A 288,358-nucleotide genomic window follows, 5' to 3' on the forward strand; every position below is an offset into this window, starting at 1 on the left:
GATACGCCATCCCATCTGGTTTGCGCTTAGTGGGACTATAATTTGTTTTTCAACAGGACAATATCCCAACACACCTCCAGGCTGTGTAAGGGCTATTTTACCAAGAAGGAGAGTGATGGAGTGCTGCATCAGATGACCTGGCCTCCACAATCACCCGACCTCAACCCAATTGAGATGGTTTGGGATGAGTTGGACCGCAGAGTGAAGGAAAAGCAGCCAACAAGTGCTAAGCATATGTGGGAACTCCTTCAAGACTGTTGGAAAAGCATTCCAGGTGAAGCTGGTTGAGAGAATGCCAACAGTGTGCAAAGCTGTCACCAAGGCAAGGGTGGCTATTTGAAGAATCTCAAACATAAAATATATTTTGATTTGTTTAACACTTTTTTGATTACTACAAAATTGCATATGTGTTATTTCATAGTTTTGATGTCTTCACTATTATTCTACAATGTAGAAAATAGTAAAAATTACGAAAAACTGTTGAATGAGTAGGTGTTCTAAAACTTTTGACCGGTAGTGTGTGTGTGTATATATAAACTCAGCAAAAAAAGAAACGTCCTCTCACTGTCAACTGCGTTCATTTTCAGCAAACTTAACATGTGTAAATATTTCTATGAACATAACAAGATTCAACAACTGAGACATAAACTGAACAAGTTCCACAGACATGTGACTAATACAAATTGAATAATGTGCCCCTGAACAAAGGGTGGGTCAAAATCAAAAGTAACAGTCAGTATCTGGTGTGGCCACCAGCTGCATTAAGTACTGCAGTGCATCTCCTCCTCATGGACTGCACTAGATTCGCCAGTTCTTGCTGTGAGATGTTACCCCACTCTTCCACCAAGACACATGCAAGTTCCCAGACATTTCTGTGGGGAAATCCACAGGTCCCAGATGTGCTCAATGGGATTGAGATCCGGGCTCTTCGCTGGCCATGGCAGAACACTGACATTCCTGTCTTGCAGGAAATCACGCACAGAACAAGCAGTATGGCTGGTGGCATTGTCATGCTGAAGTGTCATGTCAGGATGAGCCTGCAGGAAGGGTACCACATGAGGGAGGATGATGTCTTCCCTGTAACACACAGTGTTGAGATTGCCTGCAATGACAACAAGCTTAGTCCAATGATGCTGTGACACACCGCCCCAGACCATGACGGACACTCCACCTCCAAATTGATCCCGCTCCAGAGTACAGGCCTCGGTGTAACGCTCATTCCTTCGACGATAAACGCGAATCCGACCATCACCCCTGGTGAGACAAAACCACGACTCGTCAGTGAAGAGCACTTTTTGCCAGTCCTGACCTGTCCAGCGACGGTGGGTTTGTGCCCATAGGCGACGTTGTTGCCGGTGATGTATGGTGAGGACCTGCCTTACAACAGGCCTACAAGCCCTCAGTCCAGCCTCTCTCAGCCTATTGCAGACAGACACTGATGGAGGGATTGTGCGTTCCTGGTGTAACTCGGGCAGTTGTTGTTGCCATCCTGTACCTGTCCCGCAGGTGTGATGTTCGGACGTACCAATCCTGTGCAGGTGTTGTTACACATGGTCTGCCACTGCGAGGACAATCAGCTGTCCGTCCTGTCTCCATGTAGCGCTGTCTTAGGCGTCTCACAGTATGGACATTGCAATTTAATGCCCTGGCCACATCTGCAGTCCTCATGCCTCCTTGCAGCATGCCTAAGGCACGTTCACACAGATGAGCAGGGACCCTGGGCATCTTTCTTTTGGTGTTTTTCAGTCAGTGGAAAGGCCTCTTTAGTGTCCTAAGTTTTCATAACTGTGACCTTAATTGCCTACCGTCTGTAAGCTGTTAGTGTCTTAACGACCGTTCCACAGGTGCATGTTCATTAATTGTTTATGGTTAATTGAATATGAATGGGAAACAGTGTTTAAACCCTTTACAATGAAGATCTGTGAAGTTATTTGGAATTTTACAAATTATCTTTGAAAGACAGGGCCCTGAAAAAGGGACATTTCTTTTTTTGCTGAGTTACATATATATATATATATATATCTTATTGCATTTGGTATATCAGCAGCATTTAACTAAAAGTACATTCTAAGACGATATCAAATATTTAAGGTGAAAACAATGTTGAACATGGTAACAAATACATTACTCGGTCTTACAGAGTGCCTACGGATAAACATTAAACTTTACAAAACTACATGACCTTAACAAAAAGGTAAAACAACAAAGACATTTGACATGAAATATATACAAATGACATCTACAAACACCAACATTACATTAAAAACCACACTCATTTGTCCCTGTCATTTACAATGAGCCACTCAGCAGCCAAAATATTATGGCTCTATCAAAACACAGTCAGGGGCCTCATCTGTCCGGGTCCTTTTTGGCTGGTTAAATTACAGATTTTTATTTTATAAAGTTCTACAAACAAGAACTAAATATATTTTGTGTTTGGTGTTTCCATTCAAGTGTGTCTGACTAACTTTGATACTACACTTGATTTAAGAGCATGGATTGTCATGAAAAGAGATCAAGGTGTCTATCTCGGTGTTTAAATGGAGCCGTTTCTATCTCCCATGAATGTGTATGCTCTGCGATTTGCTCCTCCATTCAGGTGTCGGTGCTGGGCAGGAACATCACCATTGCGAAGGATGCTGGAGTCTTGCTTTGGGTGGATTGTGCTTGGGCTGGAAAGAACATTTTACACAGCATTATGTCTTCATCCCCATCGAGAGCAAAGTCTTGAATTCTTTACGTTATAGTTATTTAGCTAGCAGTTCCTCTAAACCAGAGCAACAAACAGTCAGTGCATACAGAGGACAACCATCTTCACATGTATGACACGGTTCCTTCAATTGATTTAAGCTCTGCTGTGTTAGTTTTCTTTTGCCATATTTTGGTATTGCAATTGTGTTGAGTGCTGCACTGTAATGTGTACCTGTAATGAATATCTATATCATGTGTACAGTCGTGGTCAAAAGTTTTGCGAATGACACAAATATTAATTTTCACAAAGTCTGCTGCCTCAGTTTTTATGATGTCAATTTGCATATACTCCAGAATGTTATGAAGAGTGATCAAATGAATTGCAATTAATTGCAAAGTCCCTCTTTGCCATGAAAATGAATTTAATCCCAACAAAACATTTCCACTACATTTCAGCCCTGCCACAAAAGGACCAGCTGACATCATGTCAGTGATTCTCTCATTAACACAGGTGAGAGTGTTGACGGGGACAAGGGTGGAGATCATTCTGTCATGCTGATTGAGTTAGAATAACAGACTGGAAGCTTTAAAAGGAGGGTGGTGCTTGAAATCATTGTTCTTCCTCTGTTAAACATGGTTACCTGCAAGGAAACACGTGCCGTCATCATTGTTTTGCACAAAAAGGCCTTCACAGGCAAGGATATTGCTGCTAGTAAGATTGCACCTAACTCAACCATTTATCGGATCATCAAGAACTTCAAGGAGAGAGGATCAATTGTTGTGAAGAAGGCTTCAGGGCGCCCAAGAAAGTCCAGCAAGCGCCAGGACCGTCTCCTAAAGTTGATTCAGCTGCGGGATCGGGGCACCACCAGTGTAGAGCTTGCTCAGGAATGGCAGCAGGCAGGTGTGAGTGCATCTGCACGCACAGTGAGGCGAAGACTTTTGGAGGATGGCCTGGTGTCAAGAAGGGCAGCGAGGAAGCCACTTCTCTCCAGGAAAAACATCAGGGACAGACTGATATTCTGCAAAAGGTACAGGGATTGGACTGCTGAGGACTGGGGTAAAGTCATTTTCTCTGATGAATCCCCTTTCCGATTGTTTGGGGCATCCGGAAAAAAGCTTGTCCGGAGAAGACAAGGTGAGCGCTACCATCAGTCCTGTGTCATGCCAACAGCAAAGCATCCTGAGACCATACATGTGTGGGGTTGCTTCTCAGCCAAGGGAGTGGGCTCACTCACAATTTTGCCTAATAACACAGCCATGAATAAAGAATGGTACCAACACATCCTCCGAGAGCAACTTCTCCCAACCATCCAAGAACAGTTTGGTGACGAACAATGCCTTTTCCAGCATGATGGAGCACCTTGCCATAAGGCAAAAGTGATAACTAAGTGGCTCGGGGAACAAAACATCGACATTTTGGGTCCATGGCCAGGAACCTCCCCAGACCTTAATCCCATTGAGAACTTGTGCTCAATTCTCAAGAGGCAGGTGGACAAACAAAAACCCACAAATTCTGACAAACTCCAAGCATTGATTATGCAAGAATGGGCTGCCATCAGTCAGGATGTGGCCCAGAAGTTAATTGACCGCATGCCAGGGCGGATTGCAGAGGTCTTGAAAAAGAAGGGTTTTTGCATAAACTTAATTTAATTGTCAATAAAAGCCTTTGACACTTATGGAATGCTTGTAATTTTACTTCAGTATACCATAGTAACATCTGACAAAAATATATAAAAACACTGAAGCAGCAAACTTTGTGAAGACTAATATTGTGTCATTCTCAAAACTTTTGACCACGACTGTAGGCTACCTTTTTTCTGGGATAAGGCGGTGTGTGCGATACAGGTCTGCCGTGGATGGCGTCTTCACTGGAGAGGCTCTGGATGTGGAGAAAGCCGTGTGGGATAGTGATTTATTTAACTTTGCTGGAGTCGACAAAGGCCTAACCTCTGACTCAGCCCCTGTCAAAAGATATTAAATGAGTCATGGTGTGTCAACAACCATACACAAAACAGTTTTCACCAATTCTACCAATGTGCCCTACAGTAGGCTTTCTCTTTTGGGAATTTAGGTGCAGGTCGCTTTATGAAGTGTTCAGAGACAAATGCTTTCTATTTGATTTGACTGATGTGAAGGAAAAGCCATGTCCTCCAGCTTAGTGCTGATGGTTTTCAGGAGGAGCTCATTACTTACATACTGATAAGGCACTTTGAGACTTTGACATCTGTGGTTTCGTTTGGTCTCCAAATGGAGTCAAATTTAAAAACTGATGTTTGAGCCATGTGGCGCGGTCCTCCTCAAATGCTTTTCTCTGCAGGACAAAGGATTGCATATTAGCCTGAATAATTCACACTGAAATAAAATAATTCATGAAATTGCAGTCATCAACTTTCCAAGTTATCTGCCCTCTTGTACACTCTCTGAACAGACTCTCTGTACCTCGTGGCTCAGTCTTATGGCTGCCTCGGTGAAGTTCCTCCTTTCAGTCTCAAAGTTCTTCCTTTTCTCCTCGAAGGACTTCCACTCCTCCTTGAGGCGCTCCTTCTCTTCCAGCATGTAGCAGTTGTTGAGCAGCGAGGCTGTCTCATCGTCACACGGGGAGTTCAGCTGCTGCTGTGAGAACAGAACACACAGAGCAGAGGAGACTTAGGAGGGAGAATTACTGACAACTGATTGTTACTGACAACTGAGGTAGCAGTTTGTGACCTTGGGACTATAGCGTTCTATCGGCGCAAAGTATAGTTCTGAGATATTAAGCATCAATGTTTTCACATCCCAGATCTGTTTTGTAGTGGATTCTTCTTTCATAACTCATAAAGGTCCTCACCTTAAAAGGTACCTAAAGTGCATAGTATCAACATCTTGACACTTTTGTAAATAAACATTTTTAGGGGGGTGCAATCGCAGATAGAACCTTATGGCGCTGAAATGTCAATTTGGGTTCAGCTATAAGGTTCTATGTGACACTTCTGAATTACACATGTTCAGTTAAGAAAACTGTAGCTATTTGAATACATAAAACGATAGTCACAACACATCATCAAATACATTAAAAATGTATTATGATCAGACTAATTAATGTCATCACTGAACAACATGATTTACTTTAAGATTTCTGACAGTGTTTTTTTTTGCTTGCGTACCATTATTGCTGACTAGACAAGACCATATTTAGAGGGAGATGGCAAAGACGTGTTCTGATTGGTACGTTTGTATTTGTTCAGGATTGGATTGCAAATGTCAGATAGAACCTTATAATCCCAATATCTCGAGTTGTTAATAAGTCTTTTCCATTTACTTTAATGTCTATGCTGATAGATCAATTTATTGAGGCAATAGGTAGACAGATTTACAGGACTGCTAGAAAGAGTTAGATAAGACACTGTAGGTGTATTAATAGCCAGATTAATTCAAAACAAACAAGGCTGAATAAGTACTTCACTCAAGCAGCCTCACAGAGAACAGAGTTAGGTGTATACCTGCAGGAGCTGCTGCTGCGTGTGGATGAAGTCTTTGTACTGCTGGATCTCCAGTTTCAGCCTGTCCATCTCCTCTTCATGGGCCTCTTTGGGGACGGCGTCCATGTTGTCTCTCTCCCCCACCAAGGACGCTGGACAGGAACCATGTCACAACATTACCAGTGATTCTGAGATGGTTTATTGTTTATGGTTATAAATAATAGGCTTAACTAATGGATTTTAAGAATTAAGGTCTGGGGATGAAAAATATAGAAATAAAAAACTGCTTTTCCTCAAAGAACCAGTAGAGGTGTCTGTTGGTTCATGTTTCACAGACAGTGGCTACCACTTTTATTTGACTCTTTTCATTTGGCTGATAACAGAGTGACCACCCATCAACTGGCATTCCTTATAACAAGCGATTTGTTTCACTGTTCAGTTGAGCTTTAAGTGGACATTTAATCAACTCAAATAGCCCGGTAGTCTTTCATGTTATTTATAACAAAACTATAATACCCCAGACAATAAAACTGAGTATCCTGAGTGACCTCTTTCTTCAGTGGTAAGCAAACGAGGCTAACAAAGCCTCACAAGTGGCTGCCCTTTAGAGATGATGCGAGTAGTATGTGACAAAGAATACCTTGGCTGTCCAGTCTCTCCACGTGGCTCTTTAGTCTCCTCCACTGCTGGCGAATGCTATTGGTGAGCTGTTCCCGTGCGTGCTCACAGGACAGCTCCAGGCTCTCTCTACTTGAGTCACACACTTCGTCCTCCTCTGAGCTGGCCTGCTGCAGAGAAATGTGGCGACAACAGGCATAGACCATTAATTGGTTAATTAATTTAATTAAGCAGTCACCTTTATATTGTGTGTTATTTTTGTGTGCAGATGGTTTTAAAACTATGCTGGAGTAATTTCAGTTGTGAACTAAGCAATGTTTTTTATTCCGAGCATTACAATTAGAGGCAACATAGTGGTTATTCATTTGACCTCAGCCTTTAGTCTGACTGTATATAAAGGAAGGAAGACTAGTTCTGATGGATCAATAGGTTGACAACAGTGCATTCAGAAAGTATTCAGACCCCTTGACTTCTTCCACATTTTGTTATGTTACAGCCTTATTCTAAAATTGATTAAATTAAATGTTTTCCTCATCAGTAATAATAATAAAATAAATGAAATACCTTATTTACATAAGTATTCAGACCCTTTGCTATGAGACTCGAAATTGAGCTCAGGTGCATCCTGTTTCCATTGGTCATCCTTGAGATGTTTCTACAACTTGATTGGAGTCCACCTGTGATAAATTAAATTGATTGGACATGATTTGGAAAGGCACACACCTGTCTAAATAAGCTCCCACAGTTGACAGTGCATGTCAGAGCAAAATTTTGGTACCCTTCCACAGATCTGTGGAAGGGTACCAAAACATGTCTGCAGCATTAAAGGTCCCCAAGAACACAGTAGCCTCCAACATTCTTAAATGGAAGAAGTTTGGAACCACCAAGACTCTTCCTAGCGCTGGTCGCCCGTCCAAACTGAGCAATCGGGGGAGAAGGGCTTTGGTCAGGGAGGTGACCAAGAACCTGATGGTCACTCTGACAGAGCGCCAGAGTTCCTCTGTGGAGATGGGAGAACCTTCCAGAAGGACAACCATCTCTACAGCACTTCACCAAATCAGGCCTTTATGGTAGAGTGGCCAGACAGATGCCACTCCTCAGTAAAAGGCACGACAGCCCGCTTGGAGTTTGCCGAAAGGCACCAAAAGGACACTGACCATGAGAAACAAGATTCTCTGGTCTGATGAAACCAAGATTGAACACTTTGGCCTCAATGCCAAGCGTCAAGTCTGGAGGAAACCAGGCACCGCTCATCACCTGGCCAATACCATCCCTACGGTGAAGCATGGTGATGGCAGCATCATGCTGTGTTGATGTTTTTCAGCGGCAGAGACTGGGAGACTAGTCAGGATTGAGGGAAAGATGAACGGAGCAAAGTACAGAGAGATCCTTGATGAAAACCTGCTTGAGAGTGCTCAGGACCTCAGACTGGGTTGAAGGTTCACCTTCCAACAGGACAACGATCCTAAGCACATATCCAAGACAACAAAGGAGTGGCTTCGGGACAAGTCTCTGAATGTCCTTGAGTGGCCCAGCCAGAGTCCGGACTTGATCCCAATCGAACATCTCTGGAGAGACCTGAAAATAGCTGTGCAGCGACGCTCCCATCCAACCTGACAAAGCCTGAGAGGATCTGCAGAGAAGAATGGGAGAAACTCCCAAAATACAGGTGTGCCAAGCTTGTAGCGTTATACCCAAAAAGACTTGAGGCTGTAATCGCTGCCAAAGGTGCTTCTACAAAGTACTGAGTAAAGGGTCTGAATACTTATGTAAATGTGATATTTCAGTTTTGTATTTTTAATAAATTTGCAAAAATGTTTTGGCTTTGTCATTTTGGGATATTGTGTGTAGATTGATGAGGGAAAAAACAATGTAATCCATTTTAGAATAAGGCTCTAACGTAACAAAATTGGAAAAAGTCAAGAGGTCTGAATACTTTCCGAATGCACTCAACACAAATGCCTTGCTTTGGCAGAGCTTAACAAGCAACACATATCAAACACAATCAAACACGTTAAACCAATAAAATGCCTTGCTTGGGCAGAGCTGAACACACAGCACTCCTACAAATATTTTGGCCTTGAAATGACATGGAAACAACCTTGTTTCAACCCGTTTTTTGTCAAGTGGGTATTGGGCAAAATATAACCCAAAACACAACAAAAACAAACTGCAAATGCATCCAACGAGTTTGTAGAGTCATAAGCTTGATGTAGTCATTGCATGCAAGGAAAATGGGACCAAATACTAAACTTTGACTACTTTAATACTATAAGTGAATTTGCCCAAATACTTATGACTTCACATAGGGGGACTAGATACATGAAGTGCTTTCATTTCGAAACGGTAAAACAGATGTGTGAAAATACCCACAAAAAAAAAGGTGTTGCCTCATATGAAACATTTTATCTCAAATCCAGAATGCAGGAGTATAGAGCCAAATAAAAAATGTTAGCTTCGAGCCAAATACAAAATGTCAGCCTCACTGTCCAAATACATATGGAGGGGAGTGTAGATACCAAATACACCATCCGGTACAGCACAATGGATACCCATGACAGAGACAATACTACTAGACAAACCTGTTCTAGACTGTCATCGTGTTTCTCGCCACATAGGCTAGGTTTCCTGGGGCTCAAAATGGTGACCATATCCCTTTTCATCTGCTGTAATACTTTCTTTAACTCTGCATTCTCCATCAATAGCTGCTTGTGGCGACTGTCGTAGTCGTTCAGTAGAGTCTTATACATCTCTCCCTCATGTCTGAAAAATAAAGACATTCACCTGTGTTTAGTGTTTTCTCAGTGCATGTGATGATAAATTATTTGGCTGAGTTTCTTGAAGAATCTTAAAGGTTTCTACACACTATCCCAGATCCTACGCTTAAAATGCTACACAAGATAAGCTAACATAATCACAAACCAAGTGAGCTTCAAAAGTATTGGGACAGCGACAACATTGTTGTTTTGGCACTGTACTCCAGCACTTTGGATTTGAAATGACACAATGACTGAGGTTAAGGTGCAGACTGTCAGCTTTAACTGTTTAGAAATTACAGCACTTTTTGTACATTGCGTGCTAGGAATATGAAACCAAATACTTAATTTTTTTACTAATTTAATACACATAAGTGAATTTGTCCCAATACTTTTGGTCCCATAAAATGGAAGGACTATGTACAAAAAGTGCAGTAATTTCTAAACGGTTCACCCGATTTGGATGAAAATAACCTCACATTTAAGCTGACAGTCTGCACTTTAACCTCATAGTCGAATCCAAAATGCTGGAGTACAGAGCCAAAACAACGTACAAATTGTCACTGTCCCAATACTTTGAGCTCACTGTACACAGAAGTATTTGTTAATGTCATGAGTGCAACTATGAGGCAAAAAAATATATACTGAACAAAAATATAAACGCAACATGTAAAGTGTTTGTCCCATGTTTCATGAGCTGAAATAAAAGATCACAGAAATGTTCCATACGCACAAAAAGCTTATTTCTCTCATTTTTGGCACAAATGTGTTTACATCCCTGTTAGTGAGCATTTCTCTTTTGCCAAGATAATCCATCCACCTGACAGGTGTGGCATACAAGAAGCCGATTAAACAGCATGATCATTACACAGGTGCACCTTATGCTGGGGTCAATAAAAGGCCACGCTAAAATGTGCCGTTTTGTCACACAACACAATGCCACAAATGTCTCAAGTTTTAAATGAACTGTAAACTCTGTAAAATCATTGAAATTATTACATAGTTACCTGGCCTCAGTCTTCCCAGTTTTCCAAAGGCTTCTCTTCCCATCAGATCTTCCCACGTAGTTCAATACTTCAAACGCTAGAATAGAGAAATTACACATAGGTCAACTTCCATCACAGTCTCAACTGTATGATACATAGCATTTGGTGAAAAGGAAAATATTAACAGATTAAATAAAAATGTTGATCAGAGGATGTAGAGAATTAAGTACAACTTTAATGATTACTTTGTTTCTTATCCTTTTTGTCGATCAGAAGCTGATTCAGGCGCTCCTTTAGTTTGCCGAACTCCCTTTCTTTCCTCTTCATGTCATGATTGTACTGAGTGGCACGGCTTGCTATGATGCTCTGAAGTTTCTGTACCTGGCAAGAAAACAATACAAGTAGGCTATTACATGATAATCCTGTTTAGGAATAAATAGACTGGAATGGTACTAGATATTCTAATCTCATCTCAAGTTTCCATATAAATCAACCAAGCGTACCTCTTCTTTTTCATTTTTCAGGCAGTTATGTAAGCTCTTCACTTTCAGCTGTAGCTGACGTTCTCTCTCAAGAAGTCCAGTGTTTTCCCTCTTGGAGAGTTCAAGTTGATCCTATAAGGATTCATATATAAAAAAAGTGGTTTTAATTACAAAGCTTGAATTCATAATACAAACTACATGACCACGCTTTATAATGTGCTATATGTTTGTGTAAGGCTAAATCACGTTTGAACAGCAATTGATGTGCATAGACAGTGACTAAGGGAATAAATAAAGGATAATAAACTAAGAGGGTTAGCGAGTGAGCAAGTCAAGGCCAAACCTTCAGTCTAGTGTTGCTGAGCTGCAGATAGTCCATGTTGCTGTTGGACTTGACCTGCTCCACTTCAATGTCCTCCACCGTCTGCAGGCACCGGCGGTGCAGCTGGAGCAGGTTGTACACGTTGTTCAGCACTGCCACCACGTTCAGTTCAGGACTGTCGTTAGACACTGTGCAAAGCGATGGAAAGCCCAGTGAGGATACCTCCTGCAGAGGCAAATCAGGGATGGGATCGGATATGTAGCTTAGCGGCTAGCTACTGGCATCCAACACATGAAAACAAACATGAACCCAGCAGGCAACACTGGTTGCAATGACATCATTGTGACGTCTTTTATAAATTAAAACATTTGAGGTCTCTTACCTGATTGATGTATGAGATACATTCTGACACATTGTCCTCTGTACAGAAGGCACTTATTGCAGGCATGTTGTAGGGGTTTCTGGTCATTGGCAGAGAGAGCACTGATGATTGGCTGTACTGCCTCAGAGAAGACATTCTGTATCTTGAAGAGCTGCAGGAAGTGTCCTTGATTTCTGTGCAGGAATAATAGGACAAAAGGATTGCCATTACTAGGTCGAAATCCATTAAATCACAAATAGCCTTTCAAAGTGGACAAAAAGAAAACAATCCTCATGTATGTGATTCAAACAAGCGCAGCCGTCTTGCTTTAGTGTTGAAATGAAATGTCCAATGAAAATGACTGCAGAATGTCAAGACATCAAACCACAAAAATGTTAGATACAGTATGTTGGAGTTAATGGAGAATTTCACTATTTAGGACCCTAATCTGTATAGAAGGGTCCAGACATTTCTTGGGGAATTTCACTTGGTTTTGAAAAACTTACCCCACCAGCAATTAACATCTTCAGCCTCATTCTGGAGTTCCAGGGCGTACAAAAACATGAACAAAGGCTCTATCTCTCCAGTATCGTGATGCAGGTCTTTAGATGTTGTACACATGAAATTGTACACATGAAACAACTATACCAACCATTGAAGGACGTCGCCGCGCCTGTCTAGGACCAGCAGAAATTGAAATCGAGGTAAGAGATATGCTATAAAAGAAGCTACCTACCTACTTAATAAAGTAACATCACTGATGAAAGGGGAAACACTGAGTCTGCTGTCATTTACAGTGCATTCGGAAAGTATTCAGACCCCTTGACATTTTCCACATTTTGTTATGTTACAGCCTTATTCTAAATTTGATTAAATATTTTTTCCCCCTCATCAATCTACACATAATGACAAAGCAAAAACAGGTTTTATACATTTTTGAAAATACAGTGGGGAGAACAAGTATTTGATACACTGCCGATTTTGCCGGTTTTCCTACTTACAAAGCATGTAGAGGTCTGTAATTTTTATCATAGGTACACTTCAACTGTGAGGTACGGAATCTAAAACAAAAATCCAGAAAATCACATTGTATGATTTTTAAGTAATTAATTTGCATATTATTGCATGACATAAGTATTTGATACATCAGAAAAGCAGAACTTAATATTTGGTACAGAAACCTTTGTTTGCAATTACAGAGATCATACGTTTCCTGTAGGTCTTGACCAGGTTTGCACACACTGCAGCAGGGATTTTGGCCCACTCCTCCATACAGACCTTCTCCAGATCCTTCAGGTTTCGGGACTGTCGCTGGGCAATACGGACTTTCAGCTCCCTCCAAAGATTTTCTATTGGGTTCAGGTCTGGAGACTGGCTAGGCCACTCCAGGACCTTGAGATGCTTCTTACGGAGCCACTCCTTAGTTGCCCTGGCTGTGTGTTTCGGGTCGTTGTCATGTTGGAAGACCCAGCCACGACCCATCTTCAATGCTTTTACTGAGGGAAGGAGGTTGTTGGCCAAGATCTCGTGATACATGGCCCCATCCATCCTCCCCTCAATACGGTGCAGTCGTCCTGTCCCCTTTGCAGAAAAGCATCCCCAAAGAATGATGTTTCCACCTCCATGCTTCACGGTTGGGATGGTGTTCTTGGGGTTGTACTCATCCTTCTTCTTCCTCCAAACACGGCGAATGGAGTTTAGACCAAAAAGCTATATTTTTGTCTCATTAGACCACATGACCTTCTCCCATTCCTCCTCTGGATCATCCAGATGGTCATTGGCAAACTTCAGACGGGCCTGGACATGCGCTGGCTTGAGCAGGGGGACCTTGCGTGCGCTGCAGGATTTTAATCCATGACGGCGTAGTGTGTTACTAATGGTTTTCTTTGAGACTGTGGTCCCAGCTCTCTTCAGGTCATTGACCAGGTCCTGCCGTGTAGTTCTGGGCTGATCCCTCACCTTCCTCATGATCATTGATGCCCCACAAGGTGAGATCTTGCATGGAGCCCCAGACCAAGGCTGCTTGCCTATTGTCCTGTAGCCCATCCCAGCCTTGTGCAGGTCTACAATTTTATCCCTGATGTCCTTACACAGCTCTCTGGTCTTGGCCATTGTGGAGAGGTTGGAGTCTGTTTGATTGAGTGTGTGGACAGGCGTCTTTTATACAGGTAACAAGTTCAAACAGGTGCAGTTAATACAGGTAATGAGTGGAGAACAGGAGGGCTTCTTAAAGAAAAACGAACAGGTCTGTGAGAGCCGGAATTCTTACTGGTTGGTAGGTGAAGAAATACTTATGTCATGCAATAAAATGCAAATGAATTACTTAAAAATCATACAATGTGATTTTCTGGATTTTTGTTTTAGATTCCGTCTCTCACAGTTGAAGTGTACCTATGATAAAAATTACAGACCTCTACATGCTTTGTAAGTACAGTGGGGGGGGAAAGTATTTAGTCAGCCACCAATTGTGCAAGGTCTCCCACTTAAAAAGGCCTGTAATTTTCATCATAGGTACACGTCAACTATGACAGACAAATTGAGAAAATGTTTTCCAGAAAATCACATTGTAGGATTTTTAATGAATTTATTTGCAAATTATGGTGGAAAATAAGTATTTGGTCACCTACAAACAAGCAAGATTTCTGGCTCTCACAGACCTGTAACTTCTTCTTTAAGAGGCTCCTCTGTCCTCCACTCGTTACCTGTATTAATGGCACCTGTTTGAACTTGTTATCAGTATAAAAGACACCTGTCCACAACCTCAAACAGTCCCACTCCAAACTCCACTATGGCCAAGACCAAAGAGCTGTCAAAGGACACCAGAAACAAAATTGTAGACCTGCACCAGGCTGGGAAGACTGAATCTGCAATAGGTAAGCAGCTTGGTTTGAAGAAATCAACTGTGGGAGCAATTATTAGGAAATGGAAGACATACAAGACCACTGATATTCTCCCTCGATCTGGGGCTCCACGCAAGATCTCACCCCGTGGGGTCAAAATGATCACAAGAACGGTGAGCAAAAATCCCAGAACCACACAGGGGGACCTAGTGAATGACCTGCAGAGAGCTGGGACCAAAGTAACAAAGCCTACCATCAGTAACACACTACGCCACCAGGGACTCAAATCCTGCAGTGCCAGACATGTCCCCCTGCTTAAGCCAGTACATGTCCAGGCCCGTCTGAAGTTTGCTAGAGTGCATTTGGATGATCCAGAAGAGGATTGGGAGAATGTCATATCGTCAGATGAAACCAAAATATAACTTTTTGGTAAAAACTCAACTCGTCGTGTTTGGAGGACAAAGAATGCTGAGTTGCATCCAAAGAACACCATACCTACTGTGAAGCATGGGGGTGGAAACATCATGCTTTGGGGCTGTTTTTCTGCAAAGGGACCAGGACGACTGATCCGTGTAAAGGAAAGAATGAATGGGGCCATGTATCGTGAGATTTTGAGTGAAAACCTCCTTCCATCAGCAAGGGCATTGAAGATGAAACGTGGCTGGGTCTTTCAGCATGACAATGATCCCAAACACACCGCCCGGGCAACGAAGGAGTGGCTTCGTAAGAAGCATTTCAAGGTCCTGGAGTGGCCTAGCCAGTCTCCAGATCTCAACCCCATAGAAAATCTTTGGAGGAAGTTGAAAGTCTGTGTTGCCCAGCGACAGCCCCAAAACATCACTGCTCTAGAGGAGATCTGCATGGAGGAATGGGCCAAAATACCAGCAACAGTGTGTGAAAACCTTGTGAAGACTTACAGAAAACGTTTGACCTGTGTCATTGCCAACAAAGGGTATATAACAAAGTATTGAGAAACTTTTGTTATTGACCAAATACTTATTTTCCACCATAATTTGCAAATAAATTCATTAAAAATCCTACTATGTGATTTTCTGGAGAAAAAAAAATCTCATTTTGTCTGTCATAGTTGACGTGTACCTATGATGAAAATTACAGGCCTCTCTCATCTTATTAAGTGGGAGAACTTGCACAATTGGTGGCTGACTAAATACTTTTTTCCCCCACTGTATATACACATATCCTTTTTTAAAATATATTTTCCTTTATTACTTTTCAACCCCACCACCACTCCCCTAATTGGAGTAAACTAGTGAACTACAAAGCTTAGGCCTCTACTCCCAGCTTATACATACTATATACATTTTATGGACAGTCAATTTTACAATAGTTTTTACTCCTGAACTTCCTCTACCCTCAACCTCTCTGATCATTTTCATGATGTCCATCCGGTTCGCTTCTATATGCCATATCTTTCAAACTGTGCTCTTTCACAAAAATTCTTAACCTATAACCTATATACTTATTATGGACACAGTATGTGTCCATAATGTTTATGTTGTTGTTATTAGTCCCAACCTTCAGCTCCATTCAACACCTCCCATCTATCTCTTAACACCATCCATATTGGATTTATATTTGCCATATATTTTTCAACTGTACTGTGATGTTTCACAAAAGTTCTGAACCCTTCTATTCTCATTGTTTCAACAGATTGTAAATTGAAAATATTTTTTTTTTGCTAAAAGTATTATTATATTATTGATCGATTTGTTTATGACTTTTCAAAAATCACCCAGTAGTGCCATATGCAGGGTTAGCTCCAGGTAAATATTGCAATCCTTCAGCCATTCCTGGACTTGTGACCAAAAACAAGCTACAAATGGACAGTACCAAAACAAATGATCTAATGATTCTGTCTCTTCGCAGCAAAATCTGCAGGGCTGGGAAGATTGTATCCCCCATATGAATAACATTATATTGGTAGCAAGAATTCTGTATAATAATTTAAATTGAAAAATCGTAAGTTTTGAATCTGGCGTCGTTTTGCATATCAGTTCATAAACCATGTACCATGGAATCGGTACGTCAAAAATCTCTTCCCAACTATTTTGCAATCTATATGGGACGGCTGTCAATCCGTTGATTCTTAAATGAAACAGGTATACTTTTTTAGCACAATTTTCTTTAACCAATTATGGTAATGCAGGGCCAACAGACAAGTTCCTTACTTTTTCCCCCTTCCACTTTCCTCTTCCATTTTTGCGGTAATGCTGCAATTATTTGGTTGTAATTTTGGGTAGAGCAGACATTTCCATATGTTTTTGTTAGCTGCATGTGTGACATAACTCCACCATTCCTACCTATGATATCATTTACGAAGATTATACATTTTTTTTTATCAATTAGTATATTTGAGTTTAACCACAATATTTGTTGCATTATTTGTTCTGTCGTTTCTGGAGGATTAAATTGAAATTGCAACCAATTGTCTATGGCTTGTTTTAGAAATAGTGATATTTGGGAGATGATTTCCTTTTCAAATAACTGAAAGTGAGAGGTTGTAATCTGAATAAAGGGAAAAAGGCCATTCTTGAACATTGGGTGAGACAATCTTACTAATTTGCTAGAGAACCAGTTCGGATTTAAGTATAACTTTTGTACAGTGAGGGAAAAAAGTATTTGATCCCCTGCTGATTTTGTACGTTTGCCCACTGACAAAGACATGATCAGTCTATAATTTTAATGGTAGGTTTATTTGAACAGTGAGAGACAGAATAACAACAACAAAATCCAGAAAAACGCATGTCAAAAATGTTATAAATTGATTTGCATTTTAATGAGGGAAATAAGTATTTGACCCCCTCTCAATCAGAAAGATTTCTGGCTCCCAGGTGTCTTTTATACAGGTAACGAGCTGAGATTAGGAGCACACTCTTAAAGGGAGTGCTCCTAATCTCAGCTTGTTACCTGTATAAAAGACACCTGTCCACAGAAGCAATCAATCAATCAGATTCCAAACTCTCCACCATAGCCAAGACCAAAGAGCTCTCCAAGGATGTCAGGGACAAGATTGTAGACCTACACAAGGCTGGAATGGGCTACAAGACCATCGCCAAGCAGCTTGGTGAGATGGTAACAACAGTTGCGTCTGAAGTTTACCAATGAACATCTGAATGATTCAGAGGAGAACTGGGTGAAAGTGTTGTGGTCAGATGAGACCAAAATCGAGCTCTTTGGCATGAACTCAACTCGCTGTGTTTGGAGGAGGAGGAATGCTGCATATGACCCCAAGAACACCATCCCCACCGTCAAACATGGAGGTCGAAACATTATGCTAAGGGGGTGTTTTTCTGCTAAGGGGACAGGACAACTTCACCGCATCAAAGGGACGATGGATGGGGCCATGTACCGTCAAATCTTGGGTGAGAACCTCCTTCCCTCAGCCAGGGCATTGAAAATGGGTCGTGGATGGGTATTCCAGCATGACAATGACCCAAAACACAGGAGTGGCTCAAGAAGAAGCAAATTAAGGTCCTGGAGTGGCCTAGCCAGTCTCCAGACCTTAATCCCATAGAAAATCTGTGGAGGGAGCTGAAGGTTCGAGTTGCCAAACGTCAGCCTCGAAACCTTAATGACTTGGAGAAGATCTGCAAAGAGGAGTGGGACAAAATCCCTCCTAAGATGTGTGCAAACCTGGTGGCCAACTACAAGAAACGTCTGACCTCTGTGATTGCCAACAAGGGTTTTGCCACCAAGTACTAAATCATGTTTTGCAGAGGGGTCAAATACTTATTTCCCTCATTAAAATGCAAATCAATTTATAACATTTTTGACATGCGTTTTTCTGGATTTTGTTGTTGTTATTCTGTCTCTCACTGTTCAAATACACCTACCATTAAAATTATAGACTGATCATGAATTTGTCAGTGGGCAAACGTACAAAATCAGCAGGGGATCAAATACTTTTTTCCCTCACTGTATGACTGAAGCTTTTAGTGATAGGTCTAATGCTTTAATATTTAATAATTGCTGTCCTCCAAATTCATATTCATTATATAAAATAGGCCTGTTAATTTTGTCTGGCTTGCCGTTCCAAATAAAATGGAATATTTTTTTCTCATATAATTTTTAAAAACTGTTCGCTAGGCGTAGGCAAGACCATAAGCAAATAGGTAAACTGGGATAATACTAAAGAGTTAATCAGGGTGATCTTTCCACAAATTGGTTCCTTGGTTTACCTTTCCATGGTAGCAAGATCTTATCTATTTTTGCTAACTTTCTATTAAAATGTATTGGAGTGAGATCATTTATTTATTTTGGGATATGTATACCGAGTATATCCACATCACCATCAAACCATTTTATAGTACTACACGGTAATGTAAAAGTTATATTTTTTATTGGAACACCACATAATATAGTACATTTATCATAATTTGGTTGTAACCCAGAGATGTTAGTAAATGTATCTAGATCCTCTATGAGGCTGTGGAGGGATTCAAGTTGTGGATTGAAAATAAATCATGAATCATCAGCGTACAATGACACCTTTGTTTTTAAGTCCTGGATTTCTAATCCCTTGATATTCTTGATTTTAATAGCTAACATTTCGATGTACATAATAAATAGATATGCCGATAGTGGACAACCTTGTTTTGCTCCTCTTGACAGTCTTGGTGGTTCCAAACTTCTTCCATTTAAGAATGATTGAGGCCACTGTGTTCTTGGGGACCTTCAATGCTGCAGAAATGTTTTGGTACCCTTCCCCAGATCTGTGCCTCGACACAATCCTGTCCCGGAGCTCTACGGCCAATTCCTTCGACCTCATGGCTTGGTTCTTGTTCTGACATGCACTGTCAACTGTGGGACCTTACATAGACAGGTGTGTGCCTTTCCAAATCATGTACAATCAATTGAATTTACCACAGATGGAATCCAGTAAAGTTGTAGAAACATCTCAAGGATGATCAATGGATACAGGATGCACCTGAGCTCAATTTCGAGTCTCATAGCAAAGGGTCTATTTAACTATTTAATCCATTTTAGAATAAGGCTGTAACGTAACAAAATGTGGGAAAAGTCAAGGGGTCTGAATACTTTCCGAATGCACTGTATAGAAAGGGAAAGGATGTGAGCCATCGGTGGAAGTTTGTGCAAAGGATTCTGAAGGCTTCATCTGACTCCTTGAATCCAACGTAGACACCGGTGGGCGAGGGGTACTTGTTGCGGATGATTCTGACGACGCAACTGAGTAACACTCGTCTCTGACCACGGCCAAGTCGTTTGCCTTTCAATCCCCATTCCAAGACCACAAGTCTATATTGCCTAGAAAATAAATAAATATAAATATCTGTGCGAAAGCAAAATAACACTAGGTCGGGGTACTGACGAGCATTTGGGTGACTGATGACATTTGACACAGCCTATGAATACTGTAATGCTGGGAAGCCTATTCATCACATAAAAACGACCTGTACTTACTTTATTGACAGCTGGCCATTAGGTCCCTCTGGCAGAGGTCTCTTCTTCCAGTTTCTCTCCTCACCGGACACATATAGATTTTCCAAGGCTGGCATAAGCAGGTCCCACTCTGGGCAGCAAAGACACTCGTCTTCAGCGGGCATCAATTGGCATTGCCCTCAGGTACACCATCAGTCCCCAGATGTCCTGAGTCTGGCCTCGGCTGCTAGATGAATATCAGCCTAAACCTCTGCCTGCTCTGTCTCTCTCCTTTAGCTTCCATGCCCCACTACCTTACACGCACGCAGTAGCGAGAGGAATTGAGAACAAGGGAGTACACACATGCACGCCAATATGCGCAACGGAAATTATCGCTTAAGTTCTTCAAAATGGGTTATAACGTTGCGGATAAAGTTCGGTATGACAATTTCATGTGTACAACATCTAAAAACATGCATCACGATACTGAGAGCTTTGCCGTTTGTAAAATGATTTGCTGTTTGTAAAATTACATATTTGGGTGTTTTTTTTGGGACGCCCTGGAACTCCAGAATGAAGCTGAGGAAGTCAATTGCTGATGGGGTACGTTTCTGCACCCTTCTTTAACATGCTATTTAAATTCATTTTTTAAAGATGAAAGCCCTAAATAGTGAAATTCTCCTTCAACATAGTTGACACACCCAATAGGCTACAGTGTAAACACTGAGTGAAAATCCAACGCTATTAGCAACGCTTGAATTCCAACCTTATTGTCAGTATAATTTTGAATCATTAGCAAATGGTTCCAATAGTTTTTTCCATCTGGGATTTTAAAACTACTTCATATAAGGTTTCGTGTAGGCTTACCCTGGCGTGACATTTTCATAACCGCACAAATCTCTCTCAGACAAGGTAACTTTTATTAATAATTAGTATAGCACATTTCTTTGAGTAAATTGAGGCGAATATATTGATAAAACTCACCTTGTCCGAGAGAGAATTACACGGCTATCAAAACGTCACACCAAGGTAAGCCTACACCAAACACACAATGAATTAATTAAAAAATAAAACAAGAATTACAATGTGAAATATGTATGCCAAAAAAGAAAACATTGGAACCATTTCCGTGTTTTTATGGGTATTATGTGGTGGACTATTGGGAAGCTAAATAGTATAATATCTTTGTGATAACAGAAAGGCAATATGAGGCATTCCTTTTACGAGTGAGTTTTGGAATCGAGGTTACTCTAGGCACACAACCTTAAAATAGCATTAATCTGCTATTTCTGTCAATTTAATCTTCTCCTTTACACATGAGGCTTCACTTTATGTAGAGCAAAAGAAAAATGAGACAGTAGCAGCCTAGCTACTCATCACTGCATCTTTAACTAAGTAGGCTAGCTCTATACTACTAGGACACTTCAGTGGAGTGACGAATGGAGAATCGTAATCACACTAAACAATGCAGAAAAACTGCATCACAATTGCAATGAAAACCACAAGCAGTACATAAGGTCAATGCAGTACTCACCAAGTGAAGATTCTGGCATCGCTGCAGTCCTCCAGACTCCCTCAGGGCGACGCTTCAGAACACACCGAATGTGTCTGGATCATCCGCTACCTCCCAGGTTACATGCAGCTCACGGAATAGCCTACGCAGACGGCTCCTGAAATAGAGGGGCAGATAACAGTGGACACGAGACACAGGATTACTAGGGACGACGGACGTCTACAAGGAGGGATGGAAACATGCAATAGCCTAAAGAACAGGGGAGTGTGGGGAGCTTATTAGGGAGGGACAAAGCCAAATCATTTATCTCAGCAGGCACCAGTTCTACAGCAACACAGGCCGGGATTCATATTGTCTTTGTAGGAATCCACAGGTTGAATTGCAGTTTAAGGCACTGATGGTTGTTACACATCAAATAGAGGAAAGAGGGAACCACCAAGTTAGAGCAAAGAAACTGGCCAATACACAATTTTACCAATGAAGTTAAGCTATTAACAAATGGAATAGCTACATACCATCTCCTCATGCTCTTATCACCAGCCTAATCCAAGAGACATAATATGGTCTTTTATCTACAGAAACAGACAGTCCCTTGTGCAAATAGAACAACCCATGGCTTGTAGGCTATCTTTTCAAAAACAGATGACCAGACAAGCACTGAGGAAATGAATAATTGTAGGGTTAGCCTAGGGCTATAAAATGTAGGCTATGTCAAGTCTGAAAAGGGTAAATTGGGGTCAACATAAACAAAATCACAATAACAAAAAAATATTTTTCTTTAGAAATGGGATAACAATTTATGCATGTTGGGTTTGTTTCAATAATTTATATTGCTTTACCACCCAGACCATTCAGGACCTTCTGGTGACACTTAATCTAATTGAATCTATTGGACAGATGGTGAACCTAACAATCTTATTTAGGCTAGTCAGACACTTAATAAACTGACTGTTAATTAACTTGATAAATCCTGGCCACTGGGCACAGACATCAGTTCATTGTCTAGTTTTGATTTACATTTGGTTGAGTTGTCAACTAGCGCGTATTCAACATGAAATCAACAAATAATGTCATGTCATTGGTTTTAGGCCTAGGTTCAAAGATGGGTGAAACAAATCCAACTTGTTTTTCACGTTGATCCAACGTCATCACAGATTTTTGGGGGTTGAAATGACGTGGAAACATAGTTGATTCAATCCGTTTTTGCACAGCCTGATTCCTTCCATCTGATTGAGTTATCCCACTGGGCACAAACTGCTTGAATTAACGTTGTTTCAAAGTAATTTGTCAATGTATTGTGATATGGAATCTACGTGGAAAATACATTGGATTTGCAAAGTCATCAACATAAACTGTTGTTTTGAGGGTGAAATTTCAACCACAGGATTATTTCATCATGGTAACCAACTTTCCACATAGATACACCTTGTATAAAATTAGTTGAATTCCTACCTTTGAAACAACGTCAGATCTTGAACTTTACATCCACTTTCAGAAAAAAAAATAGGCTGGGCAGCATCTCCTACTGGAGACATGATCTATCTACAGCTATCCAACCAGTTGGTGCGATTATTCGCAAATGGAAGAAACACAAAAGAACTATCAATCTCTCTCGACCTGGTGCTCCATGCAAGATCTCACCTCGTGGAGTTGCAATGATCATGAGAACGGTGAGGAATCAGCCCAGAACTACACAGGAGGATCTTGTCAATGATCTCAAGGCAGCTGGGACCATAGTCACCAAGAAAACAATTGGTAACACACTACGCCGTGAAGGACTGAAATCCTGCAGCGCCCACAAGGTCCCCCTGCTCAAGAAAGCACATATACAGGCCCATCTGAAGTTTGCCAATGAACATCTGAATGATTCAGAGGAGAACTGGGTGAAAGTGTTGTGGTCAGATGAGATCAAAATCGAGCTCTTTGGCATCAACTCAACTCGCTGTGTTTGGAGGAGGAGGAATGCTGCCTATGACCCCAAGAACACCATCCCCACCGTCAAACATGGAGGTGGAAACATTATGCTAAGGGGGTGTTTTTCTGCTAAGGGGACAGGACAACTTCACCGCATCAAAGGGACGATGGATGGGGCCATGTACCGTCAAATCTTGGGTGAGAACCTCCTTCCCTCAGCCAGGGCATTGAAAATGGGTCGTGGATGGGTATTCCAGCATGACAATAACCCAAAACACAAGGCCAAGGCAACAAAGGAGTGGCTTAAGAAGAAGTACATTAAGGTCCTGGAGTGGCCTAGCCAGTCTCCAGACCTTAATCCCATAGAAAATCTGTGCAGGGAGCTGAAGGTTCGAGTTGCCAAAGGTCAGCCTCGAAACCTTAATGACTTGGAGAAGATCTGCAAAGAGGAGTGGGACAAAATCCCTCCTGAGATGTGTGCAAACCTGGTGGCCAACTACAAGAAACGTCCGTCTTCTGTGATTGCCAACAAGGGTTTTGCCATCAAGTACTAAGTCATGTTTTGCAGAGGGGTCAAATACTTATTTCCCTCATTAAAATGCAATCAATTTATAACATTTTTGACATGCGTTTTTCTGGATTTTTTTGTTGTTATTCTGTCTCTCTCTGTTCAAATAAACCTACCATTAAAATTATAGACTGATCATGTCTTTGTCAGTGGGCAAACATACAAAATCAGCAGGGGATCAAATACTTTTTTCCCTCACTGTATCATCAATGATACTATATAGGTCTATATAGCATTTGCGAAGTCATCAACAGCTATTGTTTCAATTCAACCCAGGGTTCAACAAAAAATAGACAAAACATAGGCTTTGGTTGATTTCAAAATGTAATCTTCAAGTTAATAATTCATATGTTGGATTCACATATCCATCTCAACCAAAAATCTAAATGAAAGATTAGGACTAAATCAAATCAAACTTTATTTAAAGTGAATTTAAAGTTTGTTTGATCTGATTTAGTCGTATTCTTTAACTTTGATTTTTGGTTGAGATGGAGACGTGTCAACGCAACCAAATATCAACATTTGAAGATGTATTTTCTGCTTACATAGTTCCATCTTTGCACTGACTTAATCTGGCTTTAATTCCAGTGTCTACAAATGTATAATTAATATGTTGGATTCACATCTTCATCTCAACTGAAAATCTAAATGAAAGAATATGACTATATCAAAGTTAAAGAATACGACTAAATCAGATCAAACAAACTTTAAATTCACTTTAAATAAAGATGGATTTGATTTAGTCCTTTAACTTTGATTTTTGGTTGAATTGGAGACGCGAGTCCAACATATCAATTATTAATTTGTAGACAAACTGGAATTAAAGCCAGACTAAATCAGTGGCACCAAAGATACATCTCCTTCAAAATGTTATTTGGTTGCGTTGACAACCAACCACAATTATTATCACTACTGCAATACAGCAAATACCCTATTACTTGTCGATAAGTTAACAAAAGTATATGTTGGATTGACGTCTCCAACTAAATCAAACATTTTATTTTAACAACTGGATTAAGCAAGTGGCTCAGATGAAACTATCCAAGCATTAGATAAATCTCCTTTAAATGTTGATATTTGGTTGCGTTGTTAACCAAACACAATTCAATATTACTTTTGTAATACAGAAAATAGGCTACATTTAGCCTATCTTACAAATGAATTTAACAGTATTTATTCAACCTTAAAATGAGTGACATCCAGGGTTCGAAATGAAGGGTGTCCCGTCGTCCTGGGGACGATAAAAAATATGTTGGATGGTTCAAAACAGACATTTGGACAGTTGCGGGACAATAGGCCAGAAAAATATAAAATGCATACAACAGTAGTTCCATACTAAAATGTTTAAACACAGAGACGAGGCTGATGAAACAGATCACAACATTTAGTTTAAAATTTGATAAACTATAACTAATTCATCAATAAGTGCATCGATGACGTCGTCCCTACAGTGACCGTACGTACATACCCCAACCAGAAGCCATGGATTACAGGCAACATCCGCACTGAGCTAAAGGGTAGAGCTGCCGCTTTCAAGGAGCGGGACTCTAACCCGGACGCTTATAAGAAATCCCGCTATGCCCTCCGACGAACCATCAAACAGGCAAAGAGTCAATACAGGACTAAGATTGAATTGTACTACACCGGCTCTGACGCTCGTCGGATGTGGCAGGACTTGAAAACTATTACAGACTACAAAGGGAAGCACAGCTGCCCAGTGACACAAGCATACCAGACGAGCTAAACAACTTCTATGCTCGCTTCGAGGCAAGCAACACTGAAGCATGCATGAGAGCACCAGCTGTTCCGGATGACTATGTGATCACGCTCTCCGTAGCCGATGTGAGTAAGACTTTTAAGTAGGTCAACATTCACAAGGCCGCAGGGCCAGACGGATTACCAGGACGTGTACTCCGAGCATGTGCTGACCAACTGGCAAGTGTCTTCACCGACATGTCCCTGACTGAGTCTGTAATACCAACATGTTTCAAGCAGACCACCATAGTCCCCGTGCCCAAGGACACTAAGATAACCTGCCTAAATGACTACCGACCCGTAGCACTGACGTCTGTAGCCATGAAGTGCTTTGAAAGGCTGGTCATGGCTCACATCAACACCATTATCACAGAAACCCTAGACCCACTCCAATTTGCATATCGCCCCAACAGATCCACAGATGATACAATCTCTATTGCACTCCACACTGCACTTTCCCACCTGGACAAGAGGAACATCTACGTGAGAATGCTATTCATTGACTACAGCTCAGCATTCAACACCATAGTGCCCTCAAAGCTCATCACTAAGCTAAGGATCCTGGGACTAAACACCTCCCTCTGCAACTGGATCCTGGACTTCCTGACGGGCCGGCCCCAGGTGGTAAGGGTAGGTAACAACACATCTGCCACGCTGATCCTCAACACGGGGGCCCCTCAGGGGTGCGTGCTCAGTCCCCTCCTGTACTCAGTGTTCACCATGACTGCATGGCCAGGCATGACTCCAACACCATCATTAAGTTTTCCAACGACACAACAGTGGTAGGCCTGATCACCGACAACGATGAGACAGCCTATAGGGAGGAGGTCAGAGACCTGGCCATGTGGTGCCAGGATAACAACCTCTCCCTCAACGTGACCAAGACAAAAGAGATGATTGTGGACTACAGGAAAAAAAAAGAGGACTGAGCACGCCCCCATTCTCATCGACGGGGCTGTAGTGGAACAGGTTGAGAGCTTCAAGTTCCTTGGTGTCCACATCACCAACAAACTATCATGGTCCAAACACACCAAGACAGTCGTGAAGAGGGCACGACAAAGCCTATTCCCCCTCAGGAGACTGAAAAGATTTGGCATGGGTCCTCAGATCCTCAAAAAGTTATACAGCTGCACCATCGAGAGCATCCTGACTGGTTGCATCACCGCCTGGTATGGCAACTGCTTGGCATCCGACCGCAAGGTACTACAGAGTGTAGTGTGTACGGCCCAGTACATCACTGGGGCCAAGCTTCCTGCCATCCAGGACCTCTATTCCAGGCGGTGTCAGAGGAAGGCCCTCAAAATTGTCAAAGACTCCAGCCACCCTAGTCATAGACTGTTCTCTGTGCTACCGCACGGCAAGCGGTACCGGAGCGCCAAGTCTAGGTCCAAAAGGCTTCTCAACAGCTTCTACCCCCAAGCCATAAGACTCCTGAACAGCTAATCATGGCTACCCGGACTATTTGCACCCCCACCCCATCTTTTTACACTGCTGCTACTCTGTTAATTATTTATGCATAGTCACTTTAACTCTACCCACATGTACATATTACCTCAACTAGCCGGTGCCCCCGCACATTGACTCTGCACCGGTACCCCCCTGTATATATAGCCTCCCTACTGTTATTTTATTTTACTTCTGCTCTTTTTTTCTCAACACTTTTTTGTTGTTGTTGTTTTATTTTACTTTTTTATTAAGAAATAAATGCATTGTTGGTTAAGGACTGGAGTATTTCTTCATACATTATTATTATTATTATTATTATTATTATTATTATTATTATTATTATATATATATATATATATATATATATATATATATATATATATATATATAATCTTTTTCAGACAACCATGACCCACTCAAAACCTCCCGCGATCCACAATTTGGTCACGACCCACCAGTTGAGAATTACTGTTCTAGAGAATATGGTTGTATTTCCCTGACCTGAACTGAATGCACACTGTAAAATGTGCAAAGTGTTTCTGCCTCGCGCACGCACGTGAAGAGCTGAATGACAGATAAAGTTTGTTTCATTGACTTAAAACAGAAGTCTACTGAAATTAGACTTTTTCCTTGTGTTCCTTGGCTATTTACATTGTTTTGTTCACAAACTAGGTTGTTTGAGTTTCAACTGCTAGGAAAGAGAAGAACCGCGGATACTAGTCAAACTCAATCTCACAGGCACAAACATGACTCGAGTCGCATTACCACAGTAATCCCCCGCCCTTTTGGGGCAGGTAAACATTTGTCTCATCTGTGATATTTTGGTTAAAAGACTCAGGTCACAAAAAATGCAATTAAATTAAACAATGTGCCACATTACTGCTTACTAGTAATACATTTATTGTTTTTAGGAACATTACAAAGCATGCTCATCCGTTTTTTTTGTTTTTGTTGGTGCAATTTTAGCGGAAGACAATATTTAGCCTGGTAAAAAATCTGAGTGGCTGGTAGATTTTTTTATCTACCTGCCACAGTGGCTGGTGTACCAAAAAGTACATTTTAGGCCCTGGCCGTTATCAAGTGGTGGCGCTCAAAAAGGTCACGGCGACCATTCTTCAGTGACTGAAGAGGGAGGGTGAAGCAGAGAAAGTGAAGGCTGGGGAACACACAATCTTTATTGTACATTGTTGTGTTATGTTGTTTAATGGGGCAGCTGGTGGTGGAATGTAATGTCTCCAACTAAATTTTTTTCAGTAACCAGTTCACAACAACATTATTCTCTCTTAGATATATTGTAAACGTGTAAAAGTACTGCAAATGACCTAGGCCCATGTTGGCATATCAAAACATAACATTTTGGGACGGTTCAAGTTCAGTTTGGGACAGTTGAAATTGCACTTCAGGACAGTACCAGGACGGTGAGGAAGAAAGTTAGTCGCGAGCCATGGTGACATCCATGGCCACATTGAGGTTACTGTAAAATGTTTTCTTATGTAATCATAGAAAGCGTGCATGTTCACGATAGTGTGCAAAGGTCGCAGGTCTGTGGAGATCTTCACAATTGATATAATAATCTGCACGGAATCGCTAACAGCATTGATCACTTGCACTATGTACTTTTAATGTAATCTCAACTGCAATTCAGGTCATTGTATTGTGCTATTAGGCCTAGATTAAGCACAGTGATAAAACATTAAATTGTTGTAAATACAAAATATCTGACATTGTAGTCCCATTTGAACTTTGTTGTACTTTTAAAATGGTTGAAAGTGCAGTGATAACACATTTATATGACAACTAAATCAACAATCTGACATTGTTTTTCCATTGGAATTTGGTTGTGCTTTTAGATTGTTTAAAGTATAGTGATAACACACTGGAAATTCAACAAACTTCATGCAGTATTTTTGAGTGGGTGAATAATATTACTCAAATGTCCACGTTGAAATGACATGGTGTGCCCAGTTGAATGTGTGATTTAGAAATCCACTTACAATACCAGATAAGTTAATGATACAGTCTCACTACATTGTCGAGTTTGAGACTGACTGGATAATGTTCGAGCCCGACTAAAGTGGTCCCAGCTGGTGAATGGTGGAAGGCTCGAGCTCCCCGAGGATTTGTTATTGATAAATTGGCTAGGGACAGCTTAGCCAATTATTGGACTAAAGCTACTCCTTAGTCCAAGGACCTTACATGTTTTGTTTAAAGGGCGAATTGGCCCAAGAAGCCAAAACAGCCAAATACTCCATCTAACGTGAATCGAGTCTCAATTGCTGCACGGTCCTAGAAACAAATCCCTTTACTATTCTATCACATCAAAATAATTGTACAAACGCAAAATACACACGTACTGTACACTGTTTTAACACAGTTGCAGCCGACAGAATTTCAGTGACAACACGTTTGTGGTGTTCATTAGCACAAGTAGTCCGCCTTCTTCCGTATGTTTTCCGTAAACAAGCGCTGTAACATGGAAATATGGTAATGTCTGAACCTTAACTCTATAAAGTTGTGTATTAATTTAACCTTTTGTTTTTTGAAAATAATTTCTCGACAGTATGATAGGTTCTTAGTCTTCCAAAACCGTAACGCAAGCATGTTCAGACCGAGCGTCGCGGCTCTCAACAAAACTACCCCGTGCTAAACATATGGCTTAGAACGCGTCTTAACCAATCACAAACGCTTGTTTTGACCAGCCCGTTGTAGAATAAAGGGCAAGGGATAGCTAGCAAGACAACAAGCTGGATAACTCATATATAACTAGTCTAACAGCGCAGTTAATATCGTTTGCAGGCCAGTTTTTTAAGCTACAGTAGCTAGCTCGCTAACGATTACTTGTTTGGACCAATACGAGAACGGTCAAATGCACGAGGAAGCTGCGCAGACAAGCTGCTGTCAAACCAGGTACAGTAGAATTAGCATGCTACTAAAATAACGCCAATATCTAGGCCAAGGGATATGCAAGTGTCTCCTACATAGAACATTCTACAGATGACATGTAATAAAACTTAACCTACGTTTTTATGTCATCATGAAGGTGCCCCGAAAAAACTCATAAGCCGCCTCACGAGCTTGCAGACTCCGGGAGCTGACAAACCAAACACTACAGCGATTGGCTACTGCGTTGTCAGGCAACCAACACCTCCTTACTCGATTGGCTGTAAATCTATAATATCTTTTGACAAATTCCCAAACTACACTTTCAGCAAGCAGGTGCATGTTTGAAACATGATTTCAAAAAGTTACAATGTTGCAATGATGTAATGATGTGACCTGCCTTTGATCTTTCACCCAATCCTTGTGTACAATCAATGAACCATATCACAACCCTGTTCCTGGAGAGCTACCTTCCTGTAGGTTTTTGGAGTGAAAACCTATAGGACAGTTGCTCTCCAGGAACAGGGCTGGTGTAGAAACATATTTTCAATCAACTTCCTAATACAAAAAATATCTGTCAACACTGCATGCGAATGGCAGGCTGCTGAAGCTAGATAAGTGCAATGCTTTTCACTGAGAGTGAGGGTGCATAATGGTGCATCAGCACTATTGTATCTGCAATGTGGCAACAGTTCATCACACAGGCAGTGTCAGTTTGTTTGTTCTGGGTCAACCAGACATGTAACTGCCATCAGGAGATAAACCTTAAATGTAATGTGTCAAGTTTCAATTATAGTAACATTGTAAATAACACATACTTTTGCCATATCTTTTGAATGGTTTATTGCCAAATGATGTATTATTTGTGTTGCACCAGAGGAGAGCCATGTTATAAAGAAGTGAAGAAATTCAGAATGATCACAGTTTAATTCTTATTTTGGTAGCTATGAGGTGTGTGGGAAATGCAACAGAAAACACTAAACCTCACTACCAACAAAATCCACTACATAGCAATACATAACAATAACCTGCTTATTTTACACATGGAATCAAATCAGGTAATGCTAATATCATAATATATTATATGATACAACACTGTGCATTTCAATTCACCATATTGGAATATGTGGACATTTAGACTATCTCTCTGTAATGGATTATTTTCCAGATAACCTATGGCATTTGGGGTGTGATTCTGGTGGTCATTAGACTTGTTGGGGGCAATGTTAATGTTGGTGTACCAAGGAGAGATGCAAGAAAAAATCATGTGACTTGTGGTTTGAATTCCACACTGGATAATCTATTTTTGTATTTATTGCCTCTCCCCCACCCATCTCCATTACAATAGGAAATATGAGTGCACATATCAAGTATATATCCACCATATGGATATGAATGAATACAATAACTGCCCATTTTGGTGGTCTTTAAGTTAGAGCATTTTTTTTCTATGAATGTTTGTTTTCATATTATGAAAAAATGCTCTAACTTAAAGTACAACCAACATTGGTATTGCCTGAACATAAAATCCCTGTACAAACTCACAATACAGCTCCAAGACTTTCGGGCGGTATATAAATATATTTGATATCAATTGCACAATACAGCTGTTAAACACAAACTTTGGTCCATGTATGCAGACAGAGACTATGAAGGCTAGAAGTTGACTAGTTGCTAACTGGCACAGGGACTCCTCTGAACTCGGTGGATCCGAGGAGTGGGTCCGAGGATTCTTCTCTCTTTGCTTCCAGCCACCAAGTCGTCATTTCACCTTTCCCCTTTACAAACAAAGAGCAGTATCGTTGATGCAAAAAAATGGAGGCTAAACTTGTAGGTCATAGACCATCCAAAAGCAGTATACTGTATGTCTGACAGCCTATCAAGACCAATGGAGATTGTTTTGCTTTTTCTCTCTTCCGAGAAAGGGGCCGTATTTGGGGAGCATGTGTGTCCTTGTAAATACTAAATGAGGGCCATTAAGGTTGGTAAGGGACAAGCACAAAGCAGCTGAGGCCGCTCCCTAATGGAGACATGCAGTCTTTCAATGAGTATGAACGTTGGGCCCTATCCCATGGGATACACTTGGCTCCTCCCCCCCCCCCTCCCTCTCTCTCTCCACCCTCTACTAACTCCCTCCCTCCCTTCAAATCAAAGGTCTTGGTGACTGCATGAATACAAGCCCATGAGACAGAGGGGGTGAATATAATAAATGTTTGTTGCTGGCAAGATTTCTACAGAAACCGCCATAGCCAAGTCCAAAAATGTCTTAGCACACCACTTTTTTAATTGTTTCCCACGAGAATATCGACCATAGCAGTTCACAGAACAGACAGATACTCCTATATTGTACATTTGCTAACTAGGAGCATTCTTAAATTAGGTCAAACTAGTAGTGTGAGAAGGTGATATGATAACACTATTGTTGGATACAGTTTGCATTTCACAAGCAGTCTTGCCTATGGCCATTGTCTTTGGCAAACGACAACCATAGGAGTTGTCAAAACCATATTTTTTGGAGAAAAAAATAACCAGGAGTTGGCAAGACAGCACAAACAGATCTGGGAACAGGCTAGATTTTCTCCTCATGAACCCTTTGCTACTGTGTCATTATCCATACTAATGAGTGGGAAATGGCTGATTATCTTACCTTGACGTTTAGTGATCCTCGGCAGATCAGAGTGTAACCTCCCAGTGTGTTTAGCAGGTCAGCAGTGGCTCCACTGACCTGGATCTTCAGCGCTATGGACATAATCACAATTTTTTATACTAGCTGGATTATAAATGACAATCTACAAAAGGCAAATACAGTGTTAGAAAAGTAACGTTGTACAACAAGTAATTCAGTACTACAAAAGTAATGTTGGGCATCCTGCCCTATCACATGAGAAATAATATATTTTCATGTAGTAGCCTAAAAGCCACTATGTTTCACGTTTTCCAATCACTGCCACACTAGGGTCACTGTTTTCTACCCTCATTGTCTTTTTTGCTTGGTTGCGAGGATTATAAGAGCTCAGTGAGGAGAATGGCTCTCTCTAGTTATGTAACCCCTCTGCAGGGTGCTGAAGAGCACAGACAGAGAAAATCCAGCTTGGCATAAAGGCAGAGAGGCTAAATCGGTGCCCCACCAATGGCAACCTCAGCTGCCACCCAGCCCATGAACAATATGCTCAACCTTAGCCAGGCTGAGTGGTCTGTGGAGTCAGTTGGCCTGTTAATACGGCACACACATTTTATAGACCCTGAATCAGATAAAGAATCTGAATATTTCACTATTACTTAGGCCTACAAACTGCACTCTCACAGAGTTTAAATGTATATACTCAAGGGTTGCATTTGATCTTTGAGTACCTTCGCTTGTTGATTCCATCCGCGATGCTGTGTTCACTGTATCACCGAATAAGCAATACCGTGGCATTTTGGTTCCCACGACACCAGCAACTACGGGTCCTGTGGGGATGTATTTGTATTTATTATGGATCCCCATTAGCTGCTGCCAAGGCAGCAGCTACTCTTCCTTGGATCCAGCAAAATTAAGGCAGTTATATACAGTATTTTAAAAACATTACAATACATTCATAACAGATTTCATAACATATTAACTGTATGCCCTCAGGCCCCTACTCTACTGTCACATATCTATAACACAAAATACATGTGTACGTGTGTGTACAGGGCGTATGTTATCGTGTGTTTGTATTCATGTGTCTATGTTTGTGTTGCTTCACAGTCCCTGCTGTTCCATAAGGTGTATATATATATATATATATATATATATATTTAAATCTAATTTGACTGCTTGCATGAGTTACTTGATGTGGAATAGAGTTCCATGTAGTCATGGCTCTATGTAGTACTGTGCGCCTCCCATAGTCTGTTCTGGACTTTGGGACTGTGAAGAGACCTCTGGTGGCATGTCTTGTGGGGTATGCATGAGTGTCCGAGCTGTGTGCCAGTAGTTCAAACAGACAGCTCGGTGCATTCAACATGTCAATACCTCTCACAAATACAAGTAGGATGTAAACGTGGGAAAACACACATTTTGTAATGGCTGTTTTTACATTTCATATTGAATGCATAGCACAAGATAAATGTACATTCCGTTAGCAAAACTGCCTAACATTTCAACAAGGGCAGACCAGATGCAATTGAGTTAGATGTTTTGATCATTACTACCATTATTCCACTCAAACAGTGAGATGTCACAAGGGTTGTGTTCAGTAGGCACAACGGTGTGCCCTACTGAACATAACCCAGTTGGACTACTCTACCTGAGTGGATGCCAGCTCGTATCCTCAACTGTGTGGTGGGTTTGTGGGGGATTTTAAAGGCATGGCAAACATTGACCAGACCCAGAGCCATGCTGGCGATCTCCCCCGCATGGTTTATGCCATTCTCATTGGGGACACCGGAGACCACCATGTCTGGAGGGGCAGACACATTTAGATCAGTCTTGATAACAATGCACAAACACACACACATGCGGATGGGTGGACAGACGAACTAACAGACAGAAGGATGGACAGATTGATGGAGACAGACAGGCAGTCACAGACAGACGGATGGACGGAGAGACAGATTCTTTGCCATCATACTTACAAGCGTCTCCTATAGTCTCCACTTTGTAGACATCATAATTATCAATGATGTCATCAAACGTGGTGTAGAGCTGATTTAGAAAGTCCACCACCTGGTGAGGAGTGCTTGAGCCAGAGAGCTCCGTGAAACCCACAATGTCACTGCCAACAAGGAGAAAGAAATGTTACTCATCTCTAAATCTTTACCTTGAAAAGGTAGACGGTGGCACCTGGGAGGGAATCTGGATAGGGAGAAAGGAGTCACTGAAGGGTTGTTACCATTTAGAACTCTTTCTTAATGCACGTAAATAAATACCCAATTCAACACCTCCATTGGACACAATACATGAACTAATGTGGATGTGCCACAATACTGCACTGTCTTATGACTAGGGCCAAGAGTTTTTCCAGATCACGTGACCTGATTAGGAAAAACTCTTGGCCCTACTAATGACACATACCTGAAGTAGACTGTGGCGTTGGAGTAGCTCTGAGCCTCTGCCGTGCGACCCTGACGAAGGTCATCTGCCACCGGCTTTGGTAACATACCTGGTGACAATAAAATAATAAATCAAATAAATTTATAAAACTTTTTTTAGGGGGTAGATCAGCTTTAATATTGCAGATAGATTGTAACTTCCATCAATGTAATTGTCTGCATCACTTCCAATCCCCCATATGGTTTTTTTCTCGCAAATATATATATATATATATATATATATATATATATATATATATACATACATATACATACATATAAATACATATACATACATATATATACATATCCTTTAAAAAAAAAAAAATCCCTTTATTACTTTCCAACCCCACCACCCCTTCCCTAATTGGAGTAAATTAGTGAACAACAATGCTTAGGCCTCTACTTCCAGCTTATACATACTATATACATTTTATGGACACATTTTACAATAATTATATTTTGTTTGTTTTTACTCCTGAACTGCCTCTACCGTCAACCTCTCCGATCATTTTCATGATACATTTTTGCTAAAAGTATTATTATATTGTTGATTGAGTGACTATGACTTTTCAGATCACACAGTAGTGCTATCTGCAGGGTTTGCTCAAGGTAAATATTGCAATCCTTTAGCCATTCCTGGACCTGTGTCCAAAAACAAGCTACAAATGGACAGTACCAAAACAAATGATCTAATGATTCTGTCTCTTCGCAGCAAAATCTGCAGAGCTGGGAAGATTGTATCCCCCATATAAATAACATTATATTGGTAGCAAGAATTCTGTATAATAATTTAAATTGAAAAATTCTAAGTTTTGAATACGGCGTAATTTTGCGTATCAGTTCATAAACACTATGCCATGGAATCGGTACGTCAAATATTTCTTCCCAACTATTTTGCAATCTATATGGGATGGAAGTCAATCCTTTGGTCCTTAACTGAGACTGGTATACTTTTTTATTTATTACAATTTTCTTTAACCAATTATGTTCTTTAATGCAAGGCCGACAGACAAGTTCTTTACTTTTTCCCCCTTTCACTTTCCTCTTCCATTTTTGCGGTAATGCTGCAATTATTTGGTTGTAATTTTGGGTAGAGCAGACATTTCCATATGTTTTTGTTAGCTGCATGTAACTCCACCAGTCCTACTTATGATATCATTTACGAAGATTATACCTTTTTAAAATAATGTTTTTTTGATCAATTAGTATATTTGAGTTTAACCACAATATTTGTTGCATTATTTGTTCTGTCGTTTCTGGAGGATTCAATTGAAATTGCAACCAACTTTCTATGGCTTGTTTTAGAAATAGTGATATTTGGGAGATGCTTTTCAAATAACTGAAAGTGAGAGGTTGTAATCTGAATAAAGGGGAAAAGGCCATTCTTAAACATTGGGTGAGACAATCTTACTAATTTGCTAGAGAACCAGTTCGGATTTAAGTATAACTTTTGTATGACTGAAGCTTTTAGTGATTGGTGTAATGCTTTAATATTTTATCATTTCTGTCCTCCGAATTCATATCCATTATATAAATAGGCCCGTTTAATTTTGTCTGGCTTGCTGTTCCAAATAAAATGGAATATTGTTTTCTCATATAATTTAAAAAACAGTTCGCTAGGCGTAGGCAAGACCATAAGCAAATAGGTAAACTGAGATAATACTAAAGAGTTAATCAGGGTGATCTTTCCACAAATTGACAGGTATGTACCTTTCCATGGTAGCAAGATCTTATCTATTTTTGCTAACTTTCTATTAACATTTATTGGAGCGAGATCATTTATTTCATTTGGGATATGTATTCCGAGTATATCCACATCACCATCAGACCATTGTATTGGTAAAGTACATGGTAATGTAAAAATATAATTTTTTTGTGATCCAATATATATATATAGTACATTTATCATAATTTGGTTGTAATCCAGAGAGGTTAGAAAATGTATCTAGATCTTCTATGAGGCTGCGGAGGGATTCAAGTTGTGGATTTAAAAGAAAACATGAATCATCAGCGTGCAATGACACCTTTGTTTTTAAGCCCTGGATTTCTAATCCCTTGATATTATTGTTGGATCTGATTTTAATAGCTAACATTTCGATGGCCATAATAAATAGATATGCCGATAGTGGACAACCTTGTTTCACTCCTCTTGACAGTTTAAAACTTTTGGAGAAATAGGCATTATTTACTATTTTACACCTAGGGTTACTATACATGATTTTAACCCATTTTATAAGAGATTCTCCAAAATTGAAATGCTCCAGGCATTTATATATAAACCCCAGTCGTACTTTATCAAATGCCTTTTCGAAGTCTGCTATGAATAACAGACCTGTTTTCCCAGATTTTTCATAGTGTTTCATAGTTGCCTTATATTATCTCCAATGTATCGTCCATGTAAAAAACCTGTCTGATTAGAATTAATAATGTCCGATAATACCTTTTTAATTCTATGCGCTATACATTTTGCTATAATTTTTTCATCACAACACTGAAGTGTAAGGGGCCTCCAATTTTCTAAATGGACTGGATCTTTATATTTTCCACTTGTATCCTGTTTCAGTAATAATGAAATCAGACCTTCTTCTTGAGTGTCTGATAATCTACCATTTACATAGGAGTGGTTAAACATGCTAATAATGGTCCTCTGAGTATATCAAAAAAGGTTTGGTATACCTCGAATGGTATGCCGTCCAACCCTGGAGTTTTAAATAACAATAAATAACTTTAGATTCAAAACATTTTCCTGCCTTTCAAACTGTTCCATTCAGGAATTTTGTTAAATGTAGATATAATGGTCACTGGTGTCACCAATGGCTTTGCATTCAAACAACTCTTTCTCTTCCAAACAGAAAAACAGTATATAGCAACATCCAAATGTATTTTGGGAGCATTTATGTTGTCATTGTGGTACATCTGAATTTACTTCTTTACCACTAGATGACAGTGGAGACAACACCACACGTAATACACTACATGAACAACAGTATGTGGACACCTGCCTGTCGAACATCTCATTCCAAATTCATGGACATTAATATGGAGTTGGTTCGCTTTTGCTGCTATAACAGCCTCCACTCTTCTGGGAAGGCTTTCCACTAGATGTTGGAACATTGCTGCGGGGACTTGCTTCCATTCAGCCACGAGCATTAGTGAGGTCGGGCACTGATGTTGGGCGATTAGGCCTGGCTCGCAGTCGGTGTTCCAATTCATCCCAAAGGTGTTCGATGGGGTTGAGGTCAGGGCTCTGTGCAGGCCAATCAAGTTCTTACACACCGATCTCGACAAACCATTTCTGTTTGGACTTCGCTTTGTTCACGGGGGCATTGTCATGCTAGCCTGAACCATGAAAAACAGCCCCAGACCATTATTCGTCCTCCACCAAACTTTACAGTTGGTACTATGCATTGGGGCAGGTAGGGTTCTCAGGGCATCCGCCAAACACAGATTCGTCCGTCAGACTGCCAGAGGGTGAAGCGTGATTCATCACCTCAGAGAATGGGTTTCCACTGCTCCAGAGTCCAATGGCGGCAAGTTTTACACCACTCCAGCCGACGCTTGGCATTGCGCATGATGATCTTAGGCTTGTGTGTGGTGCTGTAGTTGCATCCAGAGGCAGTTTGGTACTTGGTAGTGAGTGTTGCAACCTAGGACAGACGATTTTTACGCGCTACGCGCTTCAGCACTCGGAGGTCCCGCTCTGTGCTCTCAAGTGGCCTACCACTTCGAGTCTGAGCCGTTGTTTGTCCTAGAAGTTTCTACTTCACAATATCAGCACTTACAGCTGACCTGGGCAGCTCTAGCAGGGCAGAACTTTGACCAACTGACTTGTTAGAAGGTGGCATCCTATGACGATGCCACGTTGAAAATCACTGAGCTCTTCAGTAAGGCCATTCTACTGCCAATGTTTGTCTATGGAGATTGCATGGCTGTGTGCTCGATTTTATACACCTGTCAGCAACAGGTGTGGCTGAAATAGCTGAATCCACTAACTTGAAGGGGTGTCCACATACTTTTGTATATATAGTGTAAGTAGCCTCAACTCCGACCTACTGTATCGTGGACCATTGGTAGTTTCATGTACTTACTGTATAGCAAACAGTCTGTCTTTTGTTTCTCTTGGAGAAGATCCTGTGTTCTCTCCGCTACAATGGCCTCTAAATGCTTACTGTACTTTTCCATCTAGAATTGTAACAGACATCATGTTATGCAGTGTACCTATAAGCAAATATACTGTATGTTGACAATTATGAAAGCAGGTCCAGTGATCCATACACAGCAGATATCTCCATTTTGATCCAAAGTCCAAATCATTTTACAATACAGATTTGTGAGATTCATGACATGTACAGTGGGGAAAAAAGTATTTAGTCAGCCACCAATTGTGCAAGTTCTCCCACTTAAAAAGATGAGAGAGGCCTGTAATTTTCATCATAGGTACAAGTCAACTATGACAGACAAAATGAGAAAAAAAAATCCAGAAAATCACACAGTAGGAATTTTAATGAATTTATTTGCAAATTATGGTGGAAAATAAGTATTTGGTCAATAAAAAAAGTTTCTCAATACTTTGTTATATCCCTTTGTTGGCAATGACACAGGTCAAACGTTTTCTGTAAGTCTTCACAAGGTTTTCACACACTGTTCCTCTAGAGCAGTGATGTTTTGGGGCTGTCGCTGGGCAACACGGACTTTCAACTCCCTCCAAAGATTTTCTATGGGGTTGAGATCTTGAGACTGGGTAGGCCACTCCAGGACCTTGAAATGCTTCTTACGAAGCCACTCCTTCGTTGCCCGGGCGGTGTGTTTGGGATCATTGTCATGCTGAAAGAACCAGCCACGTTTCATCTTCAATGCCCTTGCTGATGGAAGGAGGTTTTCACTCCTTGGCCCCATTCATTCTTTCCTTTACACGGATCAGTCGTCCTGGTCCCTTTGCAGAAAAACAGCCCCAAAGCATGATGTTTCCACCCCCATGCTTCACAGTAGGTATGGTGTTCTTTGGATGCAACTCAGCATTCTTTGTCCTCCAAACACGACGAGTTGAGTTTTTACCAAAAAGTTATATTTTGGTTTCATCTGACCATATGACATTCTCCCAATCCTCTTTTGGATCATCCAAATGCACTCTAGCAAACTTCAGACGGGCCTGGACATGTACTGGCTTAAGCAGGGGGACACGTCTGGCACTGCAGGATTTGAGTCCCTGGCGGCGTAGTGTGTTACTGATGGTAGGCTTTGTTACTTTGGTCCCAGCTCTCTGCAGGTCATTCACTAGGTCCCCCCGTGTGGTTCTGGGATTTTTGCTCACCGTTCTTGTGATCATTTTGACCCCACGGGGTGAGATCTTGCGTGGAGCCCCAGATCGAGGGAGATTATCAGTGATCTTGTATGTCTTCCATTTCCTAATAATTGCTCCCACAGTTGATTTCTTAAAACCAAGCTGCTTACCTATTGCAGATTCAGTCTTCCCAGCCTGGTGCAGGTCTACAATTTTGTTTCTGGTGTCCTTTGACAGCTCTTTGGTCTTGGCCATAGTGGAGTTTGGAGTGTGACTGTTTGAGGTTGTGGACAGGTGTCTTTTATACTGATAACAAGTTCAAACAGGTGCCATTAATACAGGTAACGAGTGGAGGACAGAGGAGCCTCTTAAAGAAGAAGTTACAGGTCTGTGAGAGCCAGAAATCTTGCTTGTTTGTAGGTGACCAAATACTTATTTTCCACCATAATTAGCAAATAAATTCATTACAAATCCTACAATGTGATTTTCTGGAAGAAATGTTCTCAATTTGTCTGTCATAGTTGATGTGTACCTATGATGAAAATGACAGGCCTCTCTCATCTTTTTAAGTGGGAGAACCTGCACAATTGGTGGCTGACTAAATACTTTTTTTCCCCACTTTATTGTGATTATCATAATAATCAGTCTGCTGATTTTTTTCTCTCCAAATATATAAGATTTTGATTTAAAGGTTGAGGAAGGGCTCTATTCAATCTGTATCGTGGAAGTTCATCATTACAGCGTGATTGAAATTTAAAGGCAATGTTTCCACGTTAGCGGAGACTGCGTTCACTGAAAACGCTGCATAAATCGGCTCAATCAGAAATTACCTTTACATTTCTATCGTACAATCTGTAACGCTTCAGCAAAACAGATTGGCTAGAGCCCTAAAATAGAATTTTGTCTACAAATGTACCCAAGTTTCTATTATATGTAAATAGTTTATGATTAGTGAATGCCTAATGTAGTTATTTTGTTAGATAGGCCTACTTCTCGATATTAGCTGAAATCATATTTTTTCAAAGCCATTTTAGCTGTTGCGCTAAACCAGGGGAGAAACAGGGGAGAATTACTTCCTCCTCATTCAATCCATGAAGTTCAAAGCCAACCGCGGTACTACAAACACTGTTTGCAGAAAACAGGATCCACCATTATAGTGAAGGGGAAAATGGCAATCTTCGTGGTCAATCTTTGTGTAAATAAATACACATTTCGAAGACAACCCTGGCACTAATAATTGCTTCTATTACACCATATGTATGTCCTTGAACCGATTGTTTTTTTAATCACTCACAGAAGCGAGGAATGGAGAAAAATAAAGGAAGTTAGGAAAGGAAGCTAGGAAAGGAGGAAAGGAAAGGGAGCAAAGAAAGAAGGAAAGGAATCTAGGAAAGAAAAGTTCACATGTACAGTATGTTGTAGGGATTAACCACGCCAGTAGATGGCAATAGTATTGGTTTTAATGAAAGGCTAATTTTAGTGACAGGCTAGTTTTAGTCACAAGCTGGTTCGGGGCTGCACCTGGATGCGTCTCCAGGCAGGCCCCGGCTAAAGCCAATGTGAGAAACTTGCTAGCAAGTGTTTGTGCTATGAAACTAAATAAATACTGCACTCTGACCCACAACTTTTTTGCTAGATAATGATTGTGTTGTTAGACAAAGTAAGGAAAGTGAACTTCAAAACAATATGTTGTTTTATTGAGATTTGCAGCTGTTGGTAAGTAATGAATCTGCTAGCTTCTGAAATAACTTACTCATCCTTTAAGTGGCCAAATGTTATATCAGAGCATTACCAGATTCATCATCATGTCCACAGGGCTGACTTTGTGTGGGTTCATCTTATCCAGCATCTTCTTCACCTGCTCAAAAGTCGGCCTCAATGTGACATTATGAGACCAGCACTTCTTGATCAGCTGTTGAAGTATTACAGAGTAGAGATAAAAAAAAAGAAAAAAAGAAATTAGCCTCTTTGGCACACTTACCGTACATCTAAAGATTTTACCCCAAAACTTGAATGGTGACATGCACAATGTCTGAGGGACTGTGTCAAACATGAACAAAATACAAATATAAGATTAAACATATTTTGGAGTAAAACGCTCCTGAAAGTGCTTAAATGAATACATCTGAATCATCGGACCGAGTATATTAAATAATAAGCAACAGCAAATGTCAGTGGATTTTGTCACACACCTCACAGTAATCTCCCCGGTTAGGACAATCAGTATCCGCTTTCCCAGCTTTCAGTTCAGGCAGGGAAGGGCGCCACATGATATCCAACTTCACGCCCTCCGTTTGGTCCTGTCGGAGAGGTGGTCATAGAGAAAAAAATGGTAAACAAAAACCTGAGCGTGCGTGGTCAAAGGTCATTATCATTAGTATTATCTTTGTATCATACTTACTAAAAGGAGGTCAGAGCGGGTGGCAATCTCAACTAAGATGATAGAGTAGCTGGGGAGGGGAAGACACAGAAACCATTGAACACATCTAATAACACCAGATCATACAGATGGTATAACCATATCCCAGATGTTTCATGCATGCACTTTTGTGTCTGAGACTCAATTTAGCATAAAACTAGCACCTTGGATGAAAAACTTGCAGGTACTGTCGTGCTGACTTAAACATAAACAACATGTCCATGGTCTAGTATTTATGTAATTACCATACCACCATAATAATATCACATACAGTAAGTACAATAGTTACAACCAGGGTTGGGCTTAATTCCATTTCAATTGTAAATTCAGGAAGTCAAATTTTTATTTCCCTCATTGCTTTTCAACTGACTGAATTGAAATGGAATTGGCCCCAACCATGGTTATCACCATGGTGTCATCATATATATATAATAGCTGTCGCAGTGGGGCTACAGTACCTGTAAACGTCAGCAGCCGGAGTGATATTAGAGCTGCTTCCCAGGAGGACCTCAGGGGCATAGTATATACGGTAGGTATCCTCACAGTGGAACCCATTACTGACTACCTCAAAGTTCTCCTTTCTGTAGGCTGTCAGGCCATAGTCTGGAACAACACAGGATAAATAAAATGTAAATATATTTTGCTTTTTTACTGGTCCTGTGTACTCACTAATGTAAACCAAACACAATACAATACAATAACATTTTAATTGTCCTTTGTGAAAAATAAATGTTGCCTTTTCTTTCTTATGTTGTTCCAAATCTCCCGGAACAACATATATACTCACACGAGAGGCTCTAAACAACACATGGTCAGCCGCTGAGCAGCGCCTCTGGAGCAGGTTAGGGGTTAAGTGCCTTACTCAAGGACACAACAGTAGTAGATAAAGGCATGTTGAGATATGCTGCCTGGCTACACACTCCTACACAGGGAGGTCTTAATTTTATCACCTGAGATTTTGCAGACCCAGCGGTCGTCAATGACGCAATTCCTTGAGTGAAGTCTGCCATGAAACATCTTGTGTTGGTGGAGGTAAGCCATTCCTCGGGCTATGTCAGTAGCAAATGACAACCTGTGTGCCAGCATAAATGAAGAACACAATAAAACAGAATTAGGTTCTATTACATTAAGGTCCTGGACACATATTGAGCCTAGTCCTAGACTAAGAAGCATGTTCAATGGAAATGCTTTTTAGTGCAGGACAAGGTTAATGTCAAGGAAACCGGCCTCCTGTAGCTCAGTTGGAAGAGCATGGCGCTTGCAACGCCAGGGTTGTGGGTTCGATTCCCACGGGGGGCCAGTATGAAAAATGTATGCACTCACTAACTGTAAGTCGCTCTGGATACGAGCGTCTGCTAAATTACTAAAAATGTAAATGTAAAATATAGTGCAGTATTCTTTCTTCAGACAGATGGTAGAAAAAGCTGATGTCTTGACATTCACCTGAACCCCCAGTTGATTGGCACATCCTCATTCAGGAGGACATCAGCCAGGCTTCCTTTGGGGCAGTACTCAGTGATGATACTGACGTAGGGGACCTCAATGGAACCACCCATGAACTTGGAGAGATTTGGGTGATCCAGTTCCCTAAGAAAAAGCAATGCAATATCTAGAAATGAACTGGTGGTGCAAATGTGTCATATCCAATCACACCGGACATCAACATCAAATCAACATCCAATTTTAGTTGACGTTGAGTTGTCAACAAAGGTGAATTCAATTTGAAATTAACCAAACCTTGAAATCACCCTGCCATTGATATGTGGTTGAAATCTGGGTTGAAATTAGACAACAACTGTAACTTGAGGACTTTTTATAAATGTAACAAAAAAATCCATTGATGTTCAACATTGAATTGTGATTCAAAAAAATGTTTTTGCCTGATGGGATACTACTATGTGATTTTTATCAGATCTTCAGTAAGTGAAGAAAATGCTGCATGAGATCAATCAAAATATATACTCTAGGTAATTGTGTCTGTGTATGAGGTTTTAGGAGTACACAGGTTCTACTCACCTCACTTCTTTCACCTCCCTCCTGATAGTTTTGGAGAGGGTGAAGTGTTTCTTCTGGATGTGTTTCACTGCTACAGTCCTTCCATCACTAACCAATAGAAAATAATGACTTTTTTAGTTATCAGGAAAGACAGCAAACCTACTACACGTAGACAGATGCAAAGCAAAAGCAGTTTATACAAATAAAACTAGGTTCCTCATATAATAATTGTCTGAGAATATAGTTGATGACTGATAAGTGCACATTGGATAAATACATGTACTCTGTTTAAGTGCATTGCAGTGCACTAGTTCTGAATCAAATACATTATTATCAATAGCCGTGAATATCTGCATGCTCCACTTTACAGCAGTCCCAGGCCACAGTACTTTCCCCCTTCACCTGTGTAATAAATACCATGCCTTAGACATGCGTTATGCAGTTCAGTGTTTAAGTAAGACGTCTTACTAAATGGCAGGTTGGATAAAGCTCTGTTTGAAGGTGGTGTTGACCATAGTGCAGACAGTCACGTCTGTAGTTCGGCTCACACTGGAGTTACTCTTCACCGGCTGGAGACTGGTGGTACTGCAGAAGCCCATGTAACACACTTTACCTGCAAACGCCAAAAAAGGAAACTATTAGGTATAGAAATGTATGTAAAAGACTCCCAGAATGGCAATTTGTGTGCAGCATTGAAGAAAACATGTTTGGATGCATGACATGCTCTTTTACAGTCATTTCTTTGCTATATTGTGCGAGACATGCTAAAGAAAGGAGAAAATAATGCTGCAGATTACAATTGTGCATGCTGCAAATTACCGTCCCTGGACAATAAATATGTATTGAACTGAACTGCATAAGCAAGCAAGCAAAGGAGTTCACCTGATTCATATCAGATGACATCTCATCTTACCAAACATTATATTTTTATAGTTGATAATCCAGCTTTCGTCCCAAAACATCTTCTGTTTCTGGTACTGGAACCACTATAGAGAAAGAGATAGAAGCATGGGCTTTATCAAAACATCTGCATTGGATGAGAATGATTTGCCTGGTCATGACCAAACTCAGAAGTGAGTTTGTTTTGTGCCTGGTCTGGATGCAAGAGAAAAACCCCACAAAATAATTTGTATTGTTTGGTGTATATTTTTTGTTTGGTGCCTCACCACCATGGTTAAGATGAAGCCACCGAAGAAGAGCGTGACGGGCAGTCCGATGGCGACCTTGATGGTGATGGACATGGGGCAGGCACCACAGTCCGCCGGGCACGTGAGACAGTTCTCCTCCATCTCGCAGACGTCATCCCCACACACTAAGACACGCACAGACGCACACACACACACAAACTCCCACGTAACTGTTATGACACAGGTGTACCTTTTATCTTTGCCTTGAAATTACTACTATGATTTAGACCTGGGAAACCAGCTTGCTCATGAATAACATTAGTGTGTCAATCTAAGCACCAAGGAGAAAAGATTACCACTACGACTCAGGCTAGAGTTGAACACTTCTGTGCAGCAACAACATCCTAATGTCTGGATTTTTCCACAACAAATAAACAACTAGGCCTAAAAAACAATGTACAAAAGTTATTACAATCCAAAATGTGGTGCTCACCACAGGGGTGAGCCTTGAGTAGCAATAGGAGTTGTGCATAATAACAAATGGATACACTGCTAGTGTTAGCAGCACACTGACCTTGAGCACTGACGACCAGGACCTTGGACTCCAGCGCTGCATGCATATGTCCAATTTTGATATGGGCAATGACTGAGGTCACTCCTACATGAACCAGAACCACCTGGATGGGACCGTGATTAAAAACTCAATTGTCAGATAGCTACCAAAGCACATAAAGACAACATGAGCACTACTGTTTACTAGTACCCTTAACACAGACAGTATCGTGCCGATACTGGCTTGGATATTTCTTTTCACATTGTCCTTTCTGCCCAGTTCCGAAAAACAATGGTGGATGCTTAACCAGGCCAGAGCAGTACAGCTTTGTTTGGTTCCGCTCGGTTCGGCTCAGTAGTGTGAAAAGCCCTTACATTTACTTTACAGTGGTTGGTACCTTTGATGTCCAGAACTTCTTGCTCATCTTTCCCGCCTTGGACACGGTGTGAGTCACAATCTTCCCGTCATCAGGGATCCACGGACCACAAATACCGCCTTGCCTCTGTGGGGGCGACATGATTGGGTTAGCATCATAATCAAAACCAATCGAAATCTTCAACAGCGTTATACCATAGTACTCAACAAACAGTGATTGGTGGGTGGGGGAGAGAGAATGAGTGCTAACAAGCAGAGATTGACAGTATTTCTGTTACACCTATTTGAAATAAGTATTTCAATTACTTCTGAGTATTTGAAATGTGTATTATACTGTCTGAACTACACTCCAATGGATTTTGTAACAAGTTACTTTTGAGAGCTGTAATTTGTATTTTCAAATTTTTACAGCGGTTCACAATTTTGTGGCTCCCTTTCACACTGCATTGGTTTCAGAAGTCTGATGGCACTATGGTGTGATAAGAGTGTCTGCTAAATTAACTAAATGTAAATGTGTATGTAAAAATGAACAATTGCAAAGCATGCTGAGTATTACTCTAATGAGCTCCGCCCCAAAACAAGGCCAATAGTAATACCCAGTGTGATTTGCAATTTTTATATGTTTATTTTCGCACATACTGTACATTTACATTTTGGTAATTTAGCAGACACTCTTATCCAGAGTGACTTACAGTCAGTGCATTCAACTAAGGTAGATAAACAACAACATGTCACAGTCATAGCAAGTAAAACGTTTCTGTAACTGTTACTGAGAATGTTGTTGCTGTTCGGACCGGCTACTTGCAAATGTATTTCTTTATTTTAAAATAAAAATTATGTATTTTAATTAAATACATTTCAAAATACAAATATTTTGTAGTTTATTTTGATACATTGATCTTTGTGGTATTTTGTAATTGTATTTTGTACTTTTTTACCATCCCTGCTATCAAGGCATTCAGGCCTCTGATGAGACATACTCAATGCCTTTAGGTCCTTCGCACACAAATCAAATGTTTTAATGTCAGCAGCAAGATAATGGGCGGGCCTTAGGTCTCAGTGTACCTGTAATGGCTCTCAGCTGCCGATGTAAAGTAAGGGCAGCTTTTCCTCACACACAAAGGCAATTCGGAGGGACACCAAATGCTACTGTTGCTACCACTCTCTTTTTTGTATGCCTCTTGCCCAAAACGTGACCTAAAGTCGACCCCTATACCCCCTACCCTGGCCGCTTGAATAGACCTGAAAGTATTGAATAGCATTATTGTCCTTTTGGTTAGACCAGATTGTATCTTCTGTCTATTTCCCAATAACCCCATACATACACACGTTGAGAGCTGTGCCCCTGGATAGGTGTTATAATATGATACATACCATTCAATCAGAAGAAAAAGTGGAGCTACAATATTACCGTTGCTTACTCTTATCTAATCCTCTCACATCTATCAAGTAGCCTAGGCCGGGGTGGGGGCTAGGGGTCAACTAAGAATTTGGCATCTGTCTTCCCCTTCAGTGTACTTTCAGCAGACTGGCAGCGACCCAATACACACAGGGAAGCCCAGGGTCATGTTCATTAGGCCATGAAACAGAAAACATTTTAGAAAACGTTCTGAAATTGAAAACAAAAATGAACATTTCTTAAGTCCAGGTAGTCTCTCCCTGTTTCAGTCAGTTTTCTTACGTTTAGTGCCCAATGAACACAACCCAGCTTTTTAGGGTGACAGTACTGACCATGAGAGCCAGAGGGCAGGAGTGAATGTTGGCATGGTAAATGCAACAGTTGATCTCGTTGGCACTGTTCCAATTTGCGGGACAGTCGTGCTTGTCACAGAACCTTTTGGCTTCGGAGGCGTTGCTGGAGAGTGATGGGTAGATAGACAAATAGATCTTTACAGTCTGTTTAAACAGCAATTATGTACAGTATCTAAAGGCATCCAGATATGAGGCTACAGTAAAACACAGGAGATCCATGGGTAATATATAAGGCACTATAGGATGTTACCTCAACACAAATAACTTTTTACTCAAATGTCGACTGAGTAATGTAATGTAAATTATATCTTTACATTAGATTGGGAAGATATGCCTCAAACATTTACATTATAGATTGCGCTTTTCAGTGTACACAGTAGATGGCAATCTACTAGATTGGGTGCACAGTAGATCTACTGTGTACACTGTAAGGTTCAATCTATAAAGTAAATGTTTGAGTATCTGTCTCGGCATTCCCATTCCCAGTACATTTTTTATCTTCCTCATGTTGTGGTCATCAGGTGTACGGACGGATAGGCTGATTGGTATGGCAGGGAGTGAATTACAGACATTGGCTCACCTGAACTGGAATATCTTGTTTTTGACTGCATACTCATAGAAGTAGTCTGATGCTGTGACGGTGTAGGTGACATTGAACTCCTCCCCATCCGTCACTTTCTCCGGTGGCCGCAGCACCCAGGACATCTCCAGCCCTGGACACACACGTGAGCATACACACACAAGCACACACACACGCACACATGCACACATGCACACACGCACACACTGTTGAGGAAGGACTTTTTTGTGTGTATTCTCCAAGATAAGGAATCCAGTGACACCAGAAATCATCAAAGCAATATTTCTGCACTTTCTGACCATCAAATTATACAATAGCACTACAACAACAGACCGCCTTCTCTCCTTTAAGTCAGTTCCACACAATTAATCAGGTTGGACTTACCTCCACAGTTGATCATGTTGTAATCATTAGGGCTATCTAATGGCCAACAGTCATACTCGGTGTTATCCAGATCATGCCAGCAATCGACAACCTGGGTGCAACAGATTAATCCATCAAAAAGCTTAAACAAAGTATAGTATATAAAGTAAATAAGTAAAGCAATAAAATAAAAAGTAACATTTTTGGCCCACCATCGGATTTAATGTGACCTCACATGTGCGCTCAGACTCAACACTAGCCTGTTTGGTAATCTGTTGGCAAAATCAAAATTCAAAGAAAAGCAGTGAATTCATAATAAAATGCTATTTAGGTAAGTGAGGCAGCACCCACTGAGAAAATCGCCCTCTGATATAATAACCCCATATAAAAAACAGTCACCACAGATAGAGAACATCAGAGCAGGTGACAAATGTACTGACTAATGATATTAAAGAAACTTAACCTTACAAATCTTAGCCAGACTCAGACATATGCTGAGCAGCCCTGTTTGCAGACAGACACTTCTAGCCAGAGCGCAAGCTACAGCCGCCCGGCGAAATGACGCAGGTCATGTCTGCAGCCACAAGTGTTTCTGACACGACAACAAAAGCAAGGGTGTTCCCTCAACAATAATGAGCATGTTATTTTTGTGAACGAAATCAAAATGACAATCGCCATGGTGTGGACGTCTGTATGCACTAAGATGCTCAGACTATGGAACATCTACATTGAGATAAGTTCAATCACACCAAACATACCTCCAACACTCCTCTGGTCGTAGATATGGTGGCAGGTTAACCTAAAGCACTGCCACCCAGTCACAGGCACCATCACAACAGCTTGGTTACCTGCACATACGATGTACACTCTACAGATGACATCCAAAGTTTGCGTTGGGCACTTACCAAGAAGAGGGATAGGTATAGGGCTATCCATAGAGCCATGAGGTCTGCTTCTGTGAATGGCAAGCTCCAGAATGACTGACTAACTGATCAACGACTATGTGTGTGAGTGAGTGAGTGTGTTTGAGTGTGTGTGTGTGTGTGTGTGTGTGCCCAGATTGCCCTCTACTCTCAACAGAGGTACTGAAGCCCCCCTAATTGTTCTATCAGTAAAAAGAGCCTCTCCAATCAGAGCTTGGGGCTTGGCTCTCTGGAGCTGTGGCTCACCTTCACCTAACCTTAGGTCAACACCAACAGGAAACAACCAACAGAACCAAGTATTTGGGCATGAAGAAGCCCCTCTCTTTTTTAAGCCTCCATTGAGTTTGACTAACAAATCAATTGTTATTTTTGTGTATGTAGTCTGTGAAAATAGTATGTAGTAGAGTTGGGAGGTATACCGTATATGTAATCAGTGTTACATTTAACAGTCTCTGAGTTAAATGTACACTAGTGAATTTGCTGTGTACCTTTCACACACATCTGTTTCCTGGAATATCATATCAAGTGTAAGTATCTACTGTACTTGGACAATGGACCATTTCCGAGAAGTAATAGCAAAAAGGTTGAAACTGGCCCATTGCGTGCACTTACAGTATACATTTTATTTAACTAGGCAAGTCAGTTAAGAACAAATTCTTATTTACAATGACGGCCTACACCGGCCAAACCTGGGCCAATTGTGCGCCGCCCTATGGGACTCCCAATCATGGCCGGTTGTGATACAGCCTGGAATCGAACCAAGGGGTCTGTAGTGATGCCTCAAGCACTGAGATGCAGTGCCTTAGACCGCTGCGCAACTCGGGAGCCCAGTATATATCACTCACAATTGCAATGAGATTAACAACCCAGGAATCTACCACCTCTCAGACTTGCATTCAATGAGAATGAAAGGGCTATAAATCACATTTCTGTGGTCCTGTGTGGCTCAGTTGGTAGAGCATGGCGTTAGCAACGCCAGTGTTGTGGGTTAGATTCCCACAGGGGACCAGTACAGAAAAAAGTATGAAAATGTATGCACTCACTACTGTAAGTCGCTTTGGATAAGAGTGTCTGGTAAAAGTATATGTTAATTTGGTGGGGTTGGCCAAAAAGTTACATATTGCAGCTTTCATTTGCATTACAAGAACACGGTAATTACAGCACAGCGGTAGAAATGAGACCACTGCACCACAGTTTATAGTCCATGTCTGAGAGAATATAAAAGCAAAACAGTGAGCAACAGTCACATTAGGGGTGGGCTAGCCTTACGATTAATTCAGGGTACTTTTTGAGTAAGTCAAAGTTGTACGCTCTTTTGAAAGATACAGTCTGAGATTTCCCACTTGAAGCCCAAATATATCATACTTTGACTAAAACAAAGACTTTATTTGCTTAAATCGTTGTACAACATCATGGGTAAGCTCTGGACATGGTCTTTCAGCAATTTGCTGTTCTGGGCCTTTAAATTATTTTTGCTTTGCACCAAATCTGTACTTTTAATTAAATCTCTGACCAAACTCTGTCCCAGCAAGGCTTTACCCTATCATTACCATAGTCATTAAAATTGCATTTTCAGTGAGCCAGATGTCCAACCTTGAAGTGATGTTTCACTTTCTCTTTTCAGTTTTAAAGAGGCTATATGGAACCTGTGTCTCTGAGGATGCTATTGAGCTAAAAGGGGTCCAAACTATTTGTTTTATATATTTTATATATTTTATTTTATTTTGAAAGGAACTCGACAGTGTGTAGGTTTGCATTCTCTAATAGAGAGTTTATTAACAATTGACAAGGAAATCTTCATGACTGCTTCAGAGATCTCTCCATCTGCACCCACTCAAATGGAAGCAGAGGTGTAACACAGGTTTCAACCAATCATAAGCATGCATTCAATCATCCACTGAACAAGCGCATACCTTTTTAAACGAATGCACAGTGTACATATAACAATCTATTGTATATTCGCATACACAACACTTGTGTGAGCTGTGCCAAGATTTTTCATTTGAAGGCCAATAAACGTGATTCTTTGTCTTAAAACCCTCACTGGACAGAATGGGGAATTAATGTGGTTTAATGAGATAAGAATTATGGATATATAGATGGATATCATGGATATGAGCTATTACAGCCAATATTCAAGGAGAAATTTGGCATAAAAACAACAACTAAACTTTCATAGTGTATCTTTCTGAGAACAAAGCATTTCTCTGTAAGAGGTCGTATACGCTTACTGACATACAGTGGGGGAAAAAAGTATTTAGTCAGCCACCAATTGTGCATGTTCTCCCACTTAAAAAGATGAGAGAGGCCTGTAATTTTCATCATAGGTACACGTCAACTATGACAGACAAAATGAGAAAAGAAAATCCAGAAAATCACATTGTAGGATTTTTTATGAATTTATTTGCAATTTATGGTGGAAAATAAGTATTTGGTCAATAACAAAAGTTTCTCAATAATTTGTTATATACCCTTTGTTGGCAATGACACAGGTCAAACGTTTTCTGTAAGTCTTCACAAGGTTTTCACACACTGTTGCTGGTATTTTGGCCCATTCCTCCATGCAGATCTCCTCTAGAGCAGTGATGTTTTGGGGCTGTCGCTGGGCAACACAGACTTTCAACTTCCTCCAAAGATTTTCTATGGGGTTGAGATCTGGAGACTGGCTAGGCCACTCCAGGACCTTGAAATGCTTCTTACGAAGCCACTCCTTCGTTGCCCGGGCGGTGTGTTTGGGATCATTGTCATGCTGAAAGAACCAGCCACGTTTCATCTTCAATGCCCTTGCTGATGGAAGGAGGTTTTCACTCAAAATCTCATGATACATGGCCCCATTCATTCTTTCCTTTACACGGATCAGTCGTCCTGGTCCCTTTGCAGAAAAACAGCCCCAAAGCATGATGTTTCCACCCCCATGCTTCACAGTAGGTATGGTGTTCTTTGGATGCAACTCAGCATTCTTTGTCCTCCAAACACGACGAGTTGAGTTTTTACCAAAAAAGTTATATTTTGGTTTCATCTGACCATATGACATTCTCCCAATCCTCTTCTGGATCATCCAAATACACTCTAGCAAACTTCAGACGGGCCTGGACATGTACTGGCTTAAGCAGGGGGACACGTCTGGCACTGCAGGATTTGAGTCCCTGGCGGCGTAGTGTGTTACTGATGGTAGGCTTTGTTACTTTGGTCCCAGCTCTCTGCAGGTCATTCACTAGGTCCCCCCGTGTGGTTCTGGGATTTTTGCTCACCTTTCTTGTGATCATTTTGACCCCACGGGGTGAGATCTTGCGTGGAGCCCCAGATCGAGGGAGATTATCAGTGGTCTTGTATGTCTTCCATTTCCTAATAATTGCTCCCACAGTTGATTTCTTCAAACCAAGCTGCTTACCTATTGCAGATTCAGTCTTCCCAGCCTGGTGCAGGTCTACAAATTTTTTTCTGGTGTCCTTTGACAGCTCTTTGGTCTTGGCCATAGTGGAGTTTGGAGTGTGACTTTGAGGTTGTGGACAGGTGTCTTTTATACTGATAACAAGTTCAAACAGGTCCCATTAATACAGGTAATGAGTGGAGGACAGAGGAGCCTCTTAAAGAAGAAGTTACAGGTCTGTGAGAGCCAGAAATCTTGCTTGTTTGTAGGTGACCAAATACTTATTTTCCACCATAATTTGCAAATAAATTCATAAAAAATCCTACAATGTGATTTTCTGGATTTTTTTCTCTCAATTTGTCTGTCATAGTTGACGTGTACCTATGATGAAAATTACAGGCCTCTCTCATCTTTTTAAGTGGGAGAACTTGCACAATTGGTGGCTGACTAAATATTTTTTTCCCCCACTGTATACTGTATCTGTAAAACCACAGACTGCTATCTGCAGCACCTCAGTGACTTCAAAAGCTACAGCAGAGGGTGATTAGGAACGTCTTAAAACAGCAATTTTGGTTTTGTTGCTTGATAGTGAACAATGCACAGTGAACAATAGACTCATAAAAGGAAATGGTTGAATTACATGTGTTAACTAAATTGAAATAATTTTAAATGAGTTTTAATTGACCGCATGATGATGAGAAATATACTGTAGCCCTACATAAAGGTTTTTAAAAAGGGTTGATGGAAATGTTTGACATAATTAGCTCACATGAAAAAGGTGGCACAAAAAGGGTACTTTTAATTGATTAAATCTGAAAGTTCAAATTTGTTGAAACTACAATGTCTATAGGAAGCAAACGGGTTAATATTATAAAGCATGAAAGTTACAAGGACTGCAAAAATCTTGAGAGGGTGATAATGTACCTTACACAACATGAAATGTCACCAACAGATTGTGAAATAACTGTTTGATGATGTAATCTTGCCATCAGTAAGCTTACGTTGAGTTTCACCCAATAAAGCGTGATAGGAGTGAACAAGTTCTCAGTCAGTCAAGCAAATCAGAGTTAAGGAACAAAAATTTGTCTGAAATAGTAAACTGTTGAGAGCAGTTTATGTTCTAAAGGTCAAATGTACCTCCTTCCTAACTGTCCAACGGTTTTCTGTGGCACTTTAACAAATGACTTGATTGACTCCATAGCAGCCAAGGGCCATCCATTTGTCCAGCAAAACAGAGTAAATCACTCTGAAGCACTACTTGAGCACATGCAATCTAGGGCAGTGTTTCTCCACCCATGCTACTCTCTGGGTTGTATTCAGTAGAGAGAAAACGTTTTGAAATGGAGTGAAACAGGAAGGTGCTACCTGAAATTGTCAAATAATAGCCCAGATTTCCATGCTCTTATTGGATAAATTCAGTTAGATAGCACTTCCCCGTTTCAATCCATTTCAAAATGTTTTCTCCTTAATGAACACAACCCAGGTCCGCTGTGAGTAAGCTGACATCACTGTTTGTTCTCAGATTGCATGCTGGTCACTGATACATCAAAAGGTTGAGAAACACTGATTAAATTGTTCACCTAAAAGGGACTTTTTGACCTAGCCATGTCGGTTTGGAGAAAAACCTGGATAATGTTTACTAGGCAACAAACGGAAGAAATAGCTCCAGGCACAGTGAAACAGGGAGGCAATATCTGTACTTGTCCAATAAGAAACGCTTGTTTTAATTTACCATTGCGAAACATTTTGCTATGGTGTGTCCTAATGAACACTACCCTGTTGAGGCCACAGCACGCATACCAATCCCCCCGACTCTGTAACCAAGAGGTCTCCTGTTTTTTTTGCATTTATCTCATTGGACTACAGAGTTATCACAATGCTTTCATCAAACACACTGAACATCATCATCCTGTTTACATGTACATACAGTATGTCACATATACGACATTCCAACACGTCCCACTGAATCAAACAAAGTCAGAGGAAACATTTGTTTTCATGAAGTTTTTCCCTTTACACAGTGTACAGCAGGTAAAGAGTTTCAATGACCCAGTAAATGATTAATCATTGGTTTCCTGTGGAAAGGAAGGGGTGCTCCATTCATATCCTTATCAGTTCCCTGCAGGCATACCTACAGCAGGAATCCAGTGTGTCGCAATGTTTACAAGCCTGGGCCCTGCTCTCAGGTGAGTGAGCAGCTGTTTCGTCAGCATGAGATGGCGATGGCCATTAATTGCATTACGAGTTGCATGAAAGGATGTGTAAAAATTCCACCGCGAAAGGAAAAAATTGTTTTGACATTGACAGTGCTGCAGGCTTTTCTTTTTCTTTTATTTTCAGCTTGGACATTGACTGTGTGTTCATATACAGTGCCTTCATAAAGTATTCACACCCCTTGACTTTTTCCACCTTTTGTTGTGTTACAGGCTGAATTTGAAATTGATTAAATTTAGATTTTTTATACTGGCCTACACACAATACCCCATAATGTCAAAGTCGAAATTTTGACAAATGTATTAAAATGAAAAGCTAAAATGTTTTGATTCAATAAGTATTCAACCCCTTTGTTATGGCAAGTCACATAATAAGTTGCATGGACTCACTCTGTGTGCAATAAATAGTGTTTAACATGATTTTTGAATTACTACCTCATCTCTGTACCACACACATACAATTATCTGTAAGGTCCCTCAGTCGAGCAGTGAATTTCAAACACAGATTCAACCACAAAGACCAGGGAGGTTTTCCAATGCCTCGCAAAGAAGGGCACCTATTAGTAGATGGGTAAAAATGAAAAAGCAGACATTGAATATCCCTTTGAGCATGGTGAAGTTATTAATTACACTTTGGATGGTGTATCAATACACCCAGTTACTACAACGATGCAGACGTCCTTCTTCGCTCAGTTGCCGGAGAGGAAGGAAACCGCTCAGGGATTTCACCATGAGGCCAATTGTGACTTTGAACCGTTTAATAGCTGTGATAGGAGAAGACTGAGGATGGATCAACAACATTGTAGTTACTCCACAACTCCTAATTGACAGAGTGAAAAGAAGGAAGCCTGTACAGAATATAAATATTCCAAAACATGCATCCTGTTTGCAACAAGGCACTAAAGCCCTCAAACTCATCTCTGGACCTGAATGCCAGTTGCACTGCATTTTTCATTATTGCCCTCTAATCAGGGATGGATTTAGTCCTGGGACACCAGCTGGGTGCAATTAATTATCAGGTAGAACAGAAAACCAGCAGGCTCCGGACCTTGTAGGGTAAGAGTTGAATACCCCTGCACTAAAGTAATACTGCAAAACATGTGGTGAAGCAATACACATATTTTCTGAATACAAAGTGTTATGTTTGGGGCTAATCCAATAGAACACATTACTGAGTACCACTCTCCATATGTTCAAGCATAGTGGTGGCTGCATCATGTTATGGGTATGCTTGTATTCTTTAAGGACTGGGAGTTTTTCAGGATAAAAAAAACGGAATGAAGCTAAGCACAGGCAAAATTGTAGAGGTAAAAACCTGGTTCAGTCTGCTTTCCACCAGACACTAGGAGATGAATTCTTCTTTCAGCAGGACAATAACCTAAAACACAAGGCCAAAGGGAGTTGCTTACCAAGAAGACAGAGAATGTTCCTGAGTGGCTGAGTTAGTTTTGACTTAAATCTGCTTGAAAATCTATGGCAAGACCTGAAAATGGTTGTCTAGCAATGCTCAACAACCAATTTGACAGAGCTTGAATAATTTTTTTAAGAATAATGGGCAAATGTTTCACAATTCAGATGTGAGACTTACCCAGAATGACTCACAGCTGTAATCGCAGCCAAAGGTGATTCTAACACGTATTGACTCAGGGGGTTTATCTAATCAAGATATAGTGTTTTATTTTTCATAAACCTTTTACAAATGTTAGAATTTTTCTTCCACTTTGACATTAGAGCATTTTGTGTATATTGACAAAAAAATGACAATTAAATAAATTATAATCCCAGTTTGTAACACAACAAAATGTGGAAAAATCAAGGGTTGTGAATACTTTCTGAGTAGTGTTAAAGGGAGTGACTACTGAACTGATGATGCAGCTGGCAAAATAAATGACTTCCCTTTGGGGTACTGCATGGACCACTGACTGTCAAAGCAAAGTGGACTTAACGGTCTTCCTTTAAAATGACAATTGTGCCAATAGCCATCTACTGTGTGTCTAGGGCAGTTTGACATTAGCAATGCAGATGAGACTGTCCCACAGCCGTTTCCAAAAAATTGTCCCTCATTAACCCTCTTTCGCCCTAACCCTTCGATGTTAGCAGATTGTAAGGCAACACAATATGGTGGAAGCTCCACCACTACACTGACACTTCAGATCTGCAAACATTTTAAGATAAGGGACAAGAGCAAGGGAATTTGTCAATTCATTAAAACAACATGCAGGGTATGTTAGCAGCCAAATACAGTAGCTTATGATTCCCTGTGTGTATCAGAAACAGGAACAATGAGACTTTAAAAAACCGTATGAGACTTAAAAACTATCTTTAACCCCTAATAAGCCTAGTACTATAGTACCACAATAATGTATTAGGAATACAATGAAATGTCGTCAAGTACCTTGTTTTCAAAAGGAAATAAGGGCAAGATTAAAACCATGATGAGACTTACAAAGGTTATACGGTGGAAAAAAGCATCAGTTACTCTTTTCAAGATTGTAAAAAAGAACTATTGAGGTAAAAACAGGAAATGTACCACTATACCACTGTCTACTTCATATCACAACATCTTTCTTCAGCCATTTGGATCTACTAAGTTTGCAGGCTAATATCCCATATTGGGGTTCTTCTAACGTAGCAGGGTAGGGATGGCCCTTAACTCCTCTAGGAATCCTCCACAGAGGCCCAGACCCAGTTCGAGCGGCCCTTTAAGCCAGTCAGCTACACTAAAGACAACATTGGACCATAGAAGACCCATCTGTGTCTTTATATGTCTCTTTACATCCACTTGTAGAGGCGCCCCCACAACGGCCTTGCTTGCCTCAGGTCTTGGTTCAGGTCTTGAGCATTCCCTGGGCGTCTGAGCCCTTGGTGGTCTCCTTCTCCTCAGAGGTCTGCGGCGTGGTGCCCGTCTCCTGGGCTGAGCTGAGGGGCCGGGCATTGGCCTTGGACGAGCGCTGGCGTCGGGTGCCATTGCCCACGCAGCGAAGCAGGTTCTTGAAGGTGGTCCACATCTCGTCATCCTTGTAGGAGTAGATGACAGGGTTCATGACCGAGTTGAGTACTGCCAGCAGGAGGAGCCAGCGCTTAAAGAGCATCACATCGCACTGCTGGCACTGGAGGCCATCTAGCAGCAGCACCACCAGGCCCGGCGTCCAGCAGATCACAAACGCCCCTGTAACGAAATACATAATATTAGAGATTATAAAATATATGATATTATTTCAAAATATTAGAGATATATCCAAAAGCATTAGATCAGTAGATTAGAGATGATTAGAAATATAAAATATACTATTTGCCAGAGTCACACTGGATTTATGTCACAACTCTCCTTCCCTGGCAATAGATAACAGTAAAACTCCAGCCAACATGTTTATTAAGGTCAAAGGTTGGATATATCTTTATCATCATTAGAGATGAGATTATTTGAAATATTAGAGACATTTCCAATGTTATTACAGATTAGGGGCTATATTTTAACAAACCTAACGAAATGGTAAATCTAAGCACTGGCGGTTGCGCTATAGGTCCCAGGTTGTGTCAGAAATATTCGTGCTATTTTCACAGCAGTTATTATGAGCGCATTAGCTGGTGGTGGCGCAAAAGGGATGGCTTTTGATGAATAAACAAGTTGTAGGTGTGACCAGGGCTTGGCCACTCACTGGCCAATCAAGGCTTAATACTACATGTGTTTGTCTCAAGTTATTGACAGTCTTTTTGTTGTCATCAACTCCAATTCAGCTGGGGGCACGGAATATTCTCATCCTAGTCCATTGTGGATTTATAATACCGTTTAGGAAATAAGGGTAAGATTAAAGTTTTAAGGATTAAATAGCATAGTCTACAGTAACAAGTGATAGCAACAGTAAAAAAAAAAAAAAACATCCAGGGTTTGCTCAATATCTTTTGAGTGTTGACAGTCAGCATTGTTGTAATTGGCTTCAACGAGTATAGTGCGATGCGGATATTTACGCATCGCACTAAATTGTATTGTATGTTCTCTATAAGCAAGATGTAGCCTAGACCTACCGTTGATATGGTGTTATAGGACTGGAAATGTGAATAGCCTATGTTTGGAGGAGCGCGTCTTTGGTAACCAGACAAGAGGCACTGGGGATAGATACAAGCAGAATAGAGTATGCCCTGCAGGTAGGTATACAGTGAGGGAAAAAAGTATTTGATCCCCTGCTGATTTTGTACGTTTGCCCACTGACAAAGAAATGATCAGTCTATAATTTTAATGGTAGGTTTATTTGAACAGTGAGAGACAGAATAACAACAAAAAAATCTAGAAAAACGCATGTCAAAAATGTTATAAATTGATTTGCATTTTATTGAGGGAAATAAGTATTTGACCACTCTGCAAAACATGACTTAGTACTTGGTGGCAAAACCCTTGTTGGCAATCACAGGTTTGCACACATCTCAGGAGGGATTTTGTCCCACTCCTCTTTGCAGATCTTCTCCAAGTCATTAAGGTTTCGAGGCTGACGTTTGGCAACTCGAACCTTCAGCTCCCTCCACAGATTTTTTATGGGATTAAGGTCTGGAGACTGGCTCCAGGACCTTAATGTGCCTCTTCTTGAGCCACTCCTTTGTTGCCTTGGCCATGTGTTTTGGGTCATTGTCATGCTGGAATACTCATACACGACCCATTTTCAATGCCCTGGCTGAGGGAAGGAGGTTCTCACCCAAGATTTGACGGTACATGGCCCCGTCCATCGTCCCTTTGATGCGGTGAAGTTGTCCTGTCCCCTTAGCAGAAAAACACCCCCAAAGTATAATGTTTCCACCTCCATGTTTGACGGTGGGGATGGTGTTCTGGGGGTCATAGGCAGCATTCCTCCTCCTCCAAACACGGCGAGTTGAGTTGATGCCAAAGAGCTCCATTTTGGTCTCATCTGACCACAACACTTTCACCCAGTTCTCCTCTGAATCATTCAGATGTTCATTGGCAAACTTCAGACGGGCATGTATATGTGCTTTCTTGAGCAGGGGGACCTTGCGGGCGCTGCAGGATTTCAGTCCTTCACGGCGTAGTTTGTTACCAATTGTTTTCTTGGTGACTATGGTCCCAGCTGCCTTGAGATCATTTACAAGATCCTCCCGTGTAGTTCTGGGCTGATTCCTCACCGTTCTCATGATCATTGCAACTCCACGAGGTGAGATCTTGCATGGAGCCCCAGGCCGAGGGAGATTGACAGTTATTTTGTGTTTCTTCCATTTGCGAATAATCGCACCAACTGTTGTCACCTTCTCACCAAGCTGCTTGGCGATGGTCTTGTAGCCCATTCCAGCCTTGTGTAGGTCTACAATCTTGTCCCTGACATCCTTGGAGAGCTCTTTGTTCTTGGCCATGGTGGAGAGTTTGGAATTTGATTGATTGATTGCTTCTGTGGACAGGTGTCTTTTATACAGGTAACAAGCTGAGATTAGGAGCACTCCCTTTAAGAGTGTGCTCCTAATCTCAGCTCGTTGTCAGAACGCTGAGTGTGGATGTGGTGCAGGGAATCAAGCGCAGGAACAAGGGTGTTCGTCAACAGACTTTAGTAATCCAAAAATAGTAACTCCACACAGGTGAATAGCCAACCTGACCGGGAGGCATGAACAAATTACGCACACAACCAACAGTGCGCAAAAACAAGAAAAGAAGCACGCAGTGCGGACTCTCGAATACAAACAACACGAGAGAGAAAACCCAACAATGGCAACAGCTGACAATAATAATCACACATAACACCTGACCCAACACACGATAACTAAATAGCAAACAAAATCAAACACTAACAAGGGACAGGTGTACAAACAGACAAAACCAAACAAACATGAAACATCGAACGGTGGTAGCTAGTACTCCGGGGACGACGACCGCCGAAGCCTGCCCGAACAAGGAGGAGGCGCAGCCTCGGCCGAAACCGTGACAGTACCCCCCCCTTGACGCGCGGCTCCAGCCGTGCGCCGATCCCGGCCTCGGGGACGACCAGGACGACGCGGAGCAGGGCGCGTAGGATGACCCCGATGGAACTCGGTCAGCAGGGACAGGTCTAATATGTCCCTCCTCGGCACCCAGCACCGCTCCTCCGGGCCGTACCCCTCCCACTCCACGAGATATTGGAGACCCCCCATCCGGCGTCTCGAATCAAGGATGGACCTCACAGTGTACGCCGGAGCCCCCTCGTTGTCCAACGGGGGCGGAGGAATCTCCTCTATCTCATAATCCTGGAGTGGACCAGCTACCACCGGCCTGAGGAGAGACACATGGAACGAGGGGTTAATATTCCTGTAATCAATAGGCAATTCTAACCTGTAACACACCTCGTTCAACCTCCTCAGGACTTTGAATGGCCCCACAAACCGCCGACCCAGCTTCCGGCAGGGCAGGCGGAGGGGCAGGTCTCTGGTCGAGAGCCAGACTCGATCTCCAGGTGCGTATACAGGCCCCTCACTGCGGTGGAGATCGGCGCTCGTCTTATGCCGACGGATGGCCCGCTGCAGATGGACGTGGGCAGCGTTCCATGTCTCCTCCGAGCGCCGCACCCACTCATCCACCGCAGGGGCCTCGATCTGGCTCTCGTGCCAAGGTGCCAGAACCGGCTGGTACCCTAACACACACTGGAAAGGGGTTAGTTGGGTGGAGGAGTGGCGGAGAGAGTTCTGCGCCATCTCGGCCCACGGAACGTATCTCGCCCACTCCTCCGGCCGGCCCTGGCAATAAGACCTCAGAAACCTACCCACATCCTGGTTGACACGTTCAACCTGCCCATTACTCTCCGGGTGGTAACCCGAGGTAAGGCTCACCGAAACCCCCAACCGTTCCATAAAGGCTCTCCACACTCTGGAGGTGAACTGGGGGCCTCGATCAGACACTATATCCTCGGGTACCCCGTAATGCCGGAAGACATGGGTAAACAGAGCCTCAGCGGTCTGTAGGGCAGTAGGGAGACCCGGTATGGGAAGGAGACGACAGGCCTTCGAGAACCGATCCACAACGACCAGGATGGTAGTATTCCCCTGTGAGGGGGGAAGGTCTGTAACAAAGTCCACCGAGAGGTGGGACCAGGGTCGTTGTGGAACGGGCAGGGGTTGTAGCTTACCCCTGGGCAAATGTCTGGGCGCCTTACACTGTGCACACACCAAACAGGAGGAGACATAAACCCTCACATCCCTGGCTAACGTTGGCCACCAGTACTTAGTGCTAAGGCAGTGAACTGTCCGGCCGATACCTGGATGTCCAGAGGAGGGGGACGTATGAGCCCAATAAATGAGGCGATCGCGTACCTCGAGCGGAACGTACGTCCGACCCACTGGACACTGTGGAGGACTTGGGTCGGTGCGTAACGCCCGCTCGATCTCTGCATCGACCTCCCATACCACCGGTGCCACCAGACAAGACTTTGGTAGTATGGGAGTGGGCTCAACGGACCTCTCCTCCGTGTCATACCGCCGAGACAGGGCATCTGCCTTCCCGTTCTGGGACCCAGGGATGTAAGTGATTTTAAACACAAACCGGGCTAGAAACATAGTCCAGCGGGCCTGGCGAGGATTCAGTCTCCTAGCTGCCCGGATGTACTCCAGGTTACGGTGGTCCGTCAAAATGAGGAAAGGGTGTTGAGCCCCCTCAAGCCAATGCCTCCACACCTTTAGGGCCTGTACCACGGCTAACAGCTCCCTGTCCCCTACGTCATAATTCCGCTCCGCCGGACTGAGCTTCTTAGAATAAAAGGCACAGGGGCGGAGCTTAGGTGGTGTGCCAGACCGTTGTGAGAGGACGGCCCCAATACCGGCCTCGGACGCGTCTACCTCTACCTGGAATGGTAAAGCGGGATCCGGATGCGCCAACACCGGCGCCGAGGTAAACAGGTCCTTCAGTCTCCCAAAAGCCCTGTCCGCCTCAGCTGACCACCGCAAGCGCACCGGACCCCCCTTCAACAGAGACGTTATGGGAGCTGCCACCTGTCCAAAACCCCGGATAAACCTCCGGTAATAATTCGCAAAACCCAAGAACTGTTGCACCTCTTTCACAGTGGTTGGGGTTTGCCAATTACGCACAGCTGACACCCGGTCAACCTCCATCTTCACCCCTGACGCAGACAACTGATAACCCAAAAAGGAGACCGACTTCTGAAAGAACAGGCATTTCTCTGCCTTGACATATAGGTCATGCTCCAACAGTCTCCTCAACACTCGGCGCACCAGGGCTACATGCTCAGCTCGGGTAGAACTGTACACCAGAATATCGTCTATGTACACGACTACTCCCTGCCCCTGCATGTCCCGGAAAATCTCATCTACAAAGGATTGGAAGACTGAGGGAGCATTCATTAACCCATATGGCATGACGAGATACTCGTAATGACCGGAGGTCGTGCTAAATGCTGTCTTCCATTCATCGCCCTCTCTAGTGCGCACCAAGTTATATGCGCTCCTGAGATCCAATTTTGTGAAGAACTGAGCACCGTGTAATGACTCCGTCATAGTCGCAATCAGAGGAAGTGGATAACTGTACTTCACCGTAATCTGATTGAGACCGCGGTAATCAATACACGGGCGCAAACCTCCATCTTTTTTCTTCACAAAAAAGAAGCTCGAGGAAGCGGGTGAAGTGGAGGCCCGTATGTATCCCTGTCTCAGAGACTCGGCGATGTAAGTTTCCATCGCTTTCCTCTCCTCTTGAGACAAGGGATACACATGGCTCCGCGGGAGTGCTGCTCCTAACTGGAGATCTATCGCACAATCCCCCTGTCTATGAGGCGGCAGCTGCGCCGCCCTTGTCTTACTAAACACCAGTGTCAAATCCTCATACTCGGGGGGAATATGCAGTGCGGGCATTTGATTTGGACTCTCCACCGAGGTCGCCCCTATGGAAACACCCAGACATAGCCCCTCACACTGAACAGACCACCCTTTAAGAGCTTTCTCTCGCCACGAAATAGTAGGATCATGGGTAACTAACCAGGGAAGTCCCAGCACCACCGGATACGCAGGAGAGTCAATTTGATAGAGCTGAATCGTCTCCTCATGACCTCCCTGCGTCTTCATCCTAAGGGGCGCTGTGACCTCCCTAATCAACCCAGATCCTAACGGACGGCTATCTAGGGCATGTACAGGGAAAGGCTTATCAACGGGAAGGAGAGGAATCCCTAACTCTACACAGAACTGGCGATCTACAAAATTCCCAGCTGCGCCTGAATCTACGAGCGCCTTATGCTGGGAACGAGGTGCAACCTGTGGGAAACAAACAGGCAAGGTTATGTGAACGACAGAAAGCTCTGGGTAAGTAGGGCGCCTACTCACCTGGGAGGACTCCCCAATGCGTGGCCTGCCTTCACCTCCACCGGGGGACCTTCCCCAACACCTAGCCGCGGTGTGCCCTCCACGGCCACAGTTGGTGCAGGGAACGGCCCCCCTCGGGTTCCTACTCCTCCGTTCTCTAGCGCCAGCACCTCCGAGCTCCATAGGGCTCGGCTCGGAGGTGCCGGAAGGTGGAATGGGCAACCCCCACCCGGGACGTCCACGGGTGGCGAGCAGGGTGTCCAGCCGAATGGCCATGTCGACCAGTTGGTCAAACGACAACGTGGTATCCCTGCACGCCAACTCTCTCTGGACGTCCTCCCGGAGGCTGCAGCGGAAGTGGTCTATGAGGGCCCGCTCATTCCACCCTGCATCTGCCGCTAGAGTCCGGAACTCCAAAGCAAAATCCTGTGCGCTCCTCATCCCCTGTCGGAGGTAGAACAGACGCTCCCCCGCCGCCTTCCCTTCTGGTGGATGGTCAAACACGGCACGGAAGCGGCGGGAGAACTCCGCATAGGTAATAGTAGCGGCGTCTATTCTCCTCCATTCGGCGTTGGCCCACTCCAACGCCTTGCCGGTGAGACAGGAGATGAGGGCGGAGACGCTCTCGTGTCCCGAGGGCGCCGGGTGTACGGTGGCGAGGTAGAGCTCCACTTGCAGCAGGAACCCTTGACACCCGGCAGCGGAGCCGTCGTACGCCCTCGGGAGCGAGAGCCGAATCCCGCTGGGTTCCGGAAGGGAGACAGGAGGACTGACCGATGGGGATGGTCCGGTAGGTGGGGGCGTGGGTACCCCGCTGCTCTCCCATCGGTGGAGAGTGTTCATCACCCGATCCAGGGCGTGACCGATCTGGTTGATCCTGTCCTCCTGCCCACGAAGACGGTCCTCCATAATGTCAGTTGGCGCAGTTGCTCCTGCTGATTCCATAGTGGGATGTGTGATTCTGTCAGAACGCTGAGTGTGGATGTGGTGCAGGGAATCAAGCGCAGGAACAAGGGTGTTCGTCAACAGACTTTAGTAATCCAAAAATAGTAACTCCACACAGGTGAATAGCCAACCCGACCGGGAGGCATGAACAAATTACGCACACAACCAACAGTGCGCAAAAACAAGAAAAGGCGCACGCAGTGCGGACTCTCGAATACAAACAACACGAGAGAGAAAACCCAACAATGGCAACAGCTGACAATAATAATCACACATAACACCTGACCCAACACACGATAACTAAATAGGAAACAAAATCAAACACTAACAAGGGACAGGTGTACAAACAGACAAAACCAAACAAACATGAAACATCGAACGGTGGTAGCTAGTACTCCGGGGACGACGACCGCCGAAGCCTGCCCGAACAAGGAGGAGGCGCAGCCTCGGCCGAAACCGTGACACTCGTTACCTGTATAAAAGACACCTGGGAGCCAGAAATCTTTCTGATTGAGAGGGGGTCAAATACTTATTTCCCTCATTAAAATGCAAATCAATTTATAACATTTTAAACATGCGTTTTTCTGGATTTTTTTGTTGTTATTCTGTCTCTCACTGTTCAAATAAACCTACAATTAAAATTATAGACTGATCATTTCTTTGTCAGTGGGCAAACGTACAAAATCAGCAGTGGATCAAATACTTTTTTCCCTCACTGTATGTGAATTGTGAATAATGCAAAAGCATGTCGGCCTCATGAGTAGACCATTTAGAGACCTTTTATGGATAGGCTACTTGGCTAATGCATGGCCAGGATAAGAAAGACTCAAGACGCATTGCTGTTGAACCAGCTTTCATTTGAGTAGGGTATGGGTAACCTACTAAGGGCTTGTTTTTTAATCAAACTAAACAGAAAACAAGCAATTGTTACAGGAAAATAGTGTCACCTCATTATCTAATCTCTTGTTCAATGATGGGCATATAGCCTACATGGAGGGCTTTTTATGCATATCCAAAATAATTACAGGATTTTTGCTCACTGTTTTGCTGCTGCCAAACTTGATCTTTTAATAAAGCTTTGGCAATTAACTCCAGCCGGAAATAGAGCCCTAGATGTATTAGAGATATCTCTTTTGGAGATGTATTTACTTTATTTCAACAGGTCAGGTGACTGAAATATCATTCTCATTTAGTGTCAGCTACAACTGAAACATAATCGTTCTATGAGAAATGGTCACTGTAAACAGGAGCATTACCAATTTTTTTATTTTGATTGGTTGGACTTGATCAACAGCTTATCGTACTGAAGATAGCTGTTGAGTTCGAGTGCATAGATTGATTATCTCCTTCAATGCTTGATTCAAGTTAGAGAAAAACCAACGGACCAAAGACTGTCTTAGAAGGAAGAAAATGATATTTTCAACGGTTGCGGTGTATACATCTTTGTGTCTCAGACACTACACTCATTGTTTGTCTCAATTTGCATTCGATGTGAAATCCCAACAAATATCTATGCTAGTCACCGACTGCAGAGCGTGTTGCAGCAAGATGAAGGGATCTCAGGGAGCTTTTCTGGGACAGAGGGGACGGTACATGTAGCAGCTTGTCCGTTCTGCCAATACCTCTCCAGAACCCTGCTTCAGCTCAGCAGAACAAAAACAACAATTGTGTTCCCCACAAGGGAGAAGAGAGGGAGGGAAGATGAACCACACCTTCTCTCTCATACAATACAAGGTCACCAACTAAAATACAAGGAGCTGGCAGAAAGAAATGGTGGGGTCCCATGGGCGTTTTATATGGAATATTCCCAATTTAAGTGTGTATTCATCCCTTCTAATCTTAAAAAAAACAAAAAAAACATCTGGGTTGGGAAGCGGGCATGTTTCTAGCACATGCACTTTTAGTTGAGCAGCATTCATTAGCCTCTGAAATATATGGCAGGTTAGCATCAAGGGAAGCAGTTTGCTTCAGTCTACACTACCGGTCCAAAGTTTTAGAACACCTACTCATTGAAGGGTTTTTCTTTATTTTTACTATTTTCTATGACATAACACATATGGAATCATGTAGTAACCAAAAAAGTGTTAAACAAATCAAAATATATTTTTTATTTGAGATTCTTCAAATAGCCACCCTTTGCCTTGATGACAGCTTTGCACACTCTTGGCATTCTCTCAACCATCTTCACCTGGAATGCTTTTCCAAAAGTCTTGAAGGAGTTCCCACATATACGGAGCACTTGTTGGCTGCTTTTCCTTCATGCTGCGGTCCGACTCATCCCAAACCATCTCAATTTGGTTGAGGTCGGGGGATTGTGGAGGCCAGGTCGTCTGATGCAGCATGGCATTCAGGCTAAAGAGTTTCTTGGTCAAATAGCCCTTACACAGCCTGGAGGTGTGTTGGGTCATTGTCCTGTTGGCGCAGTGGCGCAGTGGTCTAAGGCACTGCATCGCAGTGCTAGCTGTGCCACTAGAGATCCTGGTTCGAATCCAGGCTCTGTCGTAGCCGGCCGCGACCGGGAGACCCATGGGGCGGCGCACAATTGGCCCAGCGTTGTCCAGGGTAGGGGAGGGAATGGCCGGCAGGGATGTAGCTCAGTTGGTAGAGCATGGCGTTTGCAACGCCAGGGTTGTGGGTTCGATTCCCACGGGGGGCCAGTATAATAAATAAATACGTATGCACTCACTAACTGTAAGTCACTCTGGATAAGAGCGTCAGCTAAATGACTAAAATGTAAATGTAAAAAAACAAATGATAGTCCCACTAAGCCCAAACCAGATGGGATGGCGTATCGCTGCAGAATGCTGTGGTAGCCATGCTGGTTAAGTGTGCCTTGAATTCTAAATAAATCACAGACAGTGTCACCACCAAAGCAACCCCACACCATAACACCTCCTCCTCCATGCATTACGGTGAGAAATACACATGCGGAGATCATTCGTTCACCCACACCGCGTCTCACAAAGACTCCAGACCAAAGGACACATTTCCACCGGTCTAATGTCAATTTCTCGTGTTTCTTGGCACAAGCAAGTCTCTTCTTCTTATTGGTGTCCTTTAGTAGTGGTTTCTTTTTAGCAATTAGACCATGAAGGCCTGATTCACACAGGCTCCTCTGAACAGTTGATGTTGAGATCTGTCTGTTACTTGAACTCTGTGAAGCATTTATTTGGGCTGCAATTTCTGAGGCTGGTAACTCTAATGAACTTATCCTCTGCAGCAGAGGTAACTCTGGGTCCTCCTTCGCTGTGGCGGTCCTCATGAGAGCCAGTTTCATCATAGTGCTTGATGGTTTTTGTGACTGCACTTGAAGAAACTTTAAAAGTTCTTGAAATGTTCCAGATTGACTGACCATGTCTTAAAGTAATGATGGTAATTTCTCTTTGCTTATTTGAGCTGCTCTTGCCATAATATGGACTTGGTCATTTACCAAATAGGGCTATATTCTGTATACCACCCCTACCTTGTCAAAACACAACTGATGGGCTCAAACGCATTAAGAAATTCCACAAATTAACTTTTAACAAGGCACACCTGTTAATTGAAATGCATTCCAGGTGACTACCTCATGAAGCTGGTTGAGGGAATGCAAAGGCTGGCTACTTTGAAGAATCTAAAATATGAAATATATTTTGATTTGTTTAACACTTTTTTGGTTAATACAATGATTCCATATGTGTTAGTTCATAGTTTTGATGTCTTCACTATTATTCTACAATGTAGAAAATAGTAAAAAATAGAAAAAACCTTGAATGAGTAGGTGTGTCCAAACTTTTGACTGGTACTGTATATATATATACATATATATATATATATATATATACAGTACATTCAGAAAGTATTCAGACCACTTCACTTTTTCCATATTTTGTTACATTACAGCCTTATTCTAGAATGGATTAAATAGTTTTTTCCCTCATCCATCTACACATAATACCCCATAATGACAACATGATTTTTGAATGACTATCTCATATTGTACCCCACACATCCATGTGTAAGGTCCGTCAATCGAGCAGTGAAATTCAAACACAGATTCAATCACAAAGGCCAGGGAGGTTTTCCAATGACAACATGATTTTTGAATGACTATCTCATATTGTACCCCACACATACATGTGTAAGGTCCGTCAATCGAGCAGTGAAATTCAAACACAGATTTAATCACAAAGACCAGGGAGGTTTTCCAATGCCTCGCAAAGAAGGGCACCTATTGATAAACATAATAGGCCTACATAATACATATTTTTTTTATAACCATTGCAGAATAAATTCCTCACCACCTTTCTGGCAATGATGGGTTCATATTCCTGAAGAAGCTTTAGCCTACAACAAATTACCATGCGCAGCTCTCATTTAATTGGGCCTATTAGATAGATAGGCAATTATTTCAAGTATTTTGCTCTATCTATCCGAATGGGAGCACAGTTTATAATATACAGTATACATTTTACAGATGAACAGACAGATATTTTGCTTTGAAGTGTGTAGGCTACCACTGCAACTAGGCCTAAAGTTCTTTTTTTTTTGGGGGGGGGGGGGGGGTTTATCCAGTAGACATACTAACAAGACAATGTTTCAGAATCCGCAGGCAGTGCAGCATATTTAGGTTCAGGGAAAAAGTAAATGCAAAACATTGTTGAATTCAAATGATCTGTTTACAGGTCCAAAACTATTTGCAATTGTTTTATTCTTTCAGCAACTGTCAGATACAGCAAATGTCACTGTAAAAGTTTTAAACCTTCTACCAACACCTCCAGACATTTTATCAAGTTCACCATTGCTATTTCCTTTAGAAACTGCCTTGGCCTAATTCCAATACTTCCAAGGTATACAGCAAATAAGGGCGTTATTGTCACCATAAAAGGTGAATGATGAAAGTTTTTCAGGTAGAGTTTTCACCACGGTCTGATTCATAACAGGAAACATGCGTAATTATGGTGTGAAATGTATGCAATGGTTATAAATGAGGCCCCAGAAGAAGTCTGGACTGGTTTATCCAGTCATTAATTCAGCGTTAGTCAACACAAAAGAACAGATTTCTATTCACCTGAAACATGAGCTAACAAGAGCTGTTTTCTTCCTCGTACAGGCCCCAGTAATATGCTGGAGTCCTTGTTTCTTAACCTCCCAAATGAGGGATATAGGGATTCCTTTCCTCGCTTTCTCTCATTCTTCTCACCTCTTCTTATCATGTCACATGGGATAATGCTTTCACATGAACATTTTAGGCATATTTAGAAGCCCAAGAAGCTTGTTACGTTTTTTCTACTGGCTTGCTGTCTACTGTATTCCCAACTGATATACTGACAATAGAGTTTTTATTTTTCTATCTTGAGTTTACTTTCTGCATCACAAGGTTATCGAACAACAACTCACAGATGGAATGTGGAGAATTGCATCAATTCTTCCAAATTGCTCTAGTATAGAGACAATTGTATCATGACAAAAGTGATTGGGGAACACACAACGTCAAATGACCCATGGCTATAATGTGGGAAAATTACAGCAGGGTTCAAAATAATACAATGAAACACCCTCCCTAGCGTCTCAAGTCTTTCACCCCAGAATAATGTTACGGTAGGCTCGACTTGAAACTTGAGGACATAAGAGCACAACAGCTAGTTTATTTGGGACAATTGCATCTGAAAGCAATTGCACGCTGCCTGAAAACCCCCTGAAAGTATAGGTTCTTTTTGGGGGTTCTTCTGAGAAAGCCACAGACCGTGCAGTCTCGGGTGGTTTCGGCTGAGATGCCTGGCAGCCTAACCAGTGTGTGATTGTGTGTGTCCTTGTGCGAGAGATAATTACATAGAGCAGTCTTGAAGACACTCTGTATAGAGAGCGAGGCAGCCTCCTCCATGCCTATCTGGGGGGCGACCAGAGCGCAGAGATAGTCTGCTTTCGTTTTTGTCAATCTGGCAGGGAGACATCATATAAGAAAACATTATAGCATATTTACAGCTCTATGTTGTGCTATCTGGCACATTCAAAAAGTTAAAGGTTTAGGAAATTCAGCAGCACCTACTGGCTGAGTTGATAACAATCAAACTCGTCTGACCTGTCCTGAGGAGCCATGCTAAGGAGAGAGTGGGTGTGCTCTTGATTATTGTCTTAAGTTCAACATACCCTGTTCCGACACACCTACCAGCAGAGGCCCGCATTATCTTATCTGGGATGTGCATGTTCATGTGCAAATGAGCATGTTTAGGACTGCACATTTGTTGTATGTTTGCTATTCACACACATGTTGAAAACGAGCCATTGTAGACTGATCTGCAAATAGTTATATATTTTTTATTTAACCTTAATTTATCCAGGAATTTGAGGTCATTCAGGTCAGAATACCTTTTTCTTTTACAAGGGAGACCTGGGCCTGGATTCCCAAAAGCATCTTAAGGCTAAGTTCCTTCTTGGAACCTTCGTAGGAGCTTTTGTTAACAGCTAAGTGCATCGTTAGATGCTTTTCTGCCCTCCCGCATCACTTTATACAGAGAAGATCGCCGCTATATATGTATATTGTTGTATATCATTGTATTTTACATTTGTGTGACTGGTCTTGTCTATCAGTGTATCAGTGTTTTGTTGCTTGTCGTGTTTTATGTTTTTGTGTGGACCCCTGGAAGAATATATGCTGCTTTGGCAAAAGCTAATGGGGGTCCGAATAAACTAAACTAAACTTAGAATCAAGATGTTTATCTATCTGTCTGTGACCACCGATAACTTCAGAACAATGTTGACTACAAATACAAAGTTGTGAATGTCTTTGCAATTGTTACAAACAAGTGAAGGATAAAAGATGCTTGAAATGAAAACTGAGATGACTGCATAAAAATATAAATACAGTATAGGCTACATAGACCTATATATTTCAATCATATTGAAATAAATGTAATGTTCAATCAATTGAGATATATTTCGCTAATAGGCTACTGTAATATTTCATGATGTGGGTAAGCATTAGAATAAGCCGACTCAATATTTGCAGCCACATAGGTGGTAATATCACTCTAGGAGCTGATGCGTCGTCAGTATTGTTGAATAATTCTAATGTTTAGGTAAGATTTGAATAGTGAAAGCTCATCCGAGAGCAGTGCTGCCTTTCTTTCGATTGTATCAGTATCGACACATGCTCTAATGATGTTAGTTGAAATGACTTTTCTTTGTTAGTGATTTAGACACATGCATAGATGAGTGATACTAATAAGTGGAGAACCATGTTATTAAACAGAGACAGATCAGAGCAAATTATTTGCTTCTGTGCTGAATAAAGTGCTGAGTAACTGCAGCCCAAGTTGAAGACACACAACTGCGCAGCAAAGTCCTTTATCTTTATGAGGTTCATGGTACAACGTCCACTTTTTAAACCAATACCCTTGTCAAACAAAGATGACTCAAAAATGATGTGAATATCAGTCAAATTATCTCACTATGTGGGATATATTGACATTATGTTTTTTTAAAGGCCTTGACCATTACATTTTGCTCAAACCTCAGTTGAGTCTGGATTTTTCCCACTATCTTGGAAATGTAGATTACAATCCACTGTGGTCAGCAACAATGCTTTCCCTCTCTTTCTCCACACTCAACCAGTTAAATGAGCTTTGGGACAAGCTTGTGAGTGTGTCTAATTGCTTATGAAGAAAGTCCTTTAAGAACCAATGAAATGATCAAGAGCACCAGTGCTACCCAGTCTTTAGGAAGGACTACAGTATTTTACGGTTGGGAAATGACTAGGACTACATAGATTTTCTTTTTTTATATGTAGTCCTTCATAAAGTACCACTCAGAAACACATTTGAAGTTACCACATTGACACAATGTGAGAGAGGAATCCGATGGCCCCAAGCCTACCTAACACAGTCATGACTGTCTTGATGAGCTTGATGGGTGTCCTCTTGCGGTTGATGGAGCCGCTGGTGTGCGGGCTGAGCACCGCCGTTTTCCTCTTGACGTAGGTGTAAATCCGCAGGTAGATGGACACCATAACCAGGAACACCACCAGGTTGGACACGGACCAGAAAATCAGGTAGCTCCGGCTGAAGATGGGCGCCAGCTGGGAGCAATCCTGAAGGTTGCAGATGCAGTTCCAACCCAGGCTGGGCACGGTGCCCATGAAGATAGAGATGGCCCACACCAGCACGATGAGCAGGGTCACCCGCCGCTTGGTCAGGTTGCTGTGGACCTTCCAGTTCATCACAGAGATGTAGCGCTCCAAGGCGATCACTAGCAAGTTCGCCAGAGAGGCTGAGAGACTGGTGTCCAGAAGCCCTTGACGAATGAAATAGCCCCTCACGGTTAGCTTCCTGGACACCGTCCCAGTGTTGAACATGAGGTACACGTAGGCTATTCCAGCGAGGAAGTCCGAAGCGGCCAGGTTGGCAAGGAGATAGTAGAAAGGGTAGTGGAACCTCTTGTTCGTGATGATGGCAGCAATGACCATGGCATTGGACACCAGGATAAAGCAGCAGAAGAGGGAGCCTACAACTTGGAACAGAATGAGCTGAGTGGAGTTCCAGTCGGCTTTGGTCTGGTTGCTGTTGTTGTAGAAGAAGCTCATGGGCTCATCGTGGTAGCATTTGTTCTGGCTGGCCATCTTAAGTGAAAGGCTGCTGACAAGAGTTGACGAGAGATAGAAAGAGAGAGAAAAAATAAGCATTATTTATTGGTTTCTCTTTAACACTCATCAACCTTTTGGAATTCATGGTAGGTCTACACAGTATATAACTACATGGGCTAATTTAGTACAAGGATGGTAATGAGAACTCCAGACCAAAAGTTCTAATAAACCCATTCTTTGTGCCGTGCCAGTTTTCCAAAGGCCAAATAACTCCTGAAATGAGAAAGATTAAATGACCCAACTCCAAAGGGCAATCAACATGTCAAACATCCTTTTTACTGGAAGCAGCTACATAAATCACTGGTTAATCACACATTCTCCCATTACAGAGGTATAGTGAGACCTCTGAGATAAGGATAAAGACATTCTGAGTTTCAACTCTGAAGGTATTTACCAATGGAATTAGGTATGACTTTTACAGATATCATGGATACAATCTCTTTCATATAACAAGTTACAAATAAAAGGAACAGACTTTATTCCCATGATTTACTAATGACTATGTATCATGCAATTTGTGAAACAACCAATTTTAGTGTGACAGAAGGCTTCAGAATAAATACCAAAGTACAATCAATGGAGAGAAATGTTTTGCCATGTAATTCAACGTTCCTTCCGCCTATAGAATGTCTAGTTATTTATAATTTTATATATATATATATATTTTTTAAGTGTAGCCATAAATGCTTTGTCTTTCAACACTTAAAATGTAGACGATAAGGAATTTCCAAACGCAAAAAATCGTATTATTTGCGGTTGAAAGAGAGAGTAAGTCTTATCGGCAATGGAAACACTCAAATATATTCGATCATGACGAAAATTATATGAAAATATATGCTAAATAAACTAAACTTACGAAAACGTACTTACCAGGTGAAGTTTACCTGTGCAAATATTTTCTATCGAATCCTTTGTGTAAACGGAATTTCTCATTCGTTCTACTACTCCTTTCAAGAATGTCCTCCTTCATTCTACCGGGGCAACTTTACAGGAGAAGGTGACAGCCGTGAGTGAAGGGAATGAGGGAGAAAAGTTTGAGGCAAGAGTAGTCTGACGTAGAGGGTGTGTGCCACAGCTTCTCATATCTCGACTCCACTGGCTGCAGTAGAAAGAATTCCTTTGTATGTGCGTGGTTCAACACATTGGGCCATGAGCTAAAACAATTATCCTACTTGCCACCACTTCACTGGTATGTTAGAAAAGGATATTCAATGTTGAATGTCTGGGTTAAAACTCTATGTTAAAAAAGACTGGGATAAAATATCCATAGCTAGACTACCTGTTGGTGGTTGGTTTAGTTAGTGTATTCACACAACCTCAAACCCATTGAGAGGATATCTACATTCCAGCAGGAAAAACACTGAATACATTACACATCAGTAAGAGTGTTACATATAATCACCACTGCTAAATACTAACCAGCCACTCATGAGGCAATACAACCACTAAAACAACATTCATAAGAATAAGGAAATATGATAGAAGGTTGGTTTTTCACTTCAACATAGTGTATTATGTCTATTTCACTACAGACCACCTAAGGAAAATGATTAATTTGATGCTTGGATAACTCTGTAAAGTTGGATTCTCTTTTTACTGACTCTTGACATATACTCCCTGATGAGCTTTCCTGAAGTGCCAAAGATGGTTGTGTTCCAGCTTGTTCCTACTACATCCTGTCAAAGCAGATTGTGTGATAACATTACATGGCATTCGTCATAGTAGTCGGACTCATCTTATTCAGTTATACATATCACACTGACCAATAACTTTGAGATACTCTGGCAACATAAGATCCCATTTTGAGTGAATGTATAGCAGAGATAAAATAACTAATAACAAAATGGTAATGATTCACTTTGACTACAAATCCATAACGCATTCATTACACATTCATAAGCATTTCATGAACGTGTTATAACAGGGCCCAAACGCATTATTAAAAGTTAATGAGATATATCCATAGCATGTCTATAGCGCATTCATGTCATGCATTGCAAGAGCTCATATCTTAATAAATGCATTATTTCAATGACAGTGTGGTGTCATCATTGTGGCTGTTCTCAAAAGTGTGCTTCTGCCATACCAGTGTTAGTGAATATGCCAAAAGGCCAAACCACATTTAGATAATTATGCTGATACTGTATATAGCCAGCCTGTACCAGTCCCATTTCCCCCACTGGCCAGTATAGGCCCGTGCCTTACCTCCTTCTCACTAAGGAATGTAATGTAGGCAACGTCAATACGTTTTCCAACTTGGTCAATAAGCATTACAAAATTTACTTAAAACGTATAAAACATTTAGTTAACAATGGTAGCTATCTCACTATTTTAAGACTTAGCAACATTGTATTTTTGCACATGACCAAACTTTAACAACAGGACAAATTAAGAGACAGAAACATCACAATGTTCTTTCCATTTTGGCTGCACAGGAGGACAGTGAGGTGAGAGGTTAATGAAATGTCACTTCCTGGTGACCACTCGCTTCGACAAAAATCACCCAAGAAACCTAATTAAACATTTAGTTATCATTTAGTTTTGTTCACTATTTCATTACACATTTAAAATAACAAAAATAGCTAATAAGAAGTCAGAAGAACACTGGGCTGTCATCCGGGAGTGATGTCACGTTGACCTCTCATCTCTCCTCCGCAGTCAAAACGAAAGCAACTGATTTCTGATTAATGTCACGGCCATTGAGGTACAAAAGAACTAGAGACTGCTTCCAAGATGGACGACCACTGTTTTCAACGTAATCTACTAATGTTCGCATACACCGTTTCGTGGTCGCTGCCATCTGCTAAAGCAGAGCCGATAACGCCTGCGCATTAGCCTTCAGTGCGCACTTGAGCAAAATCAATGTAGTCCTGCTTTGTGGCATTTCGCGAAGGGTCTATGTGATACTGATCGCACTATACGTTTTTGTGCGTGTAGATATAGTTGTCTTTGTTCGATAGAGCCGTTGGACGCCTTTCAGCAATGTTCCTATCAGTGGAAGCATTGCTAAATACACAAACGGACACATTTTAACTTGGTGCTTCGCTGTTCGTGCTCTGGCCCTGTCCCTCACCCAGGTGTTGTTTTTTTTTAAAGGCAGGCGGACACTAACAACACAATCCTTTGGGAAAAAACTGACCAGACTGCAATGGCTTCAAGTGATTCCTCTCATCATGAATTCAACGATGGAGCATTTTTTGAGCAACATGGTGACATTCAACCATACATGTTTCAACAAGAATATAGCGAGGAGGATTCGAAGTAAAGAGTTAGATTTAGCTAGAAGTTCAGCTACAGCCGATGCCAGGACTAAGAGGCCAGATGACAAATATGATGGCTAAGTAAGTAATTTTTCCCTGCAACAAGCCACCTAGCTAGCTAACTTTAGTTTATCTGCTGAAACCCATATTGTGTATTGCTGGCTAACTTACTGTGTTACAGTGGGGGGAAATCAAATATATTTTTGTTTGCTAACTTAGGTAGCCAGTCTAGCTAGCTAAGTTAAGTTAACTAACAGTTAAACAACTACAGGTAGCCATATCTATGACAAAAAAATTGGTTTTACAATCGGAGACTTATTGTATTTGTACAATCGGAGACTATTTTTTGTCGTAGATATGGCTACTAAACAACAAGCTACAACGTTACAACCAGCCACCTGAAGCTATGTTTACCAGCAAACGTTAGGCTAGTTAGCCTGGCACCTGCTAAGTTGTTACTATGCACCACGCTTCACATTTGTAACTTGTGTAACATCAGCAACTGTAAATATTTTTACTAGCTAGCTATGTAACATAATTGACGAGGGTTGACATTGCTTATGATTATGACAGTTGATTCATTTCACATTCACAAAAATATAACCAGCCAAACAGATGTAAATAACACTTATTGCCTATCCTGCAAGCTAGCTAGCGAAATTACTAGCTAACAGTGAGGAGATACAATAATACAACAATTTACTGTTGTAAATCTCTAAAGCTGGTTTTACTATAAATATTTGCCTAAGCATGCCTGTTAGACATGGATGTAGCTACAGTAGATACTGTCTGCCTACCTACGTAGGTACATTTGCACAGTGACCACACCGTACAAAGGTTGAGGGTTATGCCATATTTCTTTCTATTAGGCTAGATATTGTTCTAAATGTAATCTGTGCCTGTGCACGTGTATGCATGTTCAACTAGTCTACCCTAATGCTGTTCAACAGTTGTTCTAATTGTGCAATGGAGTATAATTTTTTATATTTTCTTGTCTTACAGACAATACCATGTGGTGCCTCAGCTTTTTCCAGGAGTGCATTCTTGGAGAGAAACAATTCCTTTGCCTGTGTGTGTCATTGTAGCAGAACTGTATCCCGTGAACTGTATCCCCCTCTCGATGGATTTGACATTATGCTGGATTTCAAGCAGAAGATGATTCAAGAGGAGCTGAATGGCTGTTTGATCATGACAACACTCCTCCCATAGCTGTACAAGTATTCCATTCATTTTATTACACTGATTATACTGTATGTTTCTTTGGAATGGCAATCTCATCATGACCACCTCTCCCATCATCTGCTGATCACCAGTTCTCTTAGCTACAGATTGTTACGCCAGATAATGTGATTTAAGCAAAGATTGTTGGTATCCATTACTGGGGGTTGAAGGATAGGTACTGTTTGGTGTATCACAGAGAATGTTCTACCAACCTTATCGATGCGGTCTTCGTCCTCGATTTGTGGAAACAGGAGTCTCATAAAATGTCCGTGTCCAGTTGCAGTTTGAATTTAGAAAATGTTCAGTTATTAAAATAAATAATTGTTTTGCTCCATGAAGTAATCCAACAATGTGTACACTGCCATCTTGTCCATCTAAGTTTTTTCTCATTGATTGAGACAGGTGTCGGCACTTTGGGGTGGACACTCACCTGTCTCAATCAATGAGAGAAGACTTGAATTAGATAAGATGGTGGCGTAGACTTTGTTGGATTACTTAATGGAGTACAGTTGCTAATGGTAGGGGACATATATACAGTGGGGGAAAAAAGTATTTAGTCAGCCACCAATTGTGCAAGTTCTCCCACTTAAAAAGATGAGAGAGGCCTGTAATTTTCATCATAGGTACACGTCAACTATGACAGACAAATTGAGAAAAAAAAATCCAGAAAATCACATTGTAGGATTTTTAATGAATTTATTTGCAAATTATGGTGGAAAATAAGTATTTGGTCACCTACAAACAAGCAAGATATCTGGCTCTCACAGACCTGTAACTTCTTCTTTAAGAGGCTCCTCTGTCCTCCACTCGTTACCTGTATTAATGGCACCTGTTTGAACTTGTTATCAGTATAAAAGACACCTGTCCACAACCTCAAACAGTCACACTCCAAACTCCACTATGGCCAAGACCAAAGAGCTGTCAAAGGACACCAGAAACAAAATTGTAGACCTGCACCTGGCTGGGAAGACTGAATCTGCAATAGGTAAGCAGCTTGGTTTGAAGAAATCAACTGTGGGAGCAATTATTAGGAAATGGAAGACATACAAGACCACTGATAATCTCCCTCGATCTGGGGCTCCACGCAAGATCTCACCCCGTGGGGTCAAAATGATCACAAGAACGGTGAGCAAAAATCCCAGAACCACACGGGGGGACCTAGTAAATGACCTGCAGAGAGCTGGGACCAAAGTAACAAAGCCTACCATCAGTAACACACTACGCCGCCAGGGACTCAAATCCTGCAGTGCCAGACGTGTCCCCCTGCTTAAGCCAGTACATGTCCAGGCCCGTCTGAAGTTTGCTAGAGTGCATTTGGATGATCCAAAAGAGGATTGGGAGAATGTCATATGGTCAGATGAAACCAAAATAGAACTTTTTGGTAAAAACTCAACTCGTCGTGTTTGGAGGACAAAGAATGCTGAGTTGCATCCAAAGAACACCATACCTACTGTGAAGCATGGGGGTGGAAACATCATGCTTTGGGGCTGTTTTTCTGCAAAGGGACCAGGACGACTGATCCGTGTAAAGGAAAGATTGAATGGGGCCATGTATCGTGAGATTTTGAGTGAAAACCTCCTTCCATCAGCAAGGGCATTGAAGATGAAACGTGGCTGGGTCTTTCAGCATGACAATGATCCCAAACACACCGCCCGGGCAAAGAAGGAGTGGCTTCGTAAGAAGCATTTCAAGGTCCTGGAGTGGCCTAGCCAGTCTCCAGATCTCAACCCCATAGAAAATCTTTGGAGGGAGTTGAAAGTCCGTGTTGCCCAGCGACAGCCCCAAAACATCACTGCTCTAGAGGAGATCTGCATGGAGGAATGGGCCAAAATACCAGCAACAGTGTGTGAAAACCTTGTGAAGACTTACAGAAAACGTTTGACCTGTGTCATTGCCACCATCATTTGCAAATAAATTCATTAAAAATCCTACAATGTGATTTTCTGTTATTTTTTTCCTCATTTTGTCTGTCATAGTTGACGTGTACCTATGATGAAAATTACAGGCCTCTCTCATCTTTTTAAGTGGGAGAACTTGCACAATTGGTGGCTGACTAAATACTTTTTTCCCCACTGTAACTTGTTTGTCATAAAATATGGTGTCTCTAGCTCTATTGTGATCTATGAGTAATTAGGGAAAAAACTAAAAGTATTACTTTCATGCGTTTTTGATTGGACACCCTATCATATTTCCTTTAACATTCTGTGTTGTGTCCATATTCTTTATGATATGTGAGGCATGTTTATAAATGCTTCATGAGTGGGAAAATAGAAATGACAGTACTGCATAGAATTCATGCATACTGTAGAACCTTCATGTGTGCATAATGAGACCAATTTAATTGTGATGTGGAGGGCTGTTAATGAGTTACGGAAGAGTTATGATCTTCAACTAAACGATTTGATCCGTGAAATGTACCCTGGGCCCAGTTTTTCAGAAGTTATCTATTTCAGCTATCAGATAGGATTAAATGAATGATTTGTCCATTCTATTCATTCTATTTCTATGCATTTAATCCTGTCCGATAGGCTAAGCGAAATCCAGATAGATAACTTTAGAAAAATTGGGCTCTGAGGATTTAACCCTGTAGGGATCTTCATGCACCATTGACCTCAGTGAGAAAGAGAAGAAGAAAAATAAGAGTGTAAATGTCATGATTTAACTGGATTTGAACCCAAATGCAGACAACTACACCAAGCCAGAGAAGGTTTAACAGGTTTATTTACAATGTTCAATTAGTCCAGGTTTCCAATAATAGGGGAAGAGCAAGTCCAGGTTACAGGGAGGGTAACAGATCCAGGTCAGGGCAGGTGTGGTACCGTAATGTCCTAGTGTCCGTGGTGAGTCCAAAAGGGAGGTCCGGTAGTGGAAAGCAGGATGGTGGTGGCAGGAGTGAAGCGGAGGCAGGAGTCAGGTTCCAATAATCTGTGGCACAGGAGAAACGTAAATAGAACAGGCCAAAAACACAAAGAGCGAAAACAAACAGGTTGAGTCGACAGCGAGACTAACATGGTCGTCTTGACTATGATCTGACGATGAGTGGCAAGTTTGACCGGGTCTTAAAGGCTGAGGTGATTATGGTGAATGAGCTGCAGCTGGAACCCTGACTCCCGCACACCAGACTTCACTCCTGCAATCAAGGACAGACAGAGGGGAGGGGGAGAGCAGAGAGAGAGCTACCTAGCAGCAGTAGGCCTAACAGTAAAGTCAAGGGCCTATACCGGCCGGTGGGAGAAATGGGGCTAGTACAGGCTATATATCAGCATAAGTCAAAACGTGGTTTGGCCTTTTGGCATATTCACTAACAGTGGCGATTTCAACATAAAAATATTGGTGCGGCAAACTCAATCAACAAAGCTGATGATATGCAACAAAACCAGTACACTGGCTACACATTGAATGCACTAATAACCAATCCCAGAAATGAGTTTTGAGCCACACACACAAACGTTATAACATTTGGGTTATCAGTTTATGGCTACTTCCCATATCTTTAGCTCTTATTGCATGGAAGACCACGGTAGTCGAGCATACTTTTAGAGTAAACTAGCTAGCTAGTAATCGGTCTGCAATATTGCGACACTGCGTGCGTGGGTCTGCCTGTCTGTTAAAAAGGGGCCCGGTTAACAATATGCAACTTTTATAACGTTATTCCCTCACTTACATCAAAGACAATCATAACTAACCCTTCTTCTACATGTGGTTCCATGGGTATTACAGTCAGCCATCAAACATCAACAATAAGACAGGTAGCCTATCCACCTCATTTTCGAACGCTTTTGAAACACTGAAACCAAACGCGCGGAAACATATAGGCTATAGGCTACATCTCAATCTCAAGTCTTTGTTCTGTTGCACAATTATGCACCTGGCCTCTCTTCTGCCACAGTTATTCCTTTTAAATCTTGTGTAGTCTCAGGAAAAGCCAGACTACAAAAGCTTATTGGACACTTATACTGAACAAAAATAATAAACGCAACATGTTAAGTGTTGGTCCCATGTTTCATGAGCTGAAATTAAAGATCCCAGAAATTTTCCATATGCACAAAAGGTTTATTTCGCTCAAATGTTGTGCACAAATTTGTTTACATCCCTGTTAGTGAGCATTTCTCCTTTGCCAAGATAATCCATCCACCTGACAGGTGTGGCATATCAAGAAGTTGATTAAATAGCATGGTCATTACACAGGTGCACCTTGTGCTGGGGACAATAAAAGGCCACGAAAATGTGCAGTTTTGTCACACAACACAATGCCACAGATGTCTCAAGTTGAGGGAGCATGCAATTGGCATGCTGTCTGCAGGAATCTAATTTCTCTACCAAATCAAATCAAATGTTATTTGTCACATACACGTGTTTAGCAGATGTTATAGCGGGTGCAGCGAAATGCTTGTGCTTCTAGCTCCGACAGTGCAGTAATATCTAACAATTTCACAACATATACCCAATACACACAAAACTAGTAAGGAATGGGATTTAAGAATATATACATATATGGACAAGCAATGATAGAGCGGCATGGACTAAGATACAGTAGAATATTATAGAATAGAATGCAGTATATACATATGAGATGAGTAGTGCAAGATATGTAAACATTATTAAAGTGACTAATGTTCAATTTCTTAAAGTGGCCAGTGATTTCAATGGGCAGCAGCAGCCTCTAATGTTCTAGTGATGGCTATTTAACAGTCTGATGGCCTTGAGATAGAAGCTGTTTTTCATTCTCTCGGTCCCAGCTTTGATGCACCTGTACTGACCTCGCCTTCTGGATGATAGCGGGGTGAACAGGCAGTAGTTCGGGTGGTTGATGTCCTTTATGATCTTTTTGGCCTTCCTGTGACATCGGGTGTTGTATGTGTCTTGTAGGGCGTGTAGTTTGCCCCCGGTAATGCGTTCGGCAGACCGCACCATCCTCTGGAGAGCCCTGCGGTTGTCGGCGGTGTAGTTGCCATACCAGGCGGTGATACAGCCCGACAGGATGCTCTCAATTGTGCATCTGTAAAAGGTTGTGAGGGTTTTAGGTGCTAAGCCGAATTTCTTCAGCCTCCTGAGGTTAAAGAGGCTCTGTTGCGCCTTCTTCACCACACTGTCTGCGTGGGTAGACCATTTCAGTTTGTCGGTGATGTGTACGCCAAGGAACTTGAAGCTTTCCACCTTCTCCACTGCGGTCCCGTCGATGTGGATAGGGGGGTGCACCCTCTGCTGTTTCCTGAAGTCCATGTTCATCTCCTTTGTTTTGTTTATTTGTTTATTATTTTATTTTATTTCACCTTTATTTAACCCGGTAAGCCAGTTGAGAACAAGTTCTCATTTACAACTGCGACCTGGCCAAGATAAAGCAAAGCAGTGCGATAAAAACAACAACAACACAGAGTTACACATGGGATAAAACAAAACATACAGTCAATAACACAATAGAAAATCTATATACAATGTGTGCAAATGTAGTCAGTTATGGAGGTAAGGCAATAAATAGGCCATAGTGCAAAATAATTACAATTTAGTAAACACTGGAGTGATAGATGTGCAGAAGAAGATGTGCAAATAGAGATACTTGGGTGCAAATGAGCAAAATAAATAACAATATGGGGATGAGGTAGTTGGGTGGGCTAATTACAGATGGGCTGTGTACAGGTGCAGTGATCTGTAAGCTGCTCTGACAACTGATGCTTAAAGTTAATGAGGGAGATAAGAGTCTCCAGCTTAAGATATTTTTGCAGTTCGTTCCAGTCATTAGCAGCAGAGAACTGGAGCGCATACTACGGGTGGGTGTTGCTATGGTGACCAATGAGCTAAGATAAGGCAGGGATTTGCCTAGCATTGATTTATAGATGACCTGGAGGCAGTGGATTTGGCGACGAATATGTAGTGAGGGCCAGCCAACGAGAGCGTACAGGTCACAATGGTGGGTAGTATATGGGGCTTTGGTGACAAAACGGATGGCACTGTGATATACTACATCCAATTTGCTGAGTAGAGTGTTGGAGACTATTTCGTAAATGACATCGCCGAAGTCAAGGATTGGTAGGATAGTCAGTTTTACGAGGGCATGTTTGGCAGCATGAGTGAAGGAGGCTTTGTTGCGAAATAGGAAGCCGATTCTAGATTTAACTTTGGATTAGAGATGCTTAATGTGAGTCTGGAAGGAGAGTTTACGGTCTAACCAGACATCTAGGTATTTGTAGTTGTCCACATATTCTAAGTCAGACCCGCCGAGAGTAGTGATTGTAGTCAGGCAGGCGGGTGCAAGCAGCGTTCAATTGAAGAGCATGCATTTAGTTTTACTAGCGTTTAAGAGCAGTTGGAGGCTATGGCATTGAAGCTCGTTCGGAGGTTTGTTAACACAGTGTCCAATGAAGGGCCAGATGTATACAAAATGGTGTCATCTGCGTAGAGGTGGATCTGAGAGTCACCAGCAGCAAGAGCGACATCATTGGTATACACAGAGAATAGAGTCGGCCTGAGAATTGAACCCTGTGGCACCCCCATAGAGACTGCCAGAGGTCCAGACAACAGGCCCTCCGATTTGACACATTAAACTCTATCTGAGAAGTAGTTGGTGAACCAAGCGAGGAAGTCATTTGAGAAACCAAGGCTATTTAGTCTGCCAATAAGAATGCGGTGATTGACAGAGTCAAAAAACTTGGCCAGGTCGATGAAGACGGCTGCACAGTACTATCTTTTATTGATCGCGGTTATAATATTGTTTAGGACCTTTAGCATGGCTGAGGTGCACCCATGACTAGCTCGGAAACCAGATTGCATAGCGGAGAAGGTACGGTTGGATTCGAAATGGACGGTGATCTGTTTGTTAACTTGGCTTTCAAATACTTTCGAAAGGCAGGGCAGGATGGATATAGGTCTGTAACAGTTTGGATCTAGAGTGTCACCCCCTTTGAAGAGGGGGATGACCGCGGCAGCTTTCCAATCTCTGGGGATCTCAGATGATACGAAAGAGAGGTTGAACAGGCTAGTAAAAGGGGTTGCTACAATTTTGGCGGCTAGAAAGAAAGGGTCCAGATTGTCTAGCCCAGCTGATTTGTAGGGGTCCAGATTTTGCAGCTATTTCAGAACATCAACTATCTGAATTTGGGTGAAGGAGGGGGGGGCAGAGCTGGTGGCCGGGTTAGGGGTAGCCAGGTGGAAAGTACGGCCAGCCGTAGCAAAATGCTCATTGAAATTCTTGATTGTCGTAGATTTATCGGTGGTGACAGTGTTTCCTAGCCTCAGTGCAGTGGGCAGCTGGGAGGAGGTGCTCTTATTCTCCATGGACTTTACAGTGTCCCAAAACATTTTGGAGTTAAATCAAATCAAATCAAATTTTATTGGCCACATGCGCCGAATACAACAGGTGCAGACATTACAGTGAAATGCTTACTTACAGCCCTTAACCAACAGTGCATTTATTTTAAACAAAAAAGTAAAAATAAAACAACAACAAAAAAAGTGTTGAGAAAAAAAGAGCAGAAGTAAAATAAAATAACAGTAGGGAGGCTATATATACAGGGGGGTACCAGTGCAGAGTCAATGTGCGGGGGCACCGGCTAGTTGAGGTAGTTGAAGTAATATGTACATGTGGGCAGAGTTAAAGTGACTATGCATAAATAATTAACAGAGTAGCAGCAGCGTAAAAGGATGGGGTGGGGGGGCAGTGCAAATAGTCCGGGTAGCCATGATTAGCTGTTCAGGAGTCTTATGGCTTGGGGGTAGAAGCTGTTGAGAAGTCTTTTGGACCTAGACTTGGCACTCCGGTAACGCTGCCCGTGCGGTAGCAGAGAGAACAGTCTATGACTAGGGTGGCTGGAGTCTTTGACAATTTTGAGGGCTTTCCTCTGACACCGCCTGGTATAGAGGTCCTGGATGGCAGGAAGCTTGGCCCCTGTGATGTACTGGGCCGTACGCACTACACTCTGTAGTGCCTTGCGGTCAGAGGCCAAGCAGTTGCCATACCAGGCGGTGATGCAACCAGTCAGGATGCTCTCGATGGTGCAGCTGTATAATTTTTTGAGGATCTGAGGACCCATGCCAAATCTTTTCAGTCTCCTGAGGGGGAATAGGCTTTGTTGTGCCCTCTTCACGACTGTCTTGGTGTGTTTGGACCATGATAGTTCGTTGGTGATGTGGACACCAAGGAACTTGAAGCTCTCAACCTGTTCCACTACAGCCCCGTCGATGAGAATGGGGGCGTGCTCAGTCCTCTTTTTTTTCCTGTAGTCCACAATCATCTCCTTTGTCTTGGTCACGATGAGGGAGAGGTTGTTGTCCTGGCACCACACGGCCATGTCTCTGACCTCCTCCCTATAGGCTGTCTCATCGTTGTCGGTGATCAGGCCTACCACTGTTGTGTCGTCGGCAAACTTAATGATGGTGTTGGAGTCGTGCCTGGCCATGGAGTCATGGGTGAACAGGGACTACAGGAGGGGACTGAGCACGCATCCCTGAGGGGCCCCCGTGTTGAGGATCAGTGTGGCAGATGTGTTGTTTCCTACCCTTACCACTTGGGGGCGGCCTGTCAGGAAGTCCAGGATCCAGTTGCAGAGGGAGGTGTTTAGTCCCAGGATCCTTAGCTTAGTGATGAGCTTTGAGGGCACTATGGTGTTGAATGCTGAGCTGTAGTCAATGAATAGCATTCTCACGTAGGTGTTCCTCTTGTCCAGGTGGGAAAGGGCAGTGTGGAGTGCAATAGAGATTGCATCATCTGTGGATCTGTTGGGGCGGTATGCAAATTGGAGTGGGTCTAGGGTTTCTGAGATAATGCTGTTGATGTGAGCCATGACCAGCCTTTCAAAGCACTTCATGGCTACAGACATCAGTGCTACGGGTCGGTAGTCATTTAGGCAGGTTATCTTAGAGTCATTGGGCACGGGGACTATGGTGGTCTGCTTGAAACATGTTGGTATTACAGACTCAGTCAGGGACATGTTGAAAATGTCAGTGAAGACACTTGCCAGTTGGTCAGCACATGCTCGGAGTACACGTCCTGGTAATCCGTCTGGCCCTGCGGCCTTGTGAATGTTGACCTGCTTAAAAGTCTTACTCACATCGGCTACGGAGAGCGTGATCACATAGTCATCTGGAACAGCTGGTGCTCTTATGCATGCTTCAGTGTTGCTTGCCTCGTAGCGAACATAGAAGTGGTTTAGCTCGTCTGGAAGTCTTGTGTCACTGGGCAGCTCGCGGCTGTGCTTCCCTTTGTAGTCTGTAATAGTTTCCAAGCCCTGCCACATCCGACAAGCGTCAGAGCCAGTGTAGTACGATTCAATCTTAGTCCTGTATTGACTATTTGCCTGTTTGATGGTTCGTCGGAGGGCATAGCGGGATTTCTTATAAGCGTCCGGGTTAGAGTCCCGCTCCTTGAAAGCGGCAGCTCTACCCTTTAGCTTAGTGCGGATGTTTCCTGTAATCCATGGCTTCTGGTTGGGGTATGTGCGTACGGTCACTGTGGGGACGACATCATCGATGCACTTATTGATGAAGCCAGTGACTGATGTGGTGTACTCCTCAATGCTATCTGAAGAATCCCGGAACATGTTCCAGTCTGTGCTAGCAAAACAGTCCTGTAGCTTAGCATCTGTGTCATCTGACCACTTTTTTATTAACCGAGTCACTGGTGCTTCCTGCTTTAGTTTTTGCTTATAAGCAGGAATCAGGAGGATAGAGTTATGGTCAGATTTGCCAAATGGAGGGCGAGGGAGAGCTTTGTACGCGTCTCTGTGTGTGGAGTAAAGGTGGTCTAGAGTTTTTTTTCCTCTGGTTGCACATTTAACATGCTGGTAGAAATTAGGTAGAACGGATTTAAGTTTCCCTGCATTAAAGTCCCCGGCCACTAGGAGCGCTGCATCTGGATGAGCGCTTTCCTGTTAATTAATGGCCTTATACAGCTCAGTCAGTGCAATCTTAATGCCAGCATTGGTTTGTGGTGGTAAATAGACAGCTATGAAAAATATAGATGAAAACTCTCTTGGTAAATAGTGTGGTCTACAGCTTATCATAAGATACTCTACCTCAGGCAAGCAAAACCTCGAGACTTCCTTAGTATTTGATTTTGTGCACCAGCTGTTGTTTACAAATATACACAGACCGCCACCCCTTGTCTTACCGGAGTCAGCCGTTCTATCCTGCCGATATAGCGTATAGCCCGCTAGCTGTATGTTATCCATGTCGTCGTTCAGCCACGACTCGGTGAAACATAAGATATTACAGTTTTTAATGTCCCGTTGGTAGGATAACCATAATCTTAGGTCATCCAATTTGTTCTCCAATGATTGAAGATTGGCTAATAGGATTGATGGAAGAGGCAGTTTACTCGCTCGCCGTCGGATCCTTACAAGGCACCCCGACCTACATCCACGATATCTCTGTCTCTTCCTCATGCGAATGACGGGGATTTGGGCCTTGTCGGGTGTCTGTAGGATATCCTTCGCGGCCGCCTCGTTGAAGAAAAAATCTTCGTCCAATATGAGGTGAGTAATCGCTGTCCTGATATCCAGAAGCTCTTTTTGGTTATAAGAGACGATGGCAGAAACATTATGTACAAAATAAATTACAAATAACGCAGAAAAACACACATAATAGTACAATTGGTTAGAGGGCTGTAAAACGGCAGCCATCTTCTCCGGCGCTGTTAGTGCTACAGGATGCACATTTCTGTTTGAAAAAGCTAGCCTTTGCTTTCCTAACTGATTGTGTATGTTGGTTCCTGACTTCCCTGCAAAGTTGCATATCATGGGGGCTGTTCGATGCTAATGCAGTACGCCACAGGATGTGGAGTGAACCAGGGGCTATATCTGTTCTTAGTTTGGAATTTTTTGAATGGGGCATGCTTATTTAAGATGGAGAGGAAAGCACTTTTAAAGAACAACCAGGCATCCTCTACTGACGGAATGAGGTCAATATCCATCCAGGATACCCAGGCCAGGTCAATTAGAAAGGCCTGCTCGCTGAAGTGTTTTAGGGAGCGTTTGACAGTGATGAGGGGTGGATGTTTGACCGCGGACCCATTACAGACGCAGGCAATGAGGCAGTGATCGCTGAGATCCTGGTTGAAGACAGCGGAGGTGTATTTAGAGGGTAAATTAGTCAGGATGATATCTATGAGGGTGCCCATGTTTACGGATTTAGGGTTGTACCTGGTAGGTTCCCTGATAATTTGTGTGAGATTGAGGGCATCTAGTTTAGATTGTAGGATGGCCGGGGTGTTAAGCATATCCCAGTTTAGGTCACCAAGCAGTACGAACTCTGAGGATAGATGGGGGCAATCAATTCACATATGGTGTCCAGGGCACAGCTGGGGGCTGAGGGGGGGCTGTAGCAAGCGGCAACAGTGATAGACTTATTTCTGGAGAGGTGGATTTTTAGAAGTAGAAGCTAAAACTGTTTGGGCACAGACCTGGATAGTATGATAGATCACTGCAGGCTATCTCTACAGTAGATTGCAACTCTGCCCCCTTTGGCAGTTCTATCTAGACGGAAAATGTTGTAGTTGGGGATGGTGGCCTTCCTAAGCCAGGATACAGACACTGCTACAACATCAGGGTTGGCGGAGTGTGCTAACGCAGTGAGTAACTCAAAATTAGGAAGGAGGCTTCTGATGTTAACATGCAAAAAACCAAGGCTTTTACGGTTACAAAAGTCAACAAATGATAGCGCCTGGGGAGTAGGAGTGATACTGGGGGCTAAAGGGCCTGGGTTAACCTCTACATCACCAGAGGAACAGAGGAGGAGTAGAATAAGGATACGGCTAAAGGCTTTAAGAACTAGTCTTCTAGTGCGTTGGGTACAGAGAATAAAAGGGGCAGATTTACATTTTAGTCATTTAGCAGACGCTCTTATCCAGAGTGACTTACAGTTAGTGAATGCATACGTTTTTTTATTTAATTTTTTATACTGGCCCCCCGTGGGAAACGAACCCACATCCCTGCCGGCCAAACCCTCCCCTACCTTGGACGACGCGGGACCAATTATGCGCCGCCCATGGGTCTCCCGGTCGCGGCCGACTGCGACAGAGCCTGGACTCGAACCAGGATCTCTTGTGGCACAGCTAGCACTGCGATGCAGTGCCTTTGACCACTGCGTCACTCCGGGCGTTGTAGAATAGATTCAGGGCATTACAGACAAGGATATGGAAGGATATGAGTACAGTGGAGGTAAACCTAAGCGTTGGGTAATGATGAAAGACATAGCATCACTGGAGGCACCGATTGAGCCGGTCTCCGCGTGTTTGGGGGGTGGGATAAAGGAGCTCTCTGAGGCTGGTTGAGCGGGACTGGGGGCTCTACAGTGAAATTGTATAATAAGAACTAACCGGAACAGCAATAGGCAAGGCATATTGACATGGGAGAGAGGCATAAAGCAATCACAGGTGTTAATCGAGAGAGCTAAGACAACAACTGGTAATGGCGACGAAAGTTTGGGCTGAGGCTAAACAGATAAACAGGACAGATAGACAGGATGGGGGTACCGTGTAAAGGAACAGTCCAGTAGGCATCAGCTGTGCAGCTGAGTGATCATAAGGTCCAGTGAACAGCAATAGGTGAGACCGGGAGCAGTTCGAACAGCTGCACGGCTGTTGATTGCGTGTGCTAGCGGGCCGGGGCTAGCAGATGGATCTTCGTGGTCATCGCAACGGGAAGCCTGTTGAAACCACATCAGACGATTAAGTCGGCAGACAGTCGTGATGGATCGGCGGGGCTCCGTGTCGACACTAGGAGGTCCCGTCCGGTTGACAGAGAGGTAGATAGCCGGGAGATGGGCCTGGCTCGAGGCTAGTTCAAGGCTAACTGGTGCTTGCTTCGGGGGTGGTGGTGATTAGCCAACAACATCCATTTGGTTGCAGCTAGCTAGTTGCGATGATCCGGTGTTAAGGTCCAGTGATTCAGTGATTCCGGCATAAAATCCGATATGTTCTTGGTCGATAGCGCGCTGTGCAGACAGTGCAGACTGGCCGATAACAGTCCAGGCTAGAGCTGGCTGGTAGGTAGTGCAGGCCACGGACAATGGTGAAAACCGCTAACGGTGGCTAATAGCAAGTAGCTAGTTAGCTAGTTAGCTGGCTAGCTGGCTAGTTTCAACTGGAGGTTCTGGATAAAAAGGTAAAATAAATAATAGAATCCGTTCCACATTGGGTGAGGCGGGTTGCAGGAAAGTATATTTAGTTGAACGATGAAAAGTGTGATTGAGAAATATATACGAAAGAGACAAAAAAACAAAAAACAGGCTATTTACATGGACACACTACAGAGTACACGACCGCACTGCTACGCCATCTTGGAAAACATGTACTATGGTGTTGAATGCTGAGCTATAGTCAATGAACAGCATTCTTACATAGGTATTCCTCTTGATGTTGAGTGAGAGGTTATTTTCCTGGCACCACACTCCCAGAGCCCTCACCTCCTCCCTGTAGGCGGTCTCGTCATCGTTGGTAATCAAGCCTACTACTGTTGTGTCGTCTGAAAACTTGATGATTGAGTTGGAGGCGTGCTTGGCCACGCAGTCATGGGTGAACAGGGAGTACAGGAGGGGGCTGAGCACGCACCCTTGTGGGGCCCCAGTGTTGAGGATCAGCGAAGTGGAGATGTTGTTTCCTACCTTCACCCCCTGGGGGCGGCCCGTCAGGAAGTCCAGGACCCAGTTGCACAGGGCGGGGTTCAGACCCAGGGCCTCAAGCTTAATGATGAGCTTGGAGGGTACTATGGTGTTGAATGCTGAGCTATAGTCAATGAACAGCATTCTTACATAGGTATTCCTCTTGTCCAGATGGGATAGGGCAGTGTGCAGTGTGATGGCGATTGCATCGTCTGTGGATCTATTGGGGCAGTAATCAAATTGAAGTGGGTCTATGGTGACAGGTAAGGTAGAGGTGATATGATCCTTGACTAGTCTCTCAAAGCACTTCATGATGACAGAGGTGAGTGCTACAGGGCGATAGTCATTTAGTTCAGTTACCTTTGCTTTCTTGGGTACAGGAACAATGGTGGCCATCTTGAAGCATGTGGGAACAGCAGACTGGGAAAGGAAGAGATTGAATATGTCCATAAACACACCAGCCAGCTGGTCTGCGCATGCTCTGAGGACGCGGCTAGGGATGCCGTCTGGGCCGGCAGCATTGCGAGGGTTAACATGCTTAAATGTCTTAATCACGTCGGCCATGGAGAAGGAGAGGCCACAGTCCTTGGTAGTGGGCCTCGTCAGTGGCAATGTGTTATCCTCAAAGCGGGTGAAGAAGGTGTTTAGCTTGTCTGGAAGAGAAACGTCGGTGTCGGCGACGTGGCTGGTTTTCTTTTTGTAGTCCGTGATTGTCTGTAGACCCTGCCACATACGTCTCATGTCTGAGCCGTTGAATTGCGACTCCACTTTGTCTCTATACTGATGTTTTGCCAGTTTAATTGCCTTGCGGAGTGAGTAGCTACACTGTTTGTATTCTGCCATATTCCCAGTCACCTTGGCATGGTTGAATGCGGTGGTTCGCGCTTTTAGATTTGCGCGAATGCTGCCGTCTATCCACGGTTTCTGGTTAGGGTAGGTTTTAATAGTCACAGTGGGCACAACATCACCTATACACTTCCTGATAAACTCAGTCACTGCTTCAGTGTATTCGTCTAAATTATTTTCGGAAGCTACCCGGAACATATCCCAGTCTGCGTGATCAAAACAGTCTTGAAGCGTGGATTCCGATTGGTCAGACCAACGTTGAATAGTCCTTAGCACGGGTACTTCCTGTTTGAGTTTCTGCCTATAGGATGGGAGAAGCAAAATGGAGTCGTGGTCAGATTTTCCGAAAGGAGGGCGGGGGAGGGCCTTATAACCATCCCGGAAGTTTGAATAGCAATGGTCGAGGATTTTAGCAGCGCGAGTACAACGTTCGATATGTTGATAAAACTTTGGCAGCTAAGTCCTCAAATTTGCTTTATTAAAATCCCCGGGTACAATAAATGCAGCCTCAGGATATGTGGTTTCCAGTTTGCATAAAGTCCAGTGAAGTTCTTTGAGGGCTGTCATGGTATCGGCTTGAGGGGGGATATACACGGCCGTGACTATAACCGAAGAAAATTATCTTGGGAGATAATACGGTCGGCATTTGATTGTGAGATATTCTAGGTCGGGTGAACAGAAGGACTCGAGTTCCTGTATGTTACTACAATTACACCATGAGTCGTTAATCATGAAACACACACCTCCGCCCTTCTGCTTCCGGAGAGATATTAATTCCTGTCTGCGCGATGAACTGAGAACCCATCTGGCTGGACGGATTTCGACAGAATATCCCAAGAGAGCCATGTTTCCGTGAAACAGAGTATGTTACAGGCCTTGATGTCTCTCTGGAAAGAAATCCTTTCCCGTAGTTCGTCAACTTTGTTAACCAAAGATTGAACATTAGCGAGTAGGATACTTCGAAGCGGTGGGTGGTGTGCGTGTCTCCTAAGTCGAACCAGCAGGCTGCTCCGAGTGCCTCTCCTCCGCCGGCGATGTTTTGGGTCAGCCGCTGGAATCAGTTCAGTTGCCCTGGGGAGAGCAAACAAAGGATCTGCTTTGGGAAAGTCGTATTCCTGGTCGTACCAAAGTCGTTTTAGAGAATTTGGAAATATGTCCAACCAGCCTCACAACCGCAGACTACATGTGACCATGCTAGCCCAGGACTAGGGCTGTGGCGGTCATGAAATTTAGTCAGCAAGTGATTGTCAAACAAATAACTGCCGGTCTCACAATAATTGACCGTTAATTAACATAAACACATTTAGCATCTCCTGGCTTCCACGCATCGCATAGCCTACAAGCCACTTATGCAGACCTTTGGAACATCTACATTTTGTAAAGTCTAATAAATCCATGTAATATAGCTTACACCATCACAATAAATCCATTATTTATTTTAGACAGGTCTAAAGAAACATGATATGAAGAAAATGTTGTCTATTTCAGAAGAACAGAATAGCATACTCAAAATTGTCCTTATGTTAGACCCTGATCTGGCTATGCCATATAGCTGTGGGCTACACAAGTTCATTTAGCAGACAAGATTTGCTTAGAATTCTGTGGCATTTTTTGTATTATTTTATAGTATGAAGAATACAATTGAACAGCTGAATAAAATAGAAAGGGTATTTTCTCCAAACGATATGAGGGAGTGCGCACATGCGGCTATTCTGTGTTGAGCGGTTCACAAAAGAAACAGGTCGTCCTACAGTGGGGAAAAAAAGTATTTAGTCAGCCACCAATTGTGCAAGTTCTCCCACTTAAAAAGATGAGAGGCCTGTGATTTTCATTATAGGTACACGTCAACTATGACAGACAAATTGAGATTTTTTTTCTCCAGAAAATCACATTGTAGGATTTTTAATGAATTTATTTGCAAATTATGGTGGAAAATAAGTATTTGGTCACCTACAAACAAGCAAGATTTCTGGCTCTCACAGACCTGTAACTTCTTCTTTAAGAGGCTCCTCTGTCCTCCACTCGTTACCTGTGTTAATGGCACCTGTTTGAACGGTGAGCAAAAATCCCAGAACCACACGGGGGGACCTAGTGAATGACCTGCAGAGAGCTGGGACCAAAGTAACAAAACCTACCATCAGTAACACACTACGCCGCCAGGGACTCAAATCCTGCAGTGCCAGACGTGTCCCCCTGCTTAAGCCAGTACATGTCCAGGCCCGTCTGAAGTTTGCTAGAGTACATTTGGATGATCCAGAAGAGGATTGGGAGAATGTCATATGGTCAGATGAAACCAAAATATAACTTTTTGGTAAAAACTCAACTCGTCGTGTTTGGAGGACAAAGAATGCTGAGTTGCATCCAAAGAACACCATACCTACTGTGAAGCATGGGGGTGGAAACATCATGCTTTGGGGCTGTTTTTCTGCAAAGGGACCAGGACGACTGATCCGTGTAAAGGAAAGAATGAATGGGGCCATGTATCATGAGATTTTGAGTGAAAACCTCCTTCCATCAGCAAGGGCATTGAAGATGAAACGTGGCTGGGTCCTTCAGCATGACAATGATCCCAAACACACCGCCCAGGCAACGAAGGAGTGGCTTCGTAAGAAGCATTTCAAGGTCCTGGAGTGGCCTAGCCAGTCTCCAGATCTCAACCCCATAGAACATCTTTGGAGGGAGTTGAAAGTCTGTGTTGCCCAGCGACAGCCCCAAAATATCACTGCTCTAGAGGAGATCTGCATGGAGGAATGGGCCAAAATACCAGCAACAGTGTGTGAAAACCTTGTGAAGACTTACAGAAAACGTTTGACCTGTGTCATTGCCAACAAAGGGTATATAACAAAGTATTGAGAAACTTTTGTTATTGACCAAATACTTATTTTCCACCATAATTTGCAAATAAATTGATTAAAAATCCTACAATGTGATGTTCTGGATTTTTGATGAAAATTACAGGCCTCTCTCATCTTTTTAAGTGGGAGAACTTGCACAATTGGTGGCTGACTAAATACTTTTTTCCCCCACTGTATGTGTGAAATTTGTTTTGATTTAGAATGGACCATTATCATGCACCTGTCTCGAAACAGGGGCAGTGGAAAAAAATATGTCATCGATCCACTTAAATAGCGAATGGAGGAAACATTTGCCGTGATTCATTTTCACGCCAGCCAGGTAGGCTATACTCCTGTTGTTAAGAGAAGCAATGTACTTAATATTAGGAAAGTTGAGAAATAAATATAGTAGGCCTAGCCTATAGAAAGCTGATGGGATCCTCCTCTTTTTAATAGAGGCCATCACTCAATTTTCTCACACAATTCGATCACATTTGCATTGATGTCAGAGTGATTAGAGGGACAATAGAGTGCTGAGTACCAGGCAGCTAGCAAGTTTGGCAGGCTACTAATGACCATCAGCAGCATCAGAGCTTGAAGAAGCCTAATTACCATGACTAAACGGTCGCGTGGAATTTGACTGCCGTCATAGATCATGACTGCCGGTGTGGCGGTAATACAGTCACCTTAACAGCCCTACCCAAGACCTCCACATCTGGCTTTTTTACCTGTGGGATCGTCTGAGAACAGCCACCTGGACAGCTGATTAAACTGCACAATCAAAGAATTTCTGCACAAACTCCCAGAAGCCGTGTCAGGGAAGCTCATCTGCGTGCTTGTTGTCCTTACCAGGGTTTTGACCTGACTGCAGTTTGGCTTGTAACCGACTTCAGTGGGAAAATGCTCACCTTCGATGGCCACTGGCACGCTGGAGAAGTGTGCACTTTATGGATGAATTCCGGTTTGAACTGTACCGGGTAGATGGCAGACAGAGTGTATGGCGTTGTGTGGGCGAGTGGTTTGCTGATGTCAACCTTGTGAACAGAGTGCCACATGGTGGCGGTGGGGTTATGGGATGGGCAGATATAAGCTACGGACAACGAACACAATTGCATTTTTATAAATGTCAATTTGAATACACAGAGATACCGTGACGAGATCCTGAGGCCCATTGTCGTGCCATTCATCCACCGCCATCACCTCATGTTTCAGCATGGATTTGTACACAATTCCTTGAAGCTGAAAATGTCCCAGTTCTTCCATGGCCTGCATACTCACCAGACATGTCACCTATTGAGCATGTATGGGATGCTCTGGATTGATGTGTACGACAGTGTGTTCCAGTTCCCTCCAATATCCAGCAACTTCTAACAGCCATTGAAGAGGAGTGGGACAACAGTCCACATGCCACAATCAGCAGCCTGATCAACTCTGTGTGAAGGTGATGTGTCGCACTGCATGAGGCAAATGGCGGCCACACCAGATACTTACTGGTTTTCTGATCCACGCCCCTACCTTTTAAGGTATCTGTGACCAACAGATGCATATCATCTGTATTCCCAGTCATGTCAAAAATCCAAAGATTAGGGCCTAATTAAGTTATTTCAATTGACTGATTTCCTTATATGAACTGTAACTCAGTAAAATCTTTGAAATTGTTGCATGTTGCATTTAGATTTTTGTTCAGTATACATTTTAGATTTACATTTGAGTCATTTAGCAGACGCTCTTATCCAGAGCGACTTACAGTTAATGAGTGCATACCTTTTTTTTCATACTGGTCCCCCGTGAAATATAACAAAACCGTTTGACATAGAAAGACCAGATTTTCAGCGGGTTTAAAAAAGGAATGTTTATTAATTATGAAATTATGAAACATATTAACATTCCACCCATGAGGCCACTAGAGGTCGATTTGGTCATTTGACGTCAGGAAAGGGTTTTTAATAAGCAGCGTGCAGTAGGATGCGTTGATCAGTCGATTGACTGGTGCAGGACTGCAGAACGATAAACTTTCCTCTAGTGTGGAAGTTTCCCAAAATTGCGTTGTTTAGAAGGAGTGCAAGGGGCGAATTGAATTATTGCACACGTGCACTTCAGAGTAGGCGTTCCCTAACGGAAATATGCAAATAAATGCTAGAACGCGCCAATAGCATATCACTAGCTCATGCTTGGCTCTGCCCACCTCCTTGCTTGTTCTGCCCACTAATTAATTTGCTCCCATTGGAAACGACAGGCTATGGTCTATCTTTGCTTCTACTGTAAATCAATGGCGCACTGAAGATGGGCTTTTGCTGGCTAGCTCTCCCAGCAGCTGCTGCGGTGACGTAGTCTCCCCATGAGTGACAGCACCCTGAGCCAATCACGCAAAACCAGAGAAGATCAATACACTAATTTCTCTGTCTGCCTCTCCACCACAGACAGCACAGAGCGAGGCTGAAACAGCTGCATTTTGGAGCTGCCTTACCCAACGGAAATTTACCAAAACAATGGTTTAGATCAAGGTTGCGTAACCCCGTATGCTTTTTTAGACCAAGCATTTAAAAAAATATATACAATTTAAATTGTTTGCTAACTGATATGGTATATTGTTGTGACATGAAATAACAGAATTGCAGGCAAATCTCCTGGATATTGGTGGGGGGCCGCCCCACGTGACACATCGCCACTGTTCATTAACACTGGTATGGCAGAAGCACACTTTTGATCCATCATTAAGGTATCTTAATGATGCATCTATTAAGATACCTAAATACTGTATGAGCTCTTGCATAACATGACATGAATGTGCTATAGATTTGCCATTTCATTATCCTTTAATAATTGGGACCCGTTATAACACATTCATGAAATACTTAGTGTATTAAATGCGTTATGGATATGTAGTCAAAGTAAATCGTTACCAAATAATGCATGTACCAGAATCAAACATGCCACTTTATCATTGTCTCGTATTCTGTCAAGCACTCAAGGTTCAGTTTCTGCAAAATGTCTTTACCCTGCTGTCTCAGATCCTGGGAGAGGCGGATACTCACACGTTTTCTTGTCTTTATGATACAGGGAAGAAGACATGCATGCCTGTGCATCCAGGCTCTGTCGTAGCTGGCCGTGACCGGGAGACCCATGGGGCGGCGCACAATTGGCCCAGCATCGTCCAGGGTAGGGGAGGGAATGGCCGGCAGGGATGTAGCTCAGTTGGTAGAGCATGGCGTTTGCAACGCCAGAGTTGTGGGTTCGTTTCCCACGGGGGGTCAGTATGATTTTTTAAAAATATATATATATGCACTCACTAACTGTAAGTCGCTCTGGATAAGAGCGTCTATTAAATAACTAAAATGTAAAATGTAAATATGTGTGTAGAGGCAGTTAATCTTTCAATAATATTGACAGTACATCTTACAGAAGATGTCATATGATTTTTTTTTCTTTATTCCAAAGTTGAATTACTAAGTCTAAAATCATCAAAGGATATATAGGCTACTGTATGTACATGGCGTGAATGGATTATGCAACTTACAGTCTTCCTTTTGCACGCTAGAATGTTTGCAAGTGACTGCATTACTTTTTGTATTTACTGAGAATGAATGGTGGCCTTAGACACAATGGTATTGTGAAATATGGACAAAACAATTGACAAATGATAGAGAAGACAAATTATTTTTAGTAGTGTATTTAGAGATTTATTTTGAACATACAAATCTATGAAAAAATAAAATTACACATTTGTTTCACATTGATATTGCATACATACGAAGTGCATCAGAATCACATAGCAATCGTGCTATGGCCTCCTGTAGCTCAGTTGGTAGAGCATGGCGCTTACCCCATCAGAACCCAAAATATAAGCAATATTGTAAACAAACACTGTATAGCCTCAAAACATGGTTAAAACTTTAATTTTGATATCATGGATGGTTAGTCCTTGCATCCATAGCTCAATCTATGAATTTGAGAGTGGTTACATTTCTCCAGGCCCATCCCTCAGAGATGGGGTGGCCACTTTGTTATTGTTTCAATTAAGGATTCTAACTTTTAAATATGTTCCTTCTCTTTGCTAATACAGAGCCACTGGCTCTGAGCCAGCAGATATTGTACATGGCTTTTGGTTGAATGTTTAAAAGGCAATATAAAAAAACAAACATTATTTGGCACTTATATTGCACATTTGCTCCCCTGTGGAAAATATACAAACTCTGCCTTTAAAAAGCTGCATGGTCCCAAATATTATTGTACAGGATTTCCATCAGGGTTCTTTCCTGTATTTCAGAGGTCCGGGTTCCCAATTTCCAGAATCCTCCTCTTCTCCCAACATTCCCAGGTGTGGCTGCGGTCAGCTGATGAGTACGATGTCATCATCGCTTGGAGCCCTGAAACAGAACAATCCCGTCATATCAATAATCCCAAACAAAAAAAGTTTACGGTCATTCCAGCAAATCTCATTTACTAGCTTCAATCACCCTTAGGGAAAAACCACATGAATTTTACATGTGAACACGTAAAGTAGGCTACCCTTACATGTACAATGTTTTATAATCATCGACTTCGTCTCATATGCATTATTTGATTTGAGCATCGAGGACAAGCAGTGTTTTCCTTAACAAAAATGCTTGACATGAGGAGGACTTGAACCCATGGTTAATGAGCCCTGTCATTTGAGGCAACTGCTTTAGCAAAGTGTGCCACTAGGAAGAAATTATGTTGATGGTACATCATGACAGTTATTTGACAAGTCCATATGGCTCTTCATCTTTTTTTAATGATGTACAATAAACTTAAATGTTGTATTGACCTCTATCTTTTTTCTGTAAAAGCACATGGATGTGTATGAAACAGATGAGCAAAAGTGTGGGATTTTGACATATGCGAAAACGTGCCTTTTGAATTGTGTCTAACGTCAGTAGCTAGTAGCATAGTCAAGGATTAATCATCATGCAATATTGGCACTCTACATTTGAGACAGACCAAGAGGAACAAAAGTAAACCTTGAATTTTGAGATTTTAAATATCCCTCTGGTGGCCAAGGACCTATTTTAAGAAATGCCATTGGTTGGTGGATATAAAGTTTAAGATCTTTGATTTGTATTTGTATTTATTATGGATCCCCATTAGCTGCTGCCAAGGCAGCAGTTACTCTTCCTGGGGTCCATTAAAATTAAGGCAGTTATACATTTTAAAAACATTACAATACATTCATAACAGATTTCACAACATTAAGTGTGTGCCCTCAGGCCTCTACTCTACTACCACATATCTTTAACACAAAATCCATGTGTACGTGTGTATAGTGTGTATGTTATCGTGTGTTTCTATGCATGTGTCTATCTTTGTGTTACTTTACAGTCCCCGCTGTTCCATAAGGTGTATTTTAATCTGTTTTTTAAATCTAATTTTACTGCTGGCATGAGTTACTTGATGTTGAATAGAGTTCCATATAGTCATGGCTCTATGTAGTACTGTGCTCCTCCCATAGTCTGTTCTTGACTTGGGGACTGTGAAGAGACCTCTGGTGGCATGTCTTGTGGGGTATGCATGGGTGTCCGAGCTGTGTGCCAGTAGTTCAAACAGACCACTCGGTTCATTCAACATGTCAATACCTCTCACAAATACAAGTAGTGATGAAGTCAATCTCCCCTCCACTTTGAGCCAGGAGAGAGTGACATGCATATTATTAATGTTAGCTCTCTGTGTACATCCAAGGGCCAGCCGTGCTGCCCTGTTCTGAGCCAGTTGCAATTTTCCTAAGTCCCTCTTTGTGGCACCTGACCACACGACTGAACAGTAGTCCAGGTGCGACAAAACTAGGGCCTGTAGGACCTGCCTTGTTGGTAGTGCTGTTAAGAATGCAGAGAAGCACTTTATAATAGACAGACTTCTCCCCATCCTAGCTACTGTTGTATCAATATGTTTTGACCATGACAGTTTACAATCCAGGGTTACTCCAAGCAATTTAGTCTTGCTCAATTTGCTCAATTTCCACATTATTCATTACAAGATTGAGTTGAGGTTTACGGTTTAGTAAATGTTTTGTCCCAAATACAATGCTTTTAGTTTTTGAAATATTTAGGACTAACTTATTCCTTGCCACCAATTCTGAAACTAACTGCAGCTCTTTGTTAAGCGTTGCTGTCATTTCAGTCGCTGTGGTAGCTGACGTGTATAGTGTTGGACACACTGGCTTTACTCAAAGCCAGTGGCATGTCGTTAGTAAAGATTTTAAAAAGTAAGGGTCCTAGACAGCTGTCCTGGGGAATTCCTGATTCTACCTGGATTTTGTTGAAGAGGCTTCCTTTAAAGAACACCCTCTGTGTTCTGTTAGAAAGGTAACTCTTTATCCACAATATAGCAGGGGGTGTAAAGCCATAACAAGTTTCTCCAGCAACAGACTATGATCGATAATGTCAAAAGCCGCACTGAAGTCTAACAAAACAGCCCCCACAATCTTTTTATCATCAATTTCTCTCAGCCAATCATCAGTCATTTGTGTAAGTGCTGTGCTTGTTGAATGTCCTTCCCTATAAGCGTGCTGAAAGTCTGTTGATTTGTTTACTGTGAAATAGCATTTTCTGGTCAAACAAAAGTTTACTAAGGGTTGGTAACAGGCTGATTGGTCGGCTATTCGAGCCAGTTAAGGGGGCTTTACTATTCTTAGGTAGGGGAATAACTTTTGCTTCCCTCCAGGCCTGAGGGCACACACTTCTAGTAGGCTTAAATTGAAGATATGGCAAATAGGAGTGGCAATATCGTCCGCTATTATCCTCAGTGATTTTCCATCCAAGTTGTCAGACCCTGGTGGCTTGTCATTGTTGATCGACAATAATACTTGTTTCACCTCTTCCACACTTACTTTACGGAATTCAAAATTACAATGCTTGTCTTTCATAATTTGGTCAGATACACTTGGATGTGTAGTGTCAGCATTTGTTGCTGGCATGTCATATCTAAATGTGCTAATCTTGCCAATGAAAAAATCATTAAATAGTTGGCAATATCAGTGGGTTTTGTGATGAATGAGACATCTGATTCAATGAATGAATGAATGATGGAGCGGAGTTTGCCTTTTTTCCCAAAATTTCATTTAAAAGTGCTCCAAAGCTTTTTACTATAATTCTTTGTCATTTATCTTTGTTTCATAGTGTAGTTTCTTCATCTTTTTATTCAGTTTAGTCACATGATTTCTCAATTTGCAGTACGTTTGCCAATCGGTTGTACAGCCAGACCTATTTGCCCATCTCTTTTGCCTCATCCCTCTCAACCATACAATTCCTCATCAATCCACGGGGATTCAATTGTTTTAAAGTCATTTTCTCAATGGGTGCATGCTTATTAGTAACTGGGATAAGCAATTTCATAAATGTGTCAAGTGCAGCGTCTGGTTGCTCCTCATTACACACCACAGACCAACAAATATTATTCACATCAACATAGGTATCACTATAGAACTACTTGTATGACGTCTTATACACAATATTAGGCCCAACCTTTGGAATGTTGGTTTTCCTAGATATGGCTACTATATGGTGATCACTACATCCGACGGATTTGGATACTGCTTTCAAACAAATTTCTGCAGCATCAAACAAATTTCTGCAGCATTAGTAAAGATATGATCAATATATGTTGATGATTTCATTCCTGTACTGTTTGTAACTACCCTGGTAGGTTGATTGATAACCTGAACCAGGTTGCAGGCACTAGTTACAGTTTGAAGCTTTCTCGAGTGGGCAGCCTGATGAAAGCAAGTCAATATTTAAATCACCCAGAAAGTACAGCTACAATGTAGGTCCAGGTTAAACTTAAAGTTTTTCTAATGTTCACAAGTATGGACCCTAGTTGTCTGGTAAAACTTAAACAAAGCTTTGTGGCAGCATCCCATCCACATCGATGGGGCGGCAGTGGAGCAGTTAGACAACTTAAAAGTTCCTCGGTGTCCAAATCACTAAAGACTTAAAAATGGTCCAAACACAGTCGTGAAGAAGGCGCAACAGTGCCTCTTGCCCCTCAGGGAGGTTGGAAAAGTTTGGCATGGGCCCTCCAATCCTCAAAAGATGATACAGCTGTACCATTGAGAGCATATTGACTGGCTGCATCACTGCTTGGTATGGCAATAGCACTGCCCTCCAGGACCTCTATCAGGCAATGTGAAAAGAGCTCTATCAGGCCCGGAAAATTGTTAGATACTCAAACCACCCAAGCCATAGACTATTTTCTCTGCTGTTGCATGGCAAGAGGTACCAGTGCATCAAGTTTGACACCAACAGGCTCTTGAACAGCTTCTATCCCCAAGCAATACAACTGATAAATAGCTACACAGACTGAGTTAACCGTATCTTTGACCTTTTATTTTATTTTTGCACTCTATTCACTCACAGGGCCCTACACACACACAATAATTTTCTCACTCACACATAATATCCTGAGTGGCGCAGTGGTCTAAGGCACTGCATCGCAGTGCTAACTGTGCCACTAGAGATCCTGGTTCGAATCCAGGCTCTGTCGCAGCCGGCCGCGACCGGGAGACTCATGGGCGGCGCACAATTGGCCCAGCGTCGTCCAGGGTAGGGGAGGGAATGGCCGGCAGGGATGTAGCTCAGTTGATAGAGCATGGCGTTTGCAACGCCAGGGTTGTGGGTTCGATTCCCATGGGGGGCCAGTATAAAAAAAATATATATATATGTGTTCACTAACTGTAAGTCGCTCTGGATAAGAGCGTCTGCTAAATGACTAAAATGTAAATGTAAATAATATGCACATACATTTATACTGACGCGACAAACAGAGTAGCAGCAGCTTGCGGGTGTATCTTATATCCTGTTGCCTAGTCCCCTTACCCCTATACATACAGTATCTACCTCCAGTATCCCTGCACATTGTAAATATGGAATTGGAGCTGACTAAAATAATTCCTTTCTAATACATTGTTATTGATTATTGCATTGTTTGGTTTTGATTTTGCAAGAAAGGCATTTTACTGTACTTGTGCATATGACATTAAAACTGATGACACACCAAATGTGTTTGATGGATCCTTTATCTTCGAATGCCTCAAGGAGAAAGTAATCCAAGATAAATAATCAGATTACGTTACTGAGATTGGGTAATCCAAAAGTTACATTACTGATTACAATTTGACAGGTACAGTGCCTTCAGAAAGTATTCATACCTTGACTTATTCCATATGTTGTTACAGCCTGAATTCAAAATGTATTAAAGATATTTTTTTCCCCCTCACCCATCTAGACACAATACCCCATAAGTGAAAACATGTTCTTAGAAATATTTACAAATGTATTGAAAATGAAATACAGAAATCTCATTTACATTAGTATTCACACCAGAGACAATACTTTATAGTACCTTTGGCAGCGATTAAAGCTGTAAGTCTTTCTGGGTAAGTCTAAGAGCTTTGCACACCTGGATTGTGCAACATTTACCCATATTATTTTCAAAATTCTTCAAGCTCTGTCAAATTGGTTGTTGATCATTGCTAGATAAGTGGAGACCCGTCATTCAGGGCAGGTGGGGCAGAGCCACTTGTTTTGAGCCCCACCAGTTTATAATGGTTTTTTTTTTAAATAAATGTTTTTGTTGCCTGTTTTGCATGTTATTTTTGCATTAATACGTGTCACATCAGTTTGCATATATAAAGCCACATACAAACATGGTCTCTTTTTTGCTTTCTTGAGTAAGGCAGCTCCAAAATGCAGGTGTTTCAGCCTAGCTCAGTGCTTTCTGTGGTGGTGGGGCAGCCAGCGGAAAATACGGAGCGTAGGGGTTGGTAATGTTCTCTAGTTGCACCATGATTAGCTCAGTGTTCTGTCACTCATTGGGACACTAAGTCACCGCAAAATCTACGGAGAGAGCTCGAAAATTCAAACCAATTGGCTGCTGCCATAGATTTACATTAGAAGTGCCCATCCAAGAAGGCTCAAGGTCATTGGCCACAGATAAAATGACATCAAACCACGTTATATCTACCATAGCTTTGATTGGACTGATCATGTCAACATCATACTTTCAGATTCTTAGCTAGCAAGCAGTCATCATCATGAATCAAGTCAACAATCTACTGGCAAATCCTTGTCATATGAAGAGAAATTATAGATAAAATGTATCGGTGCTCATCGGCCATAAACATTACACAAGTTGGAAATCGCAAATTCAACAATGAGTGGTTTGGAAGGAATCAGTTATCCGCTCGTTGTTCCCTTATGCCATAGTTTGTACATCTCAATTGTCAGTAGAAACCACGTTTGTTTAAGCAAGTCAGCCATATGGAAAAAATAAATAAAAGAAAATACAAAAAAAAAGAACACAAATGAAAAAATAAAAATGAAAAAATGTATGCACTCTGGATAAGAGCATCTGCTAAATGACTAAAATGTAAAATATCAGCTATGTTTTTTTAAAAAGGCAGTAAATGAGGCTGAATGAAAAGGCTCCGCTGATAGCCAGGTGTAGCAGTGGTAAGGATTCACTCCATGGTGCTGAAAAGAAAGCTCTGCTGTTGGGACAGCTTTATGTAGGCCCTAACAGTTTGTGGGTACCGTTTGTCACCGTTATAGTGCAATCAATGTATTGTGTTGTGTAGTGGCTTTGCATCTAAAAAAAATGTCTTCGAGTTTGCCCCACCAAGATTACATGCTAAAATCGCCACTGCTAGACAACCGGAGAGTGGTACTCAGTAATGTATTTTCCCCAAACATAAAACTTTGTATTCAGGACAAGTTACATTTTTGCAGTATTACTTTAGTGCCGTGTTACAATCTTCCTTCCTTTTACTGTGTCAATTAGATAGGAAGGCTCTGAGGTACCAAAAATAAATAGACACTGCATGCAATATTATCACTTTTGCATAGTGGCATAGAGCAGTAGAGTAGAGGTGCTTGAAGAAGTAGCCTAGGGTCCAGGAAAATGTGGAGTTTTAGAAACGTAATGTACTATGAGGAAATTTGTCCAAAAATACCTTTCCAGTTTCACCAACATATCCAATGATGCACAGCTCACTTACCACTGATGGCCAAAAGCCTATCTCTTGTTTTACTTTGTAAAACAATATTGTTTGCGCAATAGGCCTATTTGGAAGTTTACATTATTTTGGTAGCCAATTGTTTTCCAACTTGAGTTCCCGCGATTGTATTTGAAATATTGCGAAAGGCTTGTTTTGGCTACATGCTGTTCACTGACAGATTTGCAAAGCGTTCCAGATTATAGGCTATGCCTTGTGATTGGGTTACACACAATCCACAGCATGGCAAAAAAAATGTTTTAGAAGCTATTGATCCTCTGTGGCTAAATTATAGGCCTAGTGTAGTATTCTGAATTATACTTAACAAAAATATAAACACAACATGCAACAATTAACGATTTTACTGAGTTAGTTCATATAAGGAAATCCGTCAATTTAAATTAATTAATTAGGCCCTAATCTATGGATATCACATGACTGGGCAGGGACGCAGCCATGGGTGCCAATCAGAATGAGTTTTTCCTCACAAAAGAGCTTTATTACAGACAAATATACTCAGTTTCATCAGCTGTCCGGGTAGCTGGTCTCACACAATCCCGCAGGTGAAGAAGCCGGATGTGGAGGTCCTGGGCTGGCATGGTTACAACTGGTCTGCGGTTGTGAGGCCGGTTGGACATACTGCCAAATTCTCTAAAACGACGTTGGAGATTGCTTAAAGGTAGAGAATTGAAAATGCAATTCTCTGGCAGCAACTCTGATGGACATTACTGCAGTCAGCATGCCAATTGCATGCTCCCTCAAAACTTCAGACATCTGTGGCAGTGTTGTGTTACAAAACTGCATATTTTAGAGTGGCCTTTTGTCTCCAGCACAAGGTGCACCTGTGTAATGATCATGCCGTTTAATAAGCTTCTTGATATGCCACACCTGTCAGGTGGATCTTTACAATGGAGAAATGCTCACTAACAGGAATGTAAACAAATGTATGCACAAAATGAGAGAAATAAGCTTTTTGTGCGTATGGAACATTTCTGGGATCTTTTATTTCAGCTCATGAAACATGGGACCAACACTTTATATCTTGTGTTTATATTTTTGTTCAGTATATATCATTTCAGTGAATCTCTCTAGTTACAGTGCAATGAAAAAGTATTCAGACCCTTTGACTTTTCACATTTTGTTCAGTTACAGCCTTATCCTAAAATTGATTAAATAGTTATTTTTTTACCCTCATCTACACACAATCCCCCATAATGACAAAGCAAAAACAGTTTAGAAATTTTAGCAAATGTATTAAAAATAAAAAACGTAAATATCACGTTTACATAAGTATTCAGACCCTTTACTAAGTACTTTGTTGAAGCACCTTTGGCAGTGATTACAGCCTTGAGTCTTCTTGGGTATGACGCCACAAGCTTGGCACACCTGTATTTGGGGAGTTTCTCCCATTCTTCTCTGCAGATCCTCTCAAGCTCTGTCAGGTTGGATCACTGCAGATAGCATACTCCCTATGTTGCGTCACTGCAGAGATGTTCGATCGTGTTCAAGTCCGGGCTCTGGCAGGGCCACTCAAGGACATTCAGAGACTTGTCCCGAAGCCACTCCTGCGTTGTCTTGGCTGTGTGCTTAGGGTCGTTGTCCTGTTGGAAGGTGAACCGTCGCCCCAGTCGGAGGTCCTGAGCAGGTTTTCATCAAGGATCTCTGTACTTTGCTCCGTTCATCTTTCCCTCGATCCTGACTAGTCTCCCAGTCCATGGAGCTGAAAAACATCACCACAGCATGATGCTGCCAGCATGCTTCACCATAGGGATGGTGCCATGTTTCTTCCAGACGTGACGCTTGGCATTCAGGCTAAAGAGTTTCTTGGTAAAATAGCCCTTACACAGCCTGGAGGTATGTTGGTTTATTGTCCTGTTGAAAAACAAATGATAGTGGGACTAAGTGCAAAACAGATGGGATGGCGTATCGCTGCAGAATGCTGTGGTAGCCATGCTGGTTAAGTGTGCCTTGAATTCTAAATAAATCACAGACAGTGTCACCAGCAAAGCACTCTCACACCATAACACCTCCATGCTTTACGGTGGGAAATACACATGCGGAGATCATCCGTTCACCCACACCGCGTCTCACAAAGAAACAGCGGTTGGAATCAAAAATCTCCAATTTGGACTCCAGACCAAAGGACAAATTTCCACCGGTCTAGTTGCTCGTGTTTCTTGGCCCAAGCAAGTCACTTCTTCTTATTGGTGTCCTTTAGTAGTGGTTTCTTTGCAGCAATTCGACCACGAAGGCCTGATTCACACAGGCTCCTCTGAACAGTTGATGTTGAGTCTGTGTCTTGAACTCTGTGAAACATTTATTTCTGAGGCTGGTAACTCTAATGAACTTATCCTCTGCAGCAGAGGTAACTCTGCGTCTTCCATTCCTGTGGTGGTCCTCATGAGCCAGTTTCATCATAGGGCTATCTTCTGATTGGCTCAAACGCATTAAGAAGGAAAGAATTTCTACAAATTAACTTAAAGCACACACCTGTTAATTGAAATGCATCCCAGGTGACTACCTCATGAAGCTGGTTGAAAGAATGCCAGGAGTGTGCAAAGCTGTCATCAAGGCAAAGGGTGGCTTTTTGAAGAATCTCAAATATAACATATCTTGATTTGTTGAACACTTATTTGGTTACTACATGATTCCATATGTGATAATTTCTAGTTTATGTCTTCTATTATTCAACAATGTTGAAAATTGTAAAAATAAAGAAAAACCCTTGAATGGAGTAGGTGTTCTAAAACCTTTGACCGGTAGTGTAGGTAATGTTAGCTAGCTAATGAGAAGCTGATCTCTGCTGGAGGTTCATGTTTAGCTAATCTGGGTTTGTTGCTGTTAGCTAGCACAAGGACAAGCAGAAGCCTACTGCAGTAGTGAGACAAGACACAAAGTACCATAGTTGGATCCTTCATTTATTTTTGTACTATACAATAAATGTTTGAAAACAGTCGGCTCTCGAATGCTAGATACCTAACTTTAGCTTGTTTCAACTCTGATTTGCAAGCTAGTTAGCTAACGTGCGCTATCAGGGATTGAAAGCTAGCCAACTACATCCTATCAAGCCTGTAGTCTGGTGTGTTTGGTTAGCCTGCTATCTAGTAGTCAATGTCAGGGCAAGCCAGGTTAGGAATCTAGCTAGCTTGTTATGCTAGCGATGACGCTAACCGTTTAGCTAGCTAGTAAACTAAACATTTGGCTAGCAGACATAGGGAGTATGGGGTAACGTTAGTTACAGCATGGTGAAGGTGAATTAAATTCTCTCAACATCTTGCTAGCTAGCTAGTAACAGTATCTAGCTAGTTGTAGCCAAATGACTTTCTACAATTTCTAGCTAGCTAGCAACATTAGAAAAGCTAGCAGCTCAGTCACTTTGGCTAGCTAGCAACATTTCATCATTAATACGCTATTCGAGCTAACCCAGCCCAACCCGGGTTGACTTCAAAATGTGAGGCTTTAGATTTGGCTCTCGAATTCGAACAAAGAGTTATGCTACAACAGTATTTCCTCTGCACCATTTCTATTGATAAAAGACCATATGCCTTAGACCGGATTTTACCAAAACGGATGTCCCAACCTGGAAACGATAGAAAGGTCTATTGTTTGTAATTTGAGCATTGGTTTGATTAGCTAACAGAGGTCGATTTGATGAAACAAAATGAAAGTTTGTAGCCAATCTGAGCTCATGCCTGTTAGATAGTTAATCTGCTTTGAATATAAATTGTGACCGACCGGCTCGATCTTTTGTAGCAAAATTTGAAAATGTTTTTTACATTGGATAAAAGTAGTAGACTCTGCGATAGAAAATGGTATATCATACACTAAAGTTGAGGAACAATGGAAAAGTAATTTTGCATTGAAAGTTGATAAACCCCACTTTTGAGAAAATGGCCCTTGAATGTTTGGTACACCAACTGGAGAGCTCTTAGTCTACACCCATTCCGCATCGTTCACACCCTTTTAAACTTTAGCCCCACCCATCTCTTTAAGGATTCACATATGAGGCCATGTGCTAAACAGTGAGTACGGTAGTGTACTAAACAACCAAAGATTAAGACTATAAAGGCTGGTTTATACTACGCCTATCGACATGTCTGTAGATAGTTGCCGCAGTGACATCATGAACATTCTATTGTCGTCCGACATCAAACTTGTCGTTGTCGTTATAAAAAAGTATAAACATAAAAACGACAGGCTGCATGACATCATGGTGGTCCAAAATAGCATAACTGGTGTATTTTAACACCAATAACCCCATCCGTTTAAAAATGACCATATCATATACACAACGTCTTAACTTTAGCCAATTTGTATTCGTTATTACAGGAAACTCACAAGATAATTATTTACAAGTTAATGGCGAGCTAATAAAAAATAAAAAATAAATAGCTTACAAAATAAAAGCAGGGCAATCTGACTGAGAATTTTAGAACTTGGACACTCTCGTTGGCCTAACATTATACCCTAATTCGAATTCGGTGCAGGTCATGTTCTTCATAAACACACTCAAAGTTTATTCGTCACATGAACAGGATACAGAAGGTGTAAATGGTCTAGTGAAATGATTACTTGCATAGTGGAGTCTTTTCTTTAGACATGTAGCTAGGTAGCTAGCTAGCTAGACAATGGTAGCTAAAGCTAACCAACTAGCTAGGTTCAATGTTAGCTAGCTAACATTAGGCTATAACTAGCAATGCAAATGGCTTCGAGAAACGAATAATATTACTACACAGATCATACACGTAACTTTAGCTAGTGAGCCAGACAGCTAACGTTAGCTAGCTTATAGTACGCTTTAGCTTGCAATGAAAACGACTTACTAAATTAGAAACCCTCTGTCATGGATGCCACGGTTGCCTTTAGTTTGAAGATGTAATCTGGAGATGGGTGTTTTATACAACAGCCTTCTGAGTCTTCTCTTTGACTCCCTCCACATTTGCAATCAAATGCCAATCTCCATAGCCATCATACGCTGCTTACACGGATTTCAAAACTCGGTCCTCCAGAAAGTGGAGAGCATTAGCAACACTCATGCAGTTTAGTGAGATCTTTCAAAATAGCCGCGTTAGAAAGGATTACCTACACATTCTGAGCAGCTCATGTTATAGACAGAAGCGTGCTACATGGCAGACCAATCCGAACTCATCTCTCAGCATGTCCAGCCCATTCATTATCTTAGCCAATCATGGCTAGCGGGAAAGTTCCTGTCTTTTTCCGTGGCTAAACCTATGCTCATAATTTTACAGTTGGCATACAAGTTTTTTCTTAAGGCATATGAAAGTTCACATGTTCTAGAAGGCATCTGTCAAAAAACACATTTTGATGAATAAATGTTCACGTTCAAATGCCTCTCCTGTAAAGTAGTGACCCGCGACATATGCCTAGTTTCCTGAAACGACTCACATATGGCTCAGATAATTTAACAAAAGTAGTATGGTGAGGGTCAATGTTTAAGGTACGAGTTAGCTACCCAGCTACCCAACTAACTGGGCTACTCGGACGAGACGTGAACCCGAGAGCCTGGCTACCAACTAATGTTACAACATCAACTAACAAAACAGATCGCCTACATTATTGAAATTGTGTCTGGCTTGAATTCCATTTGTAATATGGCTTAGATATGGCTGAGAACAAAAATATATAATAATAATAATAATAATAATAATAAGCCATTTAGCAGACGCTTTTATCCAAAGCGACTTACAGTCGTGCGTGCATACATTTTTGTGTATGGGTGGTCCCGGGGATCGAACCCACTACCTTGGCGTTACAAGCGCCGTGCTCTACCAGCTGAGCTACAGAGGACCATATTGAGCTTCAATGTTGTCGGGAAACACGGGCAATGGACATTAGACCGGTGGGAATGTGTCCTTTGGTCCTATGAGTCCAAATTGGAGATTTTTGGTTCAAACTGCCGTGTCTTTGTGAGACGCGGTGTGGGTGAACTGATGATCTCCGCATGTGTAGTTCCCACCGTGAAGCATGGAGGAGGTGTTATGGTGTTGGGGTGCTTTGCTGGTGACACGGTCTGTGATCTATTTAGAATTCAAGGCACACTTAACCAGCATGGCTACCACAGCATTGTGCAGCGATACGCCATCCCATCTGGTTTGGGCTTAGTGGGACTATCATTTGTTTTTCAATAGGACAATGACCCAACACACCTCCAAGCTGTGTAATGGCTATTTTACCAAGAAGGAGAGTGAGGGAGTGCTGCATCAGATGACCTGGCCTCCACAATCCCCCGACCTCAACCCAATTGAGATGGTTTGGGATGAGTCGGACGGCAGAGTGAAGGAAAAGCAGCCAACAAGTGCTCAGCATATGTGGGAACTCCTTCAAGACTGTTGGAAAAGCATTCCAGGTGAAGCTGATTGAGAGAAAGCCAAGAGTGTGCAAAGCTGTCATCAAGGCAAAGGGTGGCTATTTGAAGAATCTCAAATATAAAATATATTTTGATTTGTTTAACACTTTATTGGTTACTACATGATTCCATATGTGTTAATTCATAGTTTTGATGTCTTCACTATTATTCTACAATGTAAAAATAAAGAAAAACCCTTGAATGAGTAGGTGTCCAAACTTTTGACTGGTACTGTATATAAATAAAAAGAAGCATTTCTTATTGGACAAATTCAGGTAGGCCCTCCCTTTTTCAGTCTGTTTTCTTCCATTTGGTGCCTAATGAACACAACCCTGATGGGAACTGAAAGTTGTCCATTAGCTGCATACAGACTACAACAATTACTGGGTCAATAATAAGATCAGGCCAATTAGTGGGCTCAAAGGTCTTAGATCAGGGACCCTGCACTCTCATAGCCTTATTACAAGTATACTTTTATAACAGTTGTCATGACACGAGGATACTGCGTAAGCTCCCACAGTCCATATCTCACTGATAATGCTTGTTGTTCATGTGACACACAGCTCAGTGGAGTTACACCAGGGGCCATATGTATCAAGCGTTTCAGAGTAAGAATGCTGATCAAGGATCTACAAGGCTAAACTTATCCTAAATCAGCACTCCTACTCTGAGATGTTTGATAAGGTCCCTGAAATATAGCTGTAAACTGTGCAAAGGCAGAAATCTGGGGTCCTAGCAGTACAGGCAAGAGCACCACGTGCTGTAACGATACTGAAGTCCTGCAATGGACTAGTGCCATAGCATTGAATAGAACTGCAATGGTCCATTGCCTACAATTTGCGTACACTTACAAGCAAGCTAATGGGTATCCAGGCTCTGTCGCAGCCGGCCGCGACCGGGAGACTCAGCGCAGCGTCGTCCAGGGTAGGGGAGGGAATGGCCGGCAGGGATGTAGCTCCGTTGATAGAGCATGGCGTTTGCAACGCCAGGGTTGTGGGTTCGATTCCCACGGGGGGCCAGTATAAAAAAAAAAAGATGTATTCACTAACTGTAAGTCGCTCTGGATAAGAGCGTCTGCTAAATGACTAAAATGTAAATGTAAATGTATTAGAATAATATAATTAAACTGCTTAAGCTACTACCAGGAATTCACACATTTACAAGTACAAAGCATCCGACAGCAGAAAATCCTCCCAATACAAATAGCTTCATTGCAATGGAAATATACTGGGGTCACCCTAATTGCACAGATCAAATATCATCCAATTAGCTATTTACATGTAGAGTTAACATACTTATTACATTTGTGTGGATGCACTATGAAATGTAGACGGGGCAAAAGGCCTGCCAATGATTGAATTTACAAAATGTGTGAAACTTCACAAGAGCGACTACAGCAAATGTCTAATAGAGGAAGCCAGGTTATCCATCCTCGCCCAAATACACTTAGCCAGTCATTTCAACCTTGTCACCAGACAACTTTATCTGGTTTATACACAGCATTGCATTATTGTGGTGTTATTTACATTGTAGTCATTTAGCAGACGCTCTTATCTAGAGCAATTAGGGTTAAGTGCGTTGCTCAAGGGCACATTGACATATTTTTCACCTAGTCAGCTCAGGGATTGCAACCAGCAACCTTTCGTTACTGACCCTATGCTCTTAACCACTAGGCCAGCGTTTCCCAAACTCGGTCCTCGGGACCCCAAGTCAAATCAGACATCGAGTACAACATACAATGTGTGTAGTTCACAATAGCAAGCCGAACTAAACGAATGGACACTGACAGCATTGCAAATGCTGCAGAATTTAGATGAGTTGGATGGAGGATCAGATAGAGCTGGAAATCAACGTTGCTGATGAAGTCTTCATCTGATACTGATGTTGACTTCAAGCCTCCGATGCCTGAGCCTCGCCACAGAAAATGCAGAACAGAGCCAACAGAGGGTGATCCCAACTGCCACGATGAGACAGGAGTCTGGGAGGGATGGCATGGTTTGGGTAGAAAAGAGTGACTAGTTTGTGACATGGATGTGTAAAAAGCATGGATGTGGAGTCATTTTGCTCTGATAGGTATGGGGTGGACTTTTTCCGAGAGACCATGCCACGTAACCGCTTCAGAGAGATTATGTGACACCTGCGGCAAGTGCACACAAAACAAGGCCCATGAAAACTGTGCCGTGCAACCGATTTGTTTGTGCTGTGTGCTGACTGTGGACCCAAAGCATAAAGAGAAGACGAGATTGATTAATGCATAAAGGCACGTGTATAAGGACACAATACAGTGCTTGATACAAGCAACTTTTTATATCTTGTCATGAATATATTTCCACGAATATTTATACAATTCATCCTTTACAATTGTTCATGCACTGGTGCTTTTGTTTAGGAATACATCAAATAATTTCACCTGTGCACCTGGCTGGTTATATTCTTCTTATTTTTTATTTTTTTGTTGTTGTTTCTACTTTGTCAAAAGAAGCTGTAACTGGACTTTAATTACTATAACTATTAGAATCTACAAATAAAGTTGATCAAATGGATTACACTGTTTTTATTGTAAGGGAAATGAAAATCGGCCAAAGGCCTACGTTTTTTCTACGACTTTGTAGAATTTTACAAAACAGAATTAAGGATATAGCTAAACAAAAAACTTTTTTTTTAATGGATACATTTCCACATTATTTCTTAATTAATCCTTTATAATAGTTTATGCACTATTTATCAAGCGTTGGCGCTTATGTTTGCTGCACCTTGCGCACGGGTTGATATGCATCTGATACATATGCTAAAGTGGACACCCGGCAATGTTGTCTAGCGGGACTTATGGGCTGAAAGGCCAGGCTGTTCTAGTGTTAATGCTTAAAAAGACTTCAGCACAATAAAATGTTCACATGTATAAGGAAATGTTTAAAATTCACAATTCAGAATGTCTACCACAGTGGCAAGTGCCAGAAAGATAAATCCTGCTACAAATCTTCTGGGATACTGTCCTTGGGTGAATGTTGCTATTTGCTTTATCAAATAATGAGCCCTTTTCTCACAGAGCTCTGCCATGCTGTTTAAATGAGAGGAGTCAACTCAGATTGGACTTCTACATGACGTAAAAGTTCTAGTTGGGTTTTGCCCCTCACACTTTACAGTGCTTCATACCAAAACGTGCTTTTACACTGCTTATACCATGTTCACAGGATTATTTTTCAATTCACTTGAACCCAGAGAGAATTCTAAGTAACCACATTTGTCTGGCGAAATATTAAGAATATTTGAACTTATCACCTTTGTCGAAAATGGAGGGAAGAAAAGGGAGCAAACAATTGAATCAAATTTTTAAAGCATCTGTAAAAAAAAAAAATACCACTTGGTAAATCTCATTCAGGTACAAGTGGGAGAATAAACTGTCAATGCATACGAAGAGAACCAACATAACTCTCCCCTCATCAAAGTGCTTGTAATCCTTCTAAATATTCAAACACATGCGATGCGTGCGCAACTGTGGAGCAAGCAGGCTTAGAATCGAAGGATTGTTGACAACATGTCAACTATATTTCCTCTACAAATTTTTAGTGAACATTTTTTTTAAATGCACAATGAGCACTTCTCTCAAATACATCGTTATAGTTGTTGGTTAGCTAGCTAGCGAATGTGTCATATTAGCATAGACATGACAAGAGTCAAAACAAGACATGGTATTAAGGCCAGGACGATACCAGTATCGAGATATTTTTTCCATGGCAAAAATGACAACACGAAGCAGACCAAACTTTTTGATCCTTAAAAACCTGCTGCATGTAAAATATTGTGTGCTATAGCTTGGAAAATAAATGTGACTCTAGATGACAACATAATTATGTTTGTTTCCAACATTAAGGCTGTTTTCCTAAATAATTTAATTCCACTTCGTGGTTTGTTTCCTTGCCACAATACTAACGAGTATTGCGAGGCCCTACATGATATCAATAACAAGATATGAGCTGAAACGAGCCACCTATGATTCCCCACATGGCAGCTTCTTGTCATAGTTGCTAGCTATCTGACTATCCAGAATCATAACGCACAGACTTCTGCCCTATCGACTCGCGCACATCGTTCATGACATTGTCACATCGTTCGTGACGTCGTCAGCTAACCTGTCTATATGCAAATCAACACAGACAGACCATGAATTGGCCATCTGTTGACCAGCACTAACTGTTGGTTTCCAAGCATCAACAGTGAATCACGTGCTGTACGCCTAATTATCCCATTATCCAAAATAATACATTGAGAAGATTGAAATACTGCTTTGTGGACATGTGAAATTAATGTAGGAGAATATAACACATTAGATCTGGTAAAAGATAATTGGCGCCCCCCCTTGGTTTGTGCTGTGGTGGAGACCTCTGTGGGCTATACTCGGCCTTGTCTCAGGATTGTAAGTTGGTGGTTGAGGATATCCCTCTAGTGGTGCGGGGGCTGTGCTTTGGCAGAGTGGGTGGGGTTATATCCTTCCTGTTTGGCCCTGTCCGGGGGTTTCTTCGGATGGGGCCACAGTGTCTCCGGACCGCTCCTGTCTCAGCCTCCAGTATTTATGCTGCAGTAGCTTATGTGTCGGGGGGCTGGGGTTAGTTGGTTATACCTGGAGTACTTCTCCTGTCTTATCCAGTGTCCTGTGTGAATTTAAGTATGCTCTCTCTAATTCTCTCGTTCTCTCTTTCTCTCTGAGAACCTGAGCCCTAGGACCATACGTCAGGACTACCGGGCATGATGACACCTTGCTGTCCCCAGTCCGCCTGGCCTTGCTGCTATTCCAGTTTCAACTGTTCTGCCTGCGGTTACGAAACCCCTACCTGTCCCAGACCTGCTGTTTTCAACTCTTAATGATCGGCTATGAAAAGCCAACTGAGAGACCTGAGCCCTAGGACCATACGTCGGGACTACCGGCCGTGGTGACTCCTTGCTGTCCCCAGTCCGCCTGGCCTTGCTGCTATTCCAGTTTCAACTGTTCTGCCTGCGGTTATGGAACCCCTACCTGTCCCAGACCTGCTGTTTTCAACTCTTAATGATCGGCTATGAAAAGCCAACTGAGATTTATTCCTGATTATTATTTGACCATGCTTGTCACTTATGAACATTTTTGAACATCTTGGCATGGTTCTGTTATAATCTCCACCCGGCACAGCCAGAAGAGGACTGGCCACCCCTCATAGCCTGGTTCCTCTCTAGGTTTCTTCCTAGGTTTTCGCCTTTCTAGGGAGTTTTTCCTAGCCACCGTGCTTCTACACCTGCATTACTAGCTGTTTGGGGTTTTAGGCTGGGTTTCTGTACAGCACTTCGAGATATTAGCTGATGTAAGAAGGGCTATATAAAATAAAATTGATTGATTGATTGATAATACAAAAAAAAAAAAAAAACACATGTTTTGTTTGTATTATCTTTTACCAGATCTAATGTGTTATAAAAATGTATCAATTGACCAATTCGGCACATTTGGTCAGACTTGATACAAAATAGTCCAGTATTGCAATGCTTCACTGGATCAATCTGAAACTTTGCAACACACTCCCAGGAATGCAAGAGAAAGGCCACAATATAATATTGCAGTTTAGGTGCAATTTAGATTCTGGCCACTAGATGGCAGCAGTCTGTGTGCAAAGTTTCAGATTGATCCAGTGAAGCATTGCAATACTGGACTATTTTGTATCAAGTCTGCCCAAATGTGCCGAATTGGTCAATTTATACATTTTCAAGTACATAACTATAGAGAACATACAAAAATGATGTGGTAATACAAAATGTAAGTTTACACACTCCCAGGAATGTCATACATGATGGATCATTAGCTTATACACTAACTTTCACACATCTAGATGGCCGGGCGGGGTGGGTGTGGAGCCAGAGACAGCAGGGGTTCAAACTGTCGAACCCAGATCCTACATGAATATAAAAATTGATTTTATTAACTATGCTACATTTTATCTCTGGGACCCTTAGGATGACAAATCAGAGCAAGATTACTGAATGTAAGTAGATTATTTACCTTCAGAGGTGAATGTATCAAACCAGTTGCCATGATACGTTTTTTGTTGTTGTGCACTCTCCTCAAACAATAGCATGGTCTTTTTTCACTGTAATAGCTACTGTAAATTGGACAGTGCAGTTAGACTAACAAGAATTTAAGCTTTCTGCCCATATAAGACATGTCTATGTACTGGAAAGCTTGCTGTTACTTACAACAGTCATGCTAATCACATTAGCGCACGTTAGCTCAACCGTCCCGTATACGGAACACCGATCCCATAGAGGTTAAAGCAACGCATTGGATTCGACAACACTTCCGGTAGTTATTCACCCCAACGCTAGGCATGACATTTTCATGGAATCCAATGTGCCAGACACACCTATTTGAACATGGCAGGTGACCCAATTACTGAGCTGAAACAATTAACCACTTCCGTCAGCTGGACCAATAGAAAACAAGAAACACTTAATAATGAACACATGACTGCAATTGGTTGAATATTATGGAAAATACTGTATCTAGAAACTGGAATGTTTGGTAAATGACTAAATAAAATAAGGAAATACGAACACAACTTGCTCTATAAATAATTAGAATAAATACACTTTAAAATGAATGTCTTTAGTGAAGGCCACTCCTTCACACGCACATACCGTAAAAGCCTCCCACAGATTCAAACACATGCTATACTGCAAATCAACACAACAGAAGACACAGAGACCTTGAAATGGTCATAATTTGTTGACCAGCACGAGCTGTTGCTTTCCAGACATCATTAGTGAATCATATAGTGGTACGCATATCTAGCCTGGTCCCCGATCTGTTTGTGCTGTTTAGAAAATTCCTATGGTCATTGTCACGCCAGTGTTTGTCAAGACAGCACAAACAGATCTGGGACCAGGCTAACACATAGCCAGTAGGATACTGGTTAATTTGGCCTATTCCCTACATAGTGCACTAGTTTTGACCAGAGCCCTATGGGCCTGTCAAAAGTAGTGCACTATATAGGGAAAATGGTGGCATTTGGGACTCAAACTCAATGCTGTTGTTTATCTCAGGGCCCAGAGCAGCCAAAGGGTGAAGCCTCTTCCCAGCATATAACCCTTGGTTCCTCTGTAATCAGCAAATCGCTGGGTGTGTCCGCATTTCTCCCACCACTAATTTCATTTCTCAGGCCACAGAGAGCTAGGCTAAACCTCAGCGCGGAGGAAACTCCACTCGGCTGCGCTCTGTCCTAGATTACAGAGATTGATAGAAACTGAATGGTTTCGAAGGGAAATTACACATGATTTTCATGTAAGAGCAGTTATGACAGAGACAATGGTGATTCACATTGTTGCACATGGGGGATGGAACACTAACACTGAAAAATATGTAGAATTAAACAGACTTGCCAATCCCAACCAGGTCATTATTGAAATAAAAATGCTTACTAACAGGCAAAATAAAGGGTAAAGGCCCACCTCAGAGGAAGTTGCCACACCTATTTCGAGTAATTCCTGTCCTAGAGCATATAGGTTCCACCTCGAAAATTGACGCAGGCTGCTAATACATATTTAGCAATTGGGGCTGGGAACATTGTGGTGATTTCCACATGTCGCAGGGAAATAACAACAAATAGGGTACTGACTGACAGTGTCAGTGTAACTAGCTAGCATGCTAACCTTAGCTAGCTAATGAAAGTTATGTGAGTACCATTTCAGTTAAGACAGGCAGAAAAAGACTACCCGCCTACCTATCAAGAAATTAGTCTCAGCTAAACCGTGCCTATACAAACTATTGACATGTTGAGGGCTGACGTTTGTCTGACTCTTGCCGTTTGATAATTCCAGTGAAACTGTGTCGGATTCCAGACATCATTAATATTTGGACATGCACACGGACATGATCAAATAGCTATATTCTTTATTCTCTCTGTTATCATTTCAGCAAGCTGGCTAGCTATACGCTGAGTGTACAAAACATTAGGAACACCTGCTCTTTCCATGACATAGACTGACCAGGTGAATCAAGGTGAAAGCTATGATCCCTTATTGATGTCACTTGTTAAATCCACTTCAATTAGTGTAGATGAAGCGGAGGAGACAGGTTAAAGAAGGACTTTTAAGCCTTGAGACAATTGAGACATGGATTGCATATGTGTGCCAATTAGAGGGTGAATGGGCAAGACAAAAAATGTAAGTGCCTTTGAACAGAGTATGGTAGTAGGTGCCAGGCGCACCGGTTTGAGTGTGTCAAGAACTGCAACGCTGCTGGGTTTTTCATGCTCAACAGTTTCCCGCGCACAAGGGTGTCGAAAGCATTCAACAGGGATGCTTGAGGCTCTTCTGAGCACAAAAGGGGGTGCAAATCAATATTAGGAAGGTGTTCCTAATGTTTTGTACACTCAGCATATAAGCTCCATTAATATCAATAGCATAACTATTGAAGCAATGGGCGAGTTAATTTTGCATGGCCCGGTGCCCCGGGTCGGTGGAGATTTGTCTTTAGGATCAATGGAATGGTCGAAAATGAGCAAACCCTGCACACCCGGGGCACCGGGCCATGCAAAACGAATTTTCCTAAAATGGGGGGTGCGGGGTTCTAAAATGCAATCATGTCACGCAATTTTACAATTCATAAAATTGTCATATACTTTTTCTTTTTTTCGTGTTCGTGAGAGTCTCATCTTTCCATAGAGGGGTCATAATAGTTTGTAGGCTAAACGATACAGAAGTTTTCGGGATGTCTCATGGTCTGACAAACACTGCTCTAGCTCTGTCACCTTTCACCGGAGATGCATAATAATAATATGCCATTTAGCAGACGCTTTAACCAAAGCGACTTACAGTCATGTGCGCATACATTTTTACGTATGGGTTGTCCCGGGGATCGAACCCACTACCCTAGCGTTACAAGCGCCATGCTCTACCAATTGAGCTACAGAGGACCACATCTCTAGCTTATACTGATGGTTTTTGATGGGGATGTTTTTATTGTGCTAATTAGATTTTTGAGGGGGCGCGGACATCGACTCTAGGGGTTAAATACAAATAGTACATAGCCATACAATATGACATGCCATAATGTCGTACCACGTACCGTAACAAACTATACTACCATCATCATACAATAGAACTTTGCTTAGAATTAGATTGTCTGTTATACTCATTTTAATTATATGGGGTAATGTTACTGTACCGTCTGCAGCAGCACAGCACTGGGTATCCCATTCCAGTCTCTGTGTCCATCTCGCTGCCCTCCTCACTAGGGAGAAAATCCTTCTGCTCTCTCAGGAACCTCTGCAGGTCTGTCATGGGGAAACCATTCTTCTGGTAGTTCTGTCGGTAGGGTAGAATAAAAGTACTATGAGACAACTGAATTCACATTGGGGGGAATTCCGACCCGAGTTAAGCATGCGTAAATGGAACGTACAGTGCCTTCAAAAGGTATTCACACCCCTTGACTTTTTCCACATTTCGTTGTGTTACAGCCTGAATTTAAAATGGATTAAATATAGATTTTTTTTGTCACTGGCTTACACACAATACCCCATAATGTAAAAGTGGAATTATATTTTTAGAAATGTTTACAAGTTAATTACAAATGAAAAGCTGAAATGTCTTGAGTCATTAAGTATTCAATCGCGTTGAAATGGCAAGCTTAAATAAGTTCAAGAGTAGAAATGTGCTTAACAAGTCACATAATAAGTTGCATGGACTCACTCTGTGTGCAATAATAGTGTTTAACATGATTTTTTAATGACTACCACATCTCTGTACCCCACACATACAATCATTTCTTCATGTATTTTTTTCCTTCGGGTATGTTGGTTAGGGGCAGTGAATTTCAAACACAGATTCAACCACAAAGACCAGAGAGGTTTTCCAATGCCTCACAAATAAGGGTACCCATTGGTAGATGGGTAAAAAAAAAGCTGACTTTAAATAGCCCGTTGGGCATGGTGAAGTTATTAATTACACTTTGGATGGTGCATCAATACATCCAGTCACTACAAAGATAGAGGCGTCCTTCCTAACTCAGTTGCCGGAGAATAAGGAAACCACTCAGGGATTTCACCATGAGGCCAATGGTGACTTTAAAACAGTTACAGGGTTTAATGGCTGTGATAGGAGAAAACTGACCTAATTGACAGTGAAAAGAAGCAAGCCTGTACAGAATAAAATTATTCCAAAACATGCGTCCTGTTTGCAATAAGGCACTAAAGTAAAACTGCAAAGAAATTGGCAAAGAAATGTACTTTATATCCTGAATACAAAGTCTTATGTTTGGGGCAAATCCAAAACAACACATTACTGAGTACTACTTTCCATATGTTCAAACATAGTGTTGGCTGCATCATGTTATGGGTATGCTTGTCATCGTTAAGGACTGGGGAGTTTTTCAGGATAAAAAATGTATGGAATGGAGCTAAGCACATGCAAAATCCTAGAGGCAAACTTTGTTCAGTCTGCTTTCCACCAGACACTGGGAGATTAATTCACCTTTCAGCAGGACAATAACCTAAAACACAAGTGTTCCTGAGTGGCCCAGTTACAGTTTTGACTTAAAATCGGCTTGAAAATCTATAGCAAGACATGAAAATGGCTGTCTAGCAATGATCAAAACCAACTTGACAGAGCTTGAAGAATTTTAAAAAGAATAATGTGCAAATATTGTACAATCCAGGTGTGCAAAGCTATTAGAGACTTACCCAGAAAGACTCACAGCTGTAATTACTGCCAAAGGTGATTCTAACATGTATTGAGTCATGCGTTTGAATACTTATCTAATCAAGATACAGTATATTAGTGTTCTATTTTTTTTTATTACAAATGTTAGAATTATTCTTCCACTTTGACATTAGACTATTTTTTGTAGATTGTTGACAAGAAAAAGACAATTAAACCCATTTTAATTCCACTTTGTAACACAAAATGTGGAAAAAGTCAAGATGTGTGAATACTTCCTGAAGGCACTGTAATTGCCTTTTTAATTCACTTTTCTGTCTACGCATATTCTGACCTTGAACTTAAGCAAGCATGCTATTCACCCGCTATTCATTTGAGGTGAAGATCAAATACATTAAGGTGTTGCGTAGGTGTGTCTACAGATACGTCGTATTCTGACCTTGACTTAATTCCCTCATAATTCCACCACCTTTACACACGATGAAACAATAAGGTCGAGCAACCTGTGGACTACATCTACTTTATTTTTCCCGATAGAAGTAACACTCCATGCACTGTAATTTACAACTTGATAAGAGCGATTGATAAGAGCTACGTAAATGAGTAAGTCGTTTGCATAAGGGGATTGTAAATATAAATGACAATTGTTTAGATCTATTTTACCTTATGATCGCTGGAGACAAATGTGAAACCAGTGATATGGCAGCAAACTGAAGCCTATCAACATATTACCTCTTCCACAGTGAAGTTTATGAAATGCTGGCCTTACACCAAATGAAATTTGGAGACCCAAGCTATAGGCTTCTGTAGCCATATGCAAATGACAGTATAGCGCCAAATCTACCGAGTTGATTTATGATTTCTAGAATGTTTTAATTATATGCCCAGACTTTTCAGTAAAAAAAAAAAAAAATTGGTATCGATATTAAGGTGTGCTTAATATTTCGTACACAGTGTACGTAGCAGTTTAAACCTGGAGGCTGGCGCACGGTTCACGACGACTGGACCGTTGTCATCACAGTTCCATGATTAGTGAGGATTATTAGGGAAGATTTATAGGACTACTGTTCAACCCCTATTGTACACTTTTCTCACCTTCCAATATTTCAATGATATGGCAACTTTCAGGATGAATCAAACAACTTTATTTTTGATTCACCAATTTATTTTGAACGTGAATGCTCTCCAAACCCATTTAAAAATGTTTTATTCATAAATACTTTCCTAACCCTAATAATATAAAAGATCAGAGTTTCTTTTAATCTACCAATTAGTGCTGAAAAGGAGATGAATATGCATGTATTTACATAGCTTTCTTTCATTGATCCCTAATATTCTGAATCGTTTTCTTCATGTATTATAGTGAGTCTCTCGACAAATTTCAAATTAAAAGGTACACCAAATTTAAAGGGTTAGCTTTAGATGAATGTACTGAAACCCCTATTGAATGAAAACTCCATGAGAAAATCTGTTGGCAAGCAAGTGGGAGGGTTTTCAGCGGTTTAATAAAATTAGTCCAGCGCGGCAAGGTAAACATGCCTGCAAAGCCCGTTTTGCACCTGTATAAGGTAAATCTGAATACCAACTACTGAGAAGTGCATAGGAAAAGCGTGCGTAGGAAAGGCGTACATTTACTAAGTCTGAATCGGGCCCATAGAAAAAACATAAAAGTCTGAATATCAAATAATGCCATAATGGACAAAATCTCTAATTCCAATTCCGATTCCAATTCCATTAACACATGAAAGGGTCCTCAGTTGATTAATCTTTCAATGTATGTTGTTGCTTATTATCATCACACATAATGTACAATATGTGTTCATGTACCATTTTGTTTTGAAGGGGCACTGATGGCTACATTCAATACCTTTGAATGAATAATGTGTAATAATGTGCCGTGCCCCTCATTTTCACTAGCCATTAAAACATCTCTGATATGGACCGTTGACACATGTAACCATCCTCAAATCTCAATTAGCTGTTTTTGGACAGTAGTTATAGATTTGGGGTGATATTGTCTGGGATATACACCTGATACCTAGGTCTGTGGGTCATGATCATCAAGGCACACCTTAGAAAAATGTTTCCAAATGTTTTGCAACGGATTACAAAATTAACGTTCCTTATTGGGCAAGTTCAGATAGTACCTCCCCATTTCACTCCGTTTCAGATCATTGTCTTCCATTTTGTGCCAACTGAACACGACCCAGCACATGTATGACTGAGTACCTTGATGGTGTCGTAGGCGTCTGTGATGAGGGCGATGAAGAGCGAGAGCACCATATAGATGAAGAGGGAAATGAAGGAGTAGATGTAGACGCGGCTGAACAGCCACACCAGGCTGTTTTTGTCCTTCAGCTGTGCGAAGGTGGTGTACATGTCGTCACCGTTGACCAGCGAGAACAGGCACTCGGCCACCCGACTCAGGCCCTCAAACTGAGATGAAGTGGGAAAAAGAGAAGGGCGTAGGGGGAGGAGAAAGAAAGCAAGAGATGAGAGAGAGAAAGAGAGAGAGAGAGAGAGGGGAGGGGAGCAAGTACAGAGTGAGAGAGGGCTCACTACAAACAAAGAGCGATAGCATCTAAGCACTCAGACAGACAGTATAGATCTAGGTAGGGTAGGGGACGTGTGGGAGGGCAGCTCTAACATCCCTTGTTTATTGCAGATGGTAAACAATGTCTAAATGAGTTGATGTTATGGGGACTTCCCTGGCTGCAGTGTATGGTTGTGTCCCAAAAGGCACCCTATTTCCTACATAATGCACTACTTTTGACCAGGGCCCATCGTTGTCCAGGGTAGGGGAGGGAATGGCCGGCAGGGATGTAGCTCAGTTGATAGAGCATGGCGTTTGCAACGCCTGGGTTTTGGGTTCGATTCCCACAGGGGGTATGAAAGAAAATTATGTATGTACTAACTGTAAGTCGCTCTGGATAAGAGCGTCTGCTAAATGACTTAAATTTTATGAATACATAAAAAAATATATTCATAAAAAAATGAATTTGATTCCATGTTGCGTTTATATTTTTGTTCAGTATATTAACTACTGTGTCAGCAAACTAACTATCCACTACCCTAACCTTAACCCTTACCCCAACCCTAAACCTAATCCCCTGAACCTAACCCTAATCCCAGCAAAGTGTTGCATGCAAATTGCTATTGATAGTTTGAACTACTAACTATGTGTAGACCATCTATAGGAGACAATCCAAATAAAGTGGGGCTGTGTAGTCTGATACAGGTTAAAGTTAGCTTGAGGATTCTGCAGTCCACCATGTGAGCTCTTGTTTACAACTGCAATGTTTCTCGTCTTCCGTAAATAATTTTTCTTGGAACGGAACGATCACTAAATACACTTGTGCCCTTCCTTGCTAGTATTTAGGTTTAAGTAAACTAGAGAACCAACAACAAACAGCAACATGTATACATACTGCCATCTTGTGGTTGTAAATGGATAACAACACATCAAATTGTATGGCTACAGCGTAAACATGAAGCCTATTTACATTACTAGCGCTTGACTTTGGCCGGTACACACTGATACAGAGGACCATCACTTTTAGTTGTGTACAGTTCAGGAAATGGCTCTAAGATATGAAGCCCGGTACTGTAGAATTAAAATGAGTATCGGCATTGCCATTCCCAGTCAGTACCTTTTCATGGTAAGGGCCAAGTACGATCCAGCCACAAAAGGTGTACCCCAGGTAGATCATGCCAGCACAGCAACAGAAGCGGATCACATTGGGGAAGGCAGTCTTCATGGTCAGGATGAGCACCTGGAACACACACACACACACACACACACACATATGTGTTCAGGCATGTGCACACGGTGCACACACACACTCTGCGTAAAATCTGTGTTTAATCAGTGTTTAAGATAGTGTTCCATTAGTGTTCCATTAGTTGATGAATCATCCTTGTTTTTAACCACTTTCGTTAGGTATAGATGTATTTTCCAATGTATTTTTTATGTAAGTCTGAGTTTGCATATGGCCGAACAGGACTAGTCTATTCATACTGGATAATTATCTTTGAATGCACTAAATAAATAAAATGTATTTGATCAAACTTACGTTGTACTTCTGGAAGTAGCCCAGGTACCTGATCACTCCCACCCACACCATCAGCGTAGAAGTCCCCAGAAAGATGCTGCACACATCATAGCTGGTAAGACTCTAGACGGGAGAGAGGAGTTCATTTTCCTTATACCAACTGGGGGTAAATGGTTAACATGCAGGTCATAAAAATCTGACTCGAAAGTCAAACTCAGGTTAGAGTAAATAGTCCCTGGGAGTTTTACAATGTCTAGATTCAACCATCTTGCTCCAAAGTCCACAGCCCATTGATTCTGTGCCCAGGCAATGGGGAGTTTTTAGTTCTCAACCTCTCTTCTAGAGTTATTTTTATTTCTCAATTTCTTCTGTATTATCAAAGGGTAATTGACTAGGTTTAAATGGCAACCCATTTCTTCCACATGTTCAAAACTAATATGATAGATAGGAAGATTTTATGATTAGACATCAATACTTTATTGCCATTATTAAATATGTAAAATCTTGCAGTAAGCAGGAGAATTCAAATACATTTCCAAAAACAAATTCAACATATTTTGTAAAACATACAAATAAATGTGTATCAGCTAAAACTCCTTCAAAGAGTTTGAACATTTGACTTGAGAATTACCTTTGCTTGTATTTCCATCTTCAATATGGATCCTACTATGGCCATAGCATCACTGACAATCACCAAAACATACCAGCCATTTAAAAACTCCTTTTGGTCAGTCTCGCATACCCTGTGATTATAATTCTCGCGGAAGAACCTGGAAAATCTCTGGAAAAAAAGGGAATAAATTCATGAGGCCAGGAATTGAAAGATCAGTGTATACTGTAATAAGCCACACAAATGGTTATAATAGCTCATCTTATGAAGTTTTCATAAAACTGGCAACATGTCACAAGCAAGTCCATGTAACTTTTGACCGCATTTATAATGAATACTATAGGATGCACATTGTCATGGTGAAATTGTGAGTGACACTTCTGGAGACTCACATACACAGAAAGAGACCGAGGGCTCTATTTTCGGGTGGCGCTAATAAGGCGGAAGTGTCCAACGCAAAACTGGCTCACTGGCATTTTACGCCCCTTACGCCAGTTTCGGCAATTTACCTACAGTGAGGGAAAAAAGTATTTGATCCCCTGCTGATTTTGTACGTTTGCCCACTGACAAAGACATGATCAGTCTATAATTTTAATGGTAGGTTTATTTGAACAGTGAGAGACAGAATAACAACAAAGAAATCCAGAAAAACGCATGTCAAAAATGTTATAAATTGATTTGCATTTTAATGAGGGAAATAAGTATTTGACCCCTCTGCAAAACATGACTTAGTACTTGGTTGCAAAACCCTTGTTGGCAATCACAGGGGTCAGACGTTTCTTGTAGTTGGCCACCAGGTTTGCACACATCTCAGGAGGGATTTTGTCCCACTACTCTTTGCAGATCTTCTCCAAGTCATTAAGGTTTCGAGGCTGACGTTTGGCAACTCGAACCTTCAGCTCCCTCCACAGATTTTCTATGGTATTAATGTCTGGAGACCTTAATGTGCTTCTTCTTGAGCCACTCCTTTGTTGCCTTGGCTGTGTGTTTTGGGTCATTGTCATGCTGGAATACCCATCCACGGCCCATTTTCAATGCCCTGGCTGAGGGAAGGAGGTTCTCACCCAAGATTTGACGGTACATGGCGCCGTCCATCGTCCCTTTGATGCGGTGAAGTTGTCCTGTCCCCTTAGCAGAAAAACACCCCCAAAGCATAATGTTTCCACCTCCATGTTTGACGGAGGGGATGGTGTTCTTGGGGTCATAGGCAGCATTCCTCCTCCTCCAAACACGGCGAGTTGAGTTGATGCCAAAGAGCTCGATTTTGGTCTCATCTGACCACAACTCTTTCACCCAGTTCTCCTCTGAATCATTCAGATGTTCATTGGCAAACTTCAGACGGGCCTGTATATGTGCTTTCTTGAGCAGGGGGACCTTGCGGGCGCTGCAGGATTTCAGTCCTTCACGGCGTAGTGTGTTACCAATTGTTTTCTTGGTGACTATGGTCCCAGCTGCCTTGAGATCATTGACAAGATCCTCCTGTGTAGTTCTGGTCTGATTCCTCACCGTTCTCATGATCATTGCAACTCCACGAGGTGAGATCTTGCATGGAGCCCCAGGCCGAGGCAGATTGACAGTTCTTTTGTGTTTCTTCCATTTGCGAATAATCGCACCAACTGTTGTCACCTTCTCACCAAGCTGCTTGGCAATGGTCTTGTAGCCCATTCCAGCCTTGTGTAGGTCTACAATCTTGTCCCTGACGTCCTTGGAGAGCTCTTTGGTCTTGGCCATGGTGGAGAGTTTGCAATCTGATTGATTGCTTCTGTGGACAGGTGTCTTTTATACAGGTAACAAGCTGAGATTAGGAGCACTCCCTTTAAGAGTGTGCTCCTAATCTCAGCTCGTTACCTGTATAAAAGACACCTGGGAGCCAGAAATCTTTCTGATTGAGAGGGGGTCAAATACTTATTTCCCTAATTAAAATGCAAATCAATTTATAACATTTTTGACATGCGTTTTTCTGGATTTTGTTGTTGTTATTCTGTCTCTCACTGTTCAAATAAACCTACCATTAAAATTATAGACTGATAATTTTTTTGTCAGTGGGCAAACATACAAAATCAGTAGGGGATCAAATACTTCTTTCCCTCACTGTAGCTAACATCAGCTCACTTGTGCTGAGGTGGGAGGGGTGGCAATATTTGAGGTGTCCTTAAAAGGGAATTTCATCCTGGGGGAATCTGGGCTTGTTTTCATCATGTCCAAGGCATTTCTAGGTCAGTGAGATGTGTTTCACACATCAATGCCCAGGAGGAAGGCACGTCTGGGCTTCGTGCACTAAATTATACACCCTATGACGGCTTCCGGTGTATTGATGGGGGGGAGATCTGAAAATAAATGTAGTCCTGCTTTGTGGCATTTCACGAAGACTCTATGTGATCGCACTATACGTTTTTGTGCGTGTGTATGGCTGTCCTTGTTCGATAAAGCCATTAAACATCTTTCAATGATGTTCCTATCAGCGGAGTAATTTCTAAATATACAAGCTGACACATTTTAACTCCTGTGGGGCGGTGCCTCATGCTCTGGCCCTCTCCCTCCCCCAAGGCAGTCTTTTTAAAAGGGAGGCGGACTCTAACAACACAATCCTTTGGGCAAAACTGAAAGAACTGACCAGAACGCAATGGCTTCAAGTGATTCAACTCATCAACATGAATTTGACGATGGAGCATTTCTTTAGCTACATGGTGACATTCAACCATACATGTTTCAACTGGAATATAGCGAAGAGGATTCAAAACAAAGAGTTGGATTTAGCTAGAAGCTCGGCTACAGCTGACACCAGGACCGATAACAAATACGGAGGCTAAGTAGACACGAGGCTGTAATTGCTGCCAAAGGTGCTTCAACAAAGTACACTGCTGCTACTCACTGTTTATTATCTATGCATAGTCACTTTACCCTTACCTACATTTACGTCATGTAGCGGATGCTCTTATCCAGAGCGACTTACAGTTAGTGAATACATTTTTTTTTATACTGGCCCCCCGTGGGAAACGAACCCACAACCCTGGCGTTGCAAACGCCATGCTCTATCAACTGAGCTACATCCCTGCCGGCCATTCCCTCCCCCCTCCCTGGACGACGCTGGGCCAATTGTGCGCCGCCCCATGGGTCTCCCGGTCGAACCAGGATCTCTAGTGGCACAGCTAGCGCTGCGATGCAGTGCCTTAGACCACTGCGCCACTCGGGAGGACACATGTACAAATTACCTCGACTAACCTTTACCCCCACACATTGACTCGGTACCAGTATATTAGCTTCGTTATTGTTATTTTATTGTGTTAACTTGTATTTTATTTTTTACTTTAGTATATTTAGTAAATATTTTCTTAACTATTTCTTGAACTGCATGGTTGGTTAAGGGCTTGTAAGTAAGCATTTCACGGTAAGGTCTACACCTGTTGTATTCGGCGCATGTGACAAATAACATTTCATTTAATTTTAATTTTATTTGAGTAAAGGGTCTGAATACTTATGTAAATGTAATATTTCAGTTTTTAATTTATAATACATTTGCAAAAATGTCTAAAAAACAGTTTTTGCTTTGTCATTATGGGGTACTGTGTGTAGATTGATGAGGGGGGAAAACTATTTAATCAATTTTAGAATACGGCTGTAACGTAACAAAATGTGGAAAAAGTCAAGGGGTATGAATACTTTCCGAATGCACTGTACATAAGTATTCAGACCCTTTAGTCAGTACTTTATTGAAGCACCTTGGGCAGCGATTACAGCCTCAGTTCTTCTTGGGTATGATGCTACAAGCTTGGCACACCTGTATTTGGGGAGTTTATCCTATTCTTCTCTGCAGATCCTCTCAAGCTCTGTCAGGTTGGATGGGGAGCGTCGCTGCACAGCTATTTTCAGGTCTCACCAGAGATGTTCAATCGGGTTCAAGTCCGGGCTCTGGCTGGGCCACTCAAGGACATTCAGAGGCTTGTCACGAAGCCACTTCTGCATTGTCTTGGCTGTGTGCTTAGGGTCGTTGTCCTGTTGGAAGGTGAACCTTCGCCCCATTCTGAGGTCCTGAGCGCTCTGGAGCAGGTTTTCATCAAGGATCTCTCTGTCCTTTGCTCCATTAATCTTTCCCTCGATCCTGACTAGTCTCCCAGTCCCTGCCGTGAAAAACATCCCCACAGCATGATGCTGCCACCACCATCTTTCACCGTAGGGATGGTGCCAGGTTTCCTCCAGTCATTTGGCAATCAGGCCAAAGAGTTCAATCTTGGTTTCATCAGACCAGAGAATCTTGTTTCTCATGGTCTGAACGTCCTTTAGGTGCCTTTTGGCAAACTCAAAGCGGGCTGTCGTGCCTTTTACTGAGGAGTTGCTTCCGTCTGGCCACTCTACCATAAAGACCTGATTGGTGGAGTGCTGCAGAGATGGTTGTCCTTCTGGAAGGTTCTCCCATCTCCACAGAGGAACTCTGGAGCTCTGTCAGAGTGACCATTGGGTACCCTTGCCCAGATCTGTGCCTTGACACAATCCTGTCTCGGAGACCCTACGGACAATTCCTTCGACTTCATGGCTTGGTTTTTGCTCTGACATGCACTTTATATAGACAGGTGTGTGCCTTTCCAAATCATATCCAATCAATTGAATTTACCACAGGTGGACTCCAATCAAGTTGTAGAAAAAAAACTATTTAATCTATTTTAGAATAAGGCTGTAACGTAACAAAATGTGGAAAAAGGGATTGGAGTGGAGTGACCAAAAAAAGGTTTTACAATCGGAGATTTACATTTACGTCATTTAGCAGACGCTCTTATCCAGAGCGACTTACAAATTGGTGCATTCACCTTATAGCCAGTGGGATAACCACTTTACAATATGTTTTTTCTTTTTTTTTGGGGGGTGGGGTAAGGGGGGTAGAAGGATTACTTTATCCTATCCCCGGTATTCCTTAAAGAGGTGGGGTTTCAAGTGACTCCGGAAGGTGGTGAGTGACTCCGCTGTCCTGGCGTCGTCAGGGAGCTTGTTCCACTATTGGGGTGCCAGAGCAGCGAACAGTTTTGACTGGGCTGAGCGGGAACTGTGCTTCCGCAGAGCTAGGGGGGCCAGCAGGCCAGAGGTGGATGAACGCAATGCCCTTGTTTGGGTGTAGGGACTGATCAGAGCCTGAAGGTACGGAGGTGCCGTTCCCCTCACAGCTCCGTAGGCAAGCACCATGGTCTTGTAGCAGATGCGAGCTTCAACTGGAAGCCAGTGGAGTGTGCGGAGGAGCGGGGTGACGTGAGATAACTTGGGAAGGTTGAACACCAGACGGGCTGCGGCATTCTGGATGAGTTGTAGGGGTTTAATGGCACAGGCAGGGAGCCCAGCCAACAGCGAGTTGCAGTAATCCAGACGGGTTTACTGGATTAGGACCTGTGCCGCTTCCTGTGTAAGGCAGGGTCGTACTCTCAGAATTTTGTAGAGCATGAACCTACAGGATCGGGTCACCGCCTTGATGTTAGCGGAGAAAGACAGGGTGTTGTCCAGGGTCACGCCAAGGCTCTTTGTACTCTGGGAGGAGGACACAACGGAGTTGTCAACCGTGATGGCGAGATCATGGAACGGGCAGCCCTTCCCCGGGAGGAAGAGCAGCTCCGTCTTGCCAAGGTTCAGCTTGAGGTGGTGATCTGTCATCCACACTGATATGTCTGCCAGACATGCAGAGATGCGATTCGCCACCTGGTTATCAGAAGGGGGAAAGGAGAAGATTAGTTGTGTGTCGTCTGTGTAGCAATGATAGGAGAGGCCATGTGAGGATATGACAGAGCCAAGTGACTTGGTGTATAGCGAGAATAGGAGAGGGCCTAGAACTGAGCCCTGGGGGACACCAGTGGTGAGAGCACGTGGTGCGGAGACAGATTCTCGCCACGCCACTTGGTAGGAGCGACCTGTCAGGTAGGACGCAATCTAGGAGTGAGCCGCGCCGGAGATGCCCAAATCGGAGAGGGTGGAGAGGAGGATCTGATGGTTCACAGTATCAAAGGCAGCAGACAGAGGAGAAGGACAAGAGCAGAGGAGAGAGAGTTAGCTTTAGCAGTGCGGAGAGCCTCTGTGACACAGAGAAGAGCAGTCTCAGTTGAATGACCAGTCTTGAAACCTGACTGGTTTAAATCAAGAAGGTCATTCTGAGAGAGATAGCAAGAGAGTTGGCTAAAGACGGCACGCTCAAGAGTTTGAGAGAAAAGAAAGAAAGGATACTGGTCTGTAGTTGTTGACATCTATTGTATCTCGATTGTAAAACCTCTTCTTCTTATTCATAGATATGGCTACTAAACAGCAAGCTACATTACACCCAGCCACCTAAAGCTAGATTTACCAGCAAACATTAGCACAACTGTAGTTGGCTAGCTAGTTAGCCTGGCACCTGCTATTTGTTACTATGTGGCAAACGTTGCGTTTGTAACTTTTTAGCAAACATGTGTAACATCAACAACTGCTAATAATTTTAATAGCTAGCTATGTAATATAATTGATGAGTGTTGACATCGGTTATGATTATGAACGTGGATGCATTTCAAAATCACAAAATTATAGGCATGACGTAAGATAGGATTCCAAACAGAATGCATTCGGAAAGTATTCAGACCCCTTGACTATTTCCACATTTTGTTACATTACAGCCTTGTTCTAAAATGGATTATATAAATAAAAATCCTCAGCAATCTACACAAAATACCCCATAATGACAAAGCGAAAACAGGTTTTTAGACATTTTAGCTAATTTATACAAAATAGAAAACAGAAATACCTTATTTACATAATTATTCAGACACTTTCCTATTTTCTTTTTGTATTTTGTATTTATTAGGGATCTCCATTAGCTGCTGCCAAGGCAGCAGCTACTCTTCCTGGGGTCCAAACATATTAAAGCACTTACATTACATATAAGACAAAATATAAACCAGTACATCATATGACATTATTACACCACTACCTATCTACAATTCAAAATGTGTAATACCACCATACAACAATATCACAATGTGTGACTATGCATGTGTCTATACCCTTGTGTGTGTCTCTTCACAGTCCCCATTGTTCCATAAGATTTATTTTTTGCCTGTTTTTAATCTGATTCTACTGCTTGCATCAGTTACCTGATGTGGAATAGAGTTCCATGTAGTCATGGGTCTATGTAGTACTGTGCGCCTCCCATAGTCTGTTCTGGACTTGGGGACTGTGAAGAGACCTCTGGTGGCATGTCTTGTGGGGTATGCATGTGTGTCCGAGCTGTGTGCCAGTATTCCAAACAGACAGCTCGGTACATTCAGCTTGTCAACACCTCTTACAAAAACAAGCAGTGATGAAGTCAATCTCTCTTCCACTCAGAGCCAGGAGAGACTGACATGCATGTCATTAATGTTAGCTCTCCGTGTACATTTAAGGGCCAGCCGTGCTGCCCTGTTCTGAGCCAAGTCCCTCTTTGTGGCACCTGACCACACTACTGAACAGTAGTCTAGATGCGACAAAACTAGGGCCTGTAGGATAGTGTTGTTAAGAAGGCAGAGCAGCGCTTACTTATGGACATACTTCTCCCCATCTTAGCTACTGTTGTATCAATATGCTTTGACCACAACAGTCTACAATCCAGGGTTACTCCAAGCTGTTTAGTCACCTCAACTTGTTTGCTATGAGACTCGAAATTGAGCTCAGGTGCATCCTTTTTCCATTGATCACCCTTGAGATGTTTCTACAACTTGATTGGAGTTCACCTGTGGTAAATTCAATTGATTTGACATTATTTGGAAAGGCACACACCTGTCTATATAAGGTCCCACAGTTGACAGTGCATGTCAGAGCAAAAGCCAAGCCATGAGGTCGAAGGAATTGTCCGTAGAGCTCTGAGACAGGTTTGTGTCGAGGCACAGATCTGGGGAAGAGTACCAAAACATTTCTGCAGCATTGAAGGTCACCAAGAACACAGTGGTCTCCATCATTCTTAAATGGAAGAAGTTTGGATCCACCAAGACTCTTCCTAGAGCTGGCCGCCTGGCCCAACTGAGCAATCGGGGGAGAAGGGCCTTGGTCAGGGAGGTGACCAAGAACCCGATGGTCACTCTGACAGAGCTCTAGAGTTCCTCTGTGGAGATGGGAGAACCTTCCAGACGGACAACAATCTCAGCAGTACTCCACCAATCAGGCCTTTATGGTAGAGTGGCCAGACAGAAGCCACTGCTCAGTAAAAGGCACATGACAGCCCACTTGGAGTTTGCCAAAAGGCACCTAAAGACTCTCAGACCATGAGAAACAAGATTCTCTAGTCTGATGAAACCAAGATTGAACTCTTTAGCCTGAGCGCTCAGGACCTCAGACTGGGGCGTAGGTTCACCTTCCAACAGGACAATGACCCTTAGCACACAGCCCAAGACAATGCAGGAGTGGCTTCAGGACAAGTCTCTGATTGTCCTTGAGTGGCCCAGCCAGAGCCCGGACTTGAAACCGATCGAACATCTCATGAGAGACCTGAAAATTGCTGTGCAGCGACGCTCCCCATCCAACCTTTAGAGGAGCAGAGAACAATGGGAGAAACTCCCCAAATACAGGTGTGCCAAGCTTGTAGCATCATACCCAAGAAGACTCAATGCTGTAATCGCTGCCAAATGTGCTTCAACAAAGTACTGAATAAAGGGTCTGAATACTTATGTAAATGTGATATTTCTGTTTTTTATTTTTAATAAATTAGCAAAAATGTCTAACAATTTTTTTTTGCTTTGTCTCATTATGGGGTATTGTGTGTAGATTGATGAGGGAAAAAACAATTTAATCAATTTTAGAATAAGGCTGTAACGTAACAAAATGTGGAAAAAGTAAAGGGGTCTGAATGCTTTCCGAATGCACTGTATATTCCGTGTCAGAGCCAGGGTGAAATTCTCCTTTACTAAAAATAGAATTGTCGATATAGCTAACTCACTCTTGGTGTGTTGGTAGAATGATGAATGTGTATGAATTGTCTATGGTTGGTTAGTTGGTTTTCAGCTGGCTAGCAATCTTGCTGCCAATTTAGTGACGCTAACTAGCTAACACCAAGCTGACAGTATTGAAATGTCCATGTTAGGTGTGCTAATAGAGGTCAATACAATTAGTGGGGTGGGTAAATATTGTATTGTTGTGTGTTTTGTTGTAGTTGGTACATTCCACCAGCACGTGCTTCCAACCCCTAATTATGCACCATGTTAAGGTAAATTGGCAAAAATATTTACAAGCTGATGGCTAAAATACCTACATTTACAGTAAGCCTGGCATAAACATGAATTGGGTAGTGTTTGTATGGATTTGTGTTATGGGGTTAAGGTGGTTAGATGTAGCCTGAGGACCACAGAGTACCTTCCAGGCCATGTAATCAATGTACCCCTTTTCTCTTTTTACCTTTTCTCTTTGTAAAACATATTATCTGGAGTCCTTCCACAGGCCATGCTGAAAAATGACCCAAAACGGTGGCATTTTGGGTACACAAGCATGAGGTAGGGGAAACACGTTGCGGTTATGGAGCATAACAAGATTGTAGGACAAAAACTAGCAAGGGTATAATAATAATAATAATAATAATAATAATAATAATAATAATAATATGCCATTTAGCAGACGCTTTTATCCAAAGCGACTTACAGTCATGTGTGCATACATTTTTACGTATGGGTGGTCCCGGGGATCGAACCCACTACCCTGGCGTTACAAGCGCCATGCTCTACCAATTGAGCTACAGAGGACCAAAACTACAACAGTAATGACACAACCGCCTCATTCTTCTCTCTGCAGATTCTCAAAAAACAATTCAAAGGCACATCTACAAAGATCCCCTGCCATGGGCTACTATTGACAAGAATTGACAAATCTTCTGCAAGAGGTTCCAAACAGTTGGTGGTTAAGGTCTACGAGCCCTACAGTCGTGGTCAAAAGTTTTGAGAATGACACAAGTATTGGTCTTCACAAAGTTCGCTGCTTCAGTGTTATGAGATATTTTTGTCAGATGTTACTATGGTATACTGAAGTATAATTACAAGCATTCCATAAGTGTCAAAGGCTTTTATTGACAATTACATTAAGTTTATGCAAAGAGTCAATTTTTGCAGTCTTCTTTTTCAAGACCACTGCAATCCGCCCTGGCATGCTGTCAATTAACTTCTGGGCCACATCCTGACTGATGGCAGCCCATTCTTGCATAATCAATGCTTGGAGTTTGTCAGAATTTGTGGGGTTTTGTTTGTCCACCCACCTCTTGAGGATCGACCACAAGTTCTCAATGGGATTAAGGTCTGGGGAGTTTCCTAGCCATGGACCCAAAATGTCGATGTTTTGTTCCCCCGAGCCACTTAGTTATCACTTTTGCCTTATGGCAAGGTGCTCCATCATGCTGGAAAAGGCATTGTTCGTCACCAAACTGTTCTTGGATGGTTGGGAGAAGTTGCTCTCGGAGGATGTGTTGGTACCATTCTTTATTCATGGCTGTGTTCTTAGGCAAAATTGTGAGTGAGCCCACTCCCTTGGCTGAGACGCAACCCCACACATTAATGGTCTCAGGATGCTTTACTGTTGGCATGACACAGGACTGATGGTAACGCTCAACTTGTCTTCTCCGGACAAGGTGTTTTCCGGATGCCCCAAACAATTGGAAAGGGGATTCATCAGAGAAAATGATTTTACCCCAGTCCTTAGCAGTCCAATTCCTGTACCTTTTGCAGAATATCAGTCTGTCCCTGATGTTTATCCTGGAAAGAAGTGGTTTCTTTGCTGCCCTTCTTGACACCAGGCCATCCTCCGAAAGTCTTTGCCTCACTGTGCGTGCAGATGCACTCACACCTGCCTGCTGCCATTCCTGAGCAAGCTCTGCACTGGTGGTGCCCCGATCCCGCAGCTGAATCAACTTTAGGAGATGGTCCTGGCGCTTGCTGGACTTTCTTGGGCGCCCTGACACCTTCTTCACAACAATTGAACCTCTCTCCTTGAAGGTCTTGATGAGCCGATAAATGGTTGATTTAGGTGCAATCTTACTAGCAGCAATATCCTTGCCTGTGAAGGCCTTTATGTGCAAAGCAATGATGACGGCACGTGTTTCCTTGCAGGTAACCATGGTTAACAGAGGAAGAACAATGATTTCAAGCACCACCCTCCTTTTAAAGCTTCCAGTCTGTTATTCTAACTCAATCAGCATGACAGGGTGATCTCCAGCCTTGTCCTCGTCAACACTCTCACCTGTGTTAACGAGAGAATCACTGACATGATGTCAGCTGTTCCTTTTGTGGCAGGGCTGAAATGCAGTGGAAATGCTTTGTTGGGATTAAGTTCATTTTCATGGCATAGAGGGACTTTGCAATTAATTCATCTGATCACTCTTCATGACATTCTGGAGTGTATGCAAATTGCCACCATCAAAACTGAGGCAGCAGACTTTGCGTAAATTAGAATTTGTGTCATTCTCAAACTTTTGACCACGACTGTACACCACTTCCACCAGAGTCTTATCCAGCTGGCCGTACACCACAGACAGGATAAGACCATTCGCCACAAGCAATCAGCTTCCACAGCCCACCATGCCAAACACCATTTTCAGTGTACCGAAGCTGGATAAAGGACCATAAAATAAATATGGATATTTTTTTATCAATCTCCAAAATGTGTCTGCCTTCATGGATTCACAGAATATATTTATATAAGCTGTACAGGGCTCTGTGGCATCAAACAAATGTTAGACATTCAGATATATTCAAATAATGTTTGTGTACAACATTTAATGATAACTCAAAAAGAGAACTGGGTATTCAACAAGAATGCTATATGGTAAAAGTAACATACAAAACAATACAGTATGAACAGTGTAGTACAGTTCAGTGTCTCAGGTGGAACAGGCAGTCCCTCCCGGGGAAGGACTGCCTGTTCCATGATCTCGCATTCACAGTTGACAACTCCGTTGTGTCCTCCTCCCAGAGTGCGAAGAGCCTTGGCGTGACCTTGGACAACACCCTGTCGTTCTCCGCTAACATCAAGGCGGTGACCCGATCCTGTAGGTTCATGCTCTACAATATTCGGAGAGTACGACCCTGCCTTACACAGGAAGCGGCACAGGTCCTAATCCAGGCACTTGTCATCTCCCGTCTGTATTACGCAACTCGCTATTGGCTGGGCTCCCTGCCTGTGCCATTAAACCCCTACAACTCATCCAGAATGCCGCAGCCCGTCTGGTGTTCAACCTTCCCAAGTTCTCTCACGTCACCCCGCTCCTCCGCACACTCCACTGGCTTCCAGTTGAAGCTCGCATCTGCTACAAGACCATGGTGCTTGCCTACGGAGCTGTGAGGGGAACGGCACCTCCGTACCTTCAGGCTCTGATCAGTCCCTACACCCAAACGAGGGCATTGCGTTCATCCACCTCTGGCCTGCTGGCTCCCCTACCTCTGCGGAAGCATAGTTCCCGCTCAGCCCAGTCAAAACCGTTCGCTGCTCTGGCACCCCAATGGTGGAACAAGCTCCCTCACGACGCCAGGACAGCGGAGTCACTCACCACCTTCCGGAGACATTTGAAACCCCACCTCTTTAAGGAATACCTGGGATAGGATAAAGTAATCCTTCTACCCCCCCCCCCTTACCCCAACCCACCCCCCCCCCCCCCCCCCCAAAAAAAAATATAATAAAATAAAATATTGTAAAGTGGTTATCCCACTGGCTATAAGGTGAATGCACCTATTTGTAAGTCGCTCTGGATAAGAGCGTCTGCTAAATGACGTAAATGTAAATGTAGTAAAGTGCAGGGAATTGTAGCTACAGATTGTTGCAATAGATAATGTGATTTACCAAAGATTTTTGGTATCCATTTCTAGGAGTTACAGGATAGGTACTGTTTGCTGTAGCACAGAGAATAGCGGTGTCATATTTAAATTATTCTCTCGTTGATCGAATGTCATAATGACAGACACCTGTCATTAACATCGCCGGAGAAGATGGCTGCCGTTTTACAGCCCTCTAACCAATTGTACTATTATGTGTGTTTTTCCGCGTTATTTGTAATTTATTTTGTACATAATGTTTCTGCCATCGTCTCTTATAACCAAAAAGAGCTTCTGGATATCAGGACAGCGATTACTCACCTCGTATTGGACAAAGATTTTTTCTTCAACGAGGCGGCCGCGAAGGATATCCTACAGACACCCGACAAGGCCCAAATCCCCGTCATTCGCGTGAGGAAGAGACAGAGATATCGTGGATGTAGGTCGGGGTGCCTTGTAAGGATCCGACGGCGAGCGAGTAAACTGCCTCTTCCATCAATCCTATTAGCCAATCTTCAATCATTGGAGAACAAATTGGATGACCTAAGATTACGGTTATCCTACCAACGGGACATTAGAAACTGTAATATCTTATGTTTCACCGAGTCGTGGCTGAACGACGACATGGATAACATACAGCTAGCGGGCTATACGCTACATCGGCAGGATAGAACAGCTGACTCCGGTAAGACAAGGGGTGGCGGTCTGTGTATATTTGTAAACAACAGCTGGTGCACAAAATCAAATAGTAAGGACGTCTCGAGGTTTTGCTCGCCTGAGGTAGAGTATCTTATGATAAGCTGTAGACCACACTATTTACCAAGAGAGTTTTCATCTATATTTTTCATAGCTGTCTATTTACCACCACAAACCAATGCTGGCATTAAGATTGCATTGAATGAGCTGTATAAGGCCATAAATCAACAGGAAAACGTTCATCCAGATGCAGCGCTCCTAGTGGCCGGGGACTTTAATGCAGGGAAACTTAAATCCGTTCTACCTAATTTCTACCAGCATGTTAAATGTGCAACCAGAGGAAAAAAAAAACTCTAGACCACCTTTACTCCACACACAGAGATGCATACAAAGCTCTCCCTCGCCCTCCATTTGGCAAATCTGACCATAACTCTATCCTCCTGATTCCTGCTTATAAGCAAAAACTAAAGCAGGAAGCACCAGTGACTCGGTTAATAAAAAAGTGGTCAGATGACACAGATGCTAAGCTACAGGACTGTTTTGCTAGCACAGACTGGAACATGTTCCGGGATTCTTCAGATAGCATTGAGGAGTACACCACATCAGTCACTGGCTTCATCAATAAGTGCATCGATGATGTCGTCCCCACAGTGACCGTACGCACATACCCCAACCAGAAGCCATGGATTACAGGAAACATCCGCACTGAGCTAAAGGGTAGAGCTGCCGCTTTCAAGGAGCGGGACTCTAACCTGGACGCTTATAAGAAATCCCGCTATGCCCTCCGACGAACCATCAAACAGGCAAAGAGTCAATACAGGACTAAGATTGAATCGTTCTACACTGGCTCTGACGCTTGTCGGATGTGACAGGGCTTGAAAACTATTACAGACTAAAAAGGGAAGCACAGCCGCGAGCTGCCCAGTGACACAAAACTCCAAGACGAGCTAAACCACTACTATGCTCGCTTCGAGGCAAGCAACACTGAAGCATGCATGAGAGCACCAGCTGTTCCGGATGACTATGTGATCACGCTCTCCTTAGCCGATGTGAGTAAGACTTTTAAGCAGGTCAACATTCACAAGGCCGCAGGGCCAGACGGATTACCAGGACGTGTACTCTGAGCATGTGCTGACCAACTGGCAAGTGTCTTCACTGACATTTTCAACATGTCCCTGACTGAGTCTGTAATACCAACATGTTTCAAGCAGACCACCATAGTCCCCGTGCCCAAGGACTCTAAGATAACCTGCCTAAATTACTACCGACCCGTAGCACTGACGTCTGTAGCCATGAAGTGCTTCGAAAGGCTGGTCATGGCTCACATCAACAGCATTATCCCAGAAACCCTAGACCCACTCCAATTTGCATACCGCCCCAACAGATCCACAGATGATGCAATCTCTATTGCACTCCACACTGCCCTTTCCCACCTGGACAAGAGGAACACCTACGTGAGAATGCTATTCATTGACTACAACTCAGCATTCAACACCATAGTGCCCTCAAAGCTCATCACTAAGCTAAGGATCCTGGGACTAAACACCTCCCTCTGCAACTGGATCCTGGACTTCCTGACAGGCCGCCCCCAAGTGGTAAGGGTAGGTAACAACACATCTGCCACACTGATCCTCAACACGGGGGCCCCTCAGGGGTGCGTGCTCAGTCCCCTCCTGTACTCCCTGTTCACCCATGACTGCATGGCCAGGCACGACTCCAACACCATCATTAAGTTTGCCGACGACACAACAGTGGTAGGCCTGATCACCGACAACGATGAGACAGCCTATAGGGAGGAGGTCAGAGACCTGGCCGTGTGGTGCCAGGACAACAACCTCTCCCTCAACGTGACCAAGACAAAGGAGATGATTGTGGACTACAGGAAAAAAAAGAGGACTGAGCACGCCCCCATTCTCATCGACGGGGCTGTAGTGGAACAGGTTGAGAGCTTCAAGTTCCTTGGTGTCCACATCACCAACAAACTATCATGGTTCAAACACACCAAGACAGTCGTGAAGAGGGCACGACAAAGCCTATTCCCCCTCAGGAGACTGAAAAGATTTGGCATGGGTCCTCAGATCTTCAAAAAATTATACAACTGCACCATCGAGAGCATCCTGACTGGTTGCATCACCACCTGGTATGGCAACTGCTTGGCCTCCGACCACAAGGCACTACAGAGGGTAGTGCGTACGGCCCAGTACATCACTGGGGCCAAGCTTCCTGCCATCCAGGACCTCTATACCAGGCGGTGTCAGAGGAAAGCCCTCAAAATTGTCAAAGACTCCAGCCACCCTAGTCATAGACTGTTCTCTCTGCTACCGCACGGCAAGCGGTACTGGAGTGCCAAGTCTAGGTCCAAAAGACTTCTCAACAGCTTCTACCCCCAAGCCATAAGACTCCTGAATAGCTAATCATGGCTACCCGGACTATTTGCACTGCCCCCCACCCCCCACCCCATCCTTTTACGCTGCTGCTACTCTTAATTATTTATTTATCACTTTAACTCTGCCCACATGTACATATTACTTCAACTACCTCAACTAGCCGGTGCCCCCGCACATTGACTCTGCACTGGTACCCCCCTGTATATATAGCCTCCCTACTGTTATTTTATTTTACTTCTGCTCTTTTTTTCTCAACACTTTTTTTGTTGTTGTTATATTTTTACTTTTTTGTTAAAAATAAATGCACTGTTGGTTAAGGGCTGTAAGTAAGCATTTCACTGTAATGTCTGCACCTGTTGTATTTGGCGCATGTGGCAAATAAAATTTGATTTGATTTGATCAATGAGAGAAGACTTGAAAAATACAAGATGGTGGCATACACATTAATGCATTACTTCATGGAGCAAAAATGTGTTTATTTTAATAATCAAGCATTTTCTAAATGTAAACTGACCCCATGCAACTGGACACGGACATTTTATGAGACTACTGTTTCCACAAATCGAGGACGAAGACCATATCGCTAAGGTTGGTTGAAAGTTCTCTGTGCTACACCAAACAGTACCTATTCTGTAACTCCCAGTAATGGAAACCAACAATCTTTGCTTAAATGTGACCGACCAGCATGATTCTGTATTATGTAGCAACATTAGAAATTGTGTTTTTTACATTGGATAAAAGTAAAGACTGAGAGCTAGAAAATGGTATATCATACACTACAGTTAGGAACAATGGGAAAATAATTCTGCTTTGAAAGTTAATAAAATTGTAACCCCGCTTTTGAGAAAATGGCCCTTGAATGTTTTGGTACACCTACTGGAGAGCTCTTTGTCTACACACATTCAGCATCGTTCACACCCTCTTAAGCCTTAGCCCCACCCATCTCTTTAAGGATTCACATGTGAGGCCATGTGCTAAACAGTGAGCATGGTAGTGTACAACCAAAGATTTCAAGGCTAAAGGCTGGTTTATCCTACATCTATCGACATGTCTGTATACAGTTGCCACAGTGACATCATGAATATTCTATTGTCTTCTGACATCAAACTTGTCGTTGTTGTTATAAAAAAGTATAAACACAAAAAACGACAGGCTGCATGACATCAGCAGCCTGGTGGTCCAAAATAGCATAACTGGTGTATTGTAACACCAATAAACCCATCCGTTTAAAAATGAATTTAGTATTTGTCAATCTAGCAAACCAGGCAACTAAAAGCAACTTTCTAAACAATGTTTTGGTTTGTTTCTAGCTTGTTAGCTAGCTAACGTTAAGTTAGCTGGCTAGCCAGTTCAAATAATGACCAAATCATATACAGTAGCTGACAACGTCTTAGCTTTAGCTAATTTCTATTCATTATTATAGGAAAATAAACTCACAACAAGATCATTATTTACAAGTTAATGGCGAGCTAAGTACAGAAAATAGCTTACGGTTGTGAGTGTGACTAAATAAAAGCAGGGCATTCTACCGGAGAATTTTAGAACTTGGACACTGTTACGAACCCCGTGGCTTTAAAAGTCTAGGGTGGATGGAAAAGAGACCTGCAACATAACTTGTTGGCCTAACGTTATATCCTAATTTGACTTTGGTGCATGTCATGTTGTTCTTCACATTACCGTCTCTGGTAAATACACACTATATCCAATAAAATCAATGTTTATGTGTCATGTCCAGCCCATCCATTATCTCAGCCAACCATGGCTAAACCAACTTTTTCCATGGCTAAACCAACTAGGCTTGTAATTTAAATGTTTTATTCGTATTTACAGATGGCATACAAGTTTGTTCCAGAAGGCATTTCTGCCAAAAAACACATTTTTATAAAAACAAATGTTTACGTTTAAATGCCTCTCCTGTGAAGTAATGAAGCGCGACATACACCTAGTTTCCTGAAATGAGTCACAAATCACATCTGGTGACCAGCAGATGATGGGAGAGGTGGTCACGATGAAATTGCCATTCCAAAGAAACATACAGTAAGAAAATACAGTATGATCAGTGTAATAAAATTCAGGGAATAGTTGTACAGCTGTGGGAGGAGTGTTGTCATGATCAAACTGCCATTCGGCTCCTCTTGAGTCATTTAAAGCTTGAAATCCAGCATAATGTCCAATCATACAGTTCTTCTACAATGACACACACAGGCAAAGGTATTCTGTTTCTCTCCAAGAATGCACTCAAGGAAAAAGCCTAGGCATCACACGGTATTGTCTGTAAGACAAAAACTAAATAATAAATTGTACTCCATTGCACAGTTTGAACAACAGTTGAACTGTACCAGCATAACAACATTAGCGTTGACTAGTTAAACATGCATACAGTGGGGAAAAAAAGTATTTAGTCAGCCACCAATTGTGCAAGTTCTCCCACTTAAAAAGATGAGAGAGGCCTGTAATTGTCATCATAGGTACACGTCAACTATGACAGACAAAATGAGAAAAAATAATCCAGAAAATCACATTGTAGGATTTTTAATGAATTTATTTGCAAATTATGGTGGAAAATAAGTATTTGGTCAATAACAAAAGTTTCTCAATACTTTGTTATATACCCTTTGTTGGCAATGCCACAGGTCAAACGTTTTCTGTAAGTCTTCACAAGGTTTTCACACACTGTTGCTGGTATTTTGGCCCATTCCTCCATGCAGATCTCCTCTAGAGCAGTGATGTTTTGGGGCTGTCGCTGGGCAACACAGACTTTCAACTCCCTCCAAAGATTTTCTATGGGGTTGAGATCTGGAGACTGGCTAGGCCACTCCAGGACCTTGAAATGCTTCTTACGAAGCCACTCCTTCGTTGCCCGGGCGGTGTGTTTGGGATCATTGTCATGCTGAAAGACCCAGCCACGTTTCATCTTCAATGCCCTTGCTGATGGAAGGAGGTTTTCACTCAAAATCTCACGATACATGGCCCCATTCATTCTTTCCTTTACACAGATCAGTCGTCCTGGTCCCTTTGCAGAAAAACAGCCCCAAAGCATGATGTTTCCACCCCCATGCTTCACAGTAGGTATGGTGTTCTTTGGATGCAACTCAGCATTCTTTGTCCTCCAAACACGACGAGTTGAGTTTTTACCATCTGACCATATGACATTCTCCCAATCCTCTTCTGGATCATCCAAATGCACTCTAGCAAACTTCAGACGGGCCTGGACATGTACTGGCTTAAGCAGGGGGACACGTCTGGCATTGCAGGATTTGAGTCCCTGGCGGCGTAGTGTGTTACTGATGGTAGGCTTTGTTACTTTGGTCCCAGCTCTCTGCAGGTCCTTCACTAGGTCCCCCCGTGTGGTTCTGGGATTTTTGCTCACCGTTCTTGTGATCATTTTGACCCCACGGGGTGAGATCTTGCGTGGAGCCCCAGATCGAGGGAGATTATCAGTGGTCTTGTATGTCTTCCATTTCCTAATAATTGCTCCCACAGTTGATTTCTTCAAACCAAGCTGCTTACCTATTGCATATTCAGTCTTCCCAGCCTGGTGCAGGTCTACAATTTTGTTTCTGGTGTCCTTTGACAGCTCTTTGGTCTTGGCCATAGTGGAGTTTGGAGTGTGACTGTTTGAGGTTGTGGACAGGTGTCTTTTATACTGATAACAAGTTCAAACAGGTGCCATTAATACAGTTAACGAGTGGAGGACAAAAGAGCCTCTTAAGAAAAAGTTACAGGTCTGTGAGAGCCAGAAATCTTGCTTGTTTGTAGGTGACCAAATACTTATTTTCCACCATAATTTGCAAATAAATTCATAAAAAATCCTACAATGTGATTTTCTGGATTTTTTTTCCTCCATTTGTCTGTCATAGTTGACGTGTACCTATGATGAAAATTACAGGCCTCTCTCATCTTTTTAAGTGGGAGAACTTGCACAATTGGTGGCTGACTAAATACATTTTTTCCCCACTGTACATGTGCACAGGCACATAGATTACATTTAGAACAATATCTAACCTAATATAAATAAATATGGCATAACCCTCAACATTTGCACAGTGACCAGATGTACAAATATGCCTAGGTAGGTAGGCAGACAGTAACTAGCTACAGCCATGTTTAACAGGCATGCTTAAGCAAATATTTGTTTTAATAGTGATAGAGATTTACAACAGTAGATTTTTGTATTTTTGTTTCTCCTATCAGTTAGCTAGTAAACTTAGCTAGCTAGATTGCTGGATAGCCAATAATTGTTATTTACATCTGTTTGGAATCCTATATTGCGTCATGCCTATAATTTTGTGATTTTGAAATGCATCCACGGTCATAATCATAACCAATGTCAACCCTTGTCAATTATGTAACATAGCTAACTAGTAAAATTATTTGCAGTTGCTGATGTTACACGTTTGCTTAAAATACAAATGCGACGCATGGCGCATAGTAACAAGTTAGCAGGTGCCAGGCTAACTAGCCAACTCCAGTCATGTGCTAAGGTTTGCATGTAAACCTAGCTTTAGGTGGCTGGTTGTAACGCTTTGGCTTGCTGTTAAGTAGCCATATCTACGACTAAAAATAAGAGGTTTTACAATCGAGATACAATAGAACCTCTTCTATTTTTAGTCATAGACATGGCTACCTGTAGTTGTTTAACTGTTAGTTAATTTAGCTAGCTAGATTAGCTAGCTCCCTAAGTTAGCAAACAGACAAATAATTTGATTTCCCCCCCACTGTAACACAGTAGTATGTTAGCCAGCAATACATACTATGGGTTTCAGTAGATAAACTAAAGTTAGCTAGCTAGCTAGGTGGCTTGCAGGAAAGAATAACTTACTTAGCCACTGCATTTGTCATCTGCCCTCTTGGTGCTGGCATCGGCTGTAGCCGAGCTTCTCGCTAAATCCAACTCTTTGTTTAGAATCCTCTTCGCTATATTCCGGTTGAAACATGTATGGTTGAATGTCACCATGTAGCTAAAAAAAATGCTCCATCGTCGAATTCATGTTGATGAGAGGAATCACTTGAAGCCATTGCTGTCTGTTCAGTTCTTTCAGTTTTGCCCAAAGGATTGTGTTGTTAGTGTCCGCTTTGCATATGTGAGTACTGTCTTCATGCTTTTTTATCATTCACAATTAACATTGCATACTACACTTAACTTGTTCAAGTAGGCTATCCATCCCCATTTTCAAAGAGTGCCCTTTGTCTGATTACCAAACACGCACTCCTCCAAACTATCCAGTCCTGCTATAATGCTATATCAATGACAGATTTTGTTGAGAATGTGCCTCGCAATTGACAGGAGCTTAATATTTTGTATAGACGTGCAAATGTTATGCTTAAAGACATTTAGGCCTACGTTTGCACACAGTGCCATTGAACGAGAGATGCGATTTATGATATCATGCTTCTGAAAAAAAAAGATTGCTTGTTTTTAATTTCATTTTATTAAAAACCAAGCACAGCCTCCCTTCCCTTCAATGAAGGCTGTTTGTTTTGTCCCGCCCAATGCATTTGCCAAATAGCAGCCTATCAATAAAGGGTTTGGCTCATGAGACTGCTTTTAAATAAGTATTAATTTGGGATTTTGGTATTTTATTAGGATCCCCATTTGCTGTTGCGAAAGCAGCAGCTACTCTTCTTTGGGTCCACATAAAACATGAAACATGACATAATAGACAAGAACAGCTCAAGGACAGAACTACATCAATTTTAAAACGGCACACATAACCTACATATTAATCACCAAAGCTTTATTAAAATATCAAGTTTGGGAGCAGCAAAACAGTGAGCGGACATCCCCTTTTTATCATTATTTTAGCCAGCTCGCGTTATTATTTTGGATGTGCATAAAAGCCTCCATAGTTTAATACTTTAATATGATATGCCCTATTATATGCCCATGGGGAGCAATTATGGTGCCTGTAACTGTATTTAGACATAGCCTATTTAAAACAAGTTGTTGTTTCATTTTGATTAGAATTATTCACTCTCTTTTTAAGCCTTATCAATAGTGAATTTAATCTTGCTTATTGACAACGTTTGGCCATGGCTCAGCCATAATGCAATTTACAGTAGGCCCTATATCAGTGTGAATGCTAGGTTTAACAATATATTTCCATATTGAAGCCATGCAATTAGGCTTCTTACAATGTGGACTGCAATCATGTTCAACATATTAAGCAAAGATGGGATAGGCCTACATATATTTTGTTATTTTGTTTTTGTAGGCTATTTAACAAACTAGGCCATAACGGACTATTGTAATTGGAGTTGATGACAACACAATACATAAAAGACTGTAAATACACAACTTGAAGCGACCACATATTTAGCCATGGAGCACGTTCTGATTGGCCAGTGAGGGGTCAAGCCCCAGAACACCTACAACTTGTTTATTCATCAAAACTCCCTTTCGTGCCACCACCAGCCACTGCGGCCATAATTGCGGTTGTGAAAATAGCAAAATGTTTCTGACACCCCCCCGAACCTATAGCACTACTGACAGAGAGGCTACACAGAAGCACATAACCTTTGCCGCTGGGAGTGCTTTTGAGCCAAAAGGGATCCCTCTAAATGGAGATAGATATTGTCCAGAAATGACATCACACTCATGAGCAAAGCATATATTGTTTAGCTAAAACATGAGTGGGGTTTTATGAGATAAGACATTCATATCATACATATCATGTGAATGAACCATACAGCCAACATTGACCTTTCAAGCCTAAATGTGATTTATATAATTAGCAACTAAACCTCCATAGTGTATCATTAACAGACCTGCAGTAATTTGACTGCCAGAACGATGGAGCGTGTGCATAGCACGGCCGAGGTCAGGCAAACCAATATGACAAAGCCATCAAACACCAGAAGGTAGTGTGTGTTCTTCTGAGCTGAAACAGATAAAGACACCTGGGTTACATAACTCTCTTCCCATGTACTTTGAGGCTTTTGACATAGTGTCGCAGTATCAACATTGGCAGTCTTCAGTATGGGTTGTTTAGAGAAGAAACATTATGGTTGGATTTGGACTTAGGTCAAATACAGTACATATGTCAAATGATACTTAAAAGTACATTTGACAGTCATTTAGCAAACACTCTTATCCAGAGCGACTTACCACATACAGTATCACAGTCATTGCAAGGAAAACTTTCCTCTACTAGCAAAAGCAAGTAAGACAGCCTAAACTAGAAAGGACATTTCCTGAAGAAAATGTTGTGTACATGCTAGCTTGTAAAGGATTGATTGATTGATAGGATAGCCTAAAAATGTGGAAGTTGGTTTGGTGTTATAGTTGATAAAACATTTACAAAATGTGAAGTTAGGATAGCCTGAACATGTGAAAGTTGGTTTGGTGTCTCAATCTTGAACAGTTCAAGAGTTATTGTTGGTGAGTAATTGTATGCTAAGTAACGTCTAAAAGTCTAAACTGTTGGGTGGGGGGATTAATAAGCTAACATATGGAATTGTTTTAAGATGGTCATACCATGGATCATTTAGCTATTTTATTTTGAATTTTAGGACCCCTTTAGATATACATTTGAGTTAATTTATATAATTATAGTTGATAAAACCTTGAAAGGAAGAAGAGTTGCTTTTAGTGGGTTATTTTATGCTAATGTTTTCACATTTGAATAGTTGTAGTTGTTAAATGTTTTTTAAGAATATGAAGTTAGGATCGTATGAACATGAGAAAGTTGGTTCGGTGTCTATCTTGAACTGTTCAAGAGTTCCTGTTGGTGAGTAATTTTATGCTAATCTATGCAAATTTGTAAAGTTATAGTTGATAAAAGTGTATAAGAATTTAGGATAGGTTAGTTAGGTTAAGTTAGGATAGGCTGAACATGTGAAAGTTGGTTTGGTGGCTCTAGCTTGAAAGGAAGAAGAGTTTCTTTTAGCGGGTTATTTTATGCTAGTATTTTCACATTTTTATAGTTGTAGTTGTTGAAAGTTTTGAAGAATTTGACGTTAAGTTAGGCTGAACATGAGAAAGTTGGTTCGGTGTCTCTAGCTTGAACGGTTCAAGAGTTCCTGTTGGTGAGTCATGTTATGCTAAGTTATTTATGTTTGTATAGTTATAGTTATTTTTCAAAATTAAAAATGTGAAGTTAGGATAGCCTGAACATGTGATCTAGCTTGAATGGTTCAACAGTTACTGTTGGTGAAAATTGTATGCTGATTTATGCAAATTGCATAATTATAGTTGATAAAGTGTATAAGAATTTGAATTTAGGATAGCCTGAACATGAGGATATTGGTTTAGGATCTCTAGCTTGAACGGATCAAGAGTTAATGTTGGTGGGAAAAATGTATGCTAATTTATGCAATTTCATATAGTTATAGTTGATCAAAGTTATTAAGAATTTGAAGTTAGGATAGGCTGAATATGTGAAAGGTGATTTGGTGTCTCCAGCTTGAATGGAAGAAGAGTTACATTTATTGGGTTATTTTATGCAAATGCATTAACATTTGTATAGTTGTAGTTGTTAAAAGTTTTGAAGAACTTGAAGTTACCATAGCCTGAACATGTGACAATTGTTTGGTGTCTTTAGCTTGAACGGATCAAGAGTTACTGTTGGTGCGTTATTTTATGAAAGTGTATATAGTTAGAGTTGTTAAACGTTTTTTAAGAATTTGAAGTTAGGATAGCCTGAACATGTGAAAATTGGTTTGGTGTCTCTATCTTGAACGGTTCAAGAGTTCCTGTTGGTAATGAATGAAAGAAGAGTTACTTTTATTGGGTTATTTTATGCAAATGAATTAACATTTGTATAGTCGTAGTTGTTAAAAGTTTGGAAGACTTTGAAGTTATCATAGCCTGAACATGAGAAAGTTGGTTCGGTGTCTCTAGCTTGAACGATTCAAGAATTCCTGTTGGTGAGTCATGTTATGCTAATTTATTTACATTTGTATAGTTATAGTTGTTAAACATTTGTAGGAAGTTGAAGTTAGGATAGCCTGAACATGTGATCAAGCTTGAATGGTTCAACTGTTACTGTTGGTGAAAAATGGTATGCTGATTTATACAAATTGCATAGTTATAGTTGATAAAAGTGTATAGAAATTTGAATTTAGGATAGCCTGAACATGAGGAAATTGGTTTAGGATCTCTAACTTGAACGGATTGAGTTATTGTTGGTGGGAAATGTTATGCTAATTTATGCAATTTCATGTAGTTATAGTTGATAAAAGTCATTAAGAATTTGAAGTTAGGATAGACTGAGTATGTGAAAGTTTGTTTGGTGTCTCTAGCTTGAATGGAAGAAGAGTTACTTTAGTTGGGTTATTTTATTCATATGCATTAACATTTGTATAGTTGTAGTTGTTGAAAGTTTGAAAGAATTTGACGTTAGGATAATATGAACATGAGAAAGTTGGTTCGGTGTCTCTAGCTTGAACGGTTCAAGAATTCCTGTTGGTGAGCCATGTTATGCTAATTTATTTACATTTGTATAATTATAGCTCTTAAACATTTGTAAGAATTTGATGTTAGGATAACCTGAACATGAGATCTAACTTGAATGGTTCAACAGTTACTGTTGGTGAAAAATGGAATGCTGATTTATGCAAACTGCATAGTTATAGTTGATAAAAGTGTATACGAATTTGAAGTTAGGATAGGCTGAATATGTGAAAAGTGATTTGGACTCTCTAGCTTGAATGAAAGAAGAGTTACTTTTATTGGGTTATTTTATGCAAATGATTTAACATTTGTATAGTTGTAGTTGTTAAAAATTTGGAAGAATTTGAAGTTACCATAGCCTGAACATGTGAAAATTGGTTTGGTGTCTCTTGATTTAATGGATCAAGACTTACTGTTGGTGCGTTATTTTATGCAAATATATATACTTAAAGTTGTAAAAGTTTTTTTTGAATTTGAAGTTAGTATTTTGAAGTTAGAATAGCCTGAACATGTGAAAGTTGGTTTTGTGTCTCTATCTTTAACTGCTCAAGAGTTCCTGTTGGTGAGTCATTTTATGCTAATCTATGCAAATTTGTAAAGTTATAGTTGATAGAAGTGTATAAGAATTTGACGTTAGGATAGTATGAACATGAGAAAGTTGGTTCGGTGTCTCTAGCTTGAAGGGTTCAAGAGTTCCTGTTGGTGAGTCATGTTATGCTAATTTATTTATATTTGTATAGTTATAGTTATTTTAAAAAATGAAGAATTTGAAGTAAGGATAGCATGGACATGTTATCTAGCTTGAATGGTTCAACAGTTACTTTTGGTGAAAAATGGTATGCTGATTTATGCAAATTGCATAGTTATAGTTGATAAAAGTGTATACGAATTTAAATTTAGGATAGCCTGAACATGAGGAAATTGGTTTAGGATCTCTAGCTTGAACGGATCAAGAGTTACTGTTGGTGGGAAATGTTATGCTAATTTATGCAATTTTATATAGGTATAGTTGATAAATGTCATTAAGAATTTGAATTTAGGATAGGCTGAACATGTGAAAGGTGGTTTGGTGGCTCTAGCTTGAAAGGAAGAAGAGTTTATTTTAGTGGGTTATGTTATGCTAATGTTTTCACATTTGTATAGTTGCAGTTGAAAGTTTTGAAGAATTTGACGTTAGGATAGTATGAACATGAGCAAGTTGGTTCGGTGTCTAGCTTGAACTGTTCAAGAGTTCCTTTTGGTGAGTCATGTTATGCTAATTTATTAATATAGTTATAAGAATTTATAGTTAGGATTGCCTGAACATGTGATCTAGCATGAATGGTTCAACAGTTACTGTTTTTGAAAAATGGTATGCTGATTTATGCAAATTGCATAAGTATAGTTCATTAAAGTGTATAAGAATTTGAATTTAGAATTTGAATTTAGGATAGCCTGAAAATGAGGATATTGGTTTAGGATCTCTAGCTTGAACGGATCAAGAGTTACTGTTGGTGGGAAATTATATGCTAATCTATGCAATTTCATATAGTTATAGTTGATAAAAGTTATTAAGAATTTGAAGTTAGGATATGCTGAATCTGTGAAAGGTGGTTTGGTGTCTCTAGCTTGAATGGAAGAAGAGTTAATTTTATTGGGGTATTTTATGCTAATGTTTTCACGTGTTATAGTTGTAGTTGTTGAACGTTTTGAAGAATTCGACGTTAGGATAGTATGAAAATGAGAAAGTTGGTTCGGTGACTCTATTTTGAACTGTTCAAGAGTTCATGTTGAAGAGTCATGTTATGCTAATTTACACTTGTATAGTTATAGTTGTAAAAAAATTATAAGAATTTGAAGTTAGGATAGCCTGAACATGTGATCCAGCTTGAATGGTTCAACAGTTACTGTTCGTGAAACATTTTATGCTGATTTATGCAAATTGCATAGTTATAATTGATTAAAGTATATAAGAATTTGAATTTGGGATAGCTTGAACATGTGAAAGTTGGTTTGGTGTCTCTAGCTTGAACGTATTAAGTGTTACTGTTGGTGGGAAATTGTACGCTAATTTATGCAATTTCATATAGTTATAGTTGACAAATTTTTTTAAGAATTGACGTTAGGATAGTATGAACATGAGAAAGTTGGTTAGGTGTCTCTAGCTTGAACTGTTCAAGAGTTCCTTTTGGTGAGTCATGTTATGCTAATTTACTTGCATTTGTATAGTTATAGTTGTTAAACATTTGTAAGAATTGGAAATTAGGATAGCCCGAACATGTGATATAGCTTGAATGGTTCAACAGTTATTGTTTGTGAAAAATGGTATGCTGATTCATGCAAATTGCATAGTTATAGTTGATTAAAGTGTATAAGAATATGAATTTAGAATTTTAATTTAGGATAGGCTGAATATGTGAAAGTTGGTTTGGTGTCTCTATCTTAAACTGTTCAAGAGTTTCTGTTGGTGAGTCATTTTACGCTAATCTATGCATATTTGTAAAGTTATAGTTGATAAAAGTGAATAAGAATTTGAAGTTAGGATAGGCTGAACATGTGAAAGTTGGTTTGGTGGCTCTAGCTTGAACGGATTAAGAGTTACTGTTGGTGTGAAATTGTATGCTAATTTATGCAATTTCATATAGTTATAGTTGACAAATGTTATTAATAATTTGAAGTTAGGATAGGCTGAATATGTGAAAGGTGGTTTGGTGTCTCTAGCTTGAATGGAAGAAGAGTTACTTTTATTGGGTTATTTCATGCAAATGCATTACAATTTTGTTATAGTTGTAGTTGTTAAAAGTTTGGAAGAATTTGAAGTTTCCATAGCCTGAACATGTGAAATTGGTTTGGTGTCTCTTGCTTAAACGGATCAAGAGTTACTGTTATTGCAATATTTTATGCAAAAGTGAATAGTTAGAGTTGTTAAATGTATTTTAAGAATTTGAACTTAGGATAGCCTGAACACGTGAAAGTTGGTTGGTGTCTCTATCTTGAATGGTTCAAGAGTTCCTGTTGGTGAGTCATTTTATGCTAATCTATGCACATTTGTATAGTTATAGTTCATAAAAGTCTATTAGAATTTGAAGTTAGGATATGCTGAACATGTGAATTTGGTTTGGTGTCTCTAGCTTGAATGGAAGAAGAGTTAATTTTATTGGGTTGTTTAATGCAAATGCATTAACATTAGTATGGTTGTAGTTGTTAAAAGTTTTGAAGATGTTGAAGGTACCACAACCTGAACATGTGAAAATTGGTCTGGTGTCTCTAGCTTGAACTGATCAAGAGTTACTGTTGGTGCGTTATTTTATTAAAATGTACATACTGTAGTTAAGAGTTGTTAAAAGTTTTTTAAAGAATTATAAAGTTAGGATAGCCTGAACATGTGATCTAGTTTGAATGGTTCAACAGTTACTGTTGGTGAAAAATGGTATGCTGATTTATGCAAATTGCATAGTTATAGTTGATAAAAGTGATTAAGAATTTAAGGTTGGGATAGCCTGAACATGTGAAAGTTGGTTTGGTGTCTCTATCTTGAACAGTTCAAGAGTTCATGTTCATTAGTCATTGTATGCTAATTTATGCAATTTCATGTAATTATACTTGATAAATGTTATTAAGAATTTGAAGTTAGGATAGGCTGAATATGTGAAAGGTGGTTTGGTGTCTCTAGCTTGAATGGAAGAATAGTTACTTTTATTGGGTTATTTTATGCAAATGCATTAACATTTGTGTTGTTGAAAGTTTTGAAGAATTTGACGTTAGGATAGTATGAACATGAGAAATTTGGTTCGGTGTCTCTAGCTTGAATGGTTCAAGAGTTCCTGTTGGTGAGTCGTGTTATGCTAATTTATTTGCATTTGCACAGTTAGAGTTGTTAAACATTTGTAAGAATTTGAAGTTAGGATAGCCTGAACATGAGGAAATTGGTTTAATATAATAATATGCCATTTAGCAGACGCTTTTATCCAAAGTGACTTACAGTCATGTGTACATACATTTTTACGTATGCAGGATCTCTAGCTTGAACGGATCAAGAGTTACTGTTGATGAGTTATTTATGCAAATGCACTTACATTTGTGTTGTTTTAGTTGTACAAATGTTATTAATAATTTTCAATTAGGATAGGCTGACTATGTGAAAGGTGGTTTGGTGTCTCTAGCTTAAATGGAAGAAGAGTTACTTTTATTGGGGTATTTTACGCTAATGTTTTCACGTTTCTATAGTTGTAGTTGTTGAACGTTTTGAAGAATTTGACGTTAGGATAGTATGAAAATGAGAAAGTTGAACTGTTCAAGAGTTCATGTTGGTGAGTCATGTTATGCTAATTTTCATTTGTATAGTTATAGTTGTTAAAAAAAGAAATAAGAATTTGAAGTTAGGATAGCCTGACCATGTGATTTAGCTTGAATGGTTCAACAGTTACTGTTCGTGAAAAATGGTATGCTGATTTAAGCAAATTGCATAGTTATAGTTGATTAAAGTGTATACGAATTTGAATTGAGGATAGCTTGAACATGTGAAAGTTGGTTTGGTGTCTCTAGCTTGAATGGTTCAAGAGTCACTGCTGGTGATACTTTTATGCTAATGTATGCAAATGTTTATAGTTATAAAAGTGTTGATAAGGAAGTCGTCGGGTGAGGTTGTGTGTCTCTCTGGCGGGAGGTAAGCTTGGCTTAAATGGCTTATATGGTGTCGAGTAAAGCTTAAACCATGTATTTAGATTGTAGTTAGGTATTGTAGGTAGTTATCGTAGGATATTGTAGTTATCGTAGGTTATTGTATGTAATTATTGTAGGTAAGTATTGTATTCGGCTGAGCCCGGTGAAGCATGAGGCTAGCTAACCCACTACCTGGACTAGCTAGCGGGTAGCTACTGGTAACTATTAGCAACTGTGGATAGTTGTTTCACGCTTGAGAGTACCTGTAATTACACCAACTAGCTGCCTACCATTCAGCTGTTTTTCTAACCTCATTCTCTGAAGCGTTAACGTTAGGTAGTTAGTAGCTACTGTGCTCGAAATGTTGCTAGCTTGTTGCTACCTGGATAGCTAACTAAACAATAGCTGGAACGACCTAGCGAACAGACACGAACTGGCTGAGTCGATTCAGTGGCTAGCTTTGCACTTGGCTAGCTAACAGTAGCTGCTAGGGGTAAGATATAACCTACATTTGTGTTTTGTTTTTACATACTGGTAAACAGAGTCGTTCAAGGGAATTCGGGACATGGGTGACGAGTTAACGTTAGCTTGGCTCTCTCTGTGTGTTCATGCCGTGGGAGGAGGGTTTTTTTCGTTGGCAGAAAGCAATGGCTAGCTAGTATGCTAACTATTCTAGCTAACTAACTGGCTGAATAAGTTGACGTCGGACTCGCTCAAGCTGTCGGGACTAACCCAGAACTTTACACAACGTTATACACGGACACGAATGATCTGCTTGGCGTGTTGACACACTGGTGGTTTGTTGTGGCCGAGTATTGGTGCTAAACCATGTTGTTGGAGCCCGGCATGCTAGTTGGCTGTGGCGTCATATGACTAGGTGCCCTGGACGGTTTTCACGGAAGAATACTGTACCAAGTTAGCTAGCTGAATAAACTAAGCTAGTCTATTCCTAGAAAACATTGAACCGCTGTAGTTTACAACAATTATAGTTTCTGAGGTGGAAGTTGGGAGAGTTATATTTGGGTGTTTCAGTGTAACGTAAGTGAGGGAGGCCCCGCTCTCTCGCTTTCCCAGATGTTTAGTTCATTTCATTCCGATCTCCTTTGCATTATTGTAGCCATTTTCTGTAGCCTGTCAACTATGCGTCTGTCTATCCCTGTTCTCTCCTCTCCGCACAGGCTATACAAACGCCTCACACCGCGTGGCTGCTGCCACTCTAACCTGGTGGTCCCTGCATGCACGACCCACGTGGAGTTCCAGGTCTCCGGCAGCCTCTGGAACTGCCGTTCTGCAGCCAACAAGGCAGAGTTAATCTCAGCCTATGCTATCCTCCAGTTCCTCGACTTCTTGGCGCTGACGGAAACATGGATTACCACTGAAAACACTGCTACTCCTACTGCTCTCTCCTCGTCTGACCATGTGTTCTCGCATACCCCGAGAGCATCTGGTCAGCGGGGTGGTGGCACAGGAATCCTCATCTCTCCCAAGTGGACATTCTCTCTTTTCCCCCTGACCCATCTGTCTATCTCCTCATTTGAATTCCATGCTGTCACAGTCACTAGCCCATTCAAGCTTAACATCCTTATCATTTATCACCCTCAAGGTTCCCTTGGAGAGTTCATCAATGTGCTTGACACCTTGATAAGTTCCTTTCCTGAGGATGTCTCACCCCTCACAGTTCTGGGTGATTTAACCTCCCTACGTCTACCTTTGACTCATTTCTCTCTGCCTCCTTCTTTCCACTCCTCTCCTCTTTTGACCTCACCCTCTCACCGTCCCCCCCTACTCACAAGGCAGGCAATACGCTTGACCTCATCTTTACTAGATGCTGTTCTTCTACTAATCTCACTGCAACTCCCCTCCAAGTCTCCGACCACTACTTTGTATCCTTTTCTCTCTCGCTCTCCTCCAACACTACTCACTCTGCCCCTACTCAGATGGTAATGCGCCGTCGCAACCTTCGCTCTCTCTCTCCCGCTACTCTCTCCTCTTCCATCCTATCATCTCTTCCCTCTGCTCAATTCTTCTCCCTTCAATCTCCTGATTCTGCCTCCTCAACCCTCCTCTCCTCCCTTTCTGCATCCTTTGACTCTCTATGTCCCCTATCCTCCCAGCCGGCTCGGTCCTCCCCTCCTGCTCCGTGGCTTGACGACTCATTGCGAGCTCACAGAACAGGGCTCCGGGCAGCCGAGAGGAAATGGAGGAAAACTAGACTCCCTGCGGACCTGGCATCTTTTCACTCCCTCCTCTCTACATTTTCTTCCTCTGTTTCTGCTGCTAAAACCACTTTCTACCACCCTAAATTCCAAGCATCTGCCTCTAACCCTAGGAAGCTCTTTGCCACCTTCTCCTCCCTGCTGAATCCTCCTCCCCCTCCCCCCTCCTCCCTCTCTGTAGATGACTTTGTCAACCATTTTGAAAAGAAGATTGACGACATTCGATCCTCGTTTGTTAAGTCAAATGACACTGCTGGTCCTGCTCACACTGCCCTACCCTATGCTTTGACTTCTTTCTCCCCTCTCTCTCCAGATGAAATCTTGCGACTTGTGACGGCCGGCCGCCCAACAACCTGCCCGCTTGACCCTATCCCCTCCTCTCTTCTCCAGACCATTTCCGGAGACCTTCTCCCTTACCTCACCTCGCTCATCAACTCATCCTTGACCGCTGGCTATGTCCCTTCCGTCTTCAAGAGAGCAAGAGTTGCACCCCTTCTCAAGAAACCTACACTCGATCCCTCCGATGTCAACAACTACAGACCAGTATCCCTTCTTTCTTTTCTCTCCAAAACTCTTGAGCGTGCCATCTTTAGCCAACTCTCTTGCTATCTCTCTCAGAATTACCTTCTTGATCCAAACCAGTCAGGTTTCAATACTGGTCATTCAACTGACACTGCTCTTCTCTGTGTCACGGAGACTCTACGCACTGCTAAAGCTAACTCTCTCTCCTCTGCTCTTGTCCTTCTAGACCTGTCTGCTGCCTTTGATACTGTGAACCATCAGATCCTCCTCTCCACCCTCTCCGAGTTGGTCATCTCCGGCGCGGCTCACTCTTGGATTGCGTCCTACCTGACAGGTCGCTCCTACCAAGTGGCGTGGCAAGAATCTGTCTCCGCACCACGTGCTCTCACCACTGGTGTCCCCCAGGGCTCAGTTCTAGGCCCTCTCCTATTCTCGCTATAAACCAAGTCACTTGGCTCTGTCATATCCTCACATGGCCTCTCCTATCATTGCTACGCAGACGACACACAACTAATCTTCTCCTTTCCCCCTTCTGATAACCAGGTGGCGAATCGCATCTCTGCATGTTTGGCAGACATATCAGTGTGGATGACGGATCACCACCTCAAGCTGAACCTCGGCAAGACAGAGCTGCTCTTCCTCCCGGGGAAGGACTGCCCGTTCCATGATCTCGCCATCACGGTTGACAACTCCGTTGTGTCCTCCTCCCAGAGTGCGAAGAGCCTTGGCGTGACCCTGGACAACACCCTGTTGCTCTCCGCTAACATCAAGGCGGTGACCCGATCCTGTAGGTTCATGCTCTACAACATTTGTAGAGTACGTTCCTGCCTTACACAGGAAGCAGCACAGGTCCTAATCCAGGCACTTGTCATCTCCCGTCTGGATTACTGCAACTCGCTGTTGCAGTAATCCAGACGGGAGATGACAAGTGCCTGGATTAGGACCTGTGCCGCTTCCTGTGTAAGGCAGGGCCGTACTCTACAAATGTTGTAGAGCATGAACCTACAGGATCGGGTCACCGCCTTGATGTTAGCGGAGAACAACAGGGTGTTGTCCAGGGTCACGCCAAGGCTCTTTGCACTCTGGGAGGAGGAAACAACGGAGTTGTCAACCGTGATGTGCCATTCCGCCTGTGCCATTAAACCCCTACAACTCATCCAGAATGCCGCAGCCCGTCTGGTGTTCAACCAAGTTCTCTCACGTCACCCCGCTCCTCCGCACACTCCACTGGCTTCCAGTTGAAGCTCGCATCTGCTACAAGACCATGGTGCTTGCCTACGGAGCTGTGAGGGGAACGGCACCTCCATACCTTCAGGCTCTGATCAGTCCCTACACCCAAACGAGGGCATTGCGTTCATCCACCTCTGGCCTGCTGGCCCCCCTACCTCTGCGGAAGCACAGTTTCCGCACAGCCCAGTCAAAACTGTTCGCTGCTCTGGCACCCCAATGGTGGAACAAGCTCCCTCACGACGCCAGGACAGCGGAGTCACTCACCACCTTCCGGAGACACTTGAAACCCCACCTCTTTAAGGAATACCGGGGATAGGATAAAGTAATCCGTCTACCCCCCCTTACCCCACCCCCCCCCCCAAAAAAAATAATAATATATATTTTAAAGTGGTTATCCCACTGGCTATAAGGTGAATGCATCAATTTGTATGTCGCTCTGGATAAGAGCGTCTGCTAAATGACGTAAATGTAAATGTAAGTGTGATAAAATAGGTTTGACCTGTGGTCTAAAATAATCATCATAAAGTGTTAGATGTGAAGACGTCCAAGGCCTCAACCGTGTTATAAAAGCCCTATGAGAAAATGTGTCCTTTGTGAGATTACTCAAAACGGTCAGGAAAGAGCGAGAGAACAATAACTCATACTGCATAAAGAATCAGAACAGATACAATTAAGCATGTTGAATCATGGCACCAATGACAAAATAGGCAAACTGAATTCTAATAAAGATCAAGTGTGGGAATTTGATTCAAGTATTTGATTACTAATATTACATGAACTAATAAAAGTAATGGATAGCCAGCTTAGTAGACCGGTATTGGGAAAGACAGTCACCATTAAGATTAAATCAGAGCTTCAGTTACCTCGAAGAGAGAGAAAGGAAATGACGAAATTATTACAGACAAATACGCATTTAAAACAAGTCTCTTTTAAAAGTAGTGAAAATCAGACAATGTACGAATGGATGTTAAGTAAATTAGGATTTTTCTATGGGGAACCAACCAGTGATTTATCAGAATGGACAGATAATGAGGATTCTCAAGAAGGTATTTTTAAAAGGGATAGGTTAAAGATAAGGGCAACAAGTTAGCTAACGAAGTTAAGTAATTGAATGGAACAACATAGGCTATTTTAGGAACAAGAGCAGAAAGTACTTTTCATCTTAAGGGTGCATACCTGGGATAGGATAAAGTAATCCTTCTACCCCCCACCCAAAAAAAAAAAAAAAAAAAAAATATTTATTGTAAAGTGGTTAACCCACTGGCTATAGGGTGAATGCACCAATTTGTAAGTCGCTCTGGATAAGAGCGTCTGCTAAATGATGTAAATGTAAAATGTAAATTTAAATAAAAAGTTTTGATAATTGATATCAATTTGTATAATAAGCTTTGATATAACATTATATTGTGGTTCCGTACATCAATGCCCATCATATAATATCAAGGAGTGGTATGGAGAGCGTGAGGTTATTTTAGAGTGTAGTGGAAAAGTCTGTGTTTTAATGAGACTTGACTTTGACGGGGTTTCCTGAAGGTTAGAGAACCGGTGAGGATCCAATGACAGGAAGGTCAGTGTCCTTGAAACTACAGTCAGTTTTCTTGGTTCCGCTGGGAGTATGTTTGAAGAAGTTGATTTGTGTCGAGTGAGAATCGTAAAAAAAACACGAAAGGATTGTTTGATGTGAGTACCTAGGAGTTTCTAACGTTCTATATGGAGTATGTGAAGATGTGAAAATAGGATGAATTTTATGTGTGTGTAATCGATTACTAGAGAGGTGATAAAGTAATAATTAGAATAATATCTATGTATTAACTTCCTCACCCAAACGTAGACGTACGTCAGGAGTGGGAAATAATAAATAAAGGTTTTCTGAGTTTGTGCCGTTGATGGATCATTTGATAGAGATAAGGTTTAAGAAATAAACTACCCATAAGGAGTGGAATTTACAGTGGGGAAAGAAAGTATTTAGTCAGCCACCAATTGTGCAAGTTCTCCCACTTAAAAAGATGAGAGAGGCCTGTAATTTTCATCATAGGTACACGTCAACTATGACAGACAAATTGAGAAGAAAAAAAATCCAGAAAATCACATTGTAGGATTTTTAATGAATTTATTTGCAAATTATGGTGGAAAATAAGTATTTGGTCACCTACAAACAAGCAAGATTTCTGGCTCTCACAGACCTGTAACTTCTTCTTTAAGAGGCTCCTCTGTCCTCCACTCGTTACCTGTATTAATGGCACCTGTTTGAACTTGTTATCAGTATAAAAGACACCTGTCCACAACCTCAAACAGTCACACTCCAAACTCCACTATGGCCAAGACCAAAGAGCTGTCAAAGGACACCAGAAACAAAATTGTAGACCTGCACCAGGCGGGGAAGACTGAATCTGCAATAGGTAAGCAGCTTGGTTTGAAGAAATCAACTGTGGGAGCAATTATTAGGAAATGGAAGACATACAAGACCACTGATAATCTCCCTCGATCTGGGGCTCCACGCAAGATCTCACCCCGTGGGGTCAAAATGATCACAAGAACGGTGAGCAAAAATCCCAGAACCACACGGGGGGACCTAGTGAATGACCTGCAGAGAGCTGGGACCAAAGTAACAAAACCTATCATCAGTAACACACTACGCCGCCAGGGACTCAAATCCTGCAGTGCCAGACGTGTCCCCCTGCTTAAGCCAGTACATGTCCAGGCCCGTCTGAAGTTTGCTAGAGTGCATTTGAATGATCCAGAAGAGGATTGGGAGAATGTCATATGGTCAGATGAAACCAAAATATAACTTTTTGGTAAAAACTCAACTTGTCGTGTTTGGAGGACAAAGAATGCTGAGTTGCATCCAAAAAACACCATACCTACTGTGAAGCATGGGGGTGGAAACATCATGCTTTGGGGCTGTTTTTCTGCAAAGGGACCAGGACGACTGATCCATGTAAAGGAAAGAATGAATGGGGCCATGTATCGTGAGATTTTGAGTGAAAACCTCCTTCCATCAGCAAGGGCACTGAAGATGAAACGTGGCTGGGTCTTTCAACATGACAATGATCCCAAACACACCGCCCGGGCAACGAAGGAGTGGCTTCGTAAGAAGCATTTCAAGGTCCTGGAGTGGCCTAGCCAGTCTCCAGATCTCAACCCCATAGAAAATCTTTGGAGGGAGTTGAAAGTCCGTGTTGCCCAGCGACAGCCCCAAAACATCACTGCTCTAGAGGAGATCTGCATGGAGGAATGGGCCAAAATACCAGCAACAGTGTGTGAAAACCTTGTGAAGACTTACAGAAAACGTTTGACCTGTGTCATTGCCAACAAAGGGTATATAACAAAGTATTGAGAAACTTTTGTTATTGACCAAATACTTATTTTCCACCATAATTTGCAAATAAATTCATAAAAAATCCTACAATGTGATTTTCTGGATTTTTTTTCTTCTCATTTTGTCTGTCATAGTTGACGTGTACCTATGATGAAAATTACAGGCCTCTCTCATCTTTTTAAGTGGGAGAACTTGCACAATTGGTGACTGACTAAATACTTTTTTTCCCCCCACTGTATAGACGTAACTTATAACATAGTACAAAGCCAATTTAGGGTTTCCATTAAACTAATTATCATGGCGGAGCTAAGGGGATGAAGTGAAGGAATTTCATTTTGTATCAGATGGTCAGAAGATAAACCAGTGTAATTAGGCTATTTGCGGGATTTCTTTGTCATTTCAATGGCATAGAATGAAATATGGGTTTCTGAGTGTAATCAACTGTTGGTAGGTGTTGCTTAGACAGATACTACAAAGTATTTGGTTGGGTGATGTAGAATGGAAGATTTAGCAGCGTGCTTGGTTCAAATTGAAAGACTCACTTATTTAACAGGAATAGCGAGACGATTTCGAGGTAGTAATTCTTTTTGCGTTGCCTAATGGTTTGCTAGAGTAAACGATTGAGAATGGTGGCGTAATGTCAATCAATAGATTGAATATTAATACTATGGATACAAATTCAATATATGCTTGTCAACTACAGCAAGTGTTTGGTTTATTACTTGTAGCCTACGTAGAAAGGAAAGTTACCTAGATCTGCTGACTTCTAATAATGGCGGATTGGTGGTTTCATAAGAGCTATGGCGATTATCTTAGTTGATGACAGGGCATAATAATAGTATAGTGCAGAAGAACAGGGAAGCGAATGTCGCATCTTAATGAGAAATGAAGCAAGGGGACAAAGAGAATAAAAAGAGTATTAAAAAACACCAGGGATAATGAAGCAGTGTTGGAAGGAAGCAGAGTATGAAAGATAACATTAACTGAGGAATATAGAAACTTTTAGCTGAGGTCACTACAGAAATATTACTGACACAATATCGTAACAGAGAAACTGAACCACACATGAAGCTACTACAGCAATCTAGGATTGTGAAAGTTGTTAAGTTAGTTTTTAACCCTACGATAGAGGTAAATGAAGAACGCTGTTTGAGAATGGAGAGTTTCTAGGTGTTGATCTGCGAGTGTTAGCAACTGGGGTTCGCTGAACTCGAGCGAGCTGTACGTGTCATAATGGGTTAAGTTTGGTGTATTCGGTTCACTGGTTTCTGCGGAAAAGGAGGAAGTAAAAAGGGGGGTGAGTGTTACCGGTGTGAAATGGATAGCTAGTTAGCGGTGTGAACTAGTAGCGTTTCGATTGGTGACGTAACTTGCTCTGAGACCTTGAAGTAGTTGTTTGCCTTGCTCTGCAAGGTTGCGCCTTTTGTTGAATGACGGGTAATGGTGCTTCGAGGGTGACTGTTGTTGATGTGTGCAGAGGGTCCCTGGTTCAAGACCATGTAGGGAAGGAAGCAAAACTGTTACATTGATGCTGTTTACCTAGATCACTGGGTGAGTTGATAAGATTATACGAAAGAGATTGGCCTACCAACCCATGGCGGCATAGGATAACATAGTAATTAAAGTGGCATCCCTGTGAGTAGATGTTTTGTTTGTTTTTCACAATAATTTATCACCTGCTAAAGTACTGTTAGATGGCAAGACAGTGGTAGAGGATAATAGAGATTGTAGAGGGTTTTCTGTGTTAAAAGGAAAGTAGGTTAGTTGAGAGATGAGAAATGTCGAATTGGATTGTTTGAGTAGACTGGTATTAAAATAATGCTTTCTAGTAAGGTGAATGAAAATATGTTATTAGGTAGTAGTGGTTTGTGAATAGAATTTACTAATGCCATGATTTAGTAAGCGGGTGAAAGAGAGTAGTGCTCGCTGGGCTATATCGGGATGTAAAGGACGCAGATGGTAATGTGAAGCAGATATCTGAATAGTTGAATATGGAACGTTCTTTGACCATGTTTTATAATTATTATTAAATTCTATAGTTTGCGTAACACCAGTGAGTTATGTTAATTAATTCTAAAACGATAATCTGTTTCTGGTACGTTTGTCACGAATTCAGCCGAGGCTGCCCCTCCTACTTGCTCGGGCAGGCTTCGGCGTTCGTCGTCACCGGAGTACTAGCTACTACCGATCCATGTGTCTATGTTCGACTTGTTTTGTCTTTATTGGTCACACCTGTTTCCCATCATGTAGTTATGTATTCCCTATTTAACCCTCTGTCTCACACTGTGTGTTGTGCGTGTTAGTTCATGTTTTGGTTGTCGTTAGTGTGCAGGTTTGTTCCTCCCTGCGTGGAGGTTTTGTTCATTCATTTACCTACGAGTAAAGTACGTTTTTTCAAAGTTTTTTCGACGTTCAGGCGCAGCTGGGTACTTTATTAATCGTCAGTTTACCCGTAGGTTAGGGATTCCTATTGTGCCAGTTGATGTGCCCTTCCCTACACATGCCCTAGATAGTCGCCCTTTAGAGTCAGGTCTGATTAGGGACGTCACAGCTCCACTCTGGATGAAGACGCAGGAGGGGCATGAGGAAACAATTAGTCTCTATCTGATTGATTCTCCTGCGTTTCCAGTGGTGTTGGGGCTTCCCTGGTTAACCTCTCATGACCCCACTATTTCATGGTAACAGAGGGCTCTCAAGGGATGGTCAAGTCAGTGCTCGGGGAGGTGTGTAGGTGTTTTCGTAGGGGCAACTACGGTGGAAAGTCCAAATCAGGTTTCCACCATGCACATTCCGCCTGAATAAGCCAATTTGGCTCTCGCCTTCTGTAAAAAGTAGGCGACTCAATTACCACCCCATCGACAGGGGGATTGTGTGATAAACCTCCAGGTAGGCGCTGCGCTTCCCCGGAGTCACATGTATCCTCTGTCACAGGAAGAGACGGCGGCTATGGAAACATATGTCACCGAATCTCTGAGGCAAGGATACATTTGGCCTTCCACTTCCCCTGTGTCATCGAGTTAATTTTTTGTGAAGAAGAAGGATGGTGGCTTACGCCCGTGCATTGACTACCGTGGTCTTAATCAGATCACAGTAAAATACAGCTATCCACTACCTTTGATTGCTAGTATGACGGAGTCATTGCACGGGGCGCGCTTCTTCACGAAATTGGATCTCAGGAGCGCGTACAACCCGGTGCGTATCCGGGAGGCAGATGAGTGGAAGACAGCATTCAGTACCATCTCTGGGCACTATGAGTACCTCGTCATGCCATACAGTTTGATGAATGCTCCATCAGTCTTCCAATCTTTTGTTGATGAGATTTTCAGGGACCTGCACGGACAGGGTGTAGTGGTGTATATTGATGACATTCTCATATACTCCGCTACACGGGCCGAGCATGTGTCCCTGGTGCGTCAGGTGCTTGGTCGACTGTTGGAGCATGACCTGTATGTGAAGGCGGAGAAATGTCTGTTCTTCCAAGAGTCCATCTCCTTCCTAGGACACCGCCTGTCCGCGTCAGGTGTGGAGATGAAGATTGACCGCATTTCGGCCGTGCGTTATTGGCCGACTCCAACCACGGTGAAGGAGGTGCAGCGATTCTTAGGTTCTGCCAACTACTACCGGAGGTTTATCCGGGGCTTTGGTCAGGTAGCGGCTCCCATTACCTCCTAGCTGAAGGGAGGACCGGTGCGTCTACAGTGGTCAGCTGAGGCGGACAGGGCTTTTGGTCATCTGAAGGACCTGTTTACTTCGGCTCCAGTGCTGGCTCATCCGGATCCTTCCTTGGCATTCCAGGTTGAGGTGGACGCATCCGAGGCTGGGATTAGAGCTGTACTGTCTCAGCGCTCGGGTACGCCACCAAAACTCCGCACCTGTGCTTTCTTTTCTAAGAAGCTCAGTCCGGCGGAGCGCAACTATGATGTGGGGGACCGGGAGCTGTTAGCTGTGGTTAAAGCTCTGAAAGTGTGGAGGCACTGGCTTGAGGGGGCTAAACACCCTTTTCTCATTTCGACTGACCATCGCAATCTGGAGTACATCCGGGCGGTGAGGAGGTTGAACCTTCGCCAGGCAAGGTGGGCCATGTTCTTTACCCGTTTTGTGTTTACTCTTACTTACAGACCAGGTTCCCAGAATGCTAAGGCAGACGCCCTGTCCCGACTGTATGACACAGAGGAGAGGTCCATTGAGCCCACCCCCATACTTCCGGCGTCGTGTCTGGTGGCACCGGTGGTGTGGGAGGTTGACGCGGACATTGAGCGGGGTTACGTACCGAGCCCACTCCCCCCCAGTGTCCAGAGGGTCGGATGTATGTGCCGCTCAAGGTTCGCGATCAATTGATCTATTGGGCTCACACATCACCCTCCTCTGGTCATCCTGGCATCGGTCGGACAGTGCACTGGGCAGGTGGAGAGAGTTAACCAGGATGTGGGTAGGTTTCTGCGGTCCTATTGCCAGGACCGGCAGGGGGAGTGGTCGGGTTTTATCCCCTGGGCAGAGATGGCCCAAAACTCACTCCGCCACTCCTCTATTAACCTTACTCCTTTCCAGTGTGTGTTAGGTTATCAGCCGGTCCTGGCACCTTGGCATCAGAGCCAGATCGAGGCTCCTGCGGTGGATGAGTGGTTTCGGCGCTCGGAAGAGACCTGGAACGCTGCTCATGTACACCTGCAGTGGGCCATCAGGCGACAAAAGGCGAGCGCCGATTGCCACCGCAGTGAGGCCCCGGTGTATGCATCGGGGGACAGGGTCTTGCTCTTGACCCGAAACCTGCCCCTTCGCCTGCCCTGCTGGAAGATGGGTCGGCGGTTTATGGGGCCATTTAAAGTCCTGAGGAGATTGAACGAGGTTTGTTATAGGTTACAGCTTCCTCTTAATTACCGTATTAACCCCTCGTTCCATGTGTCTCTCCTCAGGCCGGTAGTAGCTGGTCCACTCCAGGAGTCTGAGGTATGGGAGGTTCCTCCGCCCCCACTGGACATCGAGGGGGCACCGGCGTACTCGGTCCGTTCCATCTTGGATTCGAGACGTCGGGTGGGGGGCCTGCAGTATCTCGTGGATTGGGAGGGGTACGGTCCGGAGGAACGGTGCTGGGTCCATAGGAGGGACATCCTCGATCCCTCCATGTTGAGGGATTTCCACCGTAGTCATCCGACACGCCCTGCTCCGCGTCCTCCTGGCCGTCCCCGAGGCCGGGGTCGGCGCACGGCAGGAGCCGCGCGTCAAGGGGGGGGGGTACTGTCACGAATTCAGCCGAGGCTGCCCCTCCTCCTTGCTTGGGCAGGCTTCGGCGTTCGTCGTCACCGGAGTACTAGCTACTACCGATCCATGTGTCTATGTTCGACTTGTTTTGTCTTTATTGGTCACACCTGTTTCCCATCATGTAGTTATGTCTTCCCTATTTAACCCTCTGTCTCACACTGTGTTTTGTGCGTGTTTGTTCATGTTTTGGTTGTCGTTAGTGTGCAGGTTTGTTCCTCCCTGCGTGGAGGTTTTGTTCATTCATTTACCTACGAGTAAAGTACGTTTTTTCGACTAACTCTGTGTCCTCCGCCTGACTTCGTCTACCGCATTACACTGACGCCTTGACAACGTTGCACAATGGGAGGTAGTTTTTACCATTATGCTGATGGAGAAGTACACATTTTTTGTAAGTTCTGAATTTATTAAACAATAGGTTTCTATTTTAATACATCAATGCAACAAGTTGAGCTGATTACATTACCGAAAAGGGGTTATGGGTTTATATTAGAAGGTGTAGTCTACATAATGAAACGTGGTATTATCTGATGTTTTGAGTATAATTATTTCTTATAGGATTGGTGGAAGTACCTTACAGTAGGTATGTTAAGGAAGACGTAGATCACATCTCAAACAACTTTTTAATAGACGCTTGGGGATCAAATATCACTGATTCTTTACGCGTAGTAATTGCTTATATTTGCGAATGTCTAAACTATTACATTTAGAGGGATGGCAGTAACAATCTAAGGGGAAACAGATATTTACTATGTCGGGGGGAAAGTCATCCAGTAACGATACCATGATGATTTGATATGGGATAAAATGAAGCCGATTTTGGGGTTTAATAATCATTGTGATAATTACAGAGAATGAGGTATTACATTTACAGGTATAATAATAATAATAATAATAATAATAATATAAAGGGTTATCAATTAAAAATACTCATTGTAAACTTGAGTGGTTTTCATCTTTTGAGAGATTTTATGTAATCTTCTTCTGGAGTATTAATGAGGAATTAGAGTGAAACAAACGATTATTGATGTGAGGTAGGACAGGGTATATCTGCATCATGTTTTGTGTGTAATTAATATTTTGGGATTTCTGATTATAATTAAATGTTAACGAAATGTATACTTTCTCTTCCAGGAAAATTTGGATTTCCTTATCTCTCATTGGGATGTTTCCAAAGTCTGTGGGCTAGGGGGAGCAGTTAGTACAATTCGTCTTATAATTAGGTCGTAAGAGGGAGCTACCAAATTAAATACAGCCTGGCTATTTTTGTTTGTTGTTTTCCAATATGTTTTTTCAAATAACCACACACAACCCACCTATTATAATGGTTATATAGGGTTTTTATTTTTATTTTAGGGGGTTTTAATAGGTCAGAGATGATAAGTCTTAAAGGAACACACACAGAACTTTCTGAAGTTTTTTGTTTTATGAGTGAGTTTTGGGTAAACACGTGATTTCTTTTGAGAAGAAATGTGATGAGGACTTCATGTACAATTGGGATACAAAGCATTTATTAAATGTTTTGACTGTTGTTAATGATTAGTCTATACTATACAATGGAACACTTCTTTGAAGGGTTGAATGACCTCTGAACTCCGTCCTGACTTTCTAGTGTGAATTGGTCACCCACACTGGAAAGCCAAGAGAATTTAAGGTAATTTATTATACAGAGTTGAGGCAAGGGGAATGCTACTGATGAGCTATGTGTTCTGGCTGATTCCCTCGGCGGAGGGACAGACATCCAAGAACTTCAAGATCTTCCAGAATTTCAAGAATCACCTGACTTTCACACCTGACATTCATTTCCCTGTCTGTGGAGAGTTTCCCTAATATAAATTGGGGAGTATATTAGATATTGGTATTAAGAATAATTGGTAAAACATAATAATTAGTCATATAGTTATTGCTTATATGGATTTCTTCGATTAGAAATGAACTCAACTAAACTGTTATGTTCTGTCTTGTCTTGTGGTAAATACAGATGGTGTCTTGATGCATAGCAGGGATAATTTGGCCTAGAAAGTTGTAAACCAAAAATAAATAAAAATAAAAATAATAATAAACTTTGAACCGGATGAAGATGAACATCAGAGGCGTTGAAGATGTTCCTGTACAGCACCACTTCTACCTGCAACCGGTCTACAACAGCCAATCGAAGCTATCAACTGATTTTCTCTCATGTTTTCTATCTCGAGGGAGTGGGACAGGAGTCCACCATTGAGTGAGAATGGAGAAAGATCTGTTCAAATACAACATTTCTCATGTTGTTGGTATACTGGGTGGCAAATGGACAAGACAATGGGGTGTAGAGATGGTGGTGACTTGGATGAGACATTGAAGTTGGGACATTGTCATGGGCAATTCGTTTTGAACTATGAAGCTGTTAACATAATGAAGAGATGCCAGAAGATTTCAGTGCCGGGGAAGGAAGGGGTTGGTTAGCTGTGTCGACAATACATTTGGATTTATCTAAATTTGCTCATTTGGATAGGAGGTACAGTGAGGGAAAAAAGTATTTGATCCCCTGCTGATTTTCTACGTTTGCCCACTGACAAAGAAATGATCAGTCTATAATTTTAATAGTAGGTTTATTTGAACGGTGAGAGACAGAATAACAACTATATCCAGAAGAAAAAAAATATCCAGAAAAACGCATGTCAAAAATGTTATGAATTGATTTGCATTTTAATGAGGGAAATAAGTATTTGACCCCTCTGCAAAACATGACTTCGTACATGGTGGCAAAACCCTTGTTGGAAATCACAGAGGTCAGACGTTTCTTGTAGTTGGCCACCAGGTTTGCACACATCCCACTCCTCTTTGCAGATGTTCTCCAAGTCATTAAGGTTTCGAGGCTGACGTTTGGCAACTCGAACCTTCAGCTCCCTCCACAGATTTTCTATGGGATTAAGGTCTGGAGACTTGCTAGGGCACTTCAGGACCTTAATGTGCTTCTTCTTGAACCACTCCTTTGTTGCCTTGGCCGTGTGTTTTGGGTCATTGACCCATTTGCAATGCCCTGGCTGAGGGAAGGAGGTTCTCACCCAAGATTTGACGGTACATGGCCCCGTCTATCGTCACTTTGATGCGGTGAAGTTGTCCTGTCCCCTTAGCAGAAAAAAACCCCCAAAGTATAATATTTTCACCTCCATGTTTGATGGTGGGGATGGTATTCTTGGGGTCATAGGCAGTATTCCTCCTCCTCCAAACACGGCGAGTTGAGTTGATGCCAAAGAGCTCCACAACACTTTCACCCAGTTCTCCTCTGAATCATTCAGATGTTCATTGGCAAACTTCAGACGGGCCTGTATATGTGCTTTCTTGAGCAGGGGGACCTTGCGGGCGCTGCAGGATTTCAGTCCTTCACGGCATAGTGTGTTACCAGTTGTTTTCTTGGTGACTATGATCCCAGCTGCCTTGAGATCATTGACAAGATCCTCCCGTGTAGTTCTGGGCTGATTCCTCACCGTTCTCATGATCATTGCAACTCCACGAGGTGAGATCTTGCATGGAGCCCCAGGCAGAGGGAGATTGACAGTTATTTTGTGTTTCTTCCATTTGCGAATAATCGCACCAACTGTTGTCACCTTCTCACCAAGCTGCTTGGCGATGGTCTTGTAGCCCATTCCAGCCTTGTGTAGGTCTACAATCTTGTCCCTGACATCCTTGGAGAGCTCTTTGGTCTTGGCCATGGTGGAGAGTTTGGAATCGGATTGATTGATTGCTTCTGTGGACAGGTGTCTTTTATAAAGGTAACAAGCTGAGATTAGTAGCACTCCCTTTAAGAGTGTGCTCCTAATCTCAGCTCGTTACCTCTATAAAATACACCTGGGAGCCACAAATCTTTCTGATTGAGAGGGGGTCAAATACTTATTTCCCTCATTAAAATGCAAATCAATTTATAACATTTTTGACATGCGTTTTTCTGGATTGATTTGTTGTTATTCTGTCTCTCACTGTTCAAATAAACCTACCATTAAAATGATAGACTGATCATTTCTTTGTCAGTGGGCAAACGTACAAAATCAGCAGGGGATCAAATACTTTTTTCCCTCACTGTATTACTAAGAATGCATTGAGATAATGATCTGTAGTTATTCTCAGGATGAGGAAGGTCATAATAGAATTATGGATATTTATAGTGTATGTTAATATACGTGTACACTCTGAAAGTTGTAATGGGTGCTTTTGTTGAGGGTTTTAATTTTGAGTGATCGGTCCAATGTGAATCACTAAGAATTGTCATTCTAAATTTGGTTTAAATTTGAGATAAGTAATTTGGTTTTGGTTTTGATTCATAAAATGACTGAGTGATTTATGTAAATCATTAGTATATATTAGTAACTAAAGATGTTGAAACTATTTTCAGCAGGTGTGCAATTGTGAGAACTGTCTTAAATAGATATTATGGTTAAAACAGCAATACCTTATTGTAATTGTAATCACTTATATGATTTATTTCGAGTAGAACTTTTTGAATCTTACTGTTTGAAACATGTAAGGATTGTGACTGATATCATGAACATGTTGATTATTAGGTTACCGTATTCACATATTAGTCACTATATACATTTGAACGATTTGGAGGTATTGATAGGGGACTATGTATTCCCAAAGAGGGGGGATTGATGTGGATTTTTAGAATGGTTATATCTATGTTGCTAGGCAAGAAATTAATTGGTTACTATCATGGGGTTTGGTGTGAGTGACATAGGAATGTTTATGCTATTTCCATTTGATCTGACCTTTGGTTGAATTCCTCAATCCTAACTAGTCCAAAGCTGTGCTGATTCAACAGTGACTGAAACCAGTGTTATACTTTGTATCTCTCCTCAGGCATATTATGGGAACAGAGTCAGGGTTGAACAGAGTGGAACATGGTACCTATTAACAGTTTTGGATTTTCAAGCAACTGGGTCTGAAATGTCACTCATTGGACACTATGCAATTGATAATCGTATAGCATTGGATGCTATTACAGTAGATAAAGGGGGAATGTATGCGATTATAGGGGAATGCATTTTGTACATACTTGCCATTATAATAGGAAGGTGTTGGGAAATTAACTAAAACTATGGGAAATATATTAGAGAAAGACAGGATTGAAAATGTGGAAACAAGACTACCTCAGCCGATCAGATAGCGCCCCAAGTGAACAGAGAAAAGCTTGGGTTCCTCTGAATGAACATGGAGAATGGAGACTGAAGTTATTTTTATTGGGATATATTCATCTGACTATATTGTAGTCTACATGTAACTTACAAATTGTCATAAATCAATGTATTTTCTGGGTTGATGTCAGGAGGTTGGGAATTAATTTGTATGTTTGGTTTGTTTGGTTCAAGTTACGTTATATCTGTTGAATTTCACTTACAACAGCAAAATAATGAAAACGGGGGATTGATATAACTTCTTTTTATACAGTATTTGTTAATGTCTTTGTCACACCCTGGCTCTGGGACTCTATATGTTGAGCCAGGGTGTGTTCATTCTGTGGTGTTCATTCTAGTTTGTTGTATTCTATGTTTGCCTGAGTGACTCCCAATCAGAGGCAACGAGTGTCAGCTGTTGGCTGGTTGTCTCTGATTGGGAGCCATATTTAAACTGTCTGTTTTCCCTTTGTGTTTGTGGGTTTTTGTTCTAGTTGGTCTTTGTTACCGTTGGACGTTACGAGTCGTTTATTGTTTTGTTGGTTGTGTATGTTATCACTGAAGATAATAAATACCATGTTCGTTCAACACGCTGCGCATTGGTCTCTCCCTAACGATCGTGACAGAAAAACCCACCTCGACTGGATCAAGCAGCGTGGGAGGAGATGAGTGCGAGTCTGGCAAGAGGGATGGAGGCCTTGGCCACGGGTAGGAGTGAAGCCCATAAATTTTTTAGGGGGGGGCTAACGCCGTGGACGACGGGGCAGCAGGAGGCCGCCAGGTTACGGGAGTCACTGGTCACCAGGGGGAAGGAGGATGTAGAGGCACGGCGAGAGGTACTGGCGTGTGTTGCCAGTCCGGTCCGGCCTGTTCCTGATCCCCACGTAGGGCCAGTGGTGTGTGTTCCCAGTACGGTCCGGCCTGTTCCTGCCACTGGCACCAAGTCAGTGGTGCGCTTCGTCAGCCCGGCACGGCCCGTTCCTGCTCCCCGCACCAAGTCAGTGGTGCGCGTCGTCAGCCCGGTCCGGCCCATTCCTGCTCCCCGCACCAAGTCAGTGGTGCGTTTCGTCAGCCCAGCTCGGCCCGTTCCTGCTCCCCGCACCAAGTCAGTGGTGCGCTTCGTCAGCCCGGTCCGGCCCGTTCCTGCTCCCCGCACCAAGTCAGTGGTGCGCTTCGTCAGCCCGGTCCGGCCCGCTCCTGCTCCCCGCACCAAGTCAGTGGTGCGCTTCGTCAGCCCGGTCCGGCCCGCTCCTGCTCCCCGCACCAAGTCAGTGGTGCGTTTCGTCAGCCCGGCGCGGCCCGCTCCTGCTCCCCACACCAAGCCAGTGGTGTGCGTCGTCAGTCCGGCACGGGCCGTGCCTGTTCCACCGGTGGCTGGTCCGGCACCGGTCAGATGCTTCGCGCCGGAGCTAGAGCAATCCGCTCCACCAGTGTCAAGTTCAGCTCCAGCCAGCGGGGCCAGACTGGACCAGGGGCGCTATGAGGGGTTAATTGGAGGGTGGTGGTCAAGGCCGGAGCCAGAACCGCCGCCGAGGAGGTATGCCCGCCCAGCCCTTCCCTGTTTTGTTTTAGTTGAGGCGCGGTCGCAGTCCGCGCCTTTAGGGGGGGTACTGTCACACCCTGGCTCTGGGACTCTATATGTTGAGCCAGGGTGTGTTCATTCTGTGGTGTTCATTCTAGTTTGTTATATTCTATGTTTGCCTGAGTGACTCCCAATCAGAGGCAACGAGTGTCAGCTGTTGGCTGGTTGTCTCTGATTGGGAGCCATATTTAAACTGTCTGTTTTCCCTTTGTGTTTATGGGTTTTTGTTCCAGTTGGTCTTTGTTACCGTTGGACGTTACGAGTCGTTTATTGTTTTGTTGGTTGTGTATGTTATCACTGAAGATAATAAATACCATGTTCGTTCAACACGCTGCGCATTGGTCTCTCCCTAACGATCGTGACAGTCTTTGATCTCATATAGAGAGGATAAGGACACACCATGTGTTATTTATGTCACTGGTGGGTGCCAGAAGGTCTGCATGCCAATATAGATTGGGGACCACTGGTGCTAATCTTAGAAGGAGTATGTGATGGAATAGCCTGGCTAGGGTGCCACACGATACCATGTTGGGGGATCCTATTATAGGAGATGAGTGACACTCAATAATGGTTGGCAACTGTTGGATGGAAGTAGCTCGGAAAGCATTATATATAAAGGTTTTCTATGTAAGTCATTCGGATGACAATAGGCTACGCCTGTACCGCTTGTCATGTGAATCCAGTACTGCAACTATTAAATAACTATGAATCAACTCTCCATCTAAGTGTTGAACTATTCTCTTACACCCTGAAGTACGAGATACCAGAGAAACTCGTCATAACACTGTTGATGAGTTTTATTGCAAATGCACTTACATTTGTGTTGTTTTAGTTGTAAAAAAAATAAGAATTTTAAGTTAGGATCGCCTGAACATGTGAAAGTTGGTTTGGTGTCTCTAGCTTGAACGGTTCAAGAGTTACTGCTGGTGAGTTATATTATGCTAATGTGTGCAAATGTTTATAGTTGATAAACGTGTTTAAGAATTTGAAGTTAGGATAGCCTGAACATGTGAAAGTTGATTTGGTGTCTCGATCTTGAACTGTTCAAGAGTTCCTGTTGGTGAGTCATTTTATGCTAACCTATGCAAATTTGTAATGTTATAGTTGATAAAAGTGTATAAGAATTTGAAGTTAGGATAGGCTGAGCATTTGAAAGTTGGTTTAGTATCTCTAGCTTGAAAGGAAGAAGAGTTTCCTTTAGTGGGTTATTTTATGATAATGTTTTCACATTTCTATAGTTGTAGTTGTTGAACGTTTTGAAGAATTTGACATTAGGATAGCCTGAACATGTGATCTAGCTTGAATGGTTCAACAGTTCAAACATTTGTATGAATTTGAAGTTAGGATAGCCTGAACATGTGAAAGTTGGTTTGGTGTCCCTAGCTTGAATGGTTCAAGAGTTACTGTTATTGTGTTATTTTATGGAAATGTATATAATTATAATTGATGTTTTTTAAGAATTGGAAGCTAGGACAGCATGAACATGAGGAAGTTGGTTTAGTATCTCTAGCTTGAATGGTTTAAGATATACTGTTATGTTCATCTATGCTAATTTGTATAGTGGTAGTTGTTGAAAGTTTTTAAGAATTTGAAGTTAGGATAGTCTGAACATGTGAAAGTTTGTTTGGTGCCTATAGCTTGAACAGTACAATAATTACTGTTTGTAGATTATTTATGCAAATTTATGAAATTTCATATAGTTAAAGTTGATAAAAGTTTTTAAGAATTCGATGCTAGGATAGCCTGAACATGAGAAAGGTGGTTTGGTGTCTCTAGCTTGAACGGAAGAAGAGTTACTTTTATTGGGTTATTTATGCAAAAGCTTTCAAATTTGTATAGTTGTTGTTGTTGAAAGTTTTGAAGAATTTGAAGTTAGGATAGTATGAACATGAGAAAGTTGGTTTGGTGTCTCTATCTTGAACGGAAGAAGAGTTCCCGTTGGTGAGTAAATGTATGCTAATCTATGCAAATGTCTACAGTTATAGTTTATTAAAGTTGGTTTGGTGTCTCTATCTTGAACGGAAGAAGAGTTCCCGTTGGTGAGTAAATGTATGCTAATCTATGCAAATGTCTACAGTTATAGTTTATTAACGTTTTTAAGAATTTGAATTTATGATAGGCTGAACATGTTTTGGTGGCTCTAGCTTGTTACAGATCAAGAGTTACTGTTGGTGGGTTATTTTATGATAATATCTGCCAATTGGTATAGTTTTTAAGAATTTGAAGTCAAGATAGCCTGAACATGTGAAAGTTGGTTTAATGTGTGTCTTGCTTGAACTGATCAAGAGTTACTGTAGGTTGGTCATTGTATGCTAATTTATTCAAATGTATGTAATTATAGTTGATCAAAGTTAAGAATTTGAAGATAGGATAGCTTGAACATATGGATGTTGGTTTCGTGTCTGAAGCTTGAACGGCTAGTTAGTTATTTTATGCAAATATCTATAGTTATAATTAAATAACGTTTTTAAGAATTTGAAGTTAGGATAGCATGAACATGAAGAAGTTGGTTTAGTATCTCTAGCTTGAATGGTTTAAGAGATACTGTTGGTGAGTTATTTTATGCTCATTTATGCACATTTGTATAGTTGTAGTTGTTGAAAGTTTTTAATAATTTAAAGTTAGGATAGCCTTAACATGTGAAAGTTTGCTTGGTGCCTATAGCTTGAACAGTTCAGTAACTACTGTTTGTAGATGTTTTATTCAAATTTATGCAATTTCATATAGTTATAGTTGATAAAAGTTTTCAAGAATTCGATGTTAGGATAGCTTGAACATGAGGAAGTTGGTTGAGTATCTATAGCTAGAACAGTTTAAGAGTTACTGTTAGTGAGTTATTTTATGCAATATTTTATAGTTAAAATGTATTAACATTTGTCAGAAATGGAAGATAGGATAGCTTGAACATGAGGAAGTTGGTTTAGTATCTCTAGCTTGAATGGTTTAAGAGTTACTGTTGGTGATGTATTTTATGCAAATGCCATGGATGGGCCTGTGGAAAAACGAATTCTGATTGGCTGGGGCTGGCTCCCCAGTGGGTGGGCCTGGCTGCCAAGGCCCACCCACTTGGCAGCCAGGCCCACCCACTGGGGAGCCAGCCCCAGCCAATCAGAATTCGTTTTTCCCCAGAAAATACAGAAATAGTCCTCAGATGGATTATCTTGGCTAAGGAGAAATGCTCACTAAACAAATATGTTCCGAAAATTTGAGAGAAATAAGCTTTTTGCGTATGGAAAATGTCTGGGATTTTTTGTTTTAGCTCATGAAACATGGGACCAACACTTTACATGTTGCTTTTATATATAAGAGCATTAGTGAGGTCGGGCACCGATGTTGGGCAATTAGGCCTAGCTCGCAGTCGGCGTACCAATTCCTCCCAAAGGTGTTCGATGGGGTTGAGGTCAGGGCTCTGTGCAGGCCAGTCAAGTTCTTCCACACCGATCTCGGCAAACCATTTCTGTATGGACCTCGCTTTGTGCGCGGCGGCATTGTCATGCTGAAACAGGAAAGGGCCTTCCCCAAACTGTTGCCACAAAGTTGGAAGCGCAGAATCGTCTACAATGTCATTGCATGCTGTAGCGTTAAGATGTCCCTTCACTTGAACTAAGGGGCCCAGCCTGAACCATGAAAAATCTCCCCAGACCATTATTCCTCCTCCACCAAACTTTACAGTTGGCACTATGCATACGGGCAAATAGCGTTCTCCTGGCATCCGCCAAACCCAGATTCGTCCGTCGGACTGACAGATGGTGAAGCGTGATTCATCACTCCAGAGAACACGTGTCCACTGCTCCAGAGTCCAATGGCGGTGAGCTTTACACCACTCCAGCCGACGCTTCGCATTGCGTATTGTGATCTTAGGCTTGTGTGCGGCTGCTCGGCCATGGAAACCCATTTAATTAAGCTCCCGATTAACAGTTATTTTGCTGACGTTGCTTCCAGAGGTAGTTTGGAACTCGGTAGTGAGTGTTGCAACCGAGGACAGACAATTTTTCCGCGCTACGCATTCCAGCACTCGCCGGTCCCATTCTGTGAGCATGTGTGGCCTAGCACTTCGCGGCTGAGCCGTTGTTGCTCCTAGACGTTTCCACTTCATCAGCACTTACAGTTGACAGGGGCAGCTCTAGCAGGGCAGAAAGTCACTGAGCTCTTCAATAAGGCCATTCTATTGCCAATGTTTGTCTATGTAGATTGCATGTCTGTGTGATCGATTTTATACACCTGTCAGCAACGGGTGTGGCTGAAATAGCTGAATCCACTAATTTGAAGCGGTGTCCACATACTTTTGTATATATATAGTGTAAGTCTATGGCATTTTTATTGCCATGGAAATGCATTGGGAGCTCATTTAAATATTGCTGTAGTACAAAAAGTATAAATAATATCAAAAATGTTTTCTCAAGCAGTCTAAGCTGGGTCAGTCTGCACATTTGGAAGTTGGTTTCGTGTTAGTAGCGTAAGTCGTTTAAGCGCTAGAACAAGCAGAATGAATCAAATAATTATAATTATATGAGTAAGAAATCTGGAGTTGTGCATTGCTTTGCATGCACACCTAATAATAATGAATACATTTTGTAAGGAATCTAGAGTTGTGCATTGCTTTGCATGTACACCTAATTAACGGCACCTCAAGTATTTGAACATACTGTGTTTATTTTATAACCCAGGACAATTAATCCTGATGAACAAATGGGTTTCTTAATAACCCAAACTTAACTAAACTATACTTACCAGTCCCTGAAATCTTCCAGTTTTTGCACGCACTGCTCAGTGCGTCAATGTCGAGGAAGATTTTCATCTTTCCGCTGTGACACTGGTTATCAAATGTAATCTGGAGAAAGAGAGACAACTGAAAACAGATTACAAAATGGTCTAACAGTACCAACAGCGCTCCATGGGCGTGATGATGGGGTTACATGTTTAAACACAACAAAGGAACCTTACCGTAACAACGAATGTATAACAGTCCGGTAACTCATGTGAGCGCACTGTTTGCAGGTTGATTCCTTTAAGTTGAAAAGTGATCTTGATGTCGACAAGCCTGAATGGAAAACATGCCAACGTTAATGAGAAATCAATCCCCCATGATCCAAGAACACCTCGCTGCGGCACATGGAATGGGGCAAGGTCGGCTGTAGGGGGGGTCAGCCCACTACTAGTTTTCATTCCACCACGCTCGACACAACATAGCCTGCGTGGTGATACATCAGCAGGTACATGTAAAGCCTCAATTACATTTACATTTTAGTCATTTAGCAGACACTCTTATCCAGAGCGACTTACAGTTAGTGAGTGCATACATTTTTCATACTGGCCCCCCGTGGGAATCGAATCCACAACCCTGGCGTTGCAAGCGCCATGCTCTACCAACTGAGCTACAGGAGGCCTCAATCACATTACCCATAAGCCAGCGGTTCCCAAACTATGGATTGTGACCCCATGTGGGGTTGCCTGATATGAAAATGGGGTCGCCCACAAAATATATATACTGAACAAAAATATAAACGCAAAATGCAACTATTTTTAAACATTTGACTGAGTTACATTTCATATCAGGAAATCAGTCAATTGAAATAAATAAATTAGGCCCTAATCTATGGATTTCACAAACTGGGCAGGGGTGCAGCCGTGGGTGGGCCTTGGAGGACATAGGCCCACACACTTGGCAGCCAGGCCCACCCACTGGGGAGCCAGGCCCAGCCTATCAGAAAGAGTTTTTCCCCACCAAAGGACTTTATTACAGACAGAAATACTCCTCAGCACCCCCCCATCATTGTATTGTGGTTAACCTTAAAAATCTAAATGAAAATTATTCAAATATAAAATATAAAATTCAACCAGAGTGTGCCCTTAGATCATGGAAAAGGCCGCACTTGACCGTTGCAATTGAATCATTCCCACGCTGAATGACTAGGCCCACTAAGCTATGAAACCACACACTATTGCAGACTTTGATATTACCGGCCACAATTGATATGGTGAAAACAATGTGTGGGGAGGCAGAGGCACAGAAACTCACATCAATATCTTTGTCAGATAATACTGTTAAACAAACAAGAATTTATGCTATTGCTAGTAATCAAGAGGAAACTCTGACTTTTGTTTGCTATACAGATTGGGGGATGCTATTCACGAGGACATATTGTTCTCTCACGATTCCCGAGCATGAAACGGCATAGGGGATGTGACGAAAAACAGATTATATAAACAGACTATATGGGATCGAATGGTGGGCGTTTGCACAGATGGGGCTCCATTTATGATGAGACGGCGGGCAGGCCTCTGCACTCTAACTATGAATGTGTCTCCCTCTGCTATATGAGCGCATTGTATGATACACCGAGAGCAACTGTTGGCAAAAGATCTGAGCAAAGAACTCGGAGATATACTGCAGCAGGTAACTTCAATTGTAAACTACATCAAACCACATCCACTGCACGCACTCCTGTTCGCAAAACTATGTGGAGATATGGGATCAGAGCATGATAATGTTCTATTTCACACCGAGGCTTGGTGGTTATCGAGGGGGAGTGTTGGAAAGATTTTTCGCATTGAGAGAGGAACTGTTGTCATTCACAATGGATGTAATATTCACAATTGCCTATGTAACAGACATATTTGAGAAATTGAATGAACTAAACACATAACACAGGGGAAATACAAAAACATTCTACAGATGAGTGACCGAATCAGTGGATTCAGAGGAAAGAATTGTTATTGGAGAGAGTCTTCCTAAAGTGAACCATGCCCCCTTCCCTTGGCTGTGCATGTTTCTATCAGGAAACAGCATCAGTAAGTGTCCCACACGAGTGGCCTTGTGGTTAGAGTGTCCACCCTGAGATTGGAAGGTTCAATCCCTGGCCGAGTCATACCAAAGACTGTAAAAATGGGACCTGATTTGTTGCCGTTTGGCACTCAGCATTAAGGAGATAGATTGGGGGAAAGGCCCTGCGATAGACTAGTGTCCTGTCCAGGGCGTGTACTTGTACATCAAGCTGCCTCATGCTACAGAAACAGGACATAGGCTTCTGCCCTATGAGCCGTTCCGGCTCGCACAAGCCAAGGCTTGTGCAAGGCTACTTACTTACAAGTGATGACTGCTCACCACCAACGCTTGGAAGATTACTTTGGGACCTACTTCCCAATCCATTTGACTGTGATCCTGGCTCAGTTGACATGCCAGTAAGTTAAATCGAACAGCTGATCGAGCTGTCATGTGACGGAATGCTGCAGACAACAGGTCACTACGGAGGAGTTTTGGTTCCTGACTCAAAGGAAATACCCTGCCATCTCCCTCTGAGCATTAATGCCATGTTCAAAACAACTGGGAACTCGGAAATCTCTGACTTCCGACTTCAGTGTGTTCAAGACTACTGGGAACTCGGAAAAGAAAAATCGTTTTGAATGGTCGGGAACTCTGGCCTCTTTCTAGAGCTCTGACTTTTCGACCTGAAGAACATGATTTGACCTTGTATTCTTCTGAGTTCCCAGTTGAAAGCACCATATACTCTAACTCATGGTACCCTTCGCCAGCTCATATCTGTGTGAAGCTGGATTCAGTACTCTCGTCTGCATTAAAACCAAATATCGATCCAGGTTGGATGTGACAGCAGAGATGAGGAGTGCAATGTCGACCACGCCCCCTGACTTTGAAACGCTCTGACGCGACATGCATCAAGCACACCCATCTCATTAGTGTTGGTGAGATAAGAGACTCATTTGCAATTGACTGTCATAGCCCCACATTAAAGGTATGTGATGGTGAGTTGAGAAGACAATCAGAAATACTGCTAGAATGTTTTTCAATTGACTGCCATAGCCCCAAATAAAAAATAAAACATTGGCTGTTAATTACGTAACTTATTTCACATGGTTGGGGTCATGATAATTTTCAGATATCAAAATGGGGTCGTGGGCCAAAAAAGTTTGGGAACCCCTGCCATAACCACTCCGTTACGTTGAGCCGGAAGTCATGTGTTTCTATAGAGCTCGCCAACTTGTAGTCCTAAAAAACGGAAATGATTTACCTCTGGTTTGTTCAGCCATTCCTATAGGCAAAATGAACGGGGAAAGAATAGGCTTTTGGAATAAACTCAGAAATCTACACAGTGACAAAGTGAAAACAGGTTTTAGAAATTTTTGCAAATGTATTAAAAATAAAAAACTGAAAAACCTTATTTACATAAGTATTCAGACCCTTTGCTATAAGACTCGAAATTGAGCTCAGGTGCATCCTGTTTCCAATGATCATCCTTGAAATGTTTCTACAACTTGATTGGAGTCCACCTGTGGTAAATTCAATTGAGTGGACATGATTTGGAAAGGCACACACCTGTCTATATAAGGTCCCACAGCTGACAGTGCATGTCAGAGCAAAAACCAAGCCATGAGGTTGAAGGAATTGTCCGTAGAGCTCCGAGATAGGATTGTGTCGAGGCACAGATCTGGGGAAAGGTACCAAAAAATGTCTGCAGCATTGAAGGTCCCCAAGAACACAGTGGCCTCCATCATTCTTAAATGGAAGAAGTTTGGAACCACCAAGACTCTTCAAAGAGCTGGCCGCCTGGCCAAACTAAGCAATTGGGGGAGAAGGGCCTTGGTCAGGGAGATGACCAAGAACCCGATGGTCACTCTGAAAAAGCTCTAGAGTTCCTCTGTGGAGATGGGAAAAACTTCCAGAGGGACAACCATCAGGCCTTTATGGTAGATTGGCCAGACGGAAGCCACTCCTCAGTAAAAGGCACATGACAGCCCGCATGGAGTTTGCCAAAAGGCATCATAAGTCTCTCAGACCATGAGAAACAAGATTCTCTGGTCTGATGAAACCAAGATTGAACTCCTTGGCCTGAATGCCAAGCGTCATGTCTGGAGGAAACCTGGCACCATCCCTACGGTGAAGCATGGTGGTGGCAGCATCATGCTGTGGCAATGTTTTTCAGCGGCAGGGACTGGGAGACTAGTCAGGATTGAGGCAAAGATGAATGGAGCAAAGTACAGAGAGATCCTTGATGAAAACCTGCTCCAGAGCGCTCCAGACCTCAGACTGGGGCAAAGGTTCACCTTCCAACAGGTCAACGGCCCTAAACACACAGCCAAGACAATGCAAGAGTGGCTTCGGGACAAGTCTCTGAATGTCCTTGAGTGGCCCAACAAGAGCCAGGACTTGAACCTGATTGAACATCTCTGGAGAGACCTGAAAATTGCTGTGCAGCAACGCTCCCCAACCTGACAGAGCTTGAGAGGATCTGCAGAGAAGAATGGGACAAACTCCCCAAATACAGGTGTGCCAAGCTTGTAGCGTCATACCCAAGAAGCCAAAGGTGCTTCAACAAAGTACTGAGTAAAGGGTCTGAATACTTATGTAAATGTGATATTTCAATTTTTTTATTTGTGATAAATGTGCAAAAAAATGTAAAAACCTGTTGTTGCTTTGTCATTATGGGGTATTGTGTGTAGATTGATGAGGGGGGAAAAACTATTTAATCCATTTTAGAACAAGGCTGTAAAGTAACAAAATGTGAAAAAAGTCAAGGGGTCTGAATAATTTCCGAAGGCACTGTAGGCTTATGAGATCTCATACATTTTGTTCTATGATATATTAACATTACCTTCATGAATTATGAAGCCTTTGTGTTTTTTTATTTATTAGATAAATGTTTAAACATTTTCAAAAAGTGATGTTAACTGATGAAGATTATTTCACAGAACAAAATGTATCAGATCTAAAGGCGTCTGCATGCTTCCCAGCCGAAACCGTGTGGAACAGTTATTATGACAACATTTTGTGATGTTTTAGTTTGTTTTGGACTTCAGTAAGGGTTTGCTCGGCTGTTCGGGCACACAACATTTTTTCTTGAGTCAAGCCGAAGTCGGTAGCCGAAGTCTACGCCCCTTCGTCGGTGATTGGTCAACATTAGGGATTCTTCAATATTCTTTGTTGTCATTCAACGAGAGACGACTCCTTTTCATACACATTTTTTCATTGAGAAATACTGCACCAAACATCTCAGTTAGATGTAAACCGTTGTTTCTCATTTTTCAAGCAAAGGTCTTTTAATGGAGTATGCAAGCACACTCGTTCGGTTCGCCTAGCCGTGTTCGACTAGGCACCAGCCGAACGGAAGCATGCAGAAGCCGTAAGCCTGTGTTTGCCACTGACCTTATTTTCAGCGTTTATCCATAAACCCTACAAAAACTCCTTTCATTTTCCCATAGGCTTTGTTCAACAAACCATGGAGTTAGTGCCTGCAAAAATACGCTATTATTGTTGCTCTCTATGGGGACGTCCACAACGGAATGGAATCGCAATGCCCCTTTTGCATCATCTTCAGTCCAGCCAGAGGGTCGTCACTAGTTACCATAGACACAAAGTCAGAAGGCCCACCTACTCGACCAATCAGATGAGGGATTGTGATGACGGTTCGAGTTCAAGTTTGAAGACCAAATAGGTTTTTTCGGAGTCACAAGATGGCGTACGCCCGAATGGTTGTCAGACTTGGAGATGGAGTCAGGGGAACCCATTGTGGTCGGTATATATTAAGAGTAAATATGGAGTGCTGCAGAAGGTAACTGAACATGATGAGAGTGAGGATGAATTAACTGCGGTGGCAGGTGCGGTGAAGAACACAGAGTTTGAGCATCGTACCGATGGTGATAAAGATGTTTTTTGCCCAGTGGGAGTGAGATTTTTGGAGAGAATGGATCATTGCCTTCTGGTTGATCCATATGTGGTGTCAGATTGGGTGGAGAGTTTTTACCAGATAAAGTCAAGTTAGGATGTGTCAGTTATCCTGTGAGAGCTTTTGTCCAAACCCATTATGTTTTTTAAGGTGTCAAGCTTATGGTCATGTGGCAGCAGTGTGTAGGAGGGAGATTCCTAGATGTGAGAAGTGTGCAGGAAGACATGAGACAAAGTAATGTGTAGTATCAGTGGAAAACTGTAGGGGTATTCATGATGCTGGAGATCAGAGGTGTCCAGTGAGAGAAAGGCAGTTAGAGGTTGCCAGGATCAGAGTAGTGCAGATGGTGACGTATGTTGAGGCAGTGAAGAGAGTATTAGAGGAAGATGGGTCCAGGGTGAGGGATCCTAAGAAGATCTCTGTGAGTAGGCCGAGGTCAATAGAGAGTGATAGGAATAACATGTGCTTCAGTAAGGTTGGTTTATTGGCATTCATGGCCATGGTTGTCAACTGTACCGCAGGAATGGAACGTAAATCACAGAGGATAGATGTTGTTATGGCAGCTGCAGAGAAGTACTTGGGTGTATGAGATTTTACTGCAGAAGAGTTAAAAGGTGTTTTGAACGATAGCGTCCCGTCCTCCCAGGCTGCTGGCCTGGTGCAGGATCAGAAAGGGCCAAAGTAGTTGAAAAGTGATGAGGTTTTAATGGGGTGTAGAGTTAGTTGGTAGTGCAATTGTTTCAAAAAGTGTAATGAATTCATACTACAGAGTAGTAGGCTGATACACAGCCAATATAGTAGGTGGCGGCATGCACCTATAACATTTGTTTGCAGACCACCATAATACCAAAGAAGAAGAAGAAGAAGAGGACCAAATAGCTAAATACATTTGTGAACAAGAATTGGCAACGTCACTACAATTCATAACATTGAGAAAGGACACAAGTTTTAGGCAAACGGGTAAGTTGTCTTTTCTTTTTTAGATAACTAGTAGCTAACTTTTGCTACTCTCATCTAAAATGAGCTAGATAGCTAGCATAAGGGATTCCATTCCAAGCACAGAGGAATTATTCTATTTGACAGAGCAACGTTGTTAGTTTCCCTACAAGCCTTTCATTCTAATAATAATAATAATAATATCATATTCTTGACCTTCAACAGATGCACAGCATTTGACAGGAAGAAAACTCAGTTGAAAGAGTAAAAGTCTCCCAATCAATGGTGTTCCGTTTCAAGTTGTGGTCATAAAGACGTATGAATGCCACCAGGGGAACGACAGACAAACAAAGCCAAAGATAAATATGCTGCTGAAATGAACAAGAAGGCATTAAGTTCTAAGACAGATCACTGTAATTTTTATACCATACACTTTTACAACATTCATTTCATTTTAATAATGTTGAAGTACTAACTAACAATGGAATGTTCTTCAATAAAATTGAAGAAGATGGGACTTTAAACGGGTGTCTCAACTCTGTGGTCACTAAAGATCCCATGGGGGGTGCTTATATTTGTCCTGTTTTCACTGCATGTGTATATCTAACTGTATTCATGTGTCAAACTGTGTCATGTAATACTGTGTATAAAAGTACCATGTACAGTACCAGTCAAAAGTTTGGACACACCTACTCATTCAAGGGTTTTTCTTACTTTTTACTATTTTCTACATTGTAGAATAATAGTGAAGACATCAAAACTATGAAATAACACATATGGAATCATGTAGTAACCCAAAAAGTGTTACACACTCTTGGCATTCTCTCAACCAGCTTCATGAGGTAGTCACCTGGATACATTTCAATTAACAGGTGTGCTTTGTTAAAAGTTAATTTGTGGAATTGATTTCCTTCTTAATGTGTTTGAACCAATCAGTTGTGTTGTGACAAGGTAGGGGTGGTATACAGAAGATAGCCCTATTTGGTAAAAGACCAAGTCCATATTATGGCAAGAACAGCTCAAATAAGCAAAGAGAAACGACAGTCCATCATTACTCAATCCGGAAAAGTTCAAGAACTTTGAACGTTTCTTCAAGTGCATTAACAAAAATCATCAAGCGCTATGATGAAACTGGCTCTCATGAGGACCGCCACATGAAAGGAAGACCCAGAGTTACCTCTGCTGCAGAGGTTAAGTTCATTAGAGTTACCAGCCTCAGAAATTGCAGCCCAAATAAATGCTTCACAGAGTTCAAGTAACAGACACATCTCAACATAAACTGTTCAGAGGAGACTGCGTAAATCAGGCCTTCATAGTCGAATTGCTGCAAAGAAACCACTACTAAAGGACACCAATAAGAAGAAGAGACTTGCTTGGGCCAAGAAACACAAGCAATGGACATTAGACCGGTGGAAATCTGTCCTTTGGTCTGATGAGTCCAAATTTGAGATTTTTGGTTCCAACCGCCGTGTCTTTGTGAGACGTAGAGTAGGTGAATGGATGATCTCTGCATGTGTGGTTCCCACCGTGAAGCATGGAGGATAAACTTGCAAGCTGAGTTTGAATAAGACATCCGATTAACACTTTCCATTTATAATGGTTGGTTTGACTATATCTAATAAATAACCAAATCATTGATGGATCAATAGATAAAATAAATGCGTGTATCTTATCTGCCTCTGCAAGCCGGTCGGCATACATCATACTCCCTCATCTGATTGGTCATTTCCCTGATTGGTCGAGTAGGCGTTCCTTCTGACTTTGTGGCTGTGGTAACTAGTGACGACCCAGCCAGAGTCTGTCGAAGAACAGGAGGTTACCAAACCACAGAAAAATATGAAGATATGTGGTTTTTGGTGATGGCTTTATGGGATAACTAGCAACTTGTAAACAATTACCCATTCCAATAAGTGAGTACTATTTTAATAGTAATGTTAAATAATACACATTGGCTGTTAAGCCAATTATATTATATGACTGTTGCCTCCTGGTTAAGTTTATTGTGATGGTAATGTGTTTGTTTTTTATGATAATTATTAGGTGGAGGTCGTTAGCTACTAGTGGTACTGTATCTTCAACCTAGCCTAGCTTTAAGCTAGATAACTAACTAGCTGCTCTGCTGTGCAAGTTAACTTGGCTTGCTATAAAGTTTGAGAAACAAGTTGAGGAAAAAGTAACTAAACAAAACATGTTTTATTAGCACCTGAAACAATATATTAATCCTGCCTTGAATGAAAAGGTCATATTTTGCAATCTCCCAAAAATAAATGTGATCTCTGAAGAGAGGCAGGCTCTCCTCCATCTTGCGTTACAAACACTACACTTGTCCATTCAGTAGCGGGGCAAGACTCTGTGAAGATGACGTGTGGTGTAATGAAATATGGCACAACGTGTCCTGGGCATAAACAGACCAGCTAGCTCTAGAATTGCTCTAAAACTAACACAAATCTTTTTAACGCACTGCAAAAATGGGAGTGGACCAGAATGTATGCGCTCTCTCCACTAATTATTGTTTCTGCAGTGATGATTCGCATTAGAGAATTACTTATCTGCAGATAATCGTTGTTTTGCACTCCAAAATTGGTAGTAGCACCATGCAAATCACAGAACCAAATGAACAGGAGCCGGTTCCCAACGTTCAATAGTAATTACGAGTTGAAGGGGCGTTCAGGTGGATTTTTCCTAGTCGTATGTGGTAAATACCACCTTCCCACTTGGTTATGACAGGGCCACGTTCAGAAGGAGGAAGGACACAACATTGGCCAACGTTGAGATAGAAATATACATTGCTCAAAAAAATAAAGGGAACACTTAAACAACACATCCTAGATCTGAATGAATGAAATAATCTTATTAAATACTTTTTTCTTTACATAGTTGAATGTGCTGACAACAAAATCACACAAAAATGATCAATGGAAATCAAATGTATCAACCCATGGAGGTCTGGATTTGGAGTCACCCTCAAAATTAAAGTGGAAAACCACACTACAGGCTGATCCAACTTTGATGTAATGTCCTTAAAACAAGTCAAAATGAGGCTCAGTAGTGTGTGTGGCCTCCACGTGCCTGTATGACCTCCCTACAATGCCTGGGCATGCTCCTGATGAGGTGGCGGATGGTCTCCTGAGGGATCTCCTCCCAGACCTGGACTAAAGCATCCGCCAACTCCTGGACAGTCTGTGGTGCAATGTGGCGTTGGTGGATGGAGCGAGACATGATGTCCCAGATGTACTCAATTGGATTCAGTTCTGAGGAACAGGCGGTCCATAACATCAATGCCTTCCTCTTGCAGGAACTGCTGACACACTCCAGCCACATGAGGTCTAGCATTGTCTTGCATTAGGAGGAACCTAGGGCCAACCGCACCAGCATATGGTCTCCCAAGGGGTCTGAGGATCTCATCTCGGTACCTAATGGCAGTCAGGCTACCTCTGGCGAGCAAATGGAGGGCTGTGCGGCCCCCCCAAAGAAATGCCACCCCACACCATGACTGACCCACTGCCAAACCGGTCATGCTGGAGGATGTTGCAGGCAGTAGAACGTTCTCCAAGGCGTCTCCAGACTCTGTCACGTCTGTCACATGTGCTCAGTGTGAACCTGCTTTCATCTGTGAAGAGCACAGGGCGCCAGTGGCGAATTTGCCAATCTTGGTGTTCTCTGGCAAATGCCAAACTTTCTGCACGGTGTTGGGCTGTAAGCACAACCCCCACCTGTGGACGTCGGGCCCTCATACCACCCTCATGGAGTCTGTTTCTGACCGTTTGAGCAGACACATGCACATTTGTGGCCTGCTGGAGGTCATTTTGCAGGGCTCTGGCAGTGCTCCTCCTGCTCCTCCTTGCACAAAGGCGGAGGTAGCGGTCCTGCTGCTGGGTTGTTGCCCTCCTACGGCCTCCTCCACGTCTCCTGATGTACTGGCCTGTCTCCTGGTAGCGCCTCCATGCTCTGGACACTACGCTAACAGACACAGCAAACCTTCTTGCCACAGCTCGCATTGATGTGCCATCCTGGATGAGCTGCACTACCTGAGACACTTGTGTGGGTTGTAGACTCCGTCTCATGCTACCACTAGAGTGAAAGCACCGCCAGCATTCAAAAGTGACCAAAACATCAGCCAGGAAGCATAGGAACTGAGAAGTGGTCTGTGGTCACCACCTGCAGAACCACTTCTTTATTGGGGGTTTCTTGCTAATTGCCTAAAATGTCCACCTGTTGTCTATTCCATTTGCACAACAGCATGTGAAATTTATTGTCAATCAGTGTTGCTTCCTAAGTGGACAGTTTGATTTCACAGAAGTGTGATTGACTTGGAGTTACATTGTGTTGTTTAAGTGTTCCCTTTATTTTTTTGAGCAGTGTATTACGTTATGTAGAACAAATATGCCTCTGATTCTAAGGTAGCAACGCACATGCACTGCCCACCTGAGGATGTATTTTTCAGCTACAGTGAGGGAAAAAAGTATTTGATCCCCTGCTGATTTTGTACGTTTGCCCACTGACAAAGAAATTATCAGTCTATAATGTTAATGGTAGGTTTATTTGAACAGTGAGAGACAGAAATACAACAAAAAAATCCAGAAAAACGCATGTCAAAAATGTTATAAATTGATTTGCATTTTAATGAGGGAAATAAGTATTTGACCCCCTCTCAATCTGAAAGATTTCTGGCTCCCAGGTGTCTTTTATACAGGTAACGAGCTGAGATTAGGAGCACACTCTTCAAGGGAGTGCTCCTAATCTCAGCTTGTTACCTGTATAAAAGACACCTGTCCACAGAAGCAATCAATCAATCCGATTCCAAACTCTCCACCATGGCCAAGACCAAAGAGCTCTCCAAGGATGTCAGGGACAAGATTGTAGACCTACACAAGGCTGGAATGGGCTACAAGACCATCGCCAAGCAGCTTGGTGAGAAGGTGACAACAGTTGGTGCAATTATTCGCAAATGGAAGAAACACAAAATAACTGTCAATCTCCCTCAGCCTGGGGCTCCATGCAAGATCTCACCTCGTGGAGTTGCAATGATCATGAGAACAGTGAGGAATCAGCCCAGAACTACACGGGAGGATCTTGTCAATGATCTCAAGGCAGCTGGGACCATAGTCACCAAGAAAACAATTGGTAACACACAATGCCGTGAAGGACTGAAATCCTGCAGCGCCCGCAAGGTCCCCCTGCTCAAGAAAGCACATATACAGGGCCGTCTGAAGTTTGCCAATGAACATCTGAATGATTCAGAGGAGAACTGGGTGAATGTGTTGTGGTCAGATGAGACCAAAATCGAGCTCTTTGCCATCAACTCAACTCACCGTGTTTGGAGGAGGAGGAATGCTGCCTATGACCCCAAGAACACCATCCCCACCGTCAAACATGGAGGTGGAAACATTATGCTTTGGGGGGTGTTTTTCTGCTAAGGGGACAGGACAACTTTACTGCATCAAAGGGACGATGGACGAGGCCATGTACCGTCAAATCTTGGGTGAGAACCTCCTTCCCTCAGCCAGGGCATTGAAAATGGGTCGTGGATGGGTAGTCCAGCATGACAATGACCCAAAACACACGGCCAAGGCAACAAAGGAGTGGCTCAAGAAGAAGCACATTAAGGTCCTGGAGTGGCCTAGCCAGTCTCCAGACCTTAATCCCATAGAAAATCTGTGGAGGGAGTTTAAGGTTTGAGTTGCCAAACGTCAGCCTCAAAACCTTAATGAGTTGGAGAAGATCTGCAAAGAGGAGTGGGACAAAATCCCTCCTGAGATGTGTGCAAACCTGGTGGCCAACTACAAGAAACGTCTGACCTCTGTGATTGCCAACAAGGGTTTTGCCACCAAGTACTAAGTCATGTTTTGCAGAGGGGTCAAATAGTTATTTCACTCATTAAAATGCAAATCAATTTATAACATTTTTGACATGCGTTTTTCTGAATTTTTTTGTTGTTATTCTGTCTCTCAGTATTCACATAAACCTACCATTAAAATTATAGACTGATCATGTCTTTGTCAGTGGGCAAACGTACAAAATCAGCAGGGGATCAAATACTTTTTTCCCTCACTGTATCTATTTCATGTGAAAGGGTGCAAAATCCACTTGTCACTTTTTTTTATTTATTTTTATTTCACCTTTATTTAACCAGGTAAGCCAGTTGAGAACAAGTTCTCATTTACAACTGCGACCTCGCCAAGATAAAGCAAAGCAGTGCGATAAAAACAACAACACAGAGTTACATATGGGGTAAAACAAAACAAAGTCAAAAATACAACAGAAATAAATATATATACAGTGTGTGCAAATGTAGCAAGTTATGGAGGTAAGGCAATAAATAGGCTATAGTGCAAAATAATTACAATTAGTATTAACACTGGAATGATAGATGTGCAAGAGATGATGTGCAAATAGAGATACTGGGGTACAAATGAGCAAAATAAATAACAATATAGGGATGAGGTAGTTGGGCGGGCTAATTTCAGATGGGCTGTGTACAGGTGCAGTGATCGGTAAGGTGCTCTGACAACTGATGCTTAAAGTTAGTGAGGGAGATAAGTGTCTCCAGCTTCAGAGATTTTTGCAATTTGTTCCAGTCATTGGCAGCAGAGAACTGGAAGGAATGGCGGCCAAAGGAGGTGTTGGCTTTGGGGATTACCAGTGAGATATACCTGCTGGAGCGCATACTACGGGTGGGTGTTGCTATGGTGACCAATGAGCTAAGATAAGGCAGGGATTTGCCTAGCAGTGATTTATAGATGGCCTGGAGCCAGTGGGTTTGGCGACGAATATGTAGTGAGGACCAGCCAACAAGAGCGTACAGGTCACAAATCTCGCTTGATTGAATGGTTTCATTTTACTCCTGCGACTCTTTCATTCTCTTGCTTGTGCCTGTCGTTTTTTCCCGTTAACGTTACGACCACGGAAATGTCTGTAACAGTTTGGAAAGCCTCCGCAAATGAAAACATATGGCCTGGGCCGACCCCACACTGTTCCGTGTGCCGCAGTGAGGGGCTTCTGCAATGATCAGGGTCGTGTTCATTAGGCAGCAAATTGAAAAAATATGACTGAAACAGGGAAGGACTACCTGGACTTAAGAAACACTCACTTGTCCAATAAGAAACTATTTTTTTGCATGGCCTAATGAACACGACCCAGTTGTCTGACCCAGTTGCCACCTGGCTCAGTTACAGTACCTGTAAAATTCCAGATCGAAAAAAGACATATTTTCTGCCTTCCACTGGCTCACGTTCGTTGGATCATGTGTCATACAAACTGCAAAAGATGAAAAGATTGGAAGAACTAATTAAGCCATATGTAGGCAAATATAATTAGTTTACACTCTTAGACAATGAAGGTTTAACAACAGAATGGTGGTCATAAACACCGGTCATAAAAAATATTCATGCGAGTAGACCGCTGATTGGCCAGCTCATCCTCCTCAGGAGGATGACATCATCCTCTATGAGGAAATAGCAAGCATTTTTTAAACGGTCTGTTTGAAGTTTGAGGTGGGGGTTTGAAGTTATTTTTCTCCAATTTATACTTTGGCCACATATACAAATATAGGATGAGTCAACAACATTATTTGGGTATGAGTTAACAAATTTTTCACTGGACAGTTACTTTAAAACTGCAACATTTTCTCTCAGCCTCATGGCAAAATGTGTAGAGTAACAGGAAATTTGCATTATAGCTGCAACATTTTCTCTCATCCTCATGGCAAAATAAGCTTTAAAACTGCAACATTTTATCTCATAGAATAGCATTATAAAACTGCAAATGTTTCTCTCTTCCCAATGGCAAAATGCAGGAAGTTAGCAATTTTCTTTTTTTTGTATTTTTTTTTTATACCCCTCCATATACCCCTCAAAACACCCCTCAAGAGAGGCATAAACAGTAATGTCAAACTGTGTAGTATTGCAGGAAATGCGTTTTAAAATGTAATCGAAATTGTTCATCCCTCTCAAAAATCTACGCCACAATTTTGCCCTTGGATTCCACTGACCTTTTTCTAACTGAGCATCAATGTCGTACGCCTCATCTGAGGGTTCCACATTGCCTCTCTTGTAGTGCTCCTTACAGATGACCAGAGGTAATAGTTTCCCGTCCTCCTCAGCATAACTGATAGGCCCCACAGAGAGACGCTCCAACTGGCCGTACTGCAGGGAAACAGGCCACCATTTAAACACAAAAGTGCATTTTGCTCATTACCAGCTACTGTATTCATATTTTTTTGTGTACCTTTATTTAACCAGGTAAGCCAGTTGAGAACAAGTTCTCATTTACAACTGCGACCTGGCCAAGATAAAGCAAAGCAGTGCGATAAAAACAACAACAACACAGAGTTACACATGGGATAAAACAAAACATACAGTCAATAACACAATAGAAAATCTATATACAGTGTGTGCAAATGTAGTAAGTTATGGAGGTCAGGCAATAAAGAGGCCATAGTGCAAAATAATTACAATTTAGTATTAACACTGGAATGATAGATGTGCAGAAGATGATGTGCAAATAGAGATACTGGGTGCAAATGAGCAAAATACAGGCTGTGTACAGGTGCAGTGATCGGTAAGCTGCTCTGACAACTGATGCTTAAAGTTAGTGAGGGAGATAAGAGTCTCCAGCTTCAGAGATTTTTGTAGTTTGTTCCAGTCATTAGCAGCAGAGAACTGGAAGGAATGGCGGCCAAAGGAGGTGTTGGCTTTGGGGATGACCAGTGAGATATAACTGCTGGAGCGCATACTACGGGTGGGTGTTGCTATGGTGACCAATGAGCTAAGATAAGGTGGGGATTTGCCTAGCAATGATTTATAGATGACCTGGAGCCAGTGGGTTTGGCGACGAATATGTAGTGAGGGCCAGCCAACGAGAACGTACAGGTCACAATGGTGGGTAGTACATGGGGCTTTGGTGACAAAACGGATGGCACTGTGATAGACTACATCCAATTTGCTGAGTAGAGTGTTGGAGGTTATTTTGTAAATGACATCGCCGAAGTCAAGGATCGGTAGGATAGTCAGTTTTACGAGGGCATGTTTGGCAGCATGAGTGAAGGAGGCTTTGTTGCGAAATAGGAAGCCGATTCTAGATTTAACTTTGGATTGGAGATGCTTAATGTGAGTCTGGAAGGAAAGTTTACGGTCTAACCAGACACCTAGGTATTTGTAGTTGTCCACATATTCTAAGTCAGACCCGCCGAGAGTAGTGATTCTAGTCGGGCAGGCGGGTGCAAGCAGCGTTCATTTGAAGAGCATGCATTTAGTTTTACTAGCGTTTAAGAGCAGTTGGAGGCTACGGAAGGAGTGTTGTATGGCATTGAAGCTCGTTTGGAGGTTTGTTAACACAGTGTCCAATGAAGGGCCAGATGTATACAAAATGGTGTCGTCTTGCATAGAGGTGGATCTGAGAGTCACCAGCAACAAGAGCGTCATCATTGATAATCAAATAAAATTTCATTTGCCACATGCGCCGAATACAACAGGTGTAGACATTACAGTGAAATGCTTACTTACAAGCCCTTAACGAACAATGCAAAGTAAAACAAAAAAGTGTTAAGCAAAAAAAATTAAAGCAAATAACTAAAGAGCAGCAGTAAAATAAAATAACAGTAGGGAGGCAATATACAGGGGGAATAGAGTCAGCCCGAGAATTGAACCCTGTGGCACCCCCATAGAGACTGCCAGAGGTCCAGACAACAGGCCCTCCGATTTGACACATTAAACTCTATCTGAGAAGTAGTTGGTGAACCAAGCGAGGAAGTCATTTGAGAAACCAAGGCTATTTAGTCTGCCAATAAGAATGCGGTGATTGACAGAGTCAAAAAACTTGGCCAGGTCGATGAAGACGGCTGCACAGTACTATCTTTTATTGATCGCGGTTATAATATTGTTTAGGATCTAAAGCTGGTGGACGGGGTAGGGGTAGCCAAGTGGGAAAGCATGGCCAGCCATAGCAAAATGCTCGATTATCGTAGATTTATAGGTGGTGACAGTGTTTCCTAGCCTCAGTGCAGTGGGCAGCTGGGAGGAGGTGCTCTTATTCTCCATGGACTTTACAGTATCCCAAAACATTTTGGAGTTAGTGCTACAGGATGCACATTTCCGTTTGAAAAAGCTATTCTTTGTTTCCTAACTGATTGTGTATATTGGTTCCTGACTTCCCTGAAAAATGGCATATCGCAGGGGCTGTTCGATGCTAATGCAGTACGCCACAGGATGTTTTTGTGCTGGTAAAGGCAGTCAAGTCTGGGGTGAACCAGGGGCTATATCTGTTCTTAGTTCTGAATTTTTTGAATGGGGCATGCTTACTTATGATGGAGAGGAAAGCACTTTTAAAGAACAACCAGGTATCCTCTACTGACGGAATGAGGTCAATATCCATCCAGGATACCCGGGCCAGGTCAATTAGAAAGGCCTGCTCGCTGAAGTGTTTTAGGGAGCGTTTGACAGTGATGAGGGGTGGTTGTTTGACCGCGGACCCATTACAGATGCAGACAATGAGGCAGTGATCGCTGAGATCCTGGTTGAAGACAGCGGAGGTGTATTTAGAGGGTAAATTAGTCAGGATGATATCTATGAGGGTGCCCATGTTTACGGATTTAGGGTTGTACCTAGTAGGTTCCTTGATCATTTGTGTGGGATTGAGGGCATCTAGTTTAGATTGTAGGCCGGCCGGGGTGTTAAGCATATCCCAGTTTAGGTCACCAAGCAGTACAAACTCTGAGGATAAATGGGGGGCAATCAATTCACATATGGTGTCCAGGGCACAGCTGGGGGCTGAGGGGGGTCTGTAGCAAGCGGCAACAGTGATAGACTTATTTCTGGAGAGGTGGATTTTTAGAAGTAGAAGCTCAAACTGTTTGGGCACAGACCTGGATAGTATGATAGAGCTCTGCAGGCTATCTCTACAGTAGATTGCAACTCTGCCCCCTTTGGCAGTTCTATCTAGACGGAAAATGTTGTAGTTGTGATGAACATTTCAGAGTTTTTGGTGGTCTTCCTAAGCCAGGATTCAGACACTGCTAGAACATGTGTGCTAACGCAGTGAGTAACTCAAACTTAGGGAGGAGGCTTCTGATGTTAACATGCAAAAAACCAAGGCTTTTACGGTTACAGAAGTCAACAAATGATAGCGCCTGGGTTAACCTTTACATCACCAGAGGAACAGAGGAGGAGTAGAATAAGGATACGGCTAAAGGCTTTAAGAACTGGTCTTCTAGTGCGTTGGGTACAGGGAATAAAAGGGGAAGGATATGAGTACAGTGGAGGTAAACCTAAGCGTTGGGTAACGATGAAAGAGATAACATCACTGAAGGCACTGATTAAGCCGGTCTCTGCGTGTATGGGGGGTGGGACAAAGGAGCTCTCTGAGGCTGGTTGAGCGGTACTGGGGGCTCTACAGTGAAATTGTATTATAAGAACTAACCGGAACAGCAATAGGCAAGGCATATTGACATGGGAGAGAGGCATAAAGCAATCACAGGTGTTATTCGAGAGAGCTAAGACAACAACTGGTAATGGCGACGAAAGTTTGGGCTGAGGCTAAACAGATAAACAGGACACATAAACAGGATGGGGGTACCGTGTAAAGGAACAGTCCAGCAGGCATCAGCTGTGCAGCTGAGTGATCATAAGGTCCAGTGAACAGCAATAGGTGAGACCGGGAGCAGTTCGAATGGCTGCTACAGCACAGGCGAGCAGGAAGCACGGCTGTTGATTGCGTGTGCTAGTGGGCCGGGGCTAGCAGATGGATCTTTGTGGTCATCGCAACGGGAAGCCTGTTGAAACCACATCAGACGATTACGACGGCAGACCAGTCGTGATGGATCGGCGGGGCTCCGTTTCGACACTAGGAGGTCCCGTCCGGTTGACAGAGAGGTAGATAGTCGGGAGATGGGCCTGGCTCGAGGCTAGCTCAAGGCGAACTGGTGCTTGCTTCGGGGGCAATGGTGATTAGCCAACAACATCCATTCAGTTGCAGCTAGCTAATTGCGATGATTCGGCGTTAAGGTCCAGTGATTCAGTGATTCCGGCAGAAAATCCGATATGTTCTTGGTCGATAGCGCACTGTGCAGACAGTGCAGACTGGCCGATAATAGTCCAGGCTAGAGCTGGCTGGTAGGTAGTGCAGGCCACGGACAATGGTGAAAACCGCTAACCTCTAATGAAATGGTACACCAGCACCATAAACCACAAAGGACAATCATACTCATAAAACAGTAAAAGGTGGCCTGGCTGGTCTAGCGGTAATGCCGCAGCCTGCAGCACATGTCTACGGTATCGGCATCGGTTCAAATCCGGCCTGCTGCCCTTTGACACAACCTCTCTCTGTCACCGTCTATCTCTATAATATATTCATAAAATGTTTTTTTCAAGAGAGTAAAATGATTATGTGTGCAGCATTACATGCTGACCAGACCACTCGTGCGTGTGCGTCCGCATGCGCCATCGCGCGCATGTTGATTTTGTCCACCCACACCAGACGCGATCAGGACACGCAGGTTGAAATATCAAAACGAACTCTGAACCAACATTTGGGGACATTAAACATTTATGGCAATTTAGCTAGCTAGCTTGCTTGTTGCTAGCTAATTTGTCCTGGGATATAAACATTGGGTTGTTATTTTACCTGAAATGCACAAGGTCCTCTGCTCCGACAATTAATCCACAGATAAAAGGGTAATTGAGTTTGTTTCTAGTAATTTCTCCTCCTTCAGGCTTCTTCTTCTTCTTTGGACTTTATATGGCGGTTGGCAACTAACTTTAAGGAGCATTACCACCACCAACTGGACTGGAGTGTGGACCTCAGTTCATCTTTCAATCACCCACGTGGGTATATGCTCCTAAAAACCAATGAGGAGATGAGCGAGGTGGGACTTGCAGCGTGTCAAGCGTCACAAATAGAACCAAGTTATATTTAGCGCCTGGATACGCAGACGCGTAAGCAGTGTGGGTACAATGATTGAATAACATGTATGTGTAAATGTATTTAGCAACGCTCGCACACGCGACGCGAGCGGTGTGGTCAGTATGTTAGGCTATTACCATGACTCTGCAATGTTGATAACCCAGGGGGAAATTGCCTGATGAGTGGCAGAAACCAATTTACTCGTCAAAAATACAGGAATGATTATGAAACCGATGATAAGCAAGGGAGAGAGCGGCAGTAAGAAAGAGAGAATGGGGATAGAGTAAAAGAGACAGGGAAAGAGAAGGACTGTCAGGAGACTTGTTTAGATACTAGATCTGCACTCCTACTCTGAGATGCTTTATCATGAATATGGGCCCTGGAGACTTGCCTGATCCAGCACATAGAACAGACTGTCATAGACGGCTTGTTGGGAGTAAAGAGCCACACTGTAATCTTCCTCATCAACTCCACTATAGTCCTTGAGGAACAGGTTCTTGAAGGCCATAGCGTTCTCCTCCTTGTAGGAAACCACAAGCTGGTTGTTCAGTCCAAACAAGATAAGCTTGGTAGGAGAAGAAATACCGAATTTAAAGGTATAGTATGATGCAAAACACATCATCACAGTATTTCTCTCTGTACTGAAAAGTGCTCTATCATGAAAACTTGACTGCTGACATGCAAAAATAAATTGGTATTGTATCAACAATTAACTAATGAACAAAATACTAAAACAGCCTAACCTGGGAATTAGCCTTTCATATCACAACCATATAACATTTTAATATCACCAAATCAGTGTAAATTCACCTAATGAGTTATGAGAGTTAAAAATTCTATAAGGGTTGATGGCATTCTTAAGCCTTGGTGCCAGTCTGTTACTTTCTTCTCTATGGCCAACTCCTTATGTCATGCCAAACCAATTCCATAAGGAGTTGACAAGAGAGCAAGCAGAAAAAGACTGACACCCAGACTAACCATTCTTAGCAATTACCTTTGATAATTCCTAAAAAGAGAGAAACATTAGCGCTAATGATAAACTTCTCAGACTATACCTGTGATGTGATCATGACGATTTTCAGAATCTGCACCCCCAGTTTCCATGGTAACTGGCGTCTGGCCCTGTATTTCTCACAAGGGCTCATGAAGTAGTATTTTAGGTCATCTCGAAGAATCTCTTCCTTGATTATGCCTTGGCTCATTGTGGAACTAAAATAAACAACCCAATACTCATTATTATTAGGCTAAATATAAATTTATTAAATGTTATTATTATTATAGCAACTGAAATGATTGGGAACAACTTGAGGTCAAAATTATCAACTTGAACTCAAATGAATATGATTGAGCTGTATGACATCTTCATCACATTACTTTTGGCCAAGAAAATTACTTACAGTAATACAAGATAAAACATATAATCTATTTTTGCTGACAAGTTCCTTTAAGTGTTTCCCAATAGCCGTGTTATCCCATTTGAAAAGGGGAAGGAGACACATGATTTCAAATTGAAAGAGAAGTAAAGCAGTATGAATAAGACATTTCAGTCAGTTTAGAAAAAAGGCAATTTTTCCACCAGATGTGTTTCCATAAAATGCACAAATAGATGTATAGTAGCACTCCCTGTACTGTACAGGGGAAAGTCCAAGGTCCAAGGTTAACTCACTGCACTCAAAATATTTGCACTAGTGTTGACTAGAACAAAGCTTTTGTTGTAACAACGTGAGGTGTTTTGTAAAATGAAAGTCATTTCAGCATATTGTTTTGTAGTTGTACAGTGTCATTTTACAACTAAAACATCAATTCACTGCACTTAAGTTGAATGACATTTTCTACCAACGTCATGTTTGGCTTATTGATTTTGAAAGCTTCTGAAAGTCTTAACTCTTAATAGAAATAGAAACATTTATAACCATAGTTGAAACACATTTCGTATTAAAAGTACAAAAATAACATTCTGCAGGAATATTCGACAACTTCTTGTAAAAACAACTCACCCATGCGGCCCAACTGACTCGCTCCCGTCATGATACCGGACTAACAATTCCATAATGATAAGATAAATGATCAATTTGTCAGTCGAGAGGATAATAAATGTTAATTATCATATGACTTATCAGAGCAGCAGAATAGAAGTTACAACGTTGTAGCAGATTAAAGTGACAATACAATTTGTGTCACTCACTCGAATCGCTGCTGGCGGACTACACGCAGGCATCAGATATACAATCCAAAGTCGGATTCAGCCAGTTGATACTGTAGTGTACTGTACTGTGATTTGCCAAGTACCTCAACTCCTCCACGGAGTTGAGCGCAGACTAGAGTTAATCAAATACAAATTACTGACTGTAACAATTGCTGTTGTGAGATGGCAACTCAGCGCGAATGTTCATGTGCCAATTGAATCTCTACAAGGAAACAGTCGGTAGTTGTATTTGATTAACATTTTATTAAAAAGTATGGATTTCAGCAAACAAAGAAAGGCACGCAACGAGGAAAAACATAGGTACACGGTAAGGGTTTAAGAAAAAAAAAATGTATGTAGCATAGCGACTCGAAGGAGTCGGAGGTTCATTAAAAAAACTCTAGTCTACGCTCAACTCTGTGGAGGAGTTGAGGTACAGTGGCTTGCGAAAATATTCACCCCCTTGGCATTTTTCCTATTTTGTTGCCTTACAACCTGGAATTAAAATGGATTTTTGGAGGGTTTGTATCATTTGATTTACACAACATGCCTACCAGTTTGAAGATGCAAAATAATTTTGGGGGTGAAAAAACAACAAATAAGACAAAAAAAAACAGAAAACTTGAGCGTGCATAACTATTCACCCCCCCAAAGTCAATACTTTGTAGAGCCACCTTTTGCAGCAATTATAGCTGCAAGTCTCTTGGGGTATGTCTCTATAAGCTTGGCACATCTAGCCACTGGGATTTTTGCACATTCTTCAAGGCAAAAATGCTCCAGCTCCTTCAAGTTGGATGGGTTCCGCTGGTGTACAGCAATCTTTAAGTCATACCACAGATTCTCAATTGGATTGAGGTCTGGGCTTTGACTAGGCCATTCCAAGACATTTAAATGTTTCCTCTTAAACCACTCGAGTGTTGCTTTAGCAGTATGTTTATGGTCATTGTCCTGCTGGAAGGTGAACCTTCGTCCCAGTCTCAAATGTCTGGAAGACTGAAACAGCTTTCCATCAAGAATTTCCCTGCATTTAGCGCCATCCATCATTCCTTCAATTCTGACCAGTTTCCCAGTCCCTGCCGATGAAAAACATCCCCACAGCATGCTTCACTGTGGGGATGGTGTTCTCGGGGCGATGAGAGGAGTTGGGTTTGCGCCAGACGTAGCGTTTTCCTTGATGGCCAAAAAGCTCAATTTTTGTCTCATATGACCAGAGTACCTTCTTCCATATGTTTGGGGATTCTTTAAGCAATGGCTTTTTTCTGGCCACTCTTCCGTAAAGCCCAGCTCTGTGGAGTGTACGGCTTAAAGTGGTCCTATGGAAAGATACTCCAATCTCCGCTGTGGAGCTTTGGAGCTCCTTCAGGGTTATCTTTGGTCTCTTTGTTGCCTCTCTGATTAATACCCTCCTTACCTGGTCTCTGAGTTTTGGTGGGCGGCCCTCTCTTGGCAGGTTTGTTGTGGTGCCATATTCTTTCCATTTTTAATAATGGATTTAATGGTGCTCCGTGGGATGTTCAAAGTTTCTGATATTTTTTAATAACCCAACCCTGATCTGTACTTCTCCACAACTTTGTCCCTGACCTGTTTGGAGAGCTCCTTGGTCTTCATGGTGCCGCTAGCTTGGTGGTGCTCCTTGCTTAGTGGTGTTGCAGACTCTGGGGCCTTTCAGAAGAGGTGTAAAGATACTGAGATCATGTGACACTTAAATAAAGTCCACCTGTGTGCAATCTAACCAATTATGTGACTTCTGAAGGTAATTGGTTGCACCAGATCTTATTTTAGGGGCTTCATAGCAAAGGGGGTGAATACATATGCACGCACCACTTTTCCATTATTTATTTTTAGAATAGTTATTTTTTCATTTCACTTCACTAATTTGGACTATTTTGTGTATGTCCATTACATGAAATACAAATACAAATCCATTTAAATTACAGGTTGTAATGCAACAAAATAGGAAAAACGCCAAGGGGATGAATACTTTTGCAAGGCACTGTACTTGGCAATACTGTGATTTGATTCTCATGCAGCAACACTTAAAAAGGCGGCTTCGCTTAACATACCTGTAGTGTTTTTAGCTGCTTAAATAAAGTTAAGAGTTTTAAAAAAAACACTTGATTGGTGGCACATTTATCCGCAAATGTTCAAAATACAGGACAAAGAGCATTGATAATCCAACCTTTAACAGTCCATCATGAAATAAATCATGATTTTGAATGTAACACGAAGAATTATAAAATATTTTAATAATGATTTCCTTTCAGCAGTAGAAACAATTGAGATGACTTGTGTCATTATTTGCGCTATCTAATACTTCAAAACACACTGATTTCCCCTCATCCCTTGCCGATATTAGACAAATTACCTATATTAGACAAATTACATATATTATTTTTCACTGCTGTCAATGAGAAGAACATTGTTTAGTGCTAGCTACGTTGTGCTAGCTACGTTGGCTCCATCTCTTGTACAGGCACCTCAACAGTTTGAACATACTGCCCTGAGATGGATGAAGTATTTTGCTCTTCTGATGACTTCTCTATCATCTGGAAACAACAGGAAGCACAGAGCTATATTAAGAAACAAATCATCCCATCATATGAGAAGTCACAGCTTTATATTAGTAAAACCCAATGATGTAGGCCTATACATGTGAATATGTACAGTGCCTTCAGAAAGTATTCACACCCCTTGACTTTTTCCACATTGTTATGTTACAGCCTGAATTTAAAATGGATTAAATTGAGATGTTGTGTCACTGGCCAACACACAATACCCCATAATGTCAAAGTGGAATTATGTTATTAGACATTTTTACAAATTAACTAAAAATGAAAAGCTGAAATGTCTTGAGTCAGTAAGTATTCAATCCCTTTCTTATGGCAAGCCTAAATAAGTTCAGGAGTAAAAATGTGCTTAACAATTAACATAATAAGTTGCATGGACTCACTCTGTGTGGAATAATAGTCTTTAACATGGTTTTTTATGACTACCTCATCTCTGTACCTCACACATACAATTAATTATCTGTAAGGTCCCTCAGTGGAGCAGTGAATTTAAAACACAGATTCAACCACAAAGACCAGGGATGTTTTCCAATGCCTCGCAAAGAAGGGCACTTATTGGTAGATGGGTAAAAAAACTGAATATCCATTTGAGCATGGTGAAGTTATTAATTACACTTTGGATGGTGTATTAATACACCCAATCACTACAAAGATGCATTTGTCCTTCCTAACTGCCGGAGAGGAAGAAAACCGCTCAGCGATTTCACCATGAGGCCAATGGTGACTTTGAAACAGTTGCAGAGTTTAATGGCTGTGATAGGAGAAAACTGTACAAAACATGCATCCTGTTTGCAACAAGGCACTAAAGTAATACTTCAAAAAATGTGGCAAAGCAATTTACCTTTTGTCCTGAATACAAAGTGTTATGTTTGGGGCAAATCCAATACAACACATTACCACTCTCCATATTTTCAAGCATAGCGGTGGCTGCATCATGTTATGGGTATGCTTGTAATCGTAAAGGACTGGGGAGTTTTTCAGGAGAAAAAAGAAACGGAATGGGGCTAAGCACAGGCAAAATGCTAGAGGAAAACCTGGTTCAGTCTGCTTTCCACCAGACACTGCGAGATGAAGTCACCTTTGAATACAACACTGCCCCTTTAAGGCTTTCCTGGAGGATGGTTGGCCACCATTTAGCCTATAAAATCTTGCAAAATTACAATTACAACCTTTTATGTCTTTATAAATAATTTCCTCATTCAATGAATCAGGGATCAAATGGCTAATGTAGGCTACTTCAAAGCAAGGTAACTAACTAAGACATGTTTATCTATAACCTTGTAAGGCTAAAATATTCAGGTTTCAGGGGAGCTCTATTGACAGCATGGGAGATATTTCTCAATTAGGCTATTCTAAGAATATATTTTAAAGTTGTCAGAATGACATGACCAACGTTGAATAGAGGGGAATCCCAGCTTTGCAATGGTGTCAGATTGTATTTCTCAGCTCAAAATATTGGGCGCTGGAGAGATGGTTTTACAACCGCAGTAATCATTGGTTTATTAACGCACCTGTTCATCAACTGCATGTCGCCATTTGCGGTTATGCTGTTAGAAAGTTACATTAAAGCTGCAATATGTAACTTTTTGGTGACCCGACCAAATTCACATAGAAATATGAGTTATACATCTGTCATTCTCATTGAAACCAAGTCTAAGGAGCAATAGATCTGTTCTATGTGTGCTATTTCTATGCTTCCCATTCTTAAGTTTTCTTTCTGTGTCTTTTACTTTCGGTTTTGTACAACAGCTTCAATATTTGTGGTTATTGAAAAGATATTGCGCAGCGGTTTTGATGGTACAATGATTCTCTACACTATATATTCTTTTTTTTCTCCCCAATTTTCGATCTTGTCTCATCGCTGCAACTCCCCAACAGGCTCGGGAGAGGCGAAGGTGGAGTCATGTGTCCTCTGAAACATGACCTGCCTAACCGCACTCCTTAACACCCGCCAGCTTAACACAGAAGCCAGCTGCACCAATGTGACGGAGGAAACACCATTCAACAGGCACCTGGCCCGCCACAAGGAGTCGCTAGAGCACGATGAGCCAAGTAAGCCCCACCGGCCAAACCCTCCCCTAACCCGGAAGACGCTGGGCCAATTGTGCTCCATCCTATGGCACTCCCGGATACGGCCAGTTGTGGCACAGCCCGGGAATGAACCCGGGTCTGTAGTAACGCCTCTAGCACTGTGATGCAGTGCCTTAGACCACTGCACCACTTGGGAGGCCCTATACATTGCTTGTTTTGTCACATAAACTGAAATTAGGCGAACTATTAGAAATTTAGCGATCCAGGAAATGGCGGAGCGATTTCAGCATATTGCACCTTTAATACATGATAATAGCTAAAATAAATAACTAACAGGTGATGTTGAATTGGCTATCTAGTTAGTCTGTCATTATTTTATAGGCCTACCTCTCTCTCTGTCCTCTTGCCCACTCGCACTGGGACACATGCAGCTGATGCGCAAACCATCACTTTTCTAGGATTTTCTTGACCATACGAAGCCTGTTTGCTGACCAAAAATGTGCTATAACTGTGCAAATAACTCACTAATTAACTGGGGATGATTGAAAGACTGCTCTGCCTGTCAATGCAATACAATCCTACTCCTACTCAGAAATTGCATCCATAGGACACTGATCCAATTCTGATCAGAGTAATTGTTTGATATTGTGATTTTTTAAAATGTTTTTATTTTTACTCAAATCTATATTCTTCTTGTCCAACTTCTTGTCCCGGACAAGCATACATTTCGAGCCCTGACCATACAGAACACAATTCACATTTTTTCAGAAGAATAGGTGAGTTGCCATAAAACAGTGCCACTGCTGACAGGATCATTGCACAACATACACAATCATTTGTCATTCATAAACGTTGGTGTTATTCATGTGTTGACAGTACATGCACATTGACCATGACCAGGCAGGCAAACAAAAGCACAATAAGGCACAGTGGTGTAAAACAAAAACATGTGAAAGAGAAGGCAAAAGAAAAATTGGTATAAAAAAAAGAACCACTGGATCAGCTGATTTAAGAGAAGGTACTATTTACCAATTTATGTAGATATGCTTCTAGTGTAGCAGCTCAAAACCTAGAATGACAGGCTGCTTTTGCTAAGCCCACAGTGCCCCCAGGTTCATAAGCGAACACCTTTGAATAAACACAAACCACTTACTTACATTATTCCCTTGTGTAGTTGGTGAGGGCTGCCTCTTGGCCTGCTGCTCAGCCTAGCTTTCAGCTGCCCCCTTAGATTCAGATTCCCCCTCATTTGGTTTGGCTTTAGCTTTCGCTGGAGAGGGTTTAGGTTCTTGTGAGTCACTGCCTTCAGTTGTGGCTCCAGCTACAACTGGTTCTTGCTGTTTCTTCCTGGATGTCGGTATTATCCTCTAGCGTTAGAGGATACTCTGTGTCTGAGCCACCCGCCGGCCGCTCTGCATCAGGGAAACCCTCCAACTGTTCCGAGACGATCTCGTCCTTGCTGTACAACCGGTCGGTGTTCCTCAGGGTAAGGAATGGTTGACTGTTTGTATCTTTCAGTCCTGGTCTGTGGAATAGGTTTGCTGTCAACAGGGTTGGGGTCAATTCCATTTCAATGCAGTCATTTCCGGAAGTAAACTGAAAACTGGAAGTGGAATGTCAGTTTAATTCCTGAATTGACTGATTACTTAGTGGTACGAGACCATGAGGACTTTGTAGTACATCTTACAGGGATCGTGACATCGTGATCATGACACCTCTGTAACAATCTGGGGTAAAGGCAAGGAGAAGTACACTACAGTAGGCTTCTGTCACACCCTGATCTGTTTCACCTGTCTTGTGCTTGTCTCCACCCCCCACCATATGTCTCCTATTCTCCCCATTATCCCCTGTGTATTTATACCTGTATTTTCTGTCTGTCTGTTGCCAGTTCGTCTTGTCTCGTCAAGTCGTCCCAGCATGTTTTTCCTTCTCTCTAGTTTGTGTTCTAGTCTTCCCAGTTCCGACCTGTTTTTGCCTGCCGTGACCCCGAGCCTGCCTGGCGTTCTACGCCTGCCTGACTCTTATTAGGATTACTGAGCTCTGCCTGTCGTGGACCTGCCATTTGCCTACGCCTTGTATATAATACATCTCTGAGACGCTAAACATCTGCCTCCTGTGTCTGCATCTGGGTCTCATCCTGTGTTGTTATAGCTTCACGACAACATAAACCGATGTGGATTTCCACAGTAAACTTACTGCAACAAAATGGTCAAAATGTCTTAAGTTATTTTCTTAAACAGCATTACATTATTTGCCAGAAAAGAGGTGTGAGAAGTAATGTGTATTTTGTTACGTCTTCATGCACCAATGATTATGAAAGAATGACGCATTCAATAAAATGTACTTTCACATATATTTTTGAGATGAGGAAAATCTGATACCCCTATGGAAAGATATGTGATGACAAGCTCTGGTGTTATTTTTCCATCAACTCACCCTTCAGGTTATCCCACCAGTCAATTTTCTAACTCCGTCTTCACCAAGGAAATCTGACAGGTTGAGAAAATCCAGAAAACAGATATGGTGGATTAACATTGTCATTCGTGTGCTGGAGGCTGGTCTAGAGGCAGTGCTGCCATCCCCGGGACCACACACTCACAGTTCGAACCCCAGTCTACGACTGCTTTTATCCCTCTCATCTATCTCCCAATCTCACACAAACAATAACCTGTCATAGTCTATCTCGCCTGGTAAGACATTTAGTTTTTCTCAAGATATTCCTTGGTGGTGTTCCTTAATTTTGGTTAGCTTTGAGTTTTGAAGAATAGAGATGGCATATTATAAAGACCTGAAATAGCTTAGTGCTACTTCCTTACCTGCTTATAAACCCCCCAAAAATGTTCTTTGCAGAGACGTGAAATATTGTTGTAGTGTTTAGCCTACATTTTTACCCTCTGAGAACATGAACCAATCCTGAATCAGGAAGACCCTACACTGAAGGTTGTCAGAAAGGCCACTGGCAGTAAAGAAGGAAATGTGTACCTTTGTACCTATTCTTTCAAATAATTATATGAATTTACTACTAGACATAAAGCACCATAGACAGACAGTAAGAGGTAATAACATGTGTAAATGTTACGAAATGCATGGAAATGTGTATATTGGTAATTTACCTTGTAGAGATAGGACCAATTCCAGACCAGACTGATGAGAAAGCAGACTGCATAGATTTGCTTGAACTGGACAAACCATGGACCTAACATGGTCCACACACACCCGCACAGTCGTGAAGAGGGCACGGCAGCGCCTTTTCCCCCCCAGGAGGCTGAAAAGATTTGGCATGGGCCCTCGGATCCTCAAAAAGTTCTACAGCTGCAGCATCGAGAGCATCTTGACTGGCTGCACCACTGCTTGGTATGGAAAATGCACCACCCTTGACCGCAAAGCGCTACAGAGGGTGGTGTGGACAGCCCAGTACATCATGGGGCCGAGCTCTCTGCCATCCAGGACCTCTATATCAGGTGGTGTCAGAGGAAGGCCCAAAAAATTGCCTAAGACTCCAGCCACCCAAGCCATAGACTGTTCACTGACTGCTACCATCCGGCAAACGGCAAAATAGTCAATTAATGGTACCCAAACTATCTGCACTGACTCCATCTTGTACTGACCCTACGCACACTCACTAGACTATATATACAAACCATATATACACACACTCACTCAAACACACTACATTGACACTCATACACAAAACCCATTCACATACACTACATGCGCTCACACACACAACACACACGCGCATCGTCACAAAACGTCTTCAGCTGGGGACCAGTCAGGAGGCTCCCAGCCAGACAACCCTGCCACACCTGCTGCTGCCTGAGGCTGAGGAGGAACACAGGTCAGTGGCTCACAGCACGATCCATTAGGATGACATATAGTGGAATAGCAAAACAAGTCTATCACTTATTAAAACGACTATATGATAGTTCTCACTCACTAAAACTATTAAAGTTTTAGTAAAGAGCCTTGATTTCCAAGATCACAGTGTATCTGGACCTGAACTCTCCCTGTCTCTCTGTTCCAGAATCTACTTTTGAAGGGGAGGTGGGAGAACGAGACCCCCTGGCCACCTGCACCTACCGCTGCCATCCAACCAGCCGTGTCTGATCCCCTGGCCACCTGGAGTGTGGCCAACCAATGACTTTCCCATGATTTACTTGTGGAGACCAGAGAAACTCCCCAGTCTGGCCCGGAACAGAGTTGTTGTTCCAGCGCACACCACCGGGGGGAGATGTTACGTTTGGTATGGTTACTTAAGGCAAAAACAAAAGTAGGGTGGTTGGTCGGGGTGGATGGTTAGTCGTATAACGCAAATTTCTAGCAACCCAAAGGTTGCAAGTTCGAATCTCATCACAGACAACTATAGCATTTGAGCTAATTAGCAACTTTTCAACTACTTACAACTTTTTAGCTACTTTGCAACTACTTAGCATGTTATAGCTAACCCTTCCACTAACCCCTAACCCTTTTAGCTAATCCTTCCCTAACACTAACCTTAACCCGTTAACCTAACTCCTAAACTTAACATTACTTTAAGACATGAAGGTCAGTCAATACGGAACATTTCAAGAACTTTGAAAGTTTCTTCAAGTGCAGTCGCAAAAAACATCAAGCGCTATTTTAAAACTGGCTCTCATGAGGACCGCCACAGCGAAGGAAGACCCAGAGTTACCTCTGCTGCAGAGGATAAGTTCATTAGAGTTACCAGCCTCAGAAATTGCAGCCCAAAAAAATGCTTCACAGAGTTCAAGTAACAGACAGATCTCAACATCAACTGTTCAGAGGAGCCTTTGTGAATCAGGCCTTCATGTTCGAATTGCTGCAACAAAAAAAAACTACTAAAGGACATCAATAAGAAGAAGAGACTTGTTTGGGCCAAGAAACACGAGCAATGGACAATAGACCGGTGGAAATTTGTCCTTTGGTCTGTAGTCCAAATTTGAGATTTGAGAAAACCGCCATGTCTTTGTGAGACGGGGTGTTGGTGAACGGATGATCTCTGCATGTGTATTTCCCACCATTAAGCATGGAAGAGGAGGTGTTATGGTGTGGGGGTGCTTTGCTGGTGACACTGTCTGCGATGTATTTAGAATTCAAGGCACACTTAACCAGCATGGCTACAACAGCATTCTGCAGCGATATGCCATCCCATCTGATTTGGGCTTAGTGGGACTATCATTTGTTTTTCAACAGGCTGTGTAAGGGCTATTTTACCAATAAGGAGAGTTATGGAGTGTTGCATCAGATGACCTGGCCTCCACAATCCCCCGACCTCAACCAAATTGAGATGGTTTGGGATGAGTCGGACCGCAGAGTGAAGGTAAAGCAGCCAAACAAGTGCTCAGCATGTGGGCACTCCTTCAAGACTGTTGTAAAAGCATTGCAGGTGAAGCTGGTTGAGAGAATGCCAAGAGTGCGCAAAGCTGTCATCAAGGCAAAGGGTGGCTATTTAAAGAATCTCAAATATAAAATATATTTTGATTTGTTTAATACTTTTTTGGTTACTACATGATTCCATATGTGTTATTTCATAGTTTTGATGTCTTCACTATTATTCTACAATGTAGAAAATAGTGAAAATCAAGAAAAACCCCTGAATGAGTAGGTGTTCTAAAACTTTTGACCGGAAGTGTATTTCTGCTTAAGAAAAGAGAAAAAAATCATCATTATCCTTCCTCCTTGACAACATATAGAGGATTGACTGACATTACCTGCATGATCAGAGGACAGGCAGACAGAGCCTCATGCATATTGACTTGCAACAGGGAACCTACTGAGACCCGTCTCCACCTTCCCCAGAGCCTCAGTGTTCATCGCACCTGCATTACCAACAGGGAAAATACTAACCATATTCTCCTCACATCTCCAATTTAAGAGGATGCTGTAGGAACTTTAGACCGCTCCTCAACAACAGGAAGTGACAACACCGGTGGATATGGCTTTTGCACCAAACTCACTAATTCAAGCTCCTTATTCTCATCACAACACACAGCTGTGTCACCCTGCAAAACCCAGACAGGTTCTCAGAACATGACTGGGAAAAATCTTCTCCCTCCCGTAGCTCAATAAGAAACATGTTGAATCTAATAGATCACTTGGGGGAACCAAAGCCATTATCCGACCACTAACAGAACCTAGTTGCTCCACTAACAGAACCTCTCCCCTAAACTGACACATGAATCAACCTCATCCTCAACCTGTAGAGAGTACACTACATTACATCTCTGGACCAGAAGTTCTCAGCTAAAGACACACAAGGGAGAACCATTTCCTGGGAACCACTTTCTATTTTGGCAAATAATGTTTCCTCCAAATCCCCAAACAAATCATCCTCCTCCCTAGCTGGTTTGCCATCAGCACTCTTCTGAACATGAATAACTTCACAAACAGAGGATAACTCCAAACTCTCCTTGAGAGACTCCGCCCCCTGACACACCTGACTTTTCATTGGGGTTACACAAACCTGATTCCTTGGTGAAACTAGCTCATCACTCTGATTACTGGTGGAAACTGGTTTAGTAACAAGACTGTCTGACTGACTGGCAACACAAACTTTCCCCCCCATGCATCCCTTCATTCATCTGCGTTTCCAATAGCGGTATTTCCAGTTCTAGTCTCGCCATTTCCAAAAAGTCTTCTTCTTCCTGAATGCTATCAACCAGAACAGGCGGGAAGAAGTCACTCCACTTCTCCCATAACAGCACTGCAACATCTAGCTTGCTCAACTCCCCTGCTATTTTAACCTCCAGCATTTTGCCACCTGAAATAACTGATCCCTCATTAACTATAATTTACCTCTGCTGGCTCAAACAGCCCCATAGTAAAAATCTATACGCAAAACAGAACCAATAATTCGACAGACAAAAGGCACAGTTAGCCACTAGCTCACCGCTAACCAACCAATACATGCACGCGTGTATTGAGGCCAGGGTTAACCCTAGCCTCAAACACCCAGGCTTTGCTCACGTACATTCCGAAAGGTAGATGCTAAAAAGGGGTGGAGTGTGATAGTCTAGATCAGGGGTCTTCAACCATGTTCCTGGAGAGCTACCCCCCTGTAGGTTGTCGCTCCAACCCCAGTTGCAACTAACTTGGTTCAGTTTATCAACCAGCTAATTATTAGAATCAGGTGTGCTAGATTATGGTTGGAGTGAAAACCTACAGGACAGTAGCTCTTCAGGAACAGGGTTGGATGCACTGCCACTTATAAAACCAATCATATATTTTGCATGGGTGGAGCTCCAAACAGAGGTGGTGTTTCTGCACATTTTTCTGACTTTCAACAAGCTAGCTAACATAAGATACAAAAAATTATGCTGCATAGGCTAGTAAAACGTTGTCCCACACGGTAGGAAAAGAGGCACGGACGAAACGAGGAAATGCCTCTCCTGAGGAGAAATGTCATTAATCAGAGCCAATCAAATGCGAGCGTTAACAGCAAGATTATATGACCAACTGTCCTAGCATTTAAGTGCAAAGTCCCATACTGAAGTTCTCCACTTACAATAGTCAAGTCAACAAGACAATATTTGGAAGGATGGCTCTGTAAGACTACTATAAGCTTAACCCTAACCCTACAGAAACCGTGTTCCTGTTTGTTTCATACTTTTGATTTCATAAACCCATAGACTGTGTGCATTTGAAACTTGTCTTAGGCAATGTGCATTTGATTATTGTCTCAGACAGTGTGTGTATTAGATTTTTGTCTAAGGTAGTGTGTGCATTTGATTCTAGTCTAAGACAGTGATGACTGTGATGTTTCTTCCTCATTGGCAGAGCGGTGGCCAGCTGTGGACGGTGATGTGGCTGTGTGTCAGTGGCAGTCGGTGCCGTTTAAGATGAGGGAGGATGATAAAAAAAAATTATGAGCACAGACATATTTCTATTAGAGCATATTGGATGACTGTCATTAACATTCCATTCACCCAACTCAATGTAACATCAATAGGTTTAGGCTACTACATGATACTCGAATTCTCCCTGTACCCATCATGAGGATGCTACAACCTATGAATGTAAGTTTATAACGTAGGTGCACAGTTCAAGAGAAATTAGAGTAATCAAGGTGACAAACATTCACACATTTAATGCCGCCTTGTACACTCTTGCCTGCATCTAGGTGATCTAGGGTGTAATCATGAGTCCAACAGTTGCAAACAAGAGTTTCTATTGGACAAATTAAGGTATGTTTATCCCATTTCGGTGTGTTTAAGAAACTATTTTTAACAGAATCAGCGGAATTAATACACCCCTGATCACATGCAAACACAGCACTTTCATAGCAGCCACATACCATGATCCCTTTGACCGTTGTATAATTCCTTCTCGCATCTCCTCTCACCTTTTCCCTTTGCTTGTGGACTTCAGTGCACAACACATCAGCTGTCTGTGACCAGGCAAAAAAAACTTTCCAAGCCAAAACTTCATTTCATAACCACTAACCGCTACACACAGCCTACATCGTTGTCACCATATTAACGTCAAAGTCAACATAGCTACTAGGACTAACGTGTTAGTAAACCTGCTACAATCATGCAGTACAGTGTACAGTCAGCAGCAAGCAGTTTAGCAGTAACACCAGCGGGCCCAGAGGCAATAAATTAATAAAACCAAAAGCTTACCTTGACTTGGAAGAGTTCCAATGTTGGATAGCCATAGCCAGCTAGCTAACATAGCATCACAAGCGGCAGGTAGCTTAGTGGGTAAGAGCGTTGTGCCAGTAACCGAAAGGTCGCTGGTTCTAATCCCCGAGCCGACTAGGTGAAAAATCTGTCGATGTGCCCTTAAGCAAGGCACTTAACCCTAATTGCTCCTGTAAGTCGCTCTGGATAAGAGCGTCTGCTAAATGACTAAAATGTAAATGTAAATGTAAATGTAAATCACAGGTCCTCAACCGGCAGCTTAATTAAATAGTAACCCAAAAAAAACAGTCTCAACGCCAACAGTGTAGAGGCGACTCTGGAATGCTGACTCCTCTTTCTATTATGGTTAGAGACAGTTTGCGCTGTTCTGTGAAGGAAGTAGTACACAGCGTTGTACGAGATCTTCAGTTTCTTGGCAATTTCTCACATGGAATAGCCTTAATTTCTCAGAACAAGAATAGACTGATGAGTTTCAGAAGAAAATTCTTTGTTTCTGGCCATTTTGAGCCTGTAATCGAACCCACAATTGCTGATGCTGCAGATACTCAATTAGTCTCAAGAAGGCCAGTTTTATTGCTTCTTTAATCAGCACAACAGTTTTCAGCTGTGCTAACATTATTGCAAAAGGGTTTTCTAATTATCAATTAGCCTTTTAAAATCATAAACTTGGATTAGCAAACACAACGTGCCATTGGAACACAGGACTGATGGTTGCTGATAATGGGCCTCTGTACGCCTATGTAGATATTCCATTAAAAATCAGCAGTTTCCAGCTACAATAGCCATTTACAACATTAGCAATGTCTACACTGTATTTCTGATCAATTTGATGTTATTTTAATGGACAAAAAAATGAGTGTAGCTATCTCCCTCTCTCTCTCTCTCTCTTGCTTCTTACCTTCATTTTTGAAGAAATACATTAGTTCAAAACTGTTAAACTGTTGTCTTTCTCTCTCTTTGAGTCAACTACTCGCCACATGTTATGCACTGCAGTTCTAGCTAGCTGTAGCTTATGCTTTCAGTACTTCCTTTGATTGGGTGGACAACATGTCAATTCATGCTGCAAGAGCTCTGATAGGTTGGAGGACGTCCTCCGGAAGTTGTCATAATTACTGTGTAAGTCTATGGAAGGGGGTGAGAACCACGAGCCTCCTAGGTTTTGTATTGAAGTCAATGTACCCAGAGGAGGACGGAAACTAGCTGTCATCCGGCTACACCATGGTGCTACCTTACAGAGTGCTGTCGAGGCTACTGTAGACCTTCATTGCAAAACAGTGTGTTTTAATCAATTATTTGGTGACGTGAATATATGTAGTATAGTTTTATCTAAAAAGGATACCTTTTTCTATGTTTCACCATTTTTATTTCTCTGAAATTCACTGAGGAGGACGGTCCTCCCCTTCCTCTGAGGAGCCTCCACTGGTGTGTGTTGTTGTGATGATAGCTTGTGTGGTGCTATCCCAGCTGACCACCCTGTGGTGTCGCTACGTTAGCAACAAGCAAAACGGAGGACGCAACTCAGGACACAGACATATTTAACTATATTGAAGTTCTCTTTCAATTATTCGTTTCGATATCTCTCAGTGGGATTCACCAAATCTCTAAGCAGCTCGAACAACCAATCACACACGTCTGTCGGGAGACAGACTGGTAAAGTGGCAAATAAGGAAGCCCCTCCCCTCATACTAAAGAGCAACATGTCAGCTATCTGGTCATTCTAACTTACAGCACCTTTGAGTGTAATTACTATGTACTTTCAATATTATTAAACATTTGGCAGGGTATATCACAATTTCAATTATTTAAATGTCATTATAAAGAAAAGTATTGTAACTACAATGTTTCTACACAGGAACAAGCAACTTAATGTAAAGTGAAACACATTGTGAATTACTCAAGTAATTACTATGTAGTTACTATGTTACAACGATGGCAGACACCCAATACAGTACTTGTAGTTGTGATCAATGGGAATCCATATCAATCGAGGAAAAATGTTGTTACAGCACCTTTAAGTGTAATTACTATGTACTTTCAATATTATTAAATATTTTACAGGGTATATCAAACGTTTAGTTATTACAATGTCGTTATAAAGAAAAGTATTGTAAATACAATGTTTCATCACAGGAACAAGCAACTTAATGTAAAGTGAAATGTACTGTGAATGACTCATGTAATTACTATGTAGTTACTATGTTACAACGATGGCAGACACCCAGTACAGTACTTGGGAATCCTTTAGTTAGTGGTTGGCATGTAGATGTTTTTTGCAATGTTTTCATTATATACATTTAGGAGTGGCGTTCCGCCATTCCAAGATCATTGCCGCAGCTCCTGTCGGATTTTAGAGATTTTTTTAATTCTGTGATTATCTTTGTGGAACGTGTACAGACTGCTCTCTCCACTGCACATCTGGAGCAAGCGTCAACCACTCACGCAGTATTTCATCTTCCACAGGTAGCGTGGTGCGGAAGAGAAACAGTAGATGGGTGGGGAGTGAGAGCGCTGATCAGCTCAAATGAACGACAGCAAGAGTAGCCAAACAGTTAGGTAGAGCTTGTTAGCACTAAGATATAAACATGAAGCAAGCAAGCAAACACAAACATCTCTCTCATCTTTTTCTGTCTTGATTATCTTAAATGTTGCATTTTTGGTGATCCTTCCTGCATGTTGGCTGAGTGTCTCTTTAGAGCTGTCAAACGCTGTCTGTGAACGAAGGAACTCCGGCGCCACTAGCATGATCTCTGCCAGAGGGGCACTCATCGCCCCGGTGTTGCGATCCACACCCATGCTGTGGAAATCAGCGGACATGCTTCCCTTCTTTTTGTAGGTCGCCAGGACCTTCTTGTACCTTTTTGCTTTGTCGTCAGTGGTTTTGGCTGTTAACATATAAAACATAAAGCAATTTATTAATGTGCTTGCTGAAATCTGAACACAATAGCATTTACTCTAAACATACATATTTATATCTTTCCTTCTGCCATAACTCAAATAGAGCTTAAGCTAGAAAACCAAACAAACTTCAGCATGTACAGAATGATTGAGAATGTTTAATTAGAAACACGTATACTTCAGTTGATGTTATATAGTCCCATAGGGCAGCGCACAATTGGCCCAGCATCTTCCGGGTTAGGGAAGGGTTTGGCTGGGGGGGGCTTTACTTGGCCCATCGCGCTCTAGCGACTCCTTGTGGCGAGCCGGGAGCCTGCAGGCTGACTTCAGTCGTCAGTTGAACGGGTTAAACGAGCGGGTGTTAAGAAGCGTGGCTTGGCGGGTCATGTGTGAGAGGACGCATGACTCGACTTTCTCCTCTCCCGAGCCCGTTGGGGAGTTGCAGCGATGAGACAAGATTGAAATCATGAAATTGGGGAGAAAAGGGGGTAAAAAAATTATCAGAGTGTAGAGTAACCTTAATTAAGGTGTTGGTAAACTGAGTAGTAGTAGAAGAAATGTAAATTTCCAGCTGGCTCCACTCATGCGCAGGCGCAGAACAAGCTGTTCAAATGATGTGAAAACTCAATGTTGGGGCTGTGCGAACACTGTGTTTAATTAATGATTTTGTGGTTAACTCTGGTCTGCTCTATCCTACCGTCTGATTGGTGCATTTTAGCCTTAAAATAACAACTGCTCATGTGCATTATGCCTAAAACTTGCCCTTAAAGACAAGGTTCCACGCTAAAATATCCACAAAAGTAACAACGTAGGTCACTTACAGAACCCCTAAGCTGTTGAAATTTCCCAAAAGTAAACATGTATTTAATGTTTTAAAGGTACAATTTAGAGGCCCTCATATTTTTCTACTGCATCTGGATGTTGTTTCAGATCTCTACCCATAATGCACTATTTTATGAACCCTTTGCCGGCTAGCCAGTGCAGGAGTGAGCTAGCTGCAGTTCAAACTGATTTTAGTAAATTAACAGGAATATGTGTAGACATAAGCTGTAAGTATGTATTGACATGTATGCAGACTATAATATGATTTTGTTGAAATAGCTGACAACAATTCAAAGACATATGAGCTTAGTTGTAAAACATAGTAATTTTGCTGGGAGAGAGCGGGAGCTGGCCTCTTGTGTTCCCCTTACAATCATCGGGCCTTTCCGACGTGACCTTGGGATTTTCCATGGGTGTGGGCAAATATTGTTGAATTTCTACTCTACGGCAGTATTGCGAGAATTTTAAATTGAAGCTTTTTTTCATTAGTGTTCAATGAATATACATGCCAAATGACAGCTTGATTGTGCTAGCTTGCCTTTAAACACCTAAAAAGTGTCTACTGTTCTTTGATTTCAATGAATGCATTATCTAAATTTGTGCAGTGTCATGACACATAGCTTTTAGCTGTTTCCTTTTTTTGTCCATTCTTGTTTTTTTCTTCTTCTTCTTCTTCTTTTTCATTTCCACAGTCAGTGGATGATGAGCTGTCTGAGCTTGAAAAATTAGAGCTATTGTCCGACTCACACATCTTGTCAATGTTGTCCCCTGAAACATAAAGTGAGAGTTAGTCATATGTTACAGAACAAACCTTTTCAAGTTACACATGAAGATAATGATTGCTGATCCTGACCTCTTAAACAGGTCATTTTTTTCCCCCACATGATTTGTGTTCAGGTAATTAAACAAAAGGGCTATCAAAGCATTTAATTGAGGGGTCACATGATGCAGCGAAGCTAGGAAGACCGAGAGCTCCCGATAAATCTTTAACAAACTTATCCTCAAACTTGATAAAACACCCATACTTATTACTAAACTGTAGCCAAGTGTGGTGATATGCCTACGAGACAAAAAAAAAGGAAAGGGAAGCACTGAAAGAGACCAAGAAACGATGGAGAAAGAACCTCTGACCATGGCCTCCTCGGAAACCCAAGATGGCACCATGACACCTCAGGAAGAAGCTAGGCTAGCTCACATCCTCAAAGTGATCAAAGAAGGCAATGACTCCCTCACAACACAATTTAACTTGAAAACGTCTGAGGTCAGCTGCTCCATCTCAGCACAGTTGACTGAAATCAAAAACTCCATCTCAGGTTTGACAACGACTATTAACACGCTAGGATCACGAATGGAAGAAGCTGAAGAGCGCATCAGCACTGCTGAGGACAAACTAGAGGGAATGGGGACGGAACTACAGAAATTGCGCAAGAACAACAAATACCTGATGAATAAGGTCAACCATTTGGGAAAACTACAGTAGGCGAAGCAACATTAGAATTATCGGCCTCCGCGAGGGCTGTGAGGGGACGGACCCCATTGATTTCTCTGCTGGCATTATCCCCTCCCTACATTTAGCTGAACCCCTGGTTATCGAACGGCCACACAGGTCACTCGCCCCTCACCCATCCCCTGATCAAATCAAATCAAATCAAAATGTATTTGCCACATGAGCCGAATACAACAGGTGAAACTCATTACAGTGAAATGCTTACTTACAAGCCCTTAACCAACGATGCAGTTTATGAAAAAACAGTAGGGAGGTTATATACAGGGGGTACCGGTACAGAGTATTCTTGGCGTGAAAGGGGTATAAGTATTTGCATGGGGAAAGGCTCCCACCACCCTATCTGATGAATTCATTTGTGCCGCACTTGTGAACTGAAGCTTACTTACTAAGGTTCTACCTACTAGCTAGCACTTTGCAGCGTCAATATTACAAACGCATCACATAAACAATATCAAAGAGCCAATAAAGTCTGGTGCTTTGATCAGGTCAGATATTTAACTTTCTCCCATAAATAATTGTATTGTTGTACTGGAACCCAAAATGATGATGAATCAAGCAATACTTAACATCTATGGGAGGTATCTCATCATCTACAGCAACGACAGTTGGTTCCTGTACCTCTTGCTTAGGGATCTCAACATCTACCACTTTGGTTAGGCCCCGTGTAGCTCAGTTGGTAGAGCATGGCGCTTGCAACGCCAGGGTTGTGGGTTTGATTCCCACGGGGGGCCAGTATGAAAATGTATGCACTCACTTAACTGTAAGTTGCTCTGGATAAGAGCGTCTGCTAAATGACTAAAATGTAAATTCATCCTCTGCTGATGAGAGCATTGTTTGTAAGTCCTTTTGCATTACATATAGATTAACAAAGAACACATTTTCAGTGTAAACCAAAGCACTGTTGAAAAGTGTGTCATGCACTCCAAAAGGAATCTATTATAAATGTGTGGGACCTACAAACATGGTTTTCAGAATCTCTAAGGCAGTATCAGCTCTAGACGATTTGAGACCCTAAGTGAGATTTTATTTTGGTGCCCCACCTATAGAAGTTGAGGGTCATGTTTGCCTGGGTCACTCAAGGTCTACAACAAAGCCCTGAGGAGGTTCAAGAGGAGGAAGGGTTTTCAAATTGGGTCAAGTTCTCTATGGATATTGATGGCGATAGATGAATCTAAGTTCTCGCACAAGAGAAAGGTATAGCATTATCATTTTTGATGTAGTACCATTCTTTATCTGGGCTCGGGAACTGAGAGATAATTTGTTGAAATATTTAACTTATGGTCATCAGTTGCCTTTTTAATGTACTCCTCAATAGATATAGTGATATGGAAAGAATAGAGGGCTTGCCCATTTCACCTTCTAAATTAGTTGATAAATACATCTCTCAGTGCTCTCAGTGATGTTTCCTAGGATCTTTCAACATTGTACAACTTCACCCATCAGACCTTAGTGTGTGTCATAGGTGACATTATGCTAGTTCCCATGGATTTACTGATTCCCCGCCATTTCAAGGCGTGACTAACCACTGGCCAACTCCCTGTCACATAATAACGATATGGACTTGTTTCTATCTTTCAGTACAATCGTGGAAGGATGGGGCCAATGTGGAGAAAACAGGGTTGTGTGTTTGGGATGACGGTGCCCAGTTCTTAAAATGGAGGCAAACCGTTCCCAGGCAACCTTAATCCCTATCATTAGATGACATGTGCGAAGAGGTTCCACCATTCTGAGTGACTGCTGGAGAGCGTATGTCAGGTCTCTGAATAGCCTGGGGTTTCACTTTACATTAAGTTGCTTGTTCCTGTGTAGAAACATTGTAGTTATTAAGATACTTTTCTTTATAATGACATTGTAGTGGTTATCAATGGGAATCCATCTCAATCTAGGAAAAATGTTGTTACAGCACGTTTAAGTGTAATTATTATGTACTTTCTATATTATTAAACATTATGCAGGCTAAATCAACATTTGTTTTTACAAGTACTGTATTGGGTGTCTGCCATCATTGTAACATAGTAACTACATAGTAATTGTATGAGTAATTCACAGTACGTTTCACTTTACATTAAGTTGCTTATTTCCTGCGTAGAAACATTGTATTTACAGTACTTTTCTTTATAACGTGATTGTAATAACTAAACTTTTGATATCCCCTGCCAAATGTTTAATAATATTGAATGTACATAGTAATTACACTTGAAGGTGCTGTAACAAAATTTTTCCTAGATTGAGATGGATTCCCATTGATCACAACTACAAGTACTGTACTGCTTGTCTGCCATTGTTGTAACATAGTAACTAAATAGTAATTACTAGAGTAATTCACAATATGTTTCACTTTACATTAACCTTTTCACGCTTGAGTTCCAAATATCTCCAACGGTCGCCACAGCATGAGTTTTTTTACGCACATGATGTCAGAATGTGGTCCTCTGTAGCTCAGCTGGTAGAGCACGGCGCTTGTAACGCCAAGGTAGTGGGTTCGATCCCCGGGACCACCCATACACAAAAATAATAATAAAAAATGTATGCACGCATGACTGTAAGTCGCTTTGGATAAAAGCGTCTGCTAAATGGCGTATTATATTATATTATTAGAATGCATTCACTGTTCCAAAATGTGATTGTTACGCAACAGGACAGTTAACCCGCGCTGCCTGCAAATTATCTAAAGGCTATGTTTCAACTTGTCAATTTCAAATTATTTTTGAACAACAGTTTGAATTGAGGTGTGTTCCGCCTCCTCATTAATTCACATAGAAGTAGCCCATTTCACTGTTGCGGACAATTGATGATTGAGGCTTTAATAAGCCGGACAAACGTATTTCTTCAAGGAGAGTCCAAACACTTCCCCAGTGTTTCCGCAGATCAAGTATGCAGACATTTGTGCAGTCTTGCACAAACATTTTCCCCCAGGCACATTTGTCTGGCGCTCGCATTGCCTTCATTGTTGTTTCTTTACAAATAATAACTTTGGACATGTGTGCATTCCTATCAAAGTAAGTTCTGTCATTTCTGTATATCTGGGTTTGGCGGATGCCAGGAGAACACTACCGGCCTGAAAGCATAGTGACAACTGTAAAGTTTGGTGGAGGAGGAATAATGGCCTAGGGCTGTTTTCATGGTTCGGGCTAGACCCCTTGGTTCCAGTGAAGGGGAATCTTAATGCTACAGCATACAATGGCATTCTGGATGATTCTGTGCTTCCAACTTTGTGGCAACAGTTTGGGGAAGGCCCTTTCCTGTTTCAGCCATGACAATATCCCTGTGCACAAAGCGAGGTCCATAGAGAAATGCCCCAGCTTCAGACATGGTGAGGCAACTTGGTTCCACTGCAACCCCTAGAGTCTATGTGAAGATATTGGAGTCACATGATGGTCTTGTGGAGGGCAGCGATGAAATTTACTGCATGCCAGGTTCTTGAACACCCACCAGAACTCACGTAAGAGGGCATCTGAATACCTACAGAGGCAGCAGGTACTCCTCAGTATTGCTGAGGAAGGGAGTGAAATGGGCCGATGCAGACCGCCAACGAGTGAAACAGTTCACAGGAAGCTGCTGGGACCACTTACTCCTCGTTAGTCTGTGGCAGGACATCAAGACAGAGACACACCCTGACTTTGCAGAGCTCCTCCTATAGTTAAGAACGGAAGAGGACAGGAGACCCACCAAACTGGACCATATGCACCGTCACCTCGGGAGCACCAAAGTGAGGTTTGTTGTCGCCGTCCACTCGGCCATGGCTGACGTCTCCCCCTACGCTGACCCCGAAAGCCAAGACACACCAAGAGCAGAGGCTCAGGCACACCACGTAACATCCAAGTCCCAGCCAAGAGCATGGTTCCGCTTCTGGTGTGGTGAAGATGGCCACATAGCCAAAACATGTGACAACCTCATTAACAAAGCTGCTGTCAACAAGAAATACAAGGAGCTACGAGCTAGGCAGGATGAATGGAACGCCAAACATGGACTTCCTTTAAACAAGGTTTCAGTAGAGGGACATACTGAGGCCGACAACAATCCCAAGACGAAGTGAAAGTGTGCCCACCTGATTTGGGAGTTTAACTTTTCCGTTATTCATCTTTTAGAATTTCTTGAAACAAGTTATTTTTTTCATTTCACTTCACCAATTTTGACTATTTTGTGTATGTCCATTACATGAAATCCAAATAAAAATCTATTTAAATTACAGGTTGTAATGCAATAAAATAGGAAAAACGCAAGGGGGATGAATACTTTTGCAAGGAACTGTATTTTTCCATGTTCTGTTCCAGTTAAAGGGTTGTTCATATTCAGTTAGATCTGTGGATCATACTTTCTTAACCCTTTAGACCCCAGTAGAATTCTAGAATATGCTGAGAATTTTCAACATAAAGCTAATTTTCTCACACATTTAAAACAAACGGACATACTGTACAATACCAGTCAAAAGTTAGATACAATGTAAGTAAGTTAGACCCAATGTAAGTTTTATCATATTGCCAATAGTTTTTTACTTTTTCTGGGTCAAGGTTTGGCTTTTTCAAGAGAGGCTTTATTACTGCCACTTTTAATGAGTTTGGTACACATCCAGTGGATAGGGAGCCATTTATTATGTTCAACATAGGAGGGCCAAGCACAGGAAGTAGCTCTTTCAGTAGTTTAGTTGGAATAGGGTCCAGTATGCAGCTTGAAGGTTTAGAGGCCATGACTATTTTCATGAATGTGTCAAGAGATATAGGATAACAAAACTTGAGTGTCTCCATTGATCCTAGGTCCTGGCAGTTTTGTGCAGACTCAGGACAGCTGAGCTTTGAAGAAATACTGTGCCACTAGAGATCCTGGTTCGAATCCAGGCTCTGTCGCAGCCGGCCGCGACCGGGAGACTCATGGGCGGCGCACAATTGGCCCAGCGTCGTCCAGGGTAGGGGAGGGAATGGCCGGCAGGGATGTAGCTCAGTTGATAGAGCATGGCGTTTGCAACGCCAGGGTTGTGGGTTCGATTCCCACGGGGGGCCAGTATAAAAAAATAATAATGTATTCACTAACTGTAAGTCGCTCTGGATAAGAGCGTCTGCTAAATGACTAAAATGTAAATGTAAATGTAAATACGCAGATTCAATTTGCTTTCTAATGACCATGATCTTTTCGTCGAAAAAGTCACTGCTTCATGAATTCATCACTGCTGAAGTGAAAGGCATCCTCTCTTGGGGAATGCTGCTTTTTAGTTAGCTTTGCGACAGTATAAAATATACATTTTGGATTGTTCTTATTCTCCTCAATTAGGTTGGAAAAATAGGATGTACTTTCTTTCCAAGCTAGTAGGAAGACTTCCAGTTTGGTGCAGTGCCATTTCCGTTCCAATTTTCTGGAGGCTTGCTTCAGGGCTCGGGTATTTTCTGTATACCAGGGAGCTAGTTTCTTGAGACAAATGTTTTTTTGTTTTTAAGAGTGCGACTGCATCTAGGGTATTATGCAAGGTTAAATTTAGATCCTCAGTTAGGTCGTTAACTGATTTTTGTACTCCGACATCCTTGATTAGGTGGAGGGAGTCTGGAAGGGCCACTAGGAATCTTTGGGTTGTCCGAGAATTTATAGCACGGCTTTTGATGGTCCTTGGTTGGGGTCTGAGCAGATTATTTATTGCGATTGCAAACGTAATAAGATGGTGGTCCGATAGTCCAGGGTTAGGAGGAAAAACATTTAGATCCACAATATTTATTCCACGGGACAAAACTAGATCCAGGGTATGACTGTGGCAATGAATAGGTCCGGAGACATGTTGGACAAAACCCACTGAGTCGATGATGGCTCCGAAAGCCTTTTGGAGTGGGTCTGTGGACTTTTCCATGTGAATATTAAAGTCACCAAAAATTAGAATATTATCTGCCATGACTACAAGGTCCGATAGGAATTCAGGGAACTCAGTGAGGAACTCTGTAAACAGTGATTGAGTAGGCTGCATACATTTCATGACCAGAAGCTCAAAAGGCGAAAACGCAGTCATTTTTGGGGGGATAAATTGATATTTGCTATCGTAAATGTTAGCAACACCTCCGCCTTTGCGGGATGTGCGGGGGATATGGTCACTAGTGTAACCAGGAGGCCTCATTTAACACAGTAAATTCATCAGGCGTAACCATGTTTCAGTCAGGCCAATCACATCAATATTATAATCAGTGATTAGTTCATTGACCATAACTGATTTGGAAGTGAGGGTTCTAACATTAAGTAGCCCTATTTGGAGATGTGAGATATCACAATCTCTTTCAATAATGACAGGAATGGAGGAGGTCTTTATTCCAGTGAGATTGCTAAGGCGAACACCGCCATGTTTAGTTTGCTCAACCTAGTTCGAGGCACAGACACAGTCTCAATGGGGATAGCTGAGCTGACTACACTGACTGTGCTAGTGGCAGACTCCACTAAGCTGGCAGGCTGGCTAAAAACCCTTCTGCCTGGCATGCACCCTATCTCATTGTGGAGATAGAGGAGTTAGAGCCCTGTCTATGTTGGTAGATAAAATGAGATTACCCCTCCAGCTAGGATGGAGTCTGTCATATTGTGTATATGAGGTCATACAATAAGTTCTGTAGTGATTCCTATGTTGTTGATGTGAAGAATATTTGTTGGTCTGTGGTGTGTAATGACGAGCAACCAGACGCTTAAATTGCTTAATCCAGTTACTAATAAGCATGCACCCATTAAGAAAATGACTGTAAAAACGGTTAAATCCCCGTGGATTGATGAGGAATTGAAAAATTGTATGGTTGAGATGGATGAGGCAAATAGATCTGGCTGTACAACCGATTGGCAAACATACTGCAAATTGAGAAATCATGTGACTAAACTGAATAAAAAGAAGAAGAAACTACACTATGAAACAAAGATAAATGACATAAAGAATGATAGTAAAAAGCTTTGGAGCACCTTAAATGACATTTTGGGCAAAAAGGCAAACTCAGCTCCATCATTCATTGAATCAGATGGCTTATTCATCACAAAACCAACTGATATTGCCAACAACTTTAATAATTTTTTCACTGGCAAGATTAGCAAACTTAGGCATGACATGCCAACAACATCCAAGTCTATCTGATTCGGAAAGACAACCATTGTAATTTTGAATTCTGTAAAGTAAGTGTGTGCCCTCAAGCCTGGAGGGAAGCAACAGTTATTCCCCTACCTAAGAATAGTAAAGCCCCATTAACTAGTTCAAATAGCAAACCAATCAGCCTGTTACCAACCCTTAGTAAGGTTTTGGAAAAAATGGTGGTTGACCAGAAATAAGTATTTGACCTCCTCTCAATCAGAAAGATTTCTGGCTCCCAGGTGTCTTTTCTACAGGTAACAAGCTGAGATTAGGAGCACACTCTTAAAGGGAGTGCTCCTAATCTCAGCTTGTTACCTGTATAAAAGACACCTGTCCACAGAAGCAATCAATCAATCAGATTCCAAACTCTCCACCATGGCCAAGACCAAAGAGCTCTCCAAGGATGTCAGGGACAAGATTGTAGACCTACACAAGGCTGGAATGGGCTACAAGACCATCACCAAGCAGCTTGGTGAGAAGTTGACAACAGTTAGTGCGATTATTTGCAAATGGAAGAAACACAAAATAACTGTAAATCTCCCTCGGCCTGGGGCTCCATGCAAGATCTCACCTCGTGGAGTTGCAATGATCATGAGAACGGTGAGGAATCAGCCCAGAACTACACGGGAGGATCTTGTCAAGGATCTCAAGGCAGCTGGGACCATAGTCACCAAGAAAACAATTGGTAACACACTACGCCGTGAAGGACTGAAATCCTGCAGCGCCCCAAGGTCCCCCTGCTCAAGAAAGCACATATACAGGCCCGTCTGAAGTTTGCCAATGAACATCTGAATGATTCAGAGGAGAACTGGGTGAAAGTGTTGTGGTCAGATGAGACCAAAATCAAGCTCTTTGGCATCAACTCAACTCGCCGTGTTTGGAGGAGGAGGAATGCTGCCTATGATCCCAAGAACACCATCCCCACCGTCAAACATGGAGGTGTAAACATTATGCTTTGGGGGGGGGGGTTACTGCTAAGGGGACAGGACAACTTCACCGCATCAAAGGGACGATGGACGGGGCCATGTACTGTCAAATCTTGGGTGAGAACCTCCTTCCCTCAGCCAGGGCAAGTCTGTCCATAATAAAGCGCTACTCTACCTTCTTAACAGCACTATCAACAAGGCAGGTCCTTAAGGCTCTAGTTTTGTCGCACCTGGACCAATGGTCAGTCGTGTGGTCAGGTGCCACAAAGAGGGACTTAGGAAAATTGCAATTGGCTCAGAACAGGGCAGCACGGCTGGTCCTTGGATGTACACAGAGAGCAAACATTAATAATATGCATGTCAATCTCTCCTGGCTCAAAGTGGAGGAGAGATTGACTTCATCGCTACTTGTATTTGTGAGAGGTATTGACATGTTGAAAGCACTGAGCTGTCTGTATAAACGACTAGCACACAGCTCAGACACCCATGCATACCCCACAAGACATGCCACCAGAGGTCTCTTCACAGTTCAAAAGTCCAGAACAGACTATGGGAGGTGCAAAGTCCTACATAGAGCCATGACTACATGGAACTCCATTCCACATCAGGTAACTGAGGCAAGCAGTAGAATCAGATTTAAAAAACAGATACTTATGGAACAGCAGTGACTGTGAAGCAACACAAACATAGGCACAGACACATGCATACACACACATGATAACATACGCACTATACACACACGTACACATGGATTTTGTGTTGTAGATATGTGGTAGTGGAGTATGGGCCTGAGGGCACACACTTAGTGTGTTGTGAATTCTGTAATGAATGTATTGTAATGTTTGTATAACTGCTTTAATTTTGCCGGACTCTAGGAAGAGTAGCTGCTTTAATCTGAACTATAGAAGTGAATGATAGCGAATGGTTAATATATATATATTTTTTCATAAAACATTATTGTGAAAGGGTGTTAACATAGGACTAAACATTGTGAAATAGTGTAAATAGAAGTCACATTGCTCTAAAATAATAGTATTTTCAACTAGAGTATATAAAAATCGAAAAGCCACAAAAGTTTGCTTTTTGTCTTCTTTTATCGTGTGGTCAGGTGCCACAAAGAGGGACTAGCCCTTAAATGTACATAAACTGCTAACAATAATATTAATCTCAATCTCTCCTGGCTCAAAGTAGAGCAGAGATTGACTTCATCACTACTTGTATTTGTGAGAAGTATTGATATGTTGAACGCAACGAGCTGTCTGTTTAAACTACTAGCAAGCACACAGCTCAGACACCCATGACATGCCACAGAGGAGGTAGAGACACTCACACAGGCACAGACAGATGCATATACACACAAATGGTAACATACTGAGTTTTTTAAGTTACAACCTTATTCTAAAATTATTGAATTGTTTTTGCCCCTCATCATTATACACACAATCCCACATAATGACAAACAAAAACAGTTTTTTAGACATTTTTACACATAAAATAAAATACAACTGAAATATCACATTTACGTAAGTATTCAGACCCTTTACCCTGTACTTTGTTGAAGCACCTTTGGCAGCAATTACAGCCTTGAGTCTGTGGTCCTCTGTAGCTCAATTGGTAGAGCATGGCGCTTGTAATGCCAGGGTAGTGGGTTCGATCCCCGGGACCACCCATACGTAAAAATGTATGCACACATGACTGTAAGTCGCTTTGGATAAAAGCGTCTGCTAAATGGCATTTTCTTTTATTTTTTATTTTTTCTTAGGTATGACGCGATCAGGTCAAGTCCGGGCTCTGGCTGGGCCACTCAAGGACATTCAAAGATTCAAAGACTTGTCCTGAAGACACTGCCGCGTTGTCTTGACTCTGTGCTTAGGGTCATTGTATTGATGGAAGGTGAACCTGCACCCCAGTCTAAGGTCCTGAGCGCTCTGGAGCAGGCCAAAGAGTTCAATCATGGTTTAATCAGACCAGAAAATCTTGTTTCTCATGGTCTGAGAGTCCCTTAGGGCTGTCCAAGCGGGCTGTCAAGTGCCTTTTAATGAGGAGTAGCTTCCATCCGGCCACTCATTCTGGAAGGTTCTCCCTTCTCCACAAAGGAACTCTGGAGCTCTATGAAGTCCCTTCTCCCCTGATTGCTCAGTTTGGCCTGAGCAATATATTATAGGGTATTGTGTGTAGATTGATGAGGAAAAACATGAATTGAATCAATTTTAGAATAAGGCTGTAACGTAACAAAATGTGGAAAAAGTCAAGGGGCCTGAATACTTTCGGATGCACTGTGCACACATATTTTCTGTTGTAGATATGTGATAGTAGAGTAGTGGCCTGAGCGCACACACTTAACGTGTTGTGAAGCCTTTTGTGAAAGGTATGTAATTTTTTAAAAATTGTATATAACTGTCTTAATTTTGCTGGACCCAGGAAGAGTTTTTTTGAAGCTCACTGTATATATTTTATTGGGGATCCATAATAAATACAAATTCAAATCAATCACTACTATTATAATTTGATAGTCAGTAATGAAGTTAATCGGTTCCACTCTGTCCTCACTTCTGCGCTGCTGCACGCCGCTCTCTCTCTCCTAATACTTCAGCTTTCCTGACAATGTTAGCTAGCTAGCTTGCTACATACAGGGCTCTAACTTTTTTCAACAAGTGCAATTTAAACCGTCCCAAACTGAAGATGAACAGTCCCAAATTAAAATATATACAGTGAGCTTCAAAATGATTGAGATTGCAATGACTATGGGGTTAAAGTGCAGACTGTCAGCTTTAATTTGAGGGTATTTTCATCCGTATATCAGGTGAACCATTTAGAAATTACATCACTTTTTGTACATAGTGCCCCCATTTTAGGGGACCAAAAGTACTGGGACATATTCACTGTGTCACTGTACCAATACTTTTGGAGCTCACTGTATTTTGTAACTGTTTTTTTTTATGTCAACATGGGTCTACTGTCAGAGTGGTGTGTGTAGATGAGTGGAAGGAATCAAGCGCAGGAACCAGGATGACTTCAACCGTCTTTTAGTAACGTTCAAAAACACGTGAACAACAATAGTCGCCAACCCAACCGGGTGGCGCAAAACAAATTACGCACACAACACAGTGCGAAATATACAAGAACAGCGCACGCAGTGCGAACTCTCGGGACAAGCGACAACGAGAGAATAATACCATACAGAGGCAGTCTGACAATCAACAATTACGCATAACACCTGACCCAAACAAACGAAACTAAATAGGGGACATAATCAAACACAAACAAGGGACAGGTGTTACAAAGAGACAAAACCAAACGAACATGAAACATAGAACGGTGGCAGCTAGTACTCCGGAGACGACGACCGCCGAAGCCTGCCCGAACAAGGAAGAGGAGCAGCCTCGGCCGAAACCGTGACATCTACCCATAAGACCTAGGTAATTCACAATGATTTAAAAGGCTAATAAGAGTAGCCTACTACTGAAATAGATAATGGGGCTGTCAACTGAGCCAGACATTCACCAAAAAATTGCCTCTAAAATAGCCAACATTGGCCTAATATTTATAATATTTATAATATTTTTTGCATAAATGTACATAAATAATTTGCCTACATGTAAACGTGTAGCCTAGGTTACAGTGCCTTCACTTTGTGTTAGAAAGTGGGATTAAAATGCATTGAATTGTCATTTTCTGTCACGTTCGTTTAAGGACGGGTCAGACCAAGGCGCAGCGTGAAATGCGTACATGTTTATTAAATGATAAACACACGACAAAACAACAACCCAACGAAACGTGAAGTCCTAAGGCTACACACAAAACAAGCCTACTCACGGAACAATATCCCACAACTAATGCATGCCAACAGGCTGCCTAAGTATGATCCCCAATCAGAGACAACGAGCGACAGCTGCCTCTGATTGGGAACCACACCGGCCAACATAGATCTACACATACTAGAACATACACATAGATATACACAACATAGAATATTCACACCCTGACTCAACATATAAGAGTCCCCTGAGTCAGGGCGTGTCCAGACGGGCCTGGACATGTACTGGCTTAAGCAGGGGGACACGTCTGGCACTGCAGGATTTGAGTCCCTGGCGGCGTAGTGTGTTACTGATGGTAGGCTTTGTTACTTTGGTCCCAGCTCTCTGCAGGTCATTCACTAGGTCCCCCCGTGTGGTTCTGGGATTTTTGCTCACCGTTCTTGTGATCATTTTGACCCCACGGTGTGAGATCTTGCGTGGAGCCCCAGATCGAGGGAGATTATTAGTGGTCTTGTATGTCTTCCATTTCCTAATAATTGCTCCCACAGTTGATTTCTTCAAACCAAGCTGCTTACCTATTGCAGATGCAATATTCCCAGCCTGGTGCAGGTCTACAATTTTGTTTCTGGTGTCCTTTGACAGCTCTTTGGTCTTGGCCATAGTGGAGTTTGGAGTGTGAGGTTGTGGACAGGTGTCTTTTATACTGATAACAAGTTCAAAGAGATGCCATTAATACAGATAACGAGTAGAGGACAGAGGAGCCTCTTAAAGAAGAAGTTACAGGTCTGTGAGAGCCAGAAATCTTGCTTGTTTGTAGGTGACCAAATACTTATTTTCCACCATAATTTGCAAATAAATTCATAAAAAATCCTACAATGTGATTTTCTGGATTTTTTCCCCTCAGTTTGTCTGTCATAGTTGACGTGTACCTATAATGAAAATTACAGGCCTCTCTCATCTTTTTAAGCGGGAGAACTTGCACAATTGGTGGCTGACTAAATACTTTTTTTCCCCACTGTATTTCTAAAAATAAATATTTTACTATATTTTTTACATTAACAAACATAAGAGAAATAGTCACATGCAAAAACAAGCATACATACAAACGATTTACATTGCCAGGAATCCTAAACAAACAAATCATATTCATTAATAATACAACAAGTTTTAATTGCCTTTTTGTTTTTCATTTTAGTTGTGCCATATTGTTTAAATTCATTTATAAATTCAAAAAAGTTTTGAATTGGACCATTTGCATTTGAGAATATGAAATTGACCTAATATTATTAGCAGTTGAATTAAATATACTACATCTTTATCAATGCCAGAATTTCAGAAATATATCATTATATCAAACCCATTAAATTGTACAACCTGTCCTGTTATTTTTTGTAACAAAGTTCTATATGTCAATCCAAAGAATTCTACTATAAATACAGGTAAAAAACTAATGAAAAAATAGTCTCCTTCTCCATTCCACAGAAATCACAATTATAATCAATATTCAGCTTGAATCTTTCCAAAACATGTCCCACAGGATAAATTCTATGTAACATTTTAAAAACGTCCCTTACCTTGTTTTGGATACAATATTTCTTAGGAGTTTTCCATGCTTTCCCCCATTGTATATCACCATAGATATTCAACCAAAAAAATCTCTCTGAGGGAAATGTAGTATCACAAACAATATTCCTGATCTGTTTATTACTACATTTATCTTTGAGGATGTTAATATTGCCAATGAATATATTTTCATGTAAATCTATTTTACTTACCTCAACCACAGAGGAATTTAAAAATAAACCCCACCTTGGAATCGTATCAATTATCCATTACTGGAACCATGTCGTCCAAAAAGTTATACTTTTGAATCATCTGTCCATAGAACGTTCTTCCAAGAGTCTTGATGATCATCCAGGTGCTTTTTGGCAAACTTGAGTCAACCTTTTGGACGAGATGGGTCCCATTATGCCTGGCGAAAACCACACTGCATTCCACAGTAAGAACATCATACCAAAGGTCAAGCATGGTGGTGGTGGTGGGATGGTTTGGGGATGCTTTGCTGCCTCAGGACCTGGACGACTTGCCTTAATAGAAGGAACCATGCATTCTGCTCTGTATCAGAGAATTCTACAGGAGAATGTCAGACCATCCGTCTGTGAGCTGAAGCTGAAGCGCAGCTGGGTCATGCAGCAAGACAATGATCCAAAACACACAATCAAGTCTACATGAAAATTGCTAAAAAGCAACAAATTGGACGTTTTGGAATGGCCTAGTCAAAGTCCAGACCTAATCATAATTGAGATGTTGTGGCAGAACTTGAAATGATCAGTTCATGCTTGAAAACCCACACGTCACTGAGTTAAAGCAGTTCTTCATGGAAGAGTGGGCCAAAATTCCTCCACAGCGACGTGAGAGACTGATCAACAACTACAATAAGCATTTGGTTGGAGTCATTGCAGCTAAAGGTGGCACAACCAGTTATTGAGTGTAAGGGGGCAATTAATTTTTCACACAGGGGAATTGGGTGTTGCATAACTTTGTTTATGAAATAAATGAAATAAATATGTAACTGTTGTGTTATTTGTTCACTTATGTTCCCTTTATCTAATATTAGGTTTTGGTTGAAGATCTGATAACATTCAGTATCACAAATATGCAAAAGTAGAGAAAATTAGAAAGGGGGCAAATAATTTTTCATAGCACTGTATGTATTCACTCCCTTTGCTATGAAGCCCCTAAATAATATCTGGTGCAACCAATTACATTCAGAAGTCACATAATCAGTGTCCTGCACTTGATTTCGTTCACCGCATACACGTTTATCCTGACAGAATCACACACCACACATGGAGTCAGCAGGAGCGGCCGTGCCAGCTGGATCAGTGGAGGAACGCGTTGAACAACAAGCGGCCATGATCCAGGCTCTCGGCACCGCCATGGAACGGGTGGTGAGCACTATGGAGCGATGGGAAAGAGGGGGTCTGCCCACACCTCCTCCTACGATACCACCACCATCGGCATTACCCATCGCTTCTCCTCCGGGGTCCAGTGGGATTCGGCTCTCGCTCCCGAGGGCTTATGATGGCACAGCTGCCGGGTGTCAGGGTTTCCTGCTCCAGGTTGAACTCTACCTGGCAACCATCCACCCGGTGCCCTCGGGATACGAGAGCGTGTCCGCCCTCATCTCCTGTCTATCCGGCAAGGCGCTGGAGTGGGCCAACGCCGAGTGGGGGGGAATAGACGCCGCTAATGTCAACTATGCGGAGTTCACAGGCCGCTTCAGGGCAGTTTTTGATCATCCACCAGAGGGTAAGGCGGCGGGTGAGCGTCTATTCCACCTCAGGCAGGGGAGAAGGAGCGCACAGGAGTTCGCGCTGGACTTCCGGACGCTGGCTGCCAACGCGGGATGGAATGAGAGGGCCCTCATCGACCACTACCGATGTAGCCTGAGGAAGGACGTGCGTCGGGAATTGGCCTGCAGGGACACCAACCTCAGCTTCGACCAACTGGTGGACATGTCTATTCGCCTGGATACCCTGTTGGCTACCCGCGGACGTCCGGATTCAGGGCCGTCCATTCCATCCCCCAGCACTTCCGAGCCGACCCCTATGGAGCTCGGAGGTGCTGGTGCTAGGGAGACCATGAGAGTGGCCAGGAGGGAGGCCGTCCCCTGCACCAACTGTGGCCGCAGAGGACACACTGCTGGTCGGTGCTGGGGAGGGTCTCCTGGGATTCGAGGCGGTAGGCAGCGCACTGATGAGTCATTCCAGGTGAGTAGGCATCCAACTCACCCAGAGCTCTCTGGTGCGCATATGTGTATTACTGTTATGTTTCCCGAGGTCTTTCCTCATTCCCAGCATAAGGCGCTAGTAGATTCAGGCGCAGCTGGGAATTTTATAGATCGCCAGTTCACCTATAACTAAGGGATTCCTATTGTACCCGTTGATGTGCCCTTCCCCATCCATGCCCTAGATAGCCGTCCTTTGGGGTCAGGATTGATTAGGGATGTCACAGCACCTCATCGACAGGGGGATTGTGCGATAGACCTCCAAGTAGGCGCTGCGCTTCCTCGTAGTCATGTGTATCCTCTGTCTCAGGAGGAGACGGCGGCTATGGAGACATATGTTAGCCGAATCTCTGGGACAGGGATACATACGGCCATCCACTTCCCCTGTGTCATCGAGTTTCTTTTTTGTGAAGAAGAAGGATGGGGGTTTACGCCCGTGTATTGATTACCGTGGTCTCAATCAGATCACAATCAAGTACAGCTATCCTCTCCCTCTGATTGCTAGTATGATGGAGTCAATACACGGGGGCGCGATTCTTCACAAAATTGGACCTCAGGAGCGCGTACAACCTGGTGCGCATTAGGGAGGGAGATGAGTGGAAGACAGCATTTAGTACAACCACGGGTCACTATGAGTACCTTGTCATGCCATACGGTTTAATGAATGCTCCTTCAGTATTCCAATCGTTTGTGGACGAGATTTTCCGGGACTTGCATGGACAGGGTGTAGTGGTGTATATTGATGACATTCTAATATACTCCGCTACACGCGCCGAGCATGTGTCCCTGGTGCGTCGGGTGCTTGGTAGACTGTTGGAGCATGACCTGTATGTGAAGGCAGAGAAGTGTCTGTTCTTCCAGGAGTCCATCTCCTTCCTGGGACATCGGTTGTCCGCGTCAGGGGTGGAGATGGAGATTGACCGCGTTTCAGCCGTGCGTAATTGGCAGACTCCCACCACGGTGAAGGAAGTGCAGCGGTTTTGGGGTTTTGCCAATTACTACCGGAGGTTTATCCGGGGCTTTGGACAGGTAGCAGCTCCCATTACCTCCCTGCTAAAGGGGGGTCCGGCGCGTCTGCAGTGGTCGGCTGAGGCGGACAGGGTGTTTAGACATCTGAAGGACCTGTTTACCTTTTGCTCCGGTGCTGGCACATCCGGATCCCTCTTTGGCGTTCCAAGTTGAGGTGGATGCGTCCGAGGCTGGGATTGGTGCAGTACTATCTCAGCGCTCGGGTACGCCACCAAAACTCCGCCCCTGTGCCTTCTTCTCTAAGAAGCTCAGTCCGGCGGAGCTTAATTATGACGTGGGGGACAGGGAGCTGTTGGCTGTAGTCCAAGCCCTGAAGGTGTGGAGACATTGGCTTGAGGGGGCTAACCACCCTTTTCTCATTTTGACTGACCATCGTAACCTGGAGTACATCCGGGCAGCGAGGAGGCTAAACTCTCGCCAGGCAAGGTGGGCCATGTTCTTTACCAGATTTGTATTTAAACTCACCTATAGACCAGGGTCACAGAACACTAAGGCGGACGCCCTGTCCCGACTGTATGACACAGAGGAGAGGTCCATTGAGCCCACTCCCATACTTCCGGAGTCTTGTCTGGTGGCACCGGTGGTGTGGGAGGTTGATGCGGACATCGAGCGGGCGTTACGTACCGATCCTACTCCCTCACAATGTCCAGAGGATCGGAAGTACGTGCCGCTCGAGGTTCGTGATCGATTGATCTATTGGGCTCACACGTCACCCTCCTCTGGTCATCCTGGTATTGGTCGGACGGTGCACTGCCTTAGTGGGAAGTACTGGTGGCCCACTTTAGCTAAGGACGTGCGGGTTTATGTTTCCTCCTGCTCGGTGTGCGCCCAGTGTAAGGCGCCTAGACACCTGCCCAGAGGGAAATTACAACCCCTACCCGTTCCACAACGGCCATGGTCTCACCTATCAGTGGATTTTGTCACGGACCTTCCCCCCTCCCAGGGGAACACTACGATCTTGGTCGTTGTGGATCGGTTTTCAAAGGCCTGCCGTCTCATTCCTATGCCAGGTCTCCCTACAGCCCTACAAACTGCTGATGCCCTGTTTACACACGTCTTCCGGCACTACGGGGTGCCTGAGGATATAGTGTCTGATCGGGGCCCCCAGTTCACCTCTAGAGTCTGGAGGGCGTTTATGGAACGTCTGGGGGTCTCGATTAGCCTTACCTCAGGTTTTCACCCCGAGAGTAATGGGCAGATGGAAAGAGTTAACCAGGATGTGGGTAGGTTTCTGAGGTCCTATTGCCAGGACCAGCAGGGGGAGTGGTCGGTATATATCCCCTGGGCGGAGATAGCTCAAAACTCACTCCGTCACTCCTCCATTAACCTTACGCCTTTTCATTGTGTGCTGGGTTATCAGCCGGTTCTGGCACGTTGGCATCAGAGCCAGATCGAAGTCCCTGCGGTGGACGAGTGGTTTCGGTGCTCGGAGGAGACATGGAACGCTTCGCATGTCCATCTGCAACGGGCCATCAGGCAGCAGAAGGCGAGCTCCGATCGCCACCGTAGTGAGGCTCCGGTGTATGCACCGGGAGATCGGGTCTGGCTCTCGACCCGAAACCTGCCCCTTCGCCTGCTCTGCCGGAAGCTGGGTCGGCGGTTTGTGGGGCCATTTAAAGTCCTGAGGAGATTGAACGAGGTATGCTATAGATTACAACTGCCAATTAATTACCGCATTAACCCCTCGTTCCATGTGTCTCTCCTCAGGCCGGTGGTAGCTGGTCCACTCCAGGAGAGTGAGGTACGAGAGGTTCCTCCACCCCCATTGGACATCGAGGGGGCTCCGGCGTACTCAGTCCGTTCCATCTTGGACTCGAGGTGTCGGATGGGGGGCCTGCAGTATCTCGTGGAGTGGGAGGGGTACGGTCTGGAGGAACGGTGCTGGGTCCCTAGGAGGGACATCCTAGACCCCTCCATGCTGAGGGATTTCCACCGGAGTCATCCGACTCGCCCTGCTCCACGTCCTCCTGGCCATCCCCGAGGCCGGGGTCGGCGCACGGCTGGAGCCGCGCGTCAAGGGGAGGGTACTGTCACGGATTTAGCCGAGGCTGCTCCTCCTCCTTGCTCGGGCAGGCTTCGGCGTTCGTCGTCCCCGGAGTACTAGCTGCCACCGATCTAGGTTTCAGCAATCATCTAGATTAGTCTGCTTTGTGTACACCTGTTTCCCATTAGTGTTGATGGTTTCCCTTTATAACCCCTGTCTGTCATTCGTTTGTTGTGTGTGATTGTTCTCCGTTTGTTTTCGGCAGGACTGTGTATTGCGATTATTGTTCCTCCCTGTTTTGGAGGTTTTGTTGTTTTGTACTTTTCATTACGTTTATTAGTAAAGTACAACTGCCAGTCTCTCAGTGTCCTGCGCTTGACTTCGTTCACCGCATACACGTTTATCCTGACAATATTTCCCCCCTTCGAGACTAATTAAGTCTCGAAAACAAAAATAATAGGATTATGACAAATAACAATTTTTGTTCTTGAGTAACTTTAGCAATAAACCAACATTTATGGAGAGTAAACACATTTTTATATAGACACATTTTTGTATGGAGTGTAAATAAATTGTTATGGAGTGTAAATAAATTGTTATGGAGTGTAAATAAATTGTTATGGAGTGTAAGAGCGAAAAACCTGTCTGGCAGCTTTCATTCCAAATATCCATCAATCAATCAAGACAGGAAAAATCTCTGACGGCCCCTCTGCCCCAGGCGACCACCTAAGTACTCCAGATCAATTTATAAATCTTTATCAATGCATTTTAAGCTATGATGCAATTGAATACACATGAAAGCCTTAGAAAACAAAATACAATCAAAAATGTCAACATTCAGGCTGGTCGACCCATCGGACCCTCCTGTGGATTCTCTCTGTCCCTGCCTAGACCCAACATCTGAGGTCCCCACATGCATCCAGCAACAGAAAACATCATTCTTCAATAATTAATACAGAAAGAATATAACACTGGAATGTAGTCCACTACACTGCAGCTCCTCCACAGTGTCGACTTTCAATGCAACGTCGATGATGGAATCTGAACATTTCCACACCTTCCTTGTTCCACTTCCTCCAGTCCATTCATATTGTCCATGTTTGAGTATTTGAATCCCACTCTACACATCCACATATACTTCTGGAAGAAAAGAAAACACCAACCAGTATTTTTTGCAAAACAACACATGCAAATTAAAACATCAATATCAACAATAATATAAGAATGATATATATATATATATATATATATATATATATATATATATATATATATATATATATATATATATATGAATCACATTCCATTTCCCCCATTTGATTCATAACAAAACACTAAATATCACAATAATATAATTATCCCACAATCAGATGTTCAAGATTTCCTAGAGTTATTTCAACCCTAGTTTTCATAACTTTTTTTTCTTTTTTCTGACTTTTCCCCAATTTTTTCAAAAACCATTTCACTGATTTATCCACAAAACTCTCTCCCACTAATTTGAGGATATTTGATCGGGAAGTCCCCACCTGCTTATGACTTCTTCACACAAGAACTTTGCAACCGACTGAGCATATTTTAGCTTAGTTGGACATATTAGGACCTCTAGGAATGTAACCAGGAATAACAGTCACACCCCTGCAAACATTATTTTTCAGACAGATTGTGCACCTGCCTATGACATAGTCAACCTGTTAAAGCAAATATGGTTCCCAAAAACCATACTCCTTTATGATCTTTCTCCTAACCTCCCCCCTTGCAACATTAGCTAACCCATGTGCGTCCTAAATCATCAGACCTAATAGGTCTAGAGGCGCTACTATCAACCCCTCATGGTTTCTCCAAAGACAACAAAGGATTGTTACTCTGAGGATTTTTTATTTTCTTCAAAACACCTGCTTTCGAAAGTCCTTCAATTTGTGGTTCAATCCCTTGGATAGCTTCATCTTTCAATGGATACTGATTCTTCCAAGGAGGTCTTGCTCCTGGTCGAAGTTCAACTTTCACCTCAATTGGGCTGATTTCACAAGTCCAATATCAGTACTGTTTTGAGACCACAAACATTCTGGAACTTGTTGCAACATCTCCTCTTTCATAGGGTCTGAATTCATCTTCGCACTGCAAATAGATTCATGTGTCATCCGTACAGCTTGTGGCTCTCCTTGTCCTTGAGCCGAAATCATGATTTTGAGAAATCGCTGATCTTCACTCCTCCAAATCCCCAAATACTCTTTAATCGGTACAAAAACAGCTTTCTCTGCTTCTGTCATCATTTCTCATATTTGCTTCTGCTCATAGCCTTCAGAAACCAACAAGGTCATGTGGCACACTCTCAAATTCTTTATCCAGATAATCGTCTGTGTTTATCTTCATAGCTGCTCCTTGTGGTCCTAAAATTATGCAACATGAGCTGAGTTGAACTTTCTTTGGTTGATGACTCAACCATTCCTCTGAGTTCGATTGGGCAGCATTCTTGAAATACTTGAGCATACAATGAAATGGATATTCCGGAAGCCTCGCATCTGGCATGTTTGCCACAATGAATTTCTCCCATATCTTAGCCTGCTTCAAAAAATCTTCACTGAGATTTCCAATCCAGAATACTGAAGAAGAATCCATCTCTGTCGTCATCAACAATTGGTAAACCTTTTCCTTTGGCACTTCTACCAGACAGCCGTCTGGTGTACATTTTATTGTACAGTTCAATTTACACAATGCATCTCTTCCCAACAATGCAATAGGTGTATGTTCTGATACCAGTATGGGTATTGTAATTTTCAGATTTTCATAGCAGAGCTCAATTGGTTCCGTAAGAGGAATCAGCTGTTTCACTCCCTCAAATCCGATTGTCCTAATTAGTTGATTGGACATAGGGAGATGTGTAGCATCTTCAGGCCGAACACAGGTAAAAGCAACTCCGCTATCCGCCATCACTTCCAATGGTCGTTTGTTTACTTTCACCTCAATTGTTGGATCTTTTTCCGGTCCTGATGCTACCAGCTGACACCCCCCTTTCGGATCTTCTGGGCACCCCTAGAATCCTTGCTCCGGGCCCCTATAAGGGTTCACCGGTCCTCCAGATGATCTTAACTGGCCCCTGTATCTTCCTCTGAAATTCCCTCTGGTGTTTCCTCCTGGCCCATTACACTCACGGGCAAAGTGACCAACCTGTCCACAATTATAACACACTTCTGAAGATTGCTGGAAGTATGGCTTAAATCTTCCTCCTCTTCCTCTTCCTAAGCCTTCTCGTCCTCTTCCTCTCCAATTCTGTGTCTATCCAGAAACTGGCTGTGGATATGAAACAACTGGTACCGCTATTGGTGGCTGGTACAATTGCGGTTGGAACTGGTTCGGTTGAAGCTGTGCCAGTGATTGTTGATTTGGTGCACACTGATTCTGCATAACCAAAGCTTGTTTCTTCTCCTTCTTATTCTCCACCAGTTGTATTTGATTGAGTTTTCTTGGTCCTGTTCTTTCTGGTTGTGTTCCTTTTTCCAGTACATATCCACTTGATGGGCTATATGATCTGTATAGACACCTTTTGTCATGCTTCCAAGTCCAACCACCTCTGCCAGTTTACTCCTTACTGGTGAGGGCAGTCCCATCTGTAGTTTCGCTCTCAAAATTGACTGCTCAATTTGACTCACATCTGGATCATTTCCGGTAATATTTCTCCACACTTGATGAACTCTTGACACATAGGCTCTCGGATTTTCTTGTTGTCCTAGTGGGTCAATCAGAATGTTGTCAGGATGCACACAGCCGATTTCTGCTTGCAGCTAACAATTCAGGATCATTCACCACAGTCCCCACATATCGATGAAGTCCAGCTCTCTGAAATATTTCTTCAATACCTGGAATCCCAAGGAGATTAGCCAAAAGTCTCTTAATGTTAGAAATGTAGAACGGAATCTCATCACACAGCAAATAACAGCAAAGCGCACACACAAGTCCTTTGACGGTACATCTCTTCAACGCACACACACACACAAGCACACGAACCGACCAGCGCCCAAAGCTGTGAGAAATCTCACCTTATCTGCCGACGTCTTGAGCGGGAGTCGCTTCGTAGCTCATGAATGGAACGCCGAGAAAAGACGCAACACGTCCCAAATCCTTGTCGCCATTCTGTGGTGTCAAGACAACGATGCTGATATGCTGTGTTGATAAGAAATCCGCTGACACTGTCCTTGATTATAATGGTTTATTACATCAAAGATTACAGTATCAATGTACAGACTCCTGCAGAAATCTGGAGAACAACTGACCCAATCTCTAATATGTTATTCTCCCTGTCCTTTGTTCAAAACATGGTATTTATATCCTATGTAACATAAGATGGGTGGTTTTTGATAGACCAATCCCTGGCCTCCCCATATCTCCAAATGTCCTCTATTCCAAGAAGCCTATGTAGTAATGCTTTCCAGATGTTTCAGCAAAGCAGAGTAAAGTTAATCTATTACACCATTTCCAAACGTCAGCAAAATCATAGACTTTCAGATACTACACAGGTCAGGGACAAAGTTTTGGAGAAGTACCGATCAGGGTTGGGTTATAAAAAAAAATCTGAAACTTTGAACATCCCACGGAGCACCATTAAATCCATTATAAAAAAAATTGAAAGAATATGGCACCACAACAAACCTGCCAAGAGAGGGCCACCCACCAAAACTTACGGACCAGGCAAGGAGGGCATTCATCAGAGAGGCAGCAAAGAGACCAAAGATAACCCTGAAGGAGCTGCAAAGCTCCACAGCGGATATTGGAGTATCTGTCCATAGGACCACTTTAAGCTGTACACTCCACAGAGCTGGGCTTTACGGAAGAGTGGCCAGAAAAAAGCCATTGCTTAAAGAAAAAAATAAGCAAACACGTTTGGTGTTTGCCAAACGACATGTGGGAGACTCCCCAAACATATGGAAGAAGTAAAATTGTAAAAATTGAGTAAAATTGAGCTTTTTGGCCATCATGACAACAGAGAATAGCAGCAGCGTAAAAGAGGGGGTGGGTTGGGAGGACAATGCAAATAGTCCAGGTAGCCATGATTAGCTGTTCAGGAGTCTTATGGCTTGTAGGTAGAAGCTGTTAAGAAGCCTTTTGGACCTAGACTTGGAGCTACGGTACCGCTTGCCGTGTGGTAGCAGAGAGAACAGTCCATGACTAGGGTGGCTGGAGTCTGACAATTTTTAGGGCCTTCCTCTGACACCGCCTGGTATAGAGGTCCTGGATGGCAGGAAGCTTGGCCCCAGTGATGTACTGGGCCGTATGCACTACCCTCTGTAGTGCCTTGCGGTCGGAGGCCGAGCAGTTGCCATACCAGGCAGTGATGCAACCTGTCAGGATGCTCTCGATGGTGCAGCTTTATCTAAGATCAACCTGATGTTATTACTAATGTGTCGACCATGCAGAAACCAGATTGTTCTTCATCAATTATATGATGTAAGCCTTGTTTCAACCTCTTAGCAAATATAAAGGCAAATAACTTTCCATTATTATTCAACAGGCTAATGGGCCTCCAGTTGTTGATATAAAGACTATCCTTATTGGGTTTGGGAATCAAAGTAATTACACCTTGCTTTAATGAAGCGGGTAACTCCCCTTTTTCTATTGATTCTTGGAACATAGCAAGAATGAAAGGAATCAATCGATCATTGAATGTTTTATAGAGCTCGCTTGTTAAACCATCATTTCCAGGGGATCTATTGTCCTTAAGGCTTTTAATACAACTTTTATCTCAATTTCGGATAACTCATCATCACAAAAATCCCTGAAATCATTATCTATCTTCTTAGCAATGTTTGCTACATTGTCTAAGAAATAATCCATATTGGAAGTCGACTGGGCTGATGTATACAGATTCTGATAAAACTGGGCAACATTCTGAGAGATTTCTTTTGGATTTTCATTAGGAGTATTATTGGGAAACACGAGATAACACTGACAACACAAAGTGGAAAAAGAGCACACTGTCTAAATCCAACCATTAGATGTCCCTCTTGCTCCATTAAAATGACCCAGACCAAGCCCCAAGCCCCAATCAGCATGCCCAGGCCCAGCTCTGCATCACTTTCAGGCCAATTTTCATTTGCTAATATAGTTATAAATGGATGCATTTTCATTTGCGCGACTACAAGAGCCTCCAGGATTTATTTGAACTCACACAGGTGGGGGAAAGAAAGCACTCTTTAATGCATGGTGTTAGAGCTCTACTACCTGACCCAAGCCCAACGGGCCCCGACATTGTACATTGGGTTAGGACCGGGTAGGGCCTGTTTTTTCATCAATAACTAGGTTATGGGTAGGGCTCAGGTATCACTAAATTGATCACAAACATTTTGAAACTGAGCTCGTGCTCTGCTGCGCACTAAGATCATAACATGGTTTCAGAAGTGCTTCAACTTCGTCAAATACAAGACAGAAGAGATTTTCACAGAAAATAATGACATTCCTTGAGTTATGTCGGTTTAGAGTGACAAAGTAACTAACAGCTAATTGCTCTCTCATGTCTTGTCATTGAGCAGACCAGCCCAAGCGGAGCCGTTGCTATGGTTACTCACAGACTCAGAGCTGCCATGGGTAGAGTGCAAGCAGAGAGAGCTGCCTGCGCGTAGGGAGGGAGTGACAGACCGAGAGGAGCAGCTAATGGATTTACTAATGGAGGAAGTTATTTCAGGTTTCGGGCAGGGCCAGTCTTTAAATTTGGCAGAAGCAATCGGGCCAGGGTTGTGCCTGAATGTCGTGGGCATGGGTCGGGCTCAGGCTTAAAATTCATGCCTGTGCAGGGCTCTACATGGCATGCTTTCAAGGTGGCATGCTTTCAAGGCCGTGCTACTCTGTAATTCCCATTTCCTGGCTGTACACTTGCTCGACAGGGCGTGATACAGTGTCTGCTAGTCGATGCTGCCGACTGCTGGAAGAAAGCTGCCATGTGCTTTCCTGAAGTCTTGCTCTCCTGGCTGCCTGTTTAGGAGAACGTTAAACCTGGGGAACTAGCTGAATGAAGACAGTTCATCCAATTGGGCTTTTATATTCAGGCATTTCTGTATGCATTCACAAGGGAATGGTTCTGAGCAGTGTGTCTACTCTCAAGGTTAGAAATGCACTCGTGTGAAAAGATCTGGGACCATATCTATCAAGCGTCTCAGAGTAGGAGGGCTGATTTAGGATCAGTTTTACATTTTAGATTGCAATTAATAAGACTACATATATGGGGGAGACCTGATCTTAGAGCAGCACTCTTACTCTGAGAGGTTAGATACAGTGAGGGAAAAAAGTATTTGATTCCCTGCTGATTTTGTACATTTGCCCACTGACAAAGAAATGATCAGTCTATAATTTTAATGGTAGGTTTATTTGAACAGTGAGAGACAGAATAACAACAAAAAAATCCAGAAAAACTATTGTCAAAAATGTTATGAATTGATTTGCATTTTAATGAGGGAAATAAGTATTTGACCCCCTCTCAATAAGAAAGATTTCTGGCTCCCAGGTGTATTTTATACAGGTAATGACCTGAGATTAGGAGCACACTCTTAAAGAGAGTGCTCCTAATCTCAGTTTGTTACCTGTATAAAAGACACCTGCCCACAGAAGCAATCAATCAATCAGATTCCAAACTCTCCATCATGGCCAAGACCAAAGAGCTCTCCAAGGATGTCAGGGACAAGATTGTAGACCTACACAAGGCTGGAATGGGCTACAAGACCATCGCCAAACAGCTTGGTGAGAAGGTGACAACAGTTGGTGCGATTATTCGCAAATGGAAGAAACACAAAATAACTGTCAATCTCCCTCTGCCTGGGGCTCCATGCAAGATCTCACCTCGTGGAGTTGCAATGATCATGAGAACGGTGAGGAATCAGCCCAGAACTACACGGGAGGATCTTGTCAATGATCTCAAGGCAGCTGGGAGCATAGTCACCAAGAAAACAATTGGTAACACACTACGCCGTGAAGGACTGAAATCCTGCAGCGCCCGCAAGGTCCCCCTGCTCAAGAAAGCACATATACATGCCCATCTGAAGTTTGCCAATGAACATCTGAATGATTCAGAGGAGAACTGGGTGAAAGTGTTGTCGTCAGATGAGACCAAAATGGAGCTCTTTGGCATCAACTCAACTCGCCGTGTTTGGAGGAGGAGGAATGCTGCCTATGACCCCAAGAACACCATCCCCACCGTCAAACATGGAGGTGTAAACATTATGCTTTGGGGGTTCTGCTAAAGGGACAGGACAACTTCACCGCATCAAAGGGACGATGGACGGGGCCATGTACCGTCAAATCTTGGGTGAGAACCTCTTTCCCTCAGCCAGTGCATTGAAATTGGGTCATGGATGATGGGTATTCCAGCATGACAATGACCCAAAACACACGGCCAAGGCAACAAAGGAGTGGCTCAAGAAGAAGCACATTAAGGTCCTGGAGTGGCCTAGCCAGTCTCCAGACCTTAATCCCATAGAAAATCTGTAGAGGAAGCTGAAGGTTCAAGTTGCCAAACGTCAGCCTCGAAACCTTAATGACTTGGAGAAGATCTGCAAAGAGGAGTGGAACACAATCCCTCCTGAGATGTGTGCAAACCTGGTGGCCAACTAAAAGAAACGTCTGACCTCTGTGATTGCCAACAAGGGTTTTGCCAACAAGTACTAAGTCATTTTTTGCAGAGGGGTCAAATACTTATTTCCCTCATTAAAATGCAAATCAATTTATAACATTTTTGACTTGCGTTTTTCGGGATTTGTTGTTGTTATTCTGTCTCTCACTGTTCAAATAAACCTACCATTAAAATTATAGACTGATCATGTCTTTGTCAGTGGGCAAACGTACAAAATCAGCAGGGGATCAAATACTTTTTTCCCTCACTGTACGTATGGTCCCTGGTTTTACTTTGAACCTGGGTTTTGCATCCTGAGTTGGCTCTGCCGTTTTTGACTTACATTATCAGAAAAAAGCTGATCCCATAAGTAACACCCAAACCACTGTACTTCGGAGATTCCTGCCTTGGCTTATGCTAACACTGCAACAAATGCATACTCACATGTGAGCTGTGCACAGGCGCACACACAGTTGTCTTCCCCAGAGACTCTCACCTTGCCCACATTTCACCCTCCCACCTCGAAGGCACCATCTGCCCTCTGCTCCTAGTGTTCCTGCTGCCATAAAGAAAAGGTGTTACAGTGTGTGTGTGTGTGTGCGCGTGAACGTGGAGATATTTGCGTGTCTGTCTGTGAGCATGTTTGTATGCCGTCTGGCTCAGTTAAACTGGCATGTTTTTTGAATCTGTGTCCCTCACTGAAAGTCCTTCCACCTTACTACTTTAGATCTACTGTAATTTCCATTCTCCCACAAATTATGCTTGAAATGGAAATGGCAACACTCAAAGGAGTTAATACACCATCCCACTTATTATTGGTCGTTAATCCCCTTGTCATATCAAAATGGTGTCCCTACCGATGATCAACCTGTTGAAAAAAAATAAAGATACAGCCGAGACATTTAGATTCATGCACTGAAGACAAAATCTCTATATACCATTATTTGAGAATTTACAGCCTTGAAATATGGCAGCAGTAAATGTTGACTGACTTGGCTCCATGGGCAGATATTGTTACTGTACTCATTCTTTCCAGATGACTAAAGTTGTATAATTTAATTTACGTTGACATGATCATTTCCAAGTGCTTGAGCTAATCTACAGTGAAGCTGAGATTTGTGATAATATACGAAACCTCCATTGTTTTTATAAAACCAGAGAACCACTATCTTCATTTAGGCTTGTTGAAAATGTCATGTTTTCATTATCTTTCTCTTTCCTTGTGTTTATCTTTCTGTTTCTGTGATGAAGAATATACCACTCAGTCACATTGGGTAAGTTTAAACGGTTGTTTGACACCATCCAACAGAACAGAATTGTAATATCGTTCAAAAATAAAATAAAGAAAGAGGTAAACTGGTTCAGCTGTTTGCTCAACAATATACACTACAAGAGGATGCTCTTTGCAACTAAAAGGGACGTTAATAAGGAAGAAAACAACAAGAGGACCTCCATTTGCAGGCAGTTGATGTAGCCTAGCGTCTCCCTGTAGCTCTTATCAGTTGGTTTCAGAGAGCCTGGACTTTATTGGCCTATGCTGTGCACAGTTGTCTAACTGGAACAACAGCATCCCAAACCTCCCATCTGACTAGCATGCTTACTGAGGGAGGGAGCCAAGACAACATTAATTCATTACAATTTAACTTAAACGAGGCAGAACTTTCAACGAGCAGCTCCTTTCTCCTCCACTGCATGTTAGAGAGCCATGACACTTTTTCTCTATCTGTTCTGAACAAGTGGAAGGTGAAGCAGGCTTTTAAACTCTGCAAGGTGCTTAGAGAGTAGTCGCTAATCGATTGGACAGCCCTGGATTCACTGTATCACAGAGCCTCAGGGGAACTTGAGTGTCAAGGACAGAGGAATTTTGACGGTTCTGCACATTCCACAATCTCATTGTATGACCACGACAGCTAAATTAATCAGGTAACGGCAGCTAGAGGAATAAATATTCTGCTTAGTGCTGGCCCTATCAACCTTTCAGTATCTGCAAGTTACCTAAAAGAAAGTGTATGTTCCAGATGTAACCAAGTGGAAATTTAACCTCCAATTGGTGCACAAACCCGCAACCCTTCCCATCCCACCCTAACACAACGTACTCAAGAAGCACTATCAATAACCCTGACCTTCTGCATCTGGGGCAGCAGTACTTCTAGGTCTTCGGTAGCGATGCACTTAACCGTCCCCTAAAAGAGGTGGCTGGGCAGGGTAGGGATGGACGTTGACATACCTTGAAGCTATATAAAATCAAAGTTTGCCATCCCAGTTTCTTTGAGCTAGCTTATAATGTAGAATTAGAACTAGCTCTTTGCTCAAGAGATTTACTTTTCCAGGTAAATGGATAACAACATGTGCCATGGTTCATGAAAGAGTCAACGGTTCAATTCTCGGTACCACAAACGACTCTAATATCGTAAAGGTGCACTTGAGTCTCGAAGTATAATTAATATTGAAGACACAACTTCTTTGCTCTCTCTCTCTCTCTCTCTCTCTCTCTCTCTGTGAGTCTGTTGCAGGGTTTTCTGCTCGTTGTAGCGTGAGGTAAAATAAGGCCTCCTGTCTTCACCTACTCACTGTTACCACACAAACAGGCTCATTAATTAAGTATGGCACACAGATCACCTGCCTGTGTTACTGAGTGAGCATGGCATGTTAACATCACCCAACCTCTCAAACCAACCGGCGGAGCCACTCTGTTCTCAAATGTGGCCTGGACACGATAAGATCTCTCAGAAAGAAATAGAAAATTAAACCTCCTTTTCTGGTATACTGGCTACTGTTTAAGGACTGTTTAGGTAACACTTCTTTGTAACCTGATAAAAATAAATAAAAGCAAGAACATTATCAGAAAAAGCTTGATGTTGGAATTTTCCCCCTGTGAACTTTCTAAAGTTGCTGACTCTTGAATGAGTCAGATGTGTTGGTAGATTTTCTGTCAGACAGGAGAAAGTGATGACAGAGTGAAGCTCTCCAGACCAGACACTGTCTCCAATTAGAGAGATAAAAGGGAAGGAGGCAGTGTGGGGCAGAAAGAGAGAGGGATAGAGAGAGGAAGGAGAGAGCGAGAAAGCAAAATAGAGAGAATTGGAGAGGGACTGGAGCAACGTGTTGATGCTTTTCATATGTTAATAAGCAAAAGAGTACTTGGGCCTTTGTGTCTGTGATTTATTGGAACCTTCATAGACAATCAAATGGGGCCATCCCACACTAAGCCAGATTGCACTAGTCAGGCCAAGGTCATTACAATATCCCTAATGTGAGTATGAGTGTGTTTGTATGAAGTGGGGGCATGGTGAGGACAGACGGACGGGTTGATGTTTTGGACAGATGCCTGTTCTCTAACCAAAGGGAACCGGGACTGCAGGAGTTGGAACAGAGGGGGAACTTAGGAATCATTAAGTAGGAATAGACAAAGGAGTAATAACACTAATCCAGAAAGGTTGTACTTTTTAGGGCGAAAACAACAATTTCTTTCTCTATGAAGGCAGCCAAAAGTGTGTATCTCTTCTCGCTTGACAAATTAGATCCATTGAAAGAAAAGTCCCAAAAATTTAAAGTGGAGGAAAATAAATATTTTTTACTCAAACGATAAGAAATTTCAATTTGAAAAGGATGGTTCAAGTAGTTAAGTCTGCTCAAGGATGTTGCAAACATTCCACTTTTTTTTTTCCTGAGCCCTTCTATTTAAATGAAATACATTTTTATTTAAAGTGTAATTTCGATAATTCTGCAGATCTCACGTCAGCCTTTGAGTGGAGAAAGTTTGGTGACTTTTGAGCGGTCAGATTCTCTATATTTGGCAAGTGTGAAAGATAAAGAATTTACTTTTTTTTTTCTCCGCCTTGATAGCCAATTTCCAACTGTGTTGTTTTTAGCAATCATATATTCTCTCATAATGATTGCTGTTAAAGGACGACTGTATCAAAAAAGCACCTTCTCCTTTTGAAAACGGCCTATGTGACATCGGTATGATTCAGAAATATGTATTCTAATGTCAAATTTGACTACAATAGTGTAAATAGGATATTTGTGGTCGTAAATGAGTTTGTCTCAAATTACATGAGAGGTTGGGATTACAATTATGTCAACATACATGTCCCCTTTTTGCCCATTAACACATGGTGGCAATGCCTATGGAGAGTTGTCATGCAAGGAGAAATGGTCTTCCCTAGAAAACACGGTGTGGTTACTTCCCCTGCCATTGTCTTTGGCAGTAGCTTGATATGCAATATTGCTCTGGAAATACTCTAGTGAAAATCAAATCAAATCAAATTTTATTAGCCACATGCGCCGAATACAACAGGTGTAGACATTACTGTGAAATGCTTACTTACAGCCCTTAACCAACAATGCATTTATTTTTTTATAAAAAAGTAAAATAAAACAACAACAACAAAAAAGTGTTGAGAAAAAAAGAGCAGAAGTAAAATAAAATAACAGTAGGGAGGCTATATACAGGTGGGGTACCGGTGCAGAGTCAATGTGCGGGGGCACCGGCTAGTTGAGGTAGTTGAGGTAATATGTACATGTGGGTAGAGTTAAAGTGACTATGCATAAATAATTAACAGAGAAGCAACAGCGTAAAAAGATGGGGTGGGGGTGGGGGGGCAGTGCAAGTAGTCCGGGTAGCCATGATTAGCTGTTCAGGAGTCTTATGGCTTGGGGGTAGAAGCTGTTGAAAAGCCTTTTGGACCTAGACTTGGCGCTCCGGTACCGCTTGCCGTGCGGTAGCAGAGAGAACAGTCTATGACTAGGGTGTCTGGAGTCTTTTTTGAGGGCCTTCCTCAGACACCGCCTGGTATAGAGGTCCTGGATGGCAGGAAGCCTGGCCCCAGTTATGTACTGGGCCGTATGCACTACCCTCTGTAGTAACTTGCGGTCGGAGGCCGAGCAGTTGCCATACTAGGCGGTGATGCAACCAGTCAGGATGCTCTCGATGGTGCAGCTGTAGAACTTTTTGAGGATCTGAGGAACCATGCCAAATCATTCCAGTCTCCTGAGGGGGAATAGACTTTGTCGTGCCCTCTTCACGACTGTCTTGGTGTGTTTGGACCATGATAGTTCGTTGGTGATTTGAACTTGAAGCTCTCAACCTGTTCCACTACAGCCCCGTCGATGAGAATGGGGGCGTGCTCAGTCCTCTTTGTTTTCCTGTAGTCCACAATCATCTCCTCTGTCTTGGTCACGTTGAGGGAGAGGTTGTTATCCTGGCACCACATGGCCAGGTCTCTGACCTCCTCCCTATAGGCTGTCTCATCATTGTCGGTGATCAGGCCTACCACTGTTGTGTCGTCGGAAAACTTAATGATGGTCGTGCCTGGCCATGCAGTCATGGGTGAACAGGGAGTACAGGAGGGGACTGAGCACGCACCCCTGAGGGGCCCCTGTGTTGAGGATCAGCATGGCAGATGTGTTGTTACCTACCCTTACCACCTGGGGGCGGCCCATCAGGAAGTCCAAGATCCAGTTGCAGAGGGAGGTGTTTAGTTCCAGGATCCTTAGCTTAGTGATGAGCTTTGAGGGCACTATGGTGTTGAAAGCTGAGCTGTAGTCAATGAATAGCATTCTCACGTAGGTGTTCCTCTTGTCCAGGTGGGAAATGGCAGTGTGGCGTGCAATAGAGATAGCATCATCTGTGGGTCTGTTGGGGCGGTATGCAAATTGGAGTGGGGTCTAGGGTTTCTGGGATAATGGTGTTGATGTGAGCCATGACCAGCCTTTCAAAGCACTTCATGGCTACAGACGTCAGTGCTACGGGTCGGTAGTCATTTAGGCAGGTTATCTTAGTGTTCTTGGGCACGGGGACTATGGTGGTCTGCTTGAAACATGTTGGTATTACAGACTCAGTCAGGGACATGTTGAAAATGTCAGTGAAGACACTTGCCAGTTGGTTAGAACATGCTCGGAGTACATGTCCTGGTAATCCGTCTGGCCCTGCGGCCTTGTGAATGTTGACCTGCTTAAAAGTCTTACTCACATCGGCTACGGAGAGCGTGATCACATAATCATCCAGAACAGCTGGTGCTCTCATGCATGCTTCAGTGTTGCTTGCCTCGAAGCGAGCATAGAAGTAGTTTAGCTCGTCTGGTAGGCTTTTGTCACTGGGCAGCTCTTGGCTGTGCTTCCCTTCGTAGTCTGTAACAGTTTTCAAGCCCTGCCACATCCAACGAGCGTCAGAGCCGGTGTAGTATGATTCAATATTAGTCCTGTATTGACTCTTTGCCTGTTTGATGTTTCGTCGGAGGGCATAGCGGGATTTCTTATAAGCGTCCGGGTTAGAGTCCCGCTCCTTGAAAGCGGCAGCTCTACCCTTTAGCTCAGTGTGGATGTTGCCTGTAATCCATGGCTTCTGGTTGGGGTATGTACGTACGGTCACTGTGGGGACGACTTCATCGATGCACTTACTGATGAAGCCAGTGACTGAAGTGGTGTACTCCTCAATGCTATCTGAAGAATCCCGGAACATGTTCCAGTCTGTGCTAGCAAAACAGTCCTGTAGCTAAGCATCTGCGTCATCTGAACACTTTTTTATTAACCGAGTCACTGGTGCTTCCTGCTTTAGTTTTTGCTTATAAGCAGGAATCAGGAGGATAGTTATGGTCAGATTTGCCAAATGGAGGGCAAGGGAGAGCTTTGTATGAGTCTCTGTGTGTGGAGTAAAGGTGGTCTAGAGTTTTTTTGCACATTTAACATGCTGGTAGAAATGAGGTAGAACGGATTTAGGTTTCCCTGCATTAAAGTCCCCGGCCACTAGGAGCGCTGCCTCTGGATGAACATTTTCCTGTTTAGTTATGGCCTTATACAGCTCATTGAGTGCAATCTCAATGCCAGCATTGGTTTGTGGTGGTAAATAGACAGCTATGAAAAATATAGATGAAAACTCTCTTGGTAAATAGTGTGGTCTACAGCTTATCATAAGATACTCTACCTCAGGCGAGCAAAACCTTGAGACTTCCTTAGTATTTGATTTTGTGCACCAGCTGTTGGTTACAAATATACACAGACCGCCAACCCTTGTCTTACCGGTGTCAGCCGTTCTTTCCTGCCGATGTAGCGTATATCCCGTCAGCTGTATGTTGTCCATGTCGTCGTTCAGCCACGACTCGGTGAAACATAAGATATTACAGTTTTTAATGTCCCGTTGGTAGGATAACCGTAATATTAGGTCATCTAATTCATTTTCAAATGATTCAACATTGGCTAATAGGATTGATGGAAGAGGCAGTTTACTCGCTCGCCGTCGGCTCCTTACAAGGCACCCCGACCTACGTCCACGATATCTCAGTGTCTTTCTCCTGCAAATGACAGGGATTTGGGCCTTGTCGGGTGTCTGTAGGATATCCTTCGCGTCCGACTCGTTGAAGAAAAAATCTTTATCCAATACGAGGTGAGTAATCGCTGTCCTGTTATCCAGAAGCTCTTTTTGGTTATAAGAGACGATGGCAGAAACATTGTGTACAGAATAAGTTACAAATAACGCGAAAAAACACACATAATAGTACAATTGGTTAGAGGGCTGTAAAGCGGCAGCCATCTTCTCCGGCGCCATCTGTGACGCACGCCAATGGGCTTCCATAAAGTATTTCAAAAATGTTGGGCAGATGGCCAGGATGTGGATTACATCCTACACTAGCAACTACTTCTGCGGGCTGTCAACCGTCAAACCTGAGACTTGGGTTGTCGGTGACTGGTGAATAAATGTGGGTTATGCTACACTGAACAAAAATATAAATGCAACATGCAACAATTTCAAAGATTTTACTGAGTTACAGTTCATGTCAGGAAATCAGTCAATTGAAATAAATGTATTAGGCCCTAATTTATGGATTTCACATGACTGGGAATACAGATATGCATCTGTTGGTCACAGATACCTTAAAGAAAAGGTAGGGGCGTGGATCCGAAAACCAGTCAGTATCTGGTGTGACCGCCATTTGCCTCATGCAGCCTGTTCAACATAGAGTTGAACAGGCTGTTGATTGTGCCCTGTGGAATGTTGTCCCACTCCTCTTCAATTGCTGTGCGAAGTTGCTGGATATTGATAGGAACTGGAACACGCTGCCGAACACGTCGATCCAGAGCTTTCCAAACATGCTCAATGGGTGACATGTCTGGTGTATTCAGGCCATGGAAGAAAGGTTTCTGACAGTTTGTGCAGAAATTCTTCAGTTGTGCAAACCCACAGTTTCATCAGCTGTCTGGGTGGCTGGTCTCTGACAATCCCGCAGGTGAAGAAGCCAGATGGGGAGGTCCTGGGCTGGCGTGGTTACACGTGGTCTGCAGTTGTGAGGCCGGTTGGACGTACTGCCAAATTCTCTAAAACGACGTTGGAGGCGGCTTATGGTAGAGAAATGAACATTCAATTATCTGGCAACCGCTCTGGTGGACATTCCTTCAGTCAGCATGCCAATTGCACTCTCCATCAAAACTCGATACAGCTGTGGCATTGTGTTGTGTGACAAAACTGCACATTTTAGTGGCCTTTTATTGTCCCTAGCACAAGGTGCACCTGTGTAATGATCATGCTGTTTAATCCGTTTCTTGATATGCCACACCTGTAAGGTGGATGGATTATCTTGGCAAAGGAGAAATGCTCACTAACAGGGATGTAAACAAATCTGTGCACAACATTTGAGAGAAATACGTTTTTTTGTGTGCTGGAAAATTTCTGGGATCTTTTATTTCAGCTCATGAAACATGGGACCAACACTTTACAATGCTAACTAGCATTCGATGGCTTCAGATAAACCAAAACAACATGCCAACAGCATTATTGTATATTTTCTAGGGAAAAAATTATTGACAGACCACAAAACAAGGCTGAGCCAGTCCTGTTTCAGAGTAATCAAGGACATTTGAATTAGGTTGCTCATAATATTTGATCTTGTGAAAGTACTATCACTTGTCTGTCCTGGAATTCACCTATCATTGATAATGTAATCAGTGCTGTGTGTGTTTGTATGTGTCTTTTATGTTGTATGGAGGTGCCCCATTCCACGGTGTCAATGGACTAGCCTATTCCGGGGCCCGGGTGAGTAATGACAATTCCCTTGTGAATTAGCTGTGAATCATAATCTCTGGTTATGTTCAACCGTGTATTTACTTTGGCTTACATGACTGAATGGTGACAGTCTTTCTTTCTCTCCCTCCCTCTCCTTCATGACCAGTATCTGTGACGAGAGGGGCCTGGAGCTGATCTACACTGCCATGCCCATAAGGCACTGGCAAACCCCTCAGAAGGGACAAAAGGTGATTTACTCAGCCCATTATCACCCTCAAAACGTCATCCTGTCATGTTATTGCAAAGAGATGGGCATCAACCCATTAAAGCTTATGTCCATTGGTAATGCTCCCAGCAGGCTTTGCAGTGGCAATGGGAAAAGATGAGCGTCAATTAATTGATGCTTATGTCAATCCATTGCAGTCAATTAGGAAATATGAGCATCAACCAATTGACATTTATGTCAATACATTGCATAAAATGGGAAAAAATGACTGTCAACTATTTGATGCTTATGTCAATATATTGCATAAAATGGGAAAAAATGACTGTCAACCAATTGATGCTTATGCCAACATTGCATTCAATGGGAACATATGAGTGTCACAGGGTTGCTTATGTCAATACATCACAGATAATGGGAAAAGATGGTGTAATTCTAACTTCATAACGAATCATGCAACAACAAAAAAATACAGTTCAGAGGAATATGTTAGTTAATGTAGAGAAAAACGATTATGCAAAAATTGCTATTTAACAAGCTAGCTGAGTAGCTAACATTAGCCTACTAGCTAGCTGTACATTTAGCTTGCTAGCTATATGGGCATTTGACATTTCGAGAGCTTGGGACTATAAGGTTCTATCTGTATTTTTGTCAAAATTGAGTTATTGACATAGCCTTGTTCTGTATGAATTGTAATTTGTGTTTAATGTTTTAGGGAGTCCTGAGCAAACCAGGATGTCATCTTATGAAACCCACTGGATGTAAAAGCTAAAGCATTTACTGCATATTGAATGTACAATTTTGTAAGCTTGCCTTGTTGTTTATTAAAATATATTTAACTCAATCACATTGTTCTTTATTGTAGTAACGTCATGGTAACATTAGAGATATTTACTAATGCACGCTACGTAGCAGTAGCTAAATATTTTATTGCTTATTGTGTAGTGGAGGATAAAAATACCTGTATGCTATGAGTGTGTAGCTATGCAGCCGATCTGTGTATGGACCATAAAACTGTCACACCCTGGCTCTGGGACTCTATTTGTTGAGCCAGGGTGTGTTTATTCTATGTGTTTATTTCTATGTTGGGGTTCTAGTTTGTTGATTTCTATGTTTGCCTGAGTGACTCCCAATCAGAGGCAACGAGTGTCAGCTGTTGGCTGGTTGTCTCTGATTGGGAGCCATATTTAAACTGTCTGTTTTCCCTTTGTGTTTGTGGGTTTTTGTTCCGTGTTCGGTCATTGATACCGTTGGACGTCACGAGTCGTTTCTTGTTTTGTATTGTGTTTAAACTTTAACTAATGAAAGTATGTTTGTTCATCACGCTGCGCCTTGGTCTGTTCCATATGACGATCGTGACAGAAAAACCCACCATGCAACGACCAAGCAGCGTGTCCAGGGGCAGCTCTTGGGCTGGACATGGGAGGAAGCGCCGGGAGAAGAGACGGTGGAGGCGCGCCGTAGAGAGGAGCAACGGCGTGATCAGGGTCGTCGTCGGGCGGTCGAGAGGCAACCCCAGAACATTTTTAGGGGGGGCACACGGCATGGACGACGGGGCTGACGGAGGCAAAAAAGGGGCGGATTCTGGAGGCCACCAGGTTACGGATACACCGCCCTGTACGTCCTGTGCGGATGCCTCACACAGAGTGTGTGAGGGTAGGCATTCAGCCAGGACGGGTTGTGGCCGCTCTTCACTCCAGGGCTCCTATCCGTCTCCACAGCCCGGTTCGGCCTGTCCCTGCTCCACGCACCAAGCCTACGGTGTGCGTCGCCAGCCCAGTCCGGCCAGTCCCTGCTCCACGCACCAAGCCTACGGTGTGCGTCGCCAGCCCAGTCCGGCCAGTCCCTGCTCCACGCACCAAGCCTACGGTGTGCGTCGCCAGCCCAGTCCGGCCAGTCCCTGCTCCACGCACCAAGCCTACGGTGTGCGTCGCCAGCCCGGTCCGGCCTGTCCCTGCTCCACGCACCAAGCCTACGGTGTGCGTCGCCAGCCCGATCCGGCCAGTCCCTGCTCCACGCACCAAGCCTACGGTGTGCGTCGCCAGCCCGGTCCGGCCTGTTCCTGCCACTCGCACCAAGTATACGGTGCGCGTCGCCAGCCCGGCCCGGCCTGTTCCTGCCACTCGCACCAAGTATACGGTGCGCGTCGCCAGCCCGGCCCGGCCTGTTCCTGCCACTCGCACCAAGTATACGGTGCGCGTCGCCAGCCCGGCCCGGCCTGTTCCTGCCACTCGCACCAAGTATACGGTGCGCGTCGCCAGCCCGGCCCGGCCTGTTCCTGCCACTCGCACCAAGTATACGGTGCGCGTCGCCAGCCCGGCCCGGCCTGTTCCTGCCACTCGCACCAAGTAAACGGTGCGCGTCGCCAGCCCGGCCCGGCCTGTTCCTGCCACTCGCACCAAGTCTACGGTGCGCGTCGCCAGCCCGGCCCGGCCTGTTCCTGCCACTCGCACCAAGCCAGGGGTGCGAGTCGTCAGCCTGGTAAGGCCCGTCCCTCCTCCACGCACCAAGCCAGGGGTGCGAGTCGTCAGCCTGGTAAGGTCCGTCCCTCCTCCACGCACCAAGCCAGGGGTGCGAGTCGTCAGCCTGGTAAGGCCCGTCCCTCCTCCACGCACCAAGCCAGGGGTGCGCGTCGTCAGTCCAGCACAACCCGTGCCTGGGTCACCGGTGCCTGGTAAGGTACCGGTCAACTGCTCCACGATGGAGCTGAAGCTAACCGCTCCTGCTAAGTCCAGTTCGGCTCCAGCCGGCGGGGCCAGACTGGACCAGGGGCGCTATGGGGGGTGTATTGGAGGGTGGTGGTCAAGGCCAGAGCCAGAACCGCCGCCGAGGAGGTATGCCCGCCCAGCCCTCCCCTGTTTTGTTTAGTTGAGGCGCGGTCGCAGTCCGCGCCTTTAGGGGGGGGTACTGTCACACCCTGGCTCTGGGACTCTATTTGTTGAGCCAGGGTGTGTTTATTCTATGTGTTTATTTCTATGTTGGGGGTTCTAGTTTGTTGATTTCTATGTTTGCCTGAGTGACTCCCACTCAGAAGCAACGAGTGTCAGCTGTTGGCTGGTTGTCTCTGATTGGGAGCCATATTTAAACTGTCTGTTTTCCCTTTGTGTTTGTGGGTTTTTGTTCCGTGTTCGGTCATTGATACCGTTGGACGTCACGAGTCGTTTCTTGTTTTGTATTGTGTTTGTTCATCACGCTGCGCCTTGGTCTGTTCCATATGACGATCGTGACAAAAACGTTTTGGTATAAATATTAGTTCAGGACAGTGATTTAACAACAATGCTTCCAATGGTAATGACTGAGTGAACGAAATGCGACTGACTTGTCAAACTGCTATGGAATGAATGCTCATATGGTAAGTACAGTGGCTTGCGAAGGAATTCACCCCCCTTGGCATTTTTCCTATTTTGTTGCCTTTCAACTTGGAATTAAAATGGATTTTTTGGGGGTTTGTATCATTTGATTTACACAACATGCCTACCACTTTGAAGACGCAAAATATGTGTTATTGTGAAACAAACAAGAAATAAGACAACAATCTTTAAGTCATGCCACAGATTCTCAATTGGATTGAGGTCTGGGCTTTGACTAGGCCATTCCAAGATATTTAAATGTTTCCCCTTAAACAACTCAAGTGTTGCTTTAGCCGTATCCTTAGGGTCATTGTCCTGCTGGAAGGTGAACCTCAAATATCTGGACGACTGAAACAGGTTTCCCTCAAGAATTTCCCTGTACCTTCTTCCAGATGTTTGGGGAGTCTCCCACATGCCTTTGGCGAACACATTTACATTACATTTACATTTACATATACGTCATTTAGCAGACGCTCTTATCCAGAGCGACTTACAAATTGGTGCATTCACCTTATAGCCAGTGGGATAACCACTTTACAATGTTTTTTTTTTTTTTTGGGGGGGGGGGGGGGTAGAAGGATTACTTTATCCTATCCCAGGTATTCCTTAAAGAGGTGGGTTTTCAAATGTCTCCGGAAGGTGGTGAGTGACTCCGCTGTCCTGGCGTCGTGAGAGAGCTTGTTCCACCATTGGGGTGCCAGAGCAACGAACCGTTTTGACTGGGCTGAGCGGGCACTATGCTTCCGCAGAGGTAGGGGAGCCAGCAGGCCAGAAGTGGATGAACGCAATGCCCTCGTTTGGGTGTAGGGACTGATCAGAGCCTGAAGGTACGGAGGTGCCGTTCCCCTCACAGCTCCGTAGGCAAGCACCATGGTCTTGTAGCAGATGCGAGCTTCAACTGGAAGCCAGTGGAGTGTGCGGAGGAGCGGGGTGACGTGAGAGAACTTGGGAAGGTTGAACACCAGATGGGCTGCGGCATTCTGGATGAGTTGTAGGGGTTTAATGGCACAGGCAGGGAGCCCAGCCAACAGCAAGTTGCAGTAATCCAGACGGGAGATGACAAGTGCCTGGATTAGGACCTGTGCCGCTTCCTGTGTAAGGCAGGGTCGTACTCTCCGAATGTGGTAGAGCATGAACCTACAGGATCGGGTCACCGCCTTGATGTTAGCGGAGAACGACAGGGTGTTTTGTTTAGGGTTACGCCAAGGCTCTTCACACTCTGGGAGGAGGACACAACGGAGTTGTCAACCGTGATGGCGAGATCATGGAACAGGCAGTCCTTCCCCGGGAGGAAGAGCAGCTCCGTCTTGCCAAGGTTCAGCTTGAGGTGGTGATCCGTCATCCATACTGATATGTCTGCCAGACATGCAGAGATGCGATTCGCCACCTGGTTATCAGAAGGGGGAAAGGAGAAGATTAGTTGTGTGTCGTCAGTGTAGCAATGATAGGAGAGGCCATGTGAGGATATGGCAGAGCCAAGTGACTTGGTGTATAGCGAGAATAGGAGAGGGCCTAGAACTGAGCCCTGGGGGACACCAGTGGTGAGAGCACGTGGTGCGGAGACAGCTTCTCGCCACGCCACTTGGTAGGAGCGACCGGTCAGGTAGGACGCAATCCAAGAGTGAGCCGCGCCGGAGATGCCCAGCTCGGAGAGGGTGGAGAGGAGGATCTGATGGTTCACAGTATCAAAGGCAGCAGACAGGTCTAGAAGGACAAGAGCAGAGGAGAGAGAGTTAGCTTTAGCAGTGCGGAGAGTCTCAGTGACACAGAGAGGAGCAGTCTCAGTTGAATGACCAGTCTTGAAACCTGACTGGTTTGGATCAAGAAGGTCATTCTGAGAGAGATAGCAAGAGAGTTGGCTAAAGACGGCACACTCAATAGTTTTGGAGAGAAAATAAAGAAGGGATACTGGTCTGTAGTTGTTGACATCAGAGGGATCGAGTGTTGGTTTTTTGAGAAGGGGTGCAACTCTCGCTCTCTTGAAGACGGAAGGGACATAGCCAGCGGTCAAGGATGAGTTGATCAGCGAGGTGAGGTAAGGGAGAAGGTCACCGGAGATGGTCTGGAGAAGAGAGGAGGGGATAGGGTGAAGCGGGCAGGTTTTTGGGCGGCCTGCAATCACAAGTCGCAAGATTTTATCTGGAGAGAGAGGGGAGAAAGAAGTCAAAGCATAGGGTAGGGCAGTGTGAGCAGGACCAGCAGTGTCATTTGACTTAACAAATGAGGATCTGATGTCGTCAACCTTCTTTTCAAAATGGTTGACGAAGTCATCCACAGAGAGGGAGGGGGGGGGGGGGGGGGAGGATTCAGCAGGGAGGAGAATGTGGCAAAGAGCTTCCTAGGGTTACAGGCAGGTGCTTGGAATTTAGAGTGGTAGAAAGTGGCCTTAGCAGCAGAAACAGATGAAGAAAATGTAGAGAGGAGGGAGTGAAAAGATGCCAGGTCCGCAGGGAGTCTAGTTTTCTTCCATTTCCGCTCAGCTGCCCGGAGCTCTGTTCTGTGAGCTCGCAATGAGTCATCAAGCCACGGAGCTGGAGGGGAGGACCGAGCCGGCCGGGAGGATAGGGGACATAGAGAGTCAAAGGATGCAGAAAGGGAGGAGAGGAGGGTTGAGGAGGCAGAATCAGGAGATTGGAGGGAGAAGGATTGAGCAGAGGGAAGAGATGATAGGATGGAAGAGGAGAGAGTAGCGGGAGAGAGAGAGCGAAGGTTGCGACGGCGCATTACCAACTCTGTAGGGGCAGAGTGAGTATTGTTGGAGGAGAGCGAGAGAGAAAAGGATACAAAGTAGTGGTCGGAGACATGGAGGGGAGTTGCAGTGAGATTAGTAGAACAACAGCATCTAGTAAAGATGAGGTCAAGCGTATTGCCTGCCTTGTGAGTAGGGGGGGACGGTGAGAGGGTGAGGTCAAAAGAGGAGTGGAAAGAAGGAGGCAGAGAGAAATTAGTCAAATGTAGACGTAGGGAGGTTGAAATCCCCCAGAACTGTGAGGGTTGAGCCATCCTCAGGAAAGGAACTTATCAAGGCGTCTAGCTCATTGATGAACTCTCCAAGGGAACCTGGAGGGCGATAGATGACAAGGATATTAAGCTTAAATGGGCTAGTGACTGTGACAGCATGGAATTCAAATGAGGAGATAGACAGATGGGTCAGGGGAAAAATTGAGAATGTCCACTTGGGAGAGATGAGGATTCCTGTGCCACCACCCCGCTGACCAGATGCTCTCGGGGTATGCGAGAACACATGGTCAGACGAGGAGAGAGCAGTAGGAGTAGCAGTGTTTTCAGTGGTAATCCATGTTTCCGTCAGCGCCAAGAAGTCGAGGGACTGGAGGGTAGCATAGGCTGAGATGAACTCTGCCTTGTTGGCAGCAGAACGGCAGTTCCAGAGGCTGCCTGAGACCTGGAACTCCACGTGGGTGGTGCGTGCAGGGACCACCAGGTTAGAGAGGCAGCAGCCACGCGGTGTGAGGCGTTTGTGTAGCCTGTGCGGAGAGGAGAGAACAGGGATAGGCAGAGGCATAGTTGACAGGCTGCAGCAAATGGCTACAATAATGCAGAGGAGATCGGAATGAAATGAACTAAACATCTGGGAAAGGAGAGAGCGGGGGCTCCCTCACCGCAACTCCCAAATATAACTCTCCCAACTTCCACCTCAGAAACTATAATTGTTGTAAACTACAGCGGTTCAATGTTTTCTGGGAATAGACTAACTTAGTTTATTCAGCTAGCTAACTAGGTGCAGTATTATTCCGTGAAAATCGTCCGGGCACCTAGTCATAAGACGCCACAGCCAGCTAGCATGCCGGACTCCAACAACACGGTTTAGCGCCAATACTCGGCCACAACAAACCACCAGTGTATCAACACGCAAGCAGATCGTTCGTGTCCGTGTCTAACGTTGTGGGTTAGTCCCGACAGCTTGAGCGAGTCCGTCATCAAATTATTCAGCCAGTTAGATAGCTAGAATAGTTAGCAAACTAGCTAGCCATTGCTTTCAGACAAAGAAGAACCCCTCCTTTCACGGCACGAACACACAGAGAGAGCCAAACTAACGTTAACTAGTCACCCATGTCCCGAATTCCTTGAACGACTCGGGCTATCAATATGTAAAAAACAAAACACAAATGTAGGTTATGACTTACCCCTAGCAGCTACTGTTAGCTAGCCAAGAGCAAAGCTAGCCACTGAATTGACTCAGCCAGTTCGCGTCTGTTCGCTCGGTCGTTCCAGCTATTGTTTACTAGTAGCTATCCAGGTAGCAACAAGCTAGCTAAATTTCAAGCACAGTAGCCACTTGCTACCTAACGTTAACGGTTCAGACAATGAGGTTAGAAATCAGCTGAATGGTAGGCAATTATTGTATGTCATTATTGTAGGCAGCCAGCTGGCGTAATTACAGGCACTCTCAGGCGTGAAACAACTATACCGTTGCTAATAGCTACTCGCCAGCTAGTCCAGGTGGTGGGTTAGCTAGCTAGCTTCGTGCTACACCGGGCACAGCTGAATACAATACTAACCTACAATAATTACATACAACAACCCACGATAACTACCTACAATACCTAACTACAATCTAAATACATAGTTGAAGCCTTACTCGACAAAGCCCAAGCTATGTATAAAGCCAAGCTTACCCGACGCCAAGCTTACCCGACGACCTCCTCCTTCAACGAACACCAAACGTGTAAGCATATTTCGTCGACCCCGTGTAGCTCAGTTGGTAGAGCATGGCGCTTGCAACACCAGGGTTGTGGGTTCTTTTCCCACGGGGGGCCAGTATGAAAAAAATCTATGCACTCACTAACTGTAAGTCGCTCTGGATAAGAGCGTCTGCTAAATGACTAAAACTAATTTTTTTCTTTAAGCAATGGCTTTTTTCTGGCCACTCTTCCATAAAGTCCAGCTCTGTGGAGTGTACGGCTTAAAGTGGTCCTATGGACAGATACTCCAATCTCCACTGTGGAGCTTTGCAGCTCCATCAGGGTTATCTTTGGTCTCTTTGTTGCCTCTCTGATTAATGCCCTCCTTGCCTGGTCCGTGACTTTTGGTGGGCAGCCCTCTCTTGGCAGGTTTGTTGTGGTGCCATAATTCTTTCAATTTTTTAATAATGGATTTAATGGTGCTCCGTGGGATGTTCAAAGTTTCGGATATTTTTTTATAACCCAACCGTGATCTTTACTTCTCCACAACTTCGTCCCTGACCTGTTTGGAGAGCTCCTTGGTCTTCATGGTGCCGCTTTCTTGGTGGTGCTCCTTGCTTAGTGGTGTTGCAGACTCTGGCGCCTTTTAGAACAGGTGTATATATACTGAGATTATGTGACAGATCATGTGACACTTAGATTGCACACAGGTGGACTATATTTAACTAATTATGTGACTTCTGAAGGTAATTGGTTGCACCAGATCTTATTTAGGGGCTTCGTAGCAAAGGGGGTGAATACATAGCACGCACCACTTTTCCGTTTATATTTCTTAGAATGTTTTTTAACAAGTAATTTTTTTCATTCCACTTCACCAATTTGGACTATTTTGTGTATGTCCATTACATGAAATCCAAATAAAAATAAATTTAAATTACAGGTTGTAATGCAACAAAATAGGAAAAACGCCAAGGGGGATGAATACTTTTGCAAGGCACTGTACGTATTTGTTGCATGAGAAATATAAGGAAAGCTATTACTGCCGCTAGTACAGGCATTGTGAAAAATACAAGGCTCGCAATTCAATGAATTGCGTGGTATCTGTTGGTAGTTTCTGATGTGCGAGAGTGATGTAGTGATGTCCCACTCCCTAGGCCTAATTTAAATCAAATCAAATCAAATCAAATTTTATTGGCCACATGCGCCGAATACAACAGGTGCAGACATTACAGTGAAATGCTTACTTACAGCCCTTAACCAACAGTGCATTTATTTTTAACAAAAAATAAATAAATAAAAAAAAGTGTTGAGAAAAAAAGAGCAGAAGTAAAATAAAATAACAGTAGGGAGGCTATATATACAGGGGGGTACCGGTGCAGAGTCAATGTGCGGGGGCACCGGCTAGTTGAGGTAGTTGAAGTAATATGTACATGTGGGCAGAGTTAAAGTGACTATGCATAAATAATTAACAGAGTAGCAGCAGCTTAAAAGGATGGGGTGGGGGGGCAGTGCAAATAGTCCGGGTAGCCATGATTAGCTGTTCAGGAGTCTTATGGCTTGGGGGTAGAAGCTGTTGAGAAGTCTTTTGGACCTAGACTTGGCACTCCGGTACCGCTTGCCGTGCGGTAGCAGAGAGAACAGTCTATGACTAGGGTGGCTGGAGTCTTTGACAATTTTGAGGGCTTTCCTCTGACACCGCCTGGTATAGAGGTCCTGGATGGCAGGAAGCTTGGCCCCAGTGATGTACTGGGCCGTACGCACTACCCTCTGTAGTGACTTGCGGTCAGAGGCCAAGCAGTTGCCACACCAGGCGGTGATGCAACCAGTCAGGATGCTCTCGATGGTGCAGCTGTAGAATTTTTTGAGGATCTGAGGACCCATGCCAAATCTTTTCAGTCTCCTGAGGGGGAATAGGCTTTGTCGTGCCCTCTTCACGACTGTCTTGGTGTGTTTGGACCATGATAGTTCGTTGGTGATGTGGACACCAAGGAACTTGAAGCTCTCAACCTGTTCCACTACAGCCCGTCGATGAGAATGGGGGCGTGCTCAGTCCTCTTTTTTTCCCTGTATTCCACAATCATCTCCTTTGTCTTGGTCACGTTGAGGGAGAGGTTGTTGTCCTGGCACCACACGGCCAGGTCTCTGACCTCCTCCCTATAGGCTTTCTCATCATTGTCGGTGATCAGGCCTACCACTGTTGTGTCGTCGGCAAACTTAATGATGGTGTTGGAGTCGTGCCTGGCCATGCAGTCATTGGTGAACAGGGAGTACAGGAGGGGACTGAGCACGCACCACTGAGGGGCCCCCGTGTTGAGGATCAGTGTGGCAGATGTGTTGTTACCTACCCTTACCACTTGGGGGCGGCCCGTCAGGAAGTCCAGGATCCAGTTGCAGAGGGAGGTGTTTAGTCCCAGGATCCTTAGCTTAGTGATGAGCTTTGAGGGCACTATGGTGTTGAATGCTGAGCTGTAGTCAATGAATAGCATTCTCACGTAGGTGTTCCTCTTGTCCAGGTGGGAAAGGGCAGTGTGGAGTGCAATAGAGATTGAATCATCTGTGGAGCTGTTGGGGCGGTATGCAAATTGGAGTGGGTCTAGGGTTTCTGGGATAATGCTGTTGATGTGAGCCATGACCAGCCTTTCAAAGCACTTCATGGCTACAGACGTCAGTGCTACGGGTCAGAAGTCATTTAGGCAGGTTATCTTAGAGTCCTTGGGCACGGGGACTATGGTGTTCTGCTTGAAACATGTTGGTATTACAGACTCAGTCAGGGACATGTTGAAAATGTCAGTGAAGACACTTGCCAGTTGGTCAGCACATGCTCGGAGTACACGTCCTGGTAATCCGTCTGGCCCTGCGGCCTTGTGAATGTTGACCTGCTTAAAAGTCTTACTCACATTGGCTATGGAGAGCGTGATCACATAGTCATCCGGAACAGCTGGTGCTCTCATGCATGCTTCAGTGTTGCTTGCCTCGAAGCGAGCATAGAAGTGGTTTAGCTCGTCTGGAAGTCTTGTGTCACTGGGCAGCTCGCGGCTGTGCTTCCCTTTGTAGTCTGTAATAGTTTTCAAGCCCTGCCACATCCGACGAGCGTCAGAGCCAGTGTAGTACGATTCAATCTTAGTCCTGTATTGACTCTTTGCCTGTTTGATGGTTCGTCGGAAGGCATAGCGGGATTTCTTATAAGCGTCCGGGTTAGAGTCCCGCTCAGTGCGGATGTTTCCTGTAATCCATGGCTTCTGGTTGGGGTACGTACGTACGGTCACTGTGGGGACGACATCATCGATTCACTTATTGATGAAGCCAGTGACTGATGTGGTGTACTCCTCAATGCTATCTGAAGAATCCCGGAACATGTTCCAGTCTGTGCTAGCAAAACAGTCCTGTAGCTTAGCATCTGTGTCATCTGACCAAATGTTGCTCCATTTGAGTGCCAGGCCCCCACCGAGGGGCACTCAAAAACGAGGGGGAGGTCCTAAGGGGGTTATTGGGATTGAGCCATAGACAGACAGAGATGTCTCTCTCTCTCTATTCTCGAATCCCCCTCGCCCTCTCTTCTCCCACTCCTCCCTGCCTTCTCTCTCCCTCTATTTGCCTCCCTTTGTCTCTCTCCCTCCTCTTTCTTTCACCCTCTCTCCCTCCTTCTCTCTCACCTCCTCCTCTCTCCCCCTCCCTCATTCACCCTCTCTCCTCCATTTCTCTCTTTCCTTCTTCCCCTCCATCCCCCTCCTCTTATCTCTCTCTCTCCCTATTTCCCAGAGTTTGTTGACTCTCTCTCTCTCTCTCTCCCCTCCCTCCTCTCTCCCCCCTCCCTCCACCAACTCCCTCACTCTCCCCCCTCATCCACCCTCCATTCTCTCTCCCTCCTTCTTTCCCTCCCTCCCCCTCTTCTCATCTCTCTCCCAGACAGGCAGACAGACCGATAGACAGTTTGAAGTCAATAAAAAAACAAATATGACCAGTAATTCATTCTAACAAGGCTCTTAGTTTCTAGAACTGCAAGACCATTGTGTCCAATGAAGGTCAAAAATGCTTTTAGGTTGATTAACTTCAAATGTCATATTCCGGGTCAGGACAGTTCCCCGGTCAAAAATATACAGTATGTAACATTTGGGAAGATTCAACCTTTTTAACCCTTCGAAACCACCCCTATGACCCACAATTAAGTCAGTTCACATAATCACAGGAAGTTGAAATTCAATGTATGGCTTCCCGGGGAGACTCATTAACAATGCCCAGTTTCAAGTCTTTATGTTAAGAATGTACCGTTCTACAGAGGATGGAAGATTTGTGTGTAACTACAGGGAGAGAATGAAGCACCATGTTAAGGATAAATTAAGCCACTTCCTGTAAACTGATCCTCAACACAGGGCATCCCTATAAGGTCACGATGGGTTGTGTGGAAGGACGGTTAGCTAGCTCAATCGCAGTCCATGGGGGCGTCATGGTTATGTGAGGGCTGTAAGTAATGCTTTTCTATGGAAGAAAGGCCTTCTTCTCTGTGGGACCAAGTTTTTGCTGTGAAGAGTTAATTTCACATAACCCTGACCCTAACCCTAATTTTAGCTTCATGTCCACATCCTAGCTCAACCCTAAACCTACCCTCAACCCTAGCTTTATATCCACTCCCGGCTCAACACTAAGGCTTACCCTGACCCTAACATTAATCCTTAAGAGTCGATTGACGCACATGTGCGTCAATCTAAGTAACATAATTTAAAAAATCAAAATCTGTCAGTTTAAGCTAGATGTATCAACCTTCCGCATCTGCTGTGGAAGGTGGCAGAGCTACAGCGGTGTTTGTCACACCATGAGACATCCCGAAAATCTAACTATTACACAGAACAAAAATATAAACACAACATGTAAAGTGTTGATCCCGTGTTTCATGAGCTGAAATAAAAGATCCCAGAAATGTTTTATACTCTCAAAAAACATTTATCTCAAATTGTGTGCACAAATTTGTTTACATCCCTGTTAGTGAGCATTTCTCCTTTGCCAAGATAATCCATCTACCTGACAGGTGTGGCATATCAAGAAGCTGATCATTACATAGGTGCACCTCGTTCTAGGGACAATAAAAGGCCACTCTAAAATGTGCAGTTTTGTCACACAACACAATGCCACATATGTCTGAAGTTTTGAGGGATCATGCAATAGGCATGCTGACTGCAGGAATGTCCACCAGAGCGGTTGCCAGAGAATTTAATATTAATTTCTCTACCATAAGCCACCTCCAACATTGTTTTAGAGAATTTGGCAGTACGTCCAACCGGTCTCACAACCGCAGACCACATGTAAGGTGTCGTGTGGGCGAGCGGTTTGTTGATGTCAACGTTGTGAAGAGAGAGTGCCCCATGGTGGGGTTATGGTATGGGCAGGCATGAGCTACGGACAACAAACAAAATTGCATTTTATTGATGGCAATTTGAATGCACAGAGATAACGTGATGAGATCCTGAGGCCCATTGTCGTGTCATTCTTCCGCCGCCATCACCTCATGTCGCAAGGATCTGTACACAATTCCTGGAATCTGAAAATGTCACAATTCTTCCATGGCCTGCATACTCACCAGACATGTCACCCTTTGAGCATGTTTGGGATGCTCTGGATCGACGTGTACGGCAGCGTATTCCAGTTCCCGCCAATATCCAGCAACTTCGCACAGCCAATGGAAACTGAAATTGTTTGGAGCAAAGCTCTGCAGCATTAGCGAAGATATGATCAATACAAGTGGATTTCACAGATCCAACAGTATTGATATGCACTCTAGTTGGTTGAGTGATAACCTGGGTCATATAACAGGCATTAGTCACAGTTAGAATCTTCCTTTTGAGAGGACAGCTAATTGCTAACCAGTCAATGTTCAGGTCAACAAGAAAATAGACCTCTCTGTTAACGTCACACACATTATCAAGCGTTGCACATTATCATATTATCCAAATAATGACTGTTAGCACTTGGTGGCCTATAGCAGCACCCCAAAAGAAGAGGCTTTAGATGAGGCAGGTGAACTTGCAAACACAACACTTTAACAACATTTTACATGAGTCAGAGACATCATTTAGACAGTTGGAGATGGGGTCATGCTCTGTAGTGTATTCCTCATGTGGGAAAGTGTTTAATCAGCTTGTTATTATCCCGTGACTGCACATGTTTACCGTTCCAACGCGGCCCCAGACACCCTTGTTGACTCTTCCTCTCCCCACGTTTTAGATATAAGAAAACTAACAAAATCTAAACGTGTTAACTCCCTACTCAGCTTCGCAAAATTCAGCAAGCTCCAAGAAAATGAAGGCTGTTGTAAATTAAAAGATGATCCAAGACATTACATCTCCTGTGTTGTGTATCCAGCTATGGAGAACTTGAGAAACAAAGCGCTGATTTTGTATGCATAGCACTAAATTAGCGGTAAACCTTTCCTTGAATATTCCCTCTGATACATTCAGAATTGGCTTCACTTGGGATTATCCAAATAAATCAATGTATCAATTGTGGGTCTGATTGAGCAATTGTAAATGTTTTCTTTAATAAGGCTAAGGAATTTGCATTAGCCGTAAGGGGCTTTTTAAATCTATCTATTAAGGAAAAAGAAACCTGCGGGTAACGAGAGAGAGAGAGAACTTTATTCATCCTATAGAATGTCTTGGGGACCCAGGCCATGAAACCATTAAATGGTTATAGGAGGTGCCCTGCTGATATTGATTCTATCAGAGCTCTGCGGGCTGCAGTGCGCTCTAGAGACGGGTACGCAAAACCCAAACCGTCCCGTAGTCCCACCATTCCCAGCGCAGCTCCATGGCTTCCCCCCGAAATTCCAGTCTGGCCCTCTCCCTCCCTCGGTCTCACTTTCCCCTCAGTCAATCAGGCCTGCATCCAAGCCTCCCCACAATGGCCACCACCACCACTGCTGCCACCGACTCTGCTGCTGCTAGCGTTTCAGCCTCTCCTTTCTCCCTATTCTCCTCTTACTTATTGTTATGGTTAGTTTGCATTTTTGACAGGCCAGTGGGGTTCTCAGTGACATTCGGGCTATTATGGCTGAAGCACTTGTCAAAACATCGGTCAGGCAAGCCATGCTGGCCGGTTGGGGTGAGCCAGGGAGAGTGCTGGTGGGCAAGGGAAAGCTGGCATCCCAGGTAGGTTCCTGACAGCTTCTGGTCCCCAGCCTCGGTCGCCGCAACTAGGAGACCAGGAAATGACACACAGAATTAGCCGAGCCTTGCCAGTCTAACGGCGCTATCTAAGGAGCCAAGACCCCGCTATCTAAGGAGCCAAGACCCCCCCCCCCCCCCCCCCCTGAGTGGGCCAGATTTTTTGCCAGATTTCTGCAGTAGTTGCGAAAAGCCAGGCTGCTGTCACCAGCCGACCACAAGTCCACTAACCGTGAGAACCAAACAATGTGGAGGGCCTCTCGCTTTCTCTCCCTTCTCTCTATTTCTCTCCCCTTATCCTCTCACCCACATTAGGCCTGGCATTAATGTTTTCTCAAGTGTCTTACGTTACCATCCAGTCATACCCCCTGCCTGCCACCCCTACCACTCCCATCTACCTCTGATCTTAACTGATCCCCTGTAGATAAGCTGTCATTAAATGTAAAAGAAAAATCCCCCTCATTTATGACCTATTGTAGAGAGTAGAAAGTGAGGGGTGAGCTCTAAGGGGGAGAGAGCTGCTATAGGCCAGTTCAGTGAGCTCTCGGCCAGACAGTCACAAGTTCAGATGCAGTATAAAGATAAGGAGTGGATCAAGTCAGGGCCTCACACAAGCACAGATATGCACACACACACACGGGTGATAGTAGGATCCCTTCTCAAAATAACTTGTTGTGAGCTAACCACTTTTTGAAAATATGGTGGTTTTCACTGATTTTGCTGTTTGGATTTTGCTGTTTTTCTTATTTACACTTTACAAATCACAATAAAGACACTTTCATCCTTGTGTTGTTTTTGTTTGTCATATCTTTTTTATGTGGCATCCAAAAAACAAACAATTGAGTGTTTCCAATGTCCTGCTATGGTACAAGGGTGAGAATGTCTGTCCAGCTGTAAACAATAGCCTAATCTACATTGCCATGTACAACCTCAGTTATGTGTACTGGCCTTTGAACCATTTCAATATTAATGAAGACCTTCCTGCTATGGTACATGGGTGAGAATGGCTGTTTGGTTGTAGACAATTAGAACACATTCTATCTACATAACCCATGTACAAAGCACTACAAGCTTACTGAGTGACTGCTTCAGAGTACAGTAATATTTTCTGCCACAAGTATAAATAACCAGACAAAGACATTTAACAGACATTTTGCTCAAAATGTATTTATTTAAATGAAAAAAAATATGTAAAAAAATGTGCAATATAAAGCACAGGGTGCAAATAAGAAGACCTTTGTGCCAAACAAAAGGTTCATTTCCCTGTTTGACCGCTTGGTTTTATGGGTATTATGTCTCTTACTGTGGTGCTCTATTGTGTCAAAGAGGGCACTTGCAGGACTCTTGCTTTATTTCCTCCACCTGCTGCATAATTTCTGCTTCCTAAGGACTCTCCGCTGTCTTCCTGTTCCGGCCACTGGAGCTGGGTCGGGCAGATGGGGCAGAGGTTGATTGAGTGCTGGGGCAGAGAGTGATGGTGCGTCTGGACGGTGCATTAGCCGTTGATGAGATGGGCCTGGGTGTTGGGGAGAGGGGTCAGGGAGGTGATGAGTTAGGCCATGGAGATGAAGAACCATCTGTTGATGGGCCCTCAGGGCTCTGCTCGGTCTCTGGGCTGTCTACAATGCCACCCCCCTCCAACACCTACAAACAGATGGAAAATACATTAGAATACATTGCAAGCAATCTTAAAACATCTTCATGGGCTCCTTTGAGTTAAACATGCTCACTCAAAATAACTGATTTTATAAACATCTCAATTGAACTATTACACACACACACCACCATGTCTGTTTTCAGATGTTTGAGCTATCCCTGCTAATCATTATGATAACAACACAGACACAGGACATTTCCCACTCACAATTTCTCCCACCCAGAAAAGAGCTGATTTCACATTTTCTAGGTCTGCTAAACATAAGATCACACACACAAACACAAGTGTACATACCGTATATGGCATATTGGTGTCTGTCAGACAATGTTTTACATAAACACGAAGCCAACCCAGGTGTTGGACAATCGGCACGACACACACCGGCAGCAGAAGCCTCACTCCTGGTCTCCTTCACCTTTCTCAGATTGCGAACATACCGGTCCCAAATCTGTCTCGATGTCTTTGTGGTATCGGTATCCGCATTTCAAGCTATCTCCCCCCAGATATTGACTTTTGCATTCTTGTCCATAATCAACCACACAGATTTTATAGAGTCGCTCATATCTTCTCATCTCCTCAGACAGACGCTCCTCAAAACTGGACAGAGACATAATTGTCGAAATAAAAGCAAACATGCAAGTACAATAACAGTAGAGTAGCACTAAACGTTCAGACAATGTATGGCGCTCTTTTATGTCAACTCTTGGCAATATTCTGGGAATGAAAAAAATAAAAGAATTGTACACATTATCATCAATAAGCTCTAAGTTCCATTCTTAGAACATGAAGAAAACTTTCCATGAAAACCACAAGAAAACTAGTAATATTCAGAGAACGTACTAAGAATGTTATTTAAAAACATACACATTCTGTTCTCAGCATAAGTGTGTTCATGTGTGTTGGCCGCACCCACTCACCTGATCTTGTGCTTGCTTCCTTTGAAATGGGGTCTGTTTGAACAGACTAAAATGAACAGTTTCGTATGCATAAAAAAAACATGGCATGCTCCATCCTGTTGGCGCAGTAGATTAATTCCAAGGATTGAGATCAGAAGATCGATCATAGGTTTGAATCTCACTAATGTCGTGTCACAATAAAAAAAAAAGGTGTTTGCATGATTAATGCCTAAGGAAATGAATTTCCATGTGTCCTATCTGTGCTTGGAGGTAAAAAAAAAAGTGAACCAAAAATAAGCTTGCAGTGTTATTAAAAGTATTTTGGAAACATGCAGTGAAAATTTTAAGGAACTTATAAAAAACCTCAAAATAACCTATAATTTCCATTCTCAGAGCGTTTATAAGACCTACTAGAAAAACGTTCAAGGAACCATAGTACGTTTTGTTCTCAGAACCTCCCTGCAACCTAAAAATGTACGTTCCCAGAACAGGCTAAATGTTCAGTGATTTTTCTTCTTCTCAGTTTCACCGGTAAGGAAACGAATGGCTTTGTTCCCACGACCAATGTGAAACCAAAAGCATTTGTTCGATTTATGACGTTAAAAAAGGGGGGGTTTATGGTAGCTGTGCCAGGTGGGGCTCCCAGGACTGTAGTCTGTAGTCACTCAAACTGTCAAAACTAACCCAAAACTTTACACAACGTTAGACACGGACACAAATGATCTGTTTGGAATGTTAACACACTGGTGGTTTGTTGTAACCGAGTATTGGTGCTAAACCGTGTTATTGGAGGCTGGCATGCTAGTTGGCTATGGCGTCATAGGATTCGGTGCCCTGGATGGTTTTCACAGAAGAATACTGTACCAAGTTAGCTAGCTGAATAAACTAAGTTAGAGTATATTCCTAGAAACATTGAACCGCTGTAGTTTACAACAATTATAATTTCTAAAGTGGAAGTTGGGAGAGTTAATTTGAGTGTTTCAGTGAAACGTAAGTGAGGGAGGCCCCGCTCTCTCGCTTCCCAGATGTTTAGTTCATTTCATCCCGATCTCCTTTGCATTATTGTAGCCTTTTTCTGTAGCCTGTCAACTATGTGTCTGTCTATCCCTGTTCTCTCCTCTCTGCACAGGCCATACAAACGCTTCACATCGCGTGGCTGCTGCCACTCTAATCTGGTGGTCCCTGCGCGCACGACCCACGTGGAGTTCCAGGTCTCCGGCAGCCTCTGGAACTGCCGTTCTGCGGCCAACAAGGCAGAGTTCATCTCAGCCTATGCTACCCTCCAGTCCCTCGACTTCTTGGCGCTGACGGAAACATGGATTACCACAGAAAACACTGCTACTCCTACTGCTCTTTCCTCGTCTGACCATGTGTTCTCGCATACCCCGAGAGCATCTGGTCAGCGCGGCGGTGGCACAGGAATCCTCATCTCTCCCAAGTGGACATTCTCTCTTTTCCCCCTGACCCATCTGTCTATCTCTTCATTTGAATTCCATGCTGTCACAGTCACTAGCCCATTCAAGCTTAACATCCTTGTCATTTATTGCCCTCCAGGTTCCCTTGGAGAGTTTATCAATGAGCTTGACGCCTTGATAAGTTCCTTTCCTGAGGATGGCTCACACCTCACAGTTCTGGGTGACTTTAACCTCCCTACGTCTGCCTTTGACTTATTTCTCTCTGCCTCCTTCTTTCCTCTTTTGACCTCACCCTCTCACCGTCCCCCCCCCCCCCCCCCCCCCCCCTACTCACAAGGCAGGCAATACGCTTGACCTCATCTTTACTAGATGCTGTTCTTCTACTAATCTCACTGCAACTCCTCTCCAAGTCTCGACCACTACTTTGTATCGTTTTCTCTCTCGCTCTCCTCCAACACTACTCACTCTGCCACTACTCAGATGGTAATGTGCCGTCACAACCTTCGCTCTCTCTCTCCCGCTACTCTCTCCTCTTCCATCCTATCATCTCTTCCCTCTGCTAAATCCTTCTCCCTCCGATCTCCTGATTCTGCCTCCTCAACCTTCCTCTCCTCCCTTTCTGCATCTTTTGACTCTCTATGTCCCCTATCCTCCCGGCTGGCTCGGTCCTCCCCTCCAGCGGAAATGGAGGAAAAGTAGACTCCCTGCGGACCTGTCATCTTTTCACTCCCTCCTCTCTACATTCTCTTCCTCTGTTTCCGCTGCTTAAGCCAATTTCTACCACTCTAAATTTCAAGCCTCTGCCTCTAACCCTAGGAAGCTCTTTGCCACCTTCTCCTCCCTGCTGAATCCTCCTCCTCTACCTACCTCCTCCCTCTATGTGGATGACTTCATCAACCATTTTGAAAAGAAGGTTGACGACATCCAATCCTCATTTATTAAGTCAAATGACACCGCTGGTCCTGCTCACACTGCCCTAGCCTATGCTTTGACTTCTTTCTCCCTTCTCTCTCCAGATGAAATCTTGCGACTTGTGACGGCCGGCCGCCCAACAACCTGCCCGCTTGACCCTATCCCCTCCTCTCTTCTCCAGACCATTTCCGGAGAACTTCTCCCTTACTTCACCTCGCTCATCAACTCATCCTTGACCGCTGGCTATGTCCCTTCCGTCTTCAAGAGAGCGAGAGTTGCACCCCTCCTCAAAAAACCTACACTCGATCCCTCCGATGTCAACAACTACAGACCAGTATCCCTTCTTTATTTTCTCTCCAAAACTCTTGAGCGTGCCGTCTCTAGCCAATTCTCCTGCTATCTCTCTCAGAATGACCTTCTTGATCCAAACCAGTCAGGTTTCCTGACTGGTCATTCAACTGAGACTGCTCTGCTCTGTGTCACGGAGGCTCTCCGCACTGCTAAAGCTAACTCTCTCTCCTCTGCTCTCATCCTTCTAGACCTATCCGCTGCCTTTGATACTGTGAACCATCAGATACTCCTCTCTACCCTCTCCGAGTTGGGCATCTCCGGCGCTGCTCACACATGGATTGCGTCCTACCTGACAGGTCGCTCCTACCAGGTGGCGTGGTGAGAATCTGTCTCCGCACCACGTGCTCTCACCACTGGTGTCCCCCAGGGCTCAGTTCTAGGCTCTCTCCTATTCTCTCTATACACCAAGTCACTTGGCTCTGTCATATCCTCACATGGTCTCTCCTATCATTGCTACGCAGACGACACACAATTAATTTTCTCCTTTCCCCCTTCTGATAACCAGGTGGCGAATCGCATCTCTGCATGTCTGGCAGACATATCAGTGTGGATGTCGGATCACCACCTCAAGCTGAACCTCGGCAAGACGGAGCTGCTCTTCCTCCCGGGGAAGGACTGCCCGTTCCATGATCTCGCCATCACGGTTGACAACTCCATTGTGTCCTTCTCCCAGAGTGCAAAGAACCTTGGCGTGACCCTGGACAACACCCTGCTGTTCTCCGCTAACATCAAAGCGGGTACCCGATCCTGCAGGTTCATGCTCTACAACATTCGCAGAGTATGACCCTACCTTACACAGAAAGTGGCACAGGTCCTAATCCAGGCACTTGTCAACTCCCATCTAGATTACTGCAACTCGCTGTTGGCTGGGCTCCCTGCCTGTGCCATTAAACGCCTACAACTTATCCAGAACGCTGCAGACCGTCTGGTGTTCAACCTTCCCAAGTTCTCTCATGTCACCCCGCTCCTCCGCACACTCCACTGACTTCCAGTTGAGGCTCGCATCTACTACAAGACCATGGTGCTTGCCTACGGAGCTGTGAGGGGAACGGCACCTCCTTACCTTCAGGCTCTGATCAGACCCTACACCCAAACGAGGGCACTACGTTCATCCACCTCTGGCCTGCTAGCTCCCCTACCTCTACGGAAGCACAGTTCCCGCTCAGCCCAGTCAAAGCTATTCGCTGCTCTGGCACCCCAATGGTGGAACAAGCTCCCCCACGACGCCAGGACAGCGTAGTCACTGACCACCTTCCGGAGACACTTGAAACCCTACCTCTTTAAGGAATACCTGGAATAGTATAAAGTAATCCTTCTTCCCCCACCCCCCCATAAAAAAAGGTGGTTGTCCCACTGGCTATCATAAGTTGAATGCACCAATTTGTAAGTCGCTCTGGATAAGAGCGTCTGCTAAATTATGTAAATGTAATGTAAATGTCTTAGGCCTGGAAGTTAGTCTCCTCCAGGAGAGCCCCATTACTCACCATCTCTCCACACCACACACTCACTCCATCCCCTACTCCTCCACCTCCATTAAAATCAACACATACCAGACCAGACGGTCTCATTCCTTCGTTCTGGTTTCCTTTGAAATCCCATTGGATGCCTCCCTGGCTTCCCCGATTGTGGCAAAAACCACTAAGTTGCTGCACTCTGCAGTCACCATGACTGGGTGATTCCACAACAGCGGGAACGGAAAACATTTTTGTTATCTCCGATTGTTCTGGCAATTCTCACATAGGAACTTCACTGGGAGGAAGGATGTTTAACATGCTATTTACATTTGTATGACAAACATTTCTTTTTGAAAATCATGATGAAATGTGCCATTTTAGGCCATTTTTAGACTCTATGATCTGTGAACCGTACATGATACAGACAACATCTTGGTGTCATTTATACTCCTTATAGTGTTCTCTCAAATATGGAATATGTTTAGGTTCTGAAATACACATTTTCACATTACTAATATTTTTAATGTTAAATAAATTATCTCAACTACCCTTTTTGATTTAGCTTATTTTTAAACTGCTCTGGGCCCAGGCTATGCCTATATTATACTCTCCAGCTCCAGGGCTGAGTCTGGGATTAATAATTCAGAGGAGAGGAGCTCGTGGCTGGGGTGGGGTGAGCGGGCCGGCACATTCACAGCCTGAGGAAGTCCAGCCAGAGACCCCACTGGTAGGCATTAGCCCAGGCTGTGTGTGGGGAGGAGCCCAACTTGGAATAAGGTAATGGAAATCATTAGGCGCTGGGGTTGAGAGGACTCACTCTGTGTGCTTTCACTTGCCATTAACGCCTCCTGATTATTATCACTGCCGCTTCAGAGCGTGTGGTGACCAGAGCTGCGTTTATAAACACACACACAGACACAGACAGAAACAGAGACTGACACACGCACAAAAAAACAGACACACATGCTGCATACACACAAGCTCACATGCCTGCACGTGCACACACATGAATAGAGTACTAAATACAAATCAAATAATTCATGAATCCCATTGCAGTAAAACATTGGAAGGCATTGTTAGAACACAGCAGGATAAAGATAGCCAATCTTAAGGATAATAAAGTTTCTATTTTGCAATACAGCGCCAAACACATTCATAACTGCTCATAAATCCTTCCAAAAAATGTTTAATTTTCCCTTCTCACCCCATTCCACACTAACGAGACATCTCCACAAAAATAAACTTGATCGACCCTGGACAGAAAAAAAAAGAAAAAAACCCTCCTTTATGCAGAGTTTTATTACAGAGTTACAGGAAGAGGTTGATGTTAAGTTCCCCTGTTCAGTGTGTTAAGTGTTGCTCATAATTACAGGCTACACTAACGAGGTCGCCGCTGTCCACAGGTCTCCTTATACCCCTGCACTGGGGACGAGGCAGCATTACTTCTAGGTGGTTTCAGTGCTTTCAGAAAGTATTCAAACCCCTTGACTTTTTCCACATTTTGTTGTTACAAAGTGGGATTAAAATTGATTTAATTGTCATTTTTGGTCAACGACCTACACAAAAAACTCTGTAATGTCAAAATGGAAGAAAAAATCTAACATTTAATCAGAATTAATGAAAAATAAATAACATATATCTTGATTAGATAAGTATTCACCCACTGAGACAATACATGTTACATTTTACTTTTACATTTTAGTCATTTAGCAGACTGTCACGCCCTGGCTCTGGGGACTTTTATATGTTGAGCCAGGGTGTTAGTTTCTATGTGTTAGTTTCTGGGTGTTAGGTTCTATGTTTCGTTTTCTATGTTCTTGTTCTAGTTTATGTGTTTCTATGTTGGCCGGGGTGGTTCCCAATTAGAGACAGCTGTGGCTCGTTGTCTCTGATTGGGAACCATACTTAGGCAGCCTGTTGTGCACTTGTCTTTTGTGGGATCTTGTTCCGTGTAGGTTTGTGTTTATGACCGAGGACTTCACGTTTCGTTTTGTTGTTTTGTTATTGTTAATAGTACTCAATAAAAGATGTCCGCATTTCACGCTGCGCCTTGGTCCACTCATTACGACGTTCGTGACAGAAGATCCCACCAAAACAGGACCAAGCAGCGTTTCCAGGAGCAAACGCCGGAGGTAACGTTGGTAGATGTCCTCCTCGGTTGGGGGAGGATAACGGAGGAGGAGGCCGTCCGTTACCGGAGGGCGATGAAGGGGGAGACCCAGGCAGGAGAGGAGAAGCGGCGCCAACCGGGCCGTCGTCGGACAGGCAAGAGGCAACCCCAATAATTTTATTGGGGGGGCACACGGCATGGACGACGGGGCTGCTGGAGGCAGCTACAGGGCGAGATTGTGGACTAGGAGAGAAGGCCACCAGGTTACGGGGGCCATTGGTCATTAGAGGGAAGGAGAGTGTAGAGGCACGGCGAGAGGTACTGGGGTGTGTTACCAGTCCGGTCCGGCCCGTTCCTGATCCCCGCACAAGGCCAGTGGTGTGTGTTCCCAGTACGGTCCGACCTGTTCCTGTCCCTCGCACCAAGCCTGTGATGCACGTCGCCAGCCCGGCCCGGCCTGTTCCTGCCCCTCGCACCAAGCCTATGGTGCGCGTCGCCAGCCCGGCCCGGCCTGTTCCTGCCCCTCGCACCAAGCCTGTGGTGCGCGTCGCCAGCCCGGCCCGGCCTGCTCCTGCCCCTCGCACCAAGCCTTGGGTGCGCGTCGCCAGCCCGGCCCGGCCTGTTCCTGCCCCTCGCACCAAGCCTGGGGTGCGCGTCGCCAGCCCGGCCCGGCGTGTTCCTGACCCTCGCACCAAGCCTGGGGTGCGCGTCCACAGCCCGGCCTGGTCTGTTCCTGCCCCTCGCACCAAGCCTGTGGTGCGCGTCGCCGGCCCGGCCTGTTCCTGCCCCTCGCAACAAGCCTGTGGTGCGCGTCGCCTGCCCGGCCCGGCCTGTTCCTGCCCCTCGCACCAAGCCTGTGGTGCGCGTCGCCAGCCCGGCCCAGCCTGTTCCTGGACCTCGCACCAAGCCTGTGGTGCGCGTCGCCAGCCCGGTCCGGCCTATTCCTGCTCCCCGCACCAAGCCAGTGGTGCGCGTCGCCAGCCCGGTCCGGCCTGTTCCTGCTCACCGCACCAAGCCAGTGGTGCGCGTCGTCAGCCCGGTCCGGCCCGTTCCTGCTCCCCGCACCAAGCCAGTGGTGCGCGTCGCCAGCCCGGTCCGGCCTGTTCCTGCTCCCCGCACCAAGCCAGTGGTGCGCGTCGTCAGCCCGGTCCGGCCCGTTCCTGCTCCCCGCACCAAGCCAGTGGTGCGCGTCGTCAGCCCGGTCCAGCCCATTCCTGCTCCCCGCACCAAGCCTGTGGTGCGCGTCGTCTTATCCAGAGCGACTTACAAAATGGTGCATTCAACTTAGGATAGCCAGTGGGACAAGGATTACTGTTATACTGGTCATTCAACTGAGACTGCTCTTCTCTGTGTCACGGAGGCTCTCCGCACTGCTAAAGCTAACTGTCTCTCCTCTGCTCTTGTCCTTCTAGACCTGTCTGCTGCCTTTGATACTGTGAACCATCAGATCCTCCTCTCCACCCTCTCCGAGCTGGGCATCTCCGGCGCGGCTCACTCTTGGATTGCGTCCTACCTGACCGGTCGCTCCTACCAAGTGGCGTGGCGAGAAGCTGTCTCCGCACCACGTGCTCTCACCACTGGTGTCCCCCAGGGCTCAGTTCTAGGCCCTCTCCTATTCTCGCTATACACCAAGTCACTTGGCTCTGTCATATCCTCACATGGCCTCTCCTATCATTGCTACGCTGACGACACACAACTAATCTTCTCCTTTCCCCCTTCTGATAACCAGGTGGCGAATCGCATCTCTGCATGTCTGGCAGACATATCAGTATGGATGACGGATCACCACCTCAAGCTGAACCTTGGCAAGACGGAGCTGCTCTTCCTCCCGGGGAAGGACTGCCTGTTCCATGATCTCGCCATCACGGTTGACAACTCTGTTGTGTCCTCCTCCCAGAGTGCGAAGAGCCTTGGCGTGACCCTGGACAACACCCTGTCGTTCTCCGCTAACATCAAGGCGGTGACCCGATCCTGTAGGTTCATGCTCTACAACATTCGGAGAGTACGACCCTACCTTACACAGGAAGCGGCACAGGTCCTAATCCAGGCACTTGTCATCTCCCGTCTGGATTACTGCAACTCGCCCACTTGGCTGGGCTCCCTGCCTGTGCCATTAAACCCCTACAACTTATCCAGAATGCCGCAGCCCGTCTGGTGTTCAACCTTCCCAAGTTCTCTCACGTCACCCCGCTCCTCCGCACACTCCACTGGCTTCCAGTTGAGGCTTGCATCTACTACAAGACCATGGTGCTTGCCTACGGAGCTGTGAGGGGAACGGCACCTCCTTACCTTCAGGCTCTGATCAGACCCTACACCCAAACGAGGGCACTACGTTCATCCACCTCTGGCCTGCTAGCTCCCCTACCTCTACGGAAGCACAGTTCCCGCTCAGCCCAGTCAAAGCTATTCGCTGCTCTGGCACCCCAATGGTGGAACAAGCTCCCCCATGACGCCAGGACAGCGGAGTCACTCACCACCTTCCGGAGACATTTGAAACCCCATCTCTTTAAGGAATACCTGGGATAGGATAAAGTAATCATTCTATCCCCCCCTTACCCCAACCCAAACCCCAACCCCCCAAAAAAAAAAAAAAAAAAAACATTGTAAAGTGGTGATAAGGTGAATGCACCTATTTGTAAGTCGCTCTGGATAAGAGCGTCTGCTAAATGACGTAAATGTAAATGTAAATGTAAAGAGAAGAGAGGATAGGGTCAAGCGGGCAGGTTGTTGGGCGGCCAGCCGTCACGTCGCAAGATTTCATCTGGAGAGAGAGTGGAGAAAGAAGTCAAAGCATAGGGTAGGGCAGTGTGAGCAGGACCAGCGGTGTCATTTGACTTAATAAATGAGGATCGGATGTCGTCAACCTTCTTTTTAAAATGGTTGACGAAGTCATACACAGAGAGGGAGGAGGGAGGGGGAAGAGGAGGAGGATTCAGCAGGGAGGAGAAGGTGGCAAAGAGCTTCCTAGGGTTAGAGGCAGAGGCTTGAAATTTAGAGTGGTAGAAATTGGCTTTAGCAGCGAAAACAGAGGAAGAAAATGTAGAGAGGAGGGAGTGGAAAGATGACAGGTCCGCCAGTTTTCCTCCATTTCGCTCGGCTGCCCGGAGCCCTGTTCTGTGAGCTCGCATTGAGTCGTCAAGCCACGGAGCAGGAGGGGAGGACCGAGTCAGCCGGGAGGATAGGGGACATAGAGAGTAAAAAGATGCAGAAACGGAGGAGAGGAGGGTTGAGGAGGCAGAATCAGGAGATCGGAGGGAGAAGGATTTAGCAGAGGGAAGAGATGATAGGATGGAAGAGGAGAGAGTAGCGGGAGAGAGAGAGCGAAGGTTGTGACGGCACAGTACCATCTGAGTAGTGGCAGAGTGAGTAGTGTTGGAGGAGAGCGAGAGAGAAAACGATACAAAGTAGTGGTCGGAGACTTGGAGGGGAGTTGCAGTGAGACTAGTAGAAGAACAGCATCTAGTAAAGATGAGGTCAAGCGTATTGCCTGCCTTGTGAGTAGGGGGGGACGGTGAGAGGGTGAGGTCAAAAGAGGAAAGTAGTGGAAAGAAGGAGGCAGAGAGAAATAAGTCAAAGGCAGACGTAGGGAGGTTAAAGTCATCCAGAACTGTGAGGGGTGAGCCATCCTCAGGAAATTAACTTATCAAGGCGTCAAGCTCATTGATGAACTCTCCAAGGGAACCTGGAGGGCAATAAATGATAAGGATGTTAAGCTTGAATGGGCTAGTGACTGTAACAGCATGGAATTCAAATGAGGAGATAGACATATGGGTCAGGGGGAAAAGAGAGAATGTCCACTTGGGAGAGATGAGGATTCCTGTGCCACCGCCGCGCTGACCAGATGCTCTCGGGGTATGCGAGAACACATGATCAGACTAGGAAAGAGCAGTAGGAGTAGCAGTGTTTTCTGTGGTAATCCATGTTTCCGTCAGCGCCAAGAAGTCGAGGGACTGGAGGGTAGCATAGGCTGAGATTAACTCTGCCTTGTTGGCCGCAGAACGGCAGTTCCAGAGGCTGCCGGAGACCTGGAACTCCACGTGGGTCGTGCGCGCAGGGACCACCAGATTAGAGTGGCAGCAGCCACGCGGTGTCAAGTGTTTGTATGGCCTGTGCAGAGAGGAGAGAACAGGGATAAACAGACACATAGTTGACAGGCTACAGAAAAGGCTACAATAATGCAAAAGAGATCGGAATAAAATTAACTTAACATCTGGGAAGCGAGAGAGCGGGTCCTCCCTCACTTACCTTTCACTGAAACACTCAAATATAACTCTCCCTACTTCCACTTTAGAAAGTTATAATTGTTGTAAACTACAGAGGTTCAACGTTTTCTAGGAATAGACTCCAACTTAGTTTATTCAGCTAGCTAACTTGGTACATTATTCTTCCGTGAAAACCGCCCAGGGCACCGTATCCTATGATGCCATAGCTAACTAGCATGCTA

General features: G+C 43.0%; 5 protein-coding genes and 1 long non-coding RNA gene across 18 annotated transcripts; 1 reads left to right on the forward strand and 5 right to left on the reverse strand.

Annotated features, from left to right (window-relative positions):
- Positions 1-561: 561 nt before the first annotated feature.
- LOC311131335 (afadin- and alpha-actinin-binding protein-like) lies at positions 562-30,317 on the reverse strand. Of its 5 annotated transcripts, none has more exons than XM_084164263.1 (14): positions 30,134-30,317; positions 21,452-21,587; positions 11,699-11,871; positions 11,338-11,541; positions 11,016-11,126; positions 10,758-10,893; positions 10,534-10,609; positions 9,353-9,533; positions 6,793-6,940; positions 6,174-6,304; positions 5,134-5,307; positions 4,888-5,005; positions 4,505-4,655; positions 562-2,672 (listed from the first exon to the last, which is right to left on the reverse strand). In XM_084164263.1, the coding sequence occupies exons 2-14, from the start codon at positions 21,468-21,470 to the stop codon at positions 2,537-2,539; spliced, it is 1,758 nt and encodes a 585-aa protein (XP_084020389.1). In that variant the 5' UTR covers positions 21,471-21,587; positions 30,134-30,317; the 3' UTR covers positions 562-2,536. The 5 variants fall into 5 exon arrangements, with proteins under 5 accessions (XP_084020389.1, XP_084020390.1, XP_084020391.1 ...); XM_084164264.1 differs by lacking the exon at positions 30,134-30,317 and adding an exon at positions 29,468-30,014; XM_084164265.1 differs by lacking the exon at positions 30,134-30,317 and adding an exon at positions 22,883-23,363.
- A 972-nt stretch (positions 30,318-31,289) lies between these two features.
- On the reverse strand, positions 31,290-50,544 carry LOC311130605 (atrial natriuretic peptide receptor 2-like). Its single transcript, XM_084163388.1, has 24 exons — positions 50,402-50,544; positions 49,709-49,768; positions 49,518-49,608; positions 49,134-49,266; positions 48,533-48,656; positions 46,824-46,928; positions 46,448-46,550; positions 45,913-46,058; positions 45,660-45,732; positions 45,215-45,359; positions 44,768-44,854; positions 44,195-44,338; positions 43,702-43,823; positions 43,210-43,354; positions 42,734-42,782; positions 42,525-42,632; positions 42,125-42,244; positions 39,140-39,233; positions 35,032-35,119; positions 34,593-34,732; positions 34,265-34,417; positions 33,345-33,443; positions 32,641-32,732; positions 31,290-31,771 (listed from the first exon to the last, which is right to left on the reverse strand). Exons 1-24 carry the CDS (start codon positions 50,438-50,440, stop codon positions 31,661-31,663), a joined length of 2,571 nt encoding a protein of 856 aa, XP_084019514.1. The 5' UTR covers positions 50,441-50,544; the 3' UTR covers positions 31,290-31,660.
- A 4,951-nt stretch (positions 50,545-55,495) lies between these two features.
- lpar3 (lysophosphatidic acid receptor 3) lies at positions 55,496-75,851 on the reverse strand. Of its 5 annotated transcripts, none has more exons than XM_084164214.1 (4): positions 75,708-75,849; positions 74,072-74,829; positions 58,818-59,171; positions 55,496-57,380 (listed from the first exon to the last, which is right to left on the reverse strand). In XM_084164214.1, exons 2-3 carry the CDS (start codon positions 74,811-74,813, stop codon positions 58,831-58,833), a joined length of 1,083 nt encoding a protein of 360 aa, XP_084020340.1. In that variant the 5' UTR covers positions 74,814-74,829; positions 75,708-75,849; the 3' UTR covers positions 55,496-57,380; positions 58,818-58,830. The 5 variants fall into 5 exon arrangements, with proteins under 5 accessions (XP_084020340.1, XP_084020341.1, XP_084020338.1 ...); XM_084164215.1 differs by having other exon boundaries at positions 55,633-57,380; positions 74,072-74,826; XM_084164212.1 differs by having other exon boundaries at positions 56,748-59,171; positions 75,708-75,851.
- A 1,720-nt stretch (positions 75,852-77,571) lies between these two features.
- Positions 77,572-100,169, forward strand: LOC311130261. Its single transcript, XR_014613344.1, has 3 exons — positions 77,572-78,178; positions 79,100-79,308; positions 99,649-100,169. It is a non-coding gene; the product is annotated as an uncharacterized lncRNA (long non-coding RNA).
- LOC311130759 (uncharacterized protein) lies at positions 82,199-84,563 on the reverse strand. The gene is made up of 2 exons (XM_084163553.1): positions 82,328-84,563; positions 82,199-82,243 (listed from the first exon to the last, which is right to left on the reverse strand). The coding sequence occupies exon 1, from the start codon at positions 84,545-84,547 to the stop codon at positions 83,990-83,992; it is 558 nt and encodes a 185-aa protein (XP_084019679.1). The 5' UTR covers positions 84,548-84,563; the 3' UTR covers positions 82,199-82,243; positions 82,328-83,989.
- An 86-nt stretch (positions 100,170-100,255) lies between the features above and the next one.
- Positions 100,256-205,280, reverse strand: mcoln2 (mucolipin TRP cation channel 2). Of its 5 annotated transcripts, XM_084162965.1 has the most exons (15): positions 205,139-205,271; positions 204,951-204,990; positions 204,009-204,162; positions 203,345-203,518; positions 198,047-198,200; positions 197,235-197,313; positions 183,386-183,482; positions 183,173-183,272; positions 151,900-152,012; positions 129,315-129,464; positions 128,705-128,806; positions 128,282-128,404; positions 126,861-127,067; positions 123,142-123,281; positions 100,256-100,955 (listed from the first exon to the last, which is right to left on the reverse strand). In XM_084162965.1, the coding sequence occupies exons 3-15, from the start codon at positions 204,153-204,155 to the stop codon at positions 100,919-100,921; spliced, it is 1,623 nt and encodes a 540-aa protein (XP_084019091.1). In that variant the 5' UTR covers positions 204,156-204,162; positions 204,951-204,990; positions 205,139-205,271; the 3' UTR covers positions 100,256-100,918. The 5 variants fall into 5 exon arrangements, with proteins under 5 accessions (XP_084019091.1, XP_084019092.1, XP_084019090.1 ...); XM_084162966.1 differs by lacking the exon at positions 204,951-204,990 and having other exon boundaries at positions 205,139-205,272; XM_084162964.1 differs by having other exon boundaries at positions 204,951-205,269.
- Positions 205,281-288,358: the final 83,078 nt, after the last annotated feature.

The sequence above is a fragment of the Coregonus lavaretus genome (assembly GCF_964263955.1).
Source record: "Coregonus lavaretus genome assembly, chromosome: 6".
Classification (NCBI taxonomy): Eukaryota; Metazoa; Chordata; class Actinopteri; order Salmoniformes; family Salmonidae; genus Coregonus; species Coregonus lavaretus.

Coding starts and splice junctions, on each gene's coding strand:
- LOC311130605 (XM_084163388.1), bottom strand. CDS start 50,440: ATGGCTCTATGGATAGCCCTATACCTATCCCTCTTCTTG. Junction 43,824..44,194: donor CCAATCAACTGGGGGTTCAG/GTGAATGTCAAG, acceptor GCTGGCACACAG/GTTGTCATTTGCTACTGACA. Junction 43,355..43,701: donor CTGGGTCTGCAAAATCTCAG/GTGATAAAATTA, acceptor GTGTTGTTCCAG/ACTATGGCCTGACAGCCTAC.
- LOC311130759 (XM_084163553.1), bottom strand. CDS start 84,547: ATGAACATGGACTTCAGGAAACAGCAGAGGGTGCACCCCCCTATCCAC.
- lpar3 (XM_084164211.1), bottom strand. CDS start 75,807: ATGAAGGAGGACATTCTTGAAAGGAGTAGTAGAACGAATGAGAAATTC. Junction 74,827..75,721: donor GATAGAAAATATTTGCACAG/GTAAACTTCACC, acceptor TCTTGTCAGCAG/CCTTTCACTTAAGATGGCCA. Junction 59,172..74,071: donor GACAGTCATGACTGTGTTAG/GTAGGCTTGGGG, acceptor ATTTCGTTACAG/GGGCGTTTGTGATCTGCTGG.
- mcoln2 (XM_084162964.1), bottom strand. CDS start 205,003: ATGGAATTGTTAGTCCGGTATCATGACGGGAGCGAGTCAGTTGGGCCG. Junction 203,519..204,008: donor TCGTCATGATCACATCACAG/GTATAGTCTGAG, acceptor TCTCCTACCAAG/CTTATCTTGTTTGGACTGAA. Junction 197,314..198,046: donor TGATGCTCAGTTAGAAAAAG/GTCAGTGGAATC, acceptor CATCTTTTGCAG/TTTGTATGACACATGATCCA.
- LOC311131335 (XM_084164263.1), bottom strand. Junction 5,308..6,173: donor CGCAGCAGCAGCTCCTGCAG/GTATACACCTAA, acceptor CTGTTCTCACAG/CAGCAGCTGAACTCCCCGTG. Junction 4,656..4,887: donor TCAAAGTGCCTTATCAGTAT/GTAAGTAATGAG, acceptor ATCTTTTGACAG/GGGCTGAGTCAGAGGTTAGG.